Below are 287,252 nucleotides of genomic sequence, written 5' to 3'. Positions count from 1 at the left end.
TGTTGTCATCATGACCTGTTGTTTACTGTGTGTGTGTGTTTTGGTTTTCATGTGTTTTGGGACAAAGGTTAAAGAGAAGGCTAAAGCTGACTAACCTACTTCCTCTATGATCTCTATCACACTTTCTAGTGAAACACATCGTCCTAATCTCAGTCTCGTCCACATTGTTGTTTAAGTTAATCATCTTATTAAAGCTCGTATTTGAGGTTCATAATCTGCACCAACTTCAGCTGGAATACCTGATTGATCAATTAGACTTCGGCTGATATATGATCATTTTTAATGATGGTTATGGCCCAATAAGAAAATCTGGCTGATATATTAAAGTGATACTGTATTATTTCCTTCAGATGTGCACTGTTCAACATGATGGTGTTGAACTGCTTGAAATATGACTGGAATCACTTTAAAAAAAGGAAAATACAGCAAAAGTACTGTAACATGTGTCTGACATATCGGCTACAAAAAATTATAATGAGAACATAATTATAATTGTTTGCTTGGGACATAGTGAGACTTGTTTTTGTAATCAGGCTCTTAAAAATTATTTAAATATTTGGATTTAGCTTTATCAGCCAATATATCGGTTATCGGCTTTCAAATACAAAGAATTATCGGTTATCGTTATCGGCCGACATGTTCATATCGGTGCATCCCTAACTCTTTTATCAAGTGAAAGTCTTTTGGTGTAAGTGTGCAGTCGTCCTCCCTCAGCTCGTGTGTTTCTGCTCGTGTGTCAAATCTGCACTGATTTAATCTAGTAAACATCTGAATAACTTTGATATTGTTAGTAATATTTTAGACTGACGCAGCTTTGATTTACCTGATTATCCAGATATCTTTTTTTTGTGAAAAATCATGAGTAGCAAATATGATTTAATGCTTTTGAGGAACTGAATCTGATGATTGTATTACATTGCATTATCTTTGATTAATAAAACGAGTGATGCACGATATATCGGTATCGGCCGATATGTTCATTTTTAACGTTATAGTTATCGGCCTGGTAAGAAAATGTGGCCGATATATTAAAGCTGATAAATAATGTATTATATCCTTCAGCTGAGACACTTCAGATACGCACTGTTCAACATGATGCTTTTGAAATGATTGAAATATGATATAATTAAATGCAACATGCAAGTCTGTCATAACATTATAATAAGAACATTATAATTGTGTGATTGGGACGTGGATTTTAATGGTGAGACTTGGTTTTTGTAATCAGGCTCTCAAAATTATATAAATATTTGGATTTAGCTTTATCAGCCAAAATATCAGTTATCGGCTTTCAAAAAATGTATCTAATTATCGGTTATCGTTATCGGCCGACATTTTCATATCGGCGCATCCCTAACTCTTTTATCAAGTGAAAGTCTTTTAGTGTAAGTGTGCAGTCGTCCTCCCTCAGCTCATGTGTTTCTGCTGTCAAATCCGCACTGATTTAATCTAGTAAACATAAGAATAACTTTGATATTGTTAGTAATATTTTAGACTGACGCAGCTTCGGTTTACTTGATTATCCAGACATAAAATCATGAGTATCAAATATGATCATGCCTTTGAGTGACTGAATCTCATGATTGTATTGCACTGCATTATCTTTAATAACAAAACTAAGTAGAGCCAGACCGATATATCTGCCAGACGATATTATCGGGCGATATTTTCCGTAATATCGGTATCGGCAGTTATAAATGGCCGATAAATTAATATTTAAAAGATAAAATAAAAACGGACGAAACACGCTTCAATCATCTCTCCTCGGCCTGTTATATTGAAAATGTATGTTTTACAATTTGCAGTATGATGTCATCTATGGCTAAATTATGGCTCATCATAAGACTAGCTAACCACAAAGCTAGCTAATGCCACTATCATCAGTGGAAGACCGTTAACGTTAACATTAATGAGCTTGGACACCACTATGAACTTTTTCTACCTAAATAAAGTAATTATTACTGTATTTATAACTCGCATATCTCTAGTTACAGTCCCTGCATTGTAAAATGTAAGTTATACTTGCGAGGAGTGAACATTTAGACATAGAGAAAAAGCATCAAACGTATCTTGAGCAGAAAAGTTAGCTTTTCTTTTACACGTGTGTGAAATCCAACAATATTTAATAAAAAAAAAAAAAATATCGGCCGATATATCGGAACATCGGATTTTAAAACCCAAAAATATTTGTATCGCTATCGGCCTTCAAAATCCTTTATCGGTCGGCTCTAAAACTAAGCATTTATAGTGCGTCTGTTTTCCCGTCATATTGAGGAATATTGAGCGGATATAGGCGACCGCTGCAGTTATGGAAATATAGAGGTTAATTTGAGCCGTCGCCACACACTGATCAGTGTATAGGGAGATCCCAGATCTGTGCCGGCCGTGGTTTTCTGTGCGGTTTTTCCCCCTCTTATGATCGTCTGAAGCCAACTGGAAAGCATTTCGCCGCTATAAATAGCTCTCCGCTTGTGGGACCCAGAACACGGTCTCCTTGGATCTCGAGGAAAAAGAAAAAAGGAACATAATGACAAACTTAAAAAGTAGCTCTCTTTGTAAGATGAGAACGGTTTTCAGGGAAACCCCCGCTTCTACAACAACCAGGTCGCTGCTACATGACGACAATGGTGGATTTAGCACGTCTTTAAAGTGTTTGTTTTCATCATGTGCGCGCCTGTGTGTGTGTGTGTGTGTGTGTGTGTGATGCCGCTGACATACATCCTACATCCTGTGCTGGGTGATCTCAGTCTCAGTGAGAGTGAAGGTGAGGTGTGCTGTGGTTATGCCTGTGAGTATCTGTGCAACTGCACTTTTACTACCACGCACGCGCTGCAGGATCTGCTGGAGGAGGAGAGCGTGTGTTTCCCTCCGTCTGCGTGTTATCTGATGCTCGGAGGAGGCGTGGGCGTGGGGCTGTGCAGGAACTAAGGTGTTGAGCTGCTCTCCTGCGGAAGGGAGTCAGCAGTAAACACTGAGGCTGTAACCACGCGCCGCACCTGTGCACCTCGCCGAGAACGGCTTCAACAGTCGCACGCCGCCTCCCTTAACCGTCTCGCTGCCAGAGAGCTGAGGCGCCGAGACGTGACCGGCGTCCCGAGGGTCCGAGAGCCAACGCGAGTCACGCGATCCAGCTTAACGCGAGGGACTGATGGAAACGCTCTTAAAGGAGTAGTTCACTTTAAAAAAAAACTTTTGCTGATAATTTACTCGCCCCCATGTCATTCAAGATGTCCATGTTTTTTTTTCTTCAGTTGAAAAGAAATTAAGGTTTTTGATGAAAACATTCCAGGATTTTCTCCATATAATGGACTTCAATGGGGTCCAAAAGACAGTTTCAGTGCAAACTGTTCAAAGGGCTTTAAACGACTCCAGACGATGAATAAGGGTCTTATCAAGCGAAACGATCGCTCGTTTAATAAATAAATAACAAAGTTTAAGTTTTATAAGCTGAAATGCTCGCCTTGCTCTATTCTGTGTGACTCTCCTGTTCGAACTCAAAACAAACAAATCTTTTTCCGAGTCAATTCGTTCATTTCATTCATTGAATCAACCAAATGACACAAAAAAAGATTCCTGTTCGAACTCGTTCATCAAAATGAACTAATCTTTTGTGTCATTTGGTTGATTCAACGAATGAAATGAACGAATTGACTTGGAAAAAGATTTGTTCATCTTGTTCGAACAGGAGAGTCACGAACGCGCATCACAGAACAGAGCAAGGCGAGCATTTGAGCTTATAAAACTTAAAGTTTTTTATTTATTTATTAAACAAGCAATGGTTTCGCTTGATAAGACCCTTATTCATCGTCTGGTGTCGTTTAAAGCCTTTTGAACAGTTTGCACTGAAACTGTCTTTTGGACCCCATTGAAGTCCATTATATGGAGAAAATCCTGGAATGTTTTCATCAAAAACTTTCATTTCTTTTCGACTGAAGAATGAAAGACATGGACATCTTGGATGACATGGGGGCGAGTAAATTATCAGCAATTTTTTTTTTTTTTTTTTAAAGTGAACTACTCCTTTACTGCTGTGGTGGGCTTTATAAGCAATGGAAGAACCAAAGTACATAAGATCCTCTTCTACTCCACCCAAAAGTGAAAATTCTGCCAACATTTACTCGCCCTCAAGTTCGGTACGAGTTTCTTTCTTCTGCTGAACACAAAGGAAGATGTTTTGAAGAGCGATTAGAACAGTTGTTTGGCACCATTGACTTCCATAGTAGAAAACAAAAATACGTGCCGAAGTTCCAGTCGTCCTTAAAAACATCTTGCCTTGTGTTTAGCAGACGAAAGAAACTCGTACAGGTTTGCAACAACTTGAGGGCGAGTAAATAATGACAGAATGATAATTTTTGAGTGGAGTATCGGTATTCGGTATAACTTACCATGAGCAAAACATTTGTTACTGTATTTATTCATCTTCGTTAATGTTCGTTAATAAAAATTTGTTAGTTCACACACAATGTGTAAGGAAATGTTAAATTAATATTAGCTAAGATTAATAATGCTGTACAAGGATTGTTCTTTCTTAGTTCATGTTAACTAATGAACGGTAAAATGTCACCGCAAATTCCCCTTTTCCACTATGAAAAACATTTTTGTGCAATGGAAATTTTTAATCCTATAAAGCCTGCAAACTTCTAATGTGATCAAAACCTGTCGCACACATCTACTACATGCCTTCAGACTGTTTCATAGAGTCAAAGTGTACAATCGTCCTCCTTCAACTCAAATCTGCACTGATTTAATCTAGTAAACATAATAACTTTCATATTGTGAGTAATATTTTATACTTGGGTTTACTTGATTATCCAGACATCATTTTTTAGAGAAATCATGAGTGTGAAATACAATGCTTTTTTTGAGGAAGCTGTAATTGTTCTCTCAATCATCATTGTATTGTATTGCATTATGTTTTAAAAGAGATCATTAAACTATTTAAATATCATCTTACTAAGACATTATCAGCCGATATTGATATTTCAATGCATTTTATGTGAGTATCCGCTAAATATCTGAATGATTAACATGCAAGCTGAATCTCCTCTCTCCTTCTGCTCAGTTTGAGTTTTTATGGGACTATATGAGCCGTGAACGCCCGATTGTCTTCATGGATCGGCTGATGCCTGTAAAGAAGCTTTACTTTCAGGAGTGTGTGTGTGATTCGCGAGTGAAGTGAAGCTTCAGAAGGAGTCGAGTGTGTTTGAAGAGACTCCCTGTGGTGTAATGGCCGATGAAGCTCCAGATGAAGTGTGATTTACAGCGCTGAGATCATCCCCGCTAAAGATCCACAATATGACCGTATTTGGTTTCGATTCAGACCTTGTTAATTTACGCCGACTTCTGCTTTTAATTTGTAGTGCGTGTGGAAAAAGCCTCGCTCGAGTCGAGTGTCCGTCGGGATGTGAAGGGTGCTGGGCGTGCGTCTCTGACAGCGCTTCTCGCTCGCTCAAGGCTTTGTGTGTGTTTGGTTGTTTGAGTACAGTTGTGTGCGGTAAGATCTTGTGGTTTACCATGGAAAATGAGACCAGACCGAGTCTTCTCTCCTCACCTGAAAAACAAAGCAACCCTGCAAACACCGAAGACACGATGGAAACTTTCACTGACTATAGATCAAATGCAGCGTTCCTGGATGTTCATGTTTACCACACAGAAGTGCAATCTCAATATATATATACAGCAGGGGAAGCTTGAAAAGATCCTGCAAAAGTTCAGTAATTCAACTTAAAAACTGAAACTAATATATTATATAGACTCATTACATGCAAAGTGGGATATTGCAAGCATTTATTTGTTATAAAAACACCACATTCAAAAGTAGAATATTGTGAAAAGGTTTTCGTATCTGTAAGTCATAATCATCACAATTATAATGAATAAAGGCTTGAAATATCTCACTTTGCATGTAATGAGTCTATATAATATATTAGTTTCAGTTTTTAAGTTGAATTACTGAAACTTTTGCACCATATTCGTTTTTCGAGCTTCACCGGTAGAGTTTATGATAGAAATGTAAGGGTTATGATCGGGTTACGGCTAAACCGCACCGTGAAACAAGATTTCCAAAGTTGTAAATTTAAAACCAAGATTGTTGGAGAGATTTTACAGGAATATTGCATTTTTCAGTCTTTCTAATTAAACATGACATTTTTGAGAAATTCACAGGGTTTTCATTGTGGCCAATTTTTAAATATGAACAATAGTTATTATAGTACTTGATTTTTAGTTTTAGTTTTTTGGCAGCACTTCTACTAACTAGTGGATCAAAACCTTTCATTAAAGCTCTACATGTATTTTGAACAATAGCCGTTCTTGTCTCAGGACGGGAGGATTCACTTTGTTGATCCACTTCAGATGTTGACCGTATATAAAGGTATTCATAATGCACTGTATGTTTTCATAAATGATTGTAACCAAAGTTAAAATGTATTAAATTTTCATCTGAAATTTGGTTAATGTGCTTTAATGCGTTATACTTTCTAAAGGTGTGTTTAATTAATAGATAAGTATTCTAACTGTGTTTGCAATTTATCATGAGACCATACAGTGCATTAAAGGCATAATTTATCCATTTAAATATATGTTTATACCAGTTTGAGTCATGTGGTTTGATGATTTAACTATGATGTCAGAAAGATGGGAAATGTCGCCGCGTAACAGGGTTGAACAGACGGACAGATTTCTTTTTAGACAAAAAAAAATGATTATTGAAAGCATGATAAAATATAATAAAATCAGTATTGGGCACATCGTGTTTTTGTAATTGTAAGTAATGTGAGTTTAAAATTCAATTAGCTTTTTATTATATTATGTGTAAATACACTTGGGTTAGATTAATTACTGAATGTTCTTGTAGTGATGTGTTGCCGCACTAATATGCTTTATGAAGTAATATTAAAGAAAGCTCATCTATGAACTAAACTAATGCAAAACAACTGTGATCTGATTCTGCTCTAGATTGAGGTTTTTCATCCTCAAAAATGATTTATTAGTCTTGTTTCCTGTCCGAATATCTAAAAGTTCCTAAATTAAGATGCATTTACTAGATTAATAAAATACCATGAGATATGATGTGGTGTTTTCTGGGGGAAAAAATAAAAATCAAGTGAGTTTTTGATTAAAACAAGCAAAATGATCTGCCGAAGGGGTCAGAAAATAATTGTGTGCGTTTGAATTCTGATCATTTTGCTTATTTCAATCAAACTCACTTCATTTTTATTTATTTTTTTCAAAAACAAGACATCATATCTTATGATGAAGATGATTATGATGATGAAGATGAAGAAGAGAAAGATGTTTATGAAGATGAGGAGAAAGATGATGAAGATGATTGTGATGAGGAGGATGTTGATGAAGATGATTGAGGATTAAAAAGATGAGGAAGATGTTGATGAGGATGAAGATGAGGAAGACAATTGAGGATGAAGGTTAGGATAAAGATGAGGAAGATGTTGATGAGGATGATTGAGGATGAAGATGATTGAGGATGAGGAGGTGTGCAGTGGAGTGTGTCGTCCCAGCAGGATCCCAGCTCGTGTGTCTCGACTGAGCTCTCCCTGCAGGAGCTGCTCTCCATTACTGTACTGGCCCGGGGAATCATCAGAACCGGTCCGGTTTCTTGCACAGAAAACCACACATTTACAAGACAAATCCTCATCAGACAATGTACCGACCACAGGACAAATGGGATTCGGTGTTTGTAGCGGGAGGAATGACAACAGAGGCTCGGATTTGATCTGATTCCTATGATCTGATTGATCTGATACATCTGACTCCTCTGATCTGATAAATCTGATTCCTCTGATCTGACTCCTCTGATCTGATTCATCTGACTCCTCTGAACTGACTCCTCTGATCTGATTCATCTGACTCCTCTGATCTGACTCCTCTGATCTGATTCATCTGACTCCTCTGATCTGATTCCTCTGATCTGACTCCTCTGATCTGATTCCTCTGATCTGATTCATCTGACTCCTCTGATCTGATAAATGTGACTCCTCTGATCTGATTCATCTGAACTGACTCCTCTGATCTGATTCATCTGACTCCTCTGATCTGACTCCTCTGATCTGACTCCTCTGATCTGATTCCTCTGACTCCTCTGATCTGATAAATCGAATTCCTTTGATCTGATTCATCCGACTCCTCTGATCTGATAAATATGACTCCTCTGATCTGATTCATCTGACTCCTCTGATCTGACTCCTCTGATCTGATAAATCGAATTCCTTTGATCTGCTCCATCCGACTCCTCTGATCTGATAAATATGACTCCTCTGATCTGACTCCTCTGATCTGATTCCTCTGATCTGATTCCTCTGACTCCTCTGATCTGATAAATGTGACTCCTCTGATCTGATTCATCTGACTCCTCTGAACTGACTCCTCTGATCTGATTCATCTGACTCCTTTCAAAAGTGAACTAATCCTTTAAATATATATAAACACTCCTGAAAGTAAAGCTTCTTTACAGGCATCAGCCGATCCATGAAGAGAATGGGGCGTTCACGGCTCATATAGTCCCATATCGTGAGAATATGAAGGAAATATGAGATTCTGATGCTTGCATGTTACCGGTAATCATTCAGATATTTCTAACAGTGTAGCAGATACTCACATAAAATGCATGGAAATATCAATATCGGCTGATAATGTCTTAGTAAGATGATATTGAAAGATGATATATGACGTGATGCATGTGATTATGGATTACAGATATGAAACCTTTTCACAATATTCTAATTTTTGAATGTGTTTTTTTCATATCTGTAAGCCATAATCATCACAATTATAAGAAATAAAGGCTTGAAATATCTCACTTTGCATGTAATGAGTCTATATAATATATTAGTTTCAGCTTTTAATTACTGAAATAAATGAACTTTTGCAGCATATTCACATTGCTGGATCTTCACCTGTAGTTCAGAAGTGTGTGATCGTCGTGTATACAGTAGATGAAGGCTTGACTTCCTCGTCATGAAAGGGTTAACCCCGTAACAAGCCCACTGTTGCATTCTGGGCCGTGGGAGATGAAAGCCTGAACATCACATCAATACTCCAGTCGATAAAACACGAGGAGAGATTAAAGCGCGGAGGATCAGGCTAATAGACGCCGCGGCTTTAATCGAGCAAGCTGGAGAGTGTGTGTGTGTGTGTGTGTGTGTGGAGGTGTTGTAGACGATCATCAGAGATGCTTTAATCAAACACACGGACTTTCTCAGAAGATATCAGAAATGTTCAATAAATGAGTTATTGCTTTACATGCATGTGGGAAAATCTGATATTAATGTTTTTAATATGCTTTTAAACTTACTATGAATTCCTCCAAAAATATTGTATGCTTTAATAACCTTCACGACCTCTTCTAACCTCCAGCTTGGCTCTGGGAAATACACTTTATTTTCCCCCAAATTCAGTTTGTTTTTATTTATTTTATTTTCAATTTTTTGGGGAAACCATTTTAATGGTTAAATTATAGTTATTGAAAAGCATGTTTAATTATTTGAAATCATTCAAATCATTATACATTTTACAATTTAATGAAAATGTAACAAATGTTTGTGGTTCTATGATTTTTTTTTTCCATACTCCATTTTATTGTTTTTTACCAAATTCTGTGTTTTCTGTTTCAAGTTTTTGAATGGTTTTATCACACTTTAACAATCAAAAGGGATGTTTAATTAATTTAATTAAAAAAAATATATGATTTAAAAAATATATATTTATAATTTTCTGGCATTCAAATGAAGGCAAAAAGCATCAATTTAATTGATGTGAAATTGAACAATCTTTTATTGTCAATCGAAGTAAAAGTTTTACTGTTAAAATTGAAACATGCAGGAACATTTTTGGTTATTCTTTAAAAAATATTTTTGATAATAATTAAATTATGATCCCTTATCGCAGAAATCATAGGCCCCTTATAAAAGTATAAGTCACGCTCCGGCCACCTCGTGAGTTCAGACGAGGTCACGTTTGCTCCTGACCTGTTTTCTCTGCATCTTCGTGAGTGTGTGTGTGTGTGTGTGTGTGTGTGTGTGTGTGTGTGTGTGTGTGTGTTTGACGTCAGATGTCTGAGACACTCGCAGATAATAACCGACTCAGGATGTATTATCTCACTCTTGAGCAGGAAGTGATGTCATAGATGAAACTTGATTTCCTCCTCCCACCTGATCAGGATTAAGTGCTGTCTATAGAAGCACACACACACACACACACACACACACACACTTACACTTACAGATCTTGCACGCACGCACACACACACACACACACACACACACACACACAATATGACAGATAAATATGAGCTATATATTGTTAGATATTGCCGTAAGTGTGTGACACTGACATGCCAGTTTCTGTGTCTAACATCATAACTCTCTCTCTTCTGCTAAATTTAGCAAAAAAAAATAATAATGAAAAAATAAAATATTTTTTCTACATTTTAATTTTTTTTTACTTATTCGGATTCGTGTTTTGACAAGCCCTAAAAAAAATATATTTTTTTAGGGATCAATTATGTTTCTAATTTGAGAAGCTCTAAGATATTTTGTTGGGTAAAAAAAGTCGTATTTCTTTAGGTTGGCCAAGCTAAAAAAAAAAAATGGGTGTATATTTTGTAAAAAAAAGAAAGTTTCTATTTTTAAAATTTATTTATTTTATTTAGAAGATCTAATATATATTTTATTGTGTATAAATTGGCTAAAAAGATGTTTTTGTTTAGTTTTGTCAAATTTATTGATTTACTTAATAACTTTACTTTACTTACTTTACTTATTTACTTTACTTGCATATTAAAAACAAAATAATATATTGGGTATACATTTTTATAAAAAGTTCTAGTTTTGCCAAGATCAAAAATATTTTTCATGTACATTTTGTTTAAAAAAATATGTTTGTAGTTTAAGATCTTATATATTTTATTGGGTAAAAAGTGTGTGTGTGCGTGTTTCTAGTTTTGCCACGATTTAAACTATTTTTTTATGAATAAATTTAGTAAGTTCGTAAATAAGTAAATAAATAAGTAAATATTTATTTATTTACTTACTATATTTATTCCTAAAAAACTACCCAAAAATGGAAAAAAAAAAACCCAAAAATGGATTTGGTTTGAAAGAATAACCCAAGATTGTTTGACTGTACGAAGGCCTGGGTTATTGATTCAGATGTGCATTAGCTTTCTGAAGCGCTAACATCATCGATCGGGCCCTCGTGAACGAGAACAGCACTTTAGCACGCGGATACACTTCAGTGTGAAGTCAACGTAATACATTGCATGTGTATTATTGTGTATATTTGTATTAAATGCATTAAGTTGAAGTTTAGAGTGCTTTGTTGACCACTTTTAGTATTTATGTTGAACTAAAATGCATTAATGTGTATATGTGCATTTAAGTTACATGAACTTTAATGTAATCTTGAACTTTACAGCTAGTCAACACGTCAAAATAAGTGCACTTTACAGACAAAGATTAGAACATGATTGAAAATGCACCTTAAAAACTTGACAGTAGTACACTTAGTCTATGCTCAAAAAGTGAATACATGGATTATAAAGACTGCATACATATAATTTAGTACCATAAAATCCCCTAAAAAGGCACAATATTAAATAAATAGCATTATTTAGCTAAAATATAGTTCAGTAATTTCATTGAAAATAACAAAAAGGTATTTTTTGACCGACACACAAAACTTGTATTTCGCTTTTAAGGACACAAGTGCACATTGAGTAGAATTAAGCACATCTTTTCCCCAAGAAGTGTCAGGAGGAAGGTTTGGGTGTGTTTAATTCTGCAGATCCTCTGAATGTATGGATAACTCGTGATGTCCTTATCTGCGAGAGTCTGCCGTGTGTTTCGGGGGTTTGGGAAGCGTCAGTCTCTCTTCCCCCGCGTCCTTGTTCTGGCTCAAGCCTTTGAAGTCGTAGCCATTAGTAAAGAGCCCTGCAATGACACTTCCTTACCTAGCGCACACACACACACACACACACACACTTCTCCCAGAGGCATTACCACCAACAGTTCCCGTCTGCCTTGCCTGGACTCACAGAGTCTCCCGTCTCTTTCATCTGTGTGTGTTGTGATGCTGTAATTATCATCATGGTAGAGCTGTGAAGGAAAGGTGTGTGTGTGTGTGTGTGTGATGCGTCTCAAACAGCCACGGGTCTCAAGCTCCTCTGGGAACCGTAATTATGACGTGATTCAAGCATTCATGGACTGTTTCATGATTCCCGATCGAGAGTCGGAGCCAGAGGAGAAGAATTATATCAAGAATTATAACTATGTAGTTGTTGTTGTTTTTTTTAAAACAAAACACTGTAACATAATATCTACTCATAATATTATTAATAAAAAATAGATAAATAAATAAAAAAATCAAGAATTTGATATGATTTTGAGTCAGGGCTCGACATCAGCAAATATCCTGATTAAAATATCAATAACACAAAATTACCGAATCACCAAAACACGAGAATCATTCTGCATTCATAAAGTCACTTACATTTTATACGCGATATTGACTGATTTTTGTTCTGTTTCAAAATAGTTCCACACTAAGATGACAGCAGAACCATTGTTTGACGAATCGGTTAAGTCAAAGATTCAATGATTCATTCGTAAACAACTGCCTCATTCCTGAATGAGTCAGCCGTTTGAACGAATTGTTTGAGTCAAAGATTCAATGATACATTCATAAACACCTGCCTCATTCCTGAATGAAACAGGCATTCGAAACGAATCAGTTGAGTCAAAGATTCAATGATACATTCATAAACACCTGCCTCATTCCTGAATGAAACAGGCATTCGAAACGAATCAGTTGAGTCAAAGATTCAATGATTCATTCATAAACACCTGCCTCATTCCTGAATGAAACAGGCATTCGAACGAATCAGCGTAACGCAGATATAAACCCGTCCTGAAGAACAGGAGAAATACCCTGAAGACCTTTTCTCGCACATGGTTTGTAACGCATGTCTGTGCGCAAGCAAATCAATTTTTTTCTGCATTTCCAAGTAATATTGAGTGTAGAGAGTTGGGTTTTTCCCTCTGGCGCCGTTTCATGAAGTTTCACTTTGAATATTGGCATCTTGTGAAATCACAGGTTTCAGGGGTTTTGCATCTTTATTTACGGCTGTTTTTATTTGCCTCCTCTTTTAAATGTCTGTCCCTTGTTTTTAAAAGTGTTTCTGATTTATGATGTCAATAATAATGCGGTGTTGGAAGTGTGTCATTCCTCCAGACCGCAGGACAAACACTCATTGTGTGTGTGAAGCTATTGCTTGTACTGTAAACAGGCCGGTTATGAGTTATCGCTCATGATGATGCGCTGATGAATGAGCTGGTGTTTGTTTGCTGGCTCTTTATCAGTCATCTGGTTTTAGGAGTTAATATTTAGCTCGCTAAGTATTTTGAAGAGCGTGTAATTGAAAATCATCATTTGTATTGCATGAGGGTGGATTTCATCTCACAGACAGAATGACCGAACTGCTGTAAATGATGCCACAGTTATGGGATTTTTAGAAGAATCAACTCCGAATACATTGAATTTTGGGGTGTGTGTGTGTTTAATCTACATTGAGAATGTGAGCTGAGTTGATAAATTCACTTTTTGGGCCATTTTGTGAATTATCGTAAGTTTTGGTGATGATTTGAAACTCTGAGATCAATATTGAGGTGCACTGAACAGAAGAGACGATCGATCAATGAGCAGGTATGAGGAGATCTCCCTCTGTTCTGGCCGTCAGCACACACACACACACGCTTGATGGGGGTTGAGTGTGTTTAAATGTGCCTCTGTTGTTATGTCTGCGTTCCCTTTGAAGCTCCTCAAACCTCCAATTAAGTGGCACTCATTTTCCCATCTCCCAGATCTCCGATTATTTCCAGATTGTGGCGCAGGGACTCGCGGTGTCGGGCGTAGCGCTTCAGCCTCGCTAGAGCCGTCGTCGACATGAAATTGACCTCGATTCTGATAAGCCCACGCGCGTTTACCCTCAAGACAACAGGAATACACACAGCCTTTAAAGACCACTGTGGAAATTTTGCTTATCTCGCTTTCACTCACTCAGGAAGTGCCGTTTGTTCTCAGTTACAGTAATCTAAAAGTGCAGGCGACACACACACACACACACACACACACACTAGGTCAGGGATCGACACATCCTCGAAATGTTTCATATTTTGAATATTTTGCACAATTTTTCTGCACCTGTGAAGCATCTCGTCTTCATGCAAACGGTGGCCAGGACGGAAACATTAAGCGTAACTGTGACGTTTCATTAGCGCTTCCATCAGTGGATCAACAGATCGAATGTGGACGCTAGTGACGGGTTAACATGGATTTGTCCTAATTACACATTTATATTATTAGAGCCCGACCGATAATGGATTTTGAAGGCCGATACCGATACAAATATTTGTTGGTTTTAAAATCCGATATTCCGATATATCGGCCGATATTTTTTTATTTCAGAAACGCGCAACAAAACATTAACAGATTTCCCTAACATTAGTTATTTGTAGTTATTTATGAGTTTTAACTAAAATAATATAATAATGCATTTTAAAAAGAAACTTGTTTCTTTTATTGTCACAACAGAACAGAGGGATGATAGCGGTATTAGCTAGCTTTGTGGTCTATGATGATGAGCCATGATTTAGCAATGGATAACGCCATACTGCAAATTGTAAAACATACATTTTCAATATAACAGGCCGAGGAGAGATGATACGTCTCTGTCACGCGCTATTAAAGAAATACTTCAGTCACATTGTCAAAAGTTAAAAGGACACTCAGTCAACTACTGTAACAACGTAACGTAATTATTGCTAGCTAATTCCGCTTCACTCTCGACTTATTTAACAGCAAAACTGGACATGATAGTCACAAATTTTGTCCTGCTTATTTGAGTGAAGAGAACTGATGGGGATGATCTTTTAATTGTTTTTCAAGCAATGTATGTCTCGTGAGTCAAAGTCAAAGTCAGCTTTATTGTCAATTTTTTCACATGTCAAGACATACAAGAGATTGAAATTACGTTTCCCTCTATCCAACGGTGTACAGACAAAAACAGACAAAAACATAATAGGTAAAACTAAGTGCGATGTAGTAAGACAAGACGAACATGTAAAACATTCAGACGAACACTTTTTAAACGAACAAAACACCGTTCTGTTGGGACAGAGCGAGGTCGCTGCGTGTGCACGCGCCGCCATCGTGACCAACTCAACGAGTGTTGCCAACAGGGACGGTGTAGAGTGCCCTCTGGTGGACAAACTATACAACACTCATGACATGGTTCAAGCGTGTTTCGTCTGTTTTTATTTTATTTTTGAAACATTCATTTATCGGCCATTATAACTGACGATACCGATAGTTTGGAAAATGCCTAATATCTGCCTGCCGATATATCGGTCTGGCTCTAATTTATATTTTTAAAAAGTTGTTCTAATGTGCTATTTTAAATGTTTGGTCTCATTCTTGATTAAAGTTGATCAATAAATGTATTCAGCCTTTCCTGTAGCTCAAACGGTAGAGTATCGGCGCTTACAACGCCAAGATCATGGGTTCGATTTAGAGCCAGTCTGATTTATCGGCCGATATTAGGCATTTTCCAAACTATCGGTATCGGCAGTTATAATGGCCGATAAATGAATATTTCAAAAATAAAATAAAAACGGACGAAACACGCTTCAACCATGTCATGAGTGTTGGAGTCGTATAGTTTGTCCACCAGAGGGCACTCTACACCATTCCTGTTGGCAACACTCGTGTATAACGTATTTCTTTAATAGCGCGTGACCGTTACAGCAATGAGACGTATCATCTCTCCTCAGCCTGTTGTATTCAAAATGTATGATTTACAATTTGCAGTATGACGTAATCCATTGACAAATTATGGCTCATCATAGACTAGCTAACCACAAAGCTAGCTAATACCGCTATCATCCATCTGTTCTGTTGTAACAATAAAAGAAACAAGTTTCTTTTTAAAATGCATTGTCATATTATTTTACTTAAAACTCATAAATAACTACAAATAACTAATGTTAGGGAAATCTGTTAATGTTTTGTTGCGCGTTTCTGAAATAAAAAAAAATAATAAAAAAATATCGGACGATATATCGGATTTTAAAACCAACAAATATTTGTATCGTATCGGCCTTCAAAATCCTTTATCAGTCGGGCTCTAGTTCGATTCCCAGTGTGTAAATGTAAATGTGTGCCTTGAAATGCAATGCAAGTCGCTTTGGATAAGAGCGTCTCCCAAATGCGTACATATAAATGTATTATTATAATTTATTTTCTTGGTAAAATCTAGGTGGCCAATCGAATGTAAGTAAATGAGTGATCATGTGACTCCTCGATTATGTTCTCCAGCATCATCCAAAGATGTTTTCCTTAAAAACGCACTTTCTTCAAGCGTTATCACTGCAGACCAAAGGCACTGGATCCATCAAAAGCAGTGGCAGCATAAAGAGTGTAACATCACCATTCAGACGCGTCATACACCACACACACATCCGAGATTAAAGACGTAACACTCAAAGCGCTCACCTCCAAAAGGACCTTTAATTTCCGCTTCAAAAAAAGCACTTGGATTTTAAAGCAAAGAATACATTAGGCGGTGCGTCACGGGTGGTCGTCGGCGTTCCCGGGATAAAAGGAAGGAAGCACATGCTAATAGACTCGTGCTCCCATACATCATCTCCATGCTTCTTTGATTCTATATGAGTTCATTTGTGCTTGTGTGGGGAAAGGGCATCGTGTTGAAGATGAACGCTTGTTCACTTTTGCCGATAGGGGAGTGAGTTGGCAAAAAGTTGATGATTCGATAGGATGGCGACATTTGGCCCACGATTCAATATTATTAGGATTCTCAACATATTGCGATACAGAAAGGATTGCGATTCGATTCTGCGATATACATTGCGATTCATGTCCCCCATATTATTCAAATGCATTTAAAAAAAGAGAAATATAAGACTGCTCAACTCACTACGAATATCAATTTAATTCTGTGAACATCATCTTCTACACATTAACAGGATAGTGATGAACTTTAGCATTCAGGACACAGGACCTTATTACAGGACAGGACGTCATTATTATTATTATTATTATTATTACAGGAAATATTTTCTAGAATTGGAGACCCCTCACATGAATGATGAGCTCCCAGCACATAAATACAATAGAGTAACATAAAGCAGACATAACCGCGTAACATAAACCTGAGAATAATCATAAATAATGTCAAGGTTTTTACTACACGCTGTTTGATGAAAACCGAAATTTACCCACACTTTTGATTAGAAAGACGACGGAGTGTCGTGTTCAACCGGTTGTGATGGTGAAGCCATTTTCATGTGAATCTGCTGTTGAATGCACCACAACAAGCGCCACCTTGTGGATGTAAATTATCAGAGGAAATCGGAGAAAACCAGAAAGTAAAACAGATAATTTTATTATTAAATATTGCACCACTGTGTTGATATAATTGTGACCGCAAAATATCGTGATACTGAACAGAATCGATTTTTCTGATTTTTCCGATTCTTGTTTCGAAATGTACCGGCCATGAAGTTGTTTTGAAGTTGTTTTGGGTCAATTAAACACCCCTGATAATGTGAAAAGTGTTTATTGCAGCATAACATTTACATCTGCTTGTGTTGCATCAATAGTCATTTACAAGCTATATTTGCAGCATAGAGCATTAGAAACAATCACGTTTTCTGTTGAGTGCATGAATGCAGTGGCCAATCCGAGGCCTTAGAACACAGTGGCCAATCCGAGGCCTTAGAACACAGTGGCCAATCCGAGGCCTTAGAACACAGTGGCCAATCAATCCGAGGCCTTAGAACACAGTGGCCAATCAGAGGCCTTAGAACACAGTGGCCAATCAATCCGAGGCCTTAGAACACCGTGGCCAATCAATCCGAGGCCTTAGAACACCGTGGCCAATCAATCCGAGGCCTTAGAACACAGTGGCCAATCAGAGGCCTTAGAACACAGTGGCCAATCAATCCGAAGCCTTAGAACACCGTGGCCAATCAATCCGAGGCCTTAGAACACAGTGGCCAATCAGAGGCCTTAGAACACAGTGGCCAATCAATCCGAAGCCTTAGAACACAGTGGCCAATCAATCCGAGGCCTTAGAACACAGTGGCCAATCAGAGGCCTTAGAACACAGTGGCCAATCAATCCGAGGCCTTAGAACACAGTGGCCAATCAGAGGCCTTAGAACACAGTGGCCAATCAATCCGAGGCCTTAGAACACAGTGGCCAATCAGAGGCCTTAGAACACAGTGGCCAATCAATCCGAAGCCTTAGAACACCGTGGCCAATCAATCCGAGGCCTTAGAACACAGTGGCCAATCAGAGGCCTTAGAACACAGTGGCCAATCAATCCGAGGCCTTAGAACACAGTGGCCAATCCGAGGCCTTAGAACACAGTGGCCAATCAATCCGAGGCCTTAGAACACAGTGGCCAATCAATCCGAGGCCTTAGAACACAGTGGCCAATCAGAGGCCTTAGAACACAGTGGCCAATCAGAGGCCTTAGAACACAGTGGCCAATCAATCCGAAGCCTTAGAACACAGTGGCCAATCAATCCGAGGCCTTAGAACACAGTGGCCAATCAGAGGCCTTAGAACACAGTGGCCAATCAATCCGAGGCCTTAGAACACAGTGGCCAATCAGAGGCCTTAGAACACAGTGGCCAATCAATCCGAGGCCTTAGAACACAGTGGCCAATCAGAGGCCTTAGAACACAGTGGCCAATCAATCCGAAGCCTTAGAACACCGTGGCCAATCAATCCGAGGCCTTAGAACACAGTGGCCAATCAGAGGCCTTAGAACACAGTGGCCAATCAATCCGAGGCCTTAGAACACAGTGGCCAATCCGAGGCCTTAGAACACAGTGGCCAATCAATCCGAGGCCTTAGAACACAGTGGCCAATCAATCCGAGGCCTTAGAACACAGTGGCCAATCAGAGGCCTTAGAACACAGTGGCCAATCAATCCGAAGCCTTAGAACACCGTGGCCAATCAATCCGAGGCCTTAGAACACAGTGGCCAATCAGAGGCCTTAGAACACAGTGGCCAATCAATCCGAGGCCTTAGAACACAGTGGCCAATCAATCCGAGGCCTTAGAACACAGTGGCCAATCAGAGGCCTTAGAACACACGGTGGCCAATCAGAGGCCTTAGAACACACGGCCAATCAGAGGCCTTAGAACACAGTGGTCAATCAGAGGCCTTAGAACACACGGTGGCCAATCAGAGGCCTTAGAACACATGGCCAATCAGAGGCCTTAGAAAACAGTGGCCAATCAGAGGCCTTAGAACACAGTGGCAGTTCTCCACTCTCACCATAAACAAGAGTAAATGAGACTGATTTGGCAGTGCAGACTTCAGTCAAGTCGAGTCAGCTTTATTTATACAGCGCTTTTTACAGTACACAGTGTTTCAAAGCAGCTTTACACAGAGAACTGGAAAATAATGCAACAGAGTTTGTTTCTAGAAGAAAATAGGGTCACAGTCCATCTTTAGGACGGGTGAAACTCGAAAAAATTAGAAGATGGTGTAAAAGTTCACTTAAAAGGTGAAACTAATATATTATATAGACTCATCATCCAAATTATAACAAAAAAAGGCTTGAAATATATTTTACTTTGCATGTAATTACAGATTTCACAATATTCTAATTTAGCTAATTTCATAAGCTGTGAGCTATAATCCACCATCATCAAAATTATAACAAATAAAAGCTTGAAATATGTCACTTTGCATGTAATGAGTCTATATAATATATTAGTTTCACCGTTAAGTTGAATTACTGAAATAAACGAACTTTTGCACGATCTAATTTTCCGAGTTTCACCTGTAGTTCAGTGTTCATTTCTGTTGTAAAAGAGTATTTCTAATCTATATCCAGTTGAGTTCTCTTATAATGGGGTCAATGCAGGAGATCAGTAATATTGTTGAATGTTAAATGTTTTGAATGTATGAAACTAAGCAAGCCAAAAGCCAAAGGCGACCAGAACTCAGTGAGAAGTTGCAAGCGTGGTTGAGGAGTATGGTGTGTGTGTGTGTGTGTGTGTGTGTGTGTGTGTGTGTGTGTGCTTCAGTCCGGTGTGTGTTGAACAGCTGAGGGTCTCGTTACGAAGAACCAAAAGGAGAAAATGTACTTTTCTTTCTTTTTTTTTTTTTACGTAAATGTGGCCACGACTCTGCCAGACTCGTCCGGGGTCTCTCCGTCACACATGTGCTCGCGCTCGATGAAACGACGCCCGTAGGAAAGGCGCAGTCAGAAGTTTGGCCAAGAAATGCTTTACTTCCAGCCATGCAACCGCCATGACACATGGTGTCAAACAACATGCTGTTAGCATTAGCAAACGTGGTTTCACATGAGTTATTGAAGGCCATTTGTAAACACAGACATGAAAGCAAACAAGCTCTTGTGCTTCTGGCCTTGATCATCAAAGGCGTATCGATCAAATGCCTCCTTCCCATTGATTCTCTCAGCAAATGTATTCAACATCTGACACACTCGCTTTCAAGCATCAGACTGAAGACTGACTAGCGTCTTATTGTGTGTGTGTGTGTGTGTGTTTCTTGCAGTCCAACAAGGTGTCGGTGGTCCAGCCGGGGATGCATCCGCTCACACCGCTCCTCCCGTACGATCACTTCAACCCCAGTCCGACACACATTCCCACAGACGCCAGCCAGAAACCAGGTACAGCAACGCCTCTAACAGCAGCTGTGTGACACACACACACACTCACACACTCTCACTCACACACACACTGACAGCTTCCCTCTCGAGGCATTAAAAACTACTATCAGGATTTACTAAAGATGTGTGTGTGAGTGAGTGAGAGAGCGTGTGTGTGCGTGTTTTTGTGAGGGAGAGAGCGTGTGTGTTTGTGTGTGTGAGTTAGTAAATCCTGAAATTTTTTAATGCATTAATATTCAATCAACATTCAGTTAATTTTAATAAAAGATTGTACTAAAATAATGTGTTCAATTGAGAGCCGTCATGCAACAAATACTATTATACAATTTGAATAATATAGCATTATTGTTTTTACATTACTGTTGGAAAAACACTAAATATTTTGGAAATTTTTTGCAACGAGGTTTCATTAGTTAACGACACTAAGTTAGTTAGGATAAACTAACAATACTTTAACAGCGTTTATTAATCTTAACCTTAATCTCAACATTTACATTAAAAGTTGTATTTGTTTAACATTAGTTAATGCATTTTATTAATTAACATTAAGAAAGGTTAATAAATGATGTAAGAATATATTTTCCATTGTTAAATTGTGTTATATAAAATAAACAAACAAATAAATAAATGTAGGTTTCGAATTTTCGCATGTATTATTGTTTTCATTTTATTATGAACGGCCAATATTTCCAGAAATACTCCATATGTAGTAATATTAAAATCTGACTGCTCGTTACTCAATAGCAAAGATGGCGCACAAGCCCAGTTACTGATTATGATTATGATTGCTAGCTAACACTAAATAATGTTTTTTTATTTTTATTTTAAGAAATCGCTTTCGAATGTCCATCATAACAGACGACAATAACAGCAATTCTTCATATGAGGAGTCTCTACCTAATAATGACATCATCACAATAATTCTCCGTTATGATGTATTTGTATTGTTGTTGTATTGCAAAACACGAGGTTATGGGTAATATTAGCACAGGTTTGCTGGTATAAGAAGGTTTAATAGTGAGTTAACATGTAAGGGAAGGTCAACGTGTTCAAATACACACATTAATTACATGTTGCTTTAAATCAAGTAAATGTATGCACACGATAAGCACGTCGTATGGAGTTATTCATTTACATGCAGGAACAAACACACTTCATATAAACCTGAGTGGAAACTCGCTGCGTTGAGAAGAGTGTGTGAATATACGAGCGCTCACTGAAACCCAGCGAGAGTGAAAGCGGTGAGAAGCCTGAGATGACTGGACCGCGAGCTCGGGGTATCACACACGCACACACACACACACACACACTCATGGACTTCACCTGGAGGTTCGTCATGACACATCACACACACTCGTCAACATCATGTGAGCCTGTTGGGTCATGGTGGTTGAGTCTGGTACAGTTCACTGATTCTCTCTCTCACTCACACACACACAGAGAGAGAGAGAGAGTCACTTAGGCTACGTTCACACTGCAGGGCTTAATGCTCAATTCCGATTTTTTTTAAAAATAAGATTTTTTTTGTGACAGGAGATCACAAAAGGTCACGTTTAATTGGAAATGTGAACAGCCTTGCAAAAAAATCGAATTTTTTCAAAAAATCTCTCTCTCCGGACGCCTGCGATCGGCTCCGGCTCATTCCGGCTCTGAGGGTTCACTGACACACACCGGCCCAGGGCAGATGCTAATTACAGTGATCAAGTAGCATTCTTCAGCAAACACAGCCCGGGGTCGCTCGCAGCCGCGCTGACAAATCACTTCCTGCAGAAAACACACTCGCTGGGCCTTTACACACACACTTATTTGTTTAGCAGACGCTTTATCCAAAGACACTTACAAATAGAAGCAGTAAAACTAAAGTGGAAGAATGGGTAGATTTTACAATATGGAAAAGCTAACTGCATCCATATGATTGGAAATCGATATATTTGACAATATGTGGAAAGGAAGGCTTAAATATATTAAGCAACATAGAGCGGATTTTGTTTAGAGACTTGTGGTAAGGTCTGAATGTTTATGAATTCCTCTCAAATTTACTATGTAGATGGGTGAAGAAAGCCATTTTTACTATGCAAAGATTGTCACTGAGAAAAAGAAAAATACATACCATTTCTAAGCTACAGTTTATTTGATTTATATCTATTTATAAATATAATATATATAATTTTATATATATATATAAAAAAAATTGTATGTGTTTTTCTTTGGTTTATGTTTCAAAAATTAATGTCTTATCTTTAAGGGCTTTCAAGGAAAATCAGTTATGACTGTCTTTGAACATTGAATATGTTTGCCCGGCTTCCATACTGTGGAAAAAAAATAACAATAAAATATAAATGATAAAAAAAGAAGCAGTGAAACTAACAAATATGCAAGTGCCATGACCCTTCCCAGTTCAATCTAACGCAGCTTAAGTACAGGTGAAACTGGAAAAACGAGTTATATGATATGGTGCAAAAGTTCATTTATTTCAGTAATTCAACTTAAATGGTGAAACTAATATATTATACAGATTATTACATGCAAAGTGAGATATTTCAAGCCTTTATTTGTTATAATTGTGATGATTATGGATCACAGATATGAAAACCCCTAATTCAAAATTACTATATTGTGAAAAGGTTTTTATATCTGTAAGCCAAATTCATCAAAATTATAAGAAATAAAGGCTTGAAATATCTCACTTTGCATGTAATGAGTCTATATAATATACAGTGTTGGGTGTAACTAATTACTAAGTAGTTAGTTATTGTAATTTAACTACTTTTCCCTTGAAAATGTAAAGTAAGGGATTACTCTTAATTTATCTGTAATTTAATTACAGTTACTTCTGATGTAATTGAGGTAAATAGATCAATCCAATCTCACAGCGATTCGTATGCATTTTATGAGGTGTCTAAATATTACGACCGCACTCTTACAAATTCATATGAATTATTGTAAAATATGTATGAAAAAAAATTGAAATGTCATGTGATCAGACATAAAACAATAGCGGATTTAACATCAAAATGTATTGTCTGATGCTAAAAAGTATGTTTTTATAATGTAACCTTCTCCACCTTGGTCAGTTTAAGGATAATTCATGCAATTTTATAGTATTTATTTGAACGAATTAAAACAGATTCATGCCTATCCTTGTATTATTCAGATGGTTGAGATTGATATGGGATTAGTAATTAAAAGTAATTAAGTTAAATTTTTAGAGAGAGCAATTAGTACAGTAATCTAATTACACTGTTGAAGAGGTAATTAGTAACTAGTAATTAATTACTGTTTTAGAGTAAACACTGATATTAGTTTCATCTTGAATGAACTGATTTCATATAACAGAAAATACACACACACACACAAAAATTATGATTAAAAAAATGCATTTATTATTAATTTAACATTTTTAATTTTTAATAATTTTGTTAAAAATATATATTCAGATAATGGTGGAGGCTGAATCTTGAATATTAGATTATCGGGGTAAATTCCCTCGCAGGTCCGTTTGAAGCTTCACACGCATTTAAACGCTGGTGTTCCGTCTACAGTTGCTATGGGAAACGATGCCCCGCCTCTTCCTGTCTGAGGATTGCAGGCGTTGGCCCCGGAGACGAGGCGTAATGGCAGGTTCCCAGCGCGCCGATGATAACCGTCCCCCGCTCTGTCTTACAGGTGTTCACAGGCATCAGTCGCAGGAGATCTCCGGCTTCTACTCGCTGCCCCAAGGCCAGATCCCTCCCTCCATGAACTGGTAAGAGCGAAGCGCCTCGGTGTGTCCGGACATGTCATGTCGTTCCCGCTAATGTCGAGATATAAAGCTGAACTCCATCAGTGTGTGTGGCCTTTAGTGTAAAGTAGAGGGATTTTCTACTGGTGGGTCAGAGCAACACTGACTCACCAGATAATCTGGCATAGTTATTGATTGGTCAACTTTTAAAAGGGAATAGAAAACGTTTTGTTTTTCCAACATTCCCATAACAACATTATTACATATTCAATAATTCCCTCTTTGAACTGAAGATTAGACAGTGCATCCGGAAAGCATTCATTTGTTGAGTTACAGACTTATTCCAAAATGGATTAAATTCATTATTTTCCTCAGAATTCTACATACTGATAACGTGAACGAAATTTGTTTGAAATCTTTGCAAATTTATTAAAATTGATGTATTTATAGTCTTTCACGTGACACTCGGGTTGAGAATTGAGCTGCTCAGGTGCCTCTGGTTTCCACTGATTATCCTTGAGATGTTTCTACAACTGGATTGGAGTCCACCTGTGGTAAACTCATGATGTGGAAAGGCACACACCTGTCCATATACAGTAAGGTCCCACAGTTAGCAGTGCATGTCAGAGCACAAACCAAGCCATGAAGTCCAAAGAGTTGTCTGTAGACCTCTGAGACAGGATTGGATCCAGGCACAGATCCGGGGAAGGTTGGAATGTGCACAGTGGCCGCCATCATCCGTTAATGGAAGAAGTTTGGAACGACCAGGGGTGCGTTTCCCGAAAGCATCGTTAGCCCACTATGGTCGCAAGTCCCGTCGTTGCCAATAGAGTTCAATGGAAAATTGCGACCAACTTGCGACCATAGTTGGCTAACGATGCTTTCGGGAAACGCACCCCAGGACTCTTCCTAGAGCTGAGCGATCGGGGGAAAAGGGAGACCAAGAACCTGATGGACACTTTGAACCTGATGTGCCTTTACTGACGAGTGGCTTCTTCTGATTGGTGGAGATCTGCAGAGATGGTTGTTCTTCTGGAAGCTCCTCCTCTCTCCACAGAGAAACACTGGAGCTCTGCCAGAGTGTCCATCGGGCACCTCCCTGACTGAGGCCCTTCTCCCCCGATCGCTCAGTTTGGCCGGGCGGACTGCTCTTGGACGGGTCCCACTGGTTCTTCCATTAACGGATGATGGAGGCCACTCATTGGGACCTTTAATCCTGCAGAAATCTTTCTGTACCCTTCCCCAGATCTGTGCCTGGATACAGTCCTGTCTCGGAGGTCTACAGGCAACTCCTTGGACTGGTTTGTGTTTTGAAATGCACTGTAAACTGCGGGACCTTATATAGACAGGTGTGTGCCTTTCCACATCATGTTTACCACAGGTGGACTCCAATTTAATCCATTTTGATATTAGGCTGTAACATAACAACATGTGGAATAAGTGAGGTGCTGTGAATACTTTCCGAATGCACTGTAAATTGCATGTTTAAGGTCTAAACAACTACATTCTCACCTAAAAAAATAAACTCTTTACTCTGTGATACGATAATGGTGGTATTAGTAAAATCCCAGTGGGTTTGCTTCTCCACCATTGACGCTTTCTGGGAGAAATGCGGAGTGAGAAACGGTTTGTGTGCGTCGTCCTGCAGTCGCAAAAATGTCGAGGGACTCCGTCAAAACAGATAGTCGTTCCCCAAACACCCAACATTGGTTGAGTCCGGAGCGCAGTGTTGGGAGGCGTTCCTCTAACTGTGTCCCCCGACCCACAGGCCCAATCAGACTGTCTATCCCCTGCCCTCCTGCGGCTTCAGACAGTCCTTCTCCTCCAGCCTGCAGAGCAGCTCCTCATACCCCAGGTACAGTACAGTCCGCTTCAGCCCTGTGTGTGTCACTGACCGACCGATCCAACGCTTCAGCCCTGTGTGTGTCGCAGCTTCGCCATCAGCCCAGCTCTACGCTAGTAAGGGCTTTCGCACCGGGTGGTTCTAGGATCTGGCCATGGAGATGGTTCCCCGAGGACTAATGGTTCCCATAGGAATGTTTTCCAGGTTGCGTTCGCAGCGGCAGCAGGAACTCGAAGTGGTGTGAGACGTGCTTGTTATTGAGACTTTTATTTTGACGGCGCTGAGAACGGCTGAGCTCACAACTCTCGCAAGTCCAAAATTTTCGTATGTGTTTTTTTTTGATTTTGTGATTCAGTGGCTCTGAATTATCAAAACACCATTCAAACTGCTCGCTATGGATGCGAAAAATGGCGAAAATCTTTTAACGTGTGAAAATTTCGGACTTGGTGTGAGAGGGCCTTTACAGTCCTGTCTAATACGTTATTAGATAGAACTAATTACGTTACTAATAACGTAAGAACGTTATACATAGTAGACAGTTATATGAAAAGGTATTATTACCGTATGCCGTGTGTTTGACGTCCAGTGTTGCAGAGCAGAAACTCATAATCATGTTTCTCTCGATCTCCTCAAAGTTGCGTTGGATTTTCTCCTCAGCGTAAAGGTTAAGATGCCCATCTATCACGGTTTTACATGTTCGTAGAGTTAGACTGTGGAGTAAATATGTAGGCTATAATCTGTGTTTACACTGCTTTTTTTTAAATGGCGGGTGCTGGTGTTTCGTGTGTTCGGCCAATCAGCGGAGTAAATGAGTTCCTCGAAGAATTTCCTAGAGCTCAGATCGTTTCCAGTTCCTGCCAAAATCCGAGATCTTCTGCCTGTAGTTGTAGGAACTATGAAGAGGTTCCTCCGGTGCGAAAGCCCTTAGTGTTGTCAAAAGTACCGACTTTGGTACCAATACTGAATTTTTTTTAATGTCTGAGCGCTGTTGAGCCGAATCGTTAACACCTGATTGGCCATTGCGTTCAGGCGCTCATCGGATATGTCTGTGATTGGCCTCTTCTGTGCCTCTCCAGGTACAGTTCGCGACGCTTCAGGGGTGTGTCGTCAACCGATCGCGACCCAGCTCCCGCCATCAGCACAACTCTACGCTCAACAGAGCCGCTTTTACAGGAACGTTACGGGTTCAGAGTCAATTCAGCACTACTCCCTTCTTATTCGCCCTTCAGTGTGAAAACACACATGAAACGCGCGTTAGTTACAGTAAGGAATGTACGTTCATGGCAACCCTCTGGTGCTCTTTGTCATTTTTGACCAAAAAGTTTTATATTTTTATATAAAAATGTATATTTTCAAAAACATATTTTGCTCTAAAACTGTGAGAAAATCAAAGCCATAAATCTAAACAAGTTGTGTTCGAAATTTGTGCCTGATATCTCAAAAAAAATTAGCTTTCAGTAAGAGTTTGTTTGAGCTGCAGTACCGAACACTTCCACTAGATGAGATTCGTCATTTTTGACCATTCGCATATCAAACACACACACCAAAAAAAACAAATCATAGACTTGATTTGAACAGGTTAGATGGTCCTGTAAAGAACAGTCCCCCTTGTGCTCCTCATGTTCAAAAATGAGTGTATTAGAAATGAATGGGAGACGAATTTCATCTAGTGGAAGCGTTCGGTACTGCAGCCGAACACACTCTCACTGAAAGCTCGTTTTTTGAGATATCAGGCTCAAATTTCAAGTTGTTATGGCTTTGATTTTCTCAGTTTTAGAGTAAAACATGTTTTTCATAGCAATAAACGTAAAATTCACTTCAGCAATAATCTGGCTGGCTAGTGTCCTCTTTGAAAAGAGACCAAACTTCAGTCTGTCGCTCTGACGCATTCAAGATTTACGACAGTATAAGTTGGAAATTGGGAATTTAATTTTCAGGTCTGTTTAAAAAAGTAAATAAATGGATTATAAATTCAGCCTAAACAATTTAATACCATAAAATCCACTAAAAATATTAAATATAAACATTATCGAACTAAAATAGCTCACCCTTTGGGTGACATGAAATTTGACAGCAGAAATTAAAATATTGAATACATTAAATTTAAAAATCACTTTCCAAATTTTACTTTGAAGGCTTTGATAGTAAATTGAAGACACAAATTCTGAATCATCCAAGAATAATGAGCTTTTTCTCATAACATTATAACTTATAATATATTCAGTTATTAATATTTCGCAATTTAAAAATATCTTTCTATGACAGTCTGGGCATATTAATGCTAAAGTTATGTCAGCACAATTTGTCATGTTTTATTGCGATATTATCTCATATAAAACAATCAACTACGTTATATGCTGAAAAAAATCTTAAAGCACATTTTATTAATATTTGAATAAAGGCTCAACATGTCATGACCACTACTGTGTGCATATAGATAGATAGATTTTATTTTATTTTTTCTATTATTTGTATTTGTTTCTAATTTTAACAATTATATGCTGGTCAAATTGACCTCAAACACATTTTTAATCAACACAATAGGAGTTCATAATTTCTCATAGTTTAGTTTTAGTTTAGTGTTTTTGTAGGGTTGATTTTTGGTAAGTTGCATGGAAACCAACGGAGGTAAATAGTTAATATCTGCTGTGCAGACACACACACACACACACACACACGTGATGAACCACAAGACTGCAGCTGTACAATCTGCAAGTTTCACAGTAAAACAATTTCTTGTGAATGTGTACCCTCAGCCACACACACACACAGTAACCCAGAGGTGTGTTCGGTGCTGTCAGCGCAGGTTGTGATGGCTCTCGCGTGTGTGTTTGACGATGATCTCCTCGCTCAAAGACGCCTGTGGTTTCGCTTTGTAACCCAAAACCCGAATTAGATGAACAAATCATGTTAATATGCTTACATGGAGTAATAAATCCAAGCTGTGGAAATGGTTTTATTCGGATGTCAACAGACGACGCACATCTTTCTTCAATTCTCCTCGTGTCAAGGGCACAGATCCCGAACAGTCTTGAGGACGACGAGCGCCTGTTATCCTCTCTCTCTCTCTCTCTCTCTCTCTCTCTCTCCATCTGGACGGGCTGTGCAAACATTAGTGCCCCTTTGAAGGGATATTTGTGTCCCTCAGTTTGTACTGAATGCTTGTTTTCCTCCATGCAGAGTGTGTGTGTGTGCAGTACAACATGCTTCAGCAGTGCAGAAACAGCGGCAGCTGCTGGTCACATGATGCATTAACACTGTGTTTGATTATAGACATTCACTAAAAGGGAACTCAAACCAACATTTTGGGGTGTTTGTGTGTTTTGTAACGCATGTGTGTGTGCTCTGAGGCGTGGGGACTTCCCTTTTAATACTGACGGATCTGGAAAATGTCAAGGAGTGGGCTGAGATAACTGTTGTGTGTGTGTGTGTGTAGGTTCTCTCACTCTCTGATGCTTCAGTCCGGCATGCACCCGACAGGAATCCCTCACCCCGCTATAGTGCCCTCCTCAGGGAAACAGGAGCACGACCAGTTCGACAGGAACATGTACCAGTGAGTCCATCAGCAAACACATGCTGAGTGAGTGAGTGAGTGAGTGTGTGTGTGAGTGTGTGAGTGAGTGAGTGAGTGAGTGAGTGAGTGAGTGAGTGTGTGAGTGAGTGAGTGAGTGTGTGAGTGAGTGAGCGAGTGAGTGTGTGAGTGAGTGTGTGAGTGAGTGAGTGAGTGTGTGAGTGAGTGAGTGAGTGAGTGTGTGTTTTCTGTAATTGCTAATGCTCTTTTTACACACACACTGAACAACATGAAGCATTGCTTGGTCACTGGTTGAGCTAAACTGGTATTATCTAATTGTGTAGTTCAATTGAACAGATATTCAACATAATTCATGTGTGAGAGTCCAACAGAAGGACGGACAAAACCAGTCAAATATCCACTGAGTTCTGCTCATGTTTATCACCATTTTCATCATAACTATAGCGAATAAACTGATAATAATGTGAGAAATGTTGAAGGTTTGAGCAAAGCCTGACGACACTGAACACTATTGAGCAGAACATGTGACCGCTGTCTTATAAACACTGTCTCAGGAACTGTGGACACTTGTGGAAGAGTTCAACATGATGATGAGATGATCAGATGAACTCCACAACATCTACACACACGTCTCCGCTAACATTCAGAAGCGTGTAGAAGGCGGAGCTAAAGCTGATCCTGGATCAGTCAGAACGGCCTGTGCTATTGCCGGAGTCTCTGAAGCTCGTGTAAAGGCTCCGCCCTGTTCTGAACAGAGGCGGAGCTAAAGCTAATTTGCATTTAAAGGGACACACACAAAAATGGCGTGTTTTTGCTCACACCCAAAAAATGACATTTGTGTGGAATTTTGAGCTGAAACTTCACACACACATTCTGGAGACACCGTAGAGTTATAGTACATCTGGTGAAAGGGGCATAACGTCACCTTTAACAATAACTGGGTTCTTCTTTATCTCGTTCCTCAGCAAATCTCACCCAGATGGCAAGCGTGAGAAGGAGCCGAAGAAGCCGGTGATCAAGAAGCCTCTGAACGCGTTCATGCTGTACATGAAGGAGATGCGTGCCAAAGTGATCGCCGAGTGTACGCTGAAGGAGAGCGCGGCCATCAACCAGATCCTGGGCCGGCGGGTCGGTCCACATTTCTCTTATCAGGATCATGTGTCGGTTCGGATCATTTCACTGACTCAGCAAAACGAACGAATCTTTATTCGAGTCATTTCGTTCATTTAAGTGGCTTTAAATGTTGTATGCAAATTCCACGAACACATCAATTTACGCAATCTTGATCATATCCTGAGTTAAGAAATCATTATAATCCGGGTTTGAAATAATAATTAACTGTGGCGTGTAACGCTGTCAAATCACAACATGTTACTTATTATTTACTCACTGCTGGAAGCTAGTCGCGCTAGTCCTCATGATGTAATAAACACAGCGTATCGCTCAGAATCTGCTCATATCTGGCGTACTCGAACACACACGTCATACGCAACACATAACTACTTTACGCTGTGACGTACTTAATCGGATTTATTTGAATTATTTATTGATTTATTTTTGGCTAGTAGAAGTTCTGAACGGTCCTAATGTTGTAGCCGAATTGGCCAGTGAGTGAAAAAGTTCATTTCAAACCCTGATTCTAATACAGCCAGAGATCATTCGCTCAATTATGACATTTTTAATGCAAATATGACATTGTTTGAGATGTGTTTGTTACTAGTCTTTCGTTCATTTGTCACGTGACAGACGCAATAAACGTATCATTCTTGAATGAGCCATCACTAGTTGGTTCAGTGATGTCTGTGATGAGTCTGTGTTTACGGTGGTGTGTGTGTGTGTGTGTGTGTAACAGTGGCACGCTCTGACCCGTGAGGAACAGGCTAAGTACTATGAACTGGCGAGGAAGGAGCGACAGCTTCACATGCAGCTTTATCCCAGCTGGTCCGCTCGAGACAACTACGTGAGTACTCACAACTCTACAGATAATTTAACATGTGGGAAATAAGAGTGAAGACGAGCAGCTTTGAATAACATGCACACCACCAGTCACAAGAGTCTCTTCTGCTCATCAAGAATGCATTTATTTGATTAAAAATACTACAAAAACAGTAATATTGTGAAATATTATTATTTTAAATATCTGTTTCTATTTTGATTCCTGTGATAAAGCTGTATTTTCAGCATCATTACTCCAGTCTACAGAAATCACTCTAATATGAGGATCTGATGCTCAAGGCACATTTATGAATATTATCAGCGTTGAACACCGTTATTTACATTTTTTTTCAGGATTCTTTGAAGAATAGAAAGTTTAAAAAAGAACAGCATTTATCTGAAATAGAAAGCTTTTGTAACATTGTACTCAAATTCTTTCTGACCCCAAACTTCTGAATGATAATTTTAATTTTTTTGGAGGAAAGAGATCAAATAAATCAACACTCCTATTCATCAAGGAGGAATTAAATTGGTCAAAAGTGACAGTAAATATATTTATAATGTTACAAAAGATTCTATTTCAGATTTTGAACTTTCTGTTCATTGAAGAATCCTGAAGAAAACATTAATAATAATAATGAATGTTTATTTGAGCATCAGATCATCATATTAGAGTGATTTCTGAAGAAGACTGGAGTAATGATGCTTAGATCACAGGAATAAATGACACTTTACTATTATATTCACATAGACAACCTTTATTTTAAATGGTCATGATATTTAACAATATTATTGTTCTTTTGTATTATTAATAATAAATGCATTCTTGGTAAGCAGAAGACTTCTTTTAAAAACATTAAAAATCTGACAGGTAGTGTACATGTATAAGGAGGGCGACGGATCATATTGCGTTTTTTGTAATTTTTCGGCGCACTTTAAGTAATTCGATACCACAACAAAACCTAACTTATATATTTCAAACATGATTAAAGACAAGTGAGCAGTCAGTTCAAATAAAATAGGAGTTACTAAACGCATTTTAAACATGATATTTGTGCTTTAAACAATAACTTTCAAGTACAGAAGTGTAATAATCAAATGCTAAATAACACTGTATAGTCTTCGTTGTGTAAATTAAATCTAGATTAGTCTTTGTTAAAGCTTCAAAAGTGATTTTCTCTTTGTCTTTTGTTGTTAGATTAACATTAATGACAGAGGTTTATTAGGCTGCTGTCACTTTAAGAGCGAATGCGCTGATCTAATGGGCTGGTACACATGCAGGTCCGGGTCCAGCATCGAGTCACTGACGCGCTCCAGTAAAGCGCAGGTTTAGTGTGTAAGCAACGACTCCAGCACAACTACAATAGCAACTTATAGTGAGGCATTCAAGATCATTTTCAAGTCATTACATTTTACAAATAATCAAAATAGAATTGAAAATTACATAAAAATTCTAATATTTTTCTTTTGATCTAGTAGTCTGCATTTACATTGCGTAACGCACATCTATTTTGACATATTTTTGTTCCATTAAATGGTTATCTACGGAAGCCCTGAAGCGCAACGTAAAAAAAGAAGAATCCGAAAAAATCCGTTCTAAAATTATAAAGTATAGAGAATAAAGTGATGTCTTAAGACATGTTGTAATGTACATATGCCAGTGTATTCTGAAAATTCTTTTCTGTTGAATTTTCTGATGTTGAAAGCCCAGATAAAAGTAAAAAGCTACTATGTGTCCATGTCCGAGCAGTTCGACTTCACGAGCGCGTTTCTTTACTAAAAAAAAACTTCTATGGAAGACTGTATATTCTCGTAATTTTGACTTTATTCTTAAAATATTTCTACTTTAATCTCGAAATATCTCGACTTTGTTTTCGAAATGTTTCCACTTCATTCTCGTAATGTTTCGACTTTCTTCTTGTGATATTTAGACTTTATTCTCGTAATGTTTCGCCTTTATTCTCAAAATATTTTGACATTATTCTTGTGATATTTCGACTTTATTCTCGCAATGTTTCGACTTTATTCTCGCAATGTTTCGACTTTTTTCTCGCAATGTTTCGACTTTATTCTCGTAATGTTTCGACTTTATTCTCGAAATGTTTCGACTTTATTTTCGCAATGTTTCGACTTTATTCTCGTAATGTTTCGACTTTATTCTCGCAATATTTCGACTTTATTCTTGTAATGTTTAGACTTTATTCTCGCAATGTTTCGACTTTATTCTCGTAATGTTTCGACTTTATTCTCGCAATATTTCGACTTTATTCTCGTAATGTTTCGACTTTATTCTCGTAATGTTTCGACTTTATTCTCGTAATGTTTCGACTTTATTCTCGAAATGTTTCGACTTTATTTTCGCAATGTTTCGACTTTATTCTCGTAATGTTTCGACTTTATTCTCGCAATATTTCGACTTTATTCTTGTAATGTTTAGACTTTATTCTCGCAATGTTTCGACTTTATTCTCGTAATGTTTCGACTTTATTCTCGCAATATTTCGACTTTATTCTCGTAATGTTTCGACTTTATTCTCGTAATGTTTCGACTTTCTTCTTGTGATATTTAGACTTTATTCTCGTAATGTTTCGCCTTTATTCTCAAAATATTTTGACATTATTCTTGTGATATTTCGACTTTATTCTCGCAATGTTTCGACTTTATTCTCGCAATGTTTCGACTTTTTTCTCGCAATGTTTCGACTTTATTCTCGTAATGTTTCGACTTTATTCTCGAAATGTTTCGACTTTATTTTCGCAATGTTTCGACTTTATTCTCGTAATGTTTCGACTTTATTCTCGCAATATTTCGACTTTATTCTTGTAATGTTTAGACTTTATTCTCGCAATGTTTCGACTTTATTCTCGTAATGTTTCGACTTTATTCTCGCAATATTTCGACTTTATTCTCGTAATGTTTCGACTTTATTCTCGTAATGTTTCGACTTTATTCTCGTAATGTTTCGACTTTCTTCTTGTGATATTTAGACTTTATTCTCGTAATGTTTCGCCTTTATTCTCAAAATATTTTGACATTATTCTTGTGATATTTCGACTTTATTCTCGCAATGTTTCGACTTTATTCTCGCAATGTTTCGACTTTTTTCTCGCAATGTTTCGACTTTATTCTCGTAATGTTTCGACTTTATTCTCGAAATGTTTCGACTTTATTTTCGCAATGTTTCGACTTTATTCTCGTAATGTTTCGACTTTATTCTCGCAATATTTCGACTTTATTCTTGTAATGTTTAGACTTTATTCTCGCAATGTTTCGACTTTATTCTCGTAATGTTTCGACTTTATTCTCGCAATATTTCGACTTTATTCTCGTAATGTTTCGACTTTATTCTCGTAATGTTTCGACTTTATTCTCGTAATGTTTCGACTTTATTCTCGAAATGTTTCGACTTTATTTTCGCAATGTTTCGACTTTATTCTCGTAATGTTTCGACTTTATTCTCGCAATATTTCGACTTTATTCTTGTAATGTTTAGACTTTATTCTCGCAATGTTTCGACTTTATTCTCGTAATGTTTCGACTTTATTCTCGCAATATTTCGACTTTATTCTCGTAATGTTTCGACTTTATTCTCGTAATGTTTCGACTTTATTCTCGTAATGTTTCGACTTTATTCTCGCAATATTTCGACTTTATTCTCGTAATGTTTCGACTTTATTCTCGCAATATTTCAACTTTATTCTTGTAATGTTTCGACTTTATTCTCGCAATGTTTCGACTTGGTTCTCGCAATGTTTCAACTTTATTCTCGAAATATTTCAACTTTATTCTTGTAATGTTTCGACTTTATTCTCGCAATGTTTCGACTTTATTCTCGTAATGTTTCGACTTTATTCTCGCAATATTTCGACTTTATTCTTGTAATGTTTCGACTTTATTCTCGCAATGTTTCGACTTGGTTCTCGCAATGTTTCAACTTTATTCTCGAAATGTATATATACATTTTTTTTAACCAATTTTGTATTTATTTTTTTACGCTCAGTTCAGGGCTTCCGTAGTTATCACTGTCAATCTTTGCAGTTTCGAGTGTGTTGTCCACATTTTGATGTCCGAAAAATTTCAACATATAATATTGGCCGTCGGTCCTAGCAGCATGAAAAGAATATTAAAAAAACAAAACAAAAAAATCTTAAATAAATTCAAAATATGTGCTAAATTCAGGAGGATAAATTTGAAAACATGCATAAACTACGACAGAAACGCATTTAACGAAGGAATCCCTTGATGCGCAATATTAAACTCGGGTGACTGTGATTGGATAACTGGACTAAACAGCAGTTTTTAAATTTTGTTGGAATGGAAATTAAGGTCAGCTTATGTGGGAGATGACGATGTTTATTGAACAATATTATTTTGAAATAAATTGATTAAATATAAAAATATATAAATAAATATTTGAATAAAAAAACCCGGCCCAATGCTCCCATAGATTCAAGTTGAAGGAGGGACCCGGGCCGCAGCTAGAGATCAGACACTCCCAGTAAGAAACCATTTCAGCCTTAGCATGACTTCTTCTATTGGTGAATTCAATACATGATTATGTTCAGGAAGTAATATCTCTCTCAGAGATTGACACTCATGACATGGGAACAGAAATTTCACCTACATTTAGAATCATCACCTACATGTAAACAGGAAACACACACACACATACTAAACACACACACACACAAACTCTCAGACAAGCTAACGCACATATATAAAACACACACTCACTCACACTAAACACATTCACACTCTCAAACACACACACACACACACACACACTGTCTCTTTCTCTCTTTCTCTCAATCACACACACACACACACACACACACACACACACACACACTCAGTGTGTATCTGAGAAGACAGCAGAGGCGTCCACAGAGATCAGGCACACAGAAACAGGAGAGAGTAATTAGCATGATTTAACACACGTGTGTGTGTGTGTGTGTGTGTGTGTGTGTGTGTGTGTGTGTGTGTGTGTGTGACGATGATGTTCACGTCCTTCTCTGATCTCTCACGACCACAGGGCAAAAAGAAGCGAAGGAAACGAGACAAGCAGCATGACTCCAGCTCAGGTACGTGTGTGTGTGCGTGTGTGTGTGTTTCAAGTTTTGCACAGATGACAGTCATGCATCAAACTGAGAGCGTCCTTTTACTAACACACACTCTTACATATAAAGGGTTTTTGCATTGATTCCTTAGAAAAACCTTTTAGTGCCGAACATTAATAAATATAATGATCCTTTTTTCCACTATAAAGAATCTTCAGTGCAACAGTCGGTTAGCTTATAAACTGTGACGCCAGCTCTACTGTGAGCTACAGGCTGTTAATCAATGCTATTTGCTTCTGTTGAAACTGTTGGCCGTATTATTACAACTTATTTAAAAATAGTAAACAGTGGAATTTGCAGTGAAAAACTACATCACCCATGATGCTCTACAAACAATTCCACCAATCAGAGAGGTGAAACCCCGCCCACTCCTGTGATGTAATATTCTCTCACATTCACAATACTTAAAAAAAATTGCATATGTATATATGTATATGTGAACTTGCATAAGTTCACAGATTTGAACCTTTTCATTTTTGTCTGATTTTCAATTAGTTTTTCGCTTCAAATCAAAGTTTGTAATGTTATGATTCTCCTCTTGGCTGGTCGGGTTGTTTCGTGGTTTATAACGCTTTAATTAAGACTTTAATGAAGAAAAATGAATGGAAAAAACACTTCCAGAACCAACGCCGCTTTATGCACTCCATAAAGAAGCTTTTTGTTATTTTTAAGAGTATATAAGAAAATATCAAAATACATGTGTAAAAACAATCATTCAAACTGTAAATTCTTTCTGGATGAGTCGCGTATAAACACTGCAGTGACACTAATGCACTAAATCACCTTCAGTTGGATTATTATTGCTAATAAATGCAGCTATTTATTAATATTGGTGCAGTTTTAATTGCAGGCGTGTGTTACTGTGATTTTACCAAGTGGGTTTTTAGAAATCCCTCTGCATAAGCTCAGATTTAAGATTTACTGTTAACCATGTGTGTCTCGGGACACTATTACAGTACCATGGCACTGAATGATGATGACCATAAAGCTATTTATATCGTAAAGCAGATTAGTTCAGGAAATACAATGGTGAAACCGGAAAAAGGCCAAACTATACTTTGATTTTTATTGATTTTTTCATTGTGAAATATCTGACAATATTACAGTGTTTTCAAATATACTCTGGTGCGGTTCGAACCAAGTATGAGCGTAAAATTACCAAAAGAAAAAAAAAAAAACACAGCTCTTCACACAGCCCAGTTCTTTAAGTTACGTTTCTACAATCTATGTTAAGCAAACCAGGACTTAATGTATAATTTCCAAGAGAACCGAGTAAGTGTGACCACACTGAGAGCTGAACGCAACTCTAGTTTCAACTATTACAAAGGCATTTTTATCATTCGTACGCTTTTGAGGCAAAAATACCGTAACCTGGTCAAGGATGCAACTTTCTTTCAAATTGGGCGTACTTTAAAAAGTCTACGCTTTCAATTGCACACACACACAAAAAACTGAAGTACACTTTGGGCTTAAAGGGATAGTTGCCCAAAAATAACCAATTACTCGCCCTCATGTCATCCTAGGGGTGTGTGCTGTTCTTCTTTCAGACGAATACAATCCGAAGTTGTATTCAAATATAACGTTAATAAAGGTCTTCTGAAGCGAAGCCATGTGTTTATGTAAGAAAAATATTTATAAGTAAAATTCTAGCTTCCATACTTAGTGTAATCCTTATGTTCTTTTGGCTGGAAGCTAGTTATTTTACTTTTGTATAGTTTTAAATATGAAGATGAAGATTCACTTTTATGATGGACAGATGCACTTTTATGATGGATAGATGCACTTTTATGATGGATAGATGCACTTTTATGACGGATAGATGCACTTTTATGATGGATAGATGCACTTTTATGATGGATAGATGCACTTTTATGATGGATAGATGCACTTTAATGATGGATAGATGCACTTTTATGATGGACAGATGCACTTTTATGATGGATAGATGCACTTTTGTGATGGACAGATGCACTTTTATGATGGACAGATGCACTTTTATGATGGACAGATGCACTTTTATGATGGTTAGATGCACTTTTATGATGGATAGATGCACTTTTATGATGGACAGATGCACTTTTATGATGGACAGATGCACTTTTATGATGGATAGATGCACTTTTATGATGGATAGATGCACTTTTATGATGGATAGATGCACTTTTATGATGGACAGATGCACTTTTATGACGGATAGATGCACTTTTATGATGGACAGATGCACTTTTATGATGGACGGATGCACTTTTATGATGGACAGATGCACTTTTATGATGGTTAGATGCACTTTTATGATGGACAGATGCTCTTTTATGATGGACAGATGCTCTTTTATGATGGACAGATGCACTTTTATGATGGACAGATGCACTTTTATGATGGACAGATGCTCTTTTATGATGGACAGATGCACTTTTATGATGGACAGATGCACTTTTATGATGGACAGATGCACTTTTATGATGGACAGATGCACTTTTATGATGGTTAGATGCACTTTTATGATGGTTAGATGCACTTTTATCATGGATAGATGCACTTTTATGATGGACAGATGCACTTTTATGATGGACAGATGCACTTTTTTATGATGGACAGATGCACTTTTATGATGGACAGATGCACTTTTATGATGGACAGATGCACTTTTATGATGGACAGATGCACTTTTATGATGGACAGATGCACTTTTATGATGGACAGATGTAATTTAATGATGGATAGATGCACTTTTATGATGGACAGATGTAATTTAATGATGGATAGATGCACTTTTATGATGGATAGATGCACTTTTATGATGGACAGATACACTTTTATGATGGATAGATGCACTTTTATGATGGACAGATGCACTTTTATGATGGACAGATGCACTTTTTTATGATGGACAGATGCACTTTTATGATGGACAGATGCACTTTTATGATGGACAGATGCACTTTTATGATGGACAGATGCACTTTTATGATGGACAGATGTAATTTAATGATGGATAGATGCACTTTTATGATGGACAGATGTAATTTAATGATGGATATATGCACTTTTATGATGGATAGATGCACTTTTATGATGGACAGATACACTTTTATGATGGACAGATGCACTTTTATGATGGACAGATGCACTTTTATGATGGATAGATGCACTTTTATGATGGACAGATGCACTTTTATGATGGACAGATGCACTTTTTTATGATGGACAGATGCACTTTTATGATGGACAGATGCACTTTTATGATGGACAGATGCACTTTTATGATGGACAGATGCACTTTTATGATGGACAGATGTAATTTAATGATGGATAGATGCACTTTTATGATGGACAGATGTAATTTAATGATGGATAGATGCACTTTTATGATGGATAGATGCACTTTTATGATGGACAGATACACTTTTATGATGGACAGATGCACTTTTATGATGGACAGATGCACTTTTATGATGGACAGATGCACTTTTATGATGGATAGATAGATGCACTTTTATGGACTTCAAAACAGAAACGGCCATTATAAAACTTGGAAGAGTCAGAACATTTTTTAATATAACTCTAGTTGTATTCGTCTGAAAGAAGAACATTATACACTCCTAGGATGACATGAGGGTGAGTAAATCATGGGCTAATTTTTCATTTTCGGACTCTCCCTTTAAATAGACCATGGCACTTTTTCTGCTTTTGTTTTGACGTCATCAACAACATATACCATTATATTGTATATCATATGGAGTAGTACATAATACTGACTACATAATATGATATGTAGCTCGATTTATTTGCAACGAGGGCTTGGTTTATGAGGGGGCGCTCTGACTGTCTTGATTGAGATTGCTTTTCTATTTCTCCTGGTGTGCGGATGGCTAACCTCTCTGGCTTGGCGACCTCTTTCCCTTCATCTCCTTCTCTCAATCTTCTGTCTCTGCCGCTGGCTCTCTCCCCGTGCTCACGCATGCTGCCTCTCGCTCAGACCCCGGCTCGCCAAAGAAATGCCGTGCTCGCTTTGGGCTCAACCAACAAACGGACTGGTGTGGCCCCTGCAGGTGTGTACTACTGCCCTTCTGTCCGTCACTAACATGAGTGCTGTTTCACTGCGCTGTCCTGCAGAGTTCAGCTCCAGCCCTGATCTGTACGCTTCAAACTCTGCAGGACAGTTTCCCAGCTCTGCTTTACTCAAACAAATGTGCCACAAACCCCTTCACTGTTTCGGCTCTGTCCATCAAGCTTTGAGTTGAAGTCTTGTTTGAACCAACCAGTCATTACTTGTGCACAGTGGAGGACGAAATACAAAAAAAATAAGGTGACTGAGTAAAAGTGCAGATATACAAAGTCAAAGTTTATTTACCAATGTGCTTTACAACACATCATTAAGCATCAAAATATCATAAAAGGAAAGATAAGACAAAAAAAAAAAATCTTTTATACATTGACAAATTCTTAATCATTCAAAAAGTCAAAAAAGTCAAAAATCATTTTGGGGACATTGAAAGCCAGTGGAAAGTAGTACATTTCAGGAGAGTGAAAACGTGATGCGTAACACGAGAATGAACCTCATTGGCTCTTGATGAAGCTCATCGTGATGCGTAACACAAGTAACAAAATAACACAAATAACAATGCTAATCTATGCTAGTAGTGCAGAATGGCGTACACGAGTGGCGTCTGTGCAATCATCTCGAGTAGAGGTCGACCGATATCTGTACGTTCACACCGCCGCCAACTTGAGCGTCAAAGAAACTTTGAACGCTCTGACGTTGCAAGGAGAAGAGAAGTGTCACAACATGAAATGTAATAAAACGAGAAAACAAGCAATACATTGAAGAAAACTTTTTTAAATTACAGCATTTTTATAACCGCTTTGGTCACATTTGGTCGGGGAAAAAATAACAATTAACTATTATTTTTATTAGCGAGCGTTCGTAAATATTTAAAATAAAAGTTGCGCTCATTCTCAAATGTTTATCACTGGATCCTAATGGAAAATCGTGAAGTTGTTGTATTTGGCGCTGCTTTACTGTATTTGCGGAGAAGACGTCGGACTCTGAGATTTTCAGCTTCTCCTCCATTTTCTCGGAACTAAAGTTTAGGTAGGAACGAAAGTTCACATCGTATGTTTCTCTGGAATCAGCCAGAGTGAAGGACGTCTTTATTCCGATTGGTTGCTGCCGTTTGCCGCTGCTTGCCGCTGAACACCGTCATACCTCATTACCATAAAGTTGAGCTTCTTTCAACTTTCAGATTGACGCTCAAAACGCCCAAAACGCAAAGCCGAGGAATTTGACGCTCCTTGCAGCTGAGAGAAGCCAGCTTCCATTGAAAATGAATGACTTCCGGCCGCTTTGGAAAGTCGGCGGCGGTGTGAACGTACGGTATGGTTTTTTCATGCCGATGCTGATACCGATGCTGATGCCGATTTATTTTGACCGATATTTGCTTGGTTTTTAACCTCTATTTGAAAGATAAAATGTAAAAGAAATGATAATTACTTAACATAGACAAACTTTCTCAACAAAAACATTTTATCCTCTCAAAAAATGTCCTGAAACATGTATTTTTGGTTTGTTTTGTTTGTTGACGGACAAAGACAAATGGACATAACCTAATTATCACATAAAAGGAGAAAAAAAACTTTAAACGATTTAATTTTTTATATATATAAGATTTATTATATTGTATTTAATTTAACTTCTAACAATAACGTATTTCCCTAGTAAATTGCTGTTGAACGACAAAAACAACCACCAGATGGGAAAATGATATTTTACAAACGGCATCCCGCTGTTGGACCTTTCAGTCTACAGTGAAATACAGTCACACTTTACACTGATTGGCCAGCATTTTAACCATGTTTAATCCAGCTACTAACTTAAAGGAGAACTCGCAAAATGAACCTTTGGTCTAATTACACATTGTTACCTAGTCAACCGTTATCTGAGATTTGTTTTCATGATTGCCGAATGTAAATAGTTTTATCTATAAAAACAGTTTAGCCTATAACGCTAGTATTTGGGGCATAGAGTAATGACAAATAAAAATCGCTTGTTATTACCACTAACAAGGCTCAAAATAGCCCCACAGTAACACGACAGCATAATAAGGGTCTCTACATTCAAACCGAAGCATTGAGAACTTTGTCAGTGTCCATACAGTTTAATAAGAAGATATTTTATACACACAGTCAACTTCGCGAATACAGGAAGAAGCCATCTTTGAAAAATAGTCTCTACCAGTCGATCTACGAACGCCGGACCAAGTGCGCTGAACTGTGCAGAATCTCATATGGTCCGTTGTTTCCGGAAGAAACACAAACACGAACCGTTTTCTTCTCTTCAATATGTACATGTAGCCTACTGTTCACGCTCACCTTATCACCTTATTCACATCTCACCAGCGCACATGGATCGGCGTTCACAGATCGACTGGTAGAGACTATTTTTCAAAGATGGCTTCTTCCTGTATTCGCGAAGTTGACTGTGTGTATAAAATATCTTCTTATTAAACTGTTTGGACACTGACAAAGTTCTCAATGCTTCGGTTTGGATGTAGGGACCCTGATTATGCTGTCGTGTTAGTGTGGGGCTATTTTGAGCCTTGTTAGTGGTAATAACAAGCGATTTTTATTTGTCATTACTCTATGCCCTATACTAGCGTTATACTAGCGTTATAGGCTAAACTGTTTTTATAGATAAAACTATTTACATTCAGCAATCATGAAAACAAATCTCAGATAACGGTTGACTTGGTAACAATGTGTAATTAGACCAAAGGTTCATTTTGCGCCAGAGTTCTCCTTTAACGGCTCATATTTAGGTCCGCTGCTCACTCGGCTGGAAAATGACTCTAGCGGCAGCGCGCGTCAAACACGTCCTTCACGACAACACTAGGCTGCCCACAGATGCGCCCGCCTAATAATCGGCTTAATATACTTGGATATTGGCCGACGCCGATTATGTTAAAAAATGGCGATTAATCGGACTACCTCTAATCTCGAGCGCTGGAGTGTGGAGCTCCTCATGGCCGTCAGTAAAGCGTCTGCTCTCGGAGGTCAGCAGGAGCTCCAGCTCGACGTCTTTAAGCTCAGTTTCCTGCGGTGGCCGAGCGCTGCTACGCTCCTGTCAGGGACACTTTGATGCGGGCGAGTGTGTGTGTGTGTGTGAGACTTTGATTTGAGTCTGAAGCGACTGCGGTGGATCTGATCTCCAGGCTCTCCTGACGGGTTACTCTGTGGTTTGGTAGCGCTGCGCTTTACAGACCAAACCTGATAACACTTTCCACTTCAACACTAACTTCAATATTCTGTCAGTGGATAAACATGAACTATTCCTTCAGTGCATGGAAGTCCATAGTCTTTGACACTAAGGACAAAAACATCGTTTTTCATGCAGTTTGCGGAAAGAAAAATCCACAATACACATTTCAGTGTTTATTTTATTACACTTTTGTCCATTTGTGACTGTAGATTTCAATTACAAAACATATATTTAAAGATTAGAAATCTCCACTTCAGCAGCTTCACACACACCAAACTTTACAGAGTTATTCCAATCTATATTCATCAATCATTCGTCTGATTGTTTTTAGAACTATATCCTAAAAACAGTATTTTTCCCTCTGATTTCTCCAAAATCCCAAAGAATTTTGAACCTGGCATTATGCAATGTGCATATTTATGTTCTGGAAATTTATGCAAATTAGTACATATTTAATTAGATAATGTCTGATTTGCATATTTTACCATTAAAATGTTTTTTTTTTCTTAGTTCTGTCTTTAAAAAGTTCCACATAATATTTGCATATATTCCACTCAAATCTTTTTCCTCATTTTAATATTACGGCCTTACAGTTCAGTGCGTACGTTTGCAGAGTCCGACTTGTGAACGCACTGTGGGAAACATCCCTCGGTGGTTTTAAATGGGCTTGTCCTGAATTTTATTGATTTTTATCATCTAATGACTGTGAGGTTGAAGATTTTTGATCCAACGGATGAGTTGGATCGAAAATGTATCCTAAATTTATAATAGATTTATGTGTGATTAACTTACTGAAGAGTCGTAATTTCTAAAATATAAACATTCAGACGCCGGTCGAGCACAAACGCGTGGGTTACGACCTCGCAGTAGCTCATATTCTTGCATAACTGTTTGTTTTGGTGACACTTTATTTTATTTTACAGTGTCCTTGTTACGTACTTTACATGTACTTACCGTTAACAGTAAATTATGCAAAATTACGTTCAACTAACCCTCAACCAAACCCTATCTATAGTAAGAACATGAAGTTAATATTACTCAGTACTTACATATATTATTACACTGTAACCAACGACACAATAAGATAAAGTGTTTTTGTGTGCTTTTATTTTCTCTCATTGTTCACATTTGTGACGTTTCACATCCACGCTTTATTCACAGATAACTCTCTTGACTGTTCCTAGGAGGAAAAAGAAGTGCATTCGCTACCTTCAGCGAGGACGCTGCGCCAGCCCCCATTCTTCCGATGGAAGTGCTATAGACTCCTCCCCCTCACCCGTCAATCACCTGCCAAGCCCCGCCTCCCCCTCCAGCAGGCCCCGCCCACAGAGTGGCAAACGCTCCACCCACCCGCCCAGACTCTCGCTCCACTTCAGCAGAGTTAAAACAGAGAGCACGACGCCGCGCCCGCCACAATAACCCATGCTCCTCCTCAAAACAAAACAAAACAAAACAATTAATGTGGCGCCTCATTCATCTTTTTAGGAAGTCGTGGCAATAGATTTTCTCGTGGGTGAATCTCATGAAGAATGTTTTCTCTCCTTTATTTTATTGACAATTAAGCATATTATTGTTTTTATTAACAAAAATGAGTTTTGCATTGTGGACAATTATATATGAGACAATATATATATTAATCCTCTAGTGCTGTTCAGTCATTTTTGACCAAAAAATAGTACTTGTTTTCACTTCATCGGAATGGTACGAAACTTGGTAAAGATTTTGGCACTTGCTGTGTGAACACACACACACATTCCTGTAATGAATAGTCGCTCTTGTGCTCCTCGCTGTCAAAATAAAGAAATGAATGACGAGTTTCCTCTAGTGGAAGCGTTCGGTACTAGGGTTGGGTATCGAGAATCGAGTATCGATTGGAACCGAGACTAACTTTTCATTTTTCCCGGAATCGTTCAAAAGTTAAAATTTCGATTCCTAGTTTCGATATTCACAGTCCGCCGAGCGGAAGAAGAAACCGCTGAACAACACCAACGAAGAAGCGTCTACCGGAAGTGTTGGCATAACCGCGCGAGTCGAACATGAGTAGCTTACGTCGGCGATCCAAAGTGTGGCTTCACTTTTCTAAAAATAACGAAATCTCTGCAAAATGCAAAATTTGTGACAAAAGGAGTATTTTTACAGGAGTATTTCCTTCAGAAAGGCCGTTGGTTAGCAAGGTTAGCTAAACTTTTTTGACCCTGCCTCTTAAAAGAATCTGAATCGAGAATCGTTAGGAACCGGAATCGAAACAAGGAATCGGAATCAGAATCGTTCAAATTCAAACGATACCCAACCCTATTCGGTACTGCCACCAAATGTGACTGAACGCTCGTTTTCTGAGATATAAAATTTGCAAAATAGCTTGTTTACATTTCTGACTTTGATTTTTCCCACAGTTTTAGAGTAAAACTTGTTTTGGAAAGTATATATTTTATATATAAAAAAATTGTATTTTTCTGCATTTTTCATTACAATAATTAACTTTTTAAACTTTTTTTCACCTCAGCAATAATCTGCCAAGTGTCGTCTTTTAAAGAGAGATCAAACTTAAAATGTACGACAGTTTAAGTTGGAAATTAAATTTTCAGGTCTATGCTTAAAAAGTGAATAAATAAATTATAACTAGTGTATAAATATAATTAAGTACTATAAAAACCCTAAAAATACTAAATATTACATAATTTTTTTCCGATCTAAAACTTTGACGACACACGAACAGTACCAGAGGGTTAAATATGATTTTCTGTATTGTAGTTCTCATTATAGTGTGACTCTCATTAGAAAGAACAGTCACAGTACAAATGAACGTATCCATTACAGTCATGAGAGTTTGGAGGGAATGTGCTTAATTGTCTTGAAGATAACGTCACGATCCAAAGAGCCTGAATAGTTTTAGGATTTCATCTTTTGATTGTGTGTATTTCTCCGTGAGATTCAGCCAGTGTGTGTTAACCGCTTCCGATGATCCATCACTTAATGCCATGTGTCTCTACATCACTGAAAAGTTCTCAATTCTACAATCAAGCAATCAAGTCAATGTGTTCGTTGTAAAACGTATTCTTTTATAGATATGAAAGTCCGTAAATAACTAAACTTTTATATGTTTTTATGTAAAGAGAAAAAAAACACAAAAAAATATTCTTGGGCTGTTTACTTTTATTCATACGGCTGCCATTTTTAAGTTTTTGTTGTGTAGATCTGTAGTCTGCTACGCCTGTCATACGTCAGTGTTTGAGATGAAGTATGTGCATGTATTCTGTATGGTGTGTGTGTGTGTGTGTGTGTGTGTGTGTGGTCACTCAGTGTTCCCTCGGGTGTCTCTCATTGAGGCCAGCAGAGGGAGCCAGCTCGCTTACTTTCGCTTCTGATGTAACAATCATTCTCTAGATTTATTAAAATATTTTGAAAACTCTGTTTAAAGGTGATGTTTCATTGTTCCTGACACTCAACACTTTAACAAGACTTCATCGACTCGAACACACACAGATCCGACTGTCAGAAAAGTGAACGGGTTGACTTGTATTCATTAGCAGGATTGATATCAGCTAATATAATTATGGCAAGCCGTTTGAACTTTTATTCATTTCCAGGATATGAATTGTTGATATCTGTAATTGTATCTTCACTAATATCACCATAGGCTGCCATTCATAATCAACTGTTGATATCAAGAATTGATTTTTTTACTAGTAGAAATATAATGTCATATTATTGTTACTAGTAAAAATGTGAATTCCTGATATCAATAATTCAATTGTCACTAGTTGATATGTCTATTCTTAGTATCAACAATTGAAATACTACTAGTAAAATATATATATATCTTTAATATCTGAAAATGTGTTTGTGATGTCAATATTTATCAATTTAACTAGTGAAAATAGAATTGTTGATATCAAGGATTCACATCCTGTAAATGAAAAAAAAAAGTTTAAATGGCTTACAATAGCTAATTCCTATCAGGAATAACATTTGTAAAAATAATAATTTTTCATATCTGTAATTGGCTGCCATTCTAATTAAATTAGCAAGAATTGTAAAAAATAAAATCATAATTTACTATTTACAGTAACTTTGTTACTATTAAAAATAGTCGTCAATAGTCAATTGTCACTAGTTGAAATGTTACTTGCTATCTGTAAATATATATTTCAACATGTTACACGTCATTTTTGATATCTAAAAATGCATTTCTCATATCAATAATTAGAGATCATCTAAAATGGCTTTCTTACTAGTAACAATCACATTAATGAATATAGTCTGGTAGGAAGGGGGGGGGGGGGGTTCACCTGCACCCGAAAGATGTATTTTTTTAACCTAGTTTTTTGTAATCTTTAAGGTCTAGAAAAGGAATTTTGATGTTCCCCGCGCAAATTTTTGTCCCATATGTGATTTTTTTGTATCATCTTTTGTGTCCGTGCTTGATTTTTGGCTGCGGAAAATGAAAACTTTAAACCAACATAGAATCTGAACAATACATCCTACAGACACAATCTACCCCATTTTCTCTTCGTCTTTGCATGAGGAATTGATAGATATGCGGATTGTCTTAAATAGATGATTTATAGTGCATAAAAACTCAAATAAACACCAAAAAATGGTGACATTAGATCACTGGAACTCCTCCCCTATGGACCCTTCTGATATATGTTTTCTAACTTTTATTTTTACAGTCTTTAGGATGTCTAAGAAGCAAATGTTGATGATCCCCACCTGAAATATTGTCACATGTATGTATTTTCTGGCTATATTGGTTGCCACCCTGGATATCCAAAAAAGCACATTTATAGGCAGTCTGTTTTTCTCCTTTAGTTTTCGATTTGATAAATCTCCTCCATTTTTCATAACTGGCTATGTAAATTATTGTTGAGCACATGTTGAGCTTGTTCCCAACGTCAATTGTTGCACATTAAAAATATAACATAGATATTTTAATTAAATAATACATTTTAAGATACAACGTGTTCAAAAATATGCATTAATTAAAAATCACATCATGTAATTAGGATTCACTGGTAATGCGAGGTTTATTTAACATACATTTTTAAACTAACTCCACAAATACATAGCCTACACCATGCACCAACACACAATTAGAAAGGTCTTTCTTGGTGAAGAGCATTTAGCGTTATGGAAGCCCACATTAACTGGCAGATAATGGTCTCTCCAGATTTCTGTTAAGTTGAAAAAAAAATGTTATGCTTAATAATTAATTAATTATACTTTCATAATTATTATTATTACTACTGGTGAGGGAATGTGTTTCATCTCGAGTGGGACAATCTGAACAAAACAACAAACATTCATGGCTCAAATGTGGTGAACTGGACCGGTGGGATCATGATACAGGAGGTGAAACCTGAATTTGATGCCCCCAACTCTCTGGAAATTCCACGAATGCTCCCACTCTACGAGTGGAACAAGACGCGCTCCCTTATGGTAGATATACCCGAGACCCTAAATTCATCATCAAGTCATGATTAGATGATGTATAGTGCATAAACACTCAAATGAACACCAAAAAATGTAAAAATAAATTGTGACATTGGATCACTGGCACTCCTGTCCTCAGGACCCTATTGATATATGTTTTCAAACTTTTGTACTTTTACAGTCTTTATGATGTCTAAGAAGCAAATGTTGATGATCCCCACCTGAAATAACTATCTATCCATCATTAAAGTGCATCTATCCATCATAAAAGTGCATCTATCCATCATAAAAGTGCATCTGTCCATCATAAAAGTGCATCTGTCCATCATAAAAGTGCATCTGTCCATCATAAAAGTGCATCTATCCATCATAAAAGTGCATCTGTCCATCATAAAAGTGCATCTATCCATGATAAAAGTGCATCTGTCCATCATAAAAGTGCATCTATCCATCATAAAAGTGCATCTATCCATCATAAAAGTGCATCTGTCCATCATAAAAGTGCATCTGTCCATCATAAAAGTGCATCTATCCATCATAAATGTTCTATTATTTAAAATGCAAAAAAAAAAAAAACATTTATTATTTTCAAGGTGAAAAGGATTCATTTGCCTGGATCCACGCCGAAGAAAACGTCTAAATGTCACATTTTTAATGAAGCAGCCTAATGAGTAAAATGTCTATTTTCTTGGGCGTCCCCCAGCTCCTCGCTAAAACAACGTATAACATCGACGTTAAACCACGTTAACCGTGTTAACCATAACCTTCTAAATACTCGACCTAGTTCCGTTAGCAACGGGAAGAAACTCCTGTAACTTCAGTGCCCAACCCGTATCACGACAAGACGTGAAATAATCATGTTGGTCCTCTTTGGAAAATGTGTAGATGTCACGGTTTAGTTTAAACTCAAAACCATAAATAGGGCTATGCTGCCCTCTTGTGTCAAATTATATTTATTTTTCCGACAAATAAAACCAAACCCGCAATAAAACCCCATCCAATTCACCCTTGAACTCAACAGATTCAGTGGTTCAGTTGATAAAGCGTTGGGCTTTAATCAAGAAGATCTGAGTTCAATTCCCATACTTGCTTACGTTCAATTGTTGTGATTATATCAAACAAAGTGGCCAAAACAACGTTTCTTCAACCCGGTATCACGTTGGTCCACTTTTGAAAACGTGTAGATGTCACGGTTTAAACCCCCTCAAACGTGAAACTTAAACTGAAACTTACCATCACAACCTATTGGTTTTCATTAAACCGAGAAAAATGGAATTTTGTTTTATTGACGATCACTGAGAAATGGTCTATTATTTAAAATGCAAAAAACATTTATTATTTTCAAGGTGAAAAGGATTCATTTGCCTCGATCCAAGCCGAAGCAGCCTAAATAGTCCACTTTGGAAAATGTGTAGATGTCACGGTTTAACCCCCTCAAATGTGAAACTTACACGTTTGCGTTAACACGCTCCAGTGGAGAGATATCCAGATGTTATTCGCCTCTGCCATCACGACCTATCGGTTTTCATTAAACCGAGAAAAATGGAATTTTGTTTTATTTACGATCACTGAGAAATGTTCTATTATTTAAAATGCAAAAAAAAAAAAAACATTTATTATTTTCAAGGTGAAAAGGATTCATTTGCCTGGATCCACGCCGAAGAAAACGTCTAAATGTCACGTTTTTAATGAAGCAGCCTAATGAGTAAAATGTCTATTTTCTTGGGCGTCCCCCAGCTCTTCGTTTAAGCAAAAGGTACGCTAAAACAACGTATTACATCGACGTTAAACCACGTTAACCATGTTAACCATAACCTTTTAAATACTCGACCTAGTTCCGTTAGCAACGGGAAGAAACTCCTGTAACTTCAGTGCCCAACTCGTATCACGACAAGACGTGACATAATCACGTTGGTCCACTTTGGAAAACGTGTAGCTGTCACCGTTTAGTTTAAACTCAAAACCATAAATAGGGCTATACTGCCCTCTTGTGTCAAATTATATTTCTATATTTATTTTTCCAACGAATAAAACCAAACCGTCAATAAAAATTCATTCAATACACCTTTGAATTCAACAGATTCAATGGCTCAATTGATAAAGCGTTGGGCTTTAAGAAGATCTGAGTTCAAATCCCATTCTTGCTTACGTTAAATTGTTGTGATTATATCAAACAAAGTGGCCAAAACAACATTTCTTTAACCCGGTTTCACGACAAGACGTGAAATAATCACGTTGGTCCACTTTTAAAAAAAAACGTAGATGTCACGATTTAAACCCCCTCAAACGTGAAACTTACACTTAAACTGAAACTTACCATCACGACCTATTGGTTTTCATTTAACCAAGAAAAATAAAATTTTGTTTTATTGACGATCACTGAGAAATGGTCTATTATTTAAAATGCAAAAAACATTTATTATTTTCAAGGTGAAAAGGATTCATTTGCCTCGATCCACGGCGAAAAAAAACGTCTAAATGTCACATTTTTAATGAAGCAGCCCAAGTAGTCCACTTTGGAAAATGTGTAGATGTCACGGTTAGAGGGCCATGAGACATAGACCTGAGTGCAACAATGGAGGCTCTAGACCCTTCCAGAGCTGAGATATCGAAATTCAAAATTTCGACCAGAAAAAAAAACCGACAGTGTTACCCCTTACGTTTTTTTTTGGGTGAAAAATTAAGTATCCCCAATCTTCTCAAAACTGGATTCTGATAGAGGGCCATGAGACATAGACCTGAGTGCAACAATGGAGGCTTTAGACCCTTCCAGAGCTGAGATATCGAAAATCAAAATTTCGACCCGAAAAAAAACGACAGTGTTACCCCTTACGTTTTTTTTTTTTGGGGCGAAAAATTAAGTATCCCCAATCTTCTCAAAACTCTGGATTCTGATAGAGGGCCATGAGACTTAGACCTGAGTGCAACAATGGAGGCTCTAGACCCTTCCAGAGCTGAGATATCGAAATTCAAAATTTCGACCAGAAAAAAAAACGGCAGTGATACCCCTTACGTTTTTTTTTGGGGTGAAAAATTAAGTTTCTCCAATCTTCTCAAAACTCTGGATTCTGATAGAGGGCCATGAGACATAGACCTGAGTGCAAAAATGGAGGCTCTAGACCCTTCCAGAGCTGAGATATCGAAATTCAAAATTTCGACCAGAAAAAAAAACGACAGTGTTACCCCTTACGGTTTTTTTTTTTGGGCGAAAAATTTAGTATCCCCAATCTTCTCAAACCTCTGGATTCTGATAGAGGGCCGTGAGCCTTAGACCTGAGTGCAAAAATGGAGGCTCTAGACCCTTCCAGAGCTGAGATATCGAAACTCAAAATTTCGACCCGAAAAAAAAAACGACAGTGGTACCCCTTTCATTTTTTTTTTTCGGGCGAAAAATAAAGTTTCTCCAATCTTCTCAAAACTCTGGATTCTGATAGAGGGTCATGAGACTTAGACCTGAGTGCAACAATGGAGGCTCTAGACCCTTCCAGAGCTGAGATATCGAAAATCAAAATTTCGACCCGAAAAAAAAAACGACAGTGTTACCCCTTACGTTTTTTTTTTTTTTTGGGCGAAAAATTAAGTATCCCCAATCTTCTCAAAACTCTGGATTCTGATAGAGGGCCGTGAGCCTTAGACCTGAGTGCAAAAATGGAGGCTCTAGACCAGTGTTTCCCAAACTTTTTTTCTGGCGACCCACATTTTAAAGTCGATAAATCCTTGTGACCCAAAAAACATTAGGCCCATATAGTTCATATATCACGAAGAGAATTTATGCATTAACAAAATATGTATGACCATTTTTTAAGGTCATTTTTTAAGCTTCCAGTTAACTATTTAAAAGAGATACAGATATTTGACAAAGCACTTTTTTTGTTTAACCTGTTGTTGACAATATGCAGAGGTGAAATGAGAAAGGAAAAGTTGACAGGGCATCTCATTGTTTTCCTATTCTCATAGTTACAGTGTACATAATTTACTATAATAATTATTATAGGCTTAAATTAAAATATTCTGACACTGAGACTTTGTAACCATGCATGGCTCACTACCACTGCATAAAAATGCCTAAACAGGCACAAAAAAAAAAAACTACACACACGATTAAATACTATTCCTCTACCCCCCTAATAAATCTAAGGCAATATAAATGACTATAACATAGCATTCAATATAAATATTCCACATTTATGCCCAAACCATGGCAAATTATTACATTCAGGCTATTACATGGTAAATGTTTGTAAGGGGGGTGATTAGGGCATTTAGTCTTCTAACTTTATTCATGTTTCTTCTATTTTTCTCATCAGTAGTGTTGGGAATGTTAAGACTGTTTCATCCGATTTAAAACTAGTTAAAATCATTGAGTGATGTGTGGTTTGTAAGAGAGAGGAGTACGTGTCCGACGCTTCTTAAAGGATGTCGCGCAACGTTGTTTAATAATAGTGTCCGGGACCGGGAGTAAACGCAACTCCTTTAAGCTTTGCGTTCCGTTATCCACTGGGCCGTGCTGCCTAGTTCAAAGTAAACTAGTGAAACGACTGAAACCAGCGCTATTTTGTTCTCTATTTGTTGTTACTTACCGAGAAACCGCTTCAGGTGAAAAAAATCCGAATCGTTTCAGACCGTTATGCACGCGCGTTTGGCCAATGGCCAATTCATGGAAAGGAAATAATCAAACCAACGAATGATTATTATCGCTGGTTCAGTCGACAGAAATACGGGACACACATAAAAACTGCTGAAATATTCGGACTGTAAACTTTTCTCTCAGGTCAGTCGGAGTGCTCATGGTACACACACACAGTGCGTATAGTCATCCAGCTTCACGCGCCACTGCGTCCACGCGCATATCTAACCAAATTTAGCCGCGCGGCACCACCAGAAAATAGGAGGAGAGGGAGGTTGGGGTGCCCTCGGCCGTATGGAGATGATTGGCGGGCCGCACTTGGCCCGCGGGCCGCCAATTGAATAGCCCATATCTAGAGAGTAGCCTAGGCTACAACACACTGAAAAATAGTGCTCGACTTGGCGACCCAGACAAAATCTCCCGCGACCCACGTGTGGGTCGGGACCCCGACTTTGGGAATGACTGCTCTAGACCCTTCCAGAGCTGAGATATCGAAACTCAAAATTTCGACCCGAAAAAAAAAACGACAGTGTTACCCCTTACGGTTTTTTTTTGGGCGAAAAATTAAGTTTCTCCAATCTTCCCAAATTCTGATAGAGGGCCATGAGACTTAGACCTGAGTGCAAAAAATGAAGGCTCTAGCCCCTTCCAGAGCTGAGATATCGAAACTCAAAAATTCGGCCCGAAAAAAAAACGACAGTGGTACCCCTTACGGTTTTTTTTTTGGGCGAAAAATTAAGTTTCTCCAATCTTCCCAAATTCTGATAGAGGGCCATGAGACTTAGACCAGAGTACAAAAATGGAGGCTCTAGACCCTTCCAGAGCTGAGATATCGAAAATCAAAATTTCGACCCGAAAAAAAAAACGACAGTGTTACCCCTTACGTTTTTTTTTTTTTGGGCGAAAAATTAAGTATCCCCAATCTTCTCAAAACTCTGGATTCTGATAGAGGGCCGTGAGCCTTAGACCTGAGTGCAAAAATGGAGGCTCTAGCCCCTTCCAGAGCTGAGATATCAAAACTCAAAATTTCGGCCCGAAAAAAAAACGACAGTGGTACCCCTTACGTTTTTTTTTTTTGGCGAAAAATTAAGTTTCTCCAATCTTCCCAAATTCTGATAGAGGGCCATGAGACTTAGACCTGAGTGCAAAAATGGAGGCTCTAGCCCCTTCCAGAGCTGAGATATCGAAAATCAAAATTTCGACCCGAAAAAAAAAACGACAGTGTTACCCCTTACGTTTTTTTTTTTTTGGGCGAAAAATTAAGTATCCCCAATCTTCTCAAAACTCTGGATTCTGATAGAGGGCCGTGAGCCTTAGACCTGAGTGCAAAAATGGAGGCTCTAGACCCTTCCAGAGCTGAGATATCGAAACTCAAAATTTCGACCCGAAAAAAAAAACGACAGTGTTACCCCTTACGTTTTTTTTTTTGGGCGAAAAATTAAGTATCCCCAATCTTCTCAAAACTCTGGATTCTGATAGAGGGCCGTGAGCCTTAGACCTGAGTGCAAAAATGGAGGCTCTAGACCCTTCCAGAGCTGAGATATCGAAACTCAAAATTTCGACCCGAAAAAAAAACCGACAGTGGTACCCCTTACGTTTTTTTTTTTGGGCGAAAAATTAAGTTTCTCCAATCTTCCCAAATTCTGGTAGAGGGCCATGAGACTTAGACCTGAGTGCAAAAATGGAGGCTCTAGCCCCTTCCAGAGCTGAGATATCGAAACTCAAAAATTCGGCCCGAAAAAAAAACGACAGTGGTACCCCTTACGTTTTTTTTTTTGGGCGAAAAATTAAGTTTCTCCAATCTTCCCAAATTCTGATAGAGGGCGTTGAGACTTAGACCTGAGTGCAAAAATGGAGGCTCTAGCCCCTTCCAGAGCTGAGATATCGAAACTCAAAAATTCAGCCCGAAAAAAAAACGACAGTGGTACCCCTTACGTTTTTTTTTTTGGGCGAAAAATTAAGTTTCTCCAATCTTCCCAAATTCTGATAGAGGGCCATGAGACTTAGACCTGAGTGCAAAAATGGAGGCTCTAGACCCTTCCAGAGCTGAGATATCGAAAATCAAAATTTCGACCGAAAAAAAAACACGAGTGTTACCCCTTACGTTTTTTTTTTTGGGCGAAAAATTAAGTTTCTCCAATCTTCCCAAATTCTGGTAGAGGGCCATGAGACTTAGACCTGAGTGCAAAAATGGAGGCTCTAGCCCCTTCCAGAGCTGAGATATCGAAACTCAAAAATTCGGCCCGAAAAAAAAAACGACAGTGGTACCCCTTACGTTTTTTTTTTTGGGCGAAAAATTAAGTTTCTCCAATCTTCCCAAATTCTGATAGAGGGCCATGAGACTTAGACCTGAGTGCAAAAATGGAGGCTCTAGCCCCTTCCAGAGCTGAGATATCGAAACTCAAAAATTCGGCCCGAAAAAAAAAACGACAGTGGTACCCCTTACGTTTCTTTTTTTTGGGCGAAAAATTAAGTTTCTCCAATCTTCCCAAATTCTGATAGAGGGCCATGAGACTTAGACCTGAGTGCAAAAATGGAGGCTCTAGCCCCTTCCAGAGCTGAGATATCGAAACTCAAAAATTCGGCCCGAAAAAAAAACGACAGTGGTACCCCTTACGTTTTTTTTTTGGGCGAAAAATTAAGTTTCTCCAATCTTCCCAAATTCTGATAGAGGGCCATGAGACTTAGACCTGAGTGCAAAAATGGAGGCTCTAGCCCCTTCCAGAGCTGAGATATCGAAAATCAAAATTTCGACCCGAAAAAAACAACAACAGTGTTACCCCTTACGTTTTTTTTTTTTTTGGGCGAAAAATTAAGTATCCCCAATCTTCTCAAAACTCTGGATTCTGATAGAGGGCCGTGAGCCTTAGACCTGAGTGCAAAAATGGAGGCTCTAGACCCTTCCAGAGCTGAGATATCGAAAATCAAAATTTCGACCCGAAAAAAAAAACGACAGTGTTACCCCTTACGTTTTTTTTTTTGGGCGAAAAATTAAGTTTCTCCAATCTTCCCAAATTCTGATAGAGGGCCATGAGACTTAGACCTGAGTGCAAAAATGGAGGCTCTAGACCCTTCCAGAGCTGAGATATCGAAAATCAAAATTTCGACCCGAAAAAAAAAACGACAGTGTTACCCCTTACGTTTTTTTTTTTTGGGCGAAAAATTAAGTATCCCCAATCTTCTCAAAACTCTGGATTCTGATAGAGGGCCGTGAGCCTTAGACCTGAGTGCAAAAATGGAGGCTCTAGCCCCTTCCAGAGCTGAGATATCAAAACTCAAAAATTCGGCCCGAAAAAAAAACGACAGTGGTACCCCTTACGTTTTTTTTTTTTGGCGAAAAATTAACTTTCTCCAATCTTCCCAAATTCTGATAGAGGGCCATGAGATTTAGACCTGAGTGCAAAAATGGAGGCTCTAGCCCCTTCCAGAGCTGAGATATCGAAAATCAAAATTTCGACACGAAAAAAAAAACGACAGTGTTACCCCTTACGTTTTTTTTTTTTGGGCGAAAAATTAAGTATCCCCAATCTTCTCAAAACTCTGGATTCTGATAGAGGGCCGTGAGCCTTAGACCTGAGTGCAAAAATGGAGGCTCTAGACCCTTCCAGAGCTGAGATATCGAAACTCAAAATTTCGACCCGAAAAAAAAAACGACAGTGTTACCCCTTACGTTTTTTTTTTTTGGGCGAAAAATTAAGTATCCCCAATCTTCTCAAAACTCTGGATTCTGATAGAGGGCCGTGAGCCTTAGACCTGAGTGCAAAAATGGAGGCTCTAGACCCTTCCAGAGCTGAGATATCGAAAATCAAAATTTCGACCCGAAAAAAAAACCGACAGTGGTACCCCTTACGTTTTTTTTTTTGGGCGAAAAACTAAGTTTCTCCAATCTTCCCAAATTCTGGTAGAGGGCCATGAGACTTAGACCTGAGTGCAAAAATGGAGGCTCTAGCCCCTTCCAGAGCTGAGATATCGAAACTCAAAAATTCGGCCCGAAAAAAAAATGACAGTGGTACCCCTTACGTTTTTTTTTTTGGGCGAAAAATTAAGTTTCTCCAATCTTCCCAAATTCTGATAGAGGGCCATGAGACTTAGACCTGAGTGCAAAAATGGAGGCTCTAGCCCCTTCCAGAGCTGAGATATCGAAACTCAAAAATTCGGCCCGAAAAAAAAACGACAGTGGTACCCCTTACGTTTTTTTTTTTGGGTGAAAAATTAAGTTTCTCCAATCTTCCCAAATTCTGGTAGAGGGCCATGAGACTTAGACCTGAGTGCAAAAATGGAGGCTCTAGCCCCTTCCAGAGCTGAGATATCGAAACTCAAATATTCGGCCCGAAAAAAAAACGACAGTGGTACCCCTTACGTTTTTTTTTTTGGGTGAAAAATTAAGTTTCTCCAATCTTCCCAAATTCTGATAGAGGGCGTTGAGACTTAGACCTGAGTGCAAAAATGGAGGCTCTAGCCCCTTCCAGAGCTGAGATATCGAAACTCAAAAATTCGGCCCGAAAAAAAAAACGACAGTGGTACCCCTTACGTTTTTTTTTTTGGGCGAAAAATTAAGTTTCTCCAATCTTCCCAAATTCTGATAGAGGGCCATGAGACTTAGACCTGAGTGCAAAAATGGAGGCTCTAGCCCCTTCCAGAGCTGAGATATCGAAACTCAAAAATTCGGCCCGAAAAAAAAACGACAGTGGTACCCCTTACGTTTTTTTTTTTGGGCGAAAAATTAAGTTTCTCCAATCTTCCCAAATTCTGGTAGAGGGCCATGAGACTTAGACCTGAGTGCAAAAATGGAGGCTCTAGCCCCTTCCAGAGCTGAGATATCGAAACTCAAAATTTCGACCCGAAAAAAAAACCGACAGTGGTACCCCTTACGTTTTTTTTTTTGGGCGAAAAATTAAGTTTCTCCAATCTTCCCAAATTCTGGTAGAGGGCCATGAGACTTAGACCTGAGTGCAAAAATGGAGGCTCTAGCCCCTTCCAGAGCTGAGATATCGAAACTCAAAAATTCGGCCCAAAAAAAAACGACAGTGGTACCCCTTACGTTTTTTTTTTTGGGCGAAAAATTAAGTTTCTCCAATCTTCCCAAATTCTGATAGAGGGCGTTGAGACTTAGACCTGAGTGCAAAAATGGAGGCTCTAGCCCCTTCCAGAGCTGAGATATCGAAACTCAAAAATTCGGCCCGAAAAAAAAACGACAGTGGTACCCCTTACGTTTTTTTTTTTGGGCGAAAAATTAAGTTTCTCCAATCTTCCCAAATTCTGATAGAGGGCCATGAGACTTAGACCTGAGTGCAAAAATGGAGGCTCTAGACCCTTCCAGAGCTGAGATATCGAAAATCAAAATTTCGACCGAAAAAAAAAACGACAGTGTTACCCCTTACGTTTTTTTTTTTGGGCGAAAAATTAAGTTTCTCCAATCTTCCCAAATTCTGGTAGAGGGCCATGAGACTTAGACCTGAGTGCAAAAATGGAGGCTCTAGACCCTTCCAGAGCTGAGATATCGAAAATCAAAATTTCGACCGAAAAAAAAAACGACAGTGTTACCCCTTACGTTTTTTTTTTTGGGCGAAAAATTAAGTTTCTCCAATCTTCCCAAATTCTGATAGAGGGCCATGAGACTTAGACCTGAGTGCAAAAATGGAGGCTCTAGCCCCTTCCAGAGCTGAGATATCGAAACTCAAAAATTCGGCCCGAAAAAAAAAACGACAGTGTTACCCCTTACGTTTTTTTTTTTTTGGGGCGAAAAATTAAGTATCCCCAATCTTCTCAAAACTCTGGATTCTGATAGAGGGCCGTGAGCCTTAGACCTGAGTGCAAAAATGGAGGCTCTAGACCCTTCCAGAGCTGAGATATCGAAACTCAAAATTTCGACCCGAAAAAAAAAACGACAGTGTTACCCCTTACGTTTTTTTTTTTTTTTGGGCGAAAAATTAAGTATCCCCAATCTTCTCAAAACTCTGGATTCTGATAGAGGGCCGTGAGCCTTAGACCTGAGTGCAAAAATGGAGGCTCTAGACCCTTCCAGAGCTGAGATATCGAAACTCAAAATTTCGACCCGAAAAAAAAAACGACAGTGGTACCCCTTACGTTTTTTTTTTTTGGGCGAAAAATTAAGTTTCTCCAATCTTCCCAAATTCTGGTAGAGGGCCATGAGACTTAGACCTGAGTGCAAAAATGGAGGCTCTAGCCCCTTCCAGAGCTGAGATATCGAAACTCAAAAATTCGGCCCGAAAAAAAAACGACAGTGGTACCCCTTACGTTTTTTTTTTTTGGGCGAAAAATTAAGTTTCTCCAATCTTCCCAAATTCTGATAGAGGGCCATGAGACTTAGACCTGAGTGCAAAAATGGAGGCTCTAGACCCTTCCAGAGCTGAGATATCGAAAATCAAAATTTCGACCCGAAAAAAAAAACGACAGTGTTACCCCTTACGTTTTTTTTTTTGGGCGAAAAATTAAGTTTCTCCAATCTTCCCAAATTCTGATAGAGGGCAATGAGACTTAGACCTGAGTGCAAAAATGGAGGCTCTAGACCCTTCCAGAGCTGAGATATCGAAAATCAAAATTTCGACCCGAAAAAAAAAACGACAGTGTTACCCCTTACGTTTTTTTTTTTTGGGGCGAAAAATTAAGTATCCCCAATCTTCTCAAAACTCTGGATTCTGATAGAGGGCCGTGAGCCTTAGACCTGAGTGCAAAAATGGAGGCTCTAGCCCCTTCCAGAGCTGAGATATCAAAACTCAAAAATTCGGCCCGAAAAAAAAACGACAGTGGTACCCCTTACGTTTTTTTTTTTGGGGCGAAAAATTAAGTTTCTCCAATCTTCCCAAATTCTGATAGAGGGCGTTGAGACTTAGACCTGAGTGCAAAAATGGAGGCTCTAGCCCCTTCCAGAGCTGAGATATCGAAACTCAAAAATTCGGCCCGAAAAAAAAACGACAGTGGTACCCCTTACGTTTTTTTTTTTTGGGCGAAAAATTAAGTTTCTCCAATCTTCCCAAATTCTGATAGAGGGCCATAAGACTTAGACCTGAGTGCAAAAATGGAGGCTCTAGCCCCTTCCAGAGCTGAGATATCGAAACTCAAAAATTCGGCCCGAAAAAAAAACGACAGTGGTACCCCTTACGTTTTTTTTTTTGGGCGAAAAATTAAGTTTCTCCAATCTTCCCAAATTCTGGTAGAGGGCCATGAGACTTAGACCTGAGTGCAAAAATGGAGGCTCTAGCCCCTTCCAGAGCTGAGATATCGAAACTCAAAAATTCGGCCCGAAAAAAAAACGACAGTGGTACCCCTTACGTTTTTTTTTTTGGGCGAAAAATTAAGTTTCTCCAATCTTCCCAAATTCTGGTACAGGGCCATGAGACTTAGACCTGAGTGCAAAAATGGAGGCTCTAGCCCCTTCCAGAGCTGAGATATCGAAACTCAAAAATTCGGCCCGAAAAAAAAACGACAGTGGTACCCCTTACGTTTTTTTTTTTGGGCGAAAAATTAAGTTTCTCCAATCTTCCCAAATTCTGATAGAGGGCCATGAGACTTAGACCTGAGTGCAAAAATGGAGGCTCTAGACCCTTCCAGAGCTGAGATATCGAAAATCAAAATTTCGACCGAAAAAAAAACGACAGTGTTACCCCTTACGTTTTTTTTTTTGGGCGAAAAATTAAGTTTCTCCAATCTTCCCAAATTCTGATAGAGGGCCATGAGACTTAGACCTGAGTGCAAAAATGGAGGCTCTAGCCCCTTCCAGAGCTGAGATATCGAAAATCAAAATTTCGACCCGAAAAAAAAAACAACAGTGTTACCCCTTACGTTTTTTTTTTTTTGGGCGAAAAATTAAGTATCCCCAATCTTCTCAAAACTCTGGATTCTGATAGAGGGCCGTGAGCCTTAGACCTGAGTGCAAAAATGGAGGCTCTAGACCCTTCCAGAGCTGAGATATCGAAACTCAAAAATTCGGCCCGAAAAAAAAACGACAGTGGTACCCCTGACGTTTTTTTTTTTGGGCGAAAAATTAAGTTTCTCCAATCTTCCCAAATTCTGATAGAGGGCCATGAGACTTAGACCTGAGTGCAAAAATGGAGGCTCTAGCCCCTTCCAGAGCTGAGATATCGAAACTCAAAAATTCGGCCCGAAAAAAAAAACGACAGTGGTACCCCTTACGTTTTTTTTTTTGGGCGAAAAATTAAGTTTCTCCAATCTTCCCAAATTCTGATAGAGGGCCATGAGACTTAGACCTGAGTGCAAAAATGGAGGCTCTAGCCCCTTCCAGAGCTGAGATATCGAAAATCAAAATTTCGACCCGAAAAAAACAACAACAGTGTTACCCCTTACGTTTTTTTTTTTTTTGGGCGAAAAATTAAGTATCCCCAATCTTCTCAAAACTCTGGATTCTGATAGAGGGCCGTGAGCCTTAGACCTGAGTGCAAAAATGGAGGCTCTAGACCCTTCCAGAGCTGAGATATCGAAAATCAAAATTTCGACCCGAAAAAAAAAACGACAGTGTTACCCCTTACGTTTTTTTTTTTTGGGGCGAAAAATTAAGTATCCCCAATCTTCTCAAAACTCTGGATTCTGATAGAGGGCCGTGAGCCTTAGACCTGAGTGCAAAAATGGAGGCTCTAGCCCCTTCCAGAGCTGAGATATCAAAACTCAAAAATTCGGCCCGAAAAAAAAACGACAGTGGTACCCCTTACGTTTTTTTTTTTTGGCGAAAAATTAAGTTTCTCCAATCTTCCCAAATTCTGATAGAGGGCCATGAGACTTAGACCTGAGTGCAAAAATGGAGGCTCTAGCCCCTTCCAGAGCTGAGATATCGAAAATCAAAATTTCGACCCGAAAAAAAAAACGACAGTGTTACCCCTTACGTTTTTTTTTTTTTGGGCGAAAAATTAAGTATCCCCAATCTTCTCAAAACTCTGGATTCTGATAGAGGGCCGTGAGCCTTAGACCTGAGTGCAAAAATGGAGGCTCTAGACCCTTCCAGAGCTGAGATATCGAAACTCAAAATTTCGACCCGAAAAAAAAAACGACAGTGTTACCCCTTACGTTTTTTTTTTTTTGGGCGAAAAATTAAGTATCCCCAATCTTCTCAAAACTCTGGATTCTGATAGAGGGCCGTGAGCCTTAGACCTGAGTGCAAAAATGGAGGCTCTAGACCCTTCCAGAGCTGAGATATCGAAACTCAAAATTTCGACCCGAAAAAAAAACCGACAGTGGTACCCCTTACGTTTTTTTTTTTGGGCGAAAAACTAAGTTTCTCCAATCTTCCCAAATTCTGGTAGAGGGCCATGAGACTTAGACCTGAGTGCAAAAATGGAGGCTCTAGCCCCTTCCAGAGCTGAGATATCGAAACTCAAAAATTCGGCCCGAAAAAAAAACGACAGTGGTACCCCTTACGTTTTTTTTTTTGGGCGAAAAATTAAGTTTCTCCAATCTTCCCAAATTCTGATAGAGGGCGTTGAGACTTAGACCTGAGTGCAAAAATGGAGGCTCTAGCCCCTTCCAGAGCTGAGATATCGAAACTCAAAAATTCGGCCCGAAAAAAAAACGACAGTGGTACCCCTTACGTTTTTTTTTTTGGGCGAAAAATTAAGTTTCTCCAATCTTCCCAAATTCTGATAGAGGGCCATGAGACTTAGACCTGAGTGCAAAAATGGAGGCTCTAGCCCCTTCCAGAGCTGAGATAACGAAACTCAAAAATTCGGCCCGAAAAAAAAACGACAGTGGTACCCCTTACGTTTTTTTTTTTGGGCGAAAAATTAAGTTTCTCCAATCTTCCCAAATTCTGGTAGAGGGCCATGAGACTTAGACCTGAGTGCAAAAATGGAGGCTCTAGCCCCTTCCAGAGCTGAGATATCGAAACTCAAAAATTCGGCCCGAAAAAAAAACGACAGTGGTACCCCTTACGTTTTTTTTTTTGGGCGAAAAATTAAGTTTCTCCAATCTTCCCAAATTCTGATAGAGGGCGTTGAGACTTAGACCTGAGTGCAAAAATGGAGGCTCTAGCCCCTTCCAGAGCTGAGATATCGAAACTCAAAAATTCGGCCCGAAAAAAAAACGACAGTGGTACCCCTTACGTTTTTTTTTTTGGGCGAAAAATTAAGTTTCTCCAATCTTCCCAAATTCTGGTAGAGGGCCATGAGACTTAGACCTGAGTGCAAAAATGGAGGCTCTAGCCCCTTCCAGAGCTGAGATATCGAAACTCAAAAATTCGGCCCGAAAAAAAAACCACAGTGGTACCCCTTACGTTTTTTTTTTGGGCGAAAAATTAAGTTTCTCCAATCTTCCCAAATTCTGATAGAGGGCCATGAGACTTAGACCTGAGTGCAAAAATGGAGGCTCTAGACCCTTCCAGAGCTGAGATATCGAAAATCAAAATTTCGACCGAAAAAAAACGACAGTGTTACCCCTTACGTTTTTTTTTTTGGGCGAAAAATTAAGTTTCTCCAATCTTCCCAAATTCTGGTAGAGGGCCATGAGACTTAGACCTGAGTGCAAAAATGGAGGCTCTAGCCCCTTCCAGAGCTGAGATATCGAAACTCAAAAATTCGGCCCGAAAAAAAAACGACAGTGGTACCCCTTACGTTTTTTTTTTTGGGCGAAAAATTAAGTTTCTCCAATCTTCCCAAATTCTGATAGAGGGCCATGAGACTTAGACCTGAGTGCAAAAATGGAGGCTCTAGCCCCTTCCAGAGCTGAGATATCGAAACTCAAAAATTCGGCCCGAAAAAAAAACGACAGTGGTACCCCTTACGTTTTTTTTTTTGGGCGAAAAATTAAGTTTCTCCAATCTTCCCAAATTCTGATAGAGGGCCATGAGACTTAGACCTGAGTGCAAAAATGGAGGCTCTAGACCCTTCCAGAGCTGAGATATCGAAAATCAAAATTTCGACCCGAAAAAAAAAACGACAGTGTTACCCCTTACGTTTTTTTTTTTGGGCGAAAAATTAAGTTTCTCCAATCTTCCCAAATTCTGATAGAGGGCAATGAGACTTAGACCTGAGTGCAAAAATGGAGGCTCTAGACCCTTCCAGAGCTGAGATATCGAAAATCAAAATTTCGACCCGAAAAAAAAAACGACAGTGTTACCCCTTACGTTTTTTTTTTTTGGGGCGAAAAATTAAGTATCCCCAATCTTCTCAAAACTCTGGATTCTGATAGAGGGCCGTGAGCCTTAGACCTGAGTGCAAAAATGGAGGCTCTAGCCCCTTCCAGAGCTGAGATATCAAAACTCAAAAATTCGGCCCGAAAAAAAAACGACAGTGGTACCCCTTACGTTTTTTTTTTTGGGGCGAAAAATTAAGTTTCTCCAATCTTCCCAAATTCTGATAGAGGGCGTTGAGACTTAGACCTGAGTGCAAAAATGGAGGCTCTAGCCCCTTCCAGAGCTGAGATATCGAAACTCAAAAATTCGGCCCGAAAAAAAAACGACAGTGGTACCCCTTACGTTTTTTTTTTTGGGCGAAAAATTAAGTTTCTCCAATCTTCCCAAATTCTGATAGAGGGCCATAAGACTTAGACCTGAGTGCAAAAATGGAGGCTCTAGCCCCTTCCAGAGCTGAGATATCGAAACTCAAAAATTCGGCCCGAAAAAAAAACGACAGTGGTACCCCTTACGTTTTTTTTTTTGGGCGAAAAATTAAGTTTCTCCAATCTTCCCAAATTCTGGTAGAGGGCCATGAGACTTAGACCTGAGTGCAAAAATGGAGGCTCTAGCCCCTTCCAGAGCTGAGATATCGAAACTCAAAAATTCGGCCCGAAAAAAAAACGACAGTGGTACCCCTTACGTTTTTTTTTTTGGGCGAAAAATTAAGTTTCTCCAATCTTCCCAAATTCTGGTAGAGGGCCATGAGACTTAGACCTGAGTGCAAAAATGGAGGCTCTAGCCCCTTCCAGAGCTGAGATATCGAAACTCAAAAATTCGGCCCGAAAAAAAAACGACAGTGGTACCCCTTACGTTTTTTTTTTTGGGCGAAAAATTAAGTTTCTCCAATCTTCCCAAATTCTGATAGAGGGCCATGAGACTTAGACCTGAGTGCAAAAATGGAGGCTCTAGACCCTTCCAGAGCTGAGATATCGAAAATCAAAATTTCGACCGAAAAAAAAACGACAGTGTTACCCCTTACGTTTTTTTTTTTGGGCGAAAAATTAAGTTTCTCCAATCTTCCCAAATTCTGATAGAGGGCCATGAGACTTAGACCTGAGTGCAAAAATGGAGGCTCTAGCCCCTTCCAGAGCTGAGATATCGAAACTCAAAAATTCGGCCCGAAAAAAAAAACGACAGTGGTACCCCTTACGTTTTTTTTTTTGGGCGAAAAATTAAGTTTCTCCAATCTTCCCAAATTCTGATAGAGGGCCATGAGACTTAGACCTGAGTGCAAAAATGGAGGCTCTAGCCCCTTCCAGAGCTGAGATATCGAAAATCAAAATTTCGACCCGAAAAAAACAACAACAGTGTTACCCCTTACGTTTTTTTTTTTTTTGGGCGAAAAATTAAGTATCCCCAATCTTCTCAAAACTCTGGATTCTGATAGAGGGCCGTGAGCCTTAGACCTGAGTGCAAAAATGGAGGCTCTAGACCCTTCCAGAGCTGAGATATCGAAACTCAAAAATTCGGCCCGAAAAAAAAACGACAGTGGTACCCCTTACGTTTTTTTTTTTTGGGCGAAAAATTAAGTTTCTCCAATCTTCCCAAATTCTGATAGAGGGCCATGAGACTTAGACCTGAGTGCAAAAATGGAGGCTCTAGCCCCTTCCAGAGCTGAGATATCGAAACTCAAAAATTCGGCCCGAAAAAAAAACGACAGTGGTACCCCTTACGTTTTTTTTTTGGGCGAAAAATTAAGTTTCTCCAATCTTCCCAAATTCTGATAGAGGGCCATGAGACTTAGACCCGAGTGCAAAAATGGAGGCTCTAGCCCCTTCCAGAGCTGAGATATCGAAAATCAAAATATCGACCCGAAAAAAACAACAACAGTGTTACCCCTTACGTTTTTTTTTTTTTGGGCGAAAAATTAAGTATCCCCAATCTTCTCAAAACTCTGGATTCTGATAGAGGGCCGTGAGCCTTAGACCTGAGTGCAAAAATGGAGGCTCTAGACCCTTCCAGAGCTGAGATATCGAAAATCAAAATTTCGACCCGAAAAAAAAAACGACAGTGTTACCCCTTACGTTTTTTTTTTTTGGGCGAAAAATTAAGTATCCCCAATCTTCTCAAAACTCTGGATTCTGATAGAGGGCCATGAGCCTTAGACCTGAGTGCAAAAATGGAGGCTCTAGCCCCTTCCAGAGCTGAGATATCAAAACTCAAAAATTCGGCCCGAAAAAAAAACGACAGTGGTACCCCTTACGTTTTTTTTTTTGGCGAAAAATTAAGTTTCTCCAATCTTCCCAAATTCTGATAGAGGGCCATGAGACTTAGACCTGAGTGCAAAAATGGAGGCTCTAGCCCCTTCCAGAGCTGAGATATCGAAAATCAAAAATTCGGCCCGAAAAAAAAACGACAGTGGTACCCCTTACGTTTTTTTTTTTGGGCGAAAAATTAAGTTTCTCCAATCTTCCCAAATTCTGATAGAGGGCGTTGAGACTTAGACCTGAGTGCAAAAATGGAGGCTCTAGCCCCTTCCAGAGCTGAGATATCGAAACTCAAAAATTCGGCCCGAAAAAAAAACGACAGTGGTACCCCTTACGTTTTTTTTTTTGGGCGAAAAATTAAGTTTCTCCAATCTTCCCAAATTCTGATAGAGGGCCATGAGACTTAGACCTGAGTGCAAAAATGGAGGCTCTAGCCCCTTCCAGAGCTGAGATAACGAAACTCAAAAATTCGGCCCGAAAAAAAAACGACAGTGGTACCCCTTACGTTTTTTTTTTGGGCGAAAAATTAAGTTTCTCCAATCTTCCCAAATTCTGGTAGAGGGCCATGAGACTTAGACCTGAGTGCAAAAATGGAGGCTCTAGCCCCTTCCAGAGCTGAGATATCGAAACTCAAAAATTCGGCCCGAAAAAAAAAACGACAGTGGTACCCCTTACGTTTTTTTTTTTGGGCGAAAAATTAAGTTTCTCCAATCTTCCCAAATTCTGATAGAGGGCGTTGAGACTTAGACCTGAGTGCAAAAATGGAGGCTCTAGCCCCTTCCAGAGCTGAGATATCGAAACTCAAAAATTCGGCCCGAAAAAAAAACGACAGTGGTACCCCTTACGTTTTTTTTTTTGGGCGAAAAATTAAGTTTCTCCAATATTCCCAAATTCTGGTAGAGGGCCATGAGACTTAGACCTGAGTGCAAAAATGGAGGCTCTAGCCCCTTCCAGAGCTGAGATATCGAAACTCAAAAATTCGGCCCGAAAAAAAAACCACAGTGGTACCCCTTACGTTTTTTTTTTGGGCGAAAAATTAAGTTTCTCCAATCTTCCCAAATTCTGATAGAGGGCCATGAGACTTAGACCTGAGTGCAAAAATGGAGGCTCTAGACCCTTCCAGAGCTGAGATATCGAAAATCAAAATTTCGACCGAAAAAAAACGACAGTGTTACCCCTTACGTTTTTTTTTTTGGGCGAAAAATTAAGTTTCTCCAATCTTCCCAAATTCTGGTAGAGGGCCATGAGACTTAGACCTGAGTGCAAAAATGGAGGCTCTAGCCCCTTCCAGAGCTGAGATATCGAAACTCAAAAATTCGGCCCGAAAAAAAAACGACAGTGGTACCCCTTACGTTTTTTTTTTTGGGCGAAAAATTAAGTTTCTCCAATCTTCCCAAATTCTGATAGAGGGCCATGAGACTTAGACCTGAGTGCAAAAATGGAGGCTCTAGCCCCTTCCAGAGCTGAGATATCGAAACTCAAAAATTCGGCCCGAAAAAAAAACGACAGTGGTACCCCTTACGTTTTTTTTTTTTGGGCGAAAAATTAAGTTTCTCCAATCTTCCCAAATTCTGATAGAGGGCCATGAGACTTAGACCTGAGTGCAAAAATGGAGGCTCTAGCCCCTTCCAGAGCTGAGATATCGAAAATCAAAATTTCGACCCGAAAAAAACAACAACAGTGTTACCCCTTACGTTTTTTTTTTTTTGGGCGAAAAATTAAGTATCCCCAATCTTCTCAAAACTCTGGATTCTGATAGAGGGCCGTGAGCCTTAGACCTGAGTGCAAAAATGGAGGCTCTAGACCCTTCCAGAGCTGAGATATCGAAACTCAAAATTTCGACCCGAAAAAAAAAACGACAGTGTTACCCCTTACGTTTTTTTTTTTTTTGGGCGAAAAATTAAGTATCCCCAATCTTCTCAAAACTCTGGATTCTGATAGAGGGCCGTGAGCCTTAGACCTGAGTGCAAAAATGGAGGCTCTAGACCCTTCCAGAGCTGAGATATCGAAACTCAAAATTTCGACCCGAAAAAAAAAACGACAGTGGTACCCCTTACGTTTTTTTTTTTTGGGCGAAAAATTAAGTTTCTCCAATCTTCCCAAATTCTGGTAGAGGGCCATGAGACTTAGACCTGAGTGCAAAAATGGAGGCTCTAGCCCCTTCCAGAGCTGAGATATCGAAACTCAAAAATTCGGCCCGAAAAAAAAACGACAGTGGTACCCCTTACGTTTTTTTTTTTTGGGCGAAAAATTAAGTTTCTCCAATCTTCCCAAATTCTGATAGAGGGCCATGAGACTTAGACCTGAGTGCAAAAATGGAGGCTCTAGCCCCTTCCAGAGCTGAGATATCGAAACTCAAAAATTCGGCCCGAAAAAAAAACGACAGTGGTACCCCTTACGTTTTTTTTTTTGGGGCGAAAAATTAAGTTTCTCCAATCTTCCCAAATTCTGATAGAGGGCCATGAGACTTAGACCTGAGTGCAAAAATGGAGGCTCTAGACCCTTCCAGAGCTGAGATATCGAAAATCAAAATTTCGACCCGAAAAAAAAAACGACAGTGTTACCCCTTACGTTTTTTTTTTTGGGCGAAAAATTAAGTTTCTCCAATCTTCCCAAATTCTGATAGAGGGCAATGAGACTTAGACCTGAGTGCAAAAATGGAGGCTCTAGACCCTTCCAGAGCTGAGATATCGAAAATCAAAATTTCGACCCGAAAAAAAAAACGACAGTGTTACCCCTTACGTTTTTTTTTTTTTGGGCGAAAAATTAAGTATCCCCAATCTTCTCAAAACTCTGGATTCTGATAGAGGGCCGTGAGCCTTAGACCTGAGTGCAAAAATGGAGGCTCTAGCCCCTTCCAGAGCTGAGATATCAAAACTCAAAAATTCGGCCCGAAAAAAAAACGACAGTGGTACCCCTTACGTTTTTTTTTTGTTGGGCGAAAAATTAAGTTTCTCCAATCTTCCCAAATTCTGATAGAGGGCGTTGAGACTTAGACCTGAGTGCAAAAATGGAGGCTCTAGCCCCTTCCAGAGCTGAGATATCGAAACTCAAAAATTCGGCCCGAAAAAAAAACGACAGTGGTACCCCTTACGTTTTTTTTTTTGGGCGAAAAATTAAGTTTCTCCAATCTTCCCAAATTCTGATAGAGGGCCATACGACTTAGACCTGAGTGCAAAAATGGAGGCTCTAGCCCCTTCCAGAGCTGAGATATCGAAACTCAAAAATTCGGCCCGAAAAAAAAACGACAGTGGTACCCCTTACGTTTTTTTTTTTGGGCGAAAAATTAAGTTTCTCCAATCTTCCCAAATTCTGGTAGAGGGCCATGAGACTTAGACCTGAGTGCAAAAATGGAGGCTCTAGCCCCTTCCAGAGCTGAGATATCGAAACTCAAAAATTCGGCCCGAAAAAAAAACGACAGTGGTACCCCTTACGTTTTTTTTTTGGGCGAAAAATTAAGTTTCTCCAATCTTCCCAAATTCTGGTAGAGGGCCATGAGACTTAGACCTGAGTGCAAAAATGGAGGCTCTAGCCCCTTCCAGAGCTGAGATATCGAAACTCAAAAATTCGGCCCGAAAAAAAAACGACAGTGGTACCCCTTACGTTTTTTTTTTTGGGCGAAAAATTAAGTTTCTCCAATCTTCCCAAATTCTGATAGAGGGCCATGAGACTTAGACCTGAGTGCAAAAATGGAGGCTCTAGACCCTTCCAGAGCTGAGATATCGAAAATCAAAATTTCGACCGAAAAAAAAAACGACAGTGTTACCCCTTACGTTTTTTTTTTTGGGCGAAAAATTAAGTTTCTCCAATCTTCCCAAATTCTGGTAGAGGGCCATGAGACTTAGACCTGAGTGCAAAAATGGAGGCTCTAGCCCCTTCCAGAGCTGAGATATCGAAACTCAAAAGTTCGGCCCGAAAAAAAAACGACAGTGGTACCCCTTACGTTTTTTTTTGGGGCGAAAAATTAAGTTTCTCCAATCTTCCCAAATTCTGATAGAGGGCCATGAGACTTAGACCTGAGTGCAAAAATGGAGGCTCTAGCCCCTTCCAGAGCTGAGATATCGAAACTCAAAAATTCGGCCCGAAAAAAAAACGACAGTGGTACCCCTTACGTTTTTTTTTTTGGGCGAAAAATTAAGTTTCTCCAATCTTCCCAAATTCTGATAGAGGGCCATGAGACTTAGACCTGAGTGCAAAAATGGAGGCTCTAGCCCCTTCCAGAGCTGAGATATCGAAACTGAAAAATTCGGCCCGAAAAAAAAACGACAGTGGTACCCCTTACGTTTTTTTTTTTTGGGCGAAAAATTAAGTTTCTCCAATCTTCCCAAATTCTGATAGAGGGCCATGAGACTTAGACCTGAGTGCAGAAATGGAGGCTCTAGCCCCTTCCAGAGCTGAGATATCGAAACTCAAAAATTCGGCCCGAAAAAAAAAACGACAGTGGTACCCCTTACGTTTTTTTTTTGGGCGAAAAATTAAGTTTCTCCAATCTTCCCAAATTCTGATAGAGGGCCATGAGACTTAGACCTGAGTGCAAAAATGGAGGCTCTAGCCCCTTCCAGAGCTGAGATATCGAAAATCAAAATTTCGACCCGAAAAAAAAAAACAACAGTGTTACCCCTTACGTTTTTTTTTTTTTGGGCGAAAAATTAAGTATCCCCAATCTTCTCAAAACTCTGGATTCTGATAGAGGGCCGTGAGCCTTAGACCTGAGTGCAAAAATGGAGGCTCTAGACCCTTCCAGAGCTGAGATATCGAAACTCAAAATTTCGACCCGAAAAAAAAAACGACAGTGTTACCCCTTACGTTTTTTTTTTTTTTTGGGCGAAAAATTAAGTATCCCCAATCTTCTCAAAACTCTGGATTCTGATAGAGGGCCGTGAGCCTAAGACCTGAGTGCAAAAATGGAGGCTCTAGACCCTTCCAGAGCTGAGATATCGAAACTCAAAATTTCGACCCGAAAAAAAAAACGACAGTGGTACCCCTTACGTTTTTTTTTTTTGGGCGAAAAATTAAGTTTCTCCAATCTTCCCAAATTCTGGTAGAGGGCCATGAGACTTAGACCTGAGTGCAAAAATGGAGGCTCTAGCCCCTTCCAGAGCTGAGATATCGAAACTCAAAAATTCGGCCCGAAAAAAAAACGACAGTGGTACCCCTTACGTTTTTTTTTTTGGGCGAAAAATTAAGTTTCTCCAATCTTCCCAAATTCTGATAGAGGGCCATGAGACTTAGACCTGAGTGCAAAAATGGAGGCTCTAGCCCCTTCCAGAGCTGAGATATCGAAACTCAAAAATTCGGCCCGAAAAAAAAACGACAGTGGTACCCCTTACGGTTTTTTTTTGGGGCGAAAAATTAAGTTTCTCCAATCTTCCCAAATTCTGATAGAGGGCCATGAGACTTAGACCTGAGTGCAAAAATGGAGGCTCTAGACCCTTCCAGAGCTGAGATATCGAAAATCAAAATTTCGACCGAAAAAAAAAACGACAGTGTTACCCCTTACGTTTTTTTTTTTGGGCGAAAAATTAAGTTTCTCCAATCTTCCCAAATTCTGGTAGAGGGCCATGAGACTTAGACCTGAGTGCAAAAATGGAGGCTCTAGCCCCTTCCAGAGCTGAGATATCGAAACTCAAAAATTCGGCCCGAAAAAAAAACGACAGTGGTACCCCTTACGTTTTTTTTTGGGGCGAAAAATTAAGTTTCTCCAATCTTCCCAAATTCTGATAGAGGGCCATGAGACTTAGACCTGAGTGCAAAAATGGAGGCTCTAGCCCCTTCCAGAGCTGAGATATCGAAACTCAAAAATTCGGCCCGAAAAAAAAACGACAGTGGTACCCCTTACGTTTTTTTTTTTGGGCGAAAAATTAAGTTTCTCCAATCTTCCCAAATTCTGATAGAGGGCCATGAGACTTAGACCTGAGTGCAAAAATGGAGGCTCTAGCCCCTTCCAGAGCTGAGATATCGAAACTGAAAAATTCGGCCCGAAAAAAAAACGACAGTGGTACCCCTTACGTTTTTTTTTTTTGGGCGAAAAATTAAGTTTCTCCAATCTTCCCAAATTCTGATAGAGGGCCATGAGACTTAGACCTGAGTGCAGAAATGGAGGCTCTAGCCCCTTCCAGAGCTGAGATATCGAAACTCAAAAATTCGGCCCGAAAAAAAAAACGACAGTGGTACCCCTTACGTTTTTTTTTTTGGGCGAAAAATTAAGTTTCTCCAATCTTCCCAAATTCTGATAGAGGGCCATGAGACTTAGACCTGAGTGCAAAAATGGAGGCTCTAGCCCCTTCCAGAGCTGAGATATCGAAAATCAAAATTTCGACCCGAAAAAAACAACAACAGTGTTACCCCTTACGTTTTTTTTTTTTTGGGCGAAAAATTAAGTATCCCCAATCTTCTCAAAACTCTGGATTCTGATAGAGGGCCGTGAGCCTTAGACCTGAGTGCAAAAATGGAGGCTCTAGACCCTTCCAGAGCTGAGATATCGAAACTCAAAATTTCGACCCGAAAAAAAAAACGACAGTGTTACCCCTTACGTTTTTTTTTTTTGGGCGAAAAATTAAGTATCCCCAATCTTCTCAAAACTCTGGATTCTGATAGAGGGCCGTGAGCCTTAGACCTGAGTGCAAAAATGGAGGCTCTAGACCCTTCCAGAGCTGAGATATCGAAACTCAAAATTTCGACCCGAAAAAAAAACCGACAGTGGTACCCCTTACGTTTTTTTTTTTTGGGCGAAAAACTAAGTTTCTCCAATCTTCCCAAATTCTGGTAGAGGGCCATGAGACTTAGACCTGAGTGCAAAAATGGAGGCTCTAGCCCCTTCCAGAGCTGAGATATCGAAACTCAAAAATTCGGCCCGAAAAAAAAAACGACAGTGGTACCCCTTACGTTTTTTTTTTTGGGCGAAAAATTAAGTTTCTCCAATCTTCCCAAATTCTGATAGAGGGCGTTGAGACTTAGACCTGAGTGCAAAAATGGAGGCTCTAGCCCCTTCCAGAGCTGAGATATCGAAACTCAAAAATTCGGCCCGAAAAAAAAACGACAGTGGTACCCCTTACGTTTTTTTTTTTGGGCGAAAAATTAAGTTTCTCCAATCTTCCCAAATTCTGATAGAGGGCCATGAGACTTAGACCTGAGTGCAAAAATGGAGGCTCTAGCCCCTTCCAGAGCTGAGATAACGAAACTCAAAAATTCGGCCCGAAAAAAAAACGACAGTGGTACCCCTTACGTTTTTTTTTTGGGCGAAAAATTAAGTTTCTCCAATCTTCCCAAATTCTGGTAGAGGGCCATGAGACTTAGACCTGAGTGCAAAAATGGAGGCTCTAGCCCCTTCCAGAGCTGAGATATCGAAACTCAAAAATTCGGCCCGAAAAAAAAAACGACAGTGGTACCCCTTACGTTTTTTTTTTTGGGCGAAAAATTAAGTTTCTCCAATCTTCCCAAATTCTGATAGAGGGCGTTGAGACTTAGACCTGAGTGCAAAAATGGAGGCTCTAGCCCCTTCCAGAGCTGAGATATCGAAACTCAAAAATTCGGCCCGAAAAAAAAACGACAGTGGTACCCCTTACGTTTTTTTTTTTGGGCGAAAAATTAAGTTTCTCCAATATTCCCAAATTCTGGTAGAGGGCCATGAGACTTAGACCTGAGTGCAAAAATGGAGGCTCTAGCCCCTTCCAGAGCTGAGATATCGAAACTCAAAAATTCGGCCCGAAAAAAAAACCACAGTGGTACCCCTTACGTTTTTTTTTTGGGCGAAAAATTAAGTTTCTCCAATCTTCCCAAATTCTGATAGAGGGCCATGAGACTTAGACCTGAGTGCAAAAATGGAGGCTCTAGACCCTTCCAGAGCTGAGATATCGAAAATCAAAATTTCGACCGAAAAAAAACGACAGTGTTACCCCTTACGTTTTTTTTTTTGGGCGAAAAATTAAGTTTCTCCAATCTTCCCAAATTCTGGTAGAGGGCCATGAGACTTAGACCTGAGTGCAAAAATGGAGGCTCTAGCCCCTTCCAGAGCTGAGATATCGAAACTCAAAAATTCGGCCCGAAAAAAAAACGACAGTGGTACCCCTTACGTTTTTTTTTTTGGGCGAAAAATTAAGTTTCTCCAATCTTCCCAAATTCTGATAGAGGGCCATGAGACTTAGACCTGAGTGCAAAAATGGAGGCTCTAGCCCCTTCCAGAGCTGAGATATCGAAACTCAAAAATTCGGCCCGAAAAAAAAACGACAGTGGTACCCCTTACGTTTTTTTTTTTTGGGCGAAAAATTAAGTTTCTCCAATCTTCCCAAATTCTGATAGAGGGCCATGAGACTTAGACCTGAGTGCAAAAATGGAGGCTCTAGCCCCTTCCAGAGCTGAGATATCGAAAATCAAAATTTCGACCCGAAAAAAACAACAACAGTGTTACCCCTTACGTTTTTTTTTTTTTTTGGGCGAAAAATTAAGTATCCCCAATCTTCTCAAAACTCTGGATTCTGATAGAGGGCCGTGAGCCTTAGACCTGAGTGCAAAAATGGAGGCTCTAGACCCTTCCAGAGCTGAGATATCGAAACTCAAAATTTCGACCCGAAAAAAAAAACGACAGTGTTACCCCTTACGTTTTTTTTTTTTTTTGGGCGAAAAATTAAGTATCCCCAATCTTCTCAAAACTCTGGATTCTGATAGAGGGCCGTGAGCCTTAGACCTGAGTGCAAAAATGGAGGCTCTAGACCCTTCCAGAGCTGAGATATCGAAACTCAAAATTTCGACCCGAAAAAAAAAACGACAGTGGTACCCCTTACGTTTTTTTTTTTTGGGCGAAAAATTAAGTTTCTCCAATCTTCCCAAATTCTGGTAGAGGGCCATGAGACTTAGACCTGAGTGCAAAAATGGAGGCTCTAGCCCCTTCCAGAGCTGAGATATCGAAACTCAAAAATTCGGCCCGAAAAAAAAACGACAGTGGTACCCCTTACGTTTTTTTTTTTGGGCGAAAAATTAAGTTTCTCCAATCTTCCCAAATTCTGATAGAGGGCCATGAGACTTAGACCTGAGTGCAAAAATGGAGGCTCTAGCCCCTTCCAGAGCTGAGATATCGAAACTCAAAAATTCGGCCCGAAAAAAAAACGACAGTGGTACCCCTTACGTTTTTTTTTTTGGGGCGAAAAATTAAGTTTCTCCAATCTTCCCAAATTCTGATAGAGGGCCATGAGACTTAGACCTGAGTGCAAAAATGGAGGCTCTAGACCCTTCCAGAGCTGAGATATCGAAAATCAAAATTTCGACCCGAAAAAAAAAACGACAGTGTTACCCCTTACGTTTTTTTTTTGGGCGAAAAATTAAGTTTCTCCAATCTTCCCAAATTCTGATAGAGGGCCATGAGACTTAGACCTGAGTGCAAAAATGGAGGCTCTAGACCCTTCCAGAGCTGAGATGTCGAAAATCAAAATTTCGACCGAAAAAAAACGACAGTGTTACCCCTTACGTTTTTTTTTTTGGGCGAAAAATTAAGTTTCTCCAATCTTCCCAAATTCTGATAGAGGGCCATGAGACTTAGACCTGAGTGCAAAAATGGAGGCTCTAGCCCCTTCCAGAGCTGAGATATCGAAACTCAAAAATTCGGCCCGAAAAAAAAACGACAGTGGTACCCCTTACGTTTTTTTTTTTTGGGCGAAAAATTAAGTTTCTCCAATCTTCCCAAATTCTGATAGAGGGCCATGAGACTTAGACCTGAGTGCAAAAATGGAGGCTCTAGCCCCTTCCAGAGCTGAGATATCGAAAATCAAAATTTCGACCCGAAAAAAACAACAACAGTGTTACCCCTTACGTTTTTTTTTTTTTTGGGCGAAAAATTAAGTATCCCCAATCTTCTCAAAACTCTGGATTCTGATAGAGGGCCGTGAGCCTTAGACCTGAGTGCAAAAATGGAGGCTCTAGACCCTTCCAGAGCTGAGATATCGAAACTCAAAATTTCGACCCGAAAAAAAAAACGACAGTGTTACCCCTTACGTTTTTTTTTTTTTTTTGGGCGAAAAATTAAGTATCCCCAATCTTCTCAAAACTCTGGATTCTGATAGAGGGCCGTGAGCCTTAGACCTGAGTGCAAAAATGGAGGCTCTAGACCCTTCCAGAGCTGAGATATCGAAACTCAAAATTTCGACCCGAAAAAAAAAACGACAGTGGTACCCCTTACGTTTTTTTTTTTTGGGCGAAAAATTAAGTTTCTCCAATCTTCCCAAATTCTGGTAGAGGGCCATGAGACTTAGACCTGAGTGCAAAAATGGAGGCTCTAGCCCCTTCCAGAGCTGAGATATCGAAACTCAAAAATTCGGCCCGAAAAAAAAACGACAGTGGTACCCCTTACGTTTTTTTTTTTTGGGCGAAAAATTAAGTTTCTCCAATCTTCCCAAATTCTGATAGAGGGCCATGAGACTTAGACCTGAGTGCAAAAATGGAGGCTCTAGCCCCTTCCAGAGCTGAGATATCGAAACTCAAAAATTCGGCCCGAAAAAAAAACGACAGTGGTACCCCTTACGTTTTTTTTTTTGGGGCGAAAAATTAAGTTTCTCCAATCTTCCCAAATTCTGATAGAGGGCCATGAGACTTAGACCTGAGTGCAAAAATGGAGGCTCTAGACCCTTCCAGAGCTGAGATATCGAAAATCAAAATTTCGACCCGAAAAAAAAAACGACAGTGTTACCCCTTACGTTTTTTTTTTTGGGCGAAAAATTAAGTTTCTCCAATCTTCCCAAATTCTGATAGAGGGCAATGAGACTTAGACCTGAGTGCAAAAATGGAGGCTCTAGACCCTTCCAGAGCTGAGATATCGAAAATCAAAATTTCGACCCGAAAAAAAAAACGACAGTGTTACCCCTTACGTTTTTTTTTTTTTGGGCGAAAAATTAAGTATCCCCAATCTTCTCAAAACTCTGGATTCTGATAGAGGGCCGTGAGCCTTAGACCTGAGTGCAAAAATGGAGGCTCTAGCCCCTTCCAGAGCTGAGATATCAAAACTCAAAAATTCGGCCCGAAAAAAAAACGACAGTGGTACCCCTTACGTTTTTTTTTTGTTGGGCGAAAAATTAAGTTTCTCCAATCTTCCCAAATTCTGATAGAGGGCGTTGAGACTTAGACCTGAGTGCAAAAATGGAGGCTCTAGCCCCTTCCAGAGCTGAGATATCGAAACTCAAAAATTCGGCCCGAAAAAAAAACGACAGTGGTACCCCTTACGTTTTTTTTTTTGGGCGAAAAATTAAGTTTCTCCAATCTTCCCAAATTCTGATAGAGGGCCATACGACTTAGACCTGAGTGCAAAAATGGAGGCTCTAGCCCCTTCCAGAGCTGAGATATCGAAACTCAAAAATTCGGCCCGAAAAAAAAACGACAGTGGTACCCCTTACGTTTTTTTTTTTGGGCGAAAAATTAAGTTTCTCCAATCTTCCCAAATTCTGGTAGAGGGCCATGAGACTTAGACCTGAGTGCAAAAATGGAGGCTCTAGCCCCTTCCAGAGCTGAGATATCGAAACTCAAAAATTCGGCCCGAAAAAAAAACGACAGTGGTACCCCTTACGTTTTTTTTTGGGCGAAAAATTAAGTTTCTCCAATCTTCCCAAATTCTGGTAGAGGGCCATGAGACTTAGACCTGAGTGCAAAAATGGAGGCTCTAGCCCCTTCCAGAGCTGAGATATCGAAACTCAAAAATTCGGCCCGAAAAAAAAACGACAGTGGTACCCCTTACGTTTTTTTTTTTTGGGCGAAAAATTAAGTTTCTCCAATCTTCCCAAATTCTGATAGAGGGCCATGAGACTTAGACCTGAGTGCAAAAATGGAGGCTCTAGACCCTTCCAGAGCTGAGATATCGAAAATCAAAATTTCGACCGAAAAAAAAAACGACAGTGTTACCCCTTACGTTTTTTTTTTTGGGCGAAAAATTAAGTTTCTCCAATCTTCCCAAATTCTGGTAGAGGGCCATGAGACTTAGACCTGAGTGCAAAAATGGAGGCTCTAGCCCCTTCCAGAGCTGAGATATCGAAACTCAAAAGTTCGGCCCGAAAAAAAAACGACAGTGGTACCCCTTACGTTTTTTTTTGGGGCGAAAAATTAAGTTTCTCCAATCTTCCCAAATTCTGATAGAGGGCCATGAGACTTAGACCTGAGTGCAAAAATGGAGGCTCTAGCCCCTTCCAGAGCTGAGATATCGAAACTCAAAAATTCGGCCCGAAAAAAAAACGACAGTGGTACCCCTTACGTTTTTTTTTTTGGGCGAAAAATTAAGTTTCTCCAATCTTCCCAAATTCTGATAGAGGGCCATGAGACTTAGACCTGAGTGCAAAAATGGAGGCTCTAGCCCCTTCCAGAGCTGAGATATCGAAACTGAAAAATTCGGCCCGAAAAAAAAACGACAGTGGTACCCCTTACGTTTTTTTTTTTTGGGCGAAAAATTAAGTTTCTCCAATCTTCCCAAATTCTGATAGAGGGCCATGAGACTTAGACCTGAGTGCAGAAATGGAGGCTCTAGCCCCTTCCAGAGCTGAGATATCGAAACTCAAAAATTCGGCCCGAAAAAAAAAACGACAGTGGTACCCCTTACGTTTTTTTTTTGGGCGAAAAATTAAGTTTCTCCAATCTTCCCAAATTCTGATAGAGGGCCATGAGACTTAGACCTGAGTGCAAAAATGGAGGCTCTAGCCCCTTCCAGAGCTGAGATATCGAAAATCAAAATTTCGACCCGAAAAAAAAAAACAACAGTGTTACCCCTTACGTTTTTTTTTTTTTGGGCGAAAAATTAAGTATCCCCAATCTTCTCAAAACTCTGGATTCTGATAGAGGGCCGTGAGCCTTAGACCTGAGTGCAAAAATGGAGGCTCTAGACCCTTCCAGAGCTGAGATATCGAAACTCAAAATTTCGACCCGAAAAAAAAAACGACAGTGTTACCCCTTACGTTTTTTTTTTTTTTTGGGCGAAAAATTAAGTATCCCCAATCTTCTCAAAACTCTGGATTCTGATAGAGGGCCGTGAGCCTAAGACCTGAGTGCAAAAATGGAGGCTCTAGACCCTTCCAGAGCTGAGATATCGAAACTCAAAATTTCGACCCGAAAAAAAAAACGACAGTGGTACCCCTTACGTTTTTTTTTTTTGGGCGAAAAATTAAGTTTCTCCAATCTTCCCAAATTCTGGTAGAGGGCCATGAGACTTAGACCTGAGTGCAAAAATGGAGGCTCTAGCCCCTTCCAGAGCTGAGATATCGAAACTCAAAAATTCGGCCCGAAAAAAAAACGACAGTGGTACCCCTTACGTTTTTTTTTTTGGGCGAAAAATTAAGTTTCTCCAATCTTCCCAAATTCTGATAGAGGGCCATGAGACTTAGACCTGAGTGCAAAAATGGAGGCTCTAGCCCCTTCCAGAGCTGAGATATCGAAACTCAAAAATTCGGCCCGAAAAAAAAACGACAGTGGTACCCCTTACGGTTTTTTTTTGGGGCGAAAAATTAAGTTTCTCCAATCTTCCCAAATTCTGATAGAGGGCCATGAGACTTAGACCTGAGTGCAAAAATGGAGGCTCTAGACCCTTCCAGAGCTGAGATATCGAAAATCAAAATTTCGACCGAAAAAAAAAACGACAGTGTTACCCCTTACGTTTTTTTTTTTGGGCGAAAAATTAAGTTTCTCCAATCTTCCCAAATTCTGGTAGAGGGCCATGAGACTTAGACCTGAGTGCAAAAATGGAGGCTCTAGCCCCTTCCAGAGCTGAGATATCGAAACTCAAAAATTCGGCCCGAAAAAAAAACGACAGTGGTACCCCTTACGTTTTTTTTTGGGGCGAAAAATTAAGTTTCTCCAATCTTCCCAAATTCTGATAGAGGGCCATGAGACTTAGACCTGAGTGCAAAAATGGAGGCTCTAGCCCCTTCCAGAGCTGAGATATCGAAACTCAAAAATTCGGCCCGAAAAAAAAACGACAGTGGTACCCCTTACGTTTTTTTTTTTGGGCGAAAAATTAAGTTTCTCCAATCTTCCCAAATTCTGATAGAGGGCCATGAGACTTAGACCTGAGTGCAAAAATGGAGGCTCTAGCCCCTTCCAGAGCTGAGATATCGAAACTGAAAAATTCGGCCCGAAAAAAAAACGACAGTGGTACCCCTTACGTTTTTTTTTTTGGGCGAAAAATTAAGTTTCTCCAATCTTCCCAAATTCTGATAGAGGGCCATGAGACTTAGACCTGAGTGCAGAAATGGAGGCTCTAGCCCCTTCCAGAGCTGAGATATCGAAACTCAAAAATTCGGCCCGAAAAAAAAAACGACAGTGGTACCCCTTACGTTTTTTTTTTTGGGCGAAAAATTAAGTTTCTCCAATCTTCCCAAATTCTGATAGAGGGCCATGAGACTTAGACCTGAGTGCAAAAATGGAGGCTCTAGCCCCTTCCAGAGCTGAGATATCGAAAATCAAAATTTCGACCCGAAAAAAACAACAACAGTGTTATCCCTTACGTTTTTTTTTTTTTGGGCGAAAAATTAAGTATCCCCAATCTTCTCAAAACTCTGGATTCTGATAGAGGGCCGTGAGCCTTAGACCTGAGTGCAAAAATGGAGGCTCTAGACCCTTCCAGAGCTGAGATATCGAAACTCAAAATTTCGACCCGAAAAAAAAAACGACAGTGTTACCCCTTACGTTTTTTTTTTTTTTTGGGCGAAAAATTAAGTATCCCCAATCTTCTCAAAACTCTGGATTCTGATAGAGGGCCGTGAGCCTAAGACCTGAGTGCAAAAATGGAGGCTCTAGACCCTTCCAGAGCTGAGATATCGAAACTCAAAATTTCGACCGAAAAAAAAAACGACAGTGGTACCCCTTACGTTTTTTTTTTTTGGGCGAAAAATTAAGTTTCTCCAATCTTCCCAAATTCTGATAGAGGGCCATTAGACTTAGACCTGAGTGCAAAAATGGAGGCTCTAGCCCCTTCCAGAGCTGAGATATCGAAACTCAAAAATTCGGCCCGAAAAAAAAAACGACAGTGGTACCCCTTACGTTTTTTTTTTTTGGGCGAAAAATTAAGTTTCTCCAATCTTCCCAAATTCTGATAGAGGGCCATGAGACTTAGACCTGAGTGCAAAAATGGAGGCTCTAGCCCCTTCCAGAGCTGAGATATCGAAACTCAAAAATTCGGCCCGAAAAAAAAAACGACAGTGGTACCCCTTACGTTTTTTTTTTTTGGGCGAAAAATTAAGTTTCTCCAATCTTCCCAAATTCTGATAGAGGGCCATGAGACTTAGACCTGAGTGCAAAAATGGAGGCTCTAGCCCCTTCCAGAGCTGAGATATCGAAACTCAAAAATTCGGCCCGAAAAAAAAACGACAGTGGTACCCCTTACGTTTTTTTTTTGGGCGAAAAATTAAGTTTCTCCAATCTTCCCAAATTCTGATAGAGGGCCATGAGACTTAGACCTGAGTGCAAAAATGGAGGCTCTAGCCCCTTCCAGAGCTGAGATATCGAAAATCAAAATTTCGACCCGAAAAAAACAACAACAGTGTTACCCCTTACGGTTTTTTTTTTTTTGGGCGAAAAATTAAGTATCCCCAATCTTCTCAAAACTCTGGATTCTGATAGAGGGCCGTGAGCCTTAGACCTGAGTGCAAAAATGGAGGCTCTAGACCCTTCCAGAGCTGAGATATCGAAAATCAAAATTTCGACCCGAAAAAAAAAACGACAGTGTTACCCCTTACGTTTTTTTTTTTTGGGCGAAAAATTAAGTATCCCCAATCTTCTCAAAACTCTGGATTCTGATAGAGGGCCGTGAGCCTTAGACCTGAGTGCAAAAATGGAGGCTCTAGCCCCTTCCAGAGCTGAGATATCAAAACTCAAAAATTCGGCCCGAAAAAAAAACGACAGTGGTACCCCTTACGTTTTTTTTTTTTGGGCGAAAAATTAAGTTTCTCCAATCTTCCCAAATTCTGATAGAGGGCGTTGAGACTTAGACCTGAGTGCAAAAATGGAGGCTCTAGCCCCTTCCAGAGCTGAGATATCGAAACTCAAAAATTCGGCCCGAAAAAAAAAACGACAGTGTTACCCCTTACGTTTTTTTTTTTTTGGGCGAAAAATTAAGTATCCCCAATCTTCTCAAAACTCTGGATTCTGATAGAGGGCCGTGAGCCTTAGACCTGAGTGCAAAAATGGAGGCTCTAGACCCTTCCAGAGCTGAGATATCGAAACTCAAAATTTCGACCCGAAAAAAAAAAACGACAGTGTTACCCCTTACGTTTTTTTTTTTTGGGCGAAAAATTAAGTATCCCCAATCTTCTCAAAACTCTGGATTCTGATAGAGGGCCGTGAGCCTTAGACCTGAGTGCAAAAATGGAGGCTCTAGACCCTTCCAGAGCTGAGATATCGAAACTCAAAATTTCGACCCGAAAAAAAAACCGACAGTGGTACCCCTTACGTTTTTTTTTTTGGGCGAAAAACTAAGTTTCTCCAATCTTCCCAAATTCTGGTACAGGGCCATGAGACTTAGACCTGAGTGCAAAAATGGAGGCTCTAGCCCCTTCCAGAGCTGAGATATCGAAACTCAAAAATTCGGCCCGAAAAAAAAACGACAGTGGTACCCCTTACGTTTTTTTTTTGGGGCGAAAAATTAAGTTTCTCCAATCTTTCCAAATTCTGATAGAGGGCGTTGAGACTTAGACCTGAGTGCAAAAATGGAGGCTCTAGCCCCTTCCAGAGCTGAGATATCGAAACTCAAAAATTCGGCCCGAAAAAAAAATGACAGTGGTACCCCTTACGTTTTTTTTTTTGGGCGAAAAATTAAGTTTCTCCAATCTTCCCAAATTCTGATAGAGGGCCATGAGACTTAGACCTGAGTGCAAAAATGGAGGCTCTAGCCCCTTCCAGAGCTGAGATATCGAAACTCAAAAATTCGGCCCGAAAAAAAACCGACAGTGGTACCCCTTACGTTTTTTTTTTTGGGCGAAAAATTAAGTTTCTCCAATCTTCCCAAATTCTGGTAGAGGGCCATGAGACTTAGACCTGAGTGCAAAAATGGAGGCTCTAGCCCCTTCCAGAGCTGAGATATCGAAACTCAAAAATTCGGCCCGAAAAAAAAACGACAGTGGTACCCCTTACGTTTTTTTTTTTGGGCGAAAAATTAAGTTTCTCCAATCTTCCCAAATTCTGATAGAGGGCGTTGAGACTTAGACCTGAGTGCAAAAATGGAGGCTCTAGCCCCTTCCAGAGCTGAGATATCGAAACTCAAAAATTCGGCCCGAAAAAAAAAACGACAGTGGTACCCCTTACGGTTTTTTTTTTGGGCGAAAAATTAAGTTTCTCCAATCTTCCCAAATTCTGATAGAGGGCCATGAGACTTAGACCTGAGTGCAAAAATGGAGGCTCTAGCCCCTTCCAGAGCTGAGATATCGAAACTCAAAAATTCGGCCCGAAAAAAAAACGACAGTGGTACCCCTTACGTTTTTTTTTTTGGGCGAAAAATTAAGTTTCTCCAATCTTCCCAAATTCTGGTAGAGGGCCATGAGACTTAGACCTGAGTGCAAAAATGGAGGCTCTAGCCCCTTCCAGAGCTGAGATATCGAAACTCAAAAATTCGGCCCGAAAAAAAAACGACAGTGGTACCCCTTACGTTTTTTTTTTGGGCGAAAAATTAAGTTTCTCCAATCTTCCCAAATTCTGATAGAGGGCCATGAGACTTAGACCTGAGTGCAAAAATGGAGGCTCTAGACCCTTCCAGAGCTGAGATATCGAAAATCAAAATTTCGACCGAAAAAAAAACGACAGTATTACCCCTTACGTTTTTTTTTTTGGGCGAAAAATTAAGTTTCTCCAATCTTCCCAAATTCTGGTAGAGGGCCATGAGACTTAGACCTGAGTGCAAAAATGGAGGCTCTAGCCCCTTCCAGAGCTGAGATATCGAAACTCAAAAATTCGGCCCGAAAAAAAAAAACGACAGTGGTACCCCTTACGTTTTTTTTTTGGGCGAAAAATTAAGTTTCTCCAATCTTCCCAAATTCTGATAGAGGGCCATGAGACTTAGACCTGAGTGCAAAAATGGAGGCTCTAGCCCCTTCCAGAGCTGAGATATCGAAACTCAAAAATTCGGCCCGAAAAAAAAAAACGACAGTGGTACCCCTTACGTTTTTTTTTTTGGGCGAAAAATTAAGTTTCTCCAATCTTCCCAAATTCTGATAGAGGGCCATGAGACTTAGACCTGAGTGCAAAAATGGAGGCTCTAGCCCCTTCCAGAGCTGAGATATCGAAACTCAAAAATTCGGCCCGAAAAAAAAAACGACAGTGGTACCCCTTACGTTTTTTTTTTTTGGGCGAAAAATTAAGTTTCTCCAATCTTCCCAAATTCTGATAGAGGGCCATGAGACTTAGACCTGAGTGCAAAAATGGAGGCTCTAGCCCCTTCCAGAGCTGAGATATCGAAACTCAAAAATTCGGCCCGAAAAAAAAAACGACAGTGGTACCCCTTACGTTTTTTTTTTGGGCGAAAAATTAAGTTTCTCCAATCTTCCCAAATTCTGATAGAGGGCCATGAGACTTAGACCTGAGTGCAAAAATGGAGGCTCTAGCCCCTTCCAGAGCTGAGATATCGAAAATCAAAATTTCGACCCGAAAAAAACAACAACAGTGTTACCCCTTACGTTTTTTTTTTTTTTGGGCGAAAAATTAAGTATCCCCAATCTTCTCAAAACTCTGGATTCTGATAGAGGGCCGTGAGCCTTAGACCTGAGTGCAAAAATGGAGGCTCTAGACCCTTCCAGAGCTGAGATATCGAAACTCAAAATTTCGACCCGAAAAAAAAAACGACAGTGTTACCCCTTACGTTTTTTTTTTTTTTTGGGCGAAAAATTAAGTATCCCCAATCTTCTCAAAACTCTGGATTCTGATAGAGGGCCGTGAGCCTTAGACCTGAGTGCAAAAATGGAGGCTCTAGCCCCTTCCAGAGCTGAGATATCGAAACTCAAAAATTCGACCCGAAAAAAAAAACGACAGTGTTACCCCTTACGTTTTTTTTTTTTTTTTTGGGCGAAAAATTAAGTATCCCCAATCTTCTCAAAACTCTGGATTCTGATAGAGGGCCGTGAGCCTTAGACCTGAGTGCAAAAATGGAGGCTCTAGACCCTTCCAGAGCTGAGATATCGAAACTCAAAATTTCGACCCGAAAAAAAAAACGACAGTGGTACCCCTTACGTTTTTTTTTTTTGGGCGAAAAATTAAGTTTCTCCAATCTTCCCAAATTCTGGTAGAGGGCCATGAGACTTAGACCTGAGTGCAAAAATGGAGGCTCTAGCCCCTTCCAGAGCTGAGATATCGAAACTCAAAAATTCGGCCCGAAAAAAAAACGACAGTGGTACCCCTTACGTTTTTTTTTTTTGGGCGAAAAATTAAGTTTCTCCAATCTTCCCAAATTCTGATAGAGGGCCATGAGACTTAGACCTGAGTGCAAAAATGGAGGCTCTAGACCCTTCCAGAGCTGAGATATCGAAAATCAAAATTTCGACCCGAAAAAAAAAACGACAGTGTTACCCCTTACGTTTTTTTTTTTGGGCGAAAAATTAAGTTTCTCCAATCTTCCCAAATTCTGATAGAGGGCAATGAGACTTAGACCTGAGTGCAAAAATGGAGGCTCTAGACCCTTCCAGAGCTGAGATATCGAAAATCAAAATTTCGACCCGAAAAAAAAAACGACAGTGTTACCCCTTACGTTTTTTTTTTTTGGGGCGAAAAATTAAGTATCCCCAATCTTCTCAAAACTCTGGATTCTGATAGAGGGCCGTGAGCCTTAGACCTGAGTGCAAAAATGGAGGCTCTAGCCCCTTCCAGAGCTGAGATATCAAAACTCAAAAATTCGGCCCGAAAAAAAAACGACAGTGGTACCCCTTACGTTTTTTTTTTTGGGGCGAAAAATTAAGTTTCTCCAATCTTCCCAAATTCTGATAGAGGGCGTTGAGACTTAGACCTGAGTGCAAAAATGGAGGCTCTAGCCCCTTCCAGAGCTGAGATATCGAAACTCAAAAATTCGGCCCGAAAAAAAAACGACAGTGGTACCCCTTACGTTTTTTTTTTTGGGCGAAAAATTAAGTTTCTCCAATCTTCCCAAATTCTGATAGAGGGCCATAAGACTTAGACCTGAGTGCAAAAATGGAGGCTCTAGCCCCTTCCAGAGCTGAGATATCGAAACTCAAAAATTCGGCCCGAAAAAAAAACGACAGTGGTACCCCTTACGTTTTTTTTTTTGGGCGAAAAATTAAGTTTCTCCAATCTTCCCAAATTCTGGTAGAGGGCCATGAGACTTAGACCTGAGTGCAAAAATGGAGGCTCTAGCCCCTTCCAGAGCTGAGATATCGAAACTCAAAAATTCGGCCCGAAAAAAAAACGACAGTGGTACCCCTTACGTTTTTTTTTTTGGGCGAAAAATTAAGTTTCTCCAATCTTCCCAAATTCTGGTAGAGGGCCATGAGACTTAGACCTGAGTGCAAAAATGGAGGCTCTAGCCCCTTCCAGAGCTGAGATATCGAAACTCAAAAATTCGGCCCGAAAAAAAAACGACAGTGGTACCCCTTACGTTTTTTTTTTTGGGCGAAAAATTAAGTTTCTCCAATCTTCCCAAATTCTGATAGAGGGCCATGAGACTTAGACCTGAGTGCAAAAATGGAGGCTCTAGACCCTTCCAGAGCTGAGATATCGAAAATCAAAATTTCGACCGAAAAAAAAACGACAGTGTTACCCCTTACGTTTTTTTTTTTGGGCGAAAAATTAAGTTTCTCCAATCTTCCCAAATTCTGATAGAGGGCAATGAGACTTAGACCTGAGTGCAAAAATGGAGGCTCTAGACCCTTCCAGAGCTGAGATATCGAAAATCAAAATTTCGACCCGAAAAAAAAAAACGACAGTGTTACCCCTTACGTTTTTTTTTTTTTTTGGGCGAAAAATTAAGTATCCCCAATCTTCTCAAAACTCTGGATTCTGATAGAGGGCCGTGAGCCTTAGACCTGAGTGCAAAAATGGAGGCTCTAGCCCCTTCCAGAGCTGAGATATCAAAACTCAAAAATTCGGCCCGAAAAAAAAACGACAGTGGTACCCCTTACGTTTTTTTTTTTGGGCGAAAAATTAAGTTTCTCCAATCTTCCCAAATTCTGATAGAGGGCGTTGAGACTTAGACCTGAGTGCAAAAATGGAGGCTCTAGCCCCTTCCAGAGCTGAGATATCGAAACTCAAAAATTCGGCCCGAAAAAAAAACGACAGTGGTACCCCTTACGTTTTTTTTTTTGGGCGAAAAATTAAGTTTCTCCAATCTTCCCAAATTCTGATAGAGGGCCATACGACTTAGACCTGAGTGCAAAAATGGAGGCTCTAGCCCCTTCCAGAGCTGAGATATCGAAACTCAAAAATTCGGCCCGAAAAAAAAACGACAGTGGTACCCCTTACGTTTTTTTTTTGGGGCGAAAAATTAAGTTTCTCCAATCTTCCCAAATTCTGGTAGAGGGCCATGAGACTTAGACCTGAGTGCAAAAATGGAGGCTCTAGCCCCTTCCAGAGCTGAGATATCGAAACTCAAAAATTCGACCCGAAAAAAAAAACGACAGTGTTACCCCTTACGTTTTTTTTTTTTTTTTGGGCGAAAAATTAAGTATCCCCAATCTTCTCAAAACTCTGGATTCTGATAGAGGGCCGTGAGCCTTAGACCTGAGTGCAAAAATGGAGGCTCTAGACCCTTCCAGAGCTGAGATATCGAAACTCAAAATTTCGACCCGAAAAAAAAAACGACAGTGGTACCCCTTACGTTTTTTTTTTTTGGGCGAAAAATTAAGTTTCTCCAATCTTCCCAAATTCTGGTAGAGGGCCATGAGACTTAGACCTGAGTGCAAAAATGGATGCTCTAGCCCCTTCCAGAGCTGAGATATCGAAACTCAAAAATTCGGCCCGAAAAAAAAACGACAGTGGTACCCCTTACGTTTTTTTTTTTTGGGCGAAAAATTAAGTTTCTCCAATCTTCCCAAATTCTGATAGAGGGCCATGAGACTTAGACCTGAGTGCAAAAATGGAGGCTCTAGACCCTTCCAGAGCTGAGATATCGAAAATCAAAATTTCGACCCGAAAAAAAAAACGACAGTGTTACCCCTTACGTTTTTTTTTTTGGGCGAAAAATTAAGTTTCTCCAATCTTCCCAAATTCTGATAGAGGGCAATGAGACTTAGACCTGAGTGCAAAAATGGAGGCTCTAGACCCTTCCAGAGCTGAGATATCGAAAATCAAAATTTCGACCCGAAAAAAAAAACGACAGTGTTACCCCTTACGTTTTTTTTTTTTTGGGGCGAAAAATTAAGTATCCCCAATCTTCTCAAAACTCTGGATTCTGATAGAGGGCCGTGAGCCTTAGACCTGAGTGCAAAAATGGAGGCTCTAGCCCCTTCCAGAGCTGAGATATCAAAACTCAAAAATTCGGCCCGAAAAAAAAACGACAGTGGTACCCCTTACGTTTTTTTTTTTTGGGGCGAAAAATTAAGTTTCTCCAATCTTCCCAAATTCTGATAGAGGGCGTTGAGACTTAGACCTGAGTGCAAAAATGGAGGCTCTAGCCCCTTCCAGAGCTGAGATATCGAAACTCAAAAATTCGGCCCGAAAAAAAAACGACAGTGGTACCCCTTACGTTTTTTTTTTTGGGCGAAAAATTAAGTTTCTCCAATCTTCCCAAATTCTGATAGAGGGCCATAAGACTTAGACCTGAGTGCAAAAATGGAGGCTCTAGCCCCTTCCAGAGCTGAGATATCGAAACTCAAAAATTCGGCCCGAAAAAAAAACGACAGTGGTACCCCTTACGTTTTTTTTTTTGGGCGAAAAATTAAGTTTCTCCAATCTTCCCAAATTCTGGTAGAGGGCCATGAGACTTAGACTTGAGTGCAAAAATGGAGGCTCTAGCCCCTTCCAGAGCTGAGATAACGAAACTCAAAAATTCGGCCCGAAAAAAAAACGACAGTGGTACCCCTTACGTTTTTTTTTTTGGGCGAAAAATTAAGTTTCTCCAATCTTCCCAAATTCTGGTAGAGGGCCATGAGACTTAGACCTGAGTGCAAAAATGGAGGCTCTAGCCCCTTCCAGAGCTGAGATATCGAAACTCAAAAATTCGGCCCGAAAAAAAAACGACAGTGGTACCCCTTACGTTTTTTTTTTTGGGCGAAAAATTAAGTTTCTCCAATCTTCCCAAATTCTGATAGAGGGCCATGAGACTTAGACCTGAGTGCAAAAATGGAGGCTCTAGACCCTTCCAGAGCTGAGATATCGAAAATCAAAATTTCGACCGAAAAAAAAACGACAGTGTTACCCCTTACGTTTTTTTTTTTGGGCGAAAAATTAAGTTTCTCCAATCTTCCCAAATTCTGATAGAGGGCAATGAGACTTAGACCTGAGTGCAAAAATGGAGGCTCTAGACCCTTCCAGAGCTGAGATATCGAAAATCAAAATTTCGACCCGAAAAAAAAAAACGACAGTGTTACCCCTTACGTTTTTTTTTTTTTTGGGCGAAAAATTAAGTATCCCCAATCTTCTCAAAACTCTGGATTCTGATAGAGGGCCGTGAGCCTTAGACCTGAGTGCAAAAATGGAGGCTCTAGCCCCTTCCAGAGCTGAGATATCAAAACTCAAAAATTCGGCCCGAAAAAAAACCGACAGTGGTACCCCTTACGTTTTTTTTTTTTGGGCGAAAAATTAAGTTTCTCCAATCTTCCCAAATTCTGATAGAGGGCGTTGAGACTTAGACCTGAGTGCAAAAATGGAGGCTCTAGCCCCTTCCAGAGCTGAGATATCGAAACTCAAAAATTCGGCCCGAAAAAAAAACGACAGTGGTACCCCTTACGTTTTTTTTTTTGGGCGAAAAATTAAGTTTCTCCAATCTTCCCAAATTCTGATAGAGGGCCATACGACTTAGACCTGAGTGCAAAAATGGAGGCTCTAGCCCCTTCCAGAGCTGAGATATCGAAACTCAAAAATTCGGCCCGAAAAAAAAACGACAGTGGTACCCCTTACGTTTTTTTTTTTGGGCGAAAAATTAAGTTTCTCCAATCTTCCCAAATTCTGGTAGAGGGCCATGAGACTTAGACCTGAGTGCAAAAATGGAGGCTCTAGCCCCTTCCAGAGCTGAGATATCGAAACTCAAAAATTCGGCCCGAAAAAAAAACGACAGTGGTACCCCTTACGTTTTTTTTTTGGGGCGAAAAATTAAGTTTCTCCAATCTTCCCAAATTCTGGTAGAGGGCCATGAGACTTAGACCTGAGTGCAAAAATGGAGGCTCTAGCCCCTTCCAGAGCTGAGATATCGAAACTCAAAAATTCGGCCCGAAAAAAAAACGACAGTGGTACCCCTTACGTTTTTTTTTTTGGGCGAAAAATTAAGTTTCTCCAATCTTCCCAAATTCTGGTAGAGGGCCATGAGACTTAGACCTGAGTGCAAAAATGGAGGCTCTAGCCCCTTCCAGAGCTGAGATATCGAAACTCAAAAATTCGGCCCGAAAAAAAAACGACAGTGGTACCCCTTACGTTTTTTTTTTTGGGCGAAAAATTAAGTTTCTCCAATCTTCCCAAATTCTGATAGAGGGCCATGAGACTTAGACCTGAGTGCAAAAATGGAGGCTCTAGACCCTTCCAGAGCTGAGATATCGAAAATCAAAATTTCGACCGAAAAAAAAACGACAGTGTTACCCCTTACGTTTTTTTTTTTGGGCGAAAAATTAAGTTTCTCCAATCTTCCCAAATTCTGATAGAGGGCAATGAGACTTAGACCTGAGTGCAAAAATGGAGGCTCTAGACCCTTCCAGAGCTGAGATATCGAAAATCAAAATTTCGACCCGAAAAAAAAAAACGACAGTGTTACCCCTTACGTTTTTTTTTTTTGGGGCGAAAAATTAAGTATCCCCAATCTTCTCAAAACTCTGGATTCTGATAGAGGGCCGTGAGCCTTAGACCTGAGTGCAAAAATGGAGGCTCTAGCCCCTTCCAGAGCTGAGATATCAAAACTCAAAAATTCGGCCCGAAAAAAAAACGACAGTGGTACCCCTTACGTTTTTTTTTTTTGGGCGAAAAATTAAGTTTCTCCAATCTTCCCAAATTCTGATAGAGGGCGTTGAGACTTAGACCTGAGTGCAAAAATGGAGGCTCTAGCCCCTTCCAGAGCTGAGATATCGAAACTCAAAAATTCGGCCCGAAAAAAAAACGACAGTGGTACCCCTTACGTTTTTTTTTTTGGGCGAAAAATTAAGTTTCTCCAATCTTCCCAAATTCTGATAGAGGGCCATACGACTTAGACCTGAGTGCAAAAATGGAGGCTCTAGCCCCTTCCAGAGCTGAGATATCGAAACTCAAAAATTCGGCCCGAAAAAAAAACGACAGTGGTACCCCTTACGTTTTTTTTTTTGGGCGAAAAATTAAGTTTCTCCAATCTTCCCAAATTCTGGTAGAGGGCCATGAGACTTAGACCTGAGTGCAAAAATGGAGGCTCTAGCCCCTTCCAGAGCTGAGATATCGAAACTCAAAAATTCGGCCCGAAAAAAAAACGACAGTGGTACCCCTTACGTTTTTTTTTTGGGGCGAAAAATTAAGTTTCTCCAATCTTCCCAAATTCTGGTAGAGGGCCATGAGACTTAGACCTGAGTGCAAAAATGGAGGCTCTAGCCCCTTCCAGAGCTGAGATATCGAAACTCAAAAATTCGGCCCAAAAAAAAAAACGACAGTGGTACCCCTTACGTTTTTTTTTTTGGGCGAAAAATTAAGTTTCTCCAATCTTCCCAAATTCTGATAGAGGGCCATGAGACTTAGACCTGAGTGCAAAAATGGAGGCTCTAGCCCCTTCCAGAGCTGAGATATCGAAAATCAAAATTTCGACCCGAAAAAAAAAACAACAGTGTTACCCCTTACGTTTTTGTTTTTTTTGGGCGAAAAATTAAGTATCCCCAATCTTCTCAAAACTCTGGATTCTGATAGAGGGCCGTGAGCCTTAGACCTGAGTGCAAAAATGGAGGCTCTAGACCCTTCCAGAGCTGAGATATCGAAACTCAAAATTTCGACCCGAAAAAAAAAACGACAGTGTTACCCCTTACGTTTTTTTTTTTTTGGGCGAAAAATTAAGTATCCCCAATCTTCTCAAAATTCTGGATTCTGATAGAGGGCCGTGAGCCTAAGACCTGAGTGCAAAAATGGAGGCTCTAGACCCTTCCAGAGCTGAGATATCGAAACTCAAAATTTCGACCCGAAAAAAAAAACGACAGTGGTACCCCTTACGTTTTTTTTTTTTGGGCGAAAAATTAAGTTTCTCCAATCTTCCCAAATTCTGGTAGAGGGCCATGAGACTTAGACCTGAGTGCAAAAATGGAGGCTCTAGCCCCTTCCAGAGCTGAGATATCGAAACTCAAAAATTCGGCCCGAAAAAAAAACGACAGTGGTACCCCTTACGTTTTTTTTTTTGGGCGAAAAATTAAGTTTCTCCAATCTTCCCAAATTCTGATAGAGGGCCATGAGACTTAGACCTGAGTGCAAAAATGGAGGCTCTAGCCCCTTCCAGAGCTGAGATATCGAAACTCAAAAATTCGGCCCGAAAAAAAAACGACAGTGGTACCCCTTACGGTTTTTTTTTGGGGCGAAAAATTAAGTTTCTCCAATCTTCCCAAATTCTGATAGAGGGCCATGAGACTTAGACCTGAGTGCAAAAATGGAGGCTCTAGACCCTTCCAGAGCTGAGATATCGAAAATCAAAATTTCGACCCGAAAAAAAAAACGACAGTGTTACCCCTTACGTTTTTTTTTTTTGGGCGAAAAATTAAGTTTCTCCAATCTTCCCAAATTCTGATAGAGGGCCATGAGACTTAGACCTGAGTGCAAAAATGGAGGCTCTAGACCCTTCCAGAGCTGAGATATCGAAAATCAAAATTTCGACCCGAAAAAAAAAACGACAGTGTTACCCCTTACGTTTTTTTTTTTTGGGCGAAAAATTAAGTATCCCCAATCTTCTCAAAACTCTGGATTCTGATAGTGGGCCGTGAGCCTTAGACCTGAGTGCAAAAATGGAGGCTCTAGCCCCTTCCAGAGCTGAGATATCAAAACTCAAAAATTCGGCCCCAAAAAAAAACGACAGTGGTACCCCTTACGTTTTTTTTTTTGGGCGAAAAATTAAGTTTCTCCAATCTTCCCAAATTCTGATAGAGGGCCATGAGACTTAGACCTGAGTGCAAAAATGGAGGCTCTAGACCCTTCCAGAGCTGAGATATCGAAAATCAAAATTTCGACCGAAAAAAAAAACGACAGTGTTACCCCTTACGTTTTTTTTTTTGGGCGAAAAATTAAGTTTCTCCAATCTTCCCAAATTCTGGTAGAGGGCCATGAGACTTAGACCTGAGTGCAAAAATGGAGGCTCTAGACCCTTCCAGAGCTGAGATATCGAAAATCAAAATTTCGACCGAAAAAAAAAACGACAGTGTTACCCCTTACGTTTTTTTTTTTGGGCGAAAAATTAAGTTTCTCCAATCTTCCCAAATTCTGATAGAGGGCCATGAGACTTAGACCTGAGTGCAAAAATGGAGGCTCTAGCCCCTTCCAGAGCTGAGATATCGAAACTCAAAAATTCGGCCCGAAAAAAAAAACGACAGTGGTACCCCTTACGTTTTTTTTTTTGGGCGAAAAATTAAGTTTCTCCAATCTTCCCAAATTCTGATAGAGGGCCATGAGACTTAGACCTGAGTGCAAAAATGGAGGCTCTAGCCCCTTCCAGAGCTGAGATATCGAAACTCAAAAATTCGGCCCGAAAAAAAAAACGACAGTGGTACCCCTTACGTTTTTTTTTTTGGGCGAAAAATTAAGTTTCTCCAATCTTCCCAAATTCTGATAGAGGGCCATGAGACTTAGACCTGAGTGCAAAAATGGAGGCTCTAGCCCCTTCCAGAGCTGAGATATCGAAACTCAAAAATTCGGCCCGAAAAAAAAACGACAGTGGTACCCCTTACGTTTTTTTTTTGGGCGAAAAATTAAGTTTCTCCAATCTTCCCAAATTCTGATAGAGGGCCATGAGACTTAGACCTGAGTGCAAAAATGGAGGCTCTAGACCCTTCCAGAGCTGAGATATCGAAAATCAAAATTTCGACCGAAAAAAAAAACGACAGTGTTACCCCTTACGTTTTTTTTTTTGGGCGAAAAATTAAGTTTCTCCAATCTTCCCAAATTCTGGTAGAGGGCCATGAGACTTAGACCTGAGTGCAAAAATGGAGGCTCTAGACCCTTCCAGAGCTGAGATATCGAAAATCAAAATTTCGACCGAAAAAAAAAACGACAGTGTTACCCCTTACGTTTTTTTTTTTGGGCGAAAAATTAAGTTTCTCCAATCTTCCCAAATTCTGATAGAGGGCCATGAGACTTAGACCTGAGTGCAAAAATGGAGGCTCTAGCCCCTTCCAGAGCTGAGATATCGAAACTCAAAAATTCGGCCCGAAAAAAAAAACGACAGTGGTACCCCTTACGTTTTTTTTTTTGGGCGAAAAATTAAGTTTCTCCAATCTTCCCAAATTCTGATAGAGGGCCATGAGACTTAGACCTGAGTGCAAAAATGGAGGCTCTAGCCCCTTCCAGAGCTGAGATATCGAAACTCAAAAATTCGGCCCGAAAAAAAAAACGACAGTGGTACCCCTTACGTTTTTTTTTTTTGGGCGAAAAATTAAGTTTCTCCAATCTTCCCAAATTCTGATAGAGGGCCATGAGACTTAGACCTGAGTGCAAAAATGGAGGCTCTAGCCCCTTCCAGAGCTGAGATATCGAAACTCAAAAATTCGGCCCGAAAAAAAAACGACAGTGGTACCCCTTACGTTTTTTTTTTGGGCGAAAAATTAAGTTTCTCCAATCTTCCCAAATTCTGATAGAGGGCCATGAGACTTAGACCTGAGTGCAAAAATGGAGGCTCTAGCCCCTTCCAGAGCTGAGATATCGAAACTCAAAAATTCGGCCCGAAAAAAAAAACGACAGTGGTACCCCTTACGTTTTTTTTTTTTGGGCGAAAAATTAAGTTTCTCCAATCTTCCCAAATTCTGGTAGAGGGCCATGAGACTTAGACCTGAGTGCAAAAATGGAGGCTCTAGCCCCTTCCAGAGCTGAGATATCGAAACTCAAAAATTCGGCCCGAAAAAAAAACGACAGTGGTACCCCTTACGTTTTTTTTTTTTGGGCGAAAAATTAAGTTTCTCCAATCTTCCCAAATTCTGATAGAGGGCCATGAGACTTAGACCTGAGTGCAAAAATGGAGGCTCTAGTCCCTTCCAGAGCTGAGATATCGAAACTCAAAAATTCGGCCCGAAAAAAAAACGACAGTGGTACCCCTTACGGTTTTTTTTTGGGGCGAAAAATTAAGTTTCTCCAATCTTCCCAAATTCTGATAGAGGGCCATGAGACTTAGACCTGAGTGCAAAAATGGAGGCTCTAGACCCTTCCAGAGCTGAGATATCGAAAATCAAAATTTCGACCCGAAAAAAAAAAACGACAGTGTTACCCCTTACGTTTTTTTTTTTGGGCGAAAAATTAAGTTTCTCCAATCTTCCCAAATTCTGATAGAGGGCCATGAGACTTAGACCTGAGTGCAAAAATGGAGGCTCTAGACCCTTCCAGAGCTGAGATATCGAAAATCAAAATTTCGACCCGAAAAAAAAAACGACAGTGTTACCCCTTACGTTTTTTTTTTTTGGGCGAAAAATTAAGTATCCCCAATCTTCTCAAAACTCTGGATTCTGATAGTGGGCCGTGAGCCTTAGACCTGAGTGCAAAAATGGAGGCTCTAGCCCCTTCCAGAGCTGAGATATCAAAACTCAAAAATTCGGCCCCAAAAAAAAACGACAGTGGTACCCCTTACGTTTTTTTTTTTGGGCGAAAAATTAAGTTTCTCCAATCTTCCCAAATTCTGATAGAGGGCCATGAGACTTAGACCTGAGTGCAAAAATGGAGGCTCTAGACCCTTCCAGAGCTGAGATATCGAAAATCAAAATTTCGACCGAAAAAAAAAACGACAGTGTTACCCCTTACGTTTTTTTTTTTGGGCGAAAAATTAAGTTTCTCCAATCTTCCCAAATTCTGGTAGAGGGCCATGAGACTTAGACCTGAGTGCAAAAATGGAGGCTCTAGACCCTTCCAGAGCTGAGATATCGAAAATCAAAATTTCGACCGAAAAAAAAAACGACAGTGTTAACCCTTACGTTTTTTTTTTGGGGCGAAAAATTAAGTTTCTCCAATCTTCCCAAATTCTGATAGAGGGCCATGAGACTTAGACCTGAGTGCAAAAATGGAGGCTCTAGCCCCTTCCAGAGCTGAGATATCGAAACTCAAAAATTCGGCCCGAAAAAAAAAACGACAGTGGTACCCCTTACGTTTTTTTTTTTGGGCGAAAAATTAAGTTTCTCCAATCTTCCCAAATTCTGATAGAGGGCCATGAGACTTAGACCTGAGTGCAAAAATGGAGGCTCTAGCCCCTTCCAGAGCTGAGATATCGAAACTCAAAAATTCGGCCCGAAAAAAAAAACGACAGTGGTACCCCTTACGTTTTTTTTTTTTGGGCGAAAAATTAAGTTTCTCCAATCTTCCCAAATTCTGATAGTGGGCCATGAGACTTAGACCTGAGTGCAAAAATGGAGGCTCTAGCCCCTTCCAGAGCTGAGATATCGAAACTCAAAAATTCGGCCCGAAAAAAAAACGACAGTGGTACCCCTTACGTTTTTTTTTTGGGCGAAAAATTAAGTTTCTCCAATCTTCCCAAATTCTGATAGAGGGCCATGAGACTTAGACCTGAGTGCAAAAATGGAGGCTCTAGCCCCTTCCAGAGCTGAGATATCGAAACTCAAAAATTCGGCCCGAAAAAAAAAACGACAGTGGTACCCCTTACGTTTTTTTTTTTTGGGCGAAAAATTAAGTTTCTCCAATCTTCCCAAATTCTGATAGAGGGCCATGAGACTTAGACCTGAGTGCAAAAATGGAGGCTCTAGCCCCTTCCAGAGCTGAGATATCGAAACTCAAAAATTCGGCCCGAAAAAAAAAACGACAGTGGTACCCCTTACGTTTTTTTTTTTTGGGCGAAAAATTAAGTTTCTCCAATCTTCCCAAATTCTGATAGAGGGCCATGAGACTTAGACCTGAGTGCAAAAATGGAGGCTCTAGCCCCTTCCAGAGCTGAGATATCGAAAATCAAAATTTCGACCCGAAAAAAACAACAACAGTGTTACCCCTTACGTTTTTTTTTTTTTGGGCGAAAAATTAAGTATCCCCAATCTTCTCAAAACTCTGGATTCTGATAGAGGGCCGTGAGCCTTAGACCTGAGTGCAAAAATGGAGGCTCTAGACCCTTCCAGAGCTGAGATATCGAAAATCAAAATTTCGACCCGAAAAAAAAAACGACAGTGTTACCCCTTACGTTTTTTTTTTTTGGGCGAAAAATTAAGTATCCCCAATCTTCTCAAAACTCTGGATTCTGATAGAGGGCCGTGAGCCTTAGACCTGAGTGCAAAAATGGAGGCTCTAGCCCCTTCCAGAGCTGAGATATCGAAACTCAAAAATTCGGCCCGAAAAAAAAACGACAGTGGTACCCCTTACGTTTTTTTTTTTTGGCGAAAAATTAAGTTTCTCCAATCTTCCCAAATTCTGATAGAGGGCCATGAGATTTAGACCTGAGTGCAAAAATGGAGGCTCTAGCCCCTTCCAGAGCTGAGATATCGAAAATCAAAATTTCGACCCGAAAAAAAAAACGACAGTGTTACCCCTTACGTTTTTTTTTTTTTGGGCGAAAAATTAAGTATCCCCAATCTTCTCAAAACTCTGGATTCTGATAGAGGGCCGTGAGCCTTAGACCTGAGTGCAAAAATGGAGGCTCTAGACCCTTCCAGAGCTGAGATATCGAAACTCAAAATTTCGACCCGAAAAAAAAAACGACAGTGTTACCCCTTACGTTTTTTTTTTTTGGGCGAAAAATTAAGTATCCCCAATCTTCTCAAAACTCTGGATTCTGATAGAGGGCCGTGAGCCTTAGACCTGAGTGCAAAAATGGAGGCTCTAGACCCTTCCAGAGCTGAGATATCGAAACTCAAAATTTCGACCCGAAAAAAAAACCGACAGTGGTACCCCTTACGTTTTTTTTTTTGGGCGAAAAACTAAGTTTCTCCAATCTTCCCAAATTCTGGTACAGGGCCATGAGACTTAGACCTGAGTGCAAAAATGGAGGCTCTAGCCCCTTCCAGAGCTGAGATATCGAAAATCAAAAATTCGGCCCGAAAAAAAAACGACAGTGGTACCCCTTACGTTTTTTTTTTTGGGCGAAAAATTAAGTTTCTCCAATCTTTCCAAATTCTGATAGAGGGCGTTGAGACTTAGACCTGAGTGCAAAAATGGAGGCTCTAGCCCCTTCCAGAGCTGAGATATCGAAACTCAAAAATTCGGCCCGAAAAAAAAATGACAGTGGTACCCCTTACGTTTTTTTTTTTGGGCGAAAAATTAAGTTTCTCCAATCTTCCCAAATTCTGATAGAGGGCCATGAGACTTAGACCTGAGTGCAAAAATGGAGGCTCTAGCCCCTTCCAGAGCTGAGATATCGAAAATCAAAATTTCGACCCGAAAAAAAAAACAACAGTGTTACCCCTTACGTTTTTGTTTTTTTTGGGCGAAAAATTAAGTATCCCCAATCTTCTCAAAACTCTGGATTCTGATAGAGGGCCGTGAGCCTTAGACCTGAGTGCAAAAATGGAGGCTCTAGACCCTTCCAGAGCTGAGATATCGAAACTCAAAATTTCGACCCGAAAAAAAAAACGACAGTGTTACCCCTTACGTTTTTTTTTTTTGGGCGAAAAATTAAGTATCCCCAATCTTCTCAAAACTCTGGATTCTGATAGAGGGCCGTGAGCCTAAGACCTGAGTGCAAAAATGGAGGCTCTAGACCCTTCCAGAGCTGAGATATCGAAACTCAAAATTTCGACCCGAAAAAAAAAACGACAGTGGTACCCCTTACGTTTTTTTTTTTTGGGCGAAAAATTAAGTTTCTCCAATCTTCCCAAATTCTGGTAGAGGGCCATGAGACTTAGACCTGAGTGCAAAAATGGAGGCTCTAGCCCCTTCCAGAGCTGAGATATCGAAACTCAAAAATTCGGCCCGAAAAAAAAACGACAGTGGTACCCCTTACGTTTTTTTTTTTGGGCGAAAAATTAAGTTTCTCCAATCTTCCCAAATTCTGATAGAGGGCCATGAGACTTAGACCTGAGTGCAAAAATGGAGGCTCTAGCCCCTTCCAGAGCTGAGATATCGAAACTCAAAAATTCGGCCCGAAAAAAAAACGACAGTGGTACCCCTTACGGTTTTTTTTTGGGGCGAAAAATTAAGTTTCTCCAATCTTCCCAAATTCTGATAGAGGGCCATGAGACTTAGACCTGAGTGCAAAAATGGAGGCTCTAGACCCTTCCAGAGCTGAGATAACGAAAATCAAAATTTCGACCCGAAAAAAAAAACGACAGTGTTACCCCTTACGTTTTTTTTTTTGGGCGAAAAATTAAGTTTCTCCAATCTTCCCAAATTCTGATAGAGGGCCATGAGACTTAGACCTGAGTGCAAAAATGGAGGCTCTAGACCCTTCCAGAGCTGAGATATCGAAAATCAAAATTTCGACCCGAAAAAAAAAACGACAGTGTTACCCCTTACGTTTTTTTTTTTTTGGGCGAAAAATTAAGTATCCCCAATCTTCTCAAAACTCTGGATTCTGATAGTGGGCCGTGAGCCTTAGACCTGAGTGCAAAAATGGAGGCTCTAGCCCCTTCCAGAGCTGAGATATCAAAACTCAAAAATTCGGCCCCAAAAAAAAACGACAGTGGTACCCCTTACGTTTTTTTTTTTGGGCGAAAAATTAAGTTTCTCCAATCTTCCCAAATTCTGATAGAGGGCCATGAGACTTAGACCTGAGTGCAAAAATGGAGGCTCTAGACCCTTCCAGAGCTGAGATATCGAAAATCAAAATTTCGACCGAAAAAAAAACCACAGTGTTACCCCTTACGTTTTTTTTTTTGGGCGAAAAATTAAGTTTCTCCAATCTTCCCAAATTCTGGTAGAGGGCCATGAGACTTAGACCTGAGTGCAAAAATGGAGGCTCTAGACCCTTCCAGAGCTGAGATATCGAAAATCAAAATTTCGACCGAAAAAAAAAACGACAGTGTTACCCCTTACGTTTTTTTTTTTGGGCGAAAAATTAAGTTTCTCCAATCTTCCCAAATTCTGATAGAGGGCCATGAGACTTAGACCTGAGTGCAAAAATGGAGGCTCTAGCCCCTTCCAGAGCTGAGATATCGAAACTCAAAAATTCGGCCCGAAAAAAAAAACGACAGTGGTACCCCTTACGTTTTTTTTTTTGGGCGAAAAATTAAGTTTCTCCAATCTTCCCAAATTCTGATAGAGGGCCATGAGACTTAGACCTGAGTGCAAAAATGGAGGCTCTAGCCCCTTCCAGAGCTGAGATATCGAAACTCAAAAATTCGGCCCGAAAAAAAAAACGACAGTGGTACCCCTTACGTTTTTTTTTTTTGGGCGAAAAATTAAGTTTCTCCAATCTTCCCAAATTCTGATAGAGGGCCATGAGACTTAGACCTGAGTGCAAAAATGGAGGCTCTAGCCCCTTCCAGAGCTGAGATATCGAAACTCAAAAATTCGGCCCGAAAAAAAAACGACAGTGGTACCCCTTACGTTTTTTTTTTGGGCGAAAAATTAAGTTTCTCCAATCTTCCCAAATTCTGATAGAGGGCCATGAGACTTAGACCTGAGTGCAAAAATGGAGGCTCTAGCCCCTTCCAGAGCTGAGATATCGAAACTCAAAAATTCGGCCCGAAAAAAAAAACGACAGTGGTACCCCTTACGTTTTTTTTTTTTGGGCGAAAAATTAAGTTTCTCCAATCTTCCCAAATTCTGGTAGAGGGCCATGAGACTTAGACCTGAGTGCAAAAATGGAGGCTCTAGCCCCTTCCAGAGCTGAGATATCGAAACTCAAAAATTCGGCCCGAAAAAAAAACGACAGTGGTACCCCTTACGTTTTTTTTTTTTGGGCGAAAAATTAAGTTTCTCCAATCTTCCCAAATTCTGATAGAGGGCCATGAGACTTAGACCTGAGTGCAAAAATGGAGGCTCTAGTCCCTTCCAGAGCTGAGATATCGAAACTCAAAAATTCGGCCCGAAAAAAAAACGACAGTGGTACCCCTTACGGTTTTTTTTTGGGGCGAAAAATTAAGTTTCTCCAATCTTCCCAAATTCTGATAGAGGGCCATGAGACTTAGACCTGAGTGCAAAAATGGAGGCTCTAGACCCTTCCAGAGCTGAGATATCGAAAATCAAAATTTCGACCCGAAAAAAAAAAACGACAGTGTTACCCCTTACGTTTTTTTTTTTGGGCGAAAAATTAAGTTTCTCCAATCTTCCCAAATTCTGATAGAGGGCCATGAGACTTAGACCTGAGTGCAAAAATGGAGGCTCTAGACCCTTCCAGAGCTGAGATATCGAAAATCAAAATTTCGACCCGAAAAAAAAAACGACAGTGTTACCCCTTACGTTTTTTTTTTTTGGGCGAAAAATTAAGTATCCCCAATCTTCTCAAAACTCTGGATTCTGATAGTGGGCCGTGAGCCTTAGACCTGAGTGCAAAAATGGAGGCTCTAGCCCCTTCCAGAGCTGAGATATCAAAACTCAAAAATTCGGCCCCAAAAAAAAACGACAGTGGTACCCCTTACGTTTTTTTTTTTGGGCGAAAAATTAAGTTTCTCCAATCTTCCCAAATTCTGATAGAGGGCCATGAGACTTAGACCTGAGTGCAAAAATGGAGGCTCTAGACCCTTCCAGAGCTGAGATATCGAAAATCAAAATTTCGACCGAAAAAAAAAACGACAGTGTTACCCCTTACGTTTTTTTTTTTGGGCGAAAAATTAAGTTTCTCCAATCTTCCCAAATTCTGGTAGAGGGCCATGAGACTTAGACCTGAGTGCAAAAATGGAGGCTCTAGACCCTTCCAGAGCTGAGATATCGAAAATCAAAATTTCGACCGAAAAAAAAAACGACAGTGTTAACCCTTACGTTTTTTTTTTGGGGCGAAAAATTAAGTTTCTCCAATCTTCCCAAATTCTGATAGAGGGCCATGAGACTTAGACCTGAGTGCAAAAATGGAGGCTCTAGCCCCTTCCAGAGCTGAGATATCGAAACTCAAAAATTCGGCCCGAAAAAAAAAACGACAGTGGTACCCCTTACGTTTTTTTTTTGGGCGAAAAATTAAGTTTCTCCAATCTTCCCAAATTCTGATAGAGGGCCATGAGACTTAGACCTGAGTGCAAAAATGGAGGCTCTAGCCCCTTCCAGAGCTGAGATATCGAAACTCAAAAATTCGGCCCGAAAAAAAAAACGACAGTGGTACCCCTTACGTTTTTTTTTTTTGGGCGAAAAATTAAGTTTCTCCAATCTTCCCAAATTCTGATAGTGGGCCATGAGACTTAGACCTGAGTGCAAAAATGGAGGCTCTAGCCCCTTCCAGAGCTGAGATATCGAAACTCAAAAATTCGGCCCGAAAAAAAAACGACAGTGGTACCCCTTACGTTTTTTTTTTGGGCGAAAAATTAAGTTTCTCCAATCTTCCCAAATTCTGATAGAGGGCCATGAGACTTAGACCTGAGTGCAAAAATGGAGGCTCTAGCCCCTTCCAGAGCTGAGATATCGAAACTCAAAAATTCGGCCCGAAAAAAAAAACGACAGTGGTACCCCTTACGTTTTTTTTTTTTGGGCGAAAAATTAAGTTTCTCCAATCTTCCCAAATTCTGATAGAGGGCCATGAGACTTAGACCTGAGTGCAAAAATGGAGGCTCTAGCCCCTTCCAGAGCTGAGATATCGAAACTCAAAAATTCGGCCCGAAAAAAAAAACGACAGTGGTACCCCTTACGTTTTTTTTTTTTGGGCGAAAAATTAAGTTTCTCCAATCTTCCCAAATTCTGATAGAGGGCCATGAGACTTAGACCTGAGTGCAAAAATGGAGGCTCTAGCCCCTTCCAGAGCTGAGATATCGAAAATCAAAATTTCGACCCGAAAAAAACAACAACAGTGTTACCCCTTACGTTTTTTTTTTTTTGGGCGAAAAATTAAGTATCCCCAATCTTCTCAAAACTCTGGATTCTGATAGAGGGCCGTGAGCCTTAGACCTGAGTGCAAAAATGGAGGCTCTAGACCCTTCCAGAGCTGAGATATCGAAAATCAAAATTTCGACCCGAAAAAAAAAACGACAGTGTTACCCCTTACGTTTTTTTTTTTTGGGCGAAAAATTAAGTATCCCCAATCTTCTCAAAACTCTGGATTCTGATAGAGGGCCGTGAGCCTTAGACCTGAGTGCAAAAATGGAGGCTCTAGCCCCTTCCAGAGCTGAGATATCGAAACTCAAAAATTCGGCCCGAAAAAAAAACGACAGTGGTACCCCTTACGTTTTTTTTTTTTGGCGAAAAATTAAGTTTCTCCAATCTTCCCAAATTCTGATAGAGGGCCATGAGATTTAGACCTGAGTGCAAAAATGGAGGCTCTAGCCCCTTCCAGAGCTGAGATATCGAAAATCAAAATTTCGACCCGAAAAAAAAAACGACAGTGTTACCCCTTACGTTTTTTTTTTTTTGGGCGAAAAATTAAGTATCCCCAATCTTCTCAAAACTCTGGATTCTGATAGAGGGCCGTGAGCCTTAGACCTGAGTGCAAAAATGGAGGCTCTAGACCCTTCCAGAGCTGAGATATCGAAACTCAAAATTTCGACCCGAAAAAAAAAACGACAGTGTTACCCCTTACGTTTTTTTTTTTTGGGCGAAAAATTAAGTATCCCCAATCTTCTCAAAACTCTGGATTCTGATAGAGGGCCGTGAGCCTTAGACCTGAGTGCAAAAATGGAGGCTCTAGACCCTTCCAGAGCTGAGATATCGAAACTCAAAATTTCGACCCGAAAAAAAAACCGACAGTGGTACCCCTTACGTTTTTTTTTTTGGGCGAAAAACTAAGTTTCTCCAATCTTCCCAAATTCTGGTACAGGGCCATGAGACTTAGACCTGAGTGCAAAAATGGAGGCTCTAGCCCCTTCCAGAGCTGAGATATCGAAAATCAAAAATTCGGCCCGAAAAAAAAACGACAGTGGTACCCCTTACGTTTTTTTTTTTGGGCGAAAAATTAAGTTTCTCCAATCTTTCCAAATTCTGATAGAGGGCGTTGAGACTTAGACCTGAGTGCAAAAATGGAGGCTCTAGCCCCTTCCAGAGCTGAGATATCGAAACTCAAAAATTCGGCCCGAAAAAAAAATGACAGTGGTACCCCTTACGTTTTTTTTTTTGGGCGAAAAATTAAGTTTCTCCAATCTTCCCAAATTCTGATAGAGGGCCATGAGACTTAGACCTGAGTGCAAAAATGGAGGCTCTAGCCCCTTCCAGAGCTGAGATATCGAAAATCAAAATTTCGACCCGAAAAAAAAAACAACAGTGTTACCCCTTACGTTTTTGTTTTTTTTGGGCGAAAAATTAAGTATCCCCAATCTTCTCAAAACTCTGGATTCTGATAGAGGGCCGTGAGCCTTAGACCTGAGTGCAAAAATGGAGGCTCTAGACCCTTCCAGAGCTGAGATATCGAAACTCAAAATTTCGACCCGAAAAAAAAAACGACAGTGTTACCCCTTACGTTTTTTTTTTTTTGGGCGAAAAATTAAGTATCCCCAATCTTCTCAAAACTCTGGATTCTGATAGAGGGCCGTGAGCCTAAGACCTGAGTGCAAAAATGGAGGCTCTAGACCCTTCCAGAGCTGAGATATCGAAACTCAAAATTTCGACCCGAAAAAAAAAACGACAGTGGTACCCCTTACGTTTTTTTTTTTTGGGCGAAAAATTAAGTTTCTCCAATCTTCCCAAATTCTGGTAGAGGGCCATGAGACTTAGACCTGAGTGCAAAAATGGAGGCTCTAGCCCCTTCCAGAGCTGAGATATCGAAACTCAAAAATTCGGCCCGAAAAAAAAACGACAGTGGTACCCCTTACGTTTTTTTTTTTGGGCGAAAAATTAAGTTTCTCCAATCTTCCCAAATTCTGATAGAGGGCCATACGACTTAGACCTGAGTGCAAAAATGGAGGCTCTAGCCCCTTCCAGAGCTGAGATATCGAAACTCAAAAATTCGGCCCGAAAAAAAAACGACAGTGGTACCCCTTACGTTTTTTTTTTTGGGCGAAAAATTAAGTTTCTCCAATCTTCCCAAATTCTGGTAGAGGGCCATGAGACTTAGACCTGAGTGCAAAAATGGAGGCTCTAGCCCCTTCCAGAGCTGAGATATCGAAACTCAAAAATTCGGCCCGAAAAAAAAACGACAGTGGTACCCCTTACGTTTTTTTTTTGGGGCGAAAAATTAAGTTTCTCCAATCTTCCCAAATTCTGGTAGAGGGCCATGAGACTTAGACCTGAGTGCAAAAATGGAGGCTCTAGCCCCTTCCAGAGCTGAGATATCGAAACTCAAAAATTCGGCCCGAAAAAAAAACGACAGTGGTACCCCTTACGTTTTTTTTTTTGGGCGAAAAATTAAGTTTCTCCAATCTTCCCAAATTCTGGTAGAGGGCCATGAGACTTAGACCTGAGTGCAAAAATGGAGGCTCTAGCCCCTTCCAGAGCTGAGATATCGAAACTCAAAAATTCGGCCCGAAAAAAAAACGACAGTGGTACCCCTTACGTTTTTTTTTTTGGGCGAAAAATTAAGTTTCTCCAATCTTCCCAAATTCTGATAGAGGGCCATGAGACTTAGACCTGAGTGCAAAAATGGAGGCTCTAGACCCTTCCAGAGCTGAGATATCGAAAATCAAAATTTCGACCGAAAAAAAAACGACAGTGTTACCCCTTACGTTTTTTTTTTTGGGCGAAAAATTAAGTTTCTCCAATCTTCCCAAATTCTGATAGAGGGCAATGAGACTTAGACCTGAGTGCAAAAATGGAGGCTCTAGACCCTTCCAGAGCTGAGATATCGAAAATCAAAATTTCGACCCGAAAAAAAAAAACGACAGTGTTACCCCTTACGTTTTTTTTTTTTGGGGCGAAAAATTAAGTATCCCCAATCTTCTCAAAACTCTGGATTCTGATAGAGGGCCGTGAGCCTTAGACCTGAGTGCAAAAATGGAGGCTCTAGCCCCTTCCAGAGCTGAGATATCAAAACTCAAAAATTCGGCCCGAAAAAAAAACGACAGTGGTACCCCTTACGTTTTTTTTTTTTGGGCGAAAAATTAAGTTTCTCCAATCTTCCCAAATTCTGATAGAGGGCGTTGAGACTTAGACCTGAGTGCAAAAATGGAGGCTCTAGCCCCTTCCAGAGCTGAGATATCGAAACTCAAAAATTCGGCCCGAAAAAAAAACGACAGTGGTACCCCTTACGTTTTTTTTTTTGGGCGAAAAATTAAGTTTCTCCAATCTTCCCAAATTCTGATAGAGGGCCATACGACTTAGACCTGAGTGCAAAAATGGAGGCTCTAGCCCCTTCCAGAGCTGAGATATCGAAACTCAAAAATTCGGCCCGAAAAAAAAACGACAGTGGTACCCCTTACGTTTTTTTTTTTGGGCGAAAAATTAAGTTTCTCCAATCTTCCCAAATTCTGGTAGAGGGCCATGAGACTTAGACCTGAGTGCAAAAATGGAGGCTCTAGCCCCTTCCAGAGCTGAGATATCGAAACTCAAAAATTCGGCCCGAAAAAAAAACGACAGTGGTACCCCTTACGTTTTTTTTTTGGGGCGAAAAATTAAGTTTCTCCAATCTTCCCAAATTCTGGTAGAGGGCCATGAGACTTAGACCTGAGTGCAAAAATGGAGGCTCTAGCCCCTTCCAGAGCTGAGATATCGAAACTCAAAAATTCGGCCCAAAAAAAAAAACGACAGTGGTACCCCTTACGTTTTTTTTTTTGGGCGAAAAATTAAGTTTCTCCAATCTTCCCAAATTCTGATAGAGGGCCATGAGACTTAGACCTGAGTGCAAAAATGGAGGCTCTAGCCCCTTCCAGAGCTGAGATATCGAAAATCAAAATTTCGACCCGAAAAAAAAAACAACAGTGTTACCCCTTACGTTTTTGTTTTTTTTGGGCGAAAAATTAAGTATCCCCAATCTTCTCAAAACTCTGGATTCTGATAGAGGGCCGTGAGCCTTAGACCTGAGTGCAAAAATGGAGGCTCTAGACCCTTCCAGAGCTGAGATATCGAAACTCAAAATTTCGACCCGAAAAAAAAAACGACAGTGTTACCCCTTACGTTTTTTTTTTTTTGGGCGAAAAATTAAGTATCCCCAATCTTCTCAAAATTCTGGATTCTGATAGAGGGCCGTGAGCCTAAGACCTGAGTGCAAAAATGGAGGCTCTAGACCCTTCCAGAGCTGAGATATCGAAACTCAAAATTTCGACCCGAAAAAAAAAACGACAGTGGTACCCCTTACGTTTTTTTTTTTTGGGCGAAAAATTAAGTTTCTCCAATCTTCCCAAATTCTGGTAGAGGGCCATGAGACTTAGACCTGAGTGCAAAAATGGAGGCTCTAGCCCCTTCCAGAGCTGAGATATCGAAACTCAAAAATTCGGCCCGAAAAAAAAACGACAGTGGTACCCCTTACGTTTTTTTTTTTGGGCGAAAAATTAAGTTTCTCCAATCTTCCCAAATTCTGATAGAGGGCCATGAGACTTAGACCTGAGTGCAAAAATGGAGGCTCTAGCCCCTTCCAGAGCTGAGATATCGAAACTCAAAAATTCGGCCCGAAAAAAAAACGACAGTGGTACCCCTTACGGTTTTTTTTTGGGGCGAAAAATTAAGTTTCTCCAATCTTCCCAAATTCTGATAGAGGGCCATGAGACTTAGACCTGAGTGCAAAAATGGAGGCTCTAGACCCTTCCAGAGCTGAGATATCGAAAATCAAAATTTCGACCCGAAAAAAAAAACGACAGTGTTACCCCTTACGTTTTTTTTTTTTGGGCGAAAAATTAAGTTTCTCCAATCTTCCCAAATTCTGATAGAGGGCCATGAGACTTAGACCTGAGTGCAAAAATGGAGGCTCTAGACCCTTCCAGAGCTGAGATATCGAAAATCAAAATTTCGACCCGAAAAAAAAAACGACAGTGTTACCCCTTACGTTTTTTTTTTTTGGGCGAAAAATTAAGTATCCCCAATCTTCTCAAAACTCTGGATTCTGATAGTGGGCCGTGAGCCTTAGACCTGAGTGCAAAAATGGAGGCTCTAGCCCCTTCCAGAGCTGAGATATCAAAACTCAAAAATTCGGCCCCAAAAAAAAACGACAGTGGTACCCCTTACGTTTTTTTTTTTGGGCGAAAAATTAAGTTTCTCCAATCTTCCCAAATTCTGATAGAGGGCCATGAGACTTAGACCTGAGTGCAAAAATGGAGGCTCTAGACCCTTCCAGAGCTGAGATATCGAAAATCAAAATTTCGACCGAAAAAAAAAACGACAGTGTTACCCCTTACGTTTTTTTTTTTGGGCGAAAAATTAAGTTTCTCCAATCTTCCCAAATTCTGGTAGAGGGCCATGAGACTTAGACCTGAGTGCAAAAATGGAGGCTCTAGACCCTTCCAGAGCTGAGATATCGAAAATCAAAATTTCGACCGAAAAAAAAAACGACAGTGTTACCCCTTACGTTTTTTTTTTTGGGCGAAAAATTAAGTTTCTCCAATCTTCCCAAATTCTGATAGAGGGCCATGAGACTTAGACCTGAGTGCAAAAATGGAGGCTCTAGCCCCTTCCAGAGCTGAGATATCGAAACTCAAAAATTCGGCCCGAAAAAAAAAACGACAGTGGTACCCCTTACGTTTTTTTTTTTGGGCGAAAAATTAAGTTTCTCCAATCTTCCCAAATTCTGATAGAGGGCCATGAGACTTAGACCTGAGTGCAAAAATGGAGGCTCTAGCCCCTTCCAGAGCTGAGATATCGAAACTCAAAAATTCGGCCCGAAAAAAAAAACGACAGTGGTACCCCTTACGTTTTTTTTTTTGGGCGAAAAATTAAGTTTCTCCAATCTTCCCAAATTCTGATAGAGGGCCATGAGACTTAGACCTGAGTGCAAAAATGGAGGCTCTAGCCCCTTCCAGAGCTGAGATATCGAAACTCAAAAATTCGGCCCGAAAAAAAAACGACAGTGGTACCCCTTACGTTTTTTTTTTGGGCGAAAAATTAAGTTTCTCCAATCTTCCCAAATTCTGATAGAGGGCCATGAGACTTAGACCTGAGTGCAAAAATGGAGGCTCTAGACCCTTCCAGAGCTGAGATATCGAAAATCAAAATTTCGACCGAAAAAAAAAACGACAGTGTTACCCCTTACGTTTTTTTTTTTGGGCGAAAAATTAAGTTTCTCCAATCTTCCCAAATTCTGGTAGAGGGCCATGAGACTTAGACCTGAGTGCAAAAATGGAGGCTCTAGACCCTTCCAGAGCTGAGATATCGAAAATCAAAATTTCGACCGAAAAAAAAAACGACAGTGTTACCCCTTACGTTTTTTTTTTTGGGCGAAAAATTAAGTTTCTCCAATCTTCCCAAATTCTGATAGAGGGCCATGAGACTTAGACCTGAGTGCAAAAATGGAGGCTCTAGCCCCTTCCAGAGCTGAGATATCGAAACTCAAAAATTCGGCCCGAAAAAAAAAACGACAGTGGTACCCCTTACGTTTTTTTTTTTGGGCGAAAAATTAAGTTTCTCCAATCTTCCCAAATTCTGATAGAGGGCCATGAGACTTAGACCTGAGTGCAAAAATGGAGGCTCTAGCCCCTTCCAGAGCTGAGATATCGAAACTCAAAAATTCGGCCCGAAAAAAAAAACGACAGTGGTACCCCTTACGTTTTTTTTTTTTGGGCGAAAAATTAAGTTTCTCCAATCTTCCCAAATTCTGATAGAGGGCCATGAGACTTAGACCTGAGTGCAAAAATGGAGGCTCTAGCCCCTTCCAGAGCTGAGATATCGAAACTCAAAAATTCGGCCCGAAAAAAAAACGACAGTGGTACCCCTTACGTTTTTTTTTTGGGCGAAAAATTAAGTTTCTCCAATCTTCCCAAATTCTGATAGAGGGCCATGAGACTTAGACCTGAGTGCAAAAATGGAGGCTCTAGCCCCTTCCAGAGCTGAGATATCGAAACTCAAAAATTCGGCCCGAAAAAAAAAACGACAGTGGTACCCCTTACGTTTTTTTTTTTTGGGCGAAAAATTAAGTTTCTCCAATCTTCCCAAATTCTGGTAGAGGGCCATGAGACTTAGACCTGAGTGCAAAAATGGAGGCTCTAGCCCCTTCCAGAGCTGAGATATCGAAACTCAAAAATTCGGCCCGAAAAAAAAACGACAGTGGTACCCCTTACGTTTTTTTTTTTTGGGCGAAAAATTAAGTTTCTCCAATCTTCCCAAATTCTGATAGAGGGCCATGAGACTTAGACCTGAGTGCAAAAATGGAGGCTCTAGTCCCTTCCAGAGCTGAGATATCGAAACTCAAAAATTCGGCCCGAAAAAAAAACGACAGTGGTACCCCTTACGGTTTATTTTTGGGGCGAAAAATTAAGTTTCTCCAATCTTCCCAAATTCTGATAGAGGGCCATGAGACTTAGACCTGAGTGCAAAAATGGAGGCTCTAGACCCTTCCAGAGCTGAGATATCGAAAATCAAAATTTCGACCCGAAAAAAAAAAACGACAGTGTTACCCCTTACGTTTTTTTTTTTGGGCGAAAAATTAAGTTTCTCCAATCTTCCCAAATTCTGATAGAGGGCCATGAGACTTAGACCTGAGTGCAAAAATGGAGGCTCTAGACCCTTCCAGAGCTGAGATATCGAAAATCAAAATTTCGACCCGAAAAAAAAAACGACAGTGTTACCCCTTACGTTTTTTTTTTTTGGGCGAAAAATTAAGTATCCCCAATCTTCTCAAAACTCTGGATTCTGATAGTGGGCCGTGAGCCTTAGACCTGAGTGCAAAAATGGAGGCTCTAGCCCCTTCCAGAGCTGAGATATCAAAACTCAAAAATTCGGCCCCAAAAAAAAACGACAGTGGTACCCCTTACGTTTTTTTTTTTGGGCGAAAAATTAAGTTTCTCCAATCTTCCCAAATTCTGATAGAGGGCCATGAGACTTAGACCTGAGTGCAAAAATGGAGGCTCTAGACCCTTCCAGAGCTGAGATATCGAAAATCAAAATTTCGACCGAAAAAAAAAACGACAGTGTTACCCCTTACGTTTTTTTTTTTGGGCGAAAAATTAAGTTTCTCCAATCTTCCCAAATTCTGGTAGAGGGCCATGAGACTTAGACCTGAGTGCAAAAATGGAGGCTCTAGACCCTTCCAGAGCTGAGATATCGAAAATCAAAATTTCGACCGAAAAAAAAAACGACAGTGTTAACCCTTACGTTTTTTTTTTGGGGCGAAAAATTAAGTTTCTCCAATCTTCCCAAATTCTGATAGAGGGCCATGAGACTTAGACCTGAGTGCAAAAATGGAGGCTCTAGCCCCTTCCAGAGCTGAGATATCGAAACTCAAAAATTCGGCCCGAAAAAAAAAACGACAGTGGTACCCCTTACGTTTTTTTTTTTGGGCGAAAAATTAAGTTTCTCCAATCTTCCCAAATTCTGATAGAGGGCCATGAGACTTAGACCTGAGTGCAAAAATGGAGGCTCTAGCCCCTTCCAGAGCTGAGATATCGAAACTCAAAAATTCGGCCCGAAAAAAAAAACGACAGTGGTACCCCTTACGTTTTTTTTTTTTGGGCGAAAAATTAAGTTTCTCCAATCTTCCCAAATTCTGATAGTGGGCCATGAGACTTAGACCTGAGTGCAAAAATGGAGGCTCTAGCCCCTTCCAGAGCTGAGATATCGAAACTCAAAAATTCGGCCCGAAAAAAAAACGACAGTGGTACCCCTTACGTTTTTTTTTTGGGCGAAAAATTAAGTTTCTCCAATCTTCCCAAATTCTGATAGAGGGCCATGAGACTTAGACCTGAGTGCAAAAATGGAGGCTCTAGCCCCTTCCAGAGCTGAGATATCGAAACTCAAAAATTCGGCCCGAAAAAAAAAACGACAGTGGTACCCCTTACGTTTTTTTTTTTTGGGCGAAAAATTAAGTTTCTCCAATCTTCCCAAATTCTGATAGAGGGCCATGAGACTTAGACCTGAGTGCAAAAATGGAGGCTCTAGCCCCTTCCAGAGCTGAGATATCGAAACTCAAAAATTCGGCCCGAAAAAAAAAACGACAGTGGTACCCCTTACGTTTTTTTTTTTTGGGCGAAAAATTAAGTTTCTCCAATCTTCCCAAATTCTGATAGAGGGCCATGAGACTTAGACCTGAGTGCAAAAATGGAGGCTCTAGCCCCTTCCAGAGCTGAGATATCGAAAATCAAAATTTCGACCCGAAAAAAACAACAACAGTGTTACCCCTTACGTTTTTTTTTTTTTGGGCGAAAAATTAAGTATCCCCAATCTTCTCAAAACTCTGGATTCTGATAGAGGGCCGTGAGCCTTAGACCTGAGTGCAAAAATGGAGGCTCTAGACCCTTCCAGAGCTGAGATATCGAAAATCAAAATTTCGACCCGAAAAAAAAAACGACAGTGTTACCCCTTACGTTTTTTTTTTTTGGGCGAAAAATTAAGTATCCCCAATCTTCTCAAAACTCTGGATTCTGATAGAGGGCCGTGAGCCTTAGACCTGAGTGCAAAAATGGAGGCTCTAGCCCCTTCCAGAGCTGAGATATCGAAACTCAAAAATTCGGCCCGAAAAAAAAACGACAGTGGTACCCCTTACGTTTTTTTTTTTTGGCGAAAAATTAAGTTTCTCCAATCTTCCCAAATTCTGATAGAGGGCCATGAGATTTAGACCTGAGTGCAAAAATGGAGGCTCTAGCCCCTTCCAGAGCTGAGATATCGAAAATCAAAATTTCGACCCGAAAAAAAAAACGACAGTGTTACCCCTTACGTTTTTTTTTTTTTGGGCGAAAAATTAAGTATCCCCAATCTTCTCAAAACTCTGGATTCTGATAGAGGGCCGTGAGCCTTAGACCTGAGTGCAAAAATGGAGGCTCTAGACCCTTCCAGAGCTGAGATATCGAAACTCAAAATTTCGACCCGAAAAAAAAAACGACAGTGTTACCCCTTACGTTTTTTTTTTTTGGGCGAAAAATTAAGTATCCCCAATCTTCTCAAAACTCTGGATTCTGATAGAGGGCCGTGAGCCTTAGACCTGAGTGCAAAAATGGAGGCTCTAGACCCTTCCAGAGCTGAGATATCGAAACTCAAAATTTCGACCCGAAAAAAAAACCGACAGTGGTACCCCTTACGTTTTTTTTTTTGGGCGAAAAACTAAGTTTCTCCAATCTTCCCAAATTCTGGTACAGGGCCATGAGACTTAGACCTGAGTGCAAAAATGGAGGCTCTAGCCCCTTCCAGAGCTGAGATATCGAAAATCAAAAATTCGGCCCGAAAAAAAAACGACAGTGGTACCCCTTACGTTTTTTTTTTTGGGCGAAAAATTAAGTTTCTCCAATCTTTCCAAATTCTGATAGAGGGCGTTGAGACTTAGACCTGAGTGCAAAAATGGAGGCTCTAGCCCCTTCCAGAGCTGAGATATCGAAACTCAAAAATTCGGCCCGAAAAAAAAATGACAGTGGTACCCCTTACGTTTTTTTTTTTGGGCGAAAAATTAAGTTTCTCCAATCTTCCCAAATTCTGATAGAGGGCCATGAGACTTAGACCTGAGTGCAAAAATGGAGGCTCTAGCCCCTTCCAGAGCTGAGATATCGAAAATCAAAATTTCGACCCGAAAAAAAAAACAACAGTGTTACCCCTTACGTTTTTGTTTTTTTTGGGCGAAAAATTAAGTATCCCCAATCTTCTCAAAACTCTGGATTCTGATAGAGGGCCGTGAGCCTTAGACCTGAGTGCAAAAATGGAGGCTCTAGACCCTTCCAGAGCTGAGATATCGAAACTCAAAATTTCGACCCGAAAAAAAAAACGACAGTGTTACCCCTTACGTTTTTTTTTTTTGGGCGAAAAATTAAGTATCCCCAATCTTCTCAAAACTCTGGATTCTGATAGAGGGCCGTGAGCCTAAGACCTGAGTGCAAAAATGGAGGCTCTAGACCCTTCCAGAGCTGAGATATCGAAACTCAAAATTTCGACCCGAAAAAAAAAACGACAGTGGTACCCCTTACGTTTTTTTTTTTTGGGCGAAAAATTAAGTTTCTCCAATCTTCCCAAATTCTGGTAGAGGGCCATGAGACTTAGACCTGAGTGCAAAAATGGAGGCTCTAGCCCCTTCCAGAGCTGAGATATCGAAACTCAAAAATTCGGCCCGAAAAAAAAACGACAGTGGTACCCCTTACGTTTTTTTTTTTGGGCGAAAAATTAAGTTTCTCCAATCTTCCCAAATTCTGATAGAGGGCCATGAGACTTAGACCTGAGTGCAAAAATGGAGGCTCTAGCCCCTTCCAGAGCTGAGATATCGAAACTCAAAAATTCGGCCCGAAAAAAAAACGACAGTGGTACCCCTTACGGTTTTTTTTTGGGGCGAAAAATTAAGTTTCTCCAATCTTCCCAAATTCTGATAGAGGGCCATGAGACTTAGACCTGAGTGCAAAAATGGAGGCTCTAGACCCTTCCAGAGCTGAGATAACGAAAATCAAAATTTCGACCCGAAAAAAAAAACGACAGTGTTACCCCTTACGTTTTTTTTTTTGGGCGAAAAATTAAGTTTCTCCAATCTTCCCAAATTCTGATAGAGGGCCATGAGACTTAGACCTGAGTGCAAAAATGGAGGCTCTAGACCCTTCCAGAGCTGAGATATCGAAAATCAAAATTTCGACCCGAAAAAAAAAACGACAGTGTTACCCCTTACGTTTTTTTTTTTTGGGCGAAAAATTAAGTATCCCCAATCTTCTCAAAACTCTGGATTCTGATAGTGGGCCGTGAGCCTTAGACCTGAGTGCAAAAATGGAGGCTCTAGCCCCTTCCAGAGCTGAGATATCAAAACTCAAAAATTCGGCCCCAAAAAAAAACGACAGTGGTACCCCTTACGTTTTTTTTTTTGGGCGAAAAATTAAGTTTCTCCAATCTTCCCAAATTCTGATAGAGGGCCATGAGACTTAGACCTGAGTGCAAAAATGGAGGCTCTAGACCCTTCCAGAGCTGAGATATCGAAAATCAAAATTTCGACCGAAAAAAAAACCACAGTGTTACCCCTTACGTTTTTTTTTTTGGGCGAAAAATTAAGTTTCTCCAATCTTCCCAAATTCTGGTAGAGGGCCATGAGACTTAGACCTGAGTGCAAAAATGGAGGCTCTAGACCCTTCCAGAGCTGAGATATCGAAAATCAAAATTTCGACCGAAAAAAAAAACGACAGTGTTACCCCTTACGTTTTTTTTTTTGGGCGAAAAATTAAGTTTCTCCAATCTTCCCAAATTCTGATAGAGGGCCATGAGACTTAGACCTGAGTGCAAAAATGGAGGCTCTAGCCCCTTCCAGAGCTGAGATATCGAAACTCAAAAATTCGGCCCGAAAAAAAAAACGACAGTGGTACCCCTTACGTTTTTTTTTTTGGGCGAAAAATTAAGTTTCTCCAATCTTCCCAAATTCTGATAGAGGGCCATGAGACTTAGACCTGAGTGCAAAAATGGAGGCTCTAGCCCCTTCCAGAGCTGAGATATCGAAACTCAAAAATTCGGCCCGAAAAAAAAAACGACAGTGGTACCCCTTACGTTTTTTTTTTTTGGGCGAAAAATTAAGTTTCTCCAATCTTCCCAAATTCTGATAGAGGGCCATGAGACTTAGACCTGAGTGCAAAAATGGAGGCTCTAGCCCCTTCCAGAGCTGAGATATCGAAACTCAAAAATTCGGCCCGAAAAAAAAACGACAGTGGTACCCCTTACGTTTTTTTTTTGGGCGAAAAATTAAGTTTCTCCAATCTTCCCAAATTCTGATAGAGGGCCATGAGACTTAGACCTGAGTGCAAAAATGGAGGCTCTAGCCCCTTCCAGAGCTGAGATATCGAAACTCAAAAATTCGGCCCGAAAAAAAAAACGACAGTGGTACCCCTTACGTTTTTTTTTTTTGGGCGAAAAATTAAGTTTCTCCAATCTTCCCAAATTCTGGTAGAGGGCCATGAGACTTAGACCTGAGTGCAAAAATGGAGGCTCTAGCCCCTTCCAGAGCTGAGATATCGAAACTCAAAAATTCGGCCCGAAAAAAAAACGACAGTGGTACCCCTTACGTTTTTTTTTTTTGGGCGAAAAATTAAGTTTCTCCAATCTTCCCAAATTCTGATAGAGGGCCATGAGACTTAGACCTGAGTGCAAAAATGGAGGCTCTAGTCCCTTCCAGAGCTGAGATATCGAAACTCAAAAATTCGGCCCGAAAAAAAAACGACAGTGGTACCCCTTACGGTTTTTTTTTGGGGCGAAAAATTAAGTTTCTCCAATCTTCCCAAATTCTGATAGAGGGCCATGAGACTTAGACCTGAGTGCAAAAATGGAGGCTCTAGACCCTTCCAGAGCTGAGATATCGAAAATCAAAATTTCGACCCGAAAAAAAAAAACGACAGTGTTACCCCTTACGTTTTTTTTTTTGGGCGAAAAATTAAGTTTCTCCAATCTTCCCAAATTCTGATAGAGGGCCATGAGACTTAGACCTGAGTGCAAAAATGGAGGCTCTAGACCCTTCCAGAGCTGAGATATCGAAAATCAAAATTTCGACCCGAAAAAAAAAACGACAGTGTTACCCCTTACGTTTTTTTTTTTTGGGCGAAAAATTAAGTATCCCCAATCTTCTCAAAACTCTGGATTCTGATAGTGGGCCGTGAGCCTTAGACCTGAGTGCAAAAATGGAGGCTCTAGCCCCTTCCAGAGCTGAGATATCAAAACTCAAAAATTCGGCCCCAAAAAAAAACGACAGTGGTACCCCTTACGTTTTTTTTTTTGGGCGAAAAATTAAGTTTCTCCAATCTTCCCAAATTCTGATAGAGGGCCATGAGACTTAGACCTGAGTGCAAAAATGGAGGCTCTAGACCCTTCCAGAGCTGAGATATCGAAAATCAAAATTTCGACCGAAAAAAAAAACGACAGTGTTACCCCTTACGTTTTTTTTTTTGGGCGAAAAATTAAGTTTCTCCAATCTTCCCAAATTCTGGTAGAGGGCCATGAGACTTAGACCTGAGTGCAAAAATGGAGGCTCTAGACCCTTCCAGAGCTGAGATATCGAAAATCAAAATTTCGACCGAAAAAAAAAACGACAGTGTTAACCCTTACGTTTTTTTTTTGGGGCGAAAAATTAAGTTTCTCCAATCTTCCCAAATTCTGATAGAGGGCCATGAGACTTAGACCTGAGTGCAAAAATGGAGGCTCTAGCCCCTTCCAGAGCTGAGATATCGAAACTCAAAAATTCGGCCCGAAAAAAAAAACGACAGTGGTACCCCTTACGTTTTTTTTTTTGGGCGAAAAATTAAGTTTCTCCAATCTTCCCAAATTCTGATAGAGGGCCATGAGACTTAGACCTGAGTGCAAAAATGGAGGCTCTAGCCCCTTCCAGAGCTGAGATATCGAAACTCAAAAATTCGGCCCGAAAAAAAAAACGACAGTGGTACCCCTTACGTTTTTTTTTTTTGGGCGAAAAATTAAGTTTCTCCAATCTTCCCAAATTCTGATAGTGGGCCATGAGACTTAGACCTGAGTGCAAAAATGGAGGCTCTAGCCCCTTCCAGAGCTGAGATATCGAAACTCAAAAATTCGGCCCGAAAAAAAAACGACAGTGGTACCCCTTACGTTTTTTTTTTGGGCGAAAAATTAAGTTTCTCCAATCTTCCCAAATTCTGATAGAGGGCCATGAGACTTAGACCTGAGTGCAAAAATGGAGGCTCTAGCCCCTTCCAGAGCTGAGATATCGAAACTCAAAAATTCGGCCCGAAAAAAAAAACGACAGTGGTACCCCTTACGTTTTTTTTTTTTGGGCGAAAAATTAAGTTTCTCCAATCTTCCCAAATTCTGATAGAGGGCCATGAGACTTAGACCTGAGTGCAAAAATGGAGGCTCTAGCCCCTTCCAGAGCTGAGATATCGAAACTCAAAAATTCGGCCCGAAAAAAAAAACGACAGTGGTACCCCTTACGTTTTTTTTTTTTGGGCGAAAAATTAAGTTTCTCCAATCTTCCCAAATTCTGATAGAGGGCCATGAGACTTAGACCTGAGTGCAAAAATGGAGGCTCTAGCCCCTTCCAGAGCTGAGATATCGAAAATCAAAATTTCGACCCGAAAAAAACAACAACAGTGTTACCCCTTACGTTTTTTTTTTTTTGGGCGAAAAATTAAGTATCCCCAATCTTCTCAAAACTCTGGATTCTGATAGAGGGCCGTGAGCCTTAGACCTGAGTGCAAAAATGGAGGCTCTAGACCCTTCCAGAGCTGAGATATCGAAAATCAAAATTTCGACCCGAAAAAAAAAACGACAGTGTTACCCCTTACGTTTTTTTTTTTTGGGCGAAAAATTAAGTATCCCCAATCTTCTCAAAACTCTGGATTCTGATAGAGGGCCGTGAGCCTTAGACCTGAGTGCAAAAATGGAGGCTCTAGCCCCTTCCAGAGCTGAGATATCGAAACTCAAAAATTCGGCCCGAAAAAAAAACGACAGTGGTACCCCTTACGTTTTTTTTTTTTGGCGAAAAATTAAGTTTCTCCAATCTTCCCAAATTCTGATAGAGGGCCATGAGATTTAGACCTGAGTGCAAAAATGGAGGCTCTAGCCCCTTCCAGAGCTGAGATATCGAAAATCAAAATTTCGACCCGAAAAAAAAAACGACAGTGTTACCCCTTACGTTTTTTTTTTTTTGGGCGAAAAATTAAGTATCCCCAATCTTCTCAAAACTCTGGATTCTGATAGAGGGCCGTGAGCCTTAGACCTGAGTGCAAAAATGGAGGCTCTAGACCCTTCCAGAGCTGAGATATCGAAACTCAAAATTTCGACCCGAAAAAAAAAACGACAGTGTTACCCCTTACGTTTTTTTTTTTTGGGCGAAAAATTAAGTATCCCCAATCTTCTCAAAACTCTGGATTCTGATAGAGGGCCGTGAGCCTTAGACCTGAGTGCAAAAATGGAGGCTCTAGACCCTTCCAGAGCTGAGATATCGAAACTCAAAATTTCGACCCGAAAAAAAAACCGACAGTGGTACCCCTTACGTTTTTTTTTTTGGGCGAAAAACTAAGTTTCTCCAATCTTCCCAAATTCTGGTACAGGGCCATGAGACTTAGACCTGAGTGCAAAAATGGAGGCTCTAGCCCCTTCCAGAGCTGAGATATCGAAAATCAAAAATTCGGCCCGAAAAAAAAACGACAGTGGTACCCCTTACGTTTTTTTTTTTGGGCGAAAAATTAAGTTTCTCCAATCTTTCCAAATTCTGATAGAGGGCGTTGAGACTTAGACCTGAGTGCAAAAATGGAGGCTCTAGCCCCTTCCAGAGCTGAGATATCGAAACTCAAAAATTCGGCCCGAAAAAAAAATGACAGTGGTACCCCTTACGTTTTTTTTTTTGGGCGAAAAATTAAGTTTCTCCAATCTTCCCAAATTCTGATAGAGGGCCATGAGACTTAGACCTGAGTGCAAAAATGGAGGCTCTAGCCCCTTCCAGAGCTGAGATATCGAAAATCAAAATTTCGACCCGAAAAAAAAAACAACAGTGTTACCCCTTACGTTTTTGTTTTTTTTGGGCGAAAAATTAAGTATCCCCAATCTTCTCAAAACTCTGGATTCTGATAGAGGGCCGTGAGCCTTAGACCTGAGTGCAAAAATGGAGGCTCTAGACCCTTCCAGAGCTGAGATATCGAAACTCAAAATTTCGACCCGAAAAAAAAAACGACAGTGTTACCCCTTACGTTTTTTTTTTTTGGGCGAAAAATTAAGTATCCCCAATCTTCTCAAAACTCTGGATTCTGATAGAGGGCCGTGAGCCTAAGACCTGAGTGCAAAAATGGAGGCTCTAGACCCTTCCAGAGCTGAGATATCGAAACTCAAAATTTCGACCCGAAAAAAAAAACGACAGTGGTACCCCTTACGTTTTTTTTTTTTGGGCGAAAAATTAAGTTTCTCCAATCTTCCCAAATTCTGGTAGAGGGCCATGAGACTTAGACCTGAGTGCAAAAATGGAGGCTCTAGCCCCTTCCAGAGCTGAGATATCGAAACTCAAAAATTCGGCCCGAAAAAAAAACGACAGTGGTACCCCTTACGTTTTTTTTTTTGGGCGAAAAATTAAGTTTCTCCAATCTTCCCAAATTCTGATAGAGGGCCATGAGACTTAGACCTGAGTGCAAAAATGGAGGCTCTAGCCCCTTCCAGAGCTGAGATATCGAAACTCAAAAATTCGGCCCGAAAAAAAAACGACAGTGGTACCCCTTACGGTTTTTTTTTGGGGCGAAAAATTAAGTTTCTCCAATCTTCCCAAATTCTGATAGAGGGCCATGAGACTTAGACCTGAGTGCAAAAATGGAGGCTCTAGACCCTTCCAGAGCTGAGATAACGAAAATCAAAATTTCGACCCGAAAAAAAAAACGACAGTGTTACCCCTTACGTTTTTTTTTTTGGGCGAAAAATTAAGTTTCTCCAATCTTCCCAAATTCTGATAGAGGGCCATGAGACTTAGACCTGAGTGCAAAAATGGAGGCTCTAGACCCTTCCAGAGCTGAGATATCGAAAATCAAAATTTCGACCCGAAAAAAAAAACGACAGTGTTACCCCTTACGTTTTTTTTTTTTTGGGCGAAAAATTAAGTATCCCCAATCTTCTCAAAACTCTGGATTCTGATAGTGGGCCGTGAGCCTTAGACCTGAGTGCAAAAATGGAGGCTCTAGCCCCTTCCAGAGCTGAGATATCAAAACTCAAAAATTCGGCCCCAAAAAAAAACGACAGTGGTACCCCTTACGTTTTTTTTTTTGGGCGAAAAATTAAGTTTCTCCAATCTTCCCAAATTCTGATAGAGGGCCATGAGACTTAGACCTGAGTGCAAAAATGGAGGCTCTAGACCCTTCCAGAGCTGAGATATCGAAAATCAAAATTTCGACCGAAAAAAAAACCACAGTGTTACCCCTTACGTTTTTTTTTTTGGGCGAAAAATTAAGTTTCTCCAATCTTCCCAAATTCTGGTAGAGGGCCATGAGACTTAGACCTGAGTGCAAAAATGGAGGCTCTAGACCCTTCCAGAGCTGAGATATCGAAAATCAAAATTTCGACCGAAAAAAAAAACGACAGTGTTACCCCTTACGTTTTTTTTTTTGGGCGAAAAATTAAGTTTCTCCAATCTTCCCAAATTCTGATAGAGGGCCATGAGACTTAGACCTGAGTGCAAAAATGGAGGCTCTAGCCCCTTCCAGAGCTGAGATATCGAAACTCAAAAATTCGGCCCGAAAAAAAAAACGACAGTGGTACCCCTTACGTTTTTTTTTTTGGGCGAAAAATTAAGTTTCTCCAATCTTCCCAAATTCTGATAGAGGGCCATGAGACTTAGACCTGAGTGCAAAAATGGAGGCTCTAGCCCCTTCCAGAGCTGAGATATCGAAACTCAAAAATTCGGCCCGAAAAAAAAAACGACAGTGGTACCCCTTACGTTTTTTTTTTTTGGGCGAAAAATTAAGTTTCTCCAATCTTCCCAAATTCTGATAGAGGGCCATGAGACTTAGACCTGAGTGCAAAAATGGAGGCTCTAGCCCCTTCCAGAGCTGAGATATCGAAACTCAAAAATTCGGCCCGAAAAAAAAACGACAGTGGTACCCCTTACGTTTTTTTTTTGGGCGAAAAATTAAGTTTCTCCAATCTTCCCAAATTCTGATAGAGGGCCATGAGACTTAGACCTGAGTGCAAAAATGGAGGCTCTAGCCCCTTCCAGAGCTGAGATATCGAAACTCAAAAATTCGGCCCGAAAAAAAAAACGACAGTGGTACCCCTTACGTTTTTTTTTTTGGGCGAAAAATTAAGTTTCTCCAATCTTCCCAAATTCTGATAGAGGGCCATGAGACTTAGACCTGAGTGCAAAAATGGAGGCTCTAGCCCCTTCCAGAGCTGAGATATCGAAACTCAAAAATTCGGCCCGAAAAAAAAACCGACAGTGGTACCCCTTACGTTTTTTTTTTTTGGGCGAAAAATTAAGTTTCTCCAATCTTCCCAAATTCTGATAGAGGGCCATGAGACTTAGACCTGAGTGCAAAAATGGAGGCTCTAGCCCCTTCCAGAGCTGAGATATCGAAAATCAAAATTTCGACCCGAAAAAAACAACAACAGTGTTACCCCTTACGTTTTTTTTTTTTTGGGCGAAAAATTAAGTATCCCCAATCTTCTCAAAAGTCTGGATTCTGATAGAGGGCCGTGAGCCTTAGACCTGAGTGCAAAAATGGAGGCTCTAGACCCTTCCAGAGCTGAGATATCGAAAATCAAAATTTCGACCCGAAAAAAAAAACGACAGTATTACCCCTTACGTTTTTTTTTTTTTTGGGCGAAAAATTAAGTATCCCCAATCTTCTCAAAACTCTGGATTCTGATAGAGGGCCGTGAGCCTTAGACCTGAGTGCAAAAATGGAGGCTCTAGCCCCTTCCAGAGCTGAGATATCAAAACTCAAAAATTCGGCCCGAAAAAAAAACGACAGTGGTACCCCTTACGTTTTTTTTTTTTGGCGAAAAATTAAGTTTCTCCAATCTTCCCAAATTCTGATAGAGGGCCATGAGATTTAGACCTGAGTGCAAAAATGGAGGCTCTAGCCCCTTCCAGAGCTGAGATATCGAAAATCAAAATTTCGACCCGAAAAAAAAAACGACAGTGTTACCCCTTACGTTTTTTTTTTTTGGGCGAAAAATTAAGTATCCCCAATCTTCTCAAAACTCTGGATTCTGATAGAGGGCCGTGAGCCTTAGACCTGAGTGCAAAAATGGAGGCTCTAGACCCTTCCAGAGCTGAGATATCGAAACTCAAAATTTCGACCCGAAAAAAAAAACGACAGTGTTACCCCTTACGTTTTTTTTTTTTGGGCGAAAAATTAAGTATCCCCAATCTTCTCAAAACTCTGGATTCTGATAGAGGGCCGTGAGCCTTAGACCTGAGTGCAAAAATGGAGGCTCTAGACCCTTCCAGAGCTGAGATATCGAAACTCAAAATTTCGACCCGAAAAAAAAACCGACAGTGGTACCCCTTACGTTTTTTTTTTTGAGCGAAAAACTAAGTTTCTCCAATCTTCCCAAATTCTGGTACAGGGCCATGAGACTTAGACCTGAGTGCAAAAATGGAGGCTCTAGCCCCTTCCAGACCTGAGATATCGAAACTCAAAAATTCGGCCCGAAAAAAAAACGACAGTGGTACCCCTTACGTTTTTTTTTTTGGGCGAAAAATTAAGTTTCTCCAATCTTTCCAAATTCTGATAGAGGGCGTTGAGACTCAGACCTGAGTGCAAAAATGGAGGCTCTAGCCCCTTCCAGAGCTGAGATATCGAAACTCAAAAATTCGGCCCGAAAAAAAAATGACAGTGGTACCCCTTACGTTTTTTTTTTTGGGCGAAAAATTAAGTTTCTCCAATCTTCCCAAATTCTGATAGAGGGCCATGAGACTTAGACCTGAGTGCAAAAATGGAGGCTCTAGCCCCTTCCAGAGCTGAGATATCGAAACTCAAAAATTCGGCCCGAAAAAAAAACGACAGTGGTACCCCTTACGTTTTTTTTTTTGGGCGAAAAATTAAGTTTCTCCAATCTTCCCAAATTCTGGTAGAGGGCCATGAGACTTAGACCTGAGTGCAAAAATGGAGGCTCTAGCCCCTTCCAGAGCTGAGATATCGAAACTCAAAAATTCGGCCCGAAAAAAAAACGACAGTGGTACCCCTTACGTTTTTTTTTTTGGGCGAAAAATTAAGTTTCTCCAATCTTCCCAAATTCTGATAGAGGGCGTTGAGACTTAGACCTGAGTGCAAAAATGGAGGCTCTAGCCCCTTCCAGAGCTGAGATATCGAAACTCAAAAATTCGGCCCGAAAAAAAAAACGACAGTGGTACCCCTTACGTTTTTTTTTTTGGGCGAAAAATTAAGTTTCTCCAATCTTCCCAAATTCTGATAGAGGGCCATGAGACTTAGACCTGAGTGCAAAAATTGAGGCTCTAGCCCCTTCCAGAGCTGAGATATCGAAACTCAAAAATTCGGCCCGAAAAAAAAACGACAGTGGTACCCCTTACGTTTTTTTTTTTGGGCGAAAAATTAAGTTTCTCCAATCTTCCCAAATTCTGGTAGAGGGCCATGAGACTTAGACCTGAGTGCAAAAATGGAGGCTCTAGCCCCTTCCAGAGCTGAGATATCGAAACTCAAAAATTCGGCCCGAAAAAAAAACCACAGTGGTACCCCTTACGTTTTTTTTTTGGGCGAAAAATTAAGTTTCTCCAATCTTCCCAAATTCTGATAGAGGGCCATGAGACTTAGACCTGAGTGCAAAAATGGAGGCTCTAGACCCTTCCAGAGCTGAGATATCGAAAATCAAAATTTCGACCGAAAAAAAAACGACAGTGTTACCCCTTACGTTTTTTTTTTTGGGCGAAAAATTAAGTTTCTCCAATCTTCCCAAATTCTGGTAGAGGGCCATGAGACTTAGACCTGAGTGCAAAAATGGAGGCTCTAGCCCCTTCCAGAGCTGAGATATCGAAACTCAAAAATTCGGCCCGAAAAAAAAAAACGACAGTGGTACCCCTTACGTTTTTTTTTTGGGCGAAAAATTAAGTTTCTCCAATCTTCCCAAATTCTGATAGAGGGCCATGAGACTTAGACCTGAGTGCAAAAATGGAGGCTCTAGCCCCTTCCAGAGCTGAGATATCGAAACTCAAAAATTCGGCCCGAAAAAAAAACGACAGTGGTACCCCTTACGTTTTTTTTTTTGGGCGAAAAATTAAGTTTCTCCAATCTTCCCAAATTCTGATAGAGGGCCATGAGACTTAGACCTGAGTGCAAAAATGGAGGCTCTAGCCCCTTACAGAGCTGAGATATCGAAACTCAAAAATTCGGCCCGAAAAAAAAAAACGACAGTGGTACCCCTTACGTTTTTTTTTTGGGCGAAAAATTAAGTTTCTCCAATCTTCCCAAATTCTGATAGAGGGCCATGAGACTTAGACCTGAGTGCAAAAATGGAGGCTCTAGCCCCTTCCAGAGCTGAGATATCGAAAATCAAAATTTCGACCCGAAAAAAACAACAACAGTGTTACCCCTTACGTTTTGTTTTTTTTTGGGCGAAAAATTAAGTATCCCCAATCTTCTCAAAACTCTGGATTCTGATAGAGGGCCGTGAGCCTTAGACCTGAGTGCAAAAATGGAGGCTCTAGACCCTTCCAGAGCTGAGATATCGAAACTCAAAATTTCGACCCGAAAAAAAAAACGACAGTGTTACCCCTTACGTTTTTTTTTTTTTTTTTGGGCGAAAAATTAAGTATCCCCAATCTTCTCAAAACTCTGGATTCTGATAGAGGGCCGTGAGCCTTAGACCTGAGTGCAAAAATGGAGGCTCTAGACCCTTCCAGAGCTGAGATATCGAAACTCAAAATTTCGACCCGAAAAAAAAAACGACAGTGGTACCCCTTACGTTTTTTTTTTTTGGGCGAAAAATTAAGTTTCTCCAATCTTCCCAAATTCTGGTAGAGGGCCATGAGACTTAGACCTGAGTGCAAAAATGGAGGCTCTAGCCCCTTCCAGAGCTGAGATATCGAAACTCAAAAATTCGGCCCGAAAAAAAAACGACAGTGGTACCCCTTACGTTTTTTTTTTTTGGGCGAAAAATTAAGTTTCTCCAATCTTCCCAAATTCTGATAGAGGGCCATGAGACTTAGACCTGAGTGCAAAAATGGAGGCTCTAGACCCTTCCAGAGCTGAGATATCGAAAATCAAAATTTCGACCCGAAAAAAAAAACGACAGTGTTACCCCTTACGTTTTTTTTTTTGGGCGAAAAATTAAGTTTCTCCAATCTTCCCAAATTCTGATAGAGGGCAATGAGACTTAGACCTGAGTGCAAAAATGGAGGCTCTAGACCCTTCCAGAGCTGAGATATCGAAAATCAAAATTTCGACCCGAAAAAAAAAAACGACAGTGTTACCCCTTACGTTTTTTTTTTTTGGGGCGAAAAATTAAGTATCCCCAATCTTCTCAAAACTCTGGATTCTGATAGAGGGCCGTGAGCCTTAGACCTGAGTGCAAAAATGGAGGCTCTAGCCCCTTCCAGAGCTGAGATATCAAAACTCAAAAATTCGGCCCGAAAAAAAAACGACAGTGGTACCCCTTACGTTTTTTTTTTTGGGGCGAAAAATTAAGTTTCTCCAATCTTCCCAAATTCTGATAGAGGGCGTTGAGACTTAGACCTGAGTGCAAAAATGGAGGCTCTAGCCCCTTCCAGAGCTGAGATATCGAAACTCAAAAATTCGGCCCGAAAAAAAAACGACAGTGGTACCCCTTACGTTTTTTTTTTTGGGCGAAAAATTAAGTTTCTCCAATCTTCCCAAATTCTGGTAGAGGGCCATGAGACTTAGACCTGAGTGCAAAAATGGAGGCTCTAGCCCCTTCCAGAGCTGAGATATCGAAACTCAAAAATTCGGCCCGAAAAAAAAACGACAGTGGTACCCCTTACGTTTTTTTTTTTGGGCGAAAAATTAAGTTTCTCCAATCTTCCCAAATTCTGGTAGAGGGCCATGAGACTTAGACCTGAGTGCAAAAATGGAGGCTCTAGCCCCTTCCAGAGCTGAGATATCGAAACTCAAAAATTCGGCCCGAAAAAAAAACGACAGTGGTACCCCTTACGTTTTTTTTTTTAGGCGAAAAATTAAGTTTCTCCAATCTTCCCAAATTCTGATAGAGGGCCATGAGACTTAGACCTGAGTGCAAAAATGGAGGCTCTAGACCCTTCCAGAGCTGAGATATCGAAAATCAAAATTTCGACCCGAAAAAAAAAACGACAGTGTTACCCCTTACGTTTTTTTTTTTTGGGGCGAAAAATTAAGTATCCCCAATCTTCTCAAAACTCTGGATTCTGATAGAGGGCCGTGAGCCTTAGACCTGAGTGCAAAAATGGAGGCTCTAGCCCCTTCCAGAGCTGAGATATCAAAACTCAAAAATTCGGCCCGAAAAAAAAACGACAGTGGTACCCCTTACGTTTTTTTTTTTTGGGCGAAAAATTAAGTTTCTCCAATCTTCCCAAATTCTGATAGAGGGCCATGAGACTTAGACCTGAGTGCAAAAATGGAGGCTCTAGCCCCTTCCAGAGCTGAGATATCGAAAATCAAAATTTCGACCCGAAAAAAAAAACGACAGTGTTACCCCTTACGTTTTTTTTTTTTTTTGGGCGAAAAATTAAGTATCCCCAATCTTCTCAAAACTCTGGATTCTGATAGAGGGCCGTGAGCCTTAGACCTGAGTGCAAAAATGGAGGCTCTAGCCCCTTCCAGAGCTGAGATATCGAAACTCAAAAATTCGGCCCGAAAAAAAAAACGACAGTGGTACCCCTAACGTTTTTTTTTTGGGGCGAAAAATTAAGTTTCTCCAATCTTCCCAAATTCTGATAGAGGGCCATGAGACTTAAACCTGAGTGCAAAAATGGAGGCTCTAGACCCTTCCAGAGCTGAGACATCGAAAATCAAAATTTCGACCCGAAAAAAAAAACGACAGTGTTACCCCTTACGTTTTTTTTTTGGGCGAAAAATTAAGTTTCTCCAATCTTCCCAAATTCTGATAGAGGGCCATGAGACTTAGACCTGAGTGCAAAAATGGAGGCTCTAGACCCTTCCAGAGCTGAGATATCGAAAATCAAAATTTCGACCCGAAAAAAAAAAACGACAGTGTTACCCCTTACGTTTTTTTTTTTTTTGGGCGAAAAATTAAGTATCCCCAATCTTTTCAAAACTCTGGATTCTGATAGAGGGCCGTGAGCCTTAGACCTGAGTGCAAAAATGGAGGCTCTAGCCCCTTCCAGAGCTGAGATATCAAAACTCAAAAATTCGGCCCGAAAAAAAAACGACAGTGGTACCCCTTACGTTTTTTTTTTTGGGCGAAAAATTAAGTTTCTCCAATCTTCCCAAATTCTGATAGAGGGCCATGAGACTTAGACCTGAGTGCAAAAATGGAGGCTCTAGCCCCTTCCAGAGCTGAGATATCGAAAATCAAAATTTCGACCCGAAAAAAACAACAACAGTGTTACCCCTTACGTTTTGTTTTTTTTTGGGCGAAAAATTAAGTATCCCCAATCTTCTCAAAACTCTGGATTCTGATAGAGGGCCGTGAGCCTTAGACCTGAGTGCAAAAATGGAGGCTCTAGACCCTTCCAGAGCTGAGATATCGAAACTCAAAATTTCGACCCGAAAAAAAAAACGACAGTGTTACCCCTTACGTTTTTTTTTTTTTTTTTGGGCGAAAAATTAAGTATCCCCAATCTTCTCAAAACTCTGGATTCTGATAGAGGGCCGTGAGCCTTAGACCTGAGTGCAAAAATGGAGGCTCTAGACCCTTCCAGAGCTGAGATATCGAAACTCAAAATTTCGACCCGAAAAAAAAAACGACAGTGGTACCCCTTACGTTTTTTTTTTTTGGGCGAAAAATTAAGTTTCTCCAATCTTCCCAAATTCTGGTAGAGGGCCATGAGACTTAGACCTGAGTGCAAAAATGGAGGCTCTAGCCCCTTCCAGAGCTGAGATATCGAAACTCAAAAATTCGGCCCGAAAAAAAAACGACAGTGGTACCCCTTACGTTTTTTTTTTTTGGGCGAAAAATTAAGTTTCTCCAATCTTCCCAAATTCTGATAGAGGGCCATGAGACTTAGACCTGAGTGCAAAAATGGAGGCTCTAGACCCTTCCAGAGCTGAGATATCGAAAATCAAAATTTCGACCCGAAAAAAAAAACGACAGTGTTACCCCTTACGTTTTTTTTTTTGGGCGAAAAATTAAGTTTCTCCAATCTTCCCAAATTCTGATAGAGGGCAATGAGACTTAGACCTGAGTGCAAAAATGGAGGCTCTAGACCCTTCCAGAGCTGAGATATCGAAAATCAAAATTTCGACCCGAAAAAAAAAACGACAGTGTTACCCCTTACGTTTTTTTTTTTTGGGGCGAAAAATTAAGTATCCCCAATCTTCTCAAAACTCTGGATTCTGATAGAGGGCCGTGAGCCTTAGACCTGAGTGCAAAAATGGAGGCTCTAGCCCCTTCCAGAGCTGAGATATCAAAACTCAAAAATTCGGCCCGAAAAAAAAACGACAGTGGTACCCCTTACGTTTTTTTTTTTTGGGGCGAAAAATTAAGTTTCTCCAATCTTCCCAAATTCTGATAGAGGGCGTTGAGACTTAGACCTGAGTGCAAAAATGGAGGCTCTAGCCCCTTCCAGAGCTGAGATATCGAAACTCAAAAATTCGGCCCGAAAAAAAAACGACAGTGGTACCCCTTACGTTTTTTTTTTTGGGCGAAAAATTAAGTTTCTCCAATCTTCCCAAATTCTGGTAGAGGGCCATGAGACTTAGACCTGAGTGCAAAAATGGAGGCTCTAGCCCCTTCCAGAGCTGAGATATCGAAACTCAAAAATTCGGCCCGAAAAAAAAACGACAGTGGTACCCCTTACGTTTTTTTTTTTGGGCGAAAAATTAAGTTTCTCCAATCTTCCCAAATTCTGGTAGAGGGCCATGAGACTTAGACCTGAGTGCAAAAATGGAGGCTCTAGCCCCTTCCAGAGCTGAGATATCGAAACTCAAAAATTCGGCCCGAAAAAAAAACGACAGTGGTACCCCTTACGTTTTTTTTTTTTAGGCGAAAAATTAAGTTTCTCCAATCTTCCCAAATTCTGATAGAGGGCCATGAGACTTAGACCTGAGTGCAAAAATGGAGGCTCTAGACCCTTCCAGAGCTGAGATATCGAAAATCAAAATTTCGACCCGAAAAAAAAAACGACAGTGTTACCCCTTACGTTTTTTTTTTTTGGGGCGAAAAATTAAGTATCCCCAATCTTCTCAAAACTCTGGATTCTGATAGAGGGCCGTGAGCCTTAGACCTGAGTGCAAAAATGGAGGCTCTAGCCCCTTCCAGAGCTGAGATATCAAAACTCAAAAATTCGGCCCGAAAAAAAAACGACAGTGGTACCCCTTACGTTTTTTTTTTTTGGGCGAAAAATTAAGTTTCTCCAATCTTCCCAAATTCTGATAGAGGGCCATGAGACTTAGACCTGAGTGCAAAAATGGAGGCTCTAGCCCCTTCCAGAGCTGAGATATCGAAAATCAAAATTTCGACCCGAAAAAAAAAACGACAGTGTTACCCCTTACGTTTTTTTTTTTTTTTGGGCGAAAAATTAAGTATCCCCAATCTTCTCAAAACTCTGGATTCTGATAGAGGGCCGTGAGCCTTAGACCTGAGTGCAAAAATGGAGGCTCTAGCCCCTTCCAGAGCTGAGATATCGAAACTCAAAAATTCGGCCCGAAAAAAAAAACGACAGTGGTACCCCTAACGTTTTTTTTTTGGGGCGAAAAATTAAGTTTCTCCAATCTTCCCAAATTCTGATAGAGGGCCATGAGACTTAAACCTGAGTGCAAAAATGGAGGCTCTAGACCCTTCCAGAGCTGAGACATCGAAAATCAAAATTTCGACCCGAAAAAAAAAACGACAGTGTTACCCCTTACGTTTTTTTTTTGGGCGAAAAATTAAGTTTCTCCAATCTTCCCAAATTCTGATAGAGGGCCATGAGACTTAGACCTGAGTGCAAAAATGGAGGCTCTAGACCCTTCCAGAGCTGAGATATCGAAAATCAAAATTTCGACCCGAAAAAAAAAAACGACAGTGTTACCCCTTACGTTTTTTTTTTTTTGGGCGAAAAATTAAGTATCCCCAATCTTTTCAAAACTCTGGATTCTGATAGAGGGCCGTGAGCCTTAGACCTGAGTGCAAAAATGGAGGCTCTAGCCCCTTCCAGAGCTGAGATATCAAAACTCAAAAATTCGGCCCGAAAAAAAAACGACAGTGGTACCCCTTACGTTTTTTTTTTTGGGCGAAAAATTAAGTTTCTCCAATCTTCCCAAATTCTGATAGAGGGCCATGAGACTTAGACCTGAGTGCAAAAATGGAGGCTCTAGCCCCTTCCAGAGCTGAGATATCGAAAATCAAAATTTCGACCCGAAAAAAAAAACGACAGTGTTACCCCTTACGTTTTTTTTTTTTTGGGCGAAAAATTAAGTATCCCCAATCTTCTCAAAACTCTGGATTCTGATAGAGGGCCGTGAGCCTTAGACCTGAGTGCAAAAATGGAGGCTCTAGACCCTTCCAGAGCTGAGATATCGAAACTCAAAATTTCGACCAGAAAAAAAAAAACGACAGTGTTACCCCTTACGTTTTTTTTTTTTGGGCGAAAAATTAAGTATCCCCAATCTTCTCAAAACTCTGGATTCTGATAGAGGGCCGTGAGCCTTAGACCTGAGTGCAAAAATGGAGGCTCTAGACCCTTCCAGAGCTGAGATATCGAAACTCAAAAATTCGGCCCGAAAAAAAAACGACAGTGGTACCCCTTACGTTTTTTTTTTGGGCGAAAAATTAAGTTTCTCCAATCTTCCCAAATTCTGATAGAGGGCCATGAGACTTAGACCTGAGTGGAAAATGGAGGCTCTAGCCCCTTCCAGAGCTGAGATATCGAAACTCAAAAATTCGGCCCGAAAAAAAAACGACAGTGGTACCCCTTACGTTTTTTTTTTGGGCGAAAAATTAAGTTTCTCCAATCTTCCCAAATTCTGGTAGAGGGCCATGAGACTTAGACCTGAGTGCAAAAATGGAGGCTCTAGCCCCTTCCAGAGCTGAGATATCGAAACTCAAAAATTCGGCCCGAAAAAAAAACGACAGTGGTACCCCTTACGTTTTTTTTTTAGGCGAAAAATTAAGTTTCTCCAATCTTCCCAAATTCCGGTAGAGGGCCATGAGACTTAGACCTGAGTGCAAAAATGGAGGCTCTAGCCCCTTCCAGAGCTGAGATATCGAAACTCAAAAATTCGGCCCGAAAAAAAAACGACAGTGGTACCCCTTACGTTTTTTTTTTTGGGCGAAAAATTAAGTTTCTCCAATCTTCCCAAATTCTGATAGAGGGCCATGAGACTTAGACCTGAGTGCAAAAATGGAGGCTCTAGCCCCTTCCAGAGCTGAGATATCGAAACTCAAAAATTCGGCCCGAAAAAAAAAACGACAGTGGTACCCCTTACGTTTTTTTTTTTTTGGGCGAAAAATTAAGTTTCTCCAATCTTCCCAAATTCTGATAGAGGGCAATGAGACTTAGACCTGAGTGCAAAAATGGAGGCTCTAGCCCCTTCCAGAGCTGAGATATCGAAACTCAAAAATTCGGCCCGAAAAAAAACGACAGTGGTACCCCTTACGGTTTTTTTTTGGGCGAAAAATTAAGTTTCTCCAATCTTCCCAAATTCTGATAGAGGGCCATGAGACTTAGACCTGAGTGCAAAAATGGAGGCTCTAGCCCCTTCCAGAGCTGAGATATCGAAAATCAAAATTTCGACCCGAAAAAAAAAACAACAGTGTTACCCCTTACGTTTTTTTTTTTTGGGGCGAAAAATTACGTATCCCCAATCTTCTCAAAACTCTGGATTCTGATAGAGGGCCGTGAGCCTTAGACCTGAGTGCAAAAATGAAGGCTCTAGACCCTTCCAGAGCTGAGATATCGAAACTCAAAATTTCGACCCGAAAAAAAAACCGACAGTGTTACCCCTTACGTTTTTTTTTTTTTGGGCGAAAAATTAAGTATCCCCAATCTTCTCAAAACTCTGGATTCTGATAGAGGGCCGTGAGCCTTAGACCTGAGTGCAAAAATTGAGGCTCTAGACCCTTCCAGAGCTGAGATATCGAAACTCAAAATTTCGACCCGAAAAAAAAAACGACAGTGGTACCCCTTACGTTTTTTTTTTTGGGCGAAAAATTAAGTATCCCCAATCTTCCCAAATTCTGGTAGAGGGCCATGAGACTTAGACCTGAGTGCAAAAATGGAGGCTCTAGCCCCTTCCAGAGCTGAGATATCGAAACTCAAAAATTCGGCCCGAAAAAAAAAACGACAGTGTTACCCCTTACGTTTTTTTTTTGGGCGAAAAATTAAGTTTCTCCAATCTTCCCAAATTCTGATAGAGGGCCATGAGACTTAGACCTGAGTGCAAAAATGGAGGCTCTAGACCCTTCCAGAGCTGAGATATCGAAAATCAAAATTTCGACCCGAAAAAAAAAACGACAGTGTTACCCCTTACGTTTTTTTTTTTTGGGCGAAAAATTAAGTATCCCCAATCTTCTCAAAACTCTGGATTCTGATAGAGGGCCGTGAGCCTTAGACCTGAGTGCAAAAATGGAGGCTCTAGCCCCTTCCAGAGCTGAGATATCAAAACTCAAAAATTCGGCCCGAAAAAAAAACGACAGTGGTACCCCTTACGTTTTTTTTTTTGGGCGAAAAATTAAGTTTCTCCAATCTTCCCAAATTCTGATAGAGGGCCATGAGACTTAGACCTGAGTGCAAAAATGGAGGCTCTAGCCCCTTCCAGAGCTGAGATATCGAAAATCAAAATTTCGACCCGAAAAAAAAAAACGACAGTGTTACCTCTTACGTTTTTTTTTTTTTTTTGGGCGAAAAATTAAGTATCCCCAATCTTCTCAAAACTCTGGATTCTGATAGAGGGCCGTGAGCCTTAGACCTGAGTGCAAAAATGGAGGCTCTAGCCCCTTCCAGAGCTGAGATATCGAAACTCAAAAATTCGGCCCGAAAAAAAAACGACAGTGGTACATCTTACGGTTTTTTTTTTGGGGCTAAAAATTAAGTTTCTCCAATCTTCCCAAATTCTGATAGAGGGCCATGAGACTTAAACCTGAGTGCAAAAATGGAGGCTCTAGACCCTTCCAGAGCTGAGACATCGAAAATCAAAATTTCGACCCGAAAAAAAAAACGACAGTGTTACCCCTTACGTTTTTTTTTTGGGCGAAAAATTAAGTTTCTCCAATCTTCCCAAATTCTGATAGAGGGCCATGAGACTTAGACCTGAGTGCAAAAATGGAGGCTCTAGACCCTTCCAGAGCTGAGATATCGAAAATCAAAATTTCGACCCGAAAAAAAAAACGACAGTGTTACCCCTTACGTTTTTTTTTTTTGGGCGAAAAATTAAGTATCCCCAATCTTCTCAAAACTCTGGATTCTGATAGAGGGCCGTGAGCCTTAGACCTGAGTGCAAAAATGGAGGCTCTAGCCCCTTCCAGAGCTGAGATATCAAAACTCAAAAATTCGGCCCGAAAAAAAACGACAGTGGTACCCCTTACGTTTTTTTTTTTGGGCGAAAAATTAAGTTTCTCCAATCTTCCCAAATTCTGATAGAGGGCCATGAGACTTAGACCTGAGTGCAAAAATGGAGGCTTTAGCCCCTTCCAGAGCTGAGATATCGAAAATCAAAATTTCGACCCGAAAAAAAAACCGACAGTGTTACCCCTTACGTTTTTTTTTTTTTGGGCGAAAATTAAGTATCCCCAATCTTCTCAAAACTCTGGATTCTGATAGAGGGCCGTGAGCCTTAGACCTGAGTGCAAAAATGGAGGCTCTAGACCCTTCCAGAGCTGAGATATCGAAACTCAAAATTTCGACCCGAAAAAAAAAAACGACAGTGTTACCCCTTACGTTTTTTTTTTTTGGGCGAAAAATTAAGTATCCCCAATCTTCTCAAAACTCTGGATTCTGATAGAGGGCCGTGAGCCTTAGACCTGAGTGCAAAAATGGAGGCTCTAGACCCTTCCAGAGCTGAGATATCGAAACTCAAAATTTCGACCCGAAAAAAAAAACGACAGTGGTACCCCTTACGTTTTTTTTTTTGGGCGAAAAATTAAGTTTCTCCAATCTTCCCAAATTCTGGTAGAGGGCCATGAGACTTAGACCTGAGTGCAAAAATGGAGGCTCTAGCCCCTTCCAGAGCTGAGATATCGAAACTCAAAAATTCGGCCCGAAAAAAAAACGACAGTGGTACCCCTTACGTTTTTTTTTTGGGGCGAAAAATTAAGTTTCTCCAATCTTCCCAAATTCTGATAGAGGGCCATGAGACTTAGACCTGAGTGCAAAAATGGAGGCTCTAGACCCTTCCAGAGCTGAGATATCGAAAATCAAAATTTCGACCGAAAAAAAAAACGACAGTGTTACCCCTTACGTTTTTTTTTTGGGCGAAAAATTAAGTTTCTCCAATCTTCCCAAATTCTGGTAGAGGGCCATGAGACTTAGACCTGAGTGCAAAAATGGAGGCTCTAGCCCCTTCCAGAGCTGAGATATCGAAACTCAAAAATTCGGCCCGAAAAAAAAACGACAGTGGTACCCCTTACGTTTTTTTTTGGGCGAAAAATTAAGTTTCTCCAATCTTCCCAAATTCTGATAGAGGGCCATGAGACTTAGACCTGAGTGCAAAAATGGAGGCTCTAGCCCCTTCCAGAGCTGAGATATCGAAACTCAAAAATTCGGCCCGAAAAAAAAAACGACAGTGGTACCCCTTACGTTTTTTTTTTTTTGGGCGAAAAATTAAGTTTCTCCAATCTTCCCAAATTCTGATAGAGGGCAATGAGACTTAGACCTGAGTGCAAAAATGGAGGCTCTAGCCCCTTCCAGAGCTGAGATATCGAAACTCAAAAATTCGGCCCGAAAAAAAACGACAGTGGTACCCCTTACGGTTTTTTTTTGGGCGAAAAATTAAGTTTCTCCAATCTTCCCAAATTCTGATAGAGGGCCATGAGACTTAGACCTGAGTGCAAAAATGGAGGCTCTAGCCCCTTCCAGAGCTGAGATATCGAAAATCAAAATTTCGACCCGAAAAAAAAAACAACAGTGTTACCCCTTACGTTTTTTTTTTTTGGGGCGAAAAATTACGTATCCCCAATCTTCTCAAAACTCTGGATTCTGATAGAGGGCCGTGAGCCTTAGACCTGAGTGCAAAAATGAAGGCTCTAGACCCTTCCAGAGCTGAGATATCGAAACTCAAAATTTCGACCCGAAAAAAAAACCGACAGTGTTACCCCTTACGTTTTTTTTTTTTTTGGGCGAAAAATTAAGTATCCCCAATCTTCTCAAAACTCTGGATTCTGATAGAGGGCCGTGAGCCTTAGACCTGAGTGCAAAAATTGAGGCTCTAGACCCTTCCAGAGCTGAGATATCGAAACTCAAAATTTCGACCCGAAAAAAAAAACGACAGTGGTACCCCTTACGTTTTTTTTTTTGGGCGAAAAATTAAGTATCCCCAATCTTCCCAAATTCTGGTAGAGGGCCATGAGACTTAGACCTGAGTGCAAAAATGGAGGCTCTAGCCCCTTCCAGAGCTGAGATATCGAAACTCAAAAATTCGGCCCGAAAAAAAAAACGACAGTGTTACCCCTTACGTTTTTTTTTTGGGCGAAAAATTAAGTTTCTCCAATCTTCCCAAATTCTGATAGAGGGCCATGAGACTTAGACCTGAGTGCAAAAATGGAGGCTCTAGACCCTTCCAGAGCTGAGATATCGAAAATCAAAATTTCGACCCGAAAAAAAAAACGACAGTGTTACCCCTTACGTTTTTTTTTTTTTGGGCGAAAAATTAAGTATCCCCAATCTTCTCAAAACTCTGGATTCTGATAGAGGGCCGTGAGCCTTAGACCTGAGTGCAAAAATGGAGGCTCTAGCCCCTTCCAGAGCTGAGATATCAAAACTCAAAAATTCGGCCCGAAAAAAAAACGACAGTGGTACCCCTTACGTTTTTTTTTTTGGGCGAAAAATTAAGTTTCTCCAATCTTCCCAAATTCTGATAGAGGGCCATGAGACTTAGACCTGAGTGCAAAAATGGAGGCTCTAGCCCCTTCCAGAGCTGAGATATCGAAAATCAAAATTTCGACCCGAAAAAAAAAAACGACAGTGTTACCTCTTACGTTTTTTTTTTTTTTTGGGCGAAAAATTAAGTATCCCCAATCTTCTCAAAACTCTGGATTCTGATAGAGGGCCGTGAGCCTTAGACCTGAGTGCAAAAATGGAGGCTCTAGCCCCTTCCAGAGCTGAGATATCGAAACTCAAAAATTCGGCCCGAAAAAAAAACGACAGTGGTACATCTTACGGTTTTTTTTTTGGGGCTAAAAATTAAGTTTCTCCAATCTTCCCAAATTCTGATAGAGGGCCATGAGACTTAAACCTGAGTGCAAAAATGGAGGCTCTAGACCCTTCCAGAGCTGAGACATCGAAAATCAAAATTTCGACCCGAAAAAAAAAACGACAGTGTTACCCCTTACGTTTTTTTTTTGGGCGAAAAATTAAGTTTCTCCAATCTTCCCAAATTCTGATAGAGGGCCATGAGACTTAGACCTGAGTGCAAAAATGGAGGCTCTAGACCCTTCCAGAGCTGAGATATCGAAAATCAAAATTTCGACCCGAAAAAAAAAACGACAGTGTTACCACTTACGTTTTTTTTTTTTGGGCGAAAAATTAAGTATCCCCAATCTTCTCAAAACTCTGGATTCTGATAGAGGGCCGTGAGCCTTAGACCTGAGTGCAAAAATGGAGGCTCTAGCCCCTTCCAGAGCTGAGATATCAAAACTCAAAAATTCGGCCCGAAAAAAAACGACAGTGGTACCCCTTACGTTTTTTTTTTTGGGCGAAAAATTAAGTTTCTCCAATCTTCCCAAATTCTGATAGAGGGCCATGAGACTTAGACCTGAGTGCAAAAATGGAGGCTTTAGCCCCTTCCAGAGCTGAGATATCGAAAATCAAAATTTCGACCCGAAAAAAAAACCGACAGTGTTACCCCTTACGTTTTTTTTTTTTTGGGCGAAAATTAAGTATCCCCAATCTTCTCAAAACTCTGGATTCTGATAGAGGGCCGTGAGCCTTAGACCTGAGTGCAAAAATGGAGGCTCTAGACCCTTCCAGAGCTGAGATATCGAAACTCAAAATTTCGACCCGAAAAAAAAAAACGACAGTGTTACCCCTTACGTTTTTTTTTTTTGGGCGAAAAATTAAGTATCCCCAATCTTCTCAAAACTCTGGATTCTGATAGAGGGCCGTGAGCCTTAGACCTGAGTGCAAAAATGGAGGCTCTAGACCCTTCCAGAGCTGAGATATCGAAACTCAAAATTTCGACCCGAAAAAAAAAACGACAGTGGTACCCCTTACGTTTTTTTTTTTGGGCGAAAAATTAAGTTTCTCCAATCTTCCCAAATTCTGGTAGAGGGCCATGAGACTTAGACCTGAGTGCAAAAATGGAGGCTCTAGCCCCTTCCAGAGCTGAGATATCGAAACTCAAAAATTCGGCCCGAAAAAAAAACGACAGTGGTACCCCTTACGTTTTTTTTTTGGGGCGAAAAATTAAGTTTCTCCAATCTTCCCAAATTCTGATAGAGGGCCATGAGACTTAGACCTGAGTGCAAAAATGGAGGCTCTAGACCCTTCCAGAGCTGAGATATCGAAAATCAAAATTTCGACCGAAAAAAAAAACGACAGTGTTACCCCTTACGTTTTTTTTTTGGGCGAAAAATTAAGTTTCTCCAATCTTCCCAAATTCTGGTAGAGGGCCATGAGACTTAGACCTGAGTGCAAAAATGGAGGCTCTAGCCCCTTCCAGAGCTGAGATATCGAAACTCAAAAATTCGGCCCGAAAAAAAAACGACAGTGGTACCCCTTACGTTTTTTTTTGGGCGAAAAATTAAGTTTCTCCAATCTTCCCAAATTCTGATAGAGGGCCATGAGACTTAGACCTGAGTGCAAAAATGGAGGCTCTAGCCCCTTCCAGAGCTGAGATATCGAAACTCAAAAATTCGGCCCGAAAAAAAAAACGACAGTGGTACCCCTTACGTTTTTTTTTTGGGCGAAAAATTAGGTTTCTCCAATCTTCCCAAATTCTGATAGAGGGCCATGGGACTTAGACCTGAGTGCAAAAATGGAGGCTCTAGCCCCTTCCAGAGCTGAGATATCGAAAATCAAATTTTCGACCCGAAAAAAAAAACGACAGTGTTACCCCATACGTTTTTTTTTTTTGGGCGAAAAATTAGGTTTCTCCAATCTTCCCAAATTCTGATAGAGGGTCATGAGACTTAGACCTGAGTGCAAAAATGGAGGCTCTAGCCCCTTCCAGAGCTGAGATATCGAAACTCAAAAATTCGGCCCGAAAAAAAAAACGACAGTGGTACCCCTTACATTTTTTTTTTTTTTGGGCGAAAAATTAAGTTTCTCCAATCTTCCCAAATTCTGGTAGAGGGCCATGAGACTTAGACCTGAGTGCAAAAATGGAGGCTCTAGCCCCTTCCAGAGCTGAGATATCGAAACTCAAAAATTCGGCCCGAAAAAAAAAACGACAGTGGTACCCCTTACGTTTTTTTTTTTTTGGGCGAAAAATTAAGTTTCTCCAATCTTCCCAAATTCTGGTAGAGGGCCATGAGACTTAGACCTGAGTGCAAAAATGGAGGCTCTAGCCCCTTCCAGAGCTGAGATATCGAAACTCAAAAATTCGGCCCGAAAAAAAAACGACAGTGGTACCCCTTACGGTTTTTTTTGGGGGGGCGAAAAATTAAGTTTCTCCAATCTTCCCAAAACTCTGGATTCTGATAGAGGGTCATGAGACTTAGACCTGAGTGCAAAAATGGAGGCTCTAGCCCCTTCCAGAGCTGAGATATCGAAACTCAAAAATTCGGCCCGAAAAAAAAACGACAGTGGTACCCCTTACGTGTTTTTTTTGGGCGAAAAGTTAAGTTTCTCCAATTTTCCCAAATTCTGATAGAGGGCCATGAGACTTAGACCTGAGTGCAAAAATGGAGGCTCTAGCCCCTTCCAGAGCTGAGATATCGAAACTCAAAAATTCGGCCTGAAAAAAAAAACGACAGTGGTACCCCTTACGTTTTTTTTTTGGGCGAAAAATTAAGTTTCTCCAATCTTCCCAAATTCTGATAGAGGGCCATGAGACTTAGACCTGAGTGCAAAAATGGAGGCTCTAGCCCCTTCCAGAGCTGAGATATCGAAAATCAAATTTTCGACCCGAAAAAAAAAACGACAGTGTTACCCCATACGTTTTTTTTTTTGGGCGAAAAATTAAGTTTCTCCAATCTTCCCAAATTCTGGTAGAGGGCCATGAGACTTAGACCTGAGTGCAAAAATGGAGGCTCTAGCCCCTTCCAGAGCTGAGACATCGAAACTCAAAATTTCGACCCGAAAAAAAAAACGACAGTGTTACCCCATACGTTTTTTTTTTTGGGCGAAAAATTAAGTTTCTCCAATCTTCCCAAATTCTGGTAGAGGGCCATGAGACTTAGACCTGAGTGCAAAAATGGAGGCTCTAGCCCCTTCCAGAGCTGAGATATCGAAACTCAAAAATTCGGCCCGAAAAAAAAACGACAGTGGTACCCCTTACGTTTTTTTTTTGGGCGAAAAATTAAGTTTCTCCAATCTTCCCAAATTCTGGTAGAGGGCCATGAGACTTAGACCTGAGTGCAAAAATGGAGGCTCTAGCCCCTTCCAGAGCTGAGATATCGAAACTCAAAAATTCGGCCCGAAAAAAAAACGACAGTGGTACCCCTTACGTTTTTTTTTTGGGGCGAAAAATTAAGTTTCTCCAATCTTCCCAAATTCTGATAGAGGGCCATGAGACTTAGACCTGAGTGCAAAAATGGAGGCTCTAGCCCCTTCCAGAGCTGAGATATCGAAACTCAAAAATTCGGCCCGAAAAAAAAACGACAGTGGTACCCCTTCCGTTTTTTTTTTTGGGCGAAAAATTAAGTTTCTCCAATCTTCCCAAATTCTGATAGAGGGCCATGAGACTTAGACCTGAGTGCAAAAATGGAGGCTCTAGCCCCTTCCAGAGCTGAGATATCAAAACTCAAAATTTCAACCCGAAAAAAAAAAACGACAGTGGTACCCCTTACGGTTTTTTGGGGGGGCGAAAAATTAAGTATCCCCAATCTTCTCAAAACTCTGGATTCTGATAGAGGGACATGAGACTTAGACCTGAGTGCAACAATGGAGGCTCTAGACCCTTCCAGAGCTGCGATATCGAAAATCTAAATTTCGACCCGAAAAAAAAACGACAGTGTTACCCCTTACGTTTTTTTTGGGGGCGAAAAATTAAGTTTCTCCAATCTTCTCAAAACTCTGGATTCTGATAGAGCCTGAGCAGGTTATCCTCAGAGAGTCAGTTGCTATGGTTACTTACATAACCCGAAAGTTCCCTCCGTTTTTGGAACCAAAAGCAGAGGTTATCCGCTTACTCCTAAACTTACCCGGGTAAATCACATAACCTGCTTTCTGGAATACCCCTCCGGTATCACGACAAGACGTGAACGTTGGTCCACTTTTGAAAACGAGTAGATGTCACGGTTTAAACCCCCTCAAACGTGAAACTTACACTTAAACTGAAACTTACCATCACGACCTATTGGTTTTCATTAAATCGAGAAAAATGGAATTTTGTTTTATTGACGATCACTGAGAAATGGTCTATTATTTAAAATGCAAAAAACATTTATTATTTTCAAGGTGAAAAGGATTAATTTGCCTCGATCCAAGCCGAAGCAGCCTAAATAGTCCACTTTGGAAAATGTGTAGATGTCACGGTTTAACCCCCTCAAATGTGAAACTTACACGTTAACACGCTCCAGTGGAGAGATATCCAGATGTTATTCGCCTCTGCCATAACAACCTATCGGTTTTCATTAAACCGAGAAAAATGGAATTTTGTTTTATTTACGATCACTGAGAAATGTTCTATTATTTAAAATGCAAAAAAAAAAAAAAAAAAAAAACATTTATTATTTTCAAGGTGAAAAGGATTCATTTGCCTTGATCCACGCCGAAGAAAAGTCTAAATGTCACGTTTTTAATGAAGCAGCCTAATGAGTAAAATGTCTATTTTTCCGGCGTCCCCCAGCTCCTCGTTTAAGCAAAAGGAACGTATAACATCGACGTTAAACCACGTTAACCGTGTTAACCATAACCTTTTAAATACTCGACCTAGTTCCGTTAGCAACGGGAAGAAACTCCTGTAACTTCAGTGCCCAACTCGTATCACGACAAGACGTGAAATAATCATGTTGGTCCTCTTTGGAAAATGTGTAGATGTCACGGTTTAGTTTAAACTCAAAACCATAAATAGGGCTATGCTGCCCTCTTGTGTCAAATTATATTTCTATATTTATTTTTCCAACAAATAAAACCAAACCGTCAATAAAACCCCATCAATATCCCCTTGAACTCAACAGATTCAGTGGTTCAGTTGATAAAGCGTTGGGCTTTAATCAAGAAGATCTGAGTTCAATTCCCATTCTTGCTTACGTTCAATTGTTGTGATTATATCAAACAAAGTGGCCAAAACAACATCTCTTTAACCCGGTATCACGTTGGTCCACTTTTGAAAACGTGTAGATGTCACGGTTTAACCCCCTCAAATGTGAAACTTACACGTTTGCGTTAACACGCTCCAGTCGAGAGATATCCAGATGTTATTCGCCTCTGCCATAACAACCTATCGGTTTTCATTAAACCGAGAAAAATTTAATTTTGTTTTATTTATGATCACTGAGAACTGTTCTATTATTTAAAAAGCAAAAATAAATAAATAAATAAATAAATAAATAAATAAATAAATAATTTTTTTTTATTATTTTTATTATTTTACCTCTCTTCACCTAAGTGTCCAAGACGGCTGCAGTCAAATGAAACGACCACAAAGTCGATCATCGACCTACGCCCTAGGGTGTTGGAGGCCCACTGATGGACACCCTTTTGCTTGAAGATGGTGTTCGTTGTGGACAAACTGTGACTAGCACAGAAGTCCAATAACTGAACACTACTCGGGTTCAGGTCAGGGGGGCCATTCTGTCCCTAGAGCTAGTTTCCATGTCCAGGGATCGGGTTGTTGAGGCCCCCGCCTTCGACTGCCGCCCAATCCTCTCAGCACCGGCCCCTTACGGTCCCTCCTGAAGGTGGTGAGCCCACGGGAAGGAGGCCCCACGTTGCTCCTTCGGACTGAGCCCTGCCGGACACCGTGTGGGAGGCCCTGCTCATAGGGTCGTTCGGGTACTCAAACCCCTCCACCACGTTAAGGTGGCAGTGCAAAGAGGGGTTAATTAGAATCACTTTTTTTCTATTTCAGTTTATTCTAATGGGGATTTGTTATACCCTATATGAAGAGTTTAGATGCCAAAGCCTCGAAGTGCCATTTGAAATTTTCTTCTAAAATTATCATTTTTATCAAGCTTGTATATTTAATTCAGTGATTTCACTTAAATGACAATGACGATTACCTATTAATGGTCATTTAAGTGAAATTACTGAACTTAAATACACAAGCTTGATAAAAATTATCATTCTAGAACCAAATTTCAAATGGTACTTAGAGGCTTTTGCATCTAAACTCTTCATATATACATTACACACAGTATTTGAATATATGAGTGGTTTTCTGTTTTTTTTTTTTTCAATAAATATAACACCAATATAATGGTTTAAATAGTATCTACTTATTATGGGAGATGTTCATTTGGACCAACATGTTTCAGGTGGGGATCATCAACATTTGCTTCTTAGACATCATAAAGACTGTAAAAGTACAAAAGTTAGAAAACATATATCAATAGGGTCCTGAGGACAGGAGTGCCAGTAATCCAATGTCACAATTTATTTTTACATTTTTTGGTGTTCATTTGAGTGTTTATGCACTATACATCATCTAATCATGACTTGATGATGAATTTAGGGTCTCGGGTATATCTACCATAAGGGAGCGCGTCTTGTTCCACTCGTAGAGTGGGAGCAGTCGTGGAATTTCCAGAGAGTTGGGGGCATCAAATTCAGGTTTCACCTCCTGTATCATGATCCCACCGGTCCAGTTCACCACATTTGAGCCATGAATGTTTGTTGATATTTTGTTCAGATTGTCCCACTCGAGATGAAACACATTCCCTCACCAGTAGTAATAATAATAATAATGAAAGTATAATTAATTAATTATTAAGCATAACATTTTTTTTTTCAACTTAACAGAAATCTGGAGAGACCATTATCTGCCAGTTAATGTGGGCTTCCATAACGCTAAATGCTCTTATTTTAATTGTGTGTTGGTGCATGGTGTAGGCTATGTATTTGTGTAGTTAGTTTAAAAATGTATGTTAAATAAACCTCACATTACCAGTGAATCCTAATTACATGATGTGATTTTTAATTACTGCATATTTTTGAAATTCTTAAAATGTATTATTTAATTAAAATATCTATGTTATATTTTTAATGTGCAACAATTGATGTTGGGAACAAGCTCAACATGTGCTCAACAATAATTTACATAGCCAGTTATGAAAAATGGAGGAGATTTATCAAATCGAAAACTAAAGGAGAAAAACAGACTGCCTATATGTGCTTTTTTGGATATCCAGGGTGGCAACCAATATAGCCAGAAAATACATACATGTGACAATATTTCAGGTGGGGATCATCAACATTTGCTTCTTAGACATCCTAAAGACTGAAAATACAAAAGTTAGAAAACATATATCAGAAGGGTCCATAGGGGAGGAGTTCAAGTGATCCAATGTCACCATTTTTTGGTGTTTATTTGAGTTTTTATGCACTATACATCATCTAATCAAGACAATCCTCATATCTATCAATTCAGAGAAAATGGGGTAGATTGTGTCTGTAGGATGTATTGTTCAGATTCTATGTTGGTTTAAAGTTTTCATTTTCCGCGGCCAAAAATCAAGCACGGACACAAAAGATGATACAAAAAAATCACATATGGGACAAAAATTTGCGCGGGGAACATCAAAATTCCTTTTCTAGACACCTTAAAGATTACAAAAAACTAGGTTAAAAAAAATATATCTTTTGGGTGCAGGTGAAACCCCCCCCCCCCTTCCTACCCTACTAATATCAGATATTATCATTGTAATTAGTAACAAACGAATTATTGATTTAAAAAACTAGAGAAAATTGTATTGTTGGTATGAAGAGTGAATTCTGGGGATGAATTTGCGCAGGTTCCCGATAAAGAGTTGCACGTTTATAACGGTGACGAGTGAACAAGTACTCAACAAGAGCGAAATGGCGCCGTGATGTTCGTTAACGGTATATCGCTGCAACCATATATTTAAATTTTTACTTCTAAACGAAGAACAAAACGGCGTCGGATGTTAGTTTACGGTATATATCGCTGCAACTGTATCTCTAACTTTTTACTTCTAAACGAAGAACGAAACAGCGTCGGCTGTTCATTAACAGTATCGCTGCAACTGTATCTCTAACTTTTTACTTCTAGAACGAAGAACGAAGAGCTTCTCCATGAGTATATCGGGGCCTTGAATCTCGCTCAGTCGGTATGTTACGTGTTAACGAGTGCCAACAGTAAGTGTCTGCTGCAGTTTCACTGAACGGCCACCGGTGTCACTATTAACAAGGGTTTCTGAACTCCTTTAAACGCTACTGTGCCAAGAAACTACATATAAAAGCTGCCACAAACAGTCTAAAGGTGCAGAAATATTGCAGAAAGAACGGACAAATCCCACAATAATCGTTTATTTTTTGGAATTAAAAGATTTATAATCCTAATTGCCTGCCATTTACGAGCAGAACTGTGACTTTCAGTCCTATACAATGAGGCAAAGAAAACCAAGTGAAAGCAGACACAAGTACTTCCAGTTCACAACACACGTTTTATACATCTTTCCAACACTGATCTCTCGTCAGCACAAATCAGGCTGCTTATAAAATGTTGCTCATATATTTTTAAAAAAAGAAGAAAAAGAAAACCAAATCAGCCGTTTGGCGAGGAGCTCAGTTAAAAATATAAACTGTGGCGAAGGGAGCGTTTTCTCTACATGGGTTACTAGTTCCAGTGAGAAAATGAGAAAAGGAAAACGGTGGTTTAACAAAAACGCTTTTACACCACACATGCTAGCAAAACACATGGGATTTGACTGTTTATTTGTGTTAAATATGAACAGCGCAGTGCAATTTTTTTAATTACTTTTTTACGTTTTTTTTTGGACCGATCCATAGTGTTAAAGTGTGTCAGGATGCTTCACTTCTCTTCACACCACTGGTTCTCCTTGCGTACCTGCAACACACACACACACACACTCTGGTGAGTGCGAGCGCATTACAGCACGAGAGATGGGAAATGAGCTCTTGTTTTTACCTGGGCTTCCTCTTCCTCTGTGAAATCATTTTTGATATTGAACGTCTTTCTGATCTCCTCTGGGGTTTTGCCTTTGATCATGTTCGCCACCGTCTTGCAGGTCACATCTAGCAAACCTTTGATGTCCAAGTAATTTGCAGCCTAAACAAAAGACAAGAGATGAAAGTCAGCAAATGGACCTTGAGCAAATGAAGAGGCGGCCATCTTGTGGCCTGCAAACGCATGAAGGATCCATGCCAGTTACATTTTACACACTTGTATAAACATATCTATCAGTACAACATGCATCACATGACTAACACACATCATCGTTTTCAAATCTCACTCTTCAGTGTCGACGCTCTGAAGAGAAAAAAAGATGCGTTTTCAAATGCATCCGGTTTACTGTAGATAAACGACTCGCTCATTAAGACAGTGACTTGCTGCCACCTACTGGCCATTTATAATCATTTCAATATTCACAATATTTCAACACCCATAGCATTACGTCATTGTAATTACATTTGAATGCTGCTTCTGCAGCGCTAATATGGATTGATAATATAGGCTGTTAAACTAGGGCTGGGAAAAAACATCGGTTCACCTAGCTATCGTGATTTTTTTTTTTACGATTGTTTTATTCCAGAATATCAATACTAATTCAAATGCTTTATTTTTGTATCATTATTTCTGTGATGCAACAGTTCAAATTACCACAGAAGTACTTGGATAAAAGTTCAAATATGGACACTGATGTCTACGATAGCGATCAAAATTAGATAAAAACTTAAAATGTCGCATTTATCGATTACATTGTAAAAGTGACTGTTAAAAATGTATTTGTTATTAAGTAATTTAAGAGAATGTAGTGGTAACACTTTACAATAAGGTTCATTAATTAAACATTTGTTAATGTATTAACTAACATGAACTAACCATGAGCAACACATTTGTTATTGTTTTTGTTCATCTTTGTTAATGTTAGTTAATACAAATCCAGCTGTTCATTGTTTGTTCATGTTAGTTCACAGTGCAGTAACTAATGTTAGCATGATTTTAATTAAATATTAGTAAATGTTAAACTTAACATGAACAAATATTAACAAATGCTGAAGAAGTATTGTTCATTCTTAGTTAATGTTAACTAATGAACCTTATTGTAAAGTGTTACCAATGTAGTATTGTATGATGCTTCTGAAATAAGTCAGAAAGATGTGATGATTAGTTTTGTATATGACTCATTTTATTCATCATGTACAGTCTGTATAAGTGCATGATTTTACTTTTCGCCATGGTCTAGAGTTAAAAAATGTGCAATCTCAAACAGAATCGCAAAACTCGAGTATCATGAATCGGGAGATGAGTGTATGGTCCCAGTCCAAGCTGCTACCGATCAAATGACATCAGTGTTTATTATTAGAGCTATGATTAATTGTTAAAACATCGCCGTCTTATTCCTAAACGGCAGCGATTCGCCTCTGTCGATTAAACCTTTGAGAAGTCCGATCACGGTGAACATCAGACCTGTGTTCTGATCCAGAGACAGTCATGAAACCGCTTCACAAACAGTCTCATTAGTTCTGTCTTACAATCATTCAATAACTCGCTAAAAGTTTATACGTCAAATATAAACCCTGATGACTACGTCAGTATTCAAAATAAAGAAATCACCTCTTGAAAGTAACGATTGTGTCGATTACATTTACACAAGTGGCGACGAGTGACTTAAATGTTTTTTCACTGAATCATTCACTCAAAAATGCTGATTCCTCTAATAATGAAATATCTCTTTATGAGTGAGTAGAGCCCGACCGATAAAGGATTTTGAAGGCCGATACCGATACAAATATTTTTGAGTTTTAAAATCCGATGTTCCGATATATCGGCCGATTTTTTTTTTTATTAAATATTGTTGGATTTCACACACGTGTAAAAGAAAAGCTAACTTTTCTGCACAAGATACGTTTGATACTTGTTCTCTATGTCTCAATGTTCACTCCTCGCAAGTATAACTTACATTTTACAATGCAGGGACTGTAACTAGAGATATGCAGGTTATAAATACAGTAATCATTACTTTATTTAGGCAGAAAAAGTTCATTGTGGTTTCCAAGCTCATTAATGTTAATGTTAGCGGTTATGATAGTGGCATTAGCTTGCTTTGTGTTTAGCTAGTCTATGAGCCATAATTTAACAAAAGATAACATCGTACTGCAAATTGTAAAACATACATTTTCAATATAACAGGCCAAGGAGAGATGATTGAAGCGCGTTTCATTCGTTTTTATTTTATTTTTTAAATATTCATTTATCTGCCATTTATAACTGCCGATACCGATATTTTGGAAAATGCCTAATATCGGCCGATATATCGTTCTGGCTCTATGAGTGAGTCATTGAATCATTCACTCAAGAGTTTAATGAGTGATTCATTCAAATTAAATAAACATTTTAAATAGACTGCAGCAGTTAATATTGTATCAGAACCTCCAGTTCTATTATTATTGTTAAACTCATCAAGTGATCCGAGCTCTTCTGAAGCCTTGGGTTAAACCGCTTCATTCATATGGATTTATTTCATGCTCTTTTTATGAATGTTTGGGTGAATATACTTTCAATGTTTGCGTCGTAAAGATGAATGAAAGTCTGACACGTTTGGAACGACATGAGAGCGAGTAATTACTGACAGAGCTTTCATCATTGGGTGAACTAACCCTTAAAGCATGTGCTTCTCGACTGGTTTAGCTTCATTAAGAGCAGAGTGACACAATTATCCACAGTTTCACGCACTGAAGTTGTCCTAAAAGCGAGTTTTACAGACCAGAATGAGTTCGAAGAGAGTGCCCTGGTCTACTTTGAGGAACTCCTGGTCCCACACGGGAATGTCATCCGTTCTTTTCTCTTTATTCTCGTCGTCTTCGGGTGGAGGAGGGTCGTCTTTATGGTGGGTGCACCACTGAATCACCTGTGGACATACACACACCACACGGCTCAGGTTCATGACACCGGAGTATTACACACACACACAATAACAAGCTTCTAAATACTGTGCAAAAGGAAGCCTCATAACAGAGAATGAGCAAATAGACAAACTCCAATCACAGTGGACATGAAAATAATAATTATTATTATTAATCACGTGACACATGACCTAAAAACTTGGAAGGTATGCATTTATGTTCCCTGTAAATCATCTTTGCCGGCATTATAATTTCTTAATTCAGGATATATAATTCAAGACTGCGTAGATGGGTGTGTTTGTGGAATTAAAAGCATAACATTTAAAGCCACTTAAATGAACGAAATGACTTGAATAAAGATTTGTTCACTAGAACCGAAACATGATCCTGTGCCAGTCCTGGACCTTAAGGATCACCTCTACAACCAGAACTTAAACTAGTGTTGAATCTCTACAACCGTGTGATGAGATCATCTTAGCTTTAAAGAGTCAGTTCACTCAAAAATAAAGATTCTGTCAGTAATAACTCACCCTCATGTCGCTCATCTTCGAAACACAAATGAAGAGATTTTTAATGAAACCTGAGAGATTTGTGTCCCTCCATTGACGGGCTATGCAACTACCAGTTTGACACATCGAAAAAGTTCATAAAGGGAAGGGAAAACGAATCCATATGAATCGAGCGGTTTAGTCCAGAGTTTCTGAGGAGACTCGATCGCTTTATATGATGAACTGATTTAATTCAAGCTTTGATTGACATATAAACATTCATCAACATACACATCAGCTGTGGCAAACAGAAGATCAAGCTCGCGAATACGGTTGAGCTTCTGTTAATGTTCACGTTTATATGAGGGGGAAAAGACAATTAAATCTGTTCATCATCAAAGTGATCATATCTCTTCTGAAGATTAGCTTGATTCATAGGGATTTGTTTTACGATCTATTTATTAACTTTTTGAAGCATCAAAGTGGGACAGATGTCTCTCAGGTTTCGCTAAAAAGTGTTCATTTGTGTTTAGAAGATGAATATCTTACTGGTTTGTAACGACGCGAGTGAGAGTAGCCATATTTGGGTGAACTAACTGTAAGGGCTAGCTGCGGTTTACTGTCAAAAACATTTAATGGTTTAACATTTGTAAATGAAAAAAGTTAACACCTATAAATATTGTAAATTTAATTTTACAGTAGTAGTTCAGTGAAATATTAACATTGTTGCATTTCTGTTTTTTTATTTAGATAAACAATAATAACACAGATATTTATCAATAATAATCATTATTATTATTATACAAACAAGCACAGCAACCTTGATTTCCACAGTAGTTTGTGTATACACACACACACACACATCCTAGTGCAAATTATTTACTATTACTGTGGGTTCCACTTTATTTTAAGATAGGGCTGTCGCGGTAACCGCAATATTGTAGTACCGCGCTTCTGACAAGTCAACCGCAGAGGATAGCACGTAACCGCAGCAACCGCGATATTCACGTTTTTTTTTTTTTTTTTTTGTTTTTTTGTTTTTTTTTTATATGGCTATACCCTTCTTGTTTTGAACTTAATGCATGTGTATTGAATGTTAAACAAGTTCATAACGATAACAAGACTGTTTATCATGGTGATGTGTAGCCTACAGGCTTCACACAGACAGTGAATGAAAGAGATCGGCAGAGCGCGTCACGCGCTGCGCGTGCAATTACCTGCGCCTGTCTTTGAAGTCGTGAAAAGCTTGTCGGGTCAAAGGGAAGCGAAAAATTTGTCGCATCATCATTTTAACGTTCTCTTCACGGGTATTTTCCCATAAATCCGCGTCAGCAGCAGCTCTGGTCAGCATCCCACAACACAAGGAAGCCGAAATAAAATCAGTGAGTCACGCATTGAATCAATGGGTCTCTAATAAGTGAAGCATCAGCTTCAGCATTGCCTATGCGACGCATTGCTGCTCAGCTGAGCCTTGAAAAGTTGAATCTCAAAGTTAAAAATAAATAACATCTTGTTGAATCAGCTTTTTTAAACGTGTTCGTTGAATGAACGGTTCAATGACTCGCTCAAAGTCCGTTGTCATAACAATATGCGCGCTGAGTCAAAGTCTTTCAATGCGCATATACTGTAGACGCTGTTTAGTTTCGGTTACATTGGTTACTGAAAATGTCCTCGTTTTTTTTCCACATCGTAAACATTATTTGTATGGCAACAAAAACATATAATTATTTAAATAAATAAATAAATGGCGGTAATACCGCATATCGCGCTATTGAGCCACTCAACATTACCGCAAGGGAAATTCCATAACCGCGACAGCCCTATTTTAAGATGTCATTGTTACAGTGTAATTATATATTTAAGCGTGGAGTAATATTCTTTAACCACATGTACTTACTATAGGGTTAGAGTAGGATTTTGTTGAGGGTAAGTTGTATGTGTAATTATGCATAATTTACAGTTATTATTATGGTAAAAAGCCTACAGTAATATATGTAACAAAGGACACAGTAAGATTAAGTGTTAGCGGGCGAACTGTGTGGTAAAATATGATCTAGAAACGCTTGGGGAGGCTGTAAATTTACCCGCTTGTGATATGAAATGCAATGAAGTATAATATATCAATGTAAAAGTCTGACCTTCTTCAGGATGGCTGCGTTTACATTGGGCAGAGGAACCGGATCATCATCTCCTTCATCGTCCATCCCCAGATCTGAGCAGAAGACAGCAGAGATTACAACACACTTCACATATCACATTCACAACAACACACACACACACACACTTCCAGCACAACATCTCAGCCACATCTTACCTTCAAGCATGGTTTTAATAGTTACAGACTGCTTAGCGATTTCAACATCCACCTCAAACATCTCTCCATCAGAGCTCTGCAGTTTAATAGTCGGCATCTGCATGAATAAAACACAATTACAGTCAGGTTATTAAAGAATGGGAATGTCAGTCAGAAGCTAATGACTCATGCTAGCTGTGTTAGCTCACATTTACCAGCACTTAGACTTCTACTACAAATGTATGAAGCGTAAAATGTTTAATATGAATACTATCGCGGTCACACATTGTATTATTCAAAGTAAGAATCAGAAAACCCCACAGTAGGACAAAGCTCACAGGCTGTTTGAGATGCTAAGCTAACGCTAGCAGCGCGGCTACGGGCCTCTCATAGCAACCGCTGCATTCATCACGTCAACCCGTTTAAAACATCCTAATATCACACAAAAATACATTCCCCGCGTCACTTCACTGTCAAAATACAGCACGACACGTTAATATGGATGATTTGTGCCATTCTTACCGTGACTGTGAGAGCGATGAAGATATGAAACCGAACGTCAACAAGGCCTGATTGAGACTGAGAAGATTGTGTGCGCGCGTGTGACTAATGCACGAGCACGCGCAGTGGACCACGGGAACTACAGTCATGGTCAAAGGAATGGCAGTGACACGCTTTTTTGTCTAACTTTAGTCAGTGTGTAATGTTTGAGCATAAACAACATCTGCAACATCAACTAATCATTCAGAGATGTCCTGTTGTTGCTTCTGTCACTTCTTCTTGAGTCTCTCCATCGTTGTCTGACAACGAGAAAGTTTTTGAAATCTTCTGTGTGTCTGTCCCCATATATATATATATATATATGCATTTTTTAACCACTGCAGATGCATATATATATATATATATATATATATATATATATGCATCTGCAGTGGTTAAAAAATATTTGATACTACTCAATTCGATTGGTAAAAGCCATATAGTGACTTAATGTATATAATTTTACATGAAAGATGACAGTGACAAAGAGGACAAAAACCATGCACTGAAAATCAATTTTATTGGTTCGGAATAAATGACTTGTACAACACACTTTACTGAAGTAGTTAGTTATTGCACCACAATGGTATTTTAAATTTGTTGAGCTTTTATTATAATATTAGGTCAACAGTGAGGATGTAAACAGATCCACTGCTGGCCTATCAGTTCCTACTACAAGTCATTAGTAAGATTATTTCTTTATTAGTATATTTATTTATACTATTATTTTTTGGACCTTTCGGCCGCCATACATGAGCAGCAGCTCATTTGCATTTAAAGGGACACACACAAAACAGTTCGTTTTTGCTCACCCTCAAAAAAGGACAATTTTAACATGATCTATAAAAATATCTGTGGGGTATTTTGAGTTAAAACTTCACACACACACTCTAGGGACACCAGGGGCCTCATGCATAAAACTTTGCGTAGATTTCATCCTTAAAGTGTGCGTACGCACATAAGGCAGAATTTGCGTACGCACAAAAGTTTTCAGATTTATAAAACCGTTCGTACGCCAGAACCTGCGCAAAATTCACTTTATAAATCCCAGTCAGCGGGAGATTATGCGCACGTGCGTCTCCTCCCCGAAATAACCATATATGGAGATTACAACGCCTAGTTTTACTATGGATATCCTCATCTGCATATCATTTGCATATGATTATTCATCCACGTGATACCAAGTTTAACGGTACAAGACGTTAGGAAAAAATGAAATGCGGATGTGCCGTCACATTATTACAAACATTTTTTTTTTTGTAGCCTATATCCTTGCCTTGTTTTTGAATGAATAAATCAAATAGTGTTAAATACATTTCAGAGAAAGTTTTTCTCAATCTTTTCCACTGGCCAAATAGTATTTTTAATTGATTTATATTTTAATGGATAATGGAAGAGATTTTAATGGAAGAGATAGACATGGTTGTGCATTATTTGCACGAAACAGTTTTCTCAGACAATCTCTAGTTAAAACATTAAAACACAGCATGCCAGAAGAAAAGTGTTCAAAAGCAATGTATCCACAACAAATAGGTCTATTTCTATTTATTGAATATATATATATATATATATATATATATATATATATATATGTATATATATATATATATATATATATATATATATATATATATATATATATATATATATATATATATATATATATATATATATATTGTAACTTCTCAGTAATGATTTCATGTAGTTTAAGAGTTTAACTCCATTAATGAGAATGGCATATTTAATCTAAATGTTTATATCAGAAGTAAAACATAGTACCATTCTTTTATTTATTTAAACTATTATTGTGAATATGGACTGTATTTATGATTTGGACTCATAATGAAGATTTACGGTTTTACTCCATCTGCCGTTAGATTATAGGCTATATTATATGTGCGTCAGTTTCACTAAACTGCCCAACGCGCGTGCTGGCACGGTCATTTAAGAAGGGATGGATGTTTGCTTCAAGTGATGATAGGTTTGTGAAATTATATTTGTATTATCTTTCTGTAGATTTATAATTTTTTTTAGATTCTCTGTCTAATAGTAAGCAAAAAGACATTTGACTCCAGCTCACCATCGGTGTCGCCAAAACCCATAATCTTCTAAAAGAGTGCGTACGCACGGTCAAGAGCATCCTTACGGTGCGCACTTATTTACGCCAAGTTTATTTTTTATAAATCCCGATGTGCACGTGGAAAAATGCGTACGCATATTTCTATGCCCATTTTGTGCGTACGCAACGTTTATACATGAGGCCCCAGAGACTTATTTTACATCTTGTGAAACGGGCATTATACCACCCCTTTATTATGTTCAGCATGATATTCTGTCAAAAAACAAGATATTCGTTCAGAATGTAATGTTTTGAGGCACGACACACAAACTGGTCTCTCTTCTTTACCAACCGCTGATGAGCCTCGTCGTATTTACACTGTTTCTACACGGTCAAAACAAGATGGCCAGTCAAGACTTTTTAAAAGCAGTTAAATAAAAATTTTAATTATTTTAATTGGAAAAGTGTGTTTCGTGAAATGTAAAGCGGTCCAATGTAAATGTAAAGGCAACTCCTGGTGGAAACACATTTAAAAGACCATTAAGGGTTTAGAACAGTTCACATTCAGGAATATTATCGATTTAATACACTAAGATAACAAAATCTGAACTGAATAAGAGAGACTGAACACAGCAGCATGGACTGCTATTGAATAAATGTGTATTTATGATTTTGGTAATACTTCACAAAAAGGTTCATTAATATATTAACTTACATGATTTGACAATGTCCAACACATTAGTTACAGTATTTATTAATCTTTGTTAATGTTACTTGATAAAAGTGTTTTTTTTTAAACTAAAGTTAGCTGTTTATTATTAGTTCAGTGCATGTTGATAATGTTTTGGTAGATGTTGAAATTAATTTTAACTAAGTCTAATAAACGCTGTAGAAGTATTATTAAATAGTTAGCGAAATACTGAACCTTACTGTAAAGTGTTACCAAGATTTTATATTAATAAATGGTCTTTTGTTGAGCCATTTCATAATTGACTAATTTTAAAACAATAACACTGCAGTTTTCTGTTGTTTATTAGTGTGCTCGACTTTAAAATGATCATTCCTGTATAAAGCTGATGATATGAACGCGACATTAGAGCAGAGAAACACACAGAACACAGGAGCAAGATCCATCTTTATTGTTGAACTGGTACCCTTTATACAGACACAAGCCATCATCTGAAGCTATCCCAGCATTCCTCCGACGGCAGGCCATCCTAATCAGCCACAAATCAAGTAGTTGGCATTTGTTTAAGAAGTTTCACCGTAGGCAAGATCATCCTCTAGATACTGGAGCATCTCATTCCTCCCACACCACATGGAAAAGGTGGAAATAAGGATTAAAACTGACGTGTGTGGAAGAAAAAAAAGTGCAAACATACATATATAAAAAAAAGAGAGAGAGAGAGAGAGAGAGAGAAACAGAGGGTTGAGAAGGCGTGAGTGTATTGAGGACAGAAGCGAGACGTCGTGTGTCGGACTGGAGCCGGGTCGGTTTGGATATGGCACACACACACACCTTTTGGTCCACAGACATTTCTTTCTGGATCAGTTTTCTCTTTAATCTTTTTTTAATATATATATACTGTTGCCCACCATTCCTCTCCTCTTATTTTAAACTGAATGAAGGTTATTATATCATGGCAATACTGTGAGATTCACAGGAAGTAGTCGGGGGTTCGGCGGGTGACGTGTGGTTCTCCTCTGCGCGGCGCCGGGTCAAACTGCAGGCTGGAAACACACACACACGCACACACAAAACACAACGTCAGATCACACACACTGCGGATGGAGGGCGGTCTTTACTACAACTAAACCATTTAAAGTAGTAATTGCCATATCAGTTACCCCAGAGAGACCACGACTAAAAATCTTGTATTTTTTTTTTTGTGTATTTTTATTTTAAAACCCATTTTAACCGCATCAATGAACCGCAGTCCTCAAAGCAGTGCTGTAGTACTCGAGAGTCGGACTCGGATATTTTAATGATCTTGGTCTTGTCATGGACTCGTGTGCTTTTGGACTCGTACTCGAACATTTTTTTTTTAGGACTCGGACTTATTCCCGAGTCCACTCGAGTTCAATTCAAAATATTTTTCATGATTATTAATGTATGTTAATAAAATATTTCTTTAAATTAATTGACACGCCCAGTGATTGGTGATTTTCTAGTGCGCAACTGCGCATGACAAATTGTAATAAAATTACTTTTAACACCACCTACTATGTGGCCTTTTTACCCTAAACTGATCATATTTTTTAAACTCGCTAAGTAAATTCAGTAAAATAAAAAAAGGATTTCTCCAAGTAAATAAAAGTAAATTAGGTAATCAACCCTCTCTGGTCTCGGTCTCGACTTGGACTCGAGTGAGGTGGTCTCGACTACAACACTGCCTCAAAGCATCCTGTAGCTGCGTTACGGCTGGATTTAAAATACACATGTATTTTGGCTGAATCCATTCCATGGTCGAAATCCTTGATAAAAATAGAGTACAAGAGGGGTCATGAACTCACAACGAGTACTTCAGGGTGTCGTCGAGCTCCATGATGGCCGCCTGATTGCCACAGCGGTAACAGTAGTTCGGCGCGCTGAAGATCGTCACCACGTTGCGATCATGGCACCAGTTGTAACCCTGGGGGACAGAAAGAGGATAATTAACTGACTGACACGTTACAGATTTGCCCAAAACGTTTGTGATATTTTGTAAATGTTGATGATAAACTATTGTGAAATGATGGACTGAAACGTTATGATAAGCCATTCCAACTATCATGGCAACCGCTGTTAGTAGGTTTATGTCTATCAGAGCCATCACACTAGACATTATATTTAACGGAAGGATATGTAGACGTGTTTTCCAAACCATTAATGACAAGGAAGAGCGGCTCATATGAGGAGTTTCTGGTGTTTCTCCCTCATTTCTGCTTCCAATCTTGATTGAGGTTTAGTTTATTTTTTATTTTTAATTATTTAGTCTTTTATGAGTTTAATGAAGAGCTCTGTCTCGTCTTCTGTCCAATCACAGCTCTCCATCTACGTCACATGACTGCAAATATGCAAAAACGGTCCTTTCCATTGCAGTTTTGCAAATATTTTTTTTCCGAACCATGAGCATAATCTTTTTTTGCTATATATGGGAGTTTTGCGATGTTTTCATTAGACGCATTTTCAAATCGCAATTTGAAGGGTAATGTAAACTCGGCTACGGTTTTTAAAAATAAAATGTAAAAGCTTCAGCAAGAACCAATGAGGTTTGCTTTCACAAGTGTGTGTGTGTGTATATATATATTAAAAGCCTAAATTAAATCATATAAAACGGTCCTGCCACTTAATTCACATGGATTTATTTAGTGATGTCTTTATGAATGTTAAACTTTTTATTGAATAGACTTTCAATGAAGAGACAGAAATCTCTCAGATTCTATTATAATTTTGGTAACATTTCACAATAAGGTTCATAACATTAATTAGCATGAACTAATACTGAACTGCACGTACACAGCATTTATTAATCTTTGTTCATTCCAACATTTACGAACACTTTATTTCAATCTTCTTCACATTAGTTAACCTGTTAACTGTCACCCCCCCCTTTTTTGAATAGACATGAAAATGCACATTTCGAACTTAAATGGTTGTAATTCAAGAATGCTTTGGAATATAGACATATGATTGGTCTTGTTTTAAAGAAGACATTTGGCAGATTTTTGTAGAAGTGAAATAAATTAAGAAAGTGAAACAGAAAAAAAGTTATAGAAGTTTGAGTTTATGGAAATGTACAATGTAAAAATATTAATTATTCATATTTTACATAAAATATATATTTTCAAAACCTGGGCTACTCTAAAATGGCAGAAAGATCAAAGCCAAAAATCTGAACAAGTTGTGTTTCAAATTTTAGGTTGATATCTCAAAAAATGAGCTTTCAGTAAGATTTTGTTTGAGCGCAGTACCAAACTTTTTCACTAGGCCACAATCAGACTCCATTACTGCCCATATAAGGGCGCCTGCATTTCCATTCGTGTTTGGAGTGATATGAACCATTATTTTCACAATTTTCATACAATTTCTGAAGTAGAGATCCTATTCAGAAGTAGCATGGGAAGTTTGGCAGATTTTGATATGAATTGAACCTCTAAGAAACACATACAAAGAACACGCATGTAAGTCATAGCTAGCTGCCGCGTCACAAATGGTGAATTTATTATTTTTTTCTTGATATTTTAAACTTTTCAGACCTTTTTTTTCCAAAATAATTGAATGGATTCTATCTTTTGAACTTTTGGCATGAAAACAAACTGAGGTATCTACCATTTTTTCATGATTTTTCATGTTTACTGCTATTTTAAAACAAAGGTCTGAACACGCCTTATGAGTATGAAAATATTCTTGTTTTATATTGATAAATTATGGCTCCTCTGTAATATATTTTGAAAATCAGTCACCAAATATGGAAACTAGAGATTGTAAGCTTTCAAATGATATATAGTTTGTCAATATTATTTAAGGTATTTACTAAGATATTATTGTTTTAAAAATATAGTGGCAAACGTCCCACCTGTGGGACGGTGACAGTTAAGTGTTAATGCACTGTAAACTAACATGAGCAGCTTTATTTTTATTAACCACTGGTTACAATAAGATTAACAAATACAGTAACAAATGTATTGCTCATGGTCAATTCATGTCAGTTAATACAGTAACTAATGTTTAAGAAACTAACCTTTTGTATAAAAGGTTATCATACTTTTGTAACGACTTGAGTTAATGATGAGAGAACTCTTATTTTAGGGTGAAATGACCTTGTAAGATAAAACGGCCACATGTATGAGTAATGTGAATGCATGAGCTTCCTGCTTGAGTGTGTGTGTGTGGTGTCACGAGGAGAGGACCCACCTCCATCACCAGCTGGTGCGCTCGAGAGACCAGCGTAAGGCCGTTTGCATGGTTGAACGTCTCGGAGATGTCCTGCCCGAAAGTGTATCCCGCACCTCGAGGAGAAATACCCCAGCCTCCGCGGTCATCCGGGTCAGACCACAGTAGATCACACATGGGTCCCTGAGGGGAGACACACACACACTTCAGTCAGAGATCTCACTCACCAAACATCTTTATTATCTTTCAATTTCTAAAAAAGGTAAGCCGATAAACAAAACTAAACTAATAAAACAAATCAATGACTAAGGAAACATAACCATTGAAATGATACTATGACAGAGATCACTTCCCAATATATGATGGAGCTGAAGAATGAAACTTGGACACACTATTTTAGAAGCACTGCAGCTTTATTTGTGTGTGAAAAGTTTGTTTATCATTTGTTTGTTTAATCAATAAAATTTCACATATTGTACTTTTCATAAACAAGGCTGTTTCCAGGACTTACATTTCCAAACGTCAAATTAAAGCCCCGTTTCAGCTTGATTCGATTTCAGTGATTTGACTCACACAGTAGGGTTTCAGACAAGAAACGGCATGAAGGGATAAAGACGATCAATACCTCGTGAGGAACTTCCTGTAAACGATCCAGCGCTCTGATGTGATCGAGAGTGTCTATGGACGGTGACAATCCTCCATGGAGACAGAATATCTACAGAGAAAAACATCAGATGTGAACTTCTCACACACACACACGTTGATGGGGTAAAGCTGATCTTTTCAGTCGCAGGGTCTCTGAATATGTACAACCCAAGGGTGACCCACCTGACCATCTACCAAGGCAGTGAGGGGAAGGTAATCGAAGAGGTCTGTGAAGTATTTCCAAACATTTGCATTGCCGTATTTCCGTAAGCACTCGTCGTAGAAGCCGTACACTTGTGTGATCTGTCTGCTTTCGTGGTTCCCTCGGAGTATTGTGATGCGCTCGCGGTACCGTACCTGGATGTGAACACATGACCAATGATTAACATCAACATTTAAAATAACATTTCCCAAAACTGACTTCAAATCACCACCTGTGATCAATCAATGGCGTTCTCAGGCGCCGTGTAAGAGTGCAACCATGTGCAAAATAAGATACACCCGCAGCGTTTTGCCAGATGGGAAGTTTATTCAATGCATCATCTTTTTACTACAATTCATTTTACTCTAATCTTATAACTGCATCATTTACCTCTTAATTCCTTTTATAGCGGGTTTTAATTTCGCTTGCTTTTTATTTTGTGCTTATTTTCTATGTAAAGCACTTTGAATTACCAGTGCATGAAATGGGCTATATAAATAAGTGTTTTTAGCTGAAAAAAACATTAGACATTTGGATTTATTAGATTACTAGGAATTTTACAGTTAATTTATTTGCCTATATGATTAAGAGCCTATAATAAATCCTGAGGTAAAATAAACTATGCATACGGGTCTAATTCTCAAATGACAATCATTATGATTATAGTTGAGCAAAATATCCAGGATTATCATATGAAGCATTATGCAGCATGACGAAAACTAGACTAAACAAAAACAGCACATGGCTGAACTAAGAGTACAGAGACTAAATAAATAGAAATAGCTGACAAAATGAACACGAATAGAAAGACACACTGGATCTGCTGGACTACAAGATAACGGAGGGGTCTACAGCTAGAGACTTGTGCATCTACTTTGACTTTACGGAATTAAAATCGCAATATCCGTCTGAAATCACGATTATATATTTTCCCCAAATCGCACAGCCCTAATAACAGGTTTATCTCTCGCAATTCTGAAATTAAACTTGTTCAATATTTGTCCTCCTTTATTCTGTGGCTCCCATTGACCGCCACCATTCTTGTAATGCACAATATAGAAATTAATGCATGGTTTTCATGGCAGATTCGGATGTTTAAGCAAATGGGCTGATTCTCATACTGATTTTTCTTTGTTATAGAGAAAATAAACAACTATATTAGCTTAAACAGTCAAACTGGCCTTAATCAAAACTATCAGTAGTCTTTTGAAATTAGAGGCACCACTGCGTTTTACCCAAACACAGATGCTGCGCACATGCAACAGGAGCAGATGTTTCTACATTAAACTAGATGGTATAGCTTCAAGATTCAGGGCAAAAACAGTCTTGAATTACGTTACAATAAACAGCAATCGGACTGAATGAACATGCTAATTCAGTAGGTGGTGCTACGGAGTAGACAAAGTACACAACCTCCTTCCTTGAGAGAAAGCAGATACTCCTGGTCAAATATTACTACGTTACAAGAAAACATTGTAAAGAGTGATTTTTACTTAGAAAAATTACAGAAGAACTCGTTTTTAAAAGTACTAGTATCAAAAGTAAAGGTCAATGCATTTATTGTGTTTATTATTGTTGTATGTAATAGTTGAAGTACCTTATGCCCCTGAGTCTATGCCTGCCCTCATATCAATACATCAATAACTAAAGCACAGTTCCAGTAGTGGGATTGAATGAGTGCACTCAATGACGTCCACAATGGGTGCGGACACACAAATGGCTGTTCCCTCAAATTTTGCCCTATTTAAAGTGTAAATTCTTCACAAAGATTACTAAACATAAAGATAAGAACCGCCCACAATTGTTTTTATGTTCTTTTCATACCAAAATGCTGCATATAATATGAAACGTTGGTACGTTTCACTGTCTATCCCTGGTCTCTGCTCCAAGCCTAGAGTTAGGGTTAGTCTAAACGGCAAGTAGGCTAGCAGTATATTGGAGACCTAGCTAGCAAAAATGGTCAACTATTGTGTTTGTGCGCGATGTACGAATGCATCAGAAACGGGGGAGAGGCTCCACAAGTTCCCCAAGGACAAACGACTGATTCGTGCCTGTAAATGTTAGCATACCCGAGCCGCGCACACAGTGTCACATGACGCATCAACTGTAATTATGAGCCCGATTTAACCCGGCCATATTTTAATACTCGAGTCATTATTATACCTGACGTTCTCAACTACTTTCTACGTTACTTTCTCCCGCCCGCAATATTTATGTTATGTCCCGCTCTCGCCCGCTAAAAAACTTTTTTTCTGCACCTCCAAATACTTGCAAGTTAGCCTACGTGTTGCCAGCATAATAATCCTAATTAATAATTTGTTATTAAAGCATTAACACACAACCCACACTGATATAACATAAAAACAAGCAAGCTTACTTACAGTCATGATGGTTTGGGATGACTGCACTCCATTAATAATCCCCGAAAATATGACATCAGTTCATCACGATCTCAAACATCTCTGTTATAACCAATTAATCTTTTATAACATATCTACACTTTGTTTGTTATGATCAGAAGATCTGCCAGCATAGAGAATTCAGTGAGGGGAGTCTATCGTAAATACTTCTGATTGGCCACTGCGTTCAAGAAATAAACACATATGTCTGTGATTGGCTACATCAACGTTTTATAAATAGAAACTCTGCCTTCCAAATAGTTTCTATTTTGTTTTATAGAACGTATCGCGAATCGTTTTATTCTCGCATTAGAATCGCATTACCGCCCCCTCCCTCTTATGACGTCATCACCCAGTTACTGTAAAAAACACGCTACCTTTCAATATATACATATTGAGCACTTTAATTTACACATTAATTGGTTATCCTGCACTGTACAGTTTAAAGCTTTTGGGCTTTAGTATGAATATGTTAGCCTTACTGTTATCTATAAGCTAGTGCGCTCCAACACAATGACAAAATCTACATTCAGAAGACTACATCCTCCTGAGACTGACTGACGGCTACTCAAGGACATGGACAGACGTGTAGTGGAGTAAAAAGCAGGATATTGTCTTTCAAATGTGGTGAAGTTAAAGTAAAAAGTTTCCAGAAAAATAAAGTACAGATACTCATAAAGTGTCCTTAAAAACAGTCCTCAAGTAAAAGTGCTCTTCCAGATCCGCCCATATCCCCGGACAGAGAGCTTCCCGTGCTGGTGCAGTATTAGCTCTGAGCCACGGCTTATATTTACGGCCAATAGACCTCTCATCCGGCAATACAAGTGTTTCCATGGCTGTGATGTAACGTTTAATCGCTCACCTATTATTTCTTCAGTGAACAAAGCTTTGTGCTTTGTGTGTTTTCCCTAATTTCATTGTCAATAAAACAGTCTTCCCAGTGCCTGTTGATAACAGACTCTTCTCATTTCCATATTTATCACGGCATCAGTCATTAGTGACATCATAACTCTGTTTTTATATTAAATACTGATCAACATTATTATAATTTAATCAAATAAATTACTGTCACTGGAACATTTATTGAAGCGCAATGCAAAGATGTTGAAATAATCCTATTTTTTAAAAAATAAAGTATTTTTACACACAAATCTAAAAGAGACAACAAACTGGGCCATCTGACCAATCAGAGCACAGCAGGCTCGCGGAAAGGCGGGGTTTAGAGAGACCGGGTCCTTGATAGCACCGCTTCAGACACTGATGACAGCGTAGTTTCTTTCGCTCAAACACAAGCACTCACCTTGAGAGCGACGAGCAGCGTGACGGTTTCCACAGAGTAATAGCCTCGGTCCACGTAATCTCCCATGAACAGGTAGTTCGTGTCAGGTGACTTTCCTCCGATTCTGAAGAGCTCCATGAGGTCATGAAACTGGCCGTGAACGTCTCCGCACACCGTGACCGGACATCTCACCTCCTGCACGTTAGACTCCTTGGTCAGGATTTCTTTAGCCTGCGGAGAAAATAATAATAATGTTGTCATTCTGTGTTCTGACCTGCCAATGTCTTAACTGTTATTATTATTATATTATTAGCATGTTCTGTCTGATTACTTGAGTGTGATTGGCTGGAAGGCATGCATTAAATCCAGTCAGTTTAATCACTGTTCTGTATTAATGCACTGCTTTCATTGAAGCTAGTCTTGAGTCTTAGCTGTGTGTGTGTGTGTGTGAGAGAGTGAGAATGTGTGTGTGTGTGTGTGTGTGTGTGTGTGTGTGTGTGAGAGAATGTGAATAAATCCAGCATGAAAACAAGCGTTTAAGCGGCCACAGTTTTTTAATGTTTTTTTCTTCAGATTGGCCATTGCGTTACCTACAGTTTTGGTTGAGTGTAATAACACATTAGTCGATTCTCTTGCGGACGCATCGATGCATTGAATCTTCAGCTGTATAATTGATGGATCGATACGAATCAATTGATATTTACACCATTACTACCCTGTGTAATAATTCTGAATTTCTTTATAGCATTTGTCCCAGCTGGACCAATTTTATTAATAATAATAATAATAAAATATATATTTATTAACTAAATTAATTTAAAATTGTGTATTTTTATTTCGAGTTTTATTTCTTTGTTTATTATTTCAAAAGCAAATTTATGCAATTTCAGAGAAACAATAAACATTCAGGTGTAAATGCATTTTTGTGTTTTCATGCGACTTCAGATTTGGTTACTGAGTAAAAAAGCCCATAGAAGAATTTTACACACCGGTCTGTTATTGTTGGGACAACCATGTTACGTTTTCAGACCCCAAACATAATGTGGAACAAAATAAACTGTGATTGGTTTTAATCGAAGCTTGTTTAGTTTCCCAAAAGGCCTTCCTAGAAGTAACAGTTCCTGCAGTGCAAACACACCAAGAAGTGGGTAATTCCAGCAGAAGTTATAGGAACTATGAAAAGGTAATAATTAGCAGATACTGTAGTAATTTAGATAAATAAATTGGCTGACTCAATTATTTCAATAATCTTTAACTCGTTGGGTCGACTCAAATTTATTTGATATGGTACAAACAAATGTTAGCTAGTCATTTAGATCTGCTTACGTTTCTTACTCTTATTTACTCAATTCATAAGATGTTTTCAATTGATTTCACATCTTTAAAATGTACACATTATGTTTACGCGCTAAAACGTTTCACCAAAACCAATAAGTACATCGAAGTTTCAGTTTTTAGTTTTCATAAACTGAGCACAACTATGAAATCTGCAGCAACAACAGAACATCGACCAACAGTTACAAAAACATGCTGAGTTGTTTCAACATGTTTGAGTCGCAAATGGACAAACCCAGCGGTTGGGTTACATTTTAAGACCCAACGTATGTGTTTTTGACCATATAAGCATGCCCCAAACACGGATGGAAACAACCCAGCATTTAAAGAGTGCACAAAAGTGCAATGAAAACTCGTGCTTCGGTCATGAAGCAGCAAAGCTGAGCTAGATCAGATTAGCATTAGCATGTGAGCTCTGCTGTCATCAGATGATGGCCTCTCATACGGGCGCCATTTTGAGACACTGCGAGTGAGGATGAGGAAGAAGCTGCATTCAAACGATTCGCTTTTACACAAAAAACATTTATATTCAGAAACTCTCTACAACCCAAACGCTGTTATGATCCGAACAGAAGTTATTCTAATTTAACAAGTCATGGTTTACTGCGGGTTAACGTTACAGTAACGTTAAGTTATATTGATTCACACAAACGTTACTGTAGCTTTCAGCCTAACGTAAATAAATAAACGGCACAGACCGATTCAATATTCACACGTGATTTCATTAAAGATTAACGGAAGACGTGTCGGCTTGTGTTACTAAATCAAAAACAATCGAAGTTTCTTATGAGTGTTGCCGCGGTTTAAAAATCCGCCATCTTGTATCTTAGCAGCTAACGCGGCTAAAGGGAAAACTGAAATAAACACCGAAACACGGTGTTGGCGGTGTATTACACTCACATACCTTCTCACAGAGGCTCTTGACTTGGCTTTCTGAGAGCTGTTTGCACTCGTTGAGCTGTTCGATCCATTGATCCAGCTCTTTCGTGAACGCCTTTTCATCCATGTCTGCTTTTTTTAAACTCGATTTTCACACGGATTTCTGATCTAACTTCTCCCAGCTTTCCACGAATATCCACCCGAAATCGATTGATTACTTTAAAACGTACATGTGGCCAGGGATCTTGAAGTAATTAGGTACGGGAATCCTGTGAGGAAACGAGAAGCCGTCGGCCTTCAGAGTCCCACCCTGACCACGGTTGTTTTCACTTCAGCCTTTCCTCACATCAGACTCCGACAACCGGCGCGGCGCTGATTGGACGCGCCCAGCGGTTCCTTACTTGATACTGCGCTCTGATTGGCCAACCACAGCCGTTCTACCTGTCTGATTGGTTGCCAGAGACGTCGTTGGGCGTTTTCCTTTCCTGCAATAGGATCTCATTAAAACGTCAGCGGTTAAATTATTGTTTTGTGTATTTTTTATATAATAATTTATTTTATTTAGAATTGTTGATAAATATTACACGTATAAGTTCGTAATGAGGAAACATTATTTTGTAGAAGTTTTAAAGTCACTATGAAATCAAAATGGAATTTTTTTAATTTTTTTTAATTTTATTGAATGTTGCCGTGTTTATTATAAACGATTAATCCATGCGCATCATTATTATACATATTTTTTTTAGTTAAGTGCCCTGGGGATATTCAAAACCTAACAATTAAGTACTGTAAGTTTAAGTGTCCCAGGCATGATAAATGAAAGTGAATCATTTGCAACATCATTTTGAAAAAAAAAATAATAATAATAATAATATATAGCCTCTCTCTTTCTCTCTCTCTCTCTCTCTCTCTCTCTCTCTCTCTCTCTCTCTCTCTCTCTCTCTCTCTATATATATATATATATATATGTGTGTGTGTGTGTGTGTGTGTGTGTGTGTGTGGATGTGTGTGTGTGTGTGGATGTGGTGGTTCAAAATGCTGTAAAAATGTTTCAAATTATTATTATTCAACTTCAACATGCTTATAGTTAATTTTTTTTATTTACGACTAAGACAGGTTTAAATTGATATCGTTCAGGATTATAACTAAGGCAGTATGATCTTTACTGGGGACACAAAAGGCGCCAAATCCCAGGAAAGACCCAATGATCAGAGTAAAAGTTAAAATTATTACATAATTGGTATGTCAATTTCTACTCCTAAAGTCTTACTTATAACTTTTTGTGTCATAATCATGCAATTTTAAGACATACCTGTCGACTTTTTCATTTAATAAATATGTAATTATGTCAAAACTACGTAGTTATTTCAACTTTATCTCACAAACGTGGCAGTAATTCCATATAAAGCATATAATATGCTTGCAGATTTGCCGACTCGGTTCGCGGCCCTGGGGTGCGTTTCCCGAAAGCATCGTTAGCCAACTATGGTCGCAAGTTGATCGCAATTTCCATTGAACTCTATTGACAACGACGGAACTTGCGACCATAGTTGGCTAACGATGCTTTCGGGAAACGCACCCCTGGTTATTGTTGTGTTGTGTTATGTGAGTGTGAAAGCGGTGCTGTGATGAAAGTGTGTGTGAGCGCCACTGCGGTTGCTGCAGGTCTATGGCGTCACGAGTGACGTCATCGGCTCTTCGCCCCGATCCTCCCCAATCTGACGGTGTTCTGCTCGTTTTATGACATAATCTGGCGATAATAAAGCATGTCTACTCCTGCGAGACGAAGGCTTATGAGAGACTTTAAGAGGTTTGTGATTTGACATGAGTGTTGTGTGTTGATGTGACGCCAAACGAGCGCTTTGTTTATACTCTCTCGACTAGCTGCTAGCCGTTAGCCGCGTTAGCTAGGCCTGCGCCAGAGCTCATTCCTGCTGCTTTTCTCCACATAGTACAGTACCATAGTTCTCTTTCTCAGGGTAGACAGTAGTTGTGGGCATCATAGGCAGGCTTGGAAAGCACTTCTGTTGTAGGTTTGGAGATCCAGCTCTTACTAACCAGATTGCTGCTCAATAACGTGTAAGAGCTTCACAGTAAACACACTGTTTTATCGCCATTCTATACTCATTTTTAGTAACAAAAAGTGGTAACACTTTACAGTAAGGTCCCTTAAGTTAAGATGAACTAACCATGAGAAATACTATGTTACTGTATTCTATAATCTTTGACAACATTAGCTAATAAACAAAAACACAACGTCTTGTTAGTTCATGGCACCTCAGGTCTATAAAATATGATTAACATTAGCATACATCTTTTGATTTTAATAATATATTAATATTAACTAAGATTAAAAAAATACTTTAGAATTTGTTAGTTCATATTAAAGGTAGGTTCATATTTGTTTTATAAACACTTTGTTATTCTGGTTCGCGACTCTCTCTTTACATCCTGATAGCAATCAATAGAAGTGGTGTAAATATTATAACATGTGTATTTTATATGTATAAATTTTATATTATATATATCTCTTCTGTGGAAGTCTCAGGACCAAAAAAAGTAAGAGCTCTGTAAGTTGTTTACGTTCATTATTATTGTAATATTATGTGCTTTAATTGACATGAGGTAATTTAAAGGGTTAGTTCACACACACACACACAAATTATCTCATAACTTACTCACCCTCAGGTCATCCTAGGTGTGTATGAGTTTCTTCTTTCAGATGAACACAATCAGAGTTATATTAGACTTAGAGAATATCCCGGCTCTTTCCAGCTTTATAATGGCAGTGAATGGGTGTGAGATTTAAAAGCCATACGACTAATCCAGACCCAGGGTTAATAAAGGCCTTCTGAATAAAAATATCCATATTTATAACTTTATAATATAAACTACAATTACTGGCTTCCGTTAACAGCTGTACACGAGTCGAATTCTGGCGGTGACCTCTGTAGATGACCTCTGACCTGATGTAGGATGTTGGAGAAACATAAGCTCAAGTGAGAGTAGATGACCTGATGCATGATGTAGGAGTAGCGTAAGCTCAAGTGAGAGTAGATGACCACTGACCCGACACATGAGCTCTGACCCGACACATGACCTCTGACCTGATGCATGAAGTAGGATGTAGGAGTAGTGTTTTTATTTGTAAGAAAAATATCCATATTTATAACTTCATAAACTAGAATCACTGGCTTACTGTAACGGCCGTACACGAGTCTAGTTCTGGCGGAAGAGTGACCCCTGACCCGACGCATGATCTCTGACCCAACACATGACCTCTGACCCGATGCATGCGTTATTGACGAATGCGGAAGCGCAGAGGATAGAGCAAAACAAAACACCAGTCACAAATTAGAAGTGTAAAAGGAGAATTTTTAAAGCGAAATGTGGGAGGAGCTTGAGTTTGTTGTTTAAAACGATAGAGGCGTTGACTTCATCATGCGTCAGGTCAGAGGTCATGTGTCAGGTCAGAGGTCATCTACTCTCACTTGAGCTTATGCTACTCCTAGGTGTAGGAGCGGCAAAAGAACGTCTTAATGAGAGTCATTCATTCATTCAGTCATTCAACTGATTCATTCAAATGGTTGATTCATTCAGGAAGAGGCAGTTGTTTATGAATGTCATTGAATCTTTGACTCAAACGATTCGTTCAAAACGGCTGATTCAATCAGGAATGAGGCAGTTGTTTATGAATGAGTCATTGAATCTTTGACTCAAATGATTCATTCGAAACGGCTGATTCAATCAGGAAGAGGCAGTTGTTTATGAATGAGTCATTGAATTTTTGCCTCAAATGATTCATTCAAATGGCTGATTCATTCAGGAATGAGGCAGTTGTTAATGAATGAGTCATTGAATCTCTGACTCAAACGATTCGTTCAAAGCGGCAGATTCATTCGGGAATGAGGCAGTTGTTTATGAATGAGTCATTGAATCTTTGACTCAAACGATTCGTTCAAACGGTTGATTTATTCAGGAATGAGGCAGGTGTTTCTGAATAAGTCATTGAACCTTTGCCTCAAATGACTCGTTCAAACGGCTGATTCAATCAGGAATGAGGCAGTTGTTTATGAATGAGTCATTGAATCTTTGACTCAAACGATTCGTTCAAAACGGCAGATTCATTCAGGAATGAGGCTGTTCTTTATGAATGAGTCATTGAATCTTTAACTCAAACAATTCGTTCGAAACGGCTGATTCAATCAGCAATGAGGCAGTTGTTTATGAATGAGTCACTGAATCTTTGACTCAAACGGTTCGTTCGAAACGGCTGATTCAATCAGGAATGAGGCAGTTGTTTATGAATGAGTCATTGAATCTCTGACTCAAACAATTCGTTCAAAACGGCAGATTCATTCAGGAATGAAGCAGTTGTTTATGAATGAGTCATTGAATCTTTGACTAAATCAATTAGTTGAAAATGCTGATTCATTCAGGAATGAAACCCGGTTGAGTATTGCTGTGAGCCGCGTTATAGTTCTGCTGTTTAGAACTTAATTTGCTGCTGAAACCGAACAAAAACGATCAATATTGCGTCTCAAATGTAAGTGACTTTACTTGTTTATTGAGCCGTTGAATGAAATCAGTGTCACATTTTCAATCGTGATGGTGTTCACATCAGTCTACTTGTCCGGTCGAGCAAGTACGATTCTCTTTCTCTCACCCCTTCAAAAAGTCCACTTGTGTCCCAGACCTGCGTTAATATCGAGCCCTGTTTGAGCTTAGTGTCTATTCATCATAACCAAACCACAGCGCCAGTCCAGTGAAGTCCATCTGAATGTGTTGATTCTGATGCGAGACGTTCATTATTCTCCAGAGTGTCAGCAATAACACACACACACACCAGTAAAGGCTCCATCTAAAGGCCTGTTGTCCCACTTTACAGTTTGTATTGTGGTCTCTGTGAATGATTTGAAGCCCTGAATGATGAACGACGGTCTCATGTTGGTTTGCAGACTTCAGGAAGACCCTCCGACCGGCGTCAGCGGCGCTCCTTCAGAAAACAACATCATGCTGTGGAACGCTGTGATTTTTGGGTACGTCTGATGAAGTGAGACTCATGGCAGCCATTACAGTAGATGTTTATTATCTATTAATTATGTCTGTTTCCTTGCAGGCCTGTAGGAACGCCCTTTGAAGACGGTGAGCCACTCCTGGATTCCTCCATAACACACAACACTAGTTAATGACCATTGATTATTCATCTGAGAGCGGCTTATATGAGCTATGCGAGGCTTTCGTATATTTAGTCAAGTCAGCTTTATTTCTACAATACAGATTGTTTCAAAGCAGCTTCAGTCCTTAATACTCCTAATGTGCCATTTTAGGGCTGCTATGAATGTAATCAATTGACGAAAAATCCTTTTAGTTTTATTCCATATCATGCTTAAAGTTGTCGTCTAAACACGACTGCGACCTATCTCTGTTGTTCAGTGTGTCTCATTGATAAGTTAATGTGCAAGTTTCGTTAAATATAGTTATTTTTCTCAAGATGACTTCAAAGATGAGCCTAACTGAAGACAATCGCATATCTAAACGCTTCTTAATCTTAAGGCCTAAAATTGCCGATATGAAAAACTGGGTATTGTTGGACTCTAAAGAGATCTTTTGTGAAGAGAAGTTTTGTGATATTTGGGCAAAGTATTGCGAAGTAACTTTTCATATCTCCTGGGCACTAGATGGCGCTGTGCCGAAACTGTTGTCGTAACAAACACCAAGTTTGGTCAGAATATGCTAAAGCACTGCGGAGATATAGCATTCATTTTAGTGTCCGTTTCGTTGAATTCGCTCGTGAGTTATTCGAGAACGATATGACGAATCGACTTTGATGGTATGGTCTGAAGACGATCTGGTTACATTTCGTGATAATCAGAGCAACGGCCTAGTAGGGGTTTGAAAATGTAGTTGTTTTTCTTTATTTAAAATGGCGTAAATATTTTCGTGACGGAAAATGATGTCATAGGAAAAAGTTAGCATAAATATGAGTGCAGCTTTGGACAGTTGGTGGCGCTAGAGTGATTGAGTTAGAGAGTCTAGAATTGCTGTGGTTAATGTTCAGACTGTCCTCTAACAGTGTGCCAAGTTTCATAACACTACAGTGTGCGTAAACAATGCTTCTATCGCTTGTTTTCGTCAGGAGTAACAGCGCCCCCTACCGTACAACAGTGGAAACACCGAAAGCCGGGAAAGAGTTAATATGAAGTCTGTGCTTAGAGAACTCGAGTTCAGTCCGTCACCGCGACTACATTCCAGATGCGTTTTTCCATAGAAACGCGTATTATCGACTAATCGCTAATCAAATCCGTTGTTGATTATTATTGATTCGTTGTTGCAGCTCTAGTCTTTATTCTTGCATGAAATCACAAAAGGTTTTTTGCGTAATTAGAAGTTTTTTTTAATTTTTTTTTTATTATAATTATTTATTTTTTTACGATTTTGACAAATAACGATGGTGGATTTTTTTTTTTTTTATGAAAATAAAAATGGTGGACAGGAAGTTTGGCTAACTATGGCAAAGCTTGTGTTCTCTGCATGACCCAAGGAATCTATCAGGATCAGTTTCATTATAATAGGCTAATTTATTCAAAAGTTATTAGCATATTTGCAAGTTTCATTGTAACTTTTGACCACAAGGTGGTGCCGCCCCGAAACTTTGAGTTCTGTCAGGGCGTGGCGGTCGTGTCTGATGTTATCAGTGTTCATCTGAATCTCTCTCTCTCTGCAGGAACATTTAAACTCGTTATTGAATTTTCAGAAGAATATCCCAACAAGCCTCCTACGGTTCGCTTCATCTCCAAAATGTTCCACCCCAACGGTGAGCTCTGAAGTAATAGTGGCTTTCGCACCGGGTGGCCAATAGGACGGTTCCCCGAGGACTAATGTTTCCCGTAGGAACGGTTTCCTGGTGTCGTTCGAGCGCCGGCGGGAACGTTTTTGACGACGCTGAGAACAAACGCTCGTATTCTCCTGTTCATTAGTGTACGATCTGTCTGGCAGTCCTGTCTCGTACGTTATCAGACAGAACTATTATACACAGACAGTAATGTGCGTGTGTTTGATGTCCAGTGTTGCTGAGCAGAAACACATAATCATGATTCTCTCGGTCTCCTCAAAGTTGACGCCCATCTATCTCTGTTTTACATGTTCGTAGATTGTGGAGTAAATATACAGGCTATGTTAATCTGTGTTTACACTACTTTTTTTAAATGCGTGCGTTCGGCCAATCAGCGAACACTGACGTCACGGACAGTGGTGGAGGAAGTACTGAATCTCAGTACTTAAGTAAAAGTACAAATAACCAGATAAATATTTACTTTAGTAAAAGTAGAAGTAACACAATGACAACCATACTTAAGTAAAAAGTACCTGATTTTAAATGTACTTTAAGTATTAAAAGTAAAAGTACTTGCATAACTATTTAGTCTCTTAATGACTATTTTCTAATGATTAATAAAACATTTAATTCTAACTCATTCAACCTAATACTCCTATAATGATGTTCAATAATGATGGGAAAAAATTGTTGTCACCATATCTGAAACAAGCTTGCAATTAGGCAATATAAGCCATATTCTTACTATATGTTAATAACTATGTTTGGCAGTAAACGTGATTAATTTATGGTGTAATTCTGAACCTCTTGGCTTGCCGTATTCCTAACCAAACGTATATTACACACGGTGCGTTTCCTATGCATGTAAAAACAAATTTCCGCATTTAAATTGCATGATAAACAGGTCGATATATCTATGGCACCCAAACGTCACAACGGACGGACGGTCAGATTACGGTTTGGCAGGGGAAAAACTGATCAGAAAATGTAACGAAAAAGTAACAGAAGTTGTAGAAATGTAGTGTAGAAAGTATAATAATTGCTGCAAAATGTAACGAAGTAAAAGTAAAAAGTATGCACTATTTATTCTACTTAAGTCAAGTAAAGATACGTGAAAAATGTACTTAAGTAAAGTAACAAAGTATTTGTACTTCGTTACATTCCACCACTGACGTCACGGATCGTTGCCATAGCGACTCTGAAGTAGGAGTTCCTAGAGCTCGAATCGTTCCCAGTTCCTGCGGTGCGAAAGCCCGCCAGTAGTCGCAGGAAGTGTGAGCGGCCCCCGGTGCGAAAGCCCTCATGCGCAGGTCAGCAGTGTGTGTGTGACTGACGCTGTTCTGTGTTGGTCTAGTGTATGCAGATGGCAGTATATGTTTAGACATTCTCCAGAACCGCTGGAGTCCCACGTATGACGTCTCCTCCATTCTGACATCTATCCAGGTGCATGATGGGTTTGCTACTCTTCAGTTTACACACGCTCCTGTGGTGTGACATCTATACATACGTTGCATGTTGTCTCTGTTAATAAATGGATACTTGAATTTAAACCTTTCTGCAGAACCGGGTCAATAAACTCAACAGTTTCTACAGGAGAAACTGGAAACATGAGAATATGGTGCAAAAGTTCATTAATTCCAATATTATATAGACTCATTACATGCAAAGTGAGATATTTCAAGCCTTTATTTGTTATAATTGTGATGATTATGGATTACAGATATGAAAACCTTTTCACAATATTCTACTTTTGAATTTGGGGTTTTCATATCTGTAATCCATAATCATCACAATTATAACAAATAAAGGCTTGAAATATCTCACTCTGCATGTAATGAGTCTACATAATATATTAGTTTTAAGTTGAATTACTGAAATAAATGCTTTTGCATGATATTCTCATGTTACCAGTTTCTCCTGTATATATAACCAGGCGTGTGACGGTTCACATGTTGCAATAATTGTATTGATAACACTACTTATACAGTATTATCATATTTAAATAAGTTGCAAAAAATTGCATATTTTACAAAATAGTTTTTACTATAAAATCAAAGCCATAAATCTAACCAAGTTATGTTCCAAATTTGAGGATGATATCACAAAAATTGAAGTTCCCATGAGATTTTATTTAGGCGTAATACCAAGAATAGCCACCGGGTGACATTGAATTCCATTGAATTTAGTTTTATACATTCTGCCTTAACAAATTAATACATTTCTGTCCAAATATCACTTCAAAATTTGGAACCTTGAGACTCAGACCTTTCTGACAATATGTGTTTTGTCAAGATTAGAAAAGGTTTTGATCATAAATTATGAAATATGATGCCCAAACGACAAATATAATGAGTAACGTTTCTATGGTAACGCAACGCTCAATTACAAAACGGTTTTCACAGGAATTCTGAGTTTGTAAGCTTTCAAATGATCCCCAATTTATGATAACTACTAAAATATGTGATATAATAAAAAGGCGATAAAAAATATATTTTAGAGGATATATATATATATTATAATTTTTTAGAGGATATTATTTAAATTTTTTATTGAAAAATACTAAATTGTATGTTTTATTATGAACTTTTAGGATGAAAACCAAAAGTTTTGATTATTAAAGGTGTGTGCATCAACTTTTTGTGATAAAGGTCAGAACTCCTGTTATGATGCAGATTAGAGCCCGACCGATACAAATATTTTTGGGTTTTAAAATCCGATATTCCGATATATCGGCCGATATTTTATTTATTCATTTGAAACTGGACATGATAGTCACAAAATTTGTCATGCTTATTTGAGTTAAGAGAACTGATGGAGATGTTAAATTAATTGCCAACAGGGACGATGTAGAGTGCCCTCTGGTGGACAAACTATACAACTCCAACACTCATGACATGGTTCAAGCGTGTTTTGTCCGTTTTTATTTTATTTTTGAAATATTCATTTATCGGCCATTATAACTGCCGATACCGATAGTTTGGAAAATGCCTAATATCGGCCGATAATATCGGTCTGCCGATATATCGGTCTGGCTCTAATGCAGATTTTTTTGAGGCGCACTCTTGTCAAAAAATCATTGGTTACTCTTCTTACAAAATTTGTAGCAAAAAACATCAGTCAAATATCTATCTAGCAGTATTAAACCTTTCCAACGATATATATAGTTTGACATGACTAGATAGTAATATAGTGAAGTAAATTTAGGTTGCCTGTATACGGGCAGGTGACGGGTAATGGGGTAAACCAAACATTACGTTTTTTACAATGAAAAAACTAAAAACGTGCGACGCGAATAGAAAAAGCAGTGAATGGCGTAAGAGTTTTGCTGTAATGAGTGTATTATTGTTGTATAATCCCTGTGTGTGTGTGTGTGTGTGTGTGTTTAGTCTCTATTGGACGAGCCGAACCCCAACAGCCCAGCCAACAGCCAGGCGGCCCAGCTCTACCAGGAGAACAAGCGCGAGTACGAGAAGAGGGTGTCCGCCATCGTGGAGCAGAGCTGGGTCGACTCGTAACACACACACACACACACACACGGGAACTATATTTGTGTGCTTATTTATTTTAACTGCATGGTAAGTCATTGCTAACCGAGTTTGAGATGTGCCGTCGTGGGGTTGGTTTGGATCCCTGAACACGTTCTGTAGTTAAACACCAGTCATATATATCCGAGGATGATGTCATGCCGTTTGAGGAGTGACTCTGGGAATCATGTTTTTGTATCTGTATTTGAGAACATCGTTACGCTCTCGTGTTTGTGCTTCAGATATAAAGCAAACGAGCAGATGTTCGGAGAGTTAGCTTTTGTGAATTTATCATAAGAACATTTATACTTCTAATATGCTGTATAAAAAAATTAAAAATATTCAGACTTGGAGAGAATGAGTTCATTTTTATTGTTGCGAATACAAAAACACTATTGTGACAAAATATAAACACTGAGAGAGCTAGGCTAGTCGACGACGGCTGGTGTGTGTCAGGATACCCGGCGAGTCCTTTCGTCACCGCTGCAGGAGACACACACACACACACACACACACACACACACACATTAATCTTCACTCAAAACCCTCTGATCACACTCTTCATGACACTGACGGGTCAGAGCTTCACTGCTAAAAATATCATTTGGTGAAAGAAATATATAAATATAAAGAAGAAAGCCAAAATGTATATTTACTCAGTAATCCACTGTTTTGTAGATGAGCATCATTATTATAATATTTTTACACAGAGATTGGTCTATTAGTGAAATCTGTTGACTATCAATCTTTCATTATGAGTTCAAAAATGGGGGAAAACACTTATTTTTCCAAGTTTGCCCGGCTGTAACTCTAGACATTATACAGATATATTAATATCCTTTTAGATTTTGCTTTTTCACAAACTCTTCTTTTGGCATCCATGTTTTTGCGGGCCTATACGAGTCAGTCTCAGAGATATGGAGATCCCAATGCGGCTCCAAAAGTAAATTACACACATCTTAAACAGCTCCTTCTGTTATTTCCCCCGAGTTTGCACGGCTGTAACTCAAGAAGTATTAAAGTGATCTTGATATCCTTTTAGATTCTGGTTTTTAACAAACATTTCTTTTGGTATCTTCATTTTTGCGGGTCTATAAGGGTCAATCCCAGAGATATGGAGATCCCAAAGCGGCTCCAAGAGTAAATTACACGCATCTTCATTTGCTAAACTACTACTGTGGGTCACTTTGGATACAGCTGATACTTTATTATAAAGAAGAGTTTATTAAAAATGATATCTGTATTACTTCTTGAGTTCCAGCTATTTGTGAACCGTCAGCGTTGGCATATAGTGAAATAAATAGGGGTGTGCAAAAAAATCGATTCACATTTGAATCGCGATTCAATCTTTACCGATTCAGAATCGATTCATAGAATTCCAAAAATCGATTCATAGGCTATATTTTTTTAATGGCGTGCAGGGGCGGAGTGGCAATCGGGTAAGTCGGGACTTTTACCGGTGGTCCGGTAGTGTTTCTATGGTTTCAAAGCTGCGAGGGCCGGTCTGATAAATAGTCATTGCAAGTTCTTGCCGCCCGCTGGTCAAACTGTGCAGCCACTCTGCTCAACCCGTAAATAAATGCATCGATCCGCAGATCTGTTTGAGTTCTGTAGATCTTTTGCCAAGCGTGTCAGAGGTGACGGGTTCTAAACCACACTCGTATAGTTTTTCTTCTCTCTCATCAAAACCGAATATGTTCATCACGTTTGTGTGTGCATTTTATTTTGTGATTTCACCGGAGTCTCCACAACGGCGATAGATTGAAGCGCGCGTCCGAGAGAAGACTGCGTGAGCCACAGAGAACACTGTATCCATGACACTGATTGCAGCGGACACGAGCGCTCAGCTTGATTTCAAAAACAACAGGGGCCTCTTGCATAAAACTTTGCGTAGATTTCATCCTTAAAGTGTGCGTACGCACATAAGGCAGAATTTGCGTACGCACAAAAGTTTTCAGATTTATAAAACCGTGCGTACGCCAGAACCTGCGCAGAATTCACTTTATAAATCCCAGTCAGCGGGAGATTATGCGCACGTGCGTCTCCTCCCCGAAATAACCATATATGGAGATTACAACGCCTAGTTTTACTATGCATATCCTCATCTGCATATCATTTGCATATGATTATTCATCCACGTGATACCAAGTTTAACGGTACAAGACGTTAGGAAAATATGAAATGCGGATGTGCCGTCACATTATTACAAACATTTTTTTTTGTAGCCTAAATCCTTGCCTTGTTTTTGAATGAATAAATCAAATAGTGTTAAATACATTTCAGAGAAAGTTTTTCTCAATCTTTTCCACTGGCCAAATAGTATTTTTAATTGATTTATATTTTAATGGATAATGGAAGAGATTTTAATGGAAGAGATAGACATGGTTGTGCATTATTTGCACGAAACAGTTTTCTCAGACAATCTCTAGTTAAAACATTAAAACACAGCATGCCAGAAGAACAGTGTTCAAAAGCAATGTATCCACAACAAATAGGTCTATTTCTATTTATTGAATATATATATATATATATATATATATATATATATATATATATATATATATATATATATATATATATATATTGTAACTTCTCAGTAATGATTTCATGTAGTTTAAGAGTTTAACTCCATTAATGAGAATGGCATATTTAATCTAAATGTTTATATCAGAAGTAAAACATAGTACCATTCTTTTATTTATTTAAACTATTATTGTGAATATGGACTGTATTTATGATTTGGACTCATAATGAAGATTTACGGTTTTACTCCATCTGCCGTTAGATTATAGGCTATATGTGCGTCAGTTTCACCAAACGGCCCAACGCGCGTGCAGGCGCGGTCATTTAAGAAGGGATGGATGTTTGCTTCAAGTGATGATAGGTTTGTGAAATTATATTTGTATTATCTTTCTGTAGATGTATAATTTTCTTTAGATTCTCTGTCTAATAGTAAGCAAAAAGACATTTGACTCCAGCTCACCATCGGTGTCGCCAAAACCCATAATCTTCTAAAAGAGTGCGTACGCACGGTCAAGAGCATCCTTACGGTGCGCACTTATTTACGCCAAGTTTATTTTTTATAAATCCCGATGTGCACGTGGAAAAATGCGTACGCATATTTCTATGCCCATTTTGTGCGTACGCAACGTTTATACATGAGGCCCCAGGTCTCTTATTTAATAGCGAACTAAATGAATGCTCTGCTAGTTAACTGGAGATACCCGCAAATTACGCGCCTATGAACGACTTCACTGGATGTAAACAAATCAATCTAACCATAGATGTTACCAGTATAGCGGTGGCTTTTTTTTAAATCTATTTAAAATATTTTCGCAAGGGTTCTATGAAATTAGTATATATTTTTAGGAAGTTCAATGTGCCCAGTCGAGTTCACATTTCAACAGTCAACCTGGTAGCTGAAGTAGGCCTACCACATTTAGCATAATTGTTTGTTTGATCTGACTATAGCACTTTAAAGCTAAATGTAAAAGCTTTTTATTTAAGTTTTATGGTAACACTTTACAATAAGGTTCGTTAGTTAACATTAGTTAACTACATTAGTTAATATGAACTAATAATGAATAGCACATATACAGCATTTGTTAATCTTTGTCAATGTTATTTTCAACATTTACTAATACTTGATTAAAATCTTGTTAACATTAGTTAATGCACCCTGAACTAACATGAACAAACAATGAACAGCTGTATTTTCATGAACTAACATTAACAAAGATGAACAAATGCAGTAACAAATATATTGCTCATGGTTAGTGCATGTTAGTAAATACATTAACTAATGTTAAATAATGAACCTTATTGTAAAGTGTTACCAGTTTTATTTTAAACTTGAATTAAATGTATTTAAAAGCTGGCCAAAGCTTGGCACTTCGCACTTTTTAGTTGCAAAAGTTTTTATTTTTGTATGAAGACATATAAAGTAATATCAAACTTTTCTTTTAAATTACGTCTACTGCAATCAATCACATAGGAAAAAGTAAACTACATTTATGTAGACCTGCGAATCGTTTTTTGAATCGAGAATCGTTTTTGAATCGAAAATCGATTTTGAATCGAATCTCGAGACAAAAAATCGGTATCGAATCGAATCGTGACATTTTCTGAATCGTGCACCCCTAGAAATAAACATTGCTAAAGTCAACAGATGATAAAGCTGATAAACGCTGCTGATCTAAACGCTCCTGTTATTTGGCTCTAAATCTTTTTTAGAGGAAATCTACATTCATGACAGTTCACATTTTGGATTTCTTCACTATTGATGTTTGTCTTTTTTCCACATTGAGTCTGTAAGTTTCTTTGATTTGACTCGGACTGAACCGTAAATCTTCCTGCGCATGCGTAACAGCCAAAGCTCCCCGGGACGCCAGACGTGATGATGTCACACACACAGACACACAGACACACACACTCTGAAGGGAATGTTTCGATGGCATGTTGCGTTTATACTTTGTTTACATCTGTTACCATGGAAACCACACGCAGTTTCAACCAGTCGACGGAAAATAAGATAATACATATTTCACAAATGTCAATAATAAGTAGGGATGCACCGATATGACAATTTTGGCCGATACCGAAAATGTTCATATTTAAAAGCCGATAACCGATAAATCTAAATCCATATATTTAGATAATTTTTGAGAGCCTGATTATAAAAAAGTCTCCTCATTAAAAGTCAAGATACAACACAATTATGATGTTCTTATTTTAATGTTGTGTAGCCGATATGACAGACTTGCGCTGCACATTTTGCACTTGATTTTCCTTTTTTAAAGTTTTTATTTCAAGCCATTTAAAAGCATCATGTTGAACAGTGCGCATCTAAAGTGCCTCAGCTGAAGGATATAATACATTATTTATCAGCTTTTAGATATCGGCTAAATGTTCTTGTTGGGCTGATAACAATAACATTAAAAATGATCATTTATCAGCCGATAACGTGGCCGATATATCGTGCAATGCATCCCTAATAATAAGGCATCTATAATTATTCAGCTATAATCTTTTATCATTTTGACTCGTCCCTTTTCTTTAAACTATTTCACAGGATGAAAATGATTTATCATTTTAAGAAACGTGTATATAAGAGTACACTGAAATATGAACATTTTGCCCGATAACTCTTTATATTTGAAAGCTGATAATAACCCATATATTGGCTGCTAAATCAAAATCCAAGGTTTTATATAATTTTCGAGAGCCTGATTACAAAAACACAAGTCGTGTCATTAAATCATGTCCCAAACACACTATTATTGTGTTTTGTGGCCGATATGTCACACTTGCACTTTACAGTATTTTCCTTTTTTGATGTGATTTCAATAGCGTCATGATGAACAGTCGCATCTGGAGGAAATCACACAGTATTTATCAGCTTTAACGATAACATTAATGAACACATCGGCCGATGCGGATATCATGCGATGCAACCCTACCAAATATATTTTATTTATATCTTATGTGATGTTTTGAAGAATGTTTCAGCCGTTTATTATCCAACAATAGTTTGAAAAAGAAGGTATTGTGGAGTTAAAGGGATAGTTCACCCAAAAATTACAATTATCCCGTGATTTACTGTCCCTCAGGTCCTCCGAGGTGTGTGATGTTCTTCTGTCAGAGTTATATTAGTAAAGGCCTTCTGGAGTGAAGCGATGCGTTAATGTAAGAAACATATCCATATTTAAAACTTTATCGAACTTACGCCACAAGAGCAACACATGACCCGACCCGGTGTGTGTGTGTGAGCCGCAGAGCCTGTCCAGCACTTTCATCATGGACATACGCACTCTGATGGACTGCTAAAGTCACACGGTCATTCACTGCCGTTCTAAAGCTGGGAAGAGCAGGACATGTTCGTCTGACAGAAGAACGGCACACACACCTCCTGAGGGAGAGTAAATCACGGCTAATTGTCATTTTTGATGTACTGTCCCTTTAAACTGCAACTCTTCTGAAGTAAATCATGATCGGACAGATGTGTTGTATTGTCACGATACTCCTCGGCTTGCACAGATCTCGTCACGTGTGTGTGTGTGTGTGTGTGTACCCTCTGCTGCTGTTCTTTGATCAGTTCGTCTCTGGTCTTGAAGACAGGAGCGTCCTCCACTACGATCCCCTCGGCCATCTCTTCCACCTTCTCCAGCAGAACTGGGCTATACCTGCAGATACACACAGGAGAACGTCACACACACCTTCAGATACACAGAGGAGAACATCACACACACACACACACACACGGACCTGGGCTATACCTGCAGATACACACAGGAGAACATCAGTGTCGACCAAGAAAAGGACCAATGGCCCGCTGATCTACGCGTTTCAAATTAAAATACGCTAATAAGGGTTTACAATTTATTAGTTATTAATATTATTAGAATAATAGTTACAATTTTCGTTAGTCACAACAATGGTTTGAAATCACATTTTCGTGATATATTATATAATACTATTTGGCATTTCATAATGGTTTAGAATATAGAAGCTTGTTTTCGCCACGGAATTAAAAATAAAAGATTACTTGCGACCTTTATCTCTCAATTCCGACTTTTATTTCTCACAGCTCTGAGAGGGGGACAGGACAGGAATAAAGGCGCAAATACGCGTGAGAATTGTGAGATAAAAAAAATCACAAAAGCCTAAACCATAATATTATTCCCGTGCGGAAACACGTGACTCTTGCGGCCTGAACCCTGACCTGCAGCCCAGGAACACGTGATTGGCCCACACCATGGACAGCGCGAGCAGGTGGTCCACGCGAGGCTCCTCCTCGTAGTTCGAGATGTTTCTGAATAAAAACTCCCTCCTGGACTTCCAGTGCTTGTCGCTCTCGGACACGCCGCGAAACGACTCGATGAAGTCCGACAACAGCCGGTTCTGCCCGATGAAGTCCTCCACATCCGCGGCCGCCATGTTGGAGAGATGACGTCACTCTCTTCCTCCTCGCTTTATTGGCGGCTGGTTGTGGAGCACTACCGCCGCCAGCGGGCATGGAGTGGAGTCAACATTTGAAATGGATCGAAACAAGTTCATTAAAGTTCGCCTCAGACGAGAACGGGTATTGTTCAAAAATTAAAGGTTTCGATTCACTTCAAATGTATATATTTCGCATATTATCGATTATTCTTTTCTTCCTGATATATATATATTAAAAAAAAAAAATTGGTTTGTGTGTTGGTCGAATTTATTTCAATAAAATTATTTTTAGTTGTGCTTCTCATTTAATATTTTAGATTATTAGGTGATTTTATTGTAGACTACTAGATCATAAATGCAGCAGTTAGGCTATAATAGAGTCCCTTTTTGAGGATGGAGCTGAACATTAAATTTCCAACTTATACGGTCATAAATCTTCATTGATTTAGAGCAACAAAAAAAATCTCTTTTTAAAGACGACACTTGGCAGATTATTCCTGACGTGAAAAAAGTCGTAAAAGTTTACATTATGCAAACAGCATGAAAATACATTAACCATTTTTTATATGAGATGTATATTTTCCAAAACGAGTTTTACTCTATAACTGTGAGAAAAATCAAAGCCATAAATTATACCTCAAAAAATGAGCTTTTGGTGTTTGCTTGCAGTACCGAACGCCTCCACTAGACGAAGTTCGTTTCCGTTAGTTTCCATTGACCACGAGCAACACGAGAGTCTGTCCGTTCCAGGACCTTTAAAGTCCCCCTGTAGTCGATCAATTTATCCCTTAAAACTCTATGATCACCAAAATTACATATTTAAAGTTTTTTCCTTGGAAAAAAAATTCTTCATGCCTTAAAATATCTTGAATGTAATTCGACACCCTTGCCTCATTTAGTATGCGCGGTACTATAAATATGCAAATGAGCCCCGCCTCCACTCACTCAGAGATCCACTGGTGGAAAGATTACTTACAACAAGCATTGCAGTCTAACAGGACTCCCGCTGAGCCTTCGAACTACAGTATTCAGATGCTGCAACCCAATGACTCAATATCAAAAGTGTGAATATGACAATAGCGGCCTTAGGGATGGGCGGTGTGACGACACATAGTGTCACCTTGGTATAAAATGTCTATCCTTTGAGATTTTGCTATATCATGTGTGTCGCGTTACATAAATATATAGCACTATTGATACTTCAGAGTGATGAAATGCATATATGAGAATAAAAAGAGATTATTAAGCACAATAAGTCTCTCAGCATTCGATCGTGCACAGCAAAGTCCCAGCACTGCTCAGAGCATATATGGTCCCGCTCTACAGAGTTAAAGTAACACTGAAGCCTGGTCTGATGAGTCTCGATTTCTGTTGAGACATTCAGATGGTAGAGTCTGGAAATGTATGCAAATGAACGGATATTTATTTAGATGTCTAATATATATACAGTATGATACAAAATAAAACTTTTTGGGAATTCTTAATGTGATCAATCAACTGGATAAGTATTGTGAAATCTATTAGTTATTGTGTACCCTATTCACCAGGGGTGATCAATGATATGTGTGTGTGTGTGTGTGTGTGTAGCTCAGTCTTGCTCATTAATAGACTATACTGTGTTATAATCGAATGACATGATGACATGACTTCAATGTTCCCTCATTAAAAGAGACTTTAATGTCAAATACTACTTCCTATTTTCCGATTTATTTATTGATAAACTTTGAGTATAAAATGTCCAAAAATAAATAAACTAAACAGGAATTTTGAACCTGGCTTTATCCAAAGTTCTAGAAATGTATGCAAATGAGTGCATATTTAATTGGATAATGGGAATTTGCATATTTGAACATAACATTTCAGAAAACTTGTAATACAAAAAAAAATTCTTATGTAATCGTAATGTAATCAATCATCTGGATAAGAATGGTGAAATCTATTAGGTATTTTTTACCCTATTATATTTTTAATGTGTGAATGTGTGTGTGTGTGTAGCAGTGCTCATTTAGTTATAGTGTGTTATAATAACATTATGACATGATGACATGACTTCAGTGTTCCCTCATTAGAAGATACTTCATGTCAAATACTACTTCCTATTTTACGATTTATTTATTGATAAACTTTTGAGTAGGCTATAATATGTAAAAAAAAAAAATTAAACAGGAATTTTGAACCTGGCTTTATCCAAAGTTTTATTCTAGAAATGTATGCAAATGAGTGTATATTTAATTGGATAATGGCAATTTGCATATTTGAACATAACATTTCAGAAAACTTGTAATACAAAAAAAATTATTATGTAATCGTAATGTAATCAATCATCTGGATAAGAATGGTGAAATCTATTAGGTATTTGTTACCCTATTATATTTTTAATGTGTGGATGTGTGTGTGTAGCAGTGTTATAACATTATGACATGATGACATGATGACTGTATGTTCCCTCATTAGAAGAGACTTCATGTCAAATACTTACATGATATCTAATCCCAAGCAAAGTTGTCGGCTTGTCGGGAGAAGAAGATCTTGACAGAGAAACTGAAGATGTCATGTTTATTTGTGTCAAACGGCATTTCCTCTTTCGTGTTTGCTCATGGCTCCCCCCATCGGACTCTCTGTAAAATGGTCGGTTATTTGAGCGAACCGCCCCGTTCTTCACTCATTTGAGGAGAGAAGCCGCTGACTTTCTTCTTCATGCTTGCTGTCGCTGGCTCTTGATGGACATTATAAAACTTGACAGGTAAACAACGCAAAGAGCTTTCGCGGTGTTTTCTTTCACGGGCACGAGCCACGACAGGGTTTCATCCGCTCGCTTGTAACGGAAATTTTTGGTACGTCATTAATATGGCGCCAAAAGAGTTATAAGTGTGAGCTTAATGTTGCGATCCCGCACCTCAGTCGGTCTTGTTTACGCGGAAACAAACAAACAAACAAAAACAGAATGTAAAACGCCTCATTGGGGACGGAAACGAAATTTAAACGCTATAGAGACGGGGTTTGGACGTTAAACTCGATGGCTTGTCACGTCACTGGAGCAGTTAGTGCGCTTCACTTTGCAGGGATGTGAGGAAATGCTTTCCTCAGAAACAATTTTACGGACGAGGAACAGATGAACGTCGCTATATAATAAGTGTGGAAACTGCGATTTGAGCAAGTCGACGGACCGCGGCGCAGAACGCCATTTAATGTGGATTAAAGACGCCGACTGTAACTTTTATTCGGGCTGTGTGTGGAGGGGAAATCATCTGTCACACGGATGCTGAGAGACATACATGTGCCTGGCCTCAGATGATCATGATCCGCTGATTTCTGTGCATCGAGGACATCACGCCCTCGTGTGCAAACCGCAAATAAGGTAAAGCGAAAGAATGTGCCATCTTTTCTGGCATCACGCAGTTTCAGGATGGGCGTTTCTGTTACATTAGATTTAAGTTTGCCTGAATTCTGCAGCCTCATTCTGAGATAGAGACTCACATATCCTCACGAACTGAAGCGATATCGCTTATTAATGATCGCTATATGTCTTGTTTTCGACCTGTCTGTCATTATTGATAAACTCTTCCGTGCAATAACAGTCTTGATCTTTTATTGGGGGGGAGAGCTTTTACTCAGCAGACTGATTATTCTAAAGTTATTTAAAAGTGCAGTGCGCGCACACTATGTCTGTTTAAGATGAAATTAGTGGTTGTTTTGTATCGGTAAGTTATAAACGCTGGATGGCCTAGCATGCTCCTGCGAAGAGATTCACTAACAAGCCCTGCGGGTCATCGGCCACGCCCCCTTCAGTCTGCTGCTCGTGACGTGCGTCGAGGGGGCGTGGCTGTGTGTGAGCAGCGGGAAAACGCGGTTCAAATTTTTATCTGAACTATATTAATACTTAATAGTGTTTTACTAGTCTGGTTTTCCATTTCAAATACCTACATTAAAAATTAGAAATAAAAAAATAAGAAAGTCACAATGAAATCAAAATTTGCAGTTCTTATTTTTATGGAATATTGTGAGATTTTATTATTGTGACAAATTATTTTTACGTGCATCAATATATTTGTTTTAAATGATGTGCTTTCATAATCTTTGATTAATTATAACATCCCCCACTTTTGCTGTGATGTCTCTTCTTGGGGCAACCCGTCACTCGCGAGTTTGACCAATAGCAAGCCGCAACCATCTCAAACAGTAACATCTATATATTATGCTCCTTTAACTTATGAATCTGATTAATTGTGCGGTGAATCGTATTTATATTGTTGTTTTAAGGAAATAGAGTTGCAATTATGGAGTAATTTTCCATTGCTACTAATACTTGGAAATGAGTTATCAAATTAGAGATGCACAGAAATAAAAATTCTGTGCCAAAACTGAAAATTCTGGATGCTCTTGCCCAAAAACCGAAAAAAAATTGTAAAAAATAATTTGTATTATTTTAAATTAGCCTTTTTTTTAAAATAATTGTATAGACCCCTTTTCATTTGGTACACAACATGGTGACGTTTATTGTGGGCGGAGCTTAGGTGGAGGCAGAACGATCCCTCTGGCCGCTTCACTAACGCTAGTTAGCAAGTTTTGTTAGCTTGTTTTTTTAACAATGACTGGAGAAAATCCGACTTTATCTTACCGTGTAAGGTCACTCAGTGTCCAGGACCGTGATTGTTATTTGCCAAAATTAATTTTAAAGGACGGAACCAGATTGGCTGAGCCGTTTCTACAGTGAACAAATAATGTTATTTTAGGTTCAGGCCTAATTATTAAGAGTACTTCTGTACTGAATACTAGTGTATTTGTTCTTATTTTATTATTGACGTTTCACTTGTTTTTAGGGATGCACCGATATGAAAATTTTGGCCGATACCGATAACCGATAATTCTTTATATTTGAAAGCCGATAACCGATATATCGGCCGATAAACTTAAATCCAAATTAATATCTGATTTTGAGAGCCTGATTACAAGAACAAAAGTCTCACAATTAAATCCATGTCCATGTTATAGTGTTGTATAGCCGATATGACAGATTTGCGCTGCACATGTTGTACCGAACCGTATTTTCATTTTTTGAAGCGATTTCAATCATATTTCAAGAAATTCAAAAACATAAACAGTGCTCAACAAGTGTCTCAGCTGAAGCTTTAATTTATCAGCTTTAATATATCGGCCACATTTTGGCCGATAACGATAACATTAAAAGTGAACATATATCGGCCGATACCGATATGCTGGCCGATATATCGTGCATCCCTACTTGTTTTTAATAATGTTTGAACTTGATCAGTTAGGCTAGTAGTTTTAGATGTAGTACCAAAGAACTTAAAGTGAGCTTTAAATAATAAATGAAAAACAAAATTACCCCCAATAATATATACATATTGCTGATCCGTTTAGTGTGTTTGGCAGCTGTCTTGTGATTGGTGGAGAAGGAGGCGAGGCAGTCACATGGGTAGCAGTGTGCGTTTCTGATTGGGTGCGGGAATTATTCATGTATGAAGCTCTGCCTTTGTGAGCTCCCCATCCTAGTGGATTTGTGTCACGCATGCTAGTAGGGCTGTGTGTGTGTGTGTGTGTGTGTGTGTGTGGCGGATTAGATGCCTGTGAGAGATGGATGTGGTCCTGATGTTAGGAGGACGTCTCCAGAAGAGTGTTTTCACACATAGAGTTGACATTACCATGCTTGGATTTATAAACCAGAGAAAGGTGCTCATCAACTAAGAGAAACTTTGCTAATTTATTAAAAAGAAAAAACTTAAATAATTACATTGCTATTACCATTTGAATATAGAGCATTTCAATTTTTGTCTGATCATCTTGAGACTGCAATGGAGGCGTTTTCACATTAAACACACTAAAGAAAGATGAACATGGACAATAGCATAACAGGACCTCTTTAACCATTAACATTTCAACAATAATAGTGCACAATTAAATATTTCATCTTTTCATAAATTCTGGCTGTTTTAATTTCTTTCTGGATTCTGTTTTATTTTATTTTATAAAAATGTTTTAAACTGTAGTAATCAAGTAATGCTTGTGTTGCGGAGCGGGCATGTAATTTTTTAGCAATCAATAAGCATATTAATTGAAATCATGTATTATTAACTTTTTAAAATATATATATATATATATATATATGAAAAAAATTTACACTAATTCTGTGTTTTTGCTGGTAATAAAATGAAGCCATACAACACAAATTTTATCATTTTATCAAACTTTTCGTCAAATAACGTGCTGCACAATGAGCTTTACTCTTAAAATTAAAACATGGATTATTCCTTAAATTCAGTTTTGTTAAAAAATAAAAAAAATCACAATTTATTTATTAGTGTTAATGTATTATTACATCTGGACAGATATTCTACTGTACAACAGTAAAATATTTCTGTCAAGTTAAACCGAACTTTTATTTTGACATAATTTATTTCATGCATAATGTCTTCATATAGGCAAAAAACAGCGCAAGCGTTACACGTACTTCAGTGTGTGGTAAATGAAACTGCACGTCGGCTGCACTAAGGCAAGCAGGATTCGTATTTAAATAGTCTTTGTGGTTTAATATTCACACACACTAGATTGTGTACTGAACCGCTTTCTATTTATTCCTCGAAAATATACAGTAAATTCCTTTTTTATGACTGGTTTTCATCAGCATTTTAGGGGGGGCTGGGGTTGTTTTAGGGGGGCGGGCCGCTTGATTCTGATTGGTTGAACTTGACGAATGTTCTAAGGTATGCAATTATTTTTTAGGGAAACGCACGGCTAAAGTAGTTCCGGCAGGTCTTGACTGCAATCCCTTTTAATTTTTGGCAAACATAGGTTTGTGGTTTAAAATGAAAACATGGGAAAAATGGTCTTTCCTTAAAAAATAATGTTTTAATAATTGTTTTGGCTTTGACTGTGTCATTCAAACACATTTTTTAAAATTATAACAATTTTTAAAACATCTTGATAAAACAAAACTGTTCACACTCTCTCTTTTTATTTGTGAGTCTCACTCACTATCGGCCTCCGTGTATAACACCAGAGTTACAGGTGTAAACAGGGCCGTGTAACATCAGTGGTCTGATGCTGTGTGTGTGTGTGTGTCTATATTCCTATAAATAGCAGCATTGGCTGTGCTGTGCAGGAGAACAGCTGAAGATATCTCTCTCTCTCTCTCTCTCTCCCCCTGGGGGACTGCAGTCTATTCTCTCTCACCCAGAATACTCCTGTTCACACTCACTTTCTCTCTGGACACATCCAGCTCTCTACACACACACACACACACACACACACACACACACACACTCTCAGCTCGTGCCGCAGAGCTGTACCCATCCTAGCCCAGCCCCGCATGCTTCCGTCCTGTCACATGTTCTCTCTCTGTTTGTTTGGATTTCTGGTTTCCTGTTTCCTGAGTCTGGGTTTTGTAGTTCTTTCGGTTGCCCTCATTAGTCCTCACTGGTTTCATCTGTGTTTTGTTAACCCTTTAGAACCCTTTTCACATATTTAGGGTTTTTTGACTGTGAAATTATAAAACAATGTGCTATCATTATCATTATTTCATGATTAAAAGAAATTAAATTAGGGCTGTCAAATGATTAATCGCATCCAAAATTAAAGTTTGTGTTTACATATTATATGTGGGTGCACTGTGTATAATTATTATATATATATATATATATATATAGTATATATATAAATACACACACATGCATGTATATTTAAGAAAAAAATATTATTTATATATAAAATATTTACATTTAGATATAATATAAATTAAATATAAATCTGTACAGTAAATAAATGAAAATATTTCTTAAATATATACATGCATGTGTGTGTATTTATATATATAAAATAACTATACACACAGTGCACACACATCATGTAACACAAACTTTTATTATGGATGCGATTAATCGCGATTAATCGTTTGACAGCCCTAAATTAAATTAATGTTATATTTCTTTATTTGATTACCAGAAAAAACACAACACCGAATTTGTGTGGATTTCATAGAATGTTTTTTTTAAATGTTGAATAAGTTTAATAATTTTATAAGTTTCATGATCTTTTTTTATTTAGTAATAATCATAATTATTTTTATTTTTTTTAAGCTATATGTATGCATAATCAATCACAACATTTTGGCCAAATCAAATGTTAAATCGCAATAAAAAAAACAAACATATATTTTATAGGGATGCACCGATATGAAAATCTTTGCATATACCGATAATTCTTTATAATTGAAAGCCGATAATAACTGATATATTTGGCTGATAAATATGAATCAAAATTTTTATATATATATTTTTAGAGCCCGATTACAAAAACAAAAGTCTCACCATTAAAAGCCACGTCTCAAACACACAATTAAAATGTTTATGAATTAATTTGAATGTTATGTAGTTATGTATCACACGTTGCACTACTTGACTGTAATTTCCTTATTTTGAAGTGAATCCAGTCATATTTCAAGCAGTTCAAAAGCGTCATGTTGACAGTCTCCGCTGAAGGAAATAATACAGTATATCAGACAAATGTTCTTATCGGCCCGATAGCAATAACATAAAAATGATCATATATCATAGTGATCATATAGTAGCCCATATATATCGTAATCCCTAATATTTAAATGTAATAAGGTTTGCCGCTGAATCATGCAGCCCTAGCGAGCGAGAGGGATTCTCCGTCTCCTGTAAAGGGATGATCGAGAACAAGAAGGGAAAAGCCCTGTTTCACGGCTAGTTAATCTGCCAACAGCCAGTGAAGTGTTTCCTCACTCACACACACACACACACACACACACACGTGTCTGTCATCTTCACAGGGTCTGATCCTGTTCTTCCTCCCTGACAGATGGAGAGTGAGATGAAGAGGAGGAAGTACTCCACCAGCAGCAACGACTCGGACACCACTGACAGTGAGTAATCAACACAGATGAGGAAAACACACGGCAGAGCGTTATTTACAGAGTGTGTGTGTGTGTGTGTGTGTTCATCAGAGTCTCGGCCGATGTGATCTGAGTGTGTCGCTTTAGTTCATGACACTTACAGTTCACACTGATCTTTAAGGCTTTGCTGTCAAATGATGCACACGAATAGTATACGTGTAATAATACTTGTACTTTTATTTGGTTCATCTTCGGAAAGTTACAATAATGTAAGTATAGTAATAGAGTATAAATAATATAGACACATACACATATTATGCAAGTATAGTTATACACACACACACACACACACACATAAAAAAAAAATAATAATAATAATATTTGTACTTTTGATAGAAATATTTGCCAACCTGAATATTACAGGTGAATCTAAAAAAAAACTAAATATGGTGTAAAAGTTAATTTATTTTGTTATAATTGTGATGATTATGGATTACAGATATGAAAACCCCAAAATCAAAATTAGAATATTGTGAAAAGGTTTTCATATCTGTAAGCCATAATCATCACAATTATAATGAATAAAGGCTTGAAATATCTCACTTTGCATGTAATGAGTCTATATAATATATTAGTTTCACCTTTTAAGTTGAATTACTGAAACAAATTAACTTTTGCACAATTTTTTTGAGTTTCACCTGTATCTTACATTAGTTATAATAATGATTAGGGCTGTAAATAATGTTTATTCTTTAATAATCGACAATTACTCAAATGGTGCAGAATGATGCTAATATATCTATATATAGTATATAGATATATAAATATGGACAAAAATTGAGATTAAATTCTGATGCTAGTGACGTAAATCAACGAGATCTTTATAATGCATTGAAATATCACTCAGTATCTGTAAGATGATATTTACATAGTTTTATGATCAAAGCTCTGCCGTTTTAAAACGTATAATGTAATGCAATACTTGCTTTAATAAATGCAATGTTTTAATCTCTTGCAGGTCATGTGACCACCTGGTCACGGTCTTCCAAGAACACAGGGACCAGCAGCACGTGGGTGCGTCATGAGCAGAAGAAGCCCTCTGAGGTGAGCAGCACTGGGTCACACAGGGTTAAAGCCTTTCCTAAAAACACTAGAGTTGTCCATTTTCATTACAACTTTCAACAAAAATAAGCCAAATACGCAGATTTGTATATAAAAAAAACCATCAACAGATTAATCTACTTGGTGGAAGGCAAGATTTTCAGTGAAGTAAAGTCATTTTATATTAATAACAATAATAATACATTTTGTTTAGAGCCTTTAAAAATTGCATTCTCAACCCGCTTTACAACACAAGCAACCACAACACTATATTTAAAACACAAAGTAGAGAGCAAAAAAATATTTAGTTCAGTCCCGTACGCACATTGTGTGAACAACAGCCGTACTCAGTGTATCGTAATGATGAAGCAGGGGTCGTTCGCCAGCAGTGAAACGGTACGTAATGCGCAGGTCTATGAACAAATCAGAGAGAAAAAGCCACAAGCGTGGTTTAGAGAGAAGTCGCAGCTCAAGAGCAAACTACAGCACGCCGCTGAGACGTTATGGCACGCTGATGTCACGTGTCTGTACAGGATTTTTACGGGTTGTGTGTGTGAACACACTCTCTGATTCGGGAAAATGAATGAACCAAAATCAAACAAACCCGGTTCACTTTATCCGTGTATTCCTGACTCTCTGTGAAGCGGCTATAGTAGCGTTAGCCCATGCATAACAACAACCGTCGACTGCTGAAATCCTGTCAGATGAGCGTCAGACATACTGTGAGACATACCGTGTGCAATATTACTACACACTGCTCTATATGTCTTGGAATGAAATGCATTTTTATTTTATTTTTCAACGAATAAAGGCTATTTATGACTGTGTGCTCCGGTTTAAAATGTCTCAGATTTAGTTCAGACCTCGTCTGTATCAAGAATGTGTCCCAAAACCAAGGCCTGTAAAATATTACTGTTCAAATCCCACATCTTCATATTTTCAGCTCTTGAAATTACTTCATTTTCACGGCCTGAAAATCACATTATCTGGGAAGCAATATTTGGACATTAATATAATGAGTATTATTCATAGGCCGCCCAAACTTCATAGAGTAGAAGACACACACGTCGATATGACTGAACCAGTTTGTACGGCATGTCCTAGATTTGGGGAAAGACTGGCGTTAAGGGGAGCATTAACTTCTACTAGGCAGTGATACGTTTAGACAAATAAAACATGCGTTTTGCTTAAATATCTGATCCTTCTGCTATTACGAAGCATGGTTTGGCCGTATATAGCATTATCTCTGTGATATGATAAAAACACTAAATAAAATTTGACTATGTATTGGTATGTAATGTACGGGGGTGAAAGGTGCTGGAAAAGCTTTAAAATGGATCTTGAAAGTGCTTGAATTTGTAAAGGTGTACGAACCCTGTAATGGATGTTCCTCTGTCCACACATCATGTTCTTCAGGTGTGTTTGCCAAAGGTCTTTCATTCTTGAAAGCCTCCGTGACGAATGTTGCCGATGTTCTTTCAGGTGTTTCGGACCGACTTCATCACCGCCATGAAGTTGCCTGATTCGGCCCAGCTGAGCCCGGAGGAGTTCTACTTCCTGTCGGACCCCTGGAGGCAGGAGTGGGAGAAGGGTGTGCAGGTGCCGGCCAGCGTGGAGGCCATTCCCCTGCCTGTGGTCAGGTGAGGGAACAACACTGTTTCCAACATGTGACCACATGACCAGTCACAAGGGTCAATTGTGAAATTGAGATGTACACATCATCTGGAAGCTGAATAAACAAGCGGGGATCTTTGCGGGGATTCGTAAAGGGTTCAGGGTTCGTAAAAGGGGCTTACAGTACTACTTGAAAACCGTCGTGTTTATGAAGAGGTTCCTGTAAAGCGCTCGACTCATTTAAACACAATAGATGTGACCCTGGACCACAAAACCAGTCACAAGGGTATTTTTTTAAATTGTGATATAGACATCATATAAAGCTCTGAATAAACAAGCTTTCCCTTGATGTATGGTGTGTTAGGATATGACTAATTTTGTAAATTTTTCTGAGATACAATTGAAAATCTGGAATCTAAGGGGGGAAAAAAATGCACCTAGTGCAAAATAGTCCCTACCAGTCGATCTACAAACGCCGATCCAGGTGCGCTGAACTGTGCAGAATCTCATATGGTCCGTTGTTTCCGGAAGAAACTCAAACACGAACTGTTCGCACTCACCTTATCACCTTATTCACATCTCACCAGCGCACATGGATCGGCGTTCGTAGATCGACTGGTAGAGACTATTTTTCAAAGATGGCTTCTGGCAGAATGCTAGTGTGTTATGGGCAACAACAACACAACCTGTAAGAAATGGAAAGAACATAAGTACTCGTTCGTCGGGGGGGGGGGGGTGGGGGGGTAAACGAAAGGTCTCGCGCCCAGCTGCGTTCTCTGGTACCGATTCAGCACTGATGGACTGAAGGTGAACCGGTCCTCGTAGTACTTTGAGTCCTTTGAGCGGACCGTGATCTATATCTCTGAACGCTTGACGCCTGATGGATTGTGTGTTCACTGAGGTGTGTTTCCCCAGGGAGCTTCCCGAGGTCAGCCGGATCCCGTTCTTCTCGCCGGTCCAGGCCCGGGGCCCGTCGGAGTTCGGCTTCGGGGAGTCACATGGCCTCGGCGAGCCGCTGAGCCGCTACGACCTGGACGAGCTGGACGTGGCCTGGCTGGAGCTGGTGAACGCTGAGTTTAGACAGCTGGGTGAGCGCTAAAGCTGAAGTGTGTTATTTTAAATTTTATGGAATTAGTCGAAATATTCTCTCGTTTTCTCAATGCATCCATTACAAGTCCTGAAACATGGATTTTTGAATCGTGAATCATTTGTTCTGGTCAATAATTGATTTAAAATGCTAAGGATCGAGTGTGTGTGTGTCCAGCGCTGCCGGAGCTAGACGAGCTCACCATGGAGCAGGTTGTGCTGGAGCTGGAGAGCCGGTGTCAGCAGAACATGCAGCGGGCCATCGAGACGGAGGAGGGCCTGGGCATCGAGTACGACGAGGACGTGGTGTGTGACGTGTGCCGCTCGCCCGAGGGGGAGGACAGCAACGAGATGGTGTTCTGCGACAAGTGCAACGTTTGTGTGCACCAGGTATTCCATCAAAAATTACCCACATTGCTTTGACCGCTTTTGCGTCAACGTCACAGTCAAGTCACGGCGCTAGCTGGAGGCAAACGGACAACTGGAGGCGGCTAATACAAACCAGCACAGACTCAGCTACATTATAAGGAGCTTAAATTATTATTATTATTAAATGTCATCTTGTTGTGTTGTTGGGTGCAAGAATCAATGAAAAATGAATATGCTGTATCTGGAATTTTTATTTCTAGAAAATATTCACATCATTAAAATTATACACCGTAATGTCACTCTTTACATTGTCGTCTTCTTTGCGCTGGCGGCAGAACTGCGGTTCGTACACACAAGTCTTGTACAGGACCATATAGGCATCTAAAGATTTATATGCCCTCAGTTTCTCTTTACGCTCGCTTTTTCTTTCGGATAGGTGTAGAAGTCAGGCCACTCAACCGGAGGGATCGTTAGCGTTAATCCTGTCAGATCGTTCATGCATTGAGTGAGCGTGTACGGCTCGGCCAATCTGGTTCCGTCCTTTAAAATTAATTTTGGCAAATAACAATCGCGGTCCTTGACACTGAGTGACCTTACACGGTAAGATAAAATCGGATTTTCTCCAGTCATTGTTAAAAAAACAAGCTAACAAAACTTGCTAACTAGCGTTAGTGGAGCGGCCAGAGGGATCGTTCTGCCTCCAGCTAAGCTCCGCCCACAAAAAACGTCACCATGTGTACCAAATGAAAAGGGGTCTATTGAGACAAGTGCATTTAGGCCACGCCCACATCAGCAATCCAACCATCTCCATTGACTCCGCCTCCTTGTCATTTCTGAATGTCTTAACGCTGCTGTGACAGGTGTCCAGCAAACAAGCTAAACAACACAGAAATAAAATACGTTTTTATAAGCTGTCGTTTCTCTCCTGAAAAAACAAGCGTTTAAGAAGAGAAAAGTGGATACAAGCACTTGAGAGAGCGCAGCGGGTCATAGTACCCTGAGATCTAACTCACGCCCGCTGGAGCGGCAGGACAGCTTGGCTTACAGAAATACAATAGGTGGGCTGGGTAATAAATATCGATTTCTCGATATTAATCGATTCTCATTTTTAAGAACCGATATCGATTCTTAAATATAAAGAATCGATTAGTCATCCTGTTTCATTTGAATGAATGGATCATTGTATCGCGGCTGCGCGCATCCAAAAAAAAAAAAAAAAAAAAAAAAATCGCAATAATCTTTGTCCTTTGTTACTATTGATATGAAACAAAGTCTCAAATTACGTCCATTTTCTTTAGAAATTCAAAAACATAAATAAGGTTTTGTCGCTGTGGCGTGAGATCGCTCTGGAGAAGCAGCAGCGCTGATCTCTCTTCCGGCTTAATAATACCAGTTAAACATGAATGAGCATCTGAAAGTGTGTTAAAGATAGAGGACAACTTATCCAAATCCCTATCATGTCACATTGATTCACTCAATCAGCGTTTCAACCGTGGAAAGACGTCAGTTAAACAGCTTGTAATCAATGTATCGTCATATTTACCTCAGAAAACCCACATAAACTCGTTAGTCAGCTAGAAAAAAATAACTCTAGAGAGGAGCATTTTGCTTATTGCTTATATTACATATGCATTATAATCTCAATGTTCTTCAATATTTAATGCATATTTGAATAAATATGGCAAGTTTTTATGACAGCCACCATTTAAATGTTTATATTTCATATAATCTTCTTATTATAAAAATAAATAAAAGTGTAATTTAAGTGTTTGTATAGCTACAAAACAGTTTATTATTATCTTCATATTAGGCTAATGAAGCCTAACTAGACTCCCATAGTTTACAGCATTAGTTAAGAGATTTGATTTCCTTGAGAAAAATGGCCATTTATTGTAACTGATATCCAAAATAATCAATATTGAATCGAATCGGAATCGAATTGAATTGTGAAATTTGTGTCAATACCCAGCCCTAATAATAGGCCTATATAAAACTTGACATTTGACTTACCAGTGACTAAATGTTCACTGCACACAAAGGGCCAGATATACTAACGCTTTTCAGGCGTTTTTGGTTCGATACGATACACTTGTGTCACGGTACAGCAAAAAAAAAAAAAAGAAATGCCAGAGAAATTTCCTTGATTTTTTTTTATTTTTATTATATTTTTATTAAAACTAACATCATAAAGGATTATATTTTTTTACTTTGAGCAATGATGGAGCTATAACAGGCCGCTGATGAACAGCAGGTATATAACACACACACTGCAGTTTCACATCAAGCGCTTTCTGCGTCTTGGCCATGGCGCTATTAACGCTGCGTTCGCAGATGTACGTACATCTGGCCCAAAGTGCGTTTTTTTGAGTCTCAGGATCCCATATTTTACTCATTGAACTGCTGATAGCGGCAGAACTAGCGCCCGTGGTTGACTAGCGATGCGTTGGGGAAACCCCTGACGTGTGCTCCTGATTGGCTGAGCCGAGTGCTGTTGTCTCCGCAGGCGTGCTACGGGATCCTGAAGGTGCCGCAGGGGAACTGGCTGTGCCGGACCTGTGCTCTCGGGGTGCAGGCCAAGTGTCTGCTGTGTCCCAGACGAGGAGGAGCGCTCAAACCCACCCGCAGCGGGACCAAGTGGGTCCACGTCAGCTGTGCCTTATGGATCCCCGAGGTATCAAATCAGGCTGGTCTGGGGAGAGCATCGATGCCACACTTAGATATCAATATGAGGCTCCTATATTTAGTACTAACGTGACATATCTGCTTTCGTTTACTTGATCGATAGTTATTTGTTTTTGCAAATCATCTCTTTGTTATAAATGTCCCAAATGGGAGAGGGTGCGCACTTTACAAAGAGTTTAATTAAAAGTTCATGTTATATAGTTTGGTTGCATTTGTGAGTTAATAAAAATGGCACATATAACATCTAAATAGTAAATATCGATATAGCCCTGAATCCAATCGAATCACAGAATATTTTTTCTGCAAATATTGTATCGCTGGCTGAGAGAGTCGATATCATATTTAATCGTGATGAACCGTACAATTTACACCCCCGGTTATAAGTGTTTAATTTTAGGGATGGTTTCGACAGTGAATCACTTTGCCTCCCTGTTTTTAACGTTTGATGTGTAAAGTGAGCAAATTCAATGCTGATTGTTCACTTTCTTGATTTGTTGCAGCCCTAGTTGAGTTGAAATTCACGTTTGATTGAATTTTGTGTCACAGATGATTGTCTGACAGTAAAGTATTAAAAGCAGAAAGTAAATCATAAACGCGTCACTGTTCACAATCGGCCACAGAACATGCTCACACGCATTCATCTGGAAGACGCCAAAGGAAACGTATGATTAGCACGCTAATAATGGATGCAGTCTAATTGAAATGTTTTCCTCTTTGTCTTGTCACGAAATGGTTCGGTCAGGCTGAGGGCAAGCTGTTTCTGTACAGGCGTAACACATTTATAGCTCTATTTTACATGCAAAAGGCTTCTGAATATCCGGAGGAGGACAAAAGAAGGATTGACAAGAAGATAAGGGATTTTTGAAAAGCCTGGCCAACATGGGTGTTATAATAAAATGACAGAAACTGAAGAGCGAGGCAGTAACAATAGCCGAGCGACGAGGATGTAGATAGTGAGTGAAAAGGCTCATCTTCCAGACGCAGTGAATTAGATCCTATTCCCCATTTATGCTAATCTGAGAGGATTGGGGAAACACTCGACTGGTGTGTTACAATACGAAGCTTAATTCCTAGACTCGCCTATTTTATTTCATTTTTAATGAATTGAACTTGAATCTGACATGAAGGTGTCGCACCCAGGGTTGTGCATCAGAGATATCGCTGATGCCTTCGACGATATTAATACCATAATTGGGTCCCTTTCCCATGTACAGGTGAAACTGGAAAAATATGAATATGGTGCAAAAGTTCATTTATGTCAGTAATTCAACTTAAAAGGTGAAACTAATATATTATATAGACTCATTGAGATATTTCAAGCCTTTATTTGTTATAACCGTGATGATTATGGATTACAGATATAAAAACACCAAATTTAAAAATAGAATATTGTGAAAAGGTTTTCATATCTGTAATCCATAATCATCACAATTATAACAAGTAAATGCTTGAAATATCTCACTTTGCATGTAATGAGTCTATAAAATATATTAGTTTCAGCTTTAAGTTGAATTACTGAAATAAATTAATTTTGCACCATATTCATATTTTTTTGAGTTCCACCTGTATGTATTAAATTATTATTTTTATAAAGCTAGTAAAACAGAAAAGTCACAATAAAACAAACAGAATAATTAAATAAAAATAAAATAACATGAAAAATAAATCAAAAGAGCTTTTTATATAGAGAAATCAATTTTCACTCATTTTTAATATTTGCACAAGAGTTTAACCTCATTCATCCACTGATTCAATTCGAGTATCTGCATTTATGAATGAAAAACTTTCCAAAACATAACAAGAAATGAATTACAAAATCAAACTCTTTGTTTTTGAGACAAACACCAATTTATGACATTTATGCGGATGTATAATAAGCGTAATTTGATTGCGTATTGTTCACTTCTTGTTTTCTGATTGGGGTTGTGTCATGTCGGCGCAGGTGAGCATCGGCTGCCCTGAGAAGATGGAGCCCATCACTAAAGTCTCCCACATCCCAGCCAGCCGATGGGCGCTGTACTGCAGCCTGTGCCGCGAACACACGGGCACGTGCATACAGGTGAGAGACCACAAACACACGGGCACAGGCATACAGGTGAGAGACCGGCAGAGCGAGCGGACGGGACTTCAGAGAGTCCAGTCACATTTATTTCAAAGCAGACTTACAGAAAATCATGTTAATGTTTGTAACATCTTAAAGGGATACTCCACTGTTTTTGGAAATACGCTCATTTTACAACTCCCCCAGTTTTTGAATCCATTTAGCCGATGTCCAGTTCTGGTGGCACCACTTTTAGCATAGCTTAGCATACATCATTGAAGTGCACAAGACCATTCCCAGACAGCAAACTGACATTGAATCAACGTGGAAACGAGGTCTCTCATGACATCGAAACAACATTGATTTTGCTCATCGAATTAACGTTGAACCAACGTCAGACGCGGCATTCTTCAAAGCTAAATGAAAATCGAAAATTGGTCTGCTTTCATAACGTTGAAACAACGTTGATTTCAAGTTGATTTTCCGTTAGTTTTGAACGAATTACGCGTCTGACGTTGGGTCAACGTTAATTCGATGAGCAAAACAATGTCAGATCAACGTTGTTTCGATGTCATGTTTCCACGTTGATTCAATGTCAGTTTGCTATCTGGGTTAGCATTTCTCAGAAAAAATTACCAAAGTGTTTTGATATTTTTCCTATTTAAAACTTGACTCTTCTGTTGTTACATTGTGCATTAAAACCGACGGAAAATGTAAGGTTGCGATTTTATAGGCTGATATGACTAGGAACTATACTCTCATTCCTGCGTAATAATCAGGAAACTTCACTGTCGTACCATGAGTGCAGCAGGAATGACTACATAAACTTAGTCCCGGTCACGTTAGAAGCCGGGGACTATTTTCAGGCGCTGCGTCAAAACATTACGCCGGCTGCACTCATGGTACGACAGTGAAGTTTCCTGATTATTACGCAGGAATGAGAGTATAGTTCCCAGTCATATCAGTCTAGAAAATCGCAACTTTACATTTTCCGTCTGTTTTAGTGCACGATGTAACTACAGAAGAGTTAAGTTTTAAATAGGAAAAATATCGAAACACTTTGGTAATTTTTTCTGAGAAATGCTAATGGTCTTGTGCACTTCAATGATGTATGCTAAGCTATGCTAAAAGTGGTGCCGCCAGAACCAGAGATCGGCTGAATGGATTCAAAAAAGGTCATAAAGTCATAAAAAGGTTAGAATTGTGATTGTTTCCAAATATCTGCATGACACATGCAACATATGAGAGTAAAATGTCTGACTGGGAGTGATTTGAGACTTTAGTGAGGATATTTCTGCTGAAAATGGAGAAAATGGAGGAAAAAACACCACAGAGTGAGATCCATGGGTACGCACAGGAGAGTGAAAAGTCATAAAAAGGTTAGAATTGTGATTTTATCCAAATATCAGCATGAAATATGCAACATATGAGAGAAAAATGTCTGACTGGGAGTGATTTGAGACTTTAGTGAGGATATTTCTGCTGAAAATGGAGAAAAATGGAGGAAAAAAACTCAACAGTTTAACTCTGGGGGAGTTGTAAAATGAGCGTATTTCCAAAAAAAAAAGTGGAGTATCCCTTTAAAAGCTTGACGCTCTACGTTCTTATTTAAGTAGATTAGAGCAAGCAAGCAATCAATCAATTTGCTATATATTTCATATCCTATAAGAGTGTACTATTTGTTTACACATAAAGCTGGACATGCTTATATACGTATAATTTGTGAAAACTGATGCTTTTACGTTTCAAGACACAAGAGCAGCATAAAAGTATCATAGAAACCGCTACAGAGAATACAGCGTCTAGCGCGCGAATGTTTTCAAGTCATATTACAATGCACACAAAGAAATAGAAGGAATCGAAATAAAAATGTTACTAAAAGTATCCGATTCCTGAGGTATTTGGTCAGCGATATTGCAGATTTATTTAGTCACAGTTATCGTTTAATGATGTTGGTGTTATCTCGTCTTTTCGTTTTTCTTTTCGAAAAACAATAGCTGGTTAGCTTTGGGGTTAGGGATGGGACGGTATGAAAATTTCATATCACGATTATAGTGTCCAAAATAATCGTGATTATCAATATTATCACGGTTTTTGTTAAAAATGTATGAAAGTGCTCAAAAAGAACTGATGCTCACACTGAAAACATTTCATTTCATTTTATAATTGAAAATCAACAAACTACAAATAAAACAAGCCTCTCTATGCAGTTTTTTAGGCAAGATTCTATTCTATGGCATTTGCTTCTTTATAATGCCCGTCGTCAATAGCAACGCATTATTACACAGCTCACATCCATATCACAACGGACGCGCGCTCTCGTTTCATTTAAATACAACTTGCCGTCTTGCGTCTCCGGTTTTTGATTGTATTGCAAAAATGAAATCAGAGTTGATTTATTGTTTACAGAGTTTGATAATATTGGTGTGATGTATCTTGTCTGGACGATTGTTTTACAAAATGAATTCATAAACAGGTAAGATTTAAAACATTAGCTAATCTCATTATCAATTCAATATGTCCCCGTAATTATGTGGTAAAAATAAAATCGGTTTAATACGTGATGTATCTATACTTTACTATCCCTTAAAACATCACTCTTAATAATAGTCTTGTTTGAAGTTGTTCGTTCGTCTTTAGCTCAAATCCACTCGCTACGAACTTTTCTTCGCGGAAGCTTGTGACAGACAGGGTGACCATCCTCGATCAAGTTTCCCTCAGGACTTTTGTATGACCACACCTCAGATTTGGTCCTCTTAAAAGGCTGAAAAATCTCCTGAGCACGGTCACTGCCTTCCGCCATTCCTTCTCGAATAGTAATTTAAAAAAACATTGCGTGCTGCGCGCCTGCGTCAGACTGGCCGACAGGATTCAGTGAGTTATTAAAATCGCGATAATCAAACACGGTTTTAATGATAATTAAATTTTAAACGATAATACTAACCGTCAGTACATTTTATCACGGTTTATAGTGAAACCGGTTATCGTCCCATCCCTATTTGGGGTAGAGCGGATGGGTTGGTTGGTGGGACGGCCACACGTAGAGGACAGTCGTGCTTTCGCTCTGGGACATTTTTTTCATTTACTTTTTGCGATTAGCTAATCGGTTAATCGTTCAGCCCTAACTGTGACGATATTTTTACGGGAGCTCGAAAGCTCTTGTGTTCCTGTTTTGGAAGGACACGAGCACAAGCTCTTTGTAATAAGCTGTCATTTAAAAGAAGTCTAAGGTGCTATGTGTTGATGTAGGTTTTTATATATTTTCTTTTTTCTTGATTATGATAATTGTAAATGTATTTTTCGCCTTGTCATGAATTGAAATTAGAAGATTGTATGTACATGTGTATGTCTTTATGTATGTATGTATATATATATGAAATGTGTATATGATAACTGTGATGATTGAAATGTTGTTGTTGTAATGTAAATTTTTAGAATGGACCCCAGGAAGACTAGCTGACTGTACAGACTTTCAGCTAATGGGATCCTTAAAAATAAACAAAAAAAAAATAAACAAGCACATGCCGTTCTGTTCCCACAGTGCTCCATGCCGTCCTGCGCCGTGGCCTTCCACGTGACCTGTGCGTTCGACAACGGGCTGGAGATGCGCACCACGCTGGCGGAGAACGACGAGGTGCGCTTCAAGTCGTTCTGCCTGGAGCACAGCAGCGTCTCGCGCTCCACCAGCGGCGTGAGTGCGGAGCCGCGCCTGGACCTGCCCGGCATGCTCTCGGACCGCCTGAAGCAGGAGCAGGTCGAGCGGGAGAAAGCCAGCCATCGCAAGCAGAAGCTGCAGGAGCTTGAAGACCAGTTCTACACGTTAGTGGATCCCAAGGATGTCGCGGAGAGCCTTTCTCTGCCAGACGCTCACGTGGACTTCCTCTTCCAGTACTGGAAGCTGCGACGAAAGGCCAACTTCAACCAGCCGCTGGTGGTCCTGAAGAAGGACGAGGTGGACAATCTGGCCCAGCAGGAGCAGGACGTCCTGTACCGCCGGCTCCAGCTCTTCACACACCTGCGCCAGGACCTGGAGAGGGTGAGTGTGGCGTCTCTCATCGCTTTCCTCAACATTATGAGTCATGATTTTTGAATATTCAATTAGTTGATTTAATTATAGAATATCTATTAAAAATCCACATGTTTTTGGTGCTGATGCGTTGGTGACCCTATGTAACCAGAGGCTGACGCTGCCAATAACGCAGAAGCGAAATGCAGATTTCGGTGCCGCTTAAAGGGGACAGTTCACCCAAAAATGAATATGATGTCATTAATGACTCCCCCTCCTGTCGTCCCAAGCCCGTCAGACCTCCGTTCATCTTCAGGACACAGTTTAAGATATTTTAGATTTAGTCCGAGAGCTTTCATTGTAAATGTGTGTACGGTGTGCTGTCCTTGTCCAGAAAGGAAATAAAGACAGTCATGTGACGTCAGTGGGTTAGTTACAATGTTTTGAAGCATTGAAAATACATCTTGGTCCAAAAAAACAAACAAAAATCGCGACTTAATTCAGCATTGTGTTGTCGTCCGGTTCTGTACATGCATTTCAATTATAAATGGATGAAGTGTTTAGATACACATTGTGTTGGTGAACTATAAAACTTACTCTATAGACCATTTCACAAGATGTAAACAACACTGGTCCAGAAACACTTCCTGTTTCAGTTTGTAACTGTTTTCTTTATTTCACATGTAAAGAAAGCATCTTAAAGATGTTTGTTTAACTTTTTGATTCAGTTTTAAATGTTCTGTTGGTTGTATTTTATCCCAGCTTTTATGTAGTGTTAAAAAACTGAAACAGGAAGTGCTTCTGGACCAGTGTTGTTTACATCTTGTGAAATGGTCTATTCTTCTCACACTTCACCAGCCACTTACTTTAATATGTATTTCGGGAGACGTGGATGAATTGACGTGTTTTAGGCCTAAATCTGACAGATTCAGTTCTCTGAACATGTGCGTTATAGATCAACTAACATGAATCATGATCATTATAAAGTTCTCTTAAATGACAAAACACGCAACCAATCACAGTTCGATATTTGTTCCGCGTCATATTTAGTCTGAAAATGTAAAGTCGATGTCCATACAGTAACAGACCGGTTTACATCTAATCAATTATTCATTCAGAATACAGACTACTTTGCTATTAGTAGTTCTGTAGTGCTATTTAGTGTCGAATTATTGTATTTGGGTTAGGTCTCTTAGGTTTTATTGTGAATTTGTTATGTAAATTTGGGGGTTTTTGCATTTAGACTACTTATATTTATATACTTACTAAAAAATTTGAATATATTCAATTTTAAGAATTGTATATATATATATATATATATATATATATACACACAGTATATACTGTGTGTGTGTATATATATATATATGAGCTGTCAAACGATTAATCGCGATTAATCGCATCCAAAATAAAAGTTTGTGTTTACATAATATATGTGGGTGCACTGTGTGTATAATTATTTTATATATATAAATACACACACTTGCATGTATATTTAAAAAAAAAATATTATTTATATGTAAAATTTGTATATTTATATATAATTTAAATTATATATAAATCTATATAGAGTATATACATGAAAATATTTCTTAAATATTAACAAGTATGTGTGTGTATTTATATATATAAAATAATTATACACACAGTGCACCCACATATATTATGGAAACACAAACTTTTATTTTGGATGTTATTAATCGCGATTAATCGTTTGACAGCCCTAATATATATATATATATATATTTTTTTTTTTATTAAAAAACATTATTTAAATGTCATTCACCATCGTTTTGAGGCTCTCTTTTTTTTAAAGTATTCGTTTAGTATCCGTACCGTTTTAAAAGTATCGATTTTGCACCTGTATCGGGAAAAAAAAGCGATATCCTATAGCAGCGGATCTGGGTGGAGCAGATGTTCTCACTGATCGAAGGGTTATAAAACGTGATGCATGACGAAGATTAAATCTTTAGTAGAAACATTTAGCCAATAATGTTCTTATTTGGAGTCAATGCTCATATGCAATTTTTTTGCCTACAAAGGAGCTGAACGTAGCAAACGGAGTCATTATCACGAGGTTTTACAGACACATGCTAACTCCTAACCATAGCTATCTGAGTGACTGGTGTGTTTTCCTCCAGGTCAGAAACTTGTGCTACATGGTGACCCGCAGAGAGAGGATCAAGCACTCCTTATGCAACCTCCAGGAGAAGATCTTCTCCCTGCAGATCCAGCTCTTGGAGAAGGACCTGGTCGGAGGTATGGGAACTCACAACAATCGCTCATCTTTTACTTTCAATATTTTGATCTATCGGTTTTAATTGATAGCACAATATCTAAGCTGGAAATGAAGCGAAGCGAGAAGATGATGAGAGCTTTAAGCAGTGTTTGGGAGTCATTTACGGCTAAAATAGGGTTCAAAATGACCCTTCAAAATGTATTATTTTTCCTCTTTATACAAACGGTCGGTGAAAGAAGGTGCTCAAACTACGGCTGGGCGATGAACGCTATCGAGATTGTGGTCATTTATGTTGATAAGCTCTGGGCATTTTGACTCTAAATGGATTGACCTATCAGTCGATCAAACAACAAAGAGCCGGCGAGGGACACACACTCGCTTTGCCCTCCAAAGCGGAGGAAATAGTTGAAAAAAAGGTAAGAATGCATTACACAACGTGATTTTGCGGAAACACGAGATGAAGATCACTCGAACAAGCTCTTTAAATGTGTGTTTTTTTTAAGTTGAACTTCTTTTAATGTGTTTTATAATGCCGTGTCATGCACGCGGCGCTACGAAACGCATCCATCTAGCACGTTTACACAGAGAACCAGTGGAAAAAACACGTTCTGTGTAGGGCTGTCACTTGATTTTCGAGACATTAGTGTTCATTGAATCGAGCTTCCATGTCTAAAGACGTTTCCATTTTCAACACCAAATACAGGCGAATCCACGGACACCTCACAGGGATTAGGACGAGCGCAAAGAGGCGCTTGAGACGCACGAGTCATGAATATTCCTGATGATTTATTGGCATGAAGTTTTTGCACAATGACAAACAAGAGCGCAACATTCAGGGATTGAGATTAACACACTCGACTCGCCAGACGCGGGTACAGATGAGCTTAGGCGGGAAACGCGGTCCAATCACGAGCCAATCTGGCGTTTCTGTGTTTACTCACTTTGCTGGGGAAGTTCGTGTAAGACAAATCTGCGCGGATTTAGCGCAAATATACGAAACGTGATCCTCATGATATATTAAATACAGCGTATTGCAGAATCTGCACATCTCTGGCTTACTTGAACACACACACGTCACTACGCAACAAATAACGGTGCGCATGTTCACTTGCATTGAAGTAATAGCGAATATTAAAAAGCATTCGTTCACAGAAAAGACATTGTTATTTTCCAGCATCCGACATGTTCTGTGTGCTGTACTGATCTGTCCTAAAACACATTTTTAGTAAAAAAAAAAAAAAAAAAAAAAGGCAGGTAAAATCGAATCCCTATGTTCGTTTTGGTTTCGGATACGTGCACGTGTAAGCGGACAGATCGGATATATTCCAGTCGTATTTGAAACATTTCGTGGCACAGATATACAGGCGAAACTCGAAAATATGAATATCGTGCAAAAGTTCTGTAATTCAACTTAAAAGGTGAAACTAATATATTATATAGACTCATTACATGTAGAGTGAGATATTTCAAGCCTTTATTTGTTATAATTTTGTTACAATTATAACAAATAAAGGCTTGAAATATCTCACTTTGCATGTAATGAGTCTATATAATATATTAGTTTCACCTTTTAAGTTGAATTACAGAACTTTTGCACCAGGGCTCCAGACTAACTTTTTTCACCTCCGTCCGGAAACCGTCCTGAATAACCATTTGAACCGTCCTAGACTGAATGTCAACCGTCCCAAAATATAAATGTTGTTTCTGTACTTTATTATCATCTATAGTTGTTATTTTTTAGTATGTGACTAACAACAACATTAAAGTGTTTATGATATATAGTATTATATATTTTTTTTAGCTTCATTCAAAATAGTTATTTGAAAATAGGGGTTCATTAGTTAACATTAGTTAATGTATTAACTAACATGAACCAACCATGAGCAATACATTTGTTACTGTATTTATTCATCTTTGTTAACGTTAGTTAATAAAAATACAGCTGTTCATTGTTTGTTCATGTTAGTTCACGGTGCATTAACTAATGTTAACAAGATTTAAATAAAATGTTAGTAAATGTTGAAATTAACATTAACAAAGATCAATAAATGCTGTATATGTGCAGTTCATATTAACTAATGTAGTTAACTAATGTTAACTAACGGACCTTATTGTAAAGTGTTACCGAAAATAGATAAAACACAATTAATGATATTTGCATTCTTTTTAACTACTTTAGTTACATCATTCTTTATTTTTTCAAGCAGCAGACATATTTATTTGTATGAATTAAATATAACGAATCCTTATTAAAGCTATTAACGAGCAGTGACCGCATTACTGTCACTTTAAGACATTGGATCATGTCCAATGACATGCGGATACAAATGCACTGATGCACATCCGATACACTCACAACGGTTAAGACATAACTGGCATAGTTTACATGAATACTCCCCAAAAAACGGACATTTAGACAATGTTGTGTGTATTATTTTGTCCATTCAGACGAAAGAGAGCTCAATTCATTACTCGCGCGCTGTATAGATGTCTATGGCGGCAAGGTTTGGTCGTGTGTACAGTGTATGCGCACAGAAAACCGCACCGAATAGGCTTTAAGTGCGCTTTACTCATTCATTCTCACAGACGTTTAATTTTTTAACGTTTTATGAGATATGCAGTGCGTGCCGCTGGGTAGAGCACGTAACAGCAGGCTTCAAATGTGCGCATCTACCACAAACGCAGGACATCAGTTCTGACTGGATCTCTAGCCAAATAGTCACTATCTAGTTTTTATTCATTGAATATCCGTTGTTTAACCATCGCAACATATTTGCGTTGTCATGAAGCCATTTGATAGATGTACCGTGGAACGAGTCTCCGCGAGTAGCCGGCCAGTGATAGTAACTATAGTAACGAAGTAGTATATTGTATTACTATAGTATTTTGGCATTTGGCACAAGTTAGCCTAATAGGCTAGTAATAAATGAACACACATACAAAAATGTATTTCGTCCTGTAGGCGTCCTGGAGAATATTTCTGTTCGTCCTAAACACATTTTCTGTCGTCCCCAGGACGATAGGACGCCGTTAGTCTCGAGCCCTGTTTTGCACGATATTCAACATTTCCGAGTTTTACCTGTATCTATAAGAAATGAAACATCTCTAGTTGACTAGCATAGTATTAATCTCGTTCGCTTGTGTTTAATAATGTGATGCTTTTCATTCACTGGCAGCGACTCGCTTCAATCCCGTTGTGGAGACTCTCTTCGTTCCAGTGAAATCACGAAATAAACTGCACACACACACACACACGTCCCTGCTCCTGATATACGATCTCTGATGAACACATTTGGTTTTAATGAGAAAACAAAAACATACGAGGGCAGATTCGAACTCAGAAGCGTTAACATGCCAAAGAAAGGTCACTCAGTAGACGAGAGCAAAATAGGAAAGTGCAAATTTAACTCTCAAACGCTTAAAGATTCGTTTCGATCGATGGTTGGAAACAAATAATGACAGCGGTGCTTTTTTGAAGATTACTTTTCCATCAAGCGGTCAAAAAGGCATCCGCACTGATGTTGACAACCCAACGCTGATGAAAAGCACATGGCGAACGAGTGAACGCGCACATCGGCTCCCTGACAGTAGATGGCGCTGACGGAGCGGCTCTTACCCCAGAAGCACAGCAACTGCGCTACTCGTGTGTCTGAGCAGTATTTACATGTTCCAGGCAGCCATTAGACGCGTCACATCACATCCGGTCTTTCGCTAAGCTCTGTTACATGTTGTCATGCGTTTACTAGTGTTATAGCACACCGAGTTGAGCGCTGTTCACATGGGCACTGACGGGGTCACTCGCATTTTCCCCAATACCAGCGGAAAGAACTTAAAATGAAATAATTTATGGTCATACAGATAAGATCAAGGGTTTATTTTTATTTGTGTACACTCACAATAACAACAAAACTTAAAATAAAGAAAACAAACAAATATGAACCGAAACAGGGACCGTGTATATTAACCTTACCTGTCACCGTCCCACAGGTGGAAACAATATATCTATATAACAATAATATCTTAGAAAAGACCTTAAGTGATATTGACAAACTATATATCATTTGAAAGCTTACAATCTCTAGATTTACATATTTGGTGACTGTGATTTATTTTGAAAATCACCAAAATCACCAGAGGAGCCGTTTGCAATAAGAATATTTTTATACTCCTAAGGCGTGTTCAGACCTTTACTTTGAAGTAGCAATGAACATGAACAATCATCAAAAAAAGGTCGAAACCTCATGCCAAGAGTTCAAAAGATAGCATCCATTCAATTATTTTAGAAAAAAGGTCTGAAAAATGTTTTAACTATGAAGAAAATAATAATAAATTCACCATTGGTGATGTGGCAGAAAGCTATAACGCACATGCGTGTTCTTTGTATGTTTCTTAGAGGTTGAAATCATATCAAAATCTGCCAAACTTCCCATACTACTTATGATTAGGATCTCTATTTCGTAAATTATATGAAAATTGTGGAAATGATGGTTCACATATGGGCAGGAATGGAGTCTGGTTGTCCTCTAGTGGAAGCGTTCGGTACTGCGGCCAAACAAAATCTCACTGAAAGCTCATTTTTTGTGATATCAACCCTCAAATTTTAACCAAAACTTGGTTTTTCTGCAGTTTTAGAGTTGCCCATGTTTTGAAAATATATATTTTATATAAAATATGAATATTTTTTTTTACATTGTACATTTCTATAAACTCAAACTTCTGTAACTTTTTTTTGTTTGACTTTCTTAATTTATTTCACTTCTACAAAAATCGGACAAATATCTTCTTTAAAACGAGAACCAATATTACGTCCATATTCCAAAGCATTCCTGAATTACAACCATTTAAGTTCGAAATGTGCATTTCCATGTCCATTCAAAAAAGGCGGGTGACAGTTAATAAACATTTCTGTCAAAATGCCCGAATTAGCCAAAAGGCTAGTTTTCATCTGCAGTCCTTAGATGGTAAAACTCACATATTTACATAACAATATAAAAATTACAATAAATTTAGTAAGAAATACTATTATGTTAAAATGTACAAATTGAAATACAGCAAACCAACAATCAAACAAACATCAGACAAAAACATGACACACAATGCTTATACTTTTAAATGAAGTCAAATCGACAACAAATATTATCAGTTGATGTAATCCATATGAGAGTTTCTCAAGTCTCTGCTCATTATTATTAATGTGGCCACACCCACCCACGGCCCACGCGAACCTGTGAACGCCCCGCCTCCTCAGTAAACAGAGCATCACCAGTTTCCTCTGGAAGACGACGCTGTGAGGAATAAGCCCTCAGGAGGAGAAGAGTGCGATGCGCGGCTTGACTCAGCGGAGGATATCTTTTCTGACGAGTAAGTGATTCATTTTCACACTACTTAGTGTGTTATTTTTACAGAAACCTTTACACATTTTACTATTTGGGTATTTCCCTTTCCTTTTTTATTATATCGGCAGATTGAAATCGAGTGAAACTTTGAATGTAAAATATAAGCAACCTTTCATTGCATCTAATGACCTATAAAGCGGTTTCTTTTGCTCTAACATAAAACATAATACGATATAAAATTAATTTGTTTACACTGTAATATGATGAATGTTAAAGTCTAACAATGTTTTCTGTGAAATACTGATTGCAAACATCACTTTTATAACGTGATAATAATAATATCTGAAATATAAAATGACTTTTGTACATGTACAGGTGGAACATTTGAATATGGTGCAAAAGTTCATTTATTTCAGTAATTCAACTTAAATGTTGAAACTAATATATTGTATAGACTCATTACATGCAAAGTGAGATATTTCAAGCCTTTATTTGTTATAATTTATGATGATTATGGCCTAATATCAGCAGGCTCACACGCCTTTATTCTTTCCTTTTCTTTCTTTGTTGTTAACACAGGGACCCGATAGACACTACTGACGAGTCCTGGAGACTCGAACTCACACACAAGCCTCTTCCTGCTGTTTTTCTATGACAGCGCTGTACCAACATCAGCAGGATTTTCATCTAAATTGAACTAGTATTTTACATGAACACGGTGAATCACTGGCTACTGATGGTGGGCCAGTTTTTTCTTTTTTCAGTGCAAAAGAAGCAGCGACACATTGGAAATACCAGGTATAGTTTACTTGTATCTTTAGTCACACAGGAACTGTTTCCAGGAATGGCACAAAGGTGTTTGACCTGTCTACGTTTAGATTAGTGTGTTAAATAATGTGTCACTATGTATTGATTATATTGTGTTGAAATAAACTGCAAACAAGGGAAAAAACCCATTCTTTTAATCTTCTCACTTTCTTTCTTTGGTTCCTCACGGTCACATTACTTTGATTGGGCCATTCGGGGAGGGTCGTTGTCTTCCCAGTCGTGAATCACATCGATTCATGGCCATCGACACTCCCTCGCAACACGAAAATGTATTTAAATCAATATATTGTTAAATCTCTTGGCTACAAGATCCAGTTCTCAAAAGTCTTGTTCAGTATGTGATTTATGGGGATCACTTTATGCACTTTGTCAAAAACCTGTTGGCCTGGATGAGTCAGCTTTTCTGCAGGAATTGGGAAAAGAAAGAAACGCATCCCTATTTTTGCCATTCAATATGATAATTTATTTTGAAAATATTTTGACCCATAATCTGTGATGATCGCCTGTCAAGCCAATTCATCTTCATTTATATAGCGCTTTTAACAATGTAGATTACTCTAAAGCGGCTTTACAGTGATAATAGGAAATTAAAGTTACAGATTGTTTTGGCTTTATGACAGCTCTAGAATAAAGTTATTTGTGTCACACTCTGAGTGTTTTTTAACCCCAGAGAGCGGTGACGCAGAGGGGTTGGAGTGGGGTTTGAGGCGACGCAGAGGGGTCATCGAGGGGTTCGCGGGGTCAGAGAGGGGTTCACGGCGACGCAGAGGGGTCATAGAGGGGTTCGTTGTGAAGCAGAGGGGTCATAGAGGGGTTCGCGGGGTCGGAGAGGTGTCAAAGAGGGGTTTAGGGTGACACAGAAGGGATGGAGAGGGGTTTGAGGCGACGCAGAGGGGGTAGAAAAAGAGTTCACGGCGACAAAGATTGGGTTGGAGAGGGGTTTGAGGGGTCAGAGGGGGGTTTGCGGCGACGCAGAAGGGTCGGAGAGGAGTTTGAGGGGTCAGAGGGGGGTTTGAGGGGTCGGAGGGGGGTACAAGGCAACGCAGAGGGGTCGGAGAGGGGTTTGAGGGGTACACCGTTAATTTGATGCAGAAGCATGAAACCGGCTTAAGGTGTTAAAGTCTTTCTGCCTTACAACTGTGGACAAACAAACTCGATGCAGTATATTTCCATAAATAATTCTTATTTTAAAATAAATTTATATTTATATATATATATATATATATATATATATAATAAAAATATTTTAAATAATTTTTAAAATAAGTTCATTAACCAGCCGTTTCAGGCCATGCCATCAAAATCTCAGTCCGACCAGGACACCAAAGTTGGCAGCCCAGGTTTAAGTTAGATACTCAAAAATATCGGCATTACAGTGTCATGTTACTAAAATTATTTTGTTTTTTCAAACTGAAAATCATACCCAAAGATATCTACTGATGAGAAAATGATTCACCAATATATAATTTCACGACAAAAAAATTGCCATGCCCTTCCAAATTAGTCTTTGGACGTTAAAGGTTTCATTCACTAAACAGATTCTTTAGTATAATCTCTGGGAATGTATTTTCATAATGTCACACACTGGCTAGACTTGATAATCCAAACTAACGCTTGAAGCAAAATAATTAAATACACGTCAGGACCGATAAGCACAAAACTTTAACACAAGACAACTGAGGGTTTAAATACTTAATTTGATGAGTAACAGGTGAGACTAATCAATGAAACAACGAATAACTATGGCAACTAACAAAACTCCAATGGAAACTGAAACTAAAACACAGGAACTGAACGCAGGCAAAACAAGACAAAAGAGTATCAAAATAAGAGTCCTTGAACTCAGAGACAGGGAATTGTGACACATAATTGCTCTTTTTCAAGTATGAATATGTGCACTTTCACATGTTTTAATCAGATATGAACGCAGTGTTGTGTAAATCAGGTTGTGATTGAGCTCTTTCAGTTACAATGGCCTAAAACATGAACAATGAATAACTGAAATATAAAACAAACTAATTATTGTTTTTCACAGTAGTGTACTCATTGTACTATTATTAATCCAGGAGATCAGCAGGACAGTTTTCACATGTTTTACTGTAAACGTTGATATGTTTAAATACGCAAAATTATGAAATATTTGGTGTAAAGTTTGTTTGGTCAACTAAAATGTTAATTGACTAATATTAGATGCAATTTTATTTAGTAAAATTGACTAATATAGTCCATATTTAAAGAATATTTTTTTAATGACATGCACTTGTTGACAGCCAGGTTTGTTGTTTGCAATGAGCAATAAAGCCGGTTGCTGTTTGTGTTTGGTGTTCTCTGATCTTTTCATCTAACTCTTCATCTCAAACCTGTTCTGGAGACACTGCACTGCGTAACTGCACGTATTGCATGCAGTGGGGACCATAAAAGTTGTTTACTATTACCCAAGCACTCCCTTAACCCTCTGGGGTTGTTCGGCCCAAATGGACCCGAAGAACTTAAATAAATTTTTTTTTTAAATCACAGCTTCCTCGGAATGGTCCGAAATTTGGTGACTTTGTTGATATTTGGTATTTGAAGACCCAAAAAAATTGGGGACAGGATGTGAGTAGTCTAAGTGGTTGTAAAAAAAATAGTCACACTTGGGGTGTTCGGGTCCAAATGGACCCACATGGAAAATTGGCAAAATTGTGAAAATACTGAGTTTTTTTGTGCGTACAATCTACAAATCAGCAACGATCTTGAAAAAAAGCACACAACAGTGAAGGGGTGAATCTATAAAACATCCAGACACACACACAAACACACTTTTATACACAAACACACCAAAAAAATTCAGATTATACATGTGTTTTGCATTTTTAAAATGCTCAGTTTGTCCACCAGATGGCATCCATCTCATTTTAAAAGTTGCTTTTATGAGGCCTAGGCTTGACTCTAAAATGAAATACAGCTTTAAAAAAAAAAAAAATGTTTTAAATATTTTTTCTATTATGTTCAATGGGGGGAAATTTTGTCATAATTATTGCATTAATACTAATTATAAATTTTTTTTATTTTTGAAATTTTCTCAAAAGACCAAAAAAGAAAAGAAAAAATATTATAAAAAACGAGTAAAAAAAAAAAAATCATGATTTTTGTTTTTTTAAATATGAATCTCGCCCTTTGGGTCCATTTGGACACGAACACCCGAGTGTGACTCTGAAACGAACAACCCCAGAGGGTTAAACCCCTCATTAGAATAAATTCTAATTCAAAATAATCATCGTGTTTTTTATTTTGTTTTTTCAACGTTTTTTAAGTCAGCTACATAAAAGCGTAGATTAGCCTAATTTGAGACTGAAAAGTAAGACTGGCTGTCCCAGACTAACTGATAGTGGGTCACGCTAGAACTTTAGACACTATATTAACATACCAGCTAAGTTACTGTATGCAACCGGCCCCAGGCTTAGTCTCCACTAATGAGCTGATGATCTAAACCAGGCGTTAGATGAGGGAAACACTCGAGTGTGTGGTGACAGGTTTGAGATTTAGACGCACTGGATGTATTATTTGGGTGTGTATCAATCAGCTCTCTAGTTCACTAATCAGGGCACTGATCAGGAACTCGGCCATTTTAAGTTTTTTAAAACTGGCAAAATTAGAATATCGTGCAAAAGTTAATTTATTTCAGTAATTCAACTTAAAAGGTGAATCTAATATATTATATAGACTCATTACATGCAAAGTGGAATATTTCAAGCCTTTATTTGTTATAATTTTGATGATTGTGACTTACAGCTTATGAAAACCCCAAATTCAAAATTAGAGTATTGTAAAAAGGTTTTCATGTCATATCCATGAACGCGATACACTGATTCACGAGCTCGGGAGACGATTGAGACACCCATTTTCATACTCAAGTGAAAATTTCTTAATTAATTTTCTCAGCTCTGCCGGGAAGATTAATTGCTCATTTTAAGTGTATTGGATACTCTGTTTTCTCCACTTCATAGAGAAAAATCTAAGAGGGGAGAAGAATCACCGCAATGGAGTCCGGGAACGAGCCAAAGAACGGAGGAAGAGCAGTCCAGAGAAAAAGGACAAATGGAAATCAGACGACGCCTCTCTGTTCACGCAGCTGGGTGAGTGTGTGTCCCTCGGGCGTCCTCGTCTGTGCACGTCTGACAGGAGCAGCTGCGGGAGATGTGAACGGACAATTCAATCAGATTCAAAAACCCTTTTTTTTAAAGAAAATCAGAATGATTCAGTTCGATTCAATCCACTGTTCAGCGGTGCGATTCAGTTGCGCTTTCAAAATGCATTTTTATGGTTCTTAAAGTTCCCTTGTAGTCAATACTTTTATCACCAAAATTACATATAAAAAAAAAAATCTTCAAGCCTTAAAATATATTGAATGTAACTCTACACTCTTGCCTCATTTAGTATACTGTTCACTTTATGGACCCGCTGCCAACGCTCGTGATTAAGTGCTACGTTTAACCATTTTATGATGCGTTCACACAAAATAATTTATCGAAGCATCCAGATCCTTCACCACGTGCGCAAGCAGCTAGGCTCCTGATTGGTTAACACGGCGCGAATTGCGAAGTTCAGATTTTTCAACTCGGGCGACAGACACGAATTCGCGTCAAACGCGCGAATGCACAAATAGCACTAACTAAATCATTCGCGCTTAACGCGCCAGACGCTCAATTCATGCGAACTTGACGCGCGAATGAAGCGTATTCACGTCTTCCACGCCGTAGGAATTTTTACGTGCGTAACGCGTCTTTGAATTGACTTAACATTGAAATCATTTGCTGCTGACACTATTCGCGTCTGCCGCCCCGAGTTGAAAAATCTGAACTTTGCCGTCAATTCGCGCCGTGTTAACCAATCAGGAGCCTAGGTGCTTGCGCACGTGGTGAAGGATCTGGATGCTCATATTTTGTAATATGACTAAATGCATGGTGGGATTCTTATGCACAACAAAGCAAATATTTTATCACTTAAAACTTTATTTCTATATATACGAGACATGTTCATTTTGTATTGAATGTTATTCATTCCATATCTAGATCATATGAAATAGTATTATGATGTAAAGACAACCAACATACATGTGCATATTCGTGTCTGGACGTGAGAGAGAAAAAAAAGAAAAAAAAAAAATCACAGGACAGGTTAATAACTTTTGGAGGCTGGCTCTATTTATCATCAAAACTAAAATAAATGACAGATTAGGTGGATGAGGGCGAGGGTGATCCTCGCTGTGATGCGGGACAACAGGTCATCAAACTGGCCACGGGAAAGGCGGAAGTACCGCTGACAGCGGCCGTCATCCAGCGCAGCTCCTGGAGCGAGCAAACGGTGAAACTCGCCAAACGGTTCGGCTCCGAAGGGTCCGGCGGACACAAATATACGCAGATGATGATCCCCACGCCGCTGACAAAATACAGAGTGGTGACCCTCTCGATGAACGCTCAATCAACATAAAAAAAGATGGCCGCCAACGGGTTTCGATTAAAATTTTGCTTCAAACTTTTGATTTTACGCACGTCAGTTTCGCTCTTGACGCACAAATTAACACAAAGTGGTCAAGCGTCAAACTAGACGCGGTAGACGCGAATTTGACGCGCTATTCACGTCCGGTGTGAACGCAGCATTAAGCCGCCTTTCCACTGCAAACGACAAACGACTGCCGTCGGACCGGAAGTCATTCCTTTCTAATAGAGAGTCGTACGGGAGCTGCGGGGATTTCCGTGCCTATGCGGAAAATTCGGATCCGGTTTGAGCTTTGGATCCGTTGAAATATCTGAACTTCTGCGGCTAGACCGTATGCGACCGGCCAACCGGAAGTGATGTATTCTAATAAAAACTATGAGCGCGAGGCTAGAATTACCAATATTTTAACTCTTTAATGTTTTTCTGTAAACGCTCTTTCTGTAAAATGTTGGTTATAATTAACTATAGCAGAAAAAATATTTTATAATAATAATTAAACCAATATTTATATTGATTAGCTCTATAAAATCTACTATGTTTTTATTTGAGATGTGTCGAGGGTCATTTGTTTTGTTTAGATATATTCATGCATGCATTACATTCATTAAAATCGTTAATTTTACCGTTGCGAATATCCGAGGGTAACGGTTGCTTCACGACCAATTTCAAAGTTCCGTGCGACTGACACTAGGGGGCGAAATGCGACAACCGTATGCGAATGTCGTGTGCAGTGGAAAGGCGGCTTTAGAGTGAAAATGTATTTATTCTTGAAAATTTACATCGATTTTAAACATTCCAGCGAAAGCGCGCGCTGTTATCCGAGCGTAGCGCCGTACAGATTTAAAGTTACCCCGAATTGAGTCCTTGTGATGCCCGTCTCTGCAGATATTCCTATAAACGCTGTCGGTTATGTCTTAAGTGAGGATCAGTATATTAGATCCATGGATTCGGCCCTAAAGTGTCAGCGGCCTAATATTTCTGTCAATAATGTTAATCAAACAAAACACACCTCGAACAAACACTAATCGATATTTAATTTATACAGTGAACACTATAGTGTTATGATTACATGCGTGTATCAGACCTTACTTTATTGTATTGTATTTATCTATGCTTGTAATTTGTGTATTTGTTCGTATTTTATCACTTGTATTTAAAGTATGTTGAAGTGTTGAAGCACATAAAGTGGGCTTAAAGGGTTAGTTCACCCAAAAATGAAAATTCTGTCAGTATTTCCTCACCCTCATGTTGTTCCAACCCCGTAAGACCTTCGTTCATCTTCGCAACACAAATTAAGATATTTAAGATATTAAGATCGCTCCTGCATACTAGTCCATAGGCTTCTTGAGGGAATGACTCTTGCTGTCCTCGAAAAGTCATTAAAGACATCGTTAAAATAGTCCAAGCGACTACAGGGGCTCAATCTTAACTTTATCAAACGACGAGAACACTTTTGTGCGCAAAAAAACAACAAAAATAACGACTTTATTTCAACTATTCGTTTCTGCGCGAGTCAGGTTACTAGTTTAATAGCGTAAGCTTCTGTTATTGTACGTCACACGCATCACACACACATGACCAGCGTCGGCCAATAGTGAGCCTACGTGTGACGTAGCTCTACGCAATCACACTACGTTAACTGACTACAGGCCCGTGGAGAAGGAAGTGAATAGTTGAAATAAAGTCGTTATTTTTGTTGTTTTTTTGCGCACAAAAGTGGTCTCGTCGTTTGATAAAGTTAAGATTGAGCCCCTGTAGTCACTTGGACTATTTTAACAATGTCTTTAATGACTTTTCGAGGACAGCAAGAGTCATTCCCTCAAGAAGCCTATGGAGTGATCTTAATATCTTAAATATCTTAATTTGTGTTGCGAAGATGAACGAAGGTCTTACGGGGTTGGAACAACATGAGGGTGAGGAAATACTGACAGAATTTTCATTTTTGGGTGAACTAACCCTTTAAAGTAATAAATGAAAAGCAAAGTTACATTAACCCCCCCCCCCCCCCTTTTTTTTTCTCCCTGGTCTGAAAAAATGATCCGATCCGTGACTCAAAAACCATATTATGATCTGAACCGTGAGTTTTAGTGATCAGTTGCACCACTACACCCTTTTTACCTACAAAAGCACTTTGTTCATCGAGACGACGCACGGACGGTCCACTCATTCTCGTCTCTTCCGCAGGTTTCTCCAAATCCTTCCCGCTGGACGGTTCGCTGTTCGACAGCTGGCTGGCTCGGTCGGTCCACATCACTGCGGATAACATGCTGAGCCAGTGGTCTCTGTCGGCGGAGAGCGACGACCCGTCCGCCAGCCTCCTGCAGGGCGAGGAGAACCTGCTCAGCCTGATGATGGACCAGTCCACCTGGAAGACCCCTCAGCTGGGACGCAAAGCCAGAAATTCCCGCAGGAAGTCCGCCTCGCTCCCTCGGACCGGATCCACGGTTAAAGGCAAACGAGGAGAGCGATCGCTCCACCGGCACAGCCGTAGCGAAGCCAGGCCGGACCCGCTTCAACCAGCCATTTCCAAAATGGACTCGTGCCACATTTCCGAGGAGCACGGGTCGTGGGGCGGCACCGGGGATGCGGATTCGCAGGTGGCCTTGCGTCTGCGCCTACCTAGACCAGGCAAGTCCCGCTCTAAGAGTGAGACATCGCTGTTGAACAGCACGTCTGCACCGGACACGGAGACGGACGGTTATTTCTCCGACGCGGAACAGAGCGACACTGAATTTCGTTCGTCCAGGCGAAAGTTACGCTTGCCCCAACTGCATGCTGGGAAGGAGCAAGTAGTGCGGCGAAGCGTGCTCGCCTCCTAAAGCTACTATCGCTTTACTGTCGTCATGTCATCGATGCATACGTTTCCAGACCCTTATCCCTGAGTATATTAGCCCGTCGCCGACATTTATGCAACCATAACCATTTGTGCTTGACGAAACCACGAGGAACGAGAAGTGTGAACACTGTTGGATGTGTCCTTTTGGGAAGCAATAGGATCTGTCCTGGAACTGGGACAATGACGTGGGCATTATAACGTCTGTTCAGGGTGTGTTTGTTTTGTCTGTTGTGTGTCTTCAGAGGATGTGGCTAAATGATTTACAAGAGAAAATATGACACAAATAAGCACAAATAGCCGTTGGGGAATGTAGCACACGTCATATCCATTCGCTTTGGCTAGTGTAGACGTACCAGCATCACGAGCAGGGCCCGCTGTGTGTGTGTGTGTGTGTCAGTGGTCAGTCTATCTCAAGTGGTCCTAAAGAGTTGGTTGCTTGGCCATTTTTATTTCCCCCCAGATTTCCATTAACTAGCTTTGTGAGCAGCTAAATCTTAAACTCAGTTTTACTGCCAATTGAGTTGCATATGTGAATATTTAGTCTTTTAAAGGAGTAGTTCACTTTTGAAAAACCTTCTGCTGATAATTTACTCGCCCCCGTGTCATCCAAGATGTCCATGTCTTTCTTTCTTCAGTCGAAAAGAAATTAAGGTTTTTGATGAAAACATTCCAGGATTTTTCTCCATATAATGGACTTCAATGGGGTCCAAACGGTTCAAGGTCCAAATGACAGTTAATAACAGTTTCAGATGCAGCTTCAAATGTCTTTAAACGACACCAGACGATGAATAAGGGCCTTATTTCAAAACTTAGTCCAAAAATGTAACTTTTCTGAGGACAAATGCTAGCTCTATTCTGTGAGGCGCGTTTGTAACGTCACGTAATACGTAATTACGTTCAAAAGGTCACGGGTGACGTAGCCGGAAGTACAGAGTCAGTGTTTACAGGTTGAACGTGCAAACCAACTCAAACGCCGTTTACAAAAAGATTACAAGGTAAAACAATGATGTCGGACGATTTTGATTCTGTACTTCCGTTTCGCTTGATAAGACCCTTATTCATCGTCTGGTGTCGTTTAAAGCCCTTTGAACAGTTTGCACTGAAACTGTCTTTTGGACCTTGAACCGTTTGGTTCCCATTGAAGTCCATTATATGGAGAAAATCCTGGAATGTTTTCATCAAAAACCTTCATTTCTTTTCGACTGAGGAAAGAAAGACATGGACATCTTGGATGACACGGGGGTGAGTAAATTATCAGCAGAAGGTTTTTCAAAAGTGAACTACTCCTTTAAGGAGGCGTTTTGCACGATAAACCATTTGGGAGCGTAACAGTTTCGTCACACACAGTGTCGGCAGAACAACCGTCGCCGAAGGGAAGCTTTTAAACACAGATGTTTATGGTTGCAAGCCATTAAACAGACAGACTGGACTGCGACGATTACCCTACTATTAAACCATGAATCTGATGTAAACAGATCTACAGAATATTCACACATCAGCCCTACAGTTACCAACATTAAACATTTTTATCTCACAATTCAGACTTTTTTTCTCACATTTGGGAGTTTATATCACAATTAAGAGAAAAAAAAAAACACAAACTTGCAGTTCTGAGGGTAAAACAAATCAGAATATTGAGTTTTATTAACTCGGAATTGCAAGAAAAACAGTCAGAATTGCGAAATATAAACTCGGAATTGCCTTTTAATTGTTTATTCTGTGGCTTCCATCGATTATTTCTTGTAATACGGCACAATAACATAGTGTCGGCCCACATATGGTACACATGGGTTTCACACGGCCCGGATGTGGGCCGACACTATGTTTACTATTTCCTGCCACCAGCTCCGCCCACAAAACACCCGATTGGCCTACACATCTACAATAGGTACAACATGACAGCTGAGACCCTTCCTATCAGAACCGGACCGTGAAGTTGAGCCCTGAGCGGTCGTGATCATTGCATTTGGGCAAGAATGTATCGAACGTTTACATATGTTTGTGTATTTTGTAATGTACTCTACTCTATAGATCAGTGTCAAGATTTGTTTCTAGCAACATCTCGAGTCAATACTGAGGTTTCCGTAAACGTCCGTGTAACACAAAAACCAAATGATCATTTCTCAATACCAATACACAGAGGTAATCGCATTAGAAATGGCCGAGCGACCTCCACTGGACCACTTGTGAGACCGTGACCCTGTTATATCGAAAGAGAATGTCTTACTCAAACTTGTTTTGGTCCATTTGTCCAGAAAAGCTGTTGTCATTCTCCATTAAAGCGTGCCTTCAGTAGGTCCTAGCTAATAATCCACATGTTTGATCATTTTAACACGATGAAGGCAATCAGAAATGGTCCGCTAGCTCGTGTGAAAGAGCCGTAGATGTTCTTGGTGCCTAGAAAACAGCATCCCACAATCACCAATCCTGCTGTTCCTAAACCAACGTCAGCCAGTCCGTTCTTCAGTTCTAGACGTCTCGTGAATCAGCTCATGGTGTTTATCTCAGGGTTAAAGAGAAGAAGTGATCGCAATCATGTGAAGAGTGTAAACCTGTACATTCACCAAACAACACCGTGTTTCTTCGGCAAGTGTGTTGAGAGGATCTGACGGGAACGAGGAAACTCTGAGTTTGGCTTTTTTTGATTATTGTATGACAGGGGTGCCCAATCCTGCTCCTGGCGATCGACTGTCCTGCACAGTTCATCTCCAACCCCAATCAAACACACCTGAAGTAGCCAATTAAGGTCTTTAGGATCACATTCAGGTGTGTTTGATTGGGGTTGGAGATGAACTGTGCAGGACAGTCGATCGCCAGGAGCAGGGTTGGGCACCCCTGTTGTATGATGATGCCAAAGAACAGCAAGTCAGCAAATGCTCTGAAGTGGATGTAAACGCTGAAGATCTCGACCCGCACACTCCTGGATCAGTCGAGCACACACACACGCGAGGAAGGCGACGCTCGCTCCTGAAATGTTTTGTTTTGAGTGTGTGTTCTGAGGGATTCACCCAACTAACGACTCTTCTGTCCTCATAGACTCAGTCTCGTGTCGTTCCAAACCCGTGTCACAGTAAACGGGTCCAAAGCAGACGTCGTGGTCCATTCTCTACATTCCAGTTAAAAAACCTTCCCTTCCACCATCGATCTCCGACGCTGTGAGATCACCAGTGCTGTCTTCTGATAAACAAACAAGTGGTTGTCATTTGGTGAATCACAGAAGAGTCATACGGGTTTGGAACGGTGAGAAGAACCAACTCCTCGTTCTGACTCTTCATTGACTTTAAAGGAGGAGTTCAGTTCAACAGTACGGTCTCCTGATCATCTACTCTCCTCAGAGATGTTCACGTCTGTCTGTCTTCAGTGGAAATGAAGGTTTTTGAGGAACACACTCCAGGATGTTTCTCCATATAGTGTCTTCAATGGGGTCCAACGGGTCAAAGGTCAGATGTGAGTTTCAGTCGAGGAATAAGAGTCTGATCGAGACAAACCAGCGACATTTACAACAAACACACATTTATATACTTTAACCACTAATGCTGGTCTTGCTCGAGCTGTGATGAGACACACATTACGTCATCAGGGTGAAAGGTCAAGCGGGACGTAGGTGTAAGAACCGACCCAGTGTTTACAGAGCCAACGTGCGAAGACTGAGTTAAAACATTTACCTTAAAAATAATAATTAAAAGGGTAAAACAATGATGTCGGACGATTTTGAGGTTTGAGAAGAAAATGAGAACGAGAAACACGCTTGACCTTTCACCCTGATGATGTAATGTGTGTCGCATCACAGCTTGAGCAAGACCAGCATTAGTGGTTAAAGTGTATAAATGTGTGTTTTGTTGTAAATGTCGCTGGTTTGTCTCGATCAGACTCTTATTCCTCGACTGAAACTCACATCTGACCTTCGACCCGTTGGACCCCATTGAAGACACTATATGGAGAAACATCCTGGAGTGTGTTCCTCACAAACCTTCATTTCCACTGAAGATAGACAGACGTGAACATGATGATCAGGAGACTTTACGTCTGAAGTGAACTCCTCCTCTGACCCGTGTCTGACCCCAGACCGCGACCTGTACAGATCTCATGTATCTCAGCTGCTTTAATAGGAACTAATCATAGATGCTGGTCATGTGCCGTTCTCTGGTTCAGTCATGGAAAACTGTGCCTTTAGTGAAATAGTTTCAGCCGGCTGCAAGAGTTCACGCTTCTTTATCATGCTATAACATATACTCGACGTAACCTCTGTAAATGTTCAGCTTCTGTGCGAATCATTTCCTCCACGGCGAGAACGCCAGAGCAGATCTCCATCGATCTGGTGTTATTGAGCGATCCACTTCGACATCTTTGCACTTATTCTTCTTTTGTCTCTATTGTTCATTTTTAACGGCCGGCTGCTGGTTATCAAGACCAACGAGGGGTGTGCGATATTGACCAGAAATATACAACAATAATTAGATGATGGCTGGTTCCTCCCGTCTCTCTCTCGAATCAACACTGAGTGAGTTCAACTGCAGTTCCTCCACTGGCCACTAGAGGCGCTGCAGAAGAGACTCAATCCCATAAACCCGCATGTTAAAATGGCCAACTTTACAGCAGAAGAACACGTGTTTACAATCTGGCGCAAAAAGTGGGTTTGGTCTATATCGCTAATGTTGCCCTTCATGACGACTGTGAGGGGGTGAATACTTTTATAACTCGTCCGTTTAAATCAGGGGTGCCCAATCCTGCTCCTGGCGATCGACTGTCCTGCACAGTTCATCTCAAACCCTAATCAAACACACCTGAAGTAGCCAATTAAGGTCTTTAGGATCACATTCAGGTGTGTTTGATTAGGGTTGGAGATGAACTGTGCAGGACAGTCGATCGCCAGGAGCAGGATTGGGCACCCCTGGTTTAAATTATATTAAGCCTTAAAGTTCCGTGTAATTAGGGGCGTGGCCACTTGAGTGACAGCTGGATTGCCGCTGATGTTTCAACTAGCCGTTTGTCTGCTAGCGTTAACATCACCGCAGCTAATCCGCCTCTCGTTTAAGATCCAAGATGGCGACGGCCGGCCCCGCCCACTTTGGGCTTCAAAAACCCTCGTCACAAAAAGTGACTCCACAGAATATGTCCATATTTTTATACAGTCTATGGTTTAGGTTGACTCTCAAAAGCGTTCATATTCTGCTTTGCAATGAGTTAGTATTTTAAAAAAAACTTTTGGATGTATGAATATTAAAAATGAAATGCTTTAAATATGAAACTGAAACCCAGAGTAGGAAGTGAGTCACTGAATCATTCACTCAACTGACTCGTTTGATTCAGAAACTCTTAACGGCGTGTGTTTGAACGGACATTACTCCGTCTAAAATGTATAAAATCAACGTCACATTCGCAGTCGTGCTGATATTTGGGAGAACGGCACTCTTGCTATAAATCATATGATAGTCTTTGAGTTTCGGGGCAATTCTAACTCGGTTGTCTCTAGACGTGTTTGGTGTGTGCAAAGCGAGTGACGTACTCAATAACGTCAGCGCACATTGATAAAACACCAATTCCTATATTACCGCAGACGACACGTCGCACACCCCTGTCCTTTCGCTGCGAGCGGATCCTCTCATCCATGGAGGAGCGTTACAATCTACAACAGGCCTCATGATAATCAATGCACACAGATGAATCTGGCTGAAGAAGAGTCCTATTTCATCCACACAAATACAGTATATTTTGCATAAAGAAAAATGAATATTAATTTTTAATATTTTAGTTTTTGGGCATTTTCCACAGCCAGATATCCGTCAGTGTCGTGCCAGAGAGTGCTCTGGAGATCTCGTGTGTCCAGCTGTAGCGTATCGAAGTGTGACGTGTGTAGATCGTAAACGAGCCCCGGAGAGGTGAAGCACTAGTTCAGATCCACTTGTTCATCCATCGCTCGACACGGCTCCGATATGATGAAATGAATGTTGCTGGAGTTTATCCTTCTATGTTCTTTGTTTCAAAGAATGTTGTGCCATGTGTTAATAGCAGAGAAAACTATTGAACATATTAAAAAAAGAGCTATTTTAAATTATTTTACTTCTTTTTTTTTTTTGCTATATTTATTTTCTTGTATTGGAAATCTTTATAGAAGGAGAAAAAAAAAGACGAGTATTTTTCATCAGTGCAAAAACCTATTTTTCCGTTTTGTACATTTTCCATGTTAAGCAGTCTTTTAGAGCAATATAATGTTCATGTGACTGTATGTGCATGCTGTGTGTGATGCCTTAATAACAGCCCGTCCTATCATCGCCAGCGCTCGGCTGTGCTCGACCAGTGCACTCAATAAAGCTGTGCTTTCTGTCCACTCGTGTCTGTCTCTGTGCATCAACATAACTACACATCTCTGCAGAACAGCAACAGTAAAACAACAACATTGACATTGCATAATGTCCATAAGTGCCCAATAAATCAGAAGTATAACCTGACACCATAACACTAATGCAGTCCAAATATCCATCAGTAACGCGTGTTCTGTGTTTGTTCTTAATAAAATTCATATCTGGAAATGCAGATTCACACAGGAAAGTTGAATCAAAAAGACAGGCAACTTTCATGGCTACTATGCAAATATATCTCTGGCTCAACAGATTTCCAAAAGTCCTGATTAGCTTTTAAATCTCCATGTCAACCTCACTAGAAAGCAAGTTAAACACATCCCTTAGTTTCTCAGAAATGCACAAAACGTCCACTTGCATGACAGGATTTGTAATGAATGGCAAATATTTATATAAAATATCTTTTTAACATGTATATTTTCTTAATTGTCACAATTTGGATTTTAATACTGTAACATCTGGTACAAATGGTTTCTGCACCCCAAGAATAGTATTGCCTTTCAGACAGAATCTTGCACTCTTTCTTTAGTACTTATGTATATTTTCTTAATATTCTATATATTTATTTGTATGTGCATTTCCATTCTCGATTGTGATTTTAGACAGCAGTGTGTGTGAGAGAGAGAGAGAGAGAGAGAGAACAGGACTTTTATTTTGGCCGCTGATGTGACGTCATAAAGCAGCGCCGAACTCCAGCTTCTGGATGTGGTTCACCCAAAGACAGGTTTGTGGTTTTACGCATTTAAAGTTTAAATAAATTGAATCTCTTCTATCAATTTAATCGTTTTCACAAGCTATGTAAAATAAATAAATTATTATTAAATGCAACAATGTATGCCTCATGTAACATTTGTGAACGTTATTTTTCGTGAATCAAGTATCTATACATGAGTAACAGAAAAAGGTGCGTCTCATTTCGCTCTCGATATCGCGTATCAGTTTATCGTAAACATGAATAAGGTCAATGGCAAGTAGTGATGAGAGAAATTGAGCTTTTCGTCCGAGTCAATTGAACCAAATGATTCAGTGACTCGAATCGCTCGGTTCACCGCACGCTGACGAATCCCGCAGGTCAAACCCGTGTACGTTTACCCATAGATATCTATATCTATGCGTTTATGCGTTTACCAACCAACTAAAAATGTTTTAAATGGAAGAAAGTGTAATCTATTAAATTTAAACAAATAAATAAATACCATAACTAAATCCAAAGCGTCTAATTTATAATTTGTGTTCTTTAATTAATTTGTAGTGCTAGTTCTTTTTTTCTTTCTTTTTTTTTTTTTTTTGGCTAATCATGTCCAGTATGCTGACTACTAAACTAGTGAGCTGAATGAGATGCACCCTGAAATATAATTTGGAAATTATTTTTCTTTCTGACCTTAGATATTGAGTCCAAACACAGAAAAACTCCAGGTGAAGCGACTGAGACCCACGTGACCTGGGCAACGTTTAAGATGGCGTTGATTAAAGAGGAGAGTGAAGACATGAGGATTGAAGTGAAGCAAGAGACTGAGGAACAAGCAGGTTGGTGTAATTCTCAGGTGTTTCTGTACCCTGTCTTCCCTCTTGCAGCTTTCTCTCTTTTCCTTTTTTGAATGTCTGATTTCGACTAAGTGACCAATCACAGGTTGTGTTATTCTGCACCTCTGGCGGCAATGGAGCACTGCCACACAACAACACCAAGTCCGCGCACCTGAGAACTGTTTTTCAATCGTTCAAAACTTGGGTGCAATTAGTAGAATTTTAAAAATCAATAAAAAAAACCCCCTAATAAGCATTTAGTGTTGTGATGATAAAATATATCTATAATCTTATGTCCATTAATGAATTTAAAACTACTGTAAAGAGTGTTGTGATGGAGACATGTTCTTGTTTTTCTTGAGTATCATTATGTTCTTAACTTCTTTTATCATGAAAATGTAACTTTTATTATGTATAATATGGTGTTTATTATGTATGTATGTGTTGTGTTTTGGCGGCTACCTTGGCCAGGTCTCTCTTGTAAAAGAGATTCTGAATCTCAATGGGATTTCCTGGTTAAATAAAGGTATAAATAAATAAAAAAAAATCTAGTATGCAGTCTAGCCTCTGCATTTTTAACCAACTAGAGCTTATTTATTGACGCTCCAAAATTACTATGGTACAAGAAGGCTGTTCTCGAAATGTTGGAAAACAAATTTGTTCAAACAGCCGAGTTCTTCACCGTAGAGAACCATATTTACAGTACATACAACGAGATGAAGCCTCTTATGTTTAGAGATATTGATCCAAGGATTAATACTTGTGTTTTTGGCAGAATTTAATTGAAGAAACGTACTAGTTATCCTGTCTTTTAGATCTTTTATATATACACTCTGCTATCTTAAAGAGTTGGGGAGTTTTGTCAGGTTGTGAAGAAATATAAAACTGGGTTTTATTAGCATTAGAGTGAAATAATATCTCTCAGGGAAAAAGCAGAGGACCTAATACTGAGCCCTGTGGCAGTCCATACTTGTGTTTGAGACGTCTCTTCATCAGGGCTGGGCATCTCTGGCCCACTCAGATCCACTTTGCAGTGTTGCAGAAAACTATCTTTTAGTTAATATAATTTATTTTATTACACTTGTCTTCCTTGTATTGATAATATAGGAGAGTTCTATATCTCGCAAATGCTTCAGATTGGTCTGGTGGCATTCTTTCAATCTATATAATTTCTATTTGTTCAACAATCTTTGATTGTTCTTTAATTTTACTGATGAGGTAAATGGAGTAAGATTGGCACTTTTACACACAAGAAGAACTCACAATATTAGTTTGGTGCCACTTGTGAAACTTATACGCAACAGCTGTCTTGTGTGAGAAAAAAGTCAAATAATGTACAGTCTACTCTATAGGGTCCTTGTTAATGAGTAGGTTGGTTAATAATAAATATATATATGTATTTTTGTGCTGTTAAAATGTATTTGTTTTTTTTGCCTTAGATCTGATTGCGCTGAAAGAGGAGAGTCAAGAACTGAATGAAATTCATCATGAATTCATTACTGGAGAAGAATCATTTAGTTGCTCACAGACTGACAAGACTGCACAAGAAAGAGCTCAAAAGGCCACAAATATAAGCTATTTCACATGCCAACAGTGTGGAAAAGGATTCAACAGGAAATCAAACCTTAAATCTCACATGAGAATACACACCGGAGAGAGGCCGTACACATGCCCTCAGTGTGGAATAAGTTTCACTCAGAAAGTGATCCTTGACCGGCATATTAGGATTCACTCTGGAGAGAAGCCCTTCTCCTGCACGCTCTGCGGATACAGGTGCATTAGAAAAGGATGCCTTAAAAGCCACATGAGGATTCATTCGGGAGAGAAGCCTTTCACCTGCAATCTGTGTGGAAACAGTTTCCTTCGGCGAGGAAGCCTTGAGAGCCACATGAGGATTCACACCGGAGAGAGGCCGTACACATGCCGTCAGTGTGGAAGGAGTTTTACACACAAACCAACGTTTAATTCCCACATGAGAGTTCACACCGGAGAGAAGCCTTACACATGTCCTCAGTGTGGCAAGAGTTTCACTGAAAAAGGAAACCTTAAAAAACACGTGCGAGTTCACACTGGAGAGAAGCCGTATACCTGCAGACACTGCGGATGTGGTTTCACTAATAAAGGAAACCTTAAAAAACACGAGATCATCCACACTGGAGAGAAGCCGTTTGCATGTGGTCAGTGTGGAAAGAGTTTCGGACATAAAGTATCCCTTAATTCCCACATGAAGATTCACATGTTGTGACCAGAGTAATAAAAAATATACAGTATATTGCCATCACCTGAAACGTCATGCTTATGTGAAAACCTGTTTTAGTACTTTGTGTAGAAAGTGTTTAAAATGGCACTAGAAAATGCATATTTGTGAATTGCGTTCTTGACTCAGTTCTGAATTTGGGCCAAATCTGATTTTTCGCCTTCATGACCACTTCTTTCACACTTGACGATAGGGTTGGGTATCGGTTGGGTTTTAAAAATAATACCCCATATTTACAGGGCCAAACTGAACACAATATTAACTTACAATATAAATGCAAAAAGTAACATATGGTGATAATAAATAAACCAATATAAAATAAAAGTTCACATTTACATAAATCAAATAAAACATTGTAATTATACTGTAGATTAATAGAGATTACTATACCAGGGTACTCTAATATCGACATGGCTACAGGTTTCCATGTTTTGTCTGCTTGAACTAGTCACAATGCCGTGCACAGACATTTGAGGGGCAGTGGCCTTAGCCAAAAAAAGGGGCACTAAGGGGGTAGTTGCTTGTTAACACAAATTATTCAGTTATTACAAAATAATTCTATGCTAATTCTAAGAACGTGAATATGTTGTACAAGTTGTTAGCACTAGTAGAAGACCAAGTGCAAAACTTTACTGACATAAATGCAAAAAACAAACAAAAAATAATGAATAATTTCGCAGATTCAACCACTGTCTTGCATGGAAGCTTGTTTCCGCCACTGAATAAAAAAAAAATATATATATATATATTTTTTTTTAATCTCAAAATTGCGAGACATGACGTCAGAATTGTGAGAAATAAAGTTGCAATTGCAAGAGTCAGAATTGCGTGATATAGGCTAAAGTCGCAATTGCGTGATATAAAGTCAGAATTGGGTGTTATAAAGTCGCAATTCTGAGGGGAAAAAAGACGTTTACATCTCGCAATTCTGACTTTATAACACATAATTGCGAGTTTATATGTCGAATTTCTGACATCTTTTCTCAAAATTGTGAGATAAAAACTCACAATTGCGAGTAATCAAGCCAATTCTAAGGGGAAAACAAATACTTAAAAAAAATCTTTTCCCCCTCAAAATAGTTTATATCTCACAATTCTGACTTTATATCATGCAATTGCGACTTTATATCGTGCAATTCTTACTTTATATCTCGCAATTGTAACTTTACATCTCGCAATTCTGACTTTATAACACCCCATTCTTACTTTTTTTATTTTTTTTATTCAACTTTTACAAAAGCTTATAATGACATTTTACAGCAAAAGACAAACACATAATGGGGAAAACACATAACAGATCTTACATTGTACAGAGTAAAACATTAAATTCTACAAACTATTTTTTCCAAAATTTGAGATGTTTTTATGCACTTCTTATTTCTAGTAGTTGAAATCATGGAATATTTTAACATCTTTATAAAAGAAATTAAAAGATGGTTTTATAGACATTACTTTGGCTTTATGAATATGACATTTCCCAAGAAGAATTATTAACTTTAAAGTGTTATCAATTATGTCTGAGCCAGTATTACAATCTAAGAAGACAATCATTGCCTCATCTTATTATTTTGTAGAATGTATCAAAAAACATCATAGAAACTTGCTTCCAGAAGTCTTCAGAATATTTACAATTACAAAATAAATGTAATAGAGTTTCAGAGCCCCCATTCTTACTTTATATCTCACAATTCTGACTTCATATCTTGCTGCGGAGCGAGCGGGAAAACCTGGAGGGGATTAGCGGAATCAAAGGAATGCTTTGAGCGAAGCGGAGCAGGTGGGCAAGAGGCTCTAGCCACCCCCCTGTGCACGGCCCTAGTCTAGCCATGCAAGTTATCTGGTCATTTACTAGTTAAGCTCTTAGCCAGTTTATATTTGGTTTGATATTTCGTTCCCACTGCGTCTACAGATCGTATCCGTCGTGTGGTCAAGTCTTCCGCACGCTTTCCTGGTCTTTTTAGGGACTTGTCAGTCATTTTCCTGATTCTTTTCTCTGTGCCAACAGCACTGTTTCTCTAAATAACAGCATGGCCATGCACTGAATTACTTTCAACATCGGCATCATCCTTTCCACTTGTGAAGTCATCATCATTAATGTCTGCAATGACGCTCATTGCGCGCGCGCTCCCTTTAATGCACGTTTACTCACAAAGAGAATACTGAACAAAGTGAGATCCACTTCAACACAACATGTGCAAGCTTCAGCAAGCTGAAAGTGTTTATTGTAGAAGAACATAATCATTTGACTCAACTCAGGCCGCGATTCAAACTTCTTCCTGAATCAGATCTCATAATGCGACAGATATCGCTCAAAGAAGTTGTTCACTCACCGGCGTTTCGTAGAGCTTCGGAGATCTCCCCGGGTGTACGCGCTTAAAGCATAAACACGATAAGACTCTCCAACACATCAGGTAAGCGCTCCACACACTCCAGTGGTCAGTCACTTTGCCCACAAACCCTTGTCCATTCACTATAACTCATCCGTCCATTCCAATGCACAGACACTCAATTACAAACGAGATCTCCTTAATCCGAGATGGTTCTCACTTGTGTAGAGGCTTTCCTATAAACCCAAGACAGGTGTAGGTGTTCTTCACACACAAAACACTGCACACAGCGATATTCGTTTGAACAGTTGCTTTCGTCCATTTAATGAGATCTTAGACACTTTACATTGTACTGATTTTATGGTAATAAGAACCACAAATTCCCGCCACCTGTTTCCCTCTGATTCAACCCAGCTCATGATGGAACAGGTGTGGCTTTCACCTGCAGCACTGATGCACAGCGCCATCTAGTGGTGGAACAAATTGAAGAGTTCAGATGCAAAAGCCTCTAAGTGCCATTTGAAATTTTCTTCTAAAATGATCATTTTTATCAAGCTTGTATATTTAAGTTCAGTGATTTCACTTAAATGGCAACGATAATTACCTATTAATTGTTATTTAAGTGAAATTACTGAACTTAAATATGCAAGTTTGATAAAAATCATCATTAAAGAAGAACATTTCAAATGGCATTTAGAGGCTTTTGCAACTCTTCAACTGATAAATAAAGGTGATTTGACCCTGAACTTAGTGCTTTGTGCTACATTTATTGTTTTAGGGAGTGATAAACTCTTTTTTTGTGTAATTTTCCAAGACAACAACAAGATTTTCAACAAGAAGGCATTTTACATTCTGCAGGACTGAAACATTAGCCATCAGTTTTTCAGGACACGTGGGAAGCCTGTATGCGAGTACATGTGTTGGCATATCTGTTGGCAGGTCACTTCGCTCTCTGCACTGCCCATTTCTACGTGGGCGACGTTAGCTGTTTCTTCATGTGAGAAGTTCTTGCAGCACAGTTTGCAGGTGAAAGCGGTGTCCGTGTGCCGGCTGATGTGGGTATACAGGTTTTTCTTATGTCTGAAACTCTGTCCACACTGAGGGCATGTGTACGGCTTCTCTCCGCTGTGAACTCTCATGTGGACCGTCAGGTTTTGTTTCTGAGTGAAAGGTTTCCCGCACTGCCGGCAGGAGTATGGCCGCTCTCCGCTGTGAACTCTCCTGTGCTCATTAAGGCTTCCTTTGTGCGTAAAACGTTTCCCACACTGATCACAGGTCAGTTGACTGTCAGATTTGGTCTTTTCAGTTTCTCTGGGTTTTTCTCCATTGCTGAAATCCCACTGTCCTTCACTGTCCTCTTTCAGCTTCATCAGCTCTAAAGTAAAAGACCAACACAAGTTTACACCAGTTTGACGGATATCAAAACCAACAACATGCTCGCTAAGATCCTTTATAGTTTGTCCGGTTGCACTTGTGGTTGAGACGACAGGGCACATCGTTTCATCTGTAATGGTTTTGAAAAAGATATGGTCATAAACTGATAATAATTAAAGGTAATCGGCCCATAAGGCTGAAGGAAAACATTTTGTTTAGGCTATATCTGTATTGTTTGTTCCTAATTCCTGTATTATAATGTGTTATTATTAGGGTTGGGAATCGAGAATCGAGTATCGATTGGAACCGGGACTAACTTTTCGTTTTTTCCGGAATCGTTCAAAAGTTAAAATTTCAATTCCTAGTTTCGATATTCACAGTCCGCCGAGCGGAAGAAGAAACCGCTGAACAACACCAACGAAGAAGCGTCTACCGGAAGTGTTGGCATAACCGCGCGAGTCGAACATGAGTAGCTTACGTCGGCGGTCCAAAGTGTGGCTTCACTTTTCTAAAAATTAACGAAATCTCGACAAAATGCAAAATTTGTGACAAGTATTTGTGAAAGAAGTTGTATTTCCTTCAGAAAGACCGTTGGTTAACAAGGTTAGCTAAACTTTTTTGACCCTGCCTCTTAAATGAATCGAAATCGAGAATCGTTAGGAATCGGAATCGAAACTCGGAATCGGAATCAGAATCGTTCAAATTCAAACGATACCCAACCCTAGTTATTATGTGATGTGTGATAATGTGTACATGTGTAACGTATAACCGCTTTATTTGGACACTCATACGACACACTTCATAAATATCATTAATGTCTGTAGAGCTGGATATAGAGATAAGGAGAACGAAACTGACCTGCTTGTTCCTCAGTCTCTGCAATCCTCATGTCTTCACTCTCCTCTTTAATAAACGCCATCTTTATTAGCTATAGTGTGTGTGTGTGTGTGTGTGTGTGTGTGTGTGTTTATAGTTGCTTTCCCAGGAGTTCTTCCGTTTGTTTGGACACTCTGTCATATTAAGGTTGAAAAATATTAACAGAAAACAAAAATAAATCTCAATCAGTTCCCTCGTTCAGTTATAGTGAATGCCCTTAAATGTAAATATACATGAATTATACAAAGTTCATGAGTAGGTTTTTATGATTTATATCTGGCATTGAATTGTTTGTTCATCACATGTAATTATTTGAACTTTCATGAAAACATTTGCAGTTGGTTGACAAACATTAAAGATAGGGTAGACAAGTTTGGAGAGGCTAGCATTAGCAAGCTAGCTCTGAAAGCGTAGCATTAATATCTTTACTAATCAATTGAGAATCACGATTTCTTTTTGTTTCAAACAGAGATCACGATTTTGAAAAATAGCATTGACAAATTGTTAAACTGTCAAAATTGTTAAACTGTAGTATCAAAAATGTTCAATTAATCTAAATGAATAAACAAAACAGTTTGAGTGAATGATGCAATGATTCATAAATACTTCATTACTGGATGAATCAGATTTTTAACGAATCTCTTTAATGAATGATTCAATGTCAAATACACTTTTAACAGTCACTTGTCTCCACCTACTGGTGTAACCATGTAACTCAAACAAGTGCTAAGTCACTTTCAAAAGATGATTTACTCAATTTTAATTTTTTGTGATAATATGAATCTCCGCAACGCAGAAATAACGAAACTGTGGTTGAAAAGATCTGCTATGAGTTTTGTCAAATGTTTAATAGACACAGGCGAATGGCCGTCATTTAGGAATGAGATCACGTGGGTGTTTGAATCCAGATCGGCAACTAACGATTTACACATGGTCATAATAAAACATATCATTAATCATATAGTATAATTAATGAATACAAAACAGAAATGTAGTTGTTTTTTTGTGTAATATTTATTTAACCAGGAATTTGTTTCAGCCAGAATAGCAGAAAGCGTTTAATTTATGACAATGTTCTGGTTGCATTTACACTGTTCTGACCAGCAGGAGTCGCCAGGGTTCGGTGAACCGAGCGATCCAAATCACTGAATCATTTGGTTCAATTGACTCGGAGTTTAAAAGAAGCAAAATTGTCTCTCATAACTTATTTCCAGTATCGTGTTTACGATACACTGATTCACGTTATAGATCGAAATGAGGCGCACCTCTTCTGTTACTCATGTTTAGATTCATCTCTCACACAAAAACAACGTTAAATAAAACATTACAACGTTTCATTACAAACATTATTAAACAATGTTACGTAGCTTGTAAAAACGATTGAACAGTTTGCAGTGATTTAAAGACTTTAAATGCAAAATCACGAACCTTTCCTCAGAAACATTTAGAAGCTGGAGTGCGGCGCTGCTTTATGACGTCACCCCGCCAGACCAACATAAGAGTCCCGCTCTCACACACTCACACACACACACTGAAGAAAGAGTGCGATATTCAGTCTAAAAGGCAATGGTGTAATGTTTGGGTGCAGAAACCAGAATGTAAAGTGACAAATGTGGTTTTCAGGATACAAATACATGATAAAAAGTCTCATTATACCAAAATCTTATTGCAAGGTATAATAATTTGTCTTTTTTGATGATGTTCAGGTTTGCGTGTTACCCTGAGGCGTGTCACATGGCAAATTTTATATAATTTTCAAATATAAAGTAGTGGCTAGCCGTGCCAAGTTTACTTCTCTAATTTGATGTAACCTTGATTTTTTCTCCCATTGTTATAAATGTCTCAAAATCCAACATTAAACAAGATTTAAGTCTGATATTTTCAATGGGATCTCGTATGTATTAATGTATAATAATGCTGCTGTAATGTAAGAATCAACACACATTTGTAATGTTGGCATATTTATTGCACAATATTCCCATAAAAACTGGGAAACAAAGATAAGGTCAAAGGGAGAGGCATTATGTACAAATACAGCAATAAAATCTAAGCAGTATATACAGCTAACATTTACCAATGCATGCCAGTAAATAAATTAAAATGGTTGTTGTTCTTCTTGTATAAAGAAATTAGATATAAATACATATTCTGGAGAAGACGAGTGGATATAGACGTGTGTTTTTTTTTTTTTTTTTTTTTTTTTTACAAAATGAAGTAAATTGCAAGTTTCCCACAAAAGCATGTCGTACATGTTTATACACCCCTCTATAACCAGCAGTGTTGATCACGTCACGCCGAGTAAGACTTCGATGCATGGAGACAGTAAGCAAACCAGTCATGAACATCTACACAAGTCATCAACACTGTCAAATTAATGCGTATATTAACTCTTCCCCCGTCAGCAGATCTCATCATTCTCAGAAATCTCCATGGCCCCAAGAATATAAAAGAAAGAAAATACAGATTTTGTGCAAAAGTTCATTTATTTCAGTAATTCAACTTGAAACTAATATATTATATAGATTAATTACATGCAAAGTGAGATATTTTAAGCCTTTGTTTGTTATAATTGTGATGATTATGGATTACAGATATAAAAACCCTTGTAATCCATAATCATCAATTATAACAAACAGGCTTGAAATATCTCACTTTGCATGTAATGAATCTATATAACATATTAGTTTCACCTTTTAAGTTGAATTACTGAAATAAACTTGCACGATATTGACATTTTTCAAGTTTGTAAGCCGTTTCATTCTAGCTTTTTATTATCAACACTTGAATGGGAGTCAATTTCATAAAAATAAATTAAAATTTTCTCAGTGTTTTGTTCAAAATGTTGCTTTTCAAAAACTCAATGGCTTGTTTCTGCTTCTTCACATGTTTAGATCAGGAGAGCCAGTCCTCTCTCAGAGGTGTGTAAAAGCACACACACACACACACACACACACACACACACACACAGACGGGAGGTTCTGTCAATGGCGGGGAAAGAGTTAATAACCGCATATGCATCTTTCACCCATTCCGCTCATATTCATCAGTAAACACTCTGTCTGCACGCTACACACACACTCGTTACACGAGATCCAGCGTTTCAGTCCTGAACATGATTGTTGAATGACCCTGGATCAGTGTTACGAAACAAGTCCAGCACAAGTCCACTGTAGTGAGTGAGCATCAGATCTGTCTCCCGACGTATTCCCAGACAGTCAAATATAACATAATAATAATAATAACAGTAATAATAACACAGGAGTTGCTGATGTTCCTCGCGGGACAGGTAAACACGTCTGTTACCGCTAAAGTGACTTTGCCCGAAAACAAAACAACAAAACGTCGAATCCTCAGAGCTCATCCATGGGAGGTCGTGCCGTGGGCTTCTCTGGAGTGAACCACACACGACAAGTGTTTCATTTAACATGTTAGAAAAGTGTGTGTGTGTGTGTGTGTGTGAGGTAGAGCTCTGGAAACAACAGGGTAGGTTCTCTTGTAAACACAGAAGAGGATTTCACTCACTGCCACAGTCCATCGAGAATATTAATGTGATTAAAATCATAAAACTGATTTTAACAGTCTTTGCTTCCTCTGCTGATGAGAAGCAGCGCCGCGACGCAGTGTGTGTTCACGACGTGTGTGTTCACGAACACAAGCGCTTCTTTGGCTTCTACATTCAGACGTTGTGAGAAAGTGATCGTCCTGAGAGGGATTCTGGGAATCTGTGGGTTTGGTGACGAGCATCTGTCCTGCAGTCTGCTCACCCCGACCCCGTGACCCTGACGACCCTGATGACCCCGGTGTCGCTCTACAGGAGGATCTGGGCCACGTACGGCGAGTGTGTGCTAGCTATGGCCGCTAGCAGAGGCAGGTCGTTCGACTCGATCCTGTGGGAATAAAGGGAACATCATCAGACCGGATAATCCCATTGGCTTATGGGTAATTGCTTTATCGCAGATATTTCTTTATTATACAAGTCGTTTGAACTATGTTTTGACAACCATTAAAGTCTTTTAGCTTATATTACACACTAGTATGGTTCCCGATACACTAACGGCTTCTCCAGGGATGAATAAACACGAGCCCGGACCGTCCCACAGGCTGAATGTTTATGAGTATCTTTAGAAAAGTGTCGATGTTATCTTTCCTGATAAAGCAGCGTTTATGAGAGCGATTCCCCCTGCTGGTGCTCTGTATAAACACACCTGTATGATATTAACACTAGCGTGGATATATTCACCCGTGCCAGTACAATAGGGCATCTACTGCAGAATTTCCACTCTCACTCGGTGGAAATGTGGTGTACACCCAGTCATGCTTGAAAAAGGGGTGGTGATGGCGCAGTGGATAAGACACATGCCTTTGGTGTGAGAGACCCGGGTTCGAATCCACTGTGAGACACCAATGTGTCCCTGAGCAAGACTCTTAACCCCTAGCTGCTCCAGAGGCGTGCGACCTCTGACATATACAGCAATTGTAAGTCGCTTTGGATAAAAGCGTCAGCTAAATGAAGAAATATAACCTGTGAACCTGGGATGTTTTTGAGAAGTGTGGTGATATAAGCGTGTGTGTGTGTGTGTGGTCTTACCCCAGCACCATGCCCAGCTCCTTCACGTGCACTCGGGTCTGACCCTTCAGGTACTCCGCCAGCATCTTGCTCTTGAAGTACAGCTCCTGCAGACGGTCCTCCAGATGCATGATGCACTGCAAGCAGAGCGAGAGTCACACACACACACACACACGCCTGGACGCCGCCAGTAATCGAGCTTTATTTGACCTCCACAATGCACTGAAATTAGTGCTGTCAATCAATTACAAAAATGAAGTAGATTAGACTTCTGTGATTAAAAGCACTTTTTAATAGGTTTTGTAATGTAATAATTTCAGTTAATCTTACAACATAAAGACTTTATTTCTAACACTAGTTTAAAGGAGTTCACTTTTAAAACAACTTTTCCTGATAATTTACTCGCCCCCGTGTCATCCAAGATGTCCATGTCTTTCTTTCTTCAGTCGAAAAGAAATTAAGGTTTTTGATGAAAACATTCCAGGATTTTCTCCATATAATGGACTTCAATGGGAACCAAACGGTTCAAGGTCCAAAAGACAGTTTCAGTGCAGCTTCAAAGGGCTTTAAACGACTCCAGACGATGAATAAGGGTCTTATCAAGCGAAACGATCACTCATTTAATAAATAAATAACAAAGTTTAAGTTTTATAAGCAGAAATAGTCGCCTTGCTGTGTTCTATGATGAGCGTTCGTGACTCTCCTGTTCAATCTTGCTGAAAATGAACAAAACTTTTTCCAAGTCAATTTGTTTGTTTCGTTCATTGAATGAACCAAAAGACTCGGAAAAAGATTCGTTCATTTTAATGAACGAGTTCGAACAGGAGAGTCACACAGAACAGAGCAAGGCGAGCATTTGAGCTTATAAAACTTACACTTTGTTATTTATTTATTAAATGAGCGATCGTTTCGCTTGATAAGATCCTTATTCATCGTCTGGTGTCGTTTAAAGCCCTTTGAACAGTTTGCACTGAAACTGTCTTTTGGACCTTGAACCGTTTGGTTCCCATTGAAGTCCATTATATGGAGAAAATCCTGGAATGTTTTCATCAAAAACCTTCATTTCTTTTCGACTGAAGAAAGAAAGACATGGACATCTTGGATGACACGGGGCGAGTAAATTATCAGCAAAAGTTTTTTAAAAATTGAACTACTCCTTTAATGGCATCTTTTTATGAATGAAGGCCAGTATCACTGACTCTAATACAGCTATTGAACATGATATTTCAGTAAAGTGGTATGAACCTGTTTTTGTTATGCTAATATACCGTGCCTTGAATTTTGTCATTTATGTTTGTTTTACAATTAAAGTTATGTTTAACTAGGGTTGGGAATCAAACATCGGTTCCAGAATACTTGGTCAAGAATCTATACATGTCTAATATTCACAAAAGTGAATATTTAAAAGAGGTGGATGAAGTTGTTTTATATATATATCTCACATAACGCACTAAAGCATCATGAAGCGCATACTCAAACATGATTGGCTGATTACTGATGAGACTGTCCTCGTGTAGCGTGTTAAAGCGAGAGGGAGCTGGACTCACGAAGTTGGGCGACAGGTTGAGTCTGTAGAGCTGGATGGTGGACTGGAGCAGGCCGGACACCAGGCTGGACACCAGCACTTCCTGGCCCAGTTTGTCGGAGGGGCGTCTCTGGCTGCTGGCCACCTGAACGCTCCACTTATCAGTGTCTGCGATGATGCACACGGCCTCCGCCAGCGGCTCGTCCAGCACCGGGTGCTGCACAACAAACACACACTCAGCACATTACACTCACACTTCTGTGCGTTTAAAGTCCCGCTGTGGTGTAAATCCAGCGTTTAATGTTGTTTATGTGTGTGTGTGCTGTGTTTAATCCGCTTTAACACACACCGTGTGTAAGTTCATCAGTGGACAGCATTGCTGAGTATTTTGAACCAAAGACAGTCTCAAAAACAGTGTTTCTGACGTCACAAACCACCTTGTAACCAATCAGATCAACGTGTGATCGTCTACCAGTGGAGTGAGTGAGTGGAGGCGGGGTTCATGTGCATATTCATAGAACAGCGCATACTAAATGAGGCGAGGGTGTCGAGTTACATTCAAGATATTTTAAAGCACGAAGACATTTTTTAAAGGAAAAAAAACCCTATGCACGTCATTTTGGTGATCAAAGATGAGTTTTAAAGAATACGATTATTGACTACAGGGGGACTTTGCATATGACGATACCCTCATCAACGTTAATTATGATCAATCAGATAAAAAAATGTGTTGAAGCAGCCCTTACTGCACGCAAGCAACAGTGATTTGACCAAGTGCTGGTCATGTGATGCAGTGGAGGCGGTCTTTACCTGAACCGCATGGGCCAGATCCGACACCAGGTTCTGCCTCAGTTTCTCATCATTGGGCGCTCCGTGCAGAACAAAGTCTGGAACATATGTGGGACAGTACCCACCAAACAATGACCTCCCAAAGTTGGCAATGCTCGGTTTAGAGAAGTTCTCCACCAGCTTCTCCCTAGAAAACAGATGATCTCGTTCATTATTGACATTTTTTCACATCGACATTAAATTAATATTAGCTAAGATTAATAAAGGCAGTAGAAGTATTGTTCGTTCTTAATTCATGTTAACTAAGGTAGGTATTGTAAAGCGTAACCTCCTCTTCTTTCCTTACCCGGGTAAGGGCACCTGGAGCTCATCTTGCCAGTCGTTGTGCTCGTCGCTGTAGAACGGGCCGTCAGACTCGTGCCGATGCAGCTCCTGTCCGGCGTCCTCGCTCTCGCTGTCGCCCAGCGCGCTGTCCGAGCTCTCGTTGCGCGGGATCTCCCAGTCGTTCAGCGGGAGAGCTTTCTTCTGGTCCACCACTGTCGCTGGCGAAGGCACACTCAGCGAGATCTCGATGCCCTTGTCCTGCTCAGCAGAAGAGCAGGTTTCAGTCCCCGTTTGTGCAGCTTTCGGATAGACATCATCAATAGTCCTGGTCTCCACAGGGTTGTCCTCATTGAAATACTCGTCGAATATATCCGTGCAGTCCCCTTGCACTCTTGGGCCCCACTGAGACATCTTTCTAGTGAGGGACGGAGCACTCTTGATTTGGTCCAGTTTAAGCTTGGCCTCGGCGTTACACAGCCTCTGCTGGTTGTCTTTGAGGAGCTTCTTGTGTTTCTTGATCTCCTCCTCCACCTTTAGTTGCCGACTCTCCATGTCAGATTCAGGAGACATGGAGTCTCCGATGAGGAATGTGACTTTGGAAGAGGGTTCGTTATCGTTGTGATGAAAGGTCGAGCTCTTGTCGGGCGGCTTCTTCTCGAGCAGGGCGTTTGGGGAATGAAGGACCCTGGCTGGCTCGCCAGTTTTAACCTCAGGCACGTCCGCTGAAACCTCGAGCGAGGTTCTTCTCTCGCACAGCGAGGTGGATCCGATCTTCACCACGGTTTCCAGGCGAGTCTCGAGCCGCGGACTCTCCGCCGCCCTGCAAGACAAGTTTATTTTAGTGCCGTCAATCGATTAAAAGAATTAACGCGATTAATCACTAATATTTTCTGTGATTAATCTTGATTGTATGTAAACCTACAAAAAAGTAAGTGTTTTTAGTTTATATATTTAATAATGTAAAAATTTCTCAGTTAATCCTCAAATTAATGTAGAGACAACATCGACAGTACATTTGAAATACTAGTTTAATGGCATTTTTTTTATGAATAAAGGCCAGAATCACTGACACTAATACAGCTATTGATGGGTGGATAAATATATACACCCACACCCGCTCCCAAATTTTAAAGCCATTCAACATCAGTGTAATTGAAAGCTATTTTTTTTTTTTTACATTTATTAGGCTTAAAAAATATAACAACTTAATTTAAGTGAACTTCAAACAGTCCTCACATAAACCCAATAAATGTCATAATTACCTGTACCCTTCCTGTCTATTAGGTAGGACATGAATAAAGTTATCAAACAAAAAGGAATGTAAATAAGCACAAAATAAAAGCAAGGACAGTTATAAAAGTAATTAAAAAGAGTAAAATGATGATACATAGTAGGGATGTCCCGATACCACTTTTTCACTTCCGATACCGATACCGATGCCGCACCTTTGGCTTTTGCCGATACCGATATTAGTCCGATATTTTTTTTTCCGTGGTCCGACGTGCCGTATACGGCCCACAGGGTGGTTTATAGGTTTAACTTTGTGAAAGACAAAACAAAACAAACACAAAAGTAAACATAATACATATCTTTGGAAAGCTGAGAAACTCGTGATTCGAACGACGTAAACCATTTTAAGATACAATCAACACAGCGGGCACAATCTGTCTCTTTGTCAGACCACCAACAGCCAAAACAAACCAACACAAACTGGAAGAAACTCACCAATTAGCCATCTGTTAGTCCACATTCCAACAAAAATGGTTTGGTTTCACTGTAAAGCGTCCATACAATCCAATTTGAAGAAGTTTTTAGTCCAAAACAATTGTATATATGAATAAACATCCATGGATTGTAAATAGTAGGCTAGCATTTCGCGTTAGCCGACAGCGCTATCACAACTTCGACGCACTAATGCTACGTTCACACCGGACGCGAATAGGGCGTCAGGCGCGAATGATTTCAATGTTAAGTCAATGCAAGAAAAATTCCTGCGGCGCGAATGAGGCGTGGAGCGCGGCGCGGAAGACGCGAATACGCCTCATTCGCGCGTCAAGTTGGCGCGAATTGAGCGTTGTGCATTCACGCGTTTGACGCGAATTCGCGTCTGCCGCCCGAGTTGAAAAATCTGAACTTTGGCGTGAATTCGCGCCGCGATAACCAATCAGGAGCCTAGCTGCTTGCTCACGTGGTGAATTGTCTGGATGCTTCAATAAATTATTTTGTTAATATGACTAAATGCATGGTGGGATTATGCACAACAAAGCAAATGTTTCATCACTTAAAACATTATTTCTATATGGAGACATGTTCATTTTGTATTGAATGTTATTCATTCCATATCTAGAAATAGTATTATGTTGTAAAGACAGACATCCCAAGTCTCCCGGAAGTTCCGGGAGTCTCCCGCATATTGATAGCGTCTCCCTGATGCCCGCAAATTAGTTCAAATCTCCCGGAATCTAGAGCGAGACATACTGCGCGCATAACATACATAGCGCGCTATATATATCAACATATGTGCATAAATTCGTGTCTGGACGTGAGAGAGAGAAAAAAAATCACAGGACAGGTTAATAACTTTTGAAGGCTGGCTCTATTTATTATCAAAACAAAAATAAATGACAGCTAGATTAGATGGATGAGGGGCCGGGCGAGGGTGATCCTCGCTCAGATGCGGGACAACAGGTCATCAAACTGGGCGCGTGACAGGCGGAAGTACCGCTGACAGCGGCCGTCATCCAGCGCAGCTCCTGGAGCGAGCAAATGGTGAAACTCGCCAAACGGTTCGGCTCCGAAGGGTCCGGTCGGTGGACACAAATATACGGCGACGATGATCCCCACGCCGCTGTTCTGCTATCCAGAGTAAATACAGAGCGGTAACTCTCTTGATGAATGCTCGGTCGACATAAAAACAATGACCGCCAACGGATTTTGATTCTGACGCGCGTAAATTTCGCTTCAAACTTTACGCGCGCCAGTTTCGCTCTCTCTTTGAGTGACAGTTTATCTATCCAGTTGCAATAGAGAATGAAATGACGCTATTTTCTGATAGCCAATGAATTTCTGAAAAGACTGAAATGCAGCTTTTGTGGAATCATCCGATTACATTAGAATCCGTGCGCAAAAGCGAGAGTGATTCTCTGCGCGCGTGTGCTTAAACACAACAATCATCACGTGACAGGCTGCGCCGCTAAACTGGATATCGCTCATATTTTTTTCTCCCCTCCGATCTCCGATCTAGCGTTCTGGGCCGGTATCGGCGCGATACCGATGCCGTGGATCGGATCGGGACATCCCTAATACATAGATAAACTTCTCATCTCACACTACTGGTGTGTCTCATGTTTTTCACCACCCCCAGTTTTACTCTGAGATTCCCCCATGCTGGTTACACCGTGTCTGTGGTCTTCTTTCTATTGGACGTCTCCAACGGACCCGATTTTTCCCTAAAACCGGACAGGAGCTCTGGGACCAACTCACAGGGTAACCTCTGGCTCACTAACCCATCAGCCCCCAGAACTTCGAGTTTAATTACACGTCAAACTCCCTACTCCGCCACAGACCCAGGTCATCAGCATGCTTTCATCTCTCAATTTCCCCAATTAAAGGTGCACTGTGTCATATTTAAGAGGATCTGTTGACAGGAATGCAATATCATGTACATAACTATGCTTTCAGAGGTGTATTAATGAACGGTTATGTTTTTATTAGCTTAGAATGAGGCGTTTCTCTCTACACACACCGCGGGTCCCCTTACATCCACGTTTCTACGGTGGCCCTGAACGGACAAACGCGTTTCCTCATTAAGTTTTTTCTTTGTGTAAAGAAGCTGCTAAACTCAGCGAATAAAACACAATGATGAACAAGTCACAATAATATTCGCAATAACGTCGCTTTACTGAATAATTAAGCAAACATAATTTCTTAATTTATCTTTTGTAATTTGCTACTCACTGCTCTCTCGGACGACGACATCACTTCCTGTCGATCACCGGAACTTCTGTTGGGTGCAATTCACAACCTCACCACTAGATGCGCTCAAACTCACACACTGCACCTTTGAGTCATTTAAGGGCGTCTTTTGCGTGCTGAAGTTCGTTATTTCAAATGTAGGCGCGCGTATGTGCGCTCATAATGGAAGCGACGTGGTCGTCATGCGACGCGCTCGTTTTTTTCCAACCGCATCGAGATAAAAACATCTCAACTTTTCAGAATGCCACAAGCGCACAATGAGCAAACAGTAGGTCACATGACAAGAACCAACGGGAGTGCAACCGCCCTAGCGCTTTGGAAAAAGGAGAATGCGGCGCGCCCAGCGTTTTCTACGCGTTTTTAGGCGCTATAAGTGAATCCAGCCTAATTCTCAGTGCCATCTGATTTCAGATCAGAGTCTAAAGGATTCCTCTCACCTGCAGACGGGAGCGTCTCCGTCCGGGGCGGTGGGATGGGTGTGCTCGTCTGAAACCTCGGCCTCCATGTACGACCTGCTCTGCGCCCCGTCCTCAGCCTCGGCGCCGTGGGTCAGGTAGTCCTGGCTGGGCTTGTGCACGGTGACCAGCACGTACTCGGAGTCCTCCACCTCTCCGGGCCGCAGCGAGGTGGTGATGAGCGAGCCGGGCATGACGATGGCCTCGTCCTCGGCGCTCTCCAGCAGGTGCATCTCCAGCAGCTCCGAGCAGCGGATGAAGTACGTCAGCACGTAGAGGAGACGCTGGACCAGCTCCTGGCGCCGGCCCACCACCACCGTACGGGACAGGCGCACCGGGGAGCCGATCGCACCGTACAGGTCACCTGCAGAAAACCGTATTAACCAAACCACTCAGGAACCAAATATGAAATGTGATGCAATGTGGAAAAATAAATAGCCTTCATTCCTGTAATGCTGTGACATTTGACTCCTTAACAAAGGTTTGATTTCACAAACATCATATGCAAGATGACGATGTCATAACATTGATTAACATGCCACTATAGAAACTTCCAAAATGTACTTGTCATTGAATCATTCATTCATTTACGAGACTTGTTCAAAAACGCTGATTCTTTTTTACACCTTTATGAGTGAGTCATTGAATCATTCATTCAAAATAATAAAAAATGCAGCAGTAAACATTTAGTCAGAACCTGCAGTAAATTAGCCTTATTTTGTTTAGTGGTCTGTTTAGAATCTTATTATAAATATTAACTAATTCATGTAATTCATAAGTCGACAGCATAGCTGAGTATTACCTCCTCAAAACTGCAGTGAACCAAACACTTTCTGACGTCACAAACGAGCTTGTAACCAATCAGATCAACGTGTGATCGTCAACCAGTGGATCTCTGAGCTGACTGAGTGAGTGGAGGCGGGGCTCATTTGCATATTCATAGAGCCGTGAATACTAAATGAGGCGAGCTTCTAACCACAGCTCACACACACACCTCTGAGATGCTGTTTGCAAATGTCTGTTGCACCGATGTTTTCGGGACGGCAGGAATGACCCCAAGAAGCTCAGCTCTAAAGCATGTGGTTCACTGTGGGCATGTGCATCTACACTCCACTAGATGGAGTCACTCACCCAGCTGTGCCCAGAGGGGGTTGTAGGGGTGTGTTTTGGCCAGCATGTCCACACTGGGCGAGGAGTGCTTCTCCAGGAAGGTCTTCAGGGGCGGCTGGCCGTTGGGCATGACCGTGGGGACCCAGGCGAGGTGGTTCGTGAGAACTGCAGTGAGCAGCGCTGGGAGGAATCTGAAGGCGACAGAGACAGCACGCAACAACACGGTTACCAAAACACTCGTCACACACACACTTTTCACTGGGGTTGGGAATCGAAAATCGATTCCAATTCTGGAATTGGATCCTTAAAATTCAAAATTCGATTCCTCTCATCGATTCCTTTGTGAGAATTTGAATTTGACTTTAAACAATTCAAGCGTGAGACTCTGTCCTGGTGTGTATCGGACCCGTGCAGATCTTAAAGGAGTAGTTCACTTTTTGCTGATAATTTACTCACCCCCATGACATCCAAGATGTCCACGTCTTTCTTTCTTCAGTCGAAAAGAAATTAAGGTTTTTGATGAAAACATTCCAGGATTTTCTCCATATAATGGACTTCAATGGGGTCCAAAAGAGAGTTTCAGTGCGAACTGTTCAAAGGGCTTTAAACGACTCCAGACGATGAATAAGGGTCTTATCAAGCGAAACGATCGATCGTTTAATAAATAAATAACAAAGTTTAAGCTCAAATGCTCGCCTTGCTCTGTTCTGTTCGTGACTCTCCTGTTCGAACTCGTTCATCAAAACGAACAAATCTTTTTCCGAGTCAATTCGTTCATTTCGTTCGTTGAATCAACCAAATGACACAAAAAAAGATTTGTTCATTTTGATGAACGGGTTTGAACAGGAGAGTCACGAGTCAGAACAGAGCAAGGCGAGCATTTGAGCTAGCGATCGTTTCGTTAGATAAGACCCTTATTCATCGTCTGGTGTCGTTTACATTTCTTTTCGACTGAAGAAAGAAAGACGTTGACATCTTGGATGTCATGGGGGTAAGTAAATTATCAGCAAAAGTTTTTTTAAAAGTGAACTTCTCCTTTAAGCGCGTGGCGTTACTCAACTGGTTCTTGGAGGCTTGCTCCATCAGCAGCGTCAGCTCCCTCATGAAGCGGCCGCACAGCTGGTTCTTCTCAGGCGGACCCGACATCATGGTGAGCCAGACGGGCTCGGACACGCGGGGCATCGTGTACAGGTTGCAGATGGTCGTCCTACAGGGCACACACACAGAGAGAGAGAGAAGAGCTTTTGTCAACAGTTGAAACAAAGAGTGTTTCAGTAGCGCAGGGCCGACCCGGCTGGGAAAGAGCACTGCCGCATGTTTAACGTCTGGACCGGTCCTGCGGACGGGAATATGGGCCGACGGCCAGGGGTCTCGCTCATGACCCGAGCGCCGCACTAAACCGCCCTGAATGAGCCGTACGCCACTTCCTTGATTTATCAAAAACACACCTGACGGGAGAACGTGCACCTGCATGCAAACTCCGATCTGAGGGAGTGAAGGCAGATTAAACCTCTTTAAATATTCATTATGTGCCCTAATCATAAGTGTTAATAAAACTCTGTTTTACATCTGATATACGCATTTAGATTACATATGCCATTCTCATTAATGAGCTATTAAATTACATCAAATCATTACCGAGTTACAACATTTTTTATATCCAAGTGTAATGTGATCTGATTCTCCTAACGTCTTGTGCCGTTAAACATGGATCATGTGGATGAATATGCATATGCTAATGATATGCAGATGAGGATGTGCAGGTTCTGGCGTACACACACACTTTAAGTCTGAATATTTTTTGGCTTACAACATTCGGGCGTGCATACAATTTTAGGTACGGTACGAGATCAGGAAAGACATTAGGGCGGCTTCGTCCACTTTATTATTCTACAGCAACTTTAATTCTAATCTGTAATGCAAAAGATTTCCCACGTGTCGTTTCCCATTTCTGGAGCTGATTAGACACTGGGAAAGATGCAGATGTTTGCACAAACACCCGAGCGTATACTGCTAACAACCTGACACTTGGAAAATGGACAAAGTACACCCTTCCCAAGCTGCACTGCACTTCCCAGTACTGGAGTTCGTGTGCAGTGACCTATAAAAAGCCTCCCGCAGACGCAGCGAACAGACAGACGCAGCGTTCACACTGGGTTAGGTAAGAGTTGTGAAGCGCTGAGGTCTGCTTTCACACACACTAAACGCTCGGCACTTCAAATAAGCCCTGGGTGATTCAGATATGAGATGATTCACAGTATAACACACTGTGCAACACCTACTACATACTAACAATATGTCATTAAAATTATAATAAATGCATTGAATAAATGCCACTAGATTAAGATATTAAAAATAAATATTAATGTATAGTTATACTTCTGCATATACACTAATTTGGTGGAAGTCCAGTTGTTTATGCGTGTGTGTGCAGTGTTTAATCCGCTTTAACACACACCGTGTGTAAGTTCATCAGTCGACGGCATTGCTGAGTATTTTGAACCAAAGACAGACTCAAAAACACGCTTTTAACGTCACAAACGAGATCAACGTCTGTTTGTCAACCAGTGGATCTCTGAGAGAGTGGAGGCGGGGCTCATTTGCATATTCATAGAACCGCACATACTAAATGAGGCGAGGGTGTCGAGATATTTAAAGGCATGAAGGAAAAACCGCTTAAATATGTAATTTCAGTGATCGAAGATGAGTTTTAAAGGATGAAATGACAGACTGCATTTGTTTAAAATGTGACCTAAACAAAAAGCTGAGTGTTGACCCATGAACCCCGGACACTGGCGCACTACGCTCTGCCCTCGGATCGCCACCGCTCTGGGTGTATAATTAGCCTGCTGGAGGTGGAGATCTGAAATATTTGTTTGTCTGTTCCCTTGCACATTATTGACTATTCTGGTCTGCCCTGACAGTATGTGCGGGAGATAAGGTTTCTGTGGCCCCGGGGTCAGGTTGCTCTGGCCAAACACCAACAGGCATATGACTTGGAAGTATGAGACGGTGCATTAGTGGATCAGCTCTGAAGCACTGAGCTTATTTTACACTGCACAACAGGCTTCAGGATATGAGCCACACTCCTTTTGAAAAGCAGTATTATTATTGTACAGGTTAAAGCTCAAACTACACAGAACTGAAAGTGTAGATAAGACAGCATGTGCACAAGGATTACAATGTTCAATTTGTTTCGCTTCTTTCTTTTAGGATAATATTCAGAAAAAGCGCTTTAAACGCGTCCCTCGTCTGCCATTGGTCGAAAAACAGACACAGGTGCTGCGGCCGGTCGAACAAACGAATCAATGTTGTGATGGAGCTGCCCACACACACAGCTGACCTACACATCATCACAGAGAGCATGACAACAATGCAGAGCTCGACATCAAGCCTGGTCATGTGCTCGTCCTTCAGACAAGTCAACCGGTCATGCGCGTGTCCGAGTGAAGAAGCAATATTCTCATCAGTGTTCAGTCAGCTTTGACATATTTATGATATTTTAACCTTTATAAAGGGCATTTTTCCCTAATCGTTTTAAATATAGGCTTCATCTTTCATTTTAAAATCTTACATTTGATCAATAAATTAAATTAGAATAAGACCAATACCAATCTAATTAAATCATTTACATTGAAAAATTACAACTGCATTCAATTATGTTTGGAGATTACTTTAAATGTTTTCGAGTATGCAAATAAGAAATATCGGAAAGAATGAACATGAAACTAAACCGCCAGTAGGAGCAGCAGGGGAACGTCTTAATGAGAGTCATTCATTCAAACGATTCGTTCAAACAGCTGATTCGTTCAGGAATGAGGCAGTTGTTTATGAATGAGTCATTGAATCATTGACTCAAACGATTCGTTCAAACAGCTGATTCATTCAGGAATGAGGCAGTTGTTTATGAATGAGTCATTGAATCTTTGACTCAAACGATTCATTCAAACGACTGCTTCATTCAGGAAGAGGCAGGTGTTTATGAATGAGTCATTGAATCTTTGACTCAAACGATTAGTTCAAACGACTGCTTCGTTCAGGAAGAGGCAGGCGTTTATGAATGAGTCATTGACTCAAACGATTCGTTCAAACGGCTGATTCATTCAGGAATGAGGCAGTTGTTTATGAATGAGTCATTGAATCATTGACTCAAACGATTTGTTCAAATGGCTGATTCATTCAGGAAGAGGCAGGTGTTTATGAATGAGTCATTAAATAATTGACTCAAACGATTCGTTCAAATGGCTGATTCATTCAGGAATGAGGCAGTTGTTTATGAATGAGTCATTGAATCATTGACTCAAACGATTCGTTCAAACGACTGTTTCGTTCAGGAAGAGGCAGGTGTTTATGAATGAGTCATTGAATCTTTGACTCAAACGATTAGTTCAAACGACTGCTTCGTTCAGGAAGAGGCAGGTGTTTATGAATGAGTCATTGAATCTTTGACTCAAACGATTAGTTCAAACGACTGCTTCGTTCAGGAAGAGGCAGGCGTTTATGAATGAGTCATTGACTCAAACGATTCGTTCAAACGGCTGATTCATTCAGGAATGAGGCAGTTGTTTATGAATGAGTCATTGAATCATTGACTCAAACGATTTGTTCAAATGGCTGATTCATTCAGGAAGAGGCAGGTGTTTATGAATGAGTCATTAAATAATTGACTCAAACGATTCGTTCAAATGGCTGATTCATTCAGGAATGAGGCAGTTGTTTATGAATGAGTCATTGAATCATTGACTCAAACGATTCGTTCAAACGACTGTTTCGTTCAGGAAGAGGCAGGTGTTTATGAATGAGTCATTGAATCTTTGATTCAAACGATTAGTTCAAACGGCTGATTCGTTCAGGAAGAGGCAGGTGTTTATAAATGAATCATTGAATCTTTGACTCAAACGATTAGTTCAAACGGCTGATTCGTTCAGGAAGAGGCAGGTGTTTATAAATGAATCATTGAATCTTTGACTCAAACGATTAGTTCAAACGACTGCTTCGTTCAGGAAGAGGCAGGTGTTTATGAATGAGTCATTGAATCTTTGACTCAAACGATTAGTTCAAACGACTGCTTCGTTCAGGAAGAGGCAGGTGTTTATAAATGAATCATTGAATCTTTGACTCAAACGATTAGTTCAAACGGCTGATTCGTTCAGGAAGAGGCAGGTGTTTATGAATGAGTCATTGAATCTTTGACTCAAACGATTAGTTCAAACGGCTGATTCGTTCAGGAAGAGGCAGGCGTTTATGAATGAGTCATTGACTCAAACGATTCGTTCAAACGGCTGATTCATTCAGGAATGAGGCAGTTGTTTATGAATGAGTCATTGAATCATTGACTCAAACGATTTGTTCAAATGGCTGATTCGTTCAGGAAGAGGCAGGTGTTTATGAATGAGTCATTAAATAATTGACTCAAACGATTCGTTCAAATGGCTGATTCATTCAGGAATGAGGCAGTTGTTTATGAATGAGTCATTGAATCATTGACTCAAACGATTCGTTCAAACGACTGTTTCGTTCAGGAAGAGGCAGGTGTTTATGAATGAGTCATTGAATCTTTGATTCAAACGATTAGTTCAAACGGCTGATTCGTTCAGGAAGAGGCAGGTGTTTATAAATGAATCATTGAATCTTTGACTCAAACGATTAGTTCAAACGGCTGATTCGTTCAGGAAGAGGCAGGTGTTTATAAATGAATCATTGAATCTTTGACTCAAACGATTAGTTCAAACGACTGCTTCGTTCAGGAAGAGGCAGGTGTTTATGAATGAGTCATTGAATCTTTGACTCAAACGATTAGTTCAAACGACTGCTTCGTTCAGGAAGAGGCAGGTGTTTATAAATGAATCATTGAATCTTTGACTCAAACGATTAGTTCAAACGACTGATTCGTTCAGGAAGAGGCAGGTGTTTATGAATGAGTCATTGAATCTTTGACTCAAACGATTAGTTCAAACGGCTGATTCGTTCAGGAAGAGGCAGGCGTTTATGAATGAGTCATTGACTCAAACGATTCGTTCAAACGGCTGATTCATTCAGGAATGAGGCAGTTGTTTATGAATGAGTCATTGAATCATTGACTCAAACGATTTGTTCAAATGGCTGATTCGTTCAGGAAGAGGCAGGTGTTTATAAATGAATCATTGAATCATTGACTCAAACGATTCGTTCAAACGACTGATTCGTTCAGGAAGAGGCAGGTGTTTATGAATGAGTCATTGAATCTTTGACTCAAACGATTAGTTCAAACGACTGATTCATTCAGGAAGAGGCAGGTGTTTATGAATGAGTCATTGAATCTTTGACTCAAACGATTAGTTCAAACGACTGATTCGTTCAGGAAGAGGCAGGTGTTTATGAATGAGTCATTGAATCTTTGACTCAAACGATTAGTTCAAACGACTGATTCGTTCAGGAAGAGGCAGGTGTTTAATGTAATGTTGCTCAACTGTATCATATGTTATGAATATAAAAACATTTTGAATGGTTACCGTAGTTAGTTAACTGTTAAAGTATGGTGACTTTGTGTGAACTGCACTTATAAGTGGCGATTTCTCCTCAACAACACTACCATTAGTATATTATATATATTATATTATTATTCACTATCAATCACCACTTAAATGCAGAATCATTCTCGTGTTTTGGTTGTTTTTTGTTATTGTAGTTTTAATCAGGATACTTGTCCGGTCAAGCGAGTACAACTCGCTTTCAAGCATTAACGTCGAGCCCTGATGACATAATTTGATTTTCTAAAATTTGACACCAAATACGATCGACAGATTGATATTTATTTTTACGTCTTTGAAATGCATGATGTTTCTTGTCGCCATGATGCCAGAGTTATGGTGTGAATGGTGTCAAAGGTCACGGTGCTCATGTCGCTCATACAGGATCAGAAGTGGAAGATTAAACGCCTCCCCTTGCAATGATTCAGTGTAAGCGCTCCCAGATCAGCGCTGATCTCGCGTCACATGAGTGGATAACTGGGTCAAAGTGTCCATTAAACGTTTGGCTGGACTTTTGTTGGATGTAAATAACCGAAACACCTGGTGATCAGCGTTCAGACATGTCATCACTCTCACCTGAACTCATTGAGGCCGTCCACCATTCGACTGTAGGCCAAAGCCCTCTGGCTGGCGTCGGCTGAGCGGCGGCTCAGGATCATCGCCTGCGGACACAGAGCAGCGCGCCGTCAGAGACACTCCACAGAGGGCACAGGGTCAAAGAGCACGGATGGAGACTAACCTGCTCGGTGGCACTTTTGAGTTTGTTCATGTGGCTCTCGAAGAGCGGAAAGTGGGAGAAGAAGAAGTCCTGGAACTTGGCGTTTTCTTCCTCATTGGGCGAGAGCAGGAAGATGACCCCGATGGCGATCTTCTTCTTCCTGGCGACGCCCAGACTCGGCCCGCTGTTCTCGTCAGACATGTTGAAGCTCTCCTCCACAGACCTGCGATGCAAACCAGTTACACAGGGAAATGATGTCCTCGATTCTGATTGGTCTGATTTAGGCTCTACTATTGACTAATGTTGATTATTCTCCTCATATTCTCCATTGTTGCGGCTCCTCTATTCCCAGTCTGTCAGTAACGCTCTGTTTACTTCCTGTCTCTATGAAGCCCCTCCTTCTGAAAAGCACACTGTGCTCTGATTGGTCGGCTGGAGCAGTGTGTTGTGATTGGTCGAGTGTGTTTGGGAAATGTCCCGCCCCTAACCTTAACCGCCAGTTTAACACACTACTAACTAACTAACTCAACCAGGCCCCGCCCCTTATTCTGCTCATTAATTATTATAATGAGCAATATTGTGATGTGTTCGTTCCCGGAATAAACTCTAGATGTGTGTCAATGTTAATCAACAAACAGGCATTAATAATTAATGTAGATTTAAAAGATTAGTTCACTTTTGAAAAAAACTTTTGCTGATAATTTACTCGCCCCCGTGTCATCCAAGATGTCCATGTCTTTCTTTCTTCAGTCGAAAAGAAATGAAGGTTTTTGATGAAAACATTCCAGGATTTTCTCCATATAATGGACTTCAATGGGGTCCAAACGGTTCAAGGTCCAAAAGACAGTTAATAACAGTTTCAGATGCAGCTTCAAATGTCTTTAAACGACACCAGACGATGAATAAGGGTCTTATCATGCGAAACGATCTCTTATTTCAAAACTTATTCCAAAAATGTAACTTTTCTAAGGACAAATGCTAACCTTGCTCTATTCTGTGAGGCGCGTTTGTAACGTCACGTAATACGTAATTACGTTCAAAAGGTCACGGGCGACGTAGCCGGAAGTACAGAGTCAGTGTTTACAAGTTGAACGCATAGGTTGAACGTGCAAACCAACTCAAACGCCGTTTACAAAAAAAGGAATTAAAAGGTAAAACAACGATGTCGGACGATTTTGATTCTGTACTTCCGGCTACGTCGCCCGTGACCTTTTGAACGTAATTACGTATTACGTGACGTTTCAAACGCGCCCCACAGAATAGAGCAAGGCTAGCATTTGTCCTTAGAAAAGTTACGCTTTTGGAATAAGTTTTGAAATAACCGATCGTTTCGCATGATAAGACCCTTATTCATCGTCTGGTGTCGTTTAAAGACATTTGAACAGTTTGCACTGAAACTGTCTTTTGGACCTTGAACCGTTTGGACCCCATTGAAGTTCATTATATGGAGAAAAATCCTGGAATGTTTTCATCAAAAACCTTAATTTCTTTTCGACTGAAGAAAGAAAGACATGGACATCTTGGATGACACGGGGCGAGTAAATTATCAGCAAAAGTTTTTTCAAAAGTGAACTACTCCTTTAATGTGTTATTTTTACATTTAACTTCTGTAGTATTTCTTATTTCTGATAAACAGTTAAACCTTCAGTCATTTCATTTTATTACTGACTGTCTAATGTTTTGGTATTAAAGACAAAATAATTATAATATATCCTTATGGTGATGTAAGAGTTGTGTTCATCTTGCCCAGCCCTCGCTGTAATGCGGTGTGTGTGTGTGTGTGTGTGTGAGTCGCACCATCGGGGGAAGACGCCGTTCTCCAGGCTGGTGGTCTGGCTGCGTAACCAGCGCCTCTGGTAGCTACTGGCACAGCTACTGGCGAGAGACGAGCCCGGGGACGGGAACGGGGTGATCAGCAGACTACTGAGAGACGCTACAAGAGGAGAGGACAGGAGTCACACACACACACAGTCAGTATCAATCCCAATCTCACAGAAGTGAAGCTGGTGTGCTGTTGTGCAGGCGCTAGAGGAGCTGAATTAGCACATGTGCCTGAATTAGCCTCCTGGTTTACTAGTGCAGGACGGCAGTTTTGGGAAGGGCTAAATATAACCGCGAGTGTGTGACACGGCATTAGCCGAGTGAGAGATCCCAGCTATGCTCTTTCCATTGCACAAGCTTTTCCAGATCTCAGATATTCCCGGCTGAGACACCACACACACACACACACACAACACCACCTTCACGTCTACATGTTCCTGATCTCGCACCAAATCCACATTTCTGGGGCAGAAATTATCTCTTTTCTTCTCTGATGACGAGGGCGGGGCTATTACCTGTCACTCACATGAGATCAGCCAATAGATTTTACTATCCTTTGATATTTCCAATCACAAATGACTTTAAGGGCCTATGATTCAAGCGATGTAGAAAACATCATAAAAATTGAATTTACAGAATTTACTAATTTTGTATGAGTGAATCCAGAGTAGGGCTGTACATTCAACCCTTAAACGTAAACCTCAGGAGCCTGATGTATAAACGTTGCGTACGCACAAAATAGGCATAGAAATATGCGTACGCATTTTTCCTCGCACATATCGGGATTTATAAAAAATAAACTTGGCGTAAATTACCGTGCGTACGCACTCTTTTAGAAGAGTGTGTGTTTTGCCGACACCGATGGTGAGCTGGAGTCAAATGTCGTTTTGCTCACTATTAGACAGAGAATCTAAAGAAAATTATACATCTACAGAAATATAATTCAAATATAATTTCACAAACCTATCTCAAACATCCACCCCTTCTTAAATGACCGCGCCAGCACGCACGTTGGGCCGTTTAGTGAAACTGACGACGCACATATAGCCTATATAATCTAACGGCAGATGGAGTAAAACAGTAAATCTTCATTATGAGTCCAAATCATAAATACAGTCCATATTCACAATAACAGTTTAAATAAATAAAAGAATGATTTAAACAATGTTTTACTTCTGATATTTAACATTTAGATTAAATATGCCATTAATGGAGTTAAACACTTAAACTACTTGAAATCATTACTGAGAAGTTACAAAAAAAAGTATATTCAATGAATAGAAATAGACCTATTTGTTGTGGATGCAATGCTTTTGAACACTTTTCTTCCGGCATGCTGTGTTTTAATGTTTTAACTAGAGATAATTGCTAATCATGATAATAGCAGAGCTGCTCTTTCACTTATATTAAAACATTATTCAAGGTACATCACATTTTTCATTAATGTATCAATTTAACAAGTAATTCTCTATTTGTGTGCAGCCAAATTATAAGCACTTTGTTTGCTTTCAATCAAAAATGAATTCAGCAGATCATATTAAACTTTAATTCAATAATTAAAATGTTTTAAAAATGTTACTACTTTTAATATATGTGCATGTAGAGATCTGTATGTGTATATGTAGGTATGGCCACCGTATGTTTATGCGTGTATGTACTTATGCATATGTGTATATAGGCATTTATCATTATTGTTTATTTATTTATTTTTATTCTTGTTAGGGGTTGTTCAGTAAAAATGTGAAAAATGTCTTTACATTTTCTTAATTATAGCCCAGAAATAAAACTAAACAACTGCATGCAGTAATTGTGTGTCCCATTAGACACTTCAACATGTGTGTGTCGAAGCTGAAGTGTGTGTGTGTGTGTGTTCTGCATCTCACCTGAGCGAGCGATGCCACTGTCCCGCTCATCGAACGGCCCTCGGCCCGGCATGTCCATCGGGTTACTGTGACCTGAGAGGAAGAGGAAAACAGTCACGCAAGAGACTTTTTAAAGAGCTTGATCATCCGTACCCTCCACCATCCACACATCTCATCACCACTGTGATCTACACACACACACACACACACACACACTTCCAGCGCAGGCAGGAGAGGGACACCGGTGGCTTATGGGGGACGGCCTCGTCAAAGCTCACACCCGCTCAGATCTACCAGTTACAAGGCAAAGCACTAGATGCACATGCACATGCACACACACACACACACACACACAGGCCAACCTGAAAAGAAAGAGGCGCTCTTGATGAGGCGGAGAGGGCCTTGCTCTGAGAGCGCCCGGCGCGGGCTGCAGAGCTGAGAGAAACCTGTGACCACACACGGCCAGGAGAACAGGGGACACACACACACATCAGACGGTTAGTCAAGTACAGGACACACACACACACACTCGCGCTCCAACGCTTCGGAAAGAGTCTCTTCTGCTCACCGGCTGCATTAATGTGATCAAATATTAATTTGGACTGTTTCTTGATCAAATAAACACAGTGTTGGAGAGCTGAAGAGAAGCACAGTATCTGAAGCTGACACACACAGACACACACCACAGAACACACACACAGTGTGTGTGAGTGAGCCTGTGGCGACTCGTGTGTGTGTGAGGAACAGGGCAGTGCAATCAAACGCTGCTCTAAACACACACCGCCGGCCGGCCGGTCAAGAGGAGCATCTTTAATGGTTTTAAATAAATCTCTTCTGTTCAGCAAGGCTGCGTTTATTTCATTAAAAATACAACAAAAAAACAGTAATATTGTGAAATATTACTCCAGTGTCAATCAGCTGTTGTCTATGTGAATATATAGTAGAGCCAGACCGATATATCAGCCGATATTAGGCATTTTCTAAAATATCGGTATCGGCAGTTATAATGGCCGAAAAATGAATATTTCAAAAATAAAATAAAAACGGACAAATCACGCTTCAACCATGTCATGAGTGTTGTCAAAAAGTGCAGGTAAAGGGATAAGCAAGCTGACTGTAATTGTAAGGCAATGTAGCGCCTAATTATTATTTTATTTATCAGAACTTTAATATATTTTGATGTTCCTCTGTTCTGTTGAGACAATCGAAACGCGTTTCTTTTTAAAATGCATTATCATATTATTTTAGTTAAAACTCATAAATAACTACAAATAACTAATGTTAGGGAAATCTGTTAATGTTTTGTTGTGCATTTCTGAAATAAGAATAATAATATCGGCTGATATATCGGATTTTAAAACCAACAAATATTTGTATCGGTATCGGCCTTCAAAATCCTTTATCGGTCGGGCTCTGATATACAGTAAAGTGAGATTCATTCCTGTGATCATCAGTGTCACATGACCCTTCAGAAATCACTCTAATATGAGGATCTGATGATCAACACACATTTATGATTATCTTCAGTGTTGAACACCGTTTAAATTAATCAAAAGTGTCAGTAAAGGCATTTATAATGATAATAAATGCTGTTCTTTTGATCTTTCTATTCATCAAAGAATCCTGAAACTGTTTTTAACATTGATGATAAACAGCTGTTAATATTTCACAATATTACTGTTTTTTATTGTATTTTTAATCATATAAATGCAGCCTTGGTGAGCAGGAGAGACTTTTAAAAACATTACAGGCCGTACCGACCCAGCGGCAGTGCAACGCTCGCAGAAACATGTCCAGGTCAGAGTTCACTCTCAATGCAATTCAATACGTTTCTAATCAAGGCTGTATGTGGGATCTGTTGTACTGTGCTTTATCATGCCACTTCATCACAGTTCCCGTTGCATCAGTGCGATCGGCCGGATGATGGATGACGGTGACACAAGCGGTATTTCTGAGACTGATCCCGTCAGAAGGTCCTGTTGCTGATAAAGCGGTGATGGTAACGAGAGCTCGCATCTGTGCCAGTCATGAGGCTTTCTCCTCTCAGTGACCTCATGTCTTTAGACAAACAAAACGCTTTGCAATGAACTAAACACATAGTGTGTGTTACACAGACCTGGACATGTTCTTGAAGAGGCAGCATGGGTTTAAACAATCACATGTTGTGACGATTTCACAGGAAGTATTACGCACAATGGAAGAGGATAGACACGTAAGAGAGCATTTACATGTAACGTGGGAAACACAGAGATCAAAATGAAGGATTACACAATGAAAGTACAGAACGTCTTTAAACGGACAGCTGAAATATAAACGCAGCTCAGGTTGGGTTTAGGAGCGAGTTACCTATGCTTCCCAGAAAGCCGCTGTTGTGCTCGGGCCGGAGCGCGCCGGAGTCCTGGCCGATGAACTCCAGGCTGTCCTGAAGCCTGCACAGACGAGTGGGGGAGCTCATTACAATGATCAGATTACTTTATCATGCAACTAGTAAAGTATTACTTTTATAAATTTACAACAAAATGCCTGAGCAGCAGTTGTGTGTAAATGTGTGTGTGAAAACATGAGGGGGTTATTTCAGTTCTAGATGAAACGTGAGTGTGCAGTTAAAGGAACACTCCGACTTTTTGGGACTTTAGCCTATTCACCTTACCCCCCAGAGTTAGATAAGTCCATACATACCTTTTTCATCTCCGTGCGTGCTATAAGTCTGTTTGACGCACCCACCGCTAGCCTAGCTTAGCACAAAGACTGGATGTGAATGGTTGCAGCTTTCATACTAATCCAAATGAGTGGCAAAATAACGCAAACGTTTTCCTATTTACATGTTGTGGTTTGTATAGTCACAGAGTGTGCAAATATCAAGGCCATATGAGACACAGACATCTTTTGACCGTATAATTACTATATTTTCTGAAGGGGAAGCACTGCTACTTGGGCAGAGTGATAACAATCACCTGAGACGCACCGTGACGAGGAGCAGAGAGTTCGCTTCGCTCAGCGTTGGAATAAAGAGTCAGCAATTACTAACGTTAGATAGAAAAGCAAAGTTTATTATGGGTGTTTGCTTTATTGTATGAGCTGTGACAATAGACAGGGGAGACCAGGTAATACAGTACCATGTTTCATTGATTTCCAACGAAAAACGCACCCAGATTTATAAATATCACATGAATAAATAATTATTATTACAGGAATCAATATATTTTAAATGCAATTTATTAGCTGAACCAAATGTATTCAACAGTAAATACATTTGCCTATATAATATACAGTATTGCATTACTATAGGATAGAATAAGGGGAAAGTAATAGCACAAATTGTTTTTGCACAATGAACTCACAGCCTATCGTACCCTTTTGCACGCTCAAGTTCGTTATTTCCATGGTTATTTCAAATTTAGGCTACTAGGCACGCCGCGCGCAGGGTGCAAAGTTCAACGCGGTGAACGCGCTCGTTTTTTTCCCAAGCGCGTCCGCACCGCATCAAGATAAAAACATATTCATACCCTAATCATATAATAGTGTCACTAACGTTACATTAGCTCTGGCTAAAGGCACTGTTACAGTAGGTCATCTAAAAACATAACGGAACACTTACCTCAGCCGCAGGTGATCCACTTGTCCTGTCTATCGATGGGATGGCCGTATCCTTCAGCACATTATGGTCCGTGTGGCAAATTCCATTTTTTCAAAATAGTCGTCCTCATTGAAATGTACCGAGCAAACATAATGTCCCTTGATAATCTTAGGTGTGTTTGGATAAATATCCAGAGTAAGTTATAGCCATTTCTTCATCCAGTCAGCGTTTTTAGTTGGAATTCTGTGAAACATGGTATTACCTCCCCTGTTTACAGTCGCAGCTATTTACAATAGAGCGAAAACCCATGACTCTAAACTACGCTTTTACTATTTATAAATTGCTGACTCTATTACCCAAACACCGAGCGAACTCTCCGCTCCTCACCACGGCGTGTCTCCGGTGATGCGGTTATTACGCCGTCAAAGTAGCAGTGCTTCGCCTTCAGAGAATAGTTCCCAGGTTTTATACGGTTAAAGGATGTCTGTGTCTCATTTGACTTTGTTATTTGTACATTATGTGACTATACAAATCACAACATGTAAATAGGAAAACGTTTGCGTTATTTTGCCACTCATTTGGATCAGTATGAAAGCTGCAACCAGTCACATCCAGTCTTTGTGCTAAGCTAGGCTAGCGGTGGGTGCGTCAAACAGACTTATAGCACGCACGGAGATGAAAAAGGTATGTATGGACTTATCTAACTCTGGGGGATATGGTGAATAGGCTAAAGTCCCAAAAAGTCGGAGTGTTCCTTTAATCTAAAAAAAAGATATCAATATCAATATTCCCCAAAATGAATAAATCAGAGTGGAATGCAGATTCAGAATCCTGTGCAAACCTCCAATAACTAAACATGTTAAATAAAACCGCAATGAGGACACGTCTCCAGCGGTGAGCGAGCGCTTACGTGTTCAGGCTCCCGTAGGCACTGCCGCCCGTCCTGGCTGTAAACACTTTACTGAGCATCAGCTGTGCAGGAGATCTGGACACACACACACACGGTCTGTCCATCATGAATATACTAATAAATAAAACAGATTGTTATCACCCAACAAACAAGCTATTTATAAATTCCAACCTACTAAAATGTAATGATTTAGCCAAAATAATGTTTAAAATAATAAATAATCAATTTCCAGAACCTGTTTCAAATGAAATCCACTCCTTATGAGCTCGGAGGAACACTCATGTTCAATAAACCACAGATTAGAACAAATGTTAAACAGAGATGTCTGTCTGTTAAATGTGGAATAGTCTCGATGATGAACTGAAAACATGTAAATCTATAGGCAGCTTTAAGAAATTGTATATATAAAAAAAGATTACATTATACAAAGCTGAATAAGTTTAGCTTTCCTTTCTTTTAGTTATTATTTTTGCAAAATGACTTACTGTGCGGTACTGTGTGTTAAATAAATAAAATGTAAAAAGTATCGGCGCAATAAGCATAAGCTTCAGCCGACAGCTTTTCGGTTAAGCATCTTTTCTTTATGTTTTTATTATTGTTTATATTGTATTTTCACTTTTGTTAGTAATTTTCTTTTTGAAGCTGACCGAAATAAAAATTATGAATGAATGAATGAATGAACGACCAGTGTTGTGTGGAACTCATTACAAGTAACTTCAGTTGAGTAATCCGATTACTTTTTCTAGTAACTAGTGAAGTACCGCATTAAAATATCGTTACTGTGTCACATGACTGACAGCTCCTGTCCTCGTGTGGAGAGAAATAAAATGAGGACGTGTTGTGTGTAAACATGGTTATTGCAGTTATTTTTAATTCCTCAAAATGAATAAAAACAGTTTAAAACTTTTATAATTAACTATATTAAATTACACAAAGATACTTCATGTACTTTATTAATAAATGTATTCGCTGCTGACCTTCAATGATCTAATTCAACCATTCGAATAACCAAAAATGACTTTAGATTTTGAAATAAGAGTTATCTATTGTTCTTTACTCGACTCGACAGGCGTAAATGTGTAAATTTCCTTTAGCTTGAGGATTATTCATTTCACATTTGGTGTGAAAGGGCCTTAACACTAAAAAACAAACAAGCAAGTCCAGTCCAGCCCAGCTGAGAAAACGTAACGCAAGTAGTTTATTTGTTGGAGTAATGCGATGTTGTAATGCACGAGTTAGAAGAGCAGCTTCCGGCTCACCGTATCTGGTGGATCTTCAGCGTGGAGCCCTTGTAGCTCATGGCCACCGAGCCGAACATCATCTCCCCCAGCATGTTAGCGTCCGACGCGCAGCGCGACGAGGCCTGTGGGAAACACACACAGTAACGCAGCAAAGTAAATAAATAAACAGGCCTTCAACGAACTTTGGTCCAAATGTTTTCTTCATAAGATCAGCACGATTTCAAGTCCTGATTTTATACAACAGCTCAATACAAGAGTTACATATTGACTGTTTTTGACCAAAGAAAATAGCCCCGAATTAAACTGTTGCGTGTCCAGGGAACACACAGCGGTGTTTCGTTTGTAAATGACTCGGACGAGTGATTCAATGATTCTTTCACAGACAGTGGCTGTGTCTCAAACACACTCTTATACTCTCGCTCGCTCAGAGTGAATGAAGACGAGTGAGGGACTCGATAAACAAAGACAGGAACACTACAATACCAACATGTTGTCTTAAAGTCCCGCTGTGGTGTAAATCCAGTGTTTAATGTTGTTTATGTGTGTGTGTGGTGTTTTTAATACGCTTTAACACACACCGTGTGTAAGTTCATCAGTGGACGGCATTGCTGAGTATTTTGAACCAAAGACAGTCTCAAACACACGCTTTGAAATCGCTGGTGTTTCTGACGTCACAAACCATCTTGTAACCAATCAGATCAACGAGTAATCGTCAACCAGTGGATCTCCGAGTGAGGGAGTGGAGGCGGGGCTCATTTGCATATTCACAGAACCGTGCATACTAAATGAGGCGAGGGTGTCGAGTTACATTCAAGACATTCAAAGGCATGATGGTTATGTAATTTTGGTGATCAGAAATGAGATTTATGGGACACATTATTGACTACAGGGGGAAGTCTGCGCTAATCTCTCTCGTGTGTGTGTGTGTGTGTGTGTGTGTCTCACCTGGAAGCGGGTCTGGTCTCTGGGCTCGGAGGAGCTGCTGTCCAGAGAACTGGAGCTGCCACCCGTGGGTCTCAGCGCACAACACTTCCCCGGCGTCTCCACACACACCCTCTGCAGACAACACACACACACAGCTGATGTCATTAATCGTTTAATAGAGAGTGTGTGAACTGACTGAGATGAGACACTAGCGCTAATAACAGACCAGGAGCGGTCGATGCGTCATGATCAGATGTGCACTGGGTCAGGGGGGGATTTCAGTACACATTTAATCTTTTGACCTTTTTATTCATTAAAGAATCCTGGATTTTTTACTATTTTAATATTATATTTATAAATGTGTCTTGATCATCAGATCCTCATATTAGAGTGATTTCTGAAGGATCACGTGACACTGAAGACTGGAGTAATGATTCTTTGATCACAGGAGTAAAATTGACATTAGAATAATATTTAACAATATTACTCGGTATTTAACAATATTTTCTGAGGGTATTGTTAATCAAATAAACGCAGCCTTGGAGAGCAGAAGAGACGTCTTTAAAAACAATCAAAAACTTCACGATCCCACACTTTTGAACAGCAGAGTCGGTTCTTTAAACGAATCATTCAAAACGACTCACAAACGCAGTTGAATCAGTTAGATGATTCGTTCACTGACTCCCTCAGGGCGGCGACTGAATGAACAGTAGTTAAACAAACACAATTATTATGTTCATCTCCAAAACACAAACGTGTGTCCCTCCATTGAAACTTCACCCAACACTTCATTATCCATTGGAATAAAGAGGTTTAATTAATATTTATATGAATAAAAGTCTAAATGAAAAGTGTTCATCATATAAAGCGCTCGTGTCTCTTCAGAAGATTGTCAGGAGTGTGTGAATAGCCTCGGCAGAGGTCGTCACTACAGCGCCGAGGGTTCGGGAGGACATGAGGCGAGCACAACCCTGAACACACACACAGGTGAACGCTTCTCAAACACACGCTAAGGAAAAGAAAAATGATTATTTGGGTCATGTTTCCTCGACTTAGTGTGACGTCATGTGACAGAGCCTGCACAGTCACACACTTATGCTTCAACCTGAATGCAGTGTAACTCCAGTGTATTCAGTGAATGTGATATAATAAAGAGTGATCCGTGTGACGTGTTGGAGTGAATGAGTGTGTGTGTGTGTGTGTCCGTCTCAGTGTCACTAACGGCTCATCTGCCCTGAAGAGCACAAAGGAACTCGATCATGTGAGACGATCATATGACTTCCTTAACAACTCGTGAGCTGGGCCGTTTGCTCTCTCTCTCTCTCTCTATCACTCTCTCCCTCTAGTATTCTCAGCCAAAAGTGTCATGTGACCACAGCTTTAGCTCCAGTCCCTATCAGCGTCTCCAGAGCCTCTCCCCAACACACACACACACACACACACATCAGCTGGAACCAGTTGACTTCAGTCAGGCTTGGAAAACGTTCAGTTGTGGGTCAGATCATCTGTGTGTCTGCGGTCACATGACAGCTAATGACAAACAACCTGCAGACGTGACCGAGAGCGAGAGCCGAGACACGCCTCCAGTCATGTGAACGTGAAGGAATGCGCACACACACACACAGGGATGCAACCACTATAGACGTTGTTGGTATGATTATAGTCTGAGGAATCATTACGGTTTCACCATTATTATGCATTCATTAATTTCACAAAAATGTGTATAAAAATCAAATGAACACTCTTTAGATTTTAAAGTGTTATTTATCGCTGCATTTTGAAACACCGTTTCACCAAATAATAATAATTTTAAAAAGTCCATCTCTCCCTTTGGAGTTAAAAGTGTGACCTCTGCTCATACACTCTTAGAAGAAAAGGTTCTATATAGAACCTTAAAAGGTTCTATCAGCGCTACGTATTTGGAACCCCTAAAAGGTTCTATACACTCTTTAAAAAAAGGGTTCCTCTGGGATCTATATAGAACCCTGGGGTTCCGTACTTGGACAATAGAACCTTTTACCAAAAAAATGGTTCTATAGAGAACCATTTTGGAGTTCCATATATGAAGCGGGGGATGGAACCATTTCTGGTTCTAAATAGAACCAATTCTTCTAAGAGTGTAGTCAGTGTGTGGGAATACTGAACTGTTAGTGTAACCAATTATCATCCACACATACTGATTATAATAATTTTACATCTGGCGTGAGAAAATGAGGCTTGACCTCGACTGATGATGCGTACGATCACACCTGTGCCAATGTTCAATGCGTCGCTGATAAAGTCAACAGAAATGTGATGTAATATATGGACACGCTCAGTGCTCTTCAGATAGCAGTGTTTTAACCACATTAAGTTTATTTTAAGTCTCAGACATTTAAATGAAGTAGTACACATTTTAAAAAGACATTTATAGTTTGTTTAAATCAAATTACATACACCGGTGTCTATGGAAGCTGCAATAATAATCTGACTTTGACGTTGTGTTTTATTCATACCAGATGGACACTGAGTATGAAGTTTATTCTGATTCCATGTAAAAATGGATGAATTTACGTGGTGTAAATCTGACAGACTCATCGCTCGTTATATCAACTCACGGTCATTATGATTGAAAACACATTCACTTCCACATATTTGACCATAAGAATAATTGATGATGAATATATGAGATGATGAGAATATCTTTTGAATAAACAAGGATGATAAATAAGGTTTAAATGGTGTAATATTTGTGAATTTGATTATGTAGCTACTTAATCATTTTCTCGCCAGTGCCGTCAGGATAACTCTCTGGTGCCGCGAGACTCCGCCCACACACTGTTCTGATTGGCTGTGGGGTTTGATTTTGATTTTGACGCATTTGTCGCGTCTAGTGGACAGACACATTATTTGTCACTGGAATCTAATCGCATCGCTTCTGGTTCGGACACGGTGTGATGAGCACGGCACGTTAAGCTGGTGTAACTGTTCTGCTCGACAGAAGCACGCGGTGTAGCAGAGCCTTTAGTTTACGATTAAATAACCGCGTCGCGGTTAAGAGTGAAATCAGTTAATCAGTAATCACACACACTCACCGTGACGGGAGCTTCTTCCATGCTTCTCTTCCGGGTGTCGGAGTCGAAGAGGACGTTCCTGCCGCGCCGCTCGCAGTCCTGATACACGATCAGGCGGATCTGACTGGGCTCCAGCTCCGGCGAGGACCAGCTGAGGACACACACACACACACACACAAGTCAGAACCATAGAATATATAAAAATATGGGCCTAGTGTCCATGGCATCACCCGTTGTGTTTCTGAAAAGCGTTTTTGAAGCCCAAAGTGGGCGGAGCCGGCCGTCGCCATCATGGCTGCGAGTCACTCCCGGATAAACGAGAGGCGGATTAGCTGAGGTGACGCTAACACACAGCAGACAAACGGCTAGTAGAGATATCAGCACCAATCCAGCTTAATCCACCCTAATAATTATGCAGAACTTTAAGGCTTAATATAATTTAAACGGACGGAGTATTCACCCCCTCACAGTCGTCATGAAGGGCAACATTAGCGATAGACCAAACCCACTTTTTGCACCAGACTGTAAACCTGTTCTTCTGCTGTAAAGTTGGCCCTTTTAACATGCGGGTTTATGGGATTGACTCTCTTTTGGAGCCGGCCTCTAGTGGCCAGTGGAGGAACTGCAGTTTAACTCACTTCAGTGTTGATTCGAGAGAGAGACGGGGAAGGTTGTCATGTCAATCAAATTTTGATTGGCTTTTTCCCATGTCCATGTCAGTGTTTCTGAACTCCTGAAACGCCTCCATTGTAGTCTTGAGTTTCTCTCAGGAACGAACACGCCACAATGTTCCTCATTATAATAATTCATGCGAGGAATAAAGGGGTGGGGCCTGGCTGAGTTAGTTAGTAGTGTGTTAAACTGGCGGTTATGGAAAGAGACGGGACATTTCCCAAACACACTCGAGGCGCTCGACCAATCACAACACACTGCTCGAGCCGACCAATCAGAGCACAGTGTGCTTTCAGGAGGAGGGGCTTCATAGAGACAGGAAGTAAACAGAGCGTTACTGACAGACTGGGAAGAGACGTGGAAAACATGGACGGAATCATGGAAATTCAGTCAAAAAAAATGAATTTATAGTATAGACTAATGCAGAATATCACTGGATTATGCACATTTTGGTCAAATATGGCTGGACACGTAACCCATGATATGGACTAGTGTCTGTCATATATACTACATATACTCAAGGATGTCTCACTATACGAGGGCATTAACACGTGAACTACATTAGCTTCTCCTTGATCCACCGGCTGAAAGAACAAACTCCCTCTCTGCCAGTAGGTGGCGCTGGACCAGCAGAAGTACAGCGTTTACTCTGATATTGAAAGCTGCGCTTTTTGCAGGTAAACCTCATAAAGTAAACAGTCATAATTCATCAACAGTACATCAATAGCTTCTCATAAATGTGGGCAGTTCATCACTGTGAACTTCTTGAGCTGATGTTGAATCAGGTGTGTTTGATTAGGGAGACAAAGAAATCTTGCAGCGTTGGTGATCCTCCAGGACAGGTCTGAGAACCACAGATTTAGACCCTAAACATCCATAGTGACTTTTATTATGATATTTTATTACATTAAATTTGATACAACTGGACTTTTTCCGCTCCCGCACCAACAGCATGTGTGTGTGTGTGTGTGTGTGTGTGTGTGTGTGGTTATTTCTGTACTCAGGGCAGGTGAAGAGAGGCTGTTTACTGTCACATTCCCAACGACTGGACTCATTCACACACACATCATCCACTTCATCAGGAATACAGACAAACAACAGCGTCATTGCGGATGACCCAAAGTCCTCATCCAGTTTCAGAGAGACAGACACACACACACACACACGCAGGGCTTTAACTTAAACACTCATTAGCAGCGAGAGTCTTCGACATTCCTCAAATGAGCCAATTATAACTTCACTACACACACACACACACAAGTATATCTCTCTCACACACACGTCTCTCTCACACACACATGCTGAACACAAAGACAAAATGACTCACAATCTCAAATTATGAAAACTCAATCACAGCTAATAATCCTCACAGCTGATCTGAAGAAAAGACCATACACTCCGTCGAGAGCGGGCGAAGCGGACGCAGCAGCCGATGGGTTTTTGTTGTGTCGGAATTAAGGTTTATTTCGACTGAGAACGCCGGGATTTAAGCTCCCGGTTTGCATCTCCATTAATTCAATAGTTGTCTTGCAAATGTGACAGAGCTGTTAAACAAAGGAAGTAATCGACACATGGAAAAGAGTTACCGTGTTTGCATTTCTATTTTTAGATTATCAAAAGCACAGACTAATACACTAGCAAACACCCTCAGCATTCAGCATATATGCATTTAAACAAGTTTCTGAATATGTAATCAGTTCTACGAACCCAGCGGTGAGATCCTCTGAAGTGTGTATTAGCATTAACACACACACGTGGCTGTCACTAGACATGCATCAACACACTTTAAATCCCTCACTTTCAGGTTAATTTCACACTACAGTCACAAAACATGATTCACACACACCTGTTGGTCAGTGCTTTTCTTATTAACTGTGCACAACATTACCATAACATTCAATCATCATCATCTCAAGAAGTATTTTTATCAAGTTTAAATTATTTTTTCATATTTTTTCCCACTAATTTTAATTAAAAAAAAGCTACAGCTTACAAAAGTAAAAAATAATAGTGAACAAAATTTGTAGTCTAAATGTTATTGCAGCATTATTATTATGGGCAGAAATACTCAAATGTGCATTACGTCAGGCTTCATGCAAACATTTGAGAGAAACATTCAAGAAATCTTCAAGGACTTCATAAAGTGCGTCACACTTTTTCCAACACTTCAGAGAGCATAGTCGAAATATTATCCAATTTAAATGCGTTGACCAAAAACCTTATTCAAGCGATTACATCAGAAGAAATAATTAAAGAGGTATCACTTACAATATCGACATCCCGGTTTTCTCCAGAGCGGCTGTATATAATATACGAACTAAATAACTCTATTGGAAGAAAAACGGCCCATCACTGACCTTACTCAAGCTGGACTTGCTCAAACTGTGTTGCATTATGTTCCTGTTATCTCTGTAAAGCTGCTTTCACACACTCTGCAATATAAATAAAGCTGACTTGGCGATACTTTTTCAGGAAAAAGTAAATTACAGTAATTAATTGCTTTGTGATGCGCAACACTGCTGGACATCCGCATACATTAATTGTTTAATACTACTACTAGAAATAATAGGGTCCGTGTGTCCTATATACAAGTAATATTGAGCAACTACATGTACTTGTAGGGTTACTTGCATGTAAATAATTATGCATAATTTACAGTTATTACTATGGTAAGTACTAGACTACATGTTAGATATGTAATAAGGACACGAACATAAAGTGTTAACTACCGGATTTGGTGTAGGGTTAATTGCATAACTATGCATAAATTATAGTTATTGCTAAAGTAACTACATGTAACGTGCAATAAGGACATTGTAAAATAAAATGTTATCAATAATAGCAGCAGTATAGCATTTCCCTGTGCAGATAAGAAGATCTGTCCTCATTACAGTGGATCAGCTGTTATCTTCAGGGGGAAGCACTGAGGAGTCCTTAATCTGCTGAGCGTTACACAAGACGGAGCCGGCGTCAGTACCTGTGCGTCTGTGCGGCCGAACCCGCGCGCGTCCCCATCCTCGCTAGTCCTCCGCACACAGCGCTGGTGCTAGCGCTGAGCTAAACCCACAGAACATCATCATGAGTGTGTGAGGCGAGACCCAGGCTGAGCTGGATATGCGGACTGAACCTCTCCAGCGAGTGTGTGTGTGTGTGTGTCAGAGCCGTTACGTAAAGAAACCATCCAGACCGTGACGCAGTTGGTGTCCGCTGGCCGCTTCTGAACGCATGCATGGGAATGTTTCCAGGCCGCATTCCTCTCAGCTCCACCAGAGCCGGCGGGACAATAATAGCTGGAGCAGCAGCTGGTCAACACTCACCCGACTCCAGCGCTGGACTCCACAGGCCAACGCATAACCCCTTAGTCATGGCACTGGGGCTCAACCGCACTGAAGCCTTCACATACACACTTACTCCATCTGGTTGAGCTCGATCCGACTGAGATTTCGATCGGATTGAAAGCAGTGGTTTATTCATTTTCTAATACGATTAAGAGGACATGTGAACACTTGATCAGATTGAACAACAAAACTGAAAGGAGTGAGCATGTGCAATGACGTAGAAGTAGCGTAATGACGTAGAAAAGTGTAGAAATAGCATAATGACGTAGAAATGCCGTAATGACATAGAAACGCTGTAATGACATAGAAATGCCGTAATGACGTAGAAGTAGGCGCAATGACGTAGAAATAGCGTAATGACAGAAATTGAGTGATGACAGAGAAACAGCGCAATGACATAGAAATATCTTAATGTCATAGAAATAGCGTAATGACGTAGTATGAAGACGTAGAAGTAGCAGGATGATGTAGAAGTAGCATGATGACGTAGAATTAGCGTGATGGTTTAGAAAAAAATGCAATGACGTAGAAATAGCGTAATGGCATAGAAATGCCGTAATGATGTAGCTGTAGAAATTCCGTAGTGATGTAGAATAATCGTAATGATGTAGAATTAGCGTAATGACGTAGAAATCCCATAATGATGTAGAATTACCGTAATGACGTAGAATTAGCGTAATGATGTATGTAGAAATATTAGTAAGAATAGAAGTAATTTGAAAGCAGTGGTTTATTCCTTTTCTAATCCGATTAAGAGGACATGTGAACACTTGATCAGATTGAACAACGAAACTGAAAGGAGTGAGCATGTGCAATGACGTAGAAATAGCGTAATGACGTAGAAAAGTGTAGAAATAGCATAATGACGTAGAAATGCCGTAATGACGTAGAAGTAGCGCAATGACGTAGAAATAGCGTAATGACAGAAATTGCGTGATGACATAGAAAAAGCGCAATGACATAGAAATATCTTAATGACGTAGAAGTAGTATGAAGACATAGAAGTAGCATGATGATGTAGAAGTAGCGTGATGTGACGTAGAATTAGCGTGATGGTTTAGAAAAAAATGCAATGACGTAGAAATAGCGTAATGACGTAGAATTAGCGTAATGATGTAGAATTAGCGTAATGATGTAGAAATCCCATAATGACGTAGAATTACCGTAATGACGTAGAATTAGCGTAATGACGTATGTAGAAATATTAGTAAGAATAGAAGTAATTTGAAAGGAGTGGTTTATTCCTTTTCTAATCCGATCAAGAGGACATGTGAACACTTGATCAGATTGAACAACGAAACTGAAAGGAGTGAGCATGTGCAATGACGTAGAAATAGCGTAATGACGTAGAAACGCCGTAAAGACATAGAATGCTGCAATGACGTAGAAGTAGCGTAATGACGTAGAAATATCTTAATGACGTAGAAATAGCATAATGACAGAAATTGCGTGATGTAGAATTAGTGATGACGTAGAAGTAGCGTAATGACGTAGAAATAGCGTAATGACGTTGAAGTAGCATGATGATGTAGAAATTGCGTAATGACAGAAATAGCGTTATGACGTAGAAATGCCGTAATGACGTAGAAGTAGCGCAATGACGTAGAATTAGCGTAATGATGTAGAAATTCCCTAATGATGCAGAATTAGCGTAATGGCGCATGTAGAAATTTCAGTAACAGAGTAATAAAGACACTGAAGCGGTTTCACACCAGTTCATGACAGCTCTCTCTGGTCCAGCAGATCCGAGTGTTCGCTGAGATCCAGTCACATGATTATCCGACACAGGCGATCGAGGCAATCAGGAATAAGATCACACACCGGCGTTTGAGTCCAGATCGCCATATTTTAACGATTAATCACGCAGCTCTAGTGAAATCTCTTGTACATTCCTCCGTATTGTCCTATAATAAACTACAGACACACCACAATCCACACACATGATCTCGCAGTGACACATGCTGACATCATGAATCACAATCCTCTCATCCGACACACTCTCTCCGGTCATGAGACACGCACCAACTTAACAAATATATATCATGTGCTGTATAAGTCACAGTGAAGTCACAGAATCGGTCAAATTTAGGAACAATGAATCATGAGTAGGGCTGAACACCTAATGTCTCACAAGTGTCTCGCTTAATTAAACACTTTATCCAGCTGTTCCAACCTTAAACCTTTAAAAAAAGTATTAATTAAAACACTAATAGGTCTGTAGTTTCCTAAGGTTTGATCTACACATGATAACAGGTCTCTGTGGATCAGAACACTGATCTGAATAGCAGATCAGGGAGAGGTCAAGAGGTCAAGACACACACTCCAATGTCTAGCTGTCTCAATCACAGAACGGGAGTGTATCCAAAGATAACTTCATGTCTAAACCATAATACTAGCAGATCGTAACATTACAAGTCTGTTGCATTAACAACTACCGGTTTTATTTAATTTAAATAATTATTATCTTTGATAAACTGGACGCACACACTGCACGAGGGAATTTTAAAAGCGTTTTGTGTTTTTATGTGGTATGTGTTGCTCAAGACTTTGCACAACACAAGGAAGCTTGATGTCAATCTTTGTCTAAAACTCTTTTTCTCCGTCGATGCTCTTCAGTTTTAGCTGATTATTTGTGGTCAAATGCCTTTTTGTTTTTGTTTTTTATCAGCCCTTCAGAACAACACGAGTTCTGCAAGAGTGTGTTGTGTTCACTACAGTACAGGCTGTACTGTACAACTACACTCAAGCATAACTCGCACTGCTGTCTGTTCACAAGAAAAGAAGAAAAAGAAATCATCAGGGATTTGCTATTTTTTTCCTGTTGTATCAAACTTGTACCATGAGTTCTGTGTACAGTTACACCCCTAACACACACACACACACTCAGTTGTTGAGTGCTAAGATTTACAAAATGAAAATCTGTGTGTAAAATATTTTAAAATAAACAAAATGAATGAAATAGACCAGTAACTATATTTCACTAGTAATAAAAGGTGCAAACCGAGCACAACACTCATCAATTAATTTTAAATTATTTTATAGAATTTTTCAAAAATATTACCACTCCTAGTTTCCATAAATAAAATGCATCCAACAGCTCTGTCATTGAAGCAGAAGTATCATAAATATAATGAGGATCTTCAAAAATAGTATTTCGCTCCTTGGAGTTAAAGCTTTGAGAACCACTGGAGCTTTACATCAGGATCATGTACATCCCATAAACACTCAACACGAGATGAAGATGAAAGTCAGCATGCAAATTATTTCAACGCTTAATGTTAACGCAATGCTCAGTGGTTATTATGCATAGTTTCTGACAGCAATTAACCACTTCAAACATCCACTCATCTTCTGCATGCTCGAGATCTGCTGCACATCCGAAGCGCGAGCCTGTGTGATGATGACGCGGTCACGTGCCAGAGTCTCGTGAACGCAAACATATCATCCCCAAAGGCAAATAAATTCACTAAACGCAGTGATATCTGGTTTTTATGGGAGTAAACAACATCGCGTTTTATTAGAAAACACAATAACTGCGTCAAAAACAAAAGCATTCTGGAATAAATAATACGATTAGAGAAAAGTGACGTGGGCCAACAAAGGGTTAACCGAACCAATCAGCTTAGCTAAGGCTCAAACGTAGAGCCTACAGATGGAGAAAACCTTACAAAAACCACAGACAATACGACTCTAAAATCCGACAGATGTATCCTCAGAGAAATATAAAACACACTGGAGTGTGTGTGATGATATGTGTGCTCTCCGGAAGCTCGACACGTACCTGAACACCTGGTCCTCTTTGCTGCTCTTCGCGGGCGGTGAAAGCGCATTTTTTTTGTTGAAGAGCTTGTGAAACAGCGTGGGGGCCATAATGGACCCACGATTTGAAGGAAAACTCCCTTTTGTGTTTAATTCCTGAGGCACACTCGACTACAGCACACGGACTCCATTTGTGAGACAGTCATATGACTGCCGTTAGTCACACGAGCTGCTTGGCAACGCCACTGCGCTCCGATTGGCCGGTTATCTGCGGCCCTCCCCTCCGCGCTCCTGATTGGCTGATATTTTGGTTTTTACACCACGTGGTCAGAATGGCTGTGTTGATGTTTTGGGGTTACATTTAAAACCGATGCATTCAGCTGTAATATATGTAAAACATATTCCCGCCACACGAGAAAAACAAATCATAAATCATAATTAAATAATACACACACTCACAATTAAACACGGACCATAAATCATAAATAATACTCACGTGACAAACACACGCTTTTTTTCATGTTTTGTTCTCCCTTGATCATGAGAACAGTGCATGTCTTTTTGGATGATGTGCGAATGTGTGAATCTTGGTTTGTAATACAATAATATTTATATTGTACGTTTTGAGATTGTCATACGTTATTTCTTTGGTGGATTTCTTTATTGTTTATTATAATAAGAAAACGTTCAATAAAAAATAATTTAAAAAAACACTCACGCTCACACACACTGAGACTCTCACTCACTCACTCACTCACTCACTCACACTCACTCACTCAAATCATAACTAATACACACACACTCTCTCTCACACACACACACTGAGAATCACTCAGAAACACTCTCTCTCTCTCTCTCTCTCTCTCTCTCTCTCTCTCACACACTCACACACACACACACACACACACACTCACTCAAATCATAATTAATACACAAACAGTCAAAATAATTAGACAAGAACTCATATTTATAAGATACGTAAAAATTCATATGATTAATTTTAACCTCATAATTACGTAACATGTCATAATTTCATTTATGAGTAAATGTCAAAAATATTACTTGGCATTTTTAATCTCATAATTATCACTTAATATGACATATTTATGATTCACCAAAGCATGATTGCTCCTTTAATAGGCATTAAATAAAGCATTTCATAATTGTTATGCACAAGATAATTCGTTAAATCAAGATCAGTTTTGCACAATGTTCTTTATTATTTGTCTTTTTGTATTTATTCATCTTTTACATATCTACATCTAGTATAAATAATTTAACTTATAAGGTTTTCTTCCCATTAAATTCCATGTAACATCTCCTCTATTCCACTGTTGGCCTCTCGTTATTGAGACTGCATTAAAATCATCAGTTAAGTATATATTACATAACTTGACTTCATTGTACACATGCATGTTCCATAAGTGGACGAGATGTATATGAATTATGGCTTGTGTTAGTTTCACCCAGACACACGAGTATCCATCCCTCTGATGACGACAGCGGCGCCCTCTGCTGGTCAGACCCCTCAGGTGCTGGACGGGATCTATGGGAACAGAAACAAATTCCCGGAGGAACATGAAACCCCTGTCGGTGTCCGCATGTGTTTATGAGGAATGCGGGAAACGTTACCGGTTTGGCGGGAAACGTGAACGTGTGTGTTTGTTTCCGTCTGTGGAGAAAGGCTTCTTTCTCACACACATCTGCAAAGTCAAAGAACCTCACAGGTTTATCTGAGGATCCGTTTCCGTCCGGATGATCCTGGTTTTCCCGCTGATCCCGCCGCTCATTCTGAACTCCCTTGTGGCTCGACAGGTTCCGGACACTCACAATGTCACTAAACGTCACCTTTCTGTATTTCAACAGTTTTCTTTTCTCCGCAAAACACTGAAAGGTAAAATGTTTTAATTTTACTGTGGATGTTGAGTTATGATGCTGTATATATACACACACACACACACTCACTCAGTTACACTTAAACACACTGGACTCGGACGCGCACTGGACTCGGATGCGCACTGGACTCGGACGCACTGGACTCAGACGCAGTGCGTGTCCGGACGCACTGGACTCGGACGCGCACTGGACTCGGACGCAGTGTGTGTCCTGACGCACTGGACTCGGACGCGCACTGGACTCGGACGCGCACTGGACTCGGACGCGCACTGGACTCGGACGCGCACTGGACTCGGACGCGCACTGGACTCGGACGCGCACTGGATTCGGACGCACTGGACTCGGGCGCAGTGCGTGTCCGGACGCACTGGACTCGGACGCGCACTGGACTCGGACGCGCACTGGACTCGGACGCGCACTGGACTCGGACGCAGTGTGTGTCCTGACGCACTGGACTCGGACGCGCACTGGACTCGGACGTACTGGACTCGGACGCGCACTGGACTCGGACGCACTGGACTCGGACGCGCACTGGACTCAGACGCGCACTGGACTCGGACGCGCACTGGACTCGGACGCACTGGACTCGGACGCGCACTGGACTCGGATGCGCACTGGACTCGGACGCACTGGACTCAGACGCAGTGCGTGTCCGGACGCACTGGACTCGGACGCGCACTGGACTCGGACGCAGTGTGTGTCCTGACGCACTGGACTCGGACGCGCACTGGACTCGGACGCGCACTGGACTCGGACGCGCACTGGACTCGGACGCGCACTGGACTCGGACGCGCACTGGACTCGGACGCGCACTGGATTCGGACGCACTGGACTCGGGCGCAGTGCGTGTCCGGACGCACTGGACTCGGACGCGCACTGGACTCGGACGCGCACTGGACTCGGACGCGCACTGGACTCGGACGTACTGGACTCGGACGCGCACTGGACTCGGACGCGCACTGGACTCGGACGCGCACTGGATTCGGACGCACTGGACTCGGGCGCAGTGCGTGTCCGGACGCACTGGACTCGGACGCGCACTGGACTCGGACGCGCACTGGACTCGGACGTACTGGACTCGGACGCGCACTGGACTCGGACGCGCACTGGACTCGGACGCGTTGGAATCGGACGCAGTGTGTGTTCGGACGCGCACTGGACTCGGACGCGCACTGGACTCGGATGCAGTGCGTGTCCGGACGCACTGGACTCGAACGCGCACTGGACTCGGACGTACTGGACTCGGACGCGCACTGGACTCGGACGCACTGGACTCGGACGCGCACTGGACTCAGACGCGCACAGGACTCGGACGCGCACAGGACTCGGACGCACTGGACGCGGACGCACTGGACTCGAGCGCACTGAACTCAGACACGCACTGGACTCGAGCGCACTGGACGCGGACGCACTGGACTCGGACGCGCACTGGACTCGGACGCGCACTGGACTCGGACGTACTGGACTCGGACGCGCACTGGACTCGGACGCGCACTGGACTCGGACGCGCACTGGACTCGGACGCGTTGGAATCGGACGCAGTGTGTGTTCGGACGCGCACTGGACTCGGACGCGCACTGGACTCGGATGCAGTGCGTGTCCGGACGCACTGGACTCGAACGTGCACTGGACTCGGACGTACTGGACTCGGACGCGCACTGGACTCGGACGCACTGGACTCGGACGCGCACTGGACTCAGACGCGCACAGGACTCGGACGCGCACAGGACTCGGACGCACTGGACGCGGACGCACTGGACTCGAGCGCACTGAACTCAGACACGCACTGGACTCGAGCGCACTGGACGCGGACGCACTGGACTCGGACGCGCACAGGACTAGGACGCGCACAGGACTCGGGCGCACTGGACTCAGACGCACTGGACTCGGACACACACTCCGACACACAAGCTCAGACACACAAGTTCAGACACACACACACACATTTTGAGTATTAATCACCTTTCTGACAGCAGGGTAAGGAGCAACAGGTCGGGAGTTCACAGGCGTTCTCTCCTGTGCTGATCTCAGCTCAGCTCCTGACAACACAACTCAACAGCTTCATCAATTCAAACACACACACACACACTTGAGTTATTGATGCTGTACCTGAGGCCGAGGTCTGCGAGGGCCCCCGTGCAGGAGAGCGGCTGAGGAACACATCAGTGCCGTCAGCTCCAGTGATGGAGGACAGGTTAGGCGCGGGCTGCAGCGCGAGGTCCTGAGCGTGGCTGAGGTCCAGGAGAGTGGAGTTCTTGACCCCGGCCTCCGGTGCGTCTCCGGCACGCCAGCCGCTCGCATCATCTGCGGCGCAGAACGGGCAGTGACAACACTAGTCACACACTCCACATAATGAACTGAGATCGGTTTGAATCAAGAATTCGAGGAATAAGCGGCTCAAATCCTGAAATTATCATCATGTCCTCATGTCATGCCAAACGCTGCGACTGCGAACTCTCCAAAATGTTCTATGGTTCTATGACTATGCAAATGCCATTTCGTCAGTAATTTAGACTTGTTTATTGATTAATTGTGTTTTATTTCTTATAGTTTATTTTGAGTAAATAATTGTATCTTTTACTGTTTTAATGTTAAAGCTAGAAAAAAAAGGATGAATCCAATCGAAACATTACTGATACTATTCTTTTATACCATTCATAATAAAAAAAAATAGTGTTCATTGGAGGGGACTTTTGTCACACTTGAACCACGAATAAACAAAAAATTGAACGGATTCGAGGAGTTTCGTGGTTGATATTTAAAATAGTAACAAATCTGTTCCCTCTCGGGTCAACCTGAGCCTTCAGGAATGAGTGAAACACGAGGAATGCTTCAGTTCACATAGAAATATTCTAACTAAAAATTTACCACAAAATGATTTTATGTCTACATGTGTATCTGAATGCACACTGAAAACACATAATCATCAACATTATAACAAATAAAGGCTTGACTTTAGTTTTACCATTTAAGTTGAATTCCTGAAATAAATGAACTTTTGCACCATATTCAACATTTCCGAGTTTCACCTGTAGACCTATAAGGCCATCTAGTGGCTAGAGTCATGAAATATCATGTTATATTATTTATGTCCCACAAGAGGTCGCCAAAAACACCCAATGTGAGATCACTGTAAAAAATATTTTTGTGATTTGTAATCACAACATTTTTTATTTTGTCAAATCAACTTAAATAATTTAAGTAGTTCAGATAACGTATTATTTTGAGTTTCTGATGATTAAATCAATCTCCTTAGTTTTTTTTAAATTTTAAGGCAACAAGGTTACTTAATTTTTTAAGTTAAATCACAATATTTTTTACAGAGTATTTAGAGCTGAACTAAAAGGGTCATGCATGAAATTGTGAGATATTGTTAAAAGAATGAGAGGAATGTGCTTAGATTACTATTTATTTAATTACATTTATTTATATTTACTTTAAATCCAGTAATTTAAAGGTAAATGAAATAAAAAATAAACAAAAAAATCTCCCAAAAAATTTCATACAAAAAAAAAAAAAAAATACAAGAAAAGAAATATAATTGTATGGCGGACCAGCACTGCTTGGAACAATTGTAAAGTACACAAGTTCTCAAACGCATTAATAATACCATAATTGTCAGCTTTACGAAACTCCTCGATGGATGAAAGCGTCGAGTCGTCGTCTAAAGTTGGAGAATCGACATCCAAGCAGTCCAACAGAAAGCTGGAGACGCCGGAGGGCAGCGTTAGACCTGCGCAGAGACAGAGAGTGTGTGTCACCGGCTGGAGGAAACACACACGCAGAACACTGAACTTCAGCTCCGGAACCCACTGCTGGAGTCCTGGCTGCAGTCCTCTGAGACGCGTGCGGCCGGCCGGCCCTGCGGAGAACACACACGAGAGCAGAGACTAGAGACTTCATCCGTCAGTTCATCAGTGAGAGCAGAGAGACTAGAGACTGTTCATCTGTTGAGAGCAGAGCCGTACCTCGCCACGATCTCTCCTGCGTCCTAAAGCTGCGCTCACACCCGCAGTCACTGCCCTCAAACTACAAATTCACACATGACAAACACAGAAACATTGTTGCGTTTAAGTCCTGATGGGAAGTCATATTCACTCATAGGGTTTATGAGATTTATATAAATATTTCATATTTATAATGTTTATTTGGGCTTGTCCAGTGGTGAATGGTTGGGTATAACAGGATTAGAGAGAGAGAGAGAGAGAGAGAGAGAGAGAGAGAGAGAGAGAGAGAGAGCAATATTATTTTGACCACTTAAATAAAAAAATATGAAAAACAGTAAGAAACTGTTTCATACATTAAAATCAAATACAAAAGTAGTCAGGGATAACACAATAAAGCCCGAAGACTTATTTCCAGTTAAAGGTTAAAGGAACACTGGGGAAAAGCCTTTGATTTTGTTCTCCTCTAAACCACTAGATGGAAAAAAACTTGCTGCACTTTTATAAACATCCGCTTTTCAGATAATCTGATCCTTGACATGATCGTGGACAGCGGCTCAAAGCTTATTCTGTGCTAATCTGATCAAATATTTGAGCTAATATCTGAATCTGATCAAATATTTGAGCTAATATCTGAATCTGATCTAATATTTGAGCTAATATCTGAATCTGATCTAATATTTGAGCAACTATTTGAATCTAATCTAAAATGTCTGCTAATATCTGAATCTGATCTAATATTTGAGCTAAAATCTGAATCTGATCTACAATTTCTGCTAATATCTAAATCTTATCTAATATTTGAGCTAATTTCTGAATCTGATGTAATATTTGAGCTAATATCTGAATCTGATCTACAATTTCTGCTACTATCTAAATCTGATCTAATATCTGAATCTGAACTTATAATTTATGAGAAAGTTATTTGTAATAATCCCACCTGTGTTTGTTGCATCCATGTCCTTTTAACTCAGAAAGCTGGCGACCTCGACGAGCGCCTCGACTGCGGTTAGACCCGTGTGTTTGGAAATCTACAAGTTAAACATGACATTAAAACGAGTCGATTAGTAACGCAGAATTAGACCTGAAAACGCGGGTCCTCGTACTGGAGAATGGCGGAGCGGCTCTCAGCGGCGTCACGTTGCGCCCGGTGCTTTTTACTCTTGACGATTTCCTAATAATCATAATTAAAAAACAAACTAAACGCGAAACGGTGCAGTTGTTCTTAACCTATCCTCCTTGTACACACCAATACCCGAAACTATCATTACTAACGTTACTGAACAGCTGTCGTTACAGTGGGCGTGTCCACGCTCGCTCGAGGAACGTAACCAAGCAACAAATAGGCTAATCCTACAATAAACAAATCGTTTAGCATAGCGCTATGTTTAATGCTAGTTTAGGATGGCTGGGATAATAATATATGTTCTTTATTAATTATCATACAACCAAATGACATGTGATATTTTAAAATTACCATGAAATAAAAAAAAATGACTGTTCTTATTTTGCTGTAGGACACACTCCATGCACCTCATAGTTTTTAATCAAAATAAATTCCCCTTCCTCTTACAGCGACAGACACATTCTTTTTAATTTATTTTACGAAATTTATTTTACTTTTGAACTCTGTTTGCATCATTGAAACAATCTGCATTGTAGAAAGCGCTGAAGAAATAAAGCTGACTTGACTTGAAAGAATTGTAGCTTGAAGGTTTATCGCCTAAACTTTGATTCAAGCTTCTGAAAGTGCTGTTAAATAGCTTTTTAGGAAAATAACTACAAAAAAAATATTTTGCGGTTGTTATTTTTCTCATATCATAACCAGAACTATAAGCAATTATTTACACTTAAATCTCTATATTCATCATTATCAGCCTCATTACAACAGCTAATGATCACATTGGTCAAAGAACTTCTCTGTAGAAGCTCATCACATTTCCTGGTATGTTTCTCTATGGAGAGCTGAAGTGGGTGCTTGGGTGTGGCCGCCCCAGGGCCCCGTGCCAATTAGGGGCCGATCTTGCGTCACAGGAAAGGGGCCCAGCACAGGCAAAGTACACCCTACGTTGCGGCAACGTCTGTGGCACGTTGCATTTCTGCTGTCTACGTTCTGCGAGCACCATCGCT

The 287,252-nt window shown here is 39.8% G+C and overlaps 10 protein-coding genes and 1 long non-coding RNA gene across 26 annotated transcripts in view; 5 read left to right on the top strand and 6 right to left on the bottom strand.

Annotated features, from left to right (window-relative positions):
* tcf7 (transcription factor 7) overlaps positions 1-47,565 on the top strand; it is a 58,814-nt gene extending 11,249 nt beyond the window's left edge. The window contains exons 4-13 of one of the 9 annotated variants that reach the window (XM_039663547.2): positions 20,636-20,750; positions 24,417-24,495; positions 26,240-26,326; positions 29,751-29,867; positions 30,812-30,974; positions 31,699-31,806; positions 36,229-36,279; positions 36,814-36,862; positions 40,878-40,950; positions 45,341-47,565. In XM_039663547.2, coding sequence (XP_039519481.2) covers positions 20,636-20,750; positions 24,417-24,495; positions 26,240-26,326; positions 29,751-29,867; positions 30,812-30,974; positions 31,699-31,806; positions 36,229-36,279; positions 36,814-36,862; positions 40,878-40,950; positions 45,341-45,575 — 1,077 coding nt within the window. In that variant the 3' untranslated portion in view covers positions 45,576-47,565. Of the gene's footprint in view, positions 1-20,635; positions 20,751-24,416; positions 24,496-26,239; positions 26,327-29,750; positions 29,868-30,811; positions 30,975-31,698; positions 31,807-36,228; positions 36,280-36,813; positions 36,863-40,877; positions 40,951-45,317 lie in introns of all 9 variants that reach the window. The other 8 variants (XM_039663552.2, XM_039663549.2, XM_039663548.2 and 5 more) reach the window with 8 other exon arrangements.
* Positions 47,566-147,078: 99,513 nt separating this feature from the next.
* Positions 147,079-154,077, bottom strand: skp1 (S-phase kinase-associated protein 1). Its single transcript, XM_039663546.2, has 6 exons — positions 153,959-154,077; positions 153,458-153,554; positions 153,282-153,355; positions 150,517-150,660; positions 147,717-147,857; positions 147,079-147,635 (listed from the first exon to the last, which is right to left on the bottom strand). The coding sequence occupies exons 2-6, from the start codon at positions 153,552-153,554 to the stop codon at positions 147,600-147,602; spliced, it is 492 nt and encodes a 163-aa protein (XP_039519480.1). The 5' UTR covers positions 153,959-154,077; the 3' UTR covers positions 147,079-147,599.
* Positions 154,078-157,153: 3,076 nt separating this feature from the next.
* ppp2cab (protein phosphatase 2 catalytic subunit alpha b) lies at positions 157,154-168,002 on the bottom strand. Its single transcript, XM_039663643.2, has 7 exons — positions 167,676-168,002; positions 165,458-165,667; positions 161,740-161,913; positions 161,537-161,626; positions 160,933-161,094; positions 158,550-158,668; positions 157,154-157,766 (listed from the first exon to the last, which is right to left on the bottom strand). The coding sequence occupies exons 1-7, from the start codon at positions 167,775-167,777 to the stop codon at positions 157,694-157,696; spliced, it is 930 nt and encodes a 309-aa protein (XP_039519577.1). The 5' UTR covers positions 167,778-168,002; the 3' UTR covers positions 157,154-157,693.
* Positions 168,003-169,300: 1,298 nt separating this feature from the next.
* ube2b (ubiquitin-conjugating enzyme E2B (RAD6 homolog)) lies at positions 169,301-178,367 on the top strand. 2 transcript variants are annotated; one of them, XM_039663568.2, is made up of 6 exons: positions 169,301-169,460; positions 172,609-172,689; positions 172,770-172,795; positions 174,378-174,467; positions 175,840-175,928; positions 177,872-178,367. In XM_039663568.2, the coding sequence occupies exons 1-6, from the start codon at positions 169,417-169,419 to the stop codon at positions 177,998-178,000; spliced, it is 459 nt and encodes a 152-aa protein (XP_039519502.1). In that variant the 5' UTR covers positions 169,301-169,416; the 3' UTR covers positions 178,001-178,367. The 2 variants fall into 2 exon arrangements, with proteins under 2 accessions (XP_039519502.1, XP_088980131.1); XM_089124005.1 differs by lacking the exon at positions 175,840-175,928.
* Positions 178,358-184,990, bottom strand: xtbd1 (XRN2 binding domain containing 1). The gene is made up of 3 exons (XM_039663570.2): positions 184,731-184,990; positions 184,080-184,191; positions 178,358-178,492 (listed from the first exon to the last, which is right to left on the bottom strand). The coding sequence occupies exons 1-3, from the start codon at positions 184,943-184,945 to the stop codon at positions 178,487-178,489; spliced, it is 333 nt and encodes a 110-aa protein (XP_039519504.1). The 5' UTR covers positions 184,946-184,990; the 3' UTR covers positions 178,358-178,486.
* Positions 184,991-187,437: 2,447 nt separating this feature from the next.
* jade2 (jade family PHD finger 2) lies at positions 187,438-229,762 on the top strand. Of its 4 annotated transcripts, none has more exons than XM_089124002.1 (12): positions 187,438-187,691; positions 193,758-193,850; positions 194,839-194,924; positions 196,404-196,561; positions 197,451-197,623; positions 197,800-198,011; positions 200,494-200,661; positions 202,615-202,731; positions 206,255-206,749; positions 208,861-208,978; positions 219,109-219,237; positions 222,785-229,762. In XM_089124002.1, the coding sequence occupies exons 2-12, from the start codon at positions 193,787-193,789 to the stop codon at positions 223,417-223,419; spliced, it is 2,355 nt and encodes a 784-aa protein (XP_088980128.1). In that variant the 5' UTR covers positions 187,438-187,691; positions 193,758-193,786; the 3' UTR covers positions 223,420-229,762. The 4 variants fall into 4 exon arrangements, with proteins under 4 accessions (XP_088980128.1, XP_088980127.1, XP_088980126.1 ...); XM_089124001.1 differs by having other exon boundaries at positions 187,438-188,306; XM_089124000.1 differs by having other exon boundaries at positions 187,439-187,691; positions 193,787-193,850.
* On the top strand, positions 210,487-215,250 carry LOC148970697 (uncharacterized). The gene is made up of 2 exons (XR_016147741.1): positions 210,487-214,319; positions 214,874-215,250. It is a non-coding gene; the product is annotated as an uncharacterized LOC148970697 (long non-coding RNA).
* A 667-nt stretch (positions 229,763-230,429) lies between the features above and the next one.
* Positions 230,430-234,698, top strand: LOC120473629 (uncharacterized). Its single transcript, XM_039663567.2, has 3 exons — positions 230,430-230,519; positions 231,182-231,322; positions 232,759-234,698. The coding sequence occupies exons 2-3, from the start codon at positions 231,253-231,255 to the stop codon at positions 233,562-233,564; spliced, it is 876 nt and encodes a 291-aa protein (XP_039519501.2). The 5' UTR covers positions 230,430-230,519; positions 231,182-231,252; the 3' UTR covers positions 233,565-234,698.
* Positions 234,699-236,591: 1,893 nt separating this feature from the next.
* Positions 236,592-239,661, bottom strand: LOC148970696 (uncharacterized). 2 transcript variants are annotated; one of them, XM_089124003.1, is made up of 3 exons: positions 239,582-239,661; positions 238,136-238,287; positions 236,592-237,278 (listed from the first exon to the last, which is right to left on the bottom strand). In XM_089124003.1, exons 2-3 carry the CDS (start codon positions 238,194-238,196, stop codon positions 236,779-236,781), a joined length of 561 nt encoding a protein of 186 aa, XP_088980129.1. In that variant the 5' UTR covers positions 238,197-238,287; positions 239,582-239,661; the 3' UTR covers positions 236,592-236,778. The 2 variants fall into 2 exon arrangements, with proteins under 2 accessions (XP_088980129.1, XP_088980130.1); XM_089124004.1 differs by lacking the exon at positions 239,582-239,661 and having other exon boundaries at positions 238,136-238,656.
* Positions 239,662-241,812: 2,151 nt separating this feature from the next.
* On the bottom strand, positions 241,813-279,500 carry fnip1 (folliculin interacting protein 1). Of its 2 annotated transcripts, XM_039663560.2 has the most exons (19): positions 279,305-279,500; positions 271,535-271,664; positions 268,482-268,592; positions 267,555-267,658; positions 266,296-266,370; positions 264,155-264,237; positions 262,171-262,254; positions 261,830-261,901; positions 259,923-260,058; positions 258,147-258,348; positions 257,984-258,069; positions 251,959-252,105; positions 250,920-251,089; positions 249,771-250,152; positions 245,381-246,178; positions 245,056-245,221; positions 244,268-244,462; positions 242,742-242,857; positions 241,813-242,040 (listed from the first exon to the last, which is right to left on the bottom strand). In XM_039663560.2, the coding sequence occupies exons 1-19, from the start codon at positions 279,391-279,393 to the stop codon at positions 241,962-241,964; spliced, it is 3,225 nt and encodes a 1,074-aa protein (XP_039519494.2). In that variant the 5' UTR covers positions 279,394-279,500; the 3' UTR covers positions 241,813-241,961. The 2 variants fall into 2 exon arrangements, with proteins under 2 accessions (XP_039519494.2, XP_039519496.2); XM_039663562.2 differs by lacking the exon at positions 262,171-262,254.
* Positions 279,501-280,398: 898 nt separating this feature from the next.
* Positions 280,399-286,439, bottom strand: LOC120473679 (uncharacterized). Of its 2 annotated transcripts, XM_039663655.2 has the most exons (9): positions 286,229-286,439; positions 286,063-286,153; positions 285,147-285,207; positions 284,992-285,040; positions 284,789-284,911; positions 283,288-283,482; positions 283,141-283,217; positions 280,915-281,169; positions 280,403-280,828 (listed from the first exon to the last, which is right to left on the bottom strand). In XM_039663655.2, exons 1-9 carry the CDS (start codon positions 286,305-286,307, stop codon positions 280,811-280,813), a joined length of 948 nt encoding a protein of 315 aa, XP_039519589.2. In that variant the 5' UTR covers positions 286,308-286,439; the 3' UTR covers positions 280,403-280,810. The 2 variants fall into 2 exon arrangements, with proteins under 2 accessions (XP_039519590.2, XP_039519589.2); XM_039663656.2 differs by lacking the exon at positions 286,063-286,153 and having other exon boundaries at positions 280,399-280,828; positions 286,207-286,439.
* Positions 286,440-287,252: the final 813 nt, after the last annotated feature.

The sequence above is a fragment of the Pimephales promelas genome, chromosome 19, assembly GCF_988280905.1.
Source record: "Pimephales promelas chromosome 19, fPimPro1.hap1.1, whole genome shotgun sequence".
Taxonomy (NCBI): Eukaryota; Metazoa; Chordata; class Actinopteri; order Cypriniformes; family Leuciscidae; genus Pimephales; species Pimephales promelas.
This window is presented reverse-complemented; position numbering and strand designations above follow the sequence as displayed.

Excerpts from the sequence above, each read along its gene's own strand:
- fnip1 (XM_039663560.2), bottom strand. The coding sequence starts at position 279,393 with ATGGCCCCCACGCTGTTTCACAAGCTCTTCAACAAAAAAAATGCGCTT. Across the intron at positions 246,179-249,770 it reads GGAGACGCTCCCGTCTGCAG|GGCGGCGGAGAGTCCGCGGC; the intron begins GTGAGAGGAATC and ends CTTGTCTTGCAG. Across the intron at positions 242,041-242,741 it reads GAGCTGGGCATGGTGCTGGG|GATCGAGTCGAACGACCTGC; the intron begins GTAAGACCACAC and ends TTATTCCCACAG.
- skp1 (XM_039663546.2), bottom strand. The coding sequence starts at position 153,554 with ATGCCGACTATTAAACTGCAGAGCTCTGATGGAGAGATGTTTGAGGTG. Across the intron at positions 153,356-153,457 it reads TATTAAAACCATGCTTGAAG|ATCTGGGGATGGACGATGAA; the intron begins GTAAGATGTGGC and ends TCTTCTGCTCAG. Across the intron at positions 147,636-147,716 it reads CAGAGGAAGAGGAAGCCCAG|GTACGCAAGGAGAACCAGTG; the intron begins GTAAAAACAAGA and ends TGTGTGTTGCAG.
- ube2b (XM_039663568.2), top strand. The coding sequence starts at position 169,417 with ATGTCTACTCCTGCGAGACGAAGGCTTATGAGAGACTTTAAGAG. Across the intron at positions 172,796-174,377 it reads AGGAACGCCCTTTGAAGACG|GAACATTTAAACTCGTTATT; the intron begins GTGAGCCACTCC and ends CTCTCTCTGCAG. Across the intron at positions 174,468-175,839 it reads CAAAATGTTCCACCCCAACG|TGTATGCAGATGGCAGTATA; the intron begins GTGAGCTCTGAA and ends GTGTTGGTCTAG.
- LOC148970696 (XM_089124003.1), bottom strand. The coding sequence starts at position 238,196 with ATGGCGTTTATTAAAGAGGAGAGTGAAGACATGAGGATTGCAGAGACT. Across the intron at positions 237,279-238,135 it reads AGAGACTGAGGAACAAGCAG|AGCTGATGAAGCTGAAAGAG; the intron begins GTCAGTTTCGTT and ends CTTTTACTTTAG.
- ppp2cab (XM_039663643.2), bottom strand. The coding sequence starts at position 167,777 with ATGGATGAAAAGGCGTTCACGAAAGAGCTGGATCAATGGATCGAACAG. Across the intron at positions 158,669-160,932 it reads CGCACCAGCTGGTGATGGAG|GGTTACAACTGGTGCCATGA; the intron begins GTGGGTCCTCTC and ends TCTGTCCCCCAG. Across the intron at positions 157,767-158,549 it reads GACACCCTGAAGTACTCGTT|CCTGCAGTTTGACCCGGCGC; the intron begins GTGAGTTCATGA and ends GTGTGTTTCCAG.
- jade2 (XM_089124002.1), top strand. The coding sequence starts at position 193,787 with ATGGAGAGTGAGATGAAGAGGAGGAAGTACTCCACCAGCAGCAACGAC. Across the intron at positions 197,624-197,799 it reads CGCTGAGTTTAGACAGCTGG|CGCTGCCGGAGCTAGACGAG; the intron begins GTGAGCGCTAAA and ends GTGTGTGTCCAG. Across the intron at positions 202,732-206,254 it reads ACACGGGCACGTGCATACAG|TGCTCCATGCCGTCCTGCGC; the intron begins GTGAGAGACCAC and ends CTGTTCCCACAG.
- LOC120473679 (XM_039663655.2), bottom strand. The coding sequence starts at position 286,307 with ATGATTATTAGGAAATCGTCAAGAGTAAAAAGCACCGGGCGCAACGTG. Across the intron at positions 283,483-284,788 it reads TCGTAAAGCTGACAATTATG|ATGATGCGAGCGGCTGGCGT; the intron begins GTATTATTAATG and ends TCTGCGCCGCAG. Across the intron at positions 281,170-283,140 it reads CTTACCCTGCTGTCAGAAAG|TGTTTTGCGGAGAAAAGAAA; the intron begins GTGATTAATACT and ends TTTACCTTTCAG.
- xtbd1 (XM_039663570.2), bottom strand. The coding sequence starts at position 184,945 with ATGGCGGCCGCGGATGTGGAGGACTTCATCGGGCAGAACCGGCTGTTG. Across the intron at positions 184,192-184,730 it reads CACGTGTTCCTGGGCTGCAG|GTATAGCCCAGTTCTGCTGG; the intron begins GTCAGGGTTCAG and ends GTGTATCTGCAG.
- LOC120473629 (XM_039663567.2), top strand. The coding sequence starts at position 231,253 with ATGGCGTTGATTAAAGAGGAGAGTGAAGACATGAGGATTGAAGTGAAG. Across the intron at positions 231,323-232,758 it reads AGAGACTGAGGAACAAGCAG|ATCTGATTGCGCTGAAAGAG; the intron begins GTTGGTGTAATT and ends TTTTTGCCTTAG.